General features: G+C 39.4%; 4 protein-coding genes, 4 long non-coding RNA genes and 1 pseudogene across 20 annotated transcripts; 4 read left to right on the forward strand and 5 right to left on the reverse strand.

Moving 5' to 3' along the window:
- Positions 1-6452: 6452 nt before the first annotated feature.
- AHCYL2 (adenosylhomocysteinase like 2) lies at positions 6453-190034 on the reverse strand. 9 transcript variants are annotated; one of them, XM_079149791.1, is made up of 18 exons: positions 189925-190034; positions 189273-189623; positions 60450-60561; positions 43353-43496; positions 42198-42298; positions 35057-35159; positions 33136-33230; positions 30392-30498; positions 29121-29237; positions 25027-25090; positions 24431-24519; positions 21925-21995; positions 17244-17338; positions 11841-11939; positions 8551-8619; positions 8351-8429; positions 6980-7100; positions 6453-6628 (listed from the first exon to the last, which is right to left on the reverse strand). In XM_079149791.1, exons 2-18 carry the CDS (start codon positions 189513-189515, stop codon positions 6622-6624), a joined length of 1716 nt encoding a protein of 571 aa, XP_079005917.1. In that variant the 5' UTR covers positions 189516-189623; positions 189925-190034; the 3' UTR covers positions 6453-6621. The 9 variants fall into 9 exon arrangements, with proteins under 9 accessions (XP_079005917.1, XP_079005921.1, XP_079005918.1 ...); XM_079149795.1 differs by lacking the exons at positions 189273-189623; positions 189925-190034 and adding exons at positions 69055-69136; positions 69309-69944 and having other exon boundaries at positions 60450-60558; XM_079149792.1 differs by lacking the exons at positions 189273-189623; positions 189925-190034 and adding exons at positions 69055-69136; positions 69309-69944.
- Positions 66351-106523, forward strand: LOC306667332. Of its 2 annotated transcripts, none has more exons than XR_013765497.1 (3): positions 66351-67217; positions 99256-99365; positions 102569-106523. It is a non-coding gene; the product is annotated as an uncharacterized lncRNA (long non-coding RNA). The 2 variants fall into 2 exon arrangements; XR_013765498.1 differs by having other exon boundaries at positions 66351-66894.
- LOC306667337 lies at positions 69951-75646 on the forward strand. Its single transcript, XR_013765502.1, has 2 exons — positions 69951-70133; positions 72682-75646. It is a non-coding gene; the product is annotated as an uncharacterized lncRNA (long non-coding RNA).
- On the forward strand, positions 126305-129926 carry LOC306667323 (EKC/KEOPS complex subunit TPRKB-like; annotated as a pseudogene). The gene has a single exon. The product of its transcript is annotated as an EKC/KEOPS complex subunit TPRKB-like (transcript).
- On the reverse strand, positions 134511-144729 carry LOC306667333. Its single transcript, XR_013765499.1, has 3 exons — positions 143985-144729; positions 143220-143316; positions 134511-135663 (listed from the first exon to the last, which is right to left on the reverse strand). It is a non-coding gene; the product is annotated as an uncharacterized lncRNA (long non-coding RNA).
- LOC306667335 lies at positions 165059-171995 on the forward strand. Its single transcript, XR_013765500.1, has 2 exons — positions 165059-165674; positions 165709-171995. It is a non-coding gene; the product is annotated as an uncharacterized lncRNA (long non-coding RNA).
- On the reverse strand, positions 173506-174922 carry LOC306667311 (protein Tob2). The gene has a single exon (XM_079149783.1). It carries the CDS (start codon positions 174660-174662, stop codon positions 173625-173627), a length of 1038 nt encoding a protein of 345 aa, XP_079005909.1. The 5' UTR covers positions 174663-174922; the 3' UTR covers positions 173506-173624.
- A 6703-nt stretch (positions 190035-196737) lies between the features above and the next one.
- On the reverse strand, positions 196738-220696 carry SMO (smoothened, frizzled class receptor). Of its 2 annotated transcripts, none has more exons than XM_079149787.1 (12): positions 219623-220696; positions 204664-204869; positions 203805-204014; positions 203431-203603; positions 202865-203084; positions 202647-202770; positions 201317-201409; positions 200771-200879; positions 199814-199999; positions 199222-199370; positions 198636-198770; positions 196738-198272 (listed from the first exon to the last, which is right to left on the reverse strand). In XM_079149787.1, exons 1-12 carry the CDS (start codon positions 219948-219950, stop codon positions 197833-197835), a joined length of 2373 nt encoding a protein of 790 aa, XP_079005913.1. In that variant the 5' UTR covers positions 219951-220696; the 3' UTR covers positions 196738-197832. The 2 variants fall into 2 exon arrangements, with proteins under 2 accessions (XP_079005913.1, XP_079005914.1); XM_079149788.1 differs by lacking the exon at positions 219623-220696 and adding an exon at positions 205552-205700.
- A 19419-nt stretch (positions 220697-240115) lies between these two features.
- On the reverse strand, positions 240116-259903 carry TSPAN33 (tetraspanin 33). Of its 2 annotated transcripts, none has more exons than XM_079150888.1 (8): positions 259543-259903; positions 247114-247171; positions 246331-246455; positions 245934-246008; positions 243976-244071; positions 241715-241843; positions 241169-241330; positions 240116-240958 (listed from the first exon to the last, which is right to left on the reverse strand). In XM_079150888.1, exons 1-8 carry the CDS (start codon positions 259642-259644, stop codon positions 240857-240859), a joined length of 849 nt encoding a protein of 282 aa, XP_079007014.1. In that variant the 5' UTR covers positions 259645-259903; the 3' UTR covers positions 240116-240856. The 2 variants fall into 2 exon arrangements, with proteins under 2 accessions (XP_079007014.1, XP_079007013.1); XM_079150887.1 differs by having other exon boundaries at positions 246331-246458.
- Positions 259904-288358: the final 28455 nt, after the last annotated feature.

A 288358-nucleotide genomic window follows, 5' to 3' on the forward strand; every position in this document is an offset into this window, starting at 1 on the left:
CAGCAAGTCCTACTTCTCCCTCCCCTTTCCTTCCTTTGCTTTCTGAGATCTTTCCTAGGGGCTCGGTGTTACTAGGGGCAATGAAGGCTGTGTGGTCTGCCCGCTCCTGAATTTACCCAAAAAGCAGCTTGCGGCACCTTTTTTTTTTTTTTTTTTTTTTTTTTGGCAGTTCTGACTTGGTAATGGAAGCCCCAAACAAATCGACTAAGGGAATGGGGGAACCAAATCACTATCCACAGCCCAGTTGCTGTAGGGAAGGATTTGGGGACTTGTTGGACTGTGCTGGTGCCAGGCGGGCATTATACTAGGCACTTCACAGGCACCGGTCACGCCTCTCTCAGACAGGTTATGCTCACGAGTCAATTATTATTGATGAGAAACAGGTACTCACAGAGTACTCCTTGCAGGCAGTTCCCAAGGTATATTGTATCTTGTCTGTGTCCTGCCTATGTTGTTCTCTGGAGGTAACTTGTTTTCTTTGTTGACTTCGGTTCTTCCTTAAACATTCTAGTTAGTTATCACCCTTTCTTCCTTCAGAAAGTCTTTTTGACACCCCCCCTTTGCCTTGATCCAAATCTTAGCATTTCCCAAAGGAATTATTCCCCGTTTCCATCTTAGGGATAACTCCATCCCTTTCTTGCGTATCTCTCACTCTTCCTTTTGCTGGTTGGTAGGCGACAGATCAAAGCAGGCATGAGAAAAACGTCCCTTAGAGATTTCTGGGTTCCTTTCTCTCCATGGTCCCCTACGTCTCCTTACTGACCCCACCCATCTTCCCATTCTGCTCCCATTCCCAAGGCTACCTCAACGTGAATATAAGCTTGGGAGAAGGTTCAAGTTTCAAGTTTCATTCATTTTTGTACACTTCATTTATGTAGGTTTAACACAGGGTTTCACAACCTCTGTCCTACTGACATTTGGGGCTGAAAAAAATATTGAGAGATTGTCCCCATGCACTGTAGGATGCATGACCTCCCCTCAGTAGATGCCAGTAGCAGTCTCTTAGTTGTGAGAACCAAAAATGTCTCTAGATATTGCAGATGTCCTGGGGAGGAAAAACGCCTATTGAGATCCCCTGGTTTTCAGAATTGAGCTGATGTGAATTTCCAGGAAATTCACTGGCTCGAGGCCTAAATTATTTGATTTTGAATTTTTTTCAGAGAATAATTTGTTAAACTCTTAAAAATTTATAGCTGCATTTAAATTCCCAGCCCACGCCTATCCACTAAAGTGTGATAAACCTGCCACAGCACAGCCCATTGAGTTTCTTACTAAAAAGAATTCATTATCTACTGTTCTTCCCAATCTCTCTAAGCAGTCATACTCCAGGAGTGATAGTCCCAGAACTTTATATTCTTTTGAGAGCCTACTAAATCAGTAGTATCCCCACCAGAGGCAGAAATCCCCACCAGTGGTCCGTTTTGAGGTTTTGTTCCTTTTCCAGCCTATCCCTCAGGCATAGGGTGGCGATGAATCCATTGGAAGCAGAACTGAGGACAGTTCTTCTGTACCCTCTGGCCTCTAAAGCCAGTTGCTGAACCAAGAGCTCTACCCGGATTTATTTTCAGAGAAGGGATTTGAAAAAATTGGTGCTGTGGAGATTGCAAAGAATCAAAAGGTATGACAGAACTGGTCATAAAGAAGAAGATATTCAGAAAAAAAACAAAAACAAAAACTGGAAGGAGTAACCAGAAGCCACAGATTAACTGAAAATGAAACTATTGGCCATGGAATTGGCACATAAATTTTTTTATAGCTTATTTGTCAATGAAAGAATGACAATCATCAATACCATTGATCAGAATGTACCTGGGTGCTAATTAGTCAGGTCTGGTCTACATGGCTTTTCATGTTGTAAAGATGGCGCCAGTGTTGGGTAATTTTAAAGTTATTTTAAAACCTACACTACTAGGTGGGTGCAGTAGTGCATGCCTGTGATCCATACAACTTGGGAAGCTGAGGCAGGATGATCACAAGTTCAAGACGAGTCTCAGCAACTTAGTGAGACCCTGTCTCAAAATAAAAAATAAAATGGACTGGGGATGTAGCTTGGTGGTAAAGCACCTTTGGGTTCAATCCCTAGAACCAAAAGAACAAAAAAACAACCCCCCCAAAATCCCACAGTACCTGAAACTCAGGTTTTATTCCCAAACTCAGGCTGCTGGCAGAGGGTTAAAGGTATAGATTAGGTATAGTTACCAGTCACAAGGATCAAACATATCTCCTTCCCATTTAAGCACTCCCATGGAGGTCAAATATTAAGCAGATAGCACCTGGAACTGAGACAAAATAAAAATAAGATGCAGGATGATTTAAACTACCTTGTTTTTGAGGGTATTAGGCAGCCAGGATAATATAGTAGAAAAAGGATAGAACACCCTCTTTTCCCCATAAAGGGCATATGTGGGTATAATAATTCAGTGGAGGCTATAGGGCCCTAGAATGAGAAAAGGAATTAATGTTTATGCAGTATGTGCCAGGTTTTGTAAGCAGTACTTTTTACACAACAGGTCATTAAATCTTTACCATAAGAGATATGTATTATCTATTTCACAGGCAAGAAAACTAGGGCATTGATTGGGGATATAATTTGGCCAAGTTACACAACCTGTAAAAAACAGAGCTGGAATTCAAACCCAAATTAACCTGATTCTAAGTCCAAGCTCTTTCCACAATACTGTGAGTTGAAGAAACTTGCACAGCAGTGGGCAGCCAGGCTGACCCTGTGAGTCTGAACCTAAGACCCAAGTACCTAAGTTTCCATTCTTCGAAAAAGAGGAGTCAGGCCTTGCTGGAAGGGAACAAATCCTGTCAGTTGACTCACAGGCCTCATTACTAGCTGCTAGTAGCATTCTCCTCTTTACTGGAATGGCACCAGCTTTGAGCCACTACCAACTGCCCAAACTATTCTAATCCAGGGCCCTTAGTTTAAATAAATGGAAGTCGAAGTGGCAGAAGATTCTAATAGGGAAGAAAACACTTTGCATATAGTATGTAGAACTAGTCTAGGTTGTCAATTAAAGGAGATGCTATCAGAAAGCAACCCAAAGATGGCTGCCCTGGAAGTTGAGAAAGATCAGGCGATTGGATTCATCCTCCAGATAACCCAAGTTAGAATAAAACCTCCATGATTCATTTCTCTCTTACTTTCGGCTGGTTGTAATTACGTCCTGGGTATCTGGGTCCTTTGGTCCCTAACTATGGGGTTATTAACCTCCTGTACTCACCAGCTAAGGGCAGGGCATAGAGAGCTTGAGGGGCCTAGAACCATCCTTTAGTTTCTGTACCTTAATAAGCCTATAGCCTCAACTCCCCAGAGTAGTGGTTCGGAGAAGGCACATTCTTTACAAACATAGCCAGGATGTGGTGGTGGGGGAGAGGACAAGCTATTAGTGGACTGACCCAGCATGGAATAAGGGTTTCAAGGTATAGTTCACTCTAACATGCCTGTGGTACTGCTTTGGCATTTCACATCCTTGCCCTATAGCAGGCTCACTAGCTCGTTACCCAGAGGCTTCATTTCTGGATTCCTACTTCATAGAAGGAATACTCTCAAGACAAGAATCCATTTTAAGAATATTTTATTTGTCTTTTGAGATTACATAATCATTATTGCTGATCTAATACAATCACTTAGACATAAAGATTTCCAAGAGCTTCTCAGAAATGGCAATCCTTAGAGGTTTTTGTTCCTTTTAGTAAGATGATAGTGAGAACTAGATGATTATTTTTATATATATGTATATATAGTTTAGGACTTGTCCACATATAATTTGCTGGTGTTGCCTAGTTTCTTTCCATAATTTTCCTTTATTAAAAAAGCTTAATGCAACAATGCATTTTGATTTTTTTTAAACCATGACAAAGTTAATTTGAGATAACCACAGGAGCAGCAATTTCAAGATCTGTTCAGATAAAAGCCAAGCAGCAAAAAAGCTTTGCAGGAGTGTGTGGCCATAGATAGCCATGCTCACGTGGGAAGGTAGGATGGGGAGTTGGGAGGGCAGAGAGAAGGTAGAATAGATGCATTTTTTTTCTTAATGGGAAAAAGGAAACTGAATATTTCCATTAAGAAGGCAAAAAGACCTTGAAACTAGCATGAATTCATTGTAGATAAAATGGTATGTATCCCCACAGGCCAGGGTCACATACATAGAGATAATTAGCCTTCTTTCCCATGCCTCCTGATAGCAAGGATGCATCTAAGGTGAGAGGCTAGAGGAAAGAAGACACATTTGCTCTGATTCCAAGGGTAGAGGGAATAATGATCAGACTCCAACACTAATAATAATAAAAATAGGAGGCCCAGGCCTCCTTCTTAATGGTTGATGACACAGGGTCCCCAGAGAGGTAGGGAAGTCATCTGAAACTCAGAGGCAAATACCTCACCATGGGCAGCAACACTGGCAACCTAGAAGCCTATGTGGCTCCTTTTCTATTTGGAGTGAGTCTCTTCACTATCGTGAGGCAGAGTATTAAAAGTACCAGCACATGGTAAGCTCCACAGAGAGCAAGGCTTTGCTGAGAAACAGCAGGTTATGATTTTTGGTCTAAGAACATAATAGGCAAGAGTCCAGATATCTGTCTAATGGAATCTGCTGGATATAAGATGAGGTAAGATCTGAATCTTTTGATAAAGAGATCTAATTAATTAATACAACCATCAGAAGTGGGCAGGCAAAAGAACCTAGTAGTCTAATAGAATTTTCAGCATTTATAGTCTTTCTTATAAATAAGAATATAGTCACATATGTGGCACTTTTCCAACCAGACTCAATGGGCTGAGTCTATATTCTATTTAGTGGTGCAAATAGCCATCTACCAAGTTCTACTTCCATATTTCCACAAGAAAGGACATTTCCAGACTAGCTCCAAGGGTATATGTGAAGACCAGGGAAAGTTGAAGAGGGCAGAGGTAGAGGAGGATCAGGACAGGAAGGTTATAGTGACTCTGGGTGGTCTGGTATTTCCTTGAGTCACCTTGGTCTTGAGACTTTTGAGGCAGATCATCATAAGGAAAAACTGGGAAGCAAACATGAGAGCATTAAATAGGGTTGGCTGAGGGGCTGGGGAGATAGCTCAGTCAGTAAAGTGCTTGCCTTACAAGCACAAGGCCCTGGGTTTGATTCCCAGTACCAAAAAAAAAAAAAAAAAAAAAAAACACACAAACAAAAAAAACCACATAAGGTTGACTGAGGAAAGAAAGACTCATTTAATTCAAGATTCCTAGGGTCATTCCAGACTTCAATTCTTAGAACCAATGTGGTCCCAATGAAAACCTTGAAGTCAGCAAGTTAGTCTCTAACAGGAATTCAACTTTTGGGTGGGATATAAAATTTCATACTGCTTGCATTACTAATTTTTAAAATAATGTTGGAGTTACTTAAGAAACAAACTATGAAACAGAATTCTTAAGTGGAAGAGGTCAGAACACAAAGATATGCCAGCAGAAGACCAGATTGCAGTTGGTTTCACCATGGCAATGGTCAAAGAGATGAATGAATGATGGGGGTCAAGCGAGTCAAACTAGCTTTGATCATCTGGATACAGTTTACAGTGTCATCTCTACCCCTCAGCCAGTCAAGCTGCCAAGTCTTTTCTGGGAACAGACACACCTGCTTCTTAAGGGTGTCAAGCAATAGGCCTAAAAGACCTGTCCCATTTCCAAAGACTTAAACCTCTAAATACTTGGGAAAGCATGCCTTTCCTTACTCAGTTTCAAAAGTAGTTTTAGACGGTAACAAAAGTTTAATGAAGCATTGTTTCACAATAAACCCTCCTTTTCTGAGACAGTGCTAATGTGGAGGGATCTTCCTGGGAAACTATCCAGTTAAATGACAAGAAAGCAAAACTATGGGTCCCAGTGGAGCTGGCTCTCACTTCCTGAGTAGAGTTTATGGGGCTGGAAATATGGTTAAAAAAAAAAAAAAATGTCTGACAAACATCAGAGCTGGTGGCATATCCCTCTTGGAACCAGAAAGCATTAAAATGGATATAAATATTCAAGAAGAAAGGAATGCTGGGTAAGGAAGGACACCCCAGTAGGCACAGTCATAGGCACAGCTGAGTTCTTACTGCAGCTTGCCAAGCCTTAACACTCCTTCCTGACTAGCCTTTTTATAAAGAAGGCAGTGATAGTGATGGTCAAGGCTGGGAACCCAGGCCATGTTAATTCAGTGGCTCCCAAAGGCCTCACCTGGGGAAGGGCCAAAGGTAAGAAAGGCAGATGCTAAAAATTTATTCCAGAAAACCCAGGGAACAGGAAGCCTGGAATCCCTGGACTAACTCCTGAGCCTAAACATGAGAAAAATGGCCTTTGCTGAGGATTCAGAGTCAATGGGAAATGATATATAAGATGTGCTAGGAATGGGTCCCCAATTTCTTTCCTTCCTCAGTCTGTTCTCTGCAGCTCTCATGGCCCTCGGAGCAGTAACCACACTCTGGGCCAAGGCTACAGGCACAGGATTTTAGATTTTAATAAATAAATAACCTAACACACAGGGTGAGCACGGCGGGCAGCTGATTGAAGGAGCAGCTTGCTGGGTCTTTCTTGGATAGTAGTAAGAGAAAAGGCATGGAGTTCTATTCCTTATGATGTCTTCTGGCTTGAGTTACAGGCACTTAATACCTGGAGGGAAAAAGAAAGGCAAGACTGATTTTATCAGCTAGTGGGGATGCTGGAGCATGAAGAGTCTACTTAAAGGTGTAACAGGGAGGCAGGGGCTTTTCTGGAGTGTACGGTGAGTGTAGATGACTATAGTTTTTCTGCACATCAATGAAAAAAGGACAGTATTTCTTGCGAAAAGGGAACACTAATGTTGGCAAAAGGTCTCAAAGAGTCCTTTGCAGGTGGCACTGAGCAGGTGGTGGGTTTATTCTGTGTTCATGTAGATGTATGTGGTAGGGGCTAAGAAGACCAATTCCAGAGCAGGAAATTCTTAACTACCCGGATTCCCTGGTTTCTGGGGAGCCCAAGCACCTGTAGTAATTAGGCTTGAAGGGCCCATTCTTGTTGAGTCCCAGATACTTGGCCTGTTCATCTGTCAGTTCTGTCAGGTGGGCGTCAAAGGTGGGCAGGTGTAGGCTTGCCACGTACTCATCTGGAACAGACCACACAAGTCCTGGTATGAGCATTCATGTCTCCTATCTGGCTGTTCTCCCCAAACTGGGCCTGAAAATGTTGTGAGATACCTTCTAATTCCTGGAGCTAAGTGATAAAAATTTAACTTTTGCTCACTGACCCACAATTCTAAGGAATGCTTGCTTTCAGCTTCAAACCCAGTGCCTTTCAAAGCCATAACATTTCCTCCTTACTCTTTCAGCCTTGAACCTTTCCTTCTTCCCAGAGGGGTGAGACAGAGAGATGAAACAAGGAACAGGCCTTAGGGTCTAAAAGAAAAAAAATGGGATAGTAGGGGGACTAAATAATGGGAGGCTACAACTTTAGTTCTGCCTTGGACTCTATACTTTGGGTCATTCAGGCAAACTGGAAAGAAATAATTCAGAATACTACTATGCTGTTTGCTTTACTTTCAGTACTCTTCCTTCTTATGGGTTTTGGCTTCTATTTTATTATTTGAATACACTGTACAATAAGTAAATATTCATAAATTATGAATAACATGGTTTTGTCATTTCCTAAGTATCTGTTTGGTCTACCCAACTTCATTATATATTCAGTCAGAACATGAACTGCTGTATTTCCTTTATATTCTTTCAACTATCTATTAAAGGGAAAGTATCCCATTTGTTTCAGATGCTAAAACAAAACCAGAAGTCAATATATTCTCTGATTGTTGACTGAGGTATTTGTAAACACATTGGGTCAATCCCAGTGTTTAAGGCAGGCTCTTTAAAAATTTAGTAGAGTTTAATGTTACTCTTGTACTGAACACCCACCTAACTACACTCTTAACAAGAACCACTTAGTCTCTTTGGCCTGAGGCAAGGGGGCTAGCCATTAGAAGGTGTAGTATGAAAAGCAGGGGCTGTTAAGCAGCCTAAAATGGAATAAATCAGATGTCACATGGTAGAGATGATTTCTCTTTTGGAGGGGGATATTTTTCTTTCTCTGAGATTTGTACATACAAGATACTTTGAGAGAAAAATCCTTAAAATTCATAGGCAGGTAAGCTAAATCACAACAAAATGTCAGAACTTCATTAGGGCAACCCATGTGGGAAATGGGATAAATCATCTGGAAATGGAACCTAGGACTCCTAGCTACTACTTTATAAGATAAAGATGTCTTTTTTTCCCCTACCCATAAGAAATTAATGCCCCCAGCTTCCTTTAACCTCTGACTCTGAACTACTTTGGTAAGAATGGGGAAGGAAGAGCATGTGCTTACCCATTTTCTTAGGCAATAGGTAGACATCCTGCTTGTAGCGACCCTCAGGAGCATTGTAAAGCTCTATCAAGGCGAGAGCCTAGAAAAGCAAAGAGAGGGATGCTGACATGCCATTCACAGTCATCTACCCTGTATTGAGTAAACCCAGCTGGTCTGAGCACCCTCTCCAGCCCATTGTTGTTCTACTCTGAAGGTCTCACCTGAGTAGTAGCAGTGATTGAGAGCACAAATGTAGGCACTGTGGAGCAGCTTAGGTTCAGCAGACGACCCTAGTGATCAAAGGTAAAGACACAAAGGGGTTAGGAGTGTCACTGGCCTTTGAAGAGTGAGATAAGAGCATGACTGCCATTTCCCAAACCCTTCCCTACTAACACTGATAGACAAAAAGTAGGTGTTTAATACATAGGAGTTAACTGACATCTACTTTATTTTTTAAGTGCTTTAAAAAAAATTTTTTTTTTTTTTTTGGGTGCTGGGGATTAAACCCAGGGCCTTGTGCTTACAAGGCAAGCACTCTACCGACAGAGCTATCTCCCCAGCCCCCAAATTTTTTATTTTTAACTGGTACATAAAAATTAAAATTGGTCAGGTGCAGTGTGCATGCATGTGATCCCAGTGGTTAGGGAGGCTGAGGCTGGAGGATCATGAGTTCAAAGCCAGCTTCAGCAACTTGGCAAGGCTTTAAGCAACTTAGCAAGACCCTGTCTTTAAAGAAAATACAAAAAAAGGGCTGGGAATGTGGCTCAGTGGTTAAGCAACCCTGGGTTTGATCCCCAGTACAAAAAAAAAAAAAAGTCTTTCTTCTAGCTTTTGAAATACATACTACATAATTGTAATCTGTAATCATCTTACTGTACAATAAAATACCAGAACTTCTTATTCCTATCTAACTATGACTTAGTACCCACTGACCACCCTTTCTCTATCCCTCCCTCCCTGCTACTCTCCCCATCCTCTGGTAACCACCATTTTACTCTCGACTTTTATGAGATCACGTTCCATATCTGAGTTCATGTAGTATTTGCCTTTCTGTGCCTAACAAAATGATTTCCAATTCATAAACTGACAGGATTTCATACTTTTTATGGCTAAATAGTATTGTATTGTGTATATGTATAACATTTTCTTTATTCATTAATTAGTTAACGGACATTTTGGTTATTTCCATTTTCTGACCATCATGAACAGTGCTGCAATGGAGTGCAGATGTCTCTTTGACAAACTTATTTAATTCCTTTGGATATACACCACATCGTGGGATTGCTGGATAATAGTTCTGTTTTTAATTTTCGAGGAAACTCTATACTGTTTTTCATAATGGCTGTACAAATTTACATTCTCATCGATAGCGTTCAAGGGTCTCCATTTCTCTACATCCTCACCAGCATTTGTTATCTTTCATCTTTTTTTTCGGTGCTAGGGATTAAACCAAGGAACACTTTAATATGAGCTACATCCCCAGTTTTTAGTTTGAGACAGAATCTCACTAAGTTGCTTGAGATCTTGCTAAATTCCTGAGACTAGCCTTGACCTTATGATCTTCCTGTCTCGGCCTCCTGTGTTGCTGGGATTACAAGTGTGTATCACTGTACCAGGTAATAATGGTCATTCTAAACTAGAGTTAGATGATATCTCCTTGAAGTTTACCCTGGGCTGGGGACGTGGTTCAGTGGTAGACTACTTGCCTAGTGTGCACAAGACTCTGGGTTCAATCACTAGCACTGAAAAAAACAAAACAAAACAAAACCCAAAAAACCAAAAACATTTCCCTGATGATCACTGATATTGACCTTTTGTATGTCTTTGGAATTAAAATCTAAATAAAATCACTAAAAAAGGGCTGGGGAGATAGCTCAGTTGGTAGAGTGCTTGTCTTGCAAGCACAAGACCCTGGGTTTGATCCCCAGCATTGCAAAAGAAAAAAAAAAAAAAATCACTAAAAAATTTTGGAAAATTTGATGAAGGTATAGCTAAATAATTTTTGGGATTATGTAAAAAGGAGTAGGCATAGTCACATAATACTGCCAAGGAAAGGAATATTTCTCTTGAATTTTCTACACTCTATAGCAAAATATGCTCCTTCTGAGGACTAACATCCCTTTGAAAGACTGTTCTAGGCAATGATCTTGTCGGGTGGGGGGTCTCTCCAGGTTGTGAGGAGAGATATCCATGAACTTAAGAAACTGACGATTTTTTGCTTCTTCCTCAGATTATTTCTTCTGAATTCAAGGCAGCCTTGATTCTTTGTGTGTGTGTGTGTGTGTGTGTGGTGCTAGTGATGGAACCCATGGTGTCATGCATGATGGACAAGTGCTCTACTATTGAGCTACATCTCTAGCTTATAACTTTGACTTTTGAGTGTGTAGCTCAGATAGAAGACCTAGAAACTGCCTCCATGCCACACTTTCCTATTTTGTTTTCTAGGGAGCCTGAGCACTCTTTTTGCCTAACCATATAGCAAAAAACACCTGTCTGCTTGATTTTGACACCAAAATTACTATGTGGAACCTCTCAGGGAAACTAGAAATAAGTTACCAGACTGTGGGCTAGTAATGCCCATTTAAACAACCTGCCCATCCCTTCTCCATACCCACCCAGTCTTTCCTTGTGAAGAAACAATTCAGTCCTTGTACAAATGTCCTAAAGTATTTGAGAAAGTGAGATGATTTAGGAAAAGAAGAAGATGCTCAAACCTAACTTATGGGCCCCTAGGTAAAAATAGGCTATCAGTTACATTTTAAAATTCAGTTTCTTTAATACAAAAAAGAAAATAACTGAAAATCAAAACCCAAGGAAAGCATTATTATCCTCCTTGTTATTTTGGTGTCTTTCCCTGAAGAGAAAGCAATAAGAACAGGGCTTATCCATTATAGCAATCAGGATTTCAGGACTGGGGAAGAGAAGCCTTCAAGGAAGGAGGAGTAGCCAAATACTGACATGACAGGAAGGCTACATGGAATGAAACTCAAGAAGAAACCAGGATGGGGAAATATCAAGAACCAGTATAGAGCTGAGTACCTACTACACATCTGGCTCAATTCAGGGGAGTGGACACTCAAAAAACAGGGACTTTGTCAGCACAGACTTAGCTTTCCCAGAGCCTACCTAAGAGTCTGATTTAGTCAGGAATACCTACTTTGTGCTTACTGATTAAATCATCCCACAAATGCCATTATCTCTTTGTAAGCATCACTCAAAGTGGCACTGGTTCTATCTGTTAATTCCTTCCACAGTAATAGTCATTATCTGACTCATCCTGGAGAGTGACATGGAAAGACAGGATAATTGGTGAAAAGTGGGGAACTAAAATAGTTTCTTAATTGCTGAATGAAAAGACCTTTCACAATGAGAAGAAAAATCCATTGGTAAAGTAGTTAAACTTGTGTTTGAGAGAAGGGATTGAAAAGATAAGGGAACATGAGGAGGAAGGAAACTGGGTACTGTAGTCTCCCCTGACAGCGGGGAGTATATCTGCCAGCCTCAGTCTTACCTCTGCCAGCAGTACTATCCTCTTGCCATCAGGCCATATCACATGGTCAACTTGGGATCTCACTCGCTCCCAGGTCAGTTCTGGTGTCCGCAGACTCGCCTAGAACACATACAGCAAGATCATTAGCCATGGCAAGTCCCATGTTGGGGACAGAAAGAGGTTGAAGAAAACCATTTCAAATAGCAAGTTGAAAGGAGCACCCAACATGCCACATGGAGAATACCTGTCCTGGGTTGGTTAGGACTGTTCCATTTCAGGGAATTTAATCTTAGGCCCAGGGAGGGATCACTCAGGATGTCATTCCACAACACATATTGTACGCCCACTCTCTGCTGAGCACAGTAAAAGGTGCTACGGGAAATACAAAAGAAACCAAAGGCGTGGTTTCTGCCTTCAAAAAGCTTGCACTTAGTTGGGGACACAGAACAATACATATGTGAGAGGAAAATACTTACAAAGCAACATGCAAACTAGTGCAAACTAATATAGTGCAAACTGAATACATAAGTGCTGAGAGACGCAGACAAAAAAGAGGATCAGAGCTGAGTGGGATTAGCTAAAGGCTGAACGTCCTAGACACAGCATGCTGGCGCCAATGTTCTGCCCTCATGTCCCAATGTCCCAAGTTCCACCTCATTAATGATGGTGGTTCACCCTAAAGTTACAGAAGCTTTGTGACCTAAGTGCGAATGTGAGGTAGCCTTTAAAGAAATGCTGTATGGTAGAGTAAAGCTCCCAACGGCTCACCCTCCTTCCATTTCTGTATATTGTATATTCAGAGAACAAGAGAAAAAATGTTAAGTTTATTAACAGCAGCAAATAACAGTCACAGGGTGTACACTTAAGACAACTGCTTCCTTCTTTCAACAAGCAATGCCTAAAATAGAAAGGGAGTTCATATTTTAAAACCACTGTTGGTTCACTTGATAAAATTGAAAATTTCTGCCAAATACTAGTTTTCAAAGAGAAATACTTTTAGTTATACAATAATCATTTATTAAGCACATGTCATATTCTAAGTATTGGAGTAAAGGACAGAAATATAGGTAAGACTGGATTCCTTTACTAGAATGTGATTTATGGATAGGGACAATATCTTCTTTTCATTTTTATACCCCTAAGTTCCATCTAAACATACAATGGGGTTATCGATTAATTTTGGAAATTCACAGCCCTCTCCCTGAAGAAGTACCAATCTAGTGGGAAAACGGACATAATTATATTTCGGTGTATTCAGAACCATATTAATGGTCTGAGGCATTTCTTTATTAGATAAAAAACATATATAAAATTTCTTGAAACATCGAGTATTATAAATTGGTTCAGTCTTTCTAGAGAGCAATTTAGCAGCAGTTAGCAAAATTTTGTAGGTACCTAATCTTTTACCAATTAATTTTCCTTTTAGGATTCCTATAGAAACATTTGCTCAAGTCAGAAATATGAGTGCCCAAGAATGTTCAATCTAGCATTATTTAATAATAGAAAAAAAAAAAAGGAAATCAGCAAAGCAATGGCTAAGCAAATCAGGATAGTTCTATACAGCAGACTATTATTCAAGTCTTAAAAAAACAAAGTAGGGGTTTTGGGATGTAGCTCAGTGGTACAGCCCTAGCCTATCATTAATGAGGCCCTAGGTTTAATCCATAGCACTGCTAAAAGAATTAAAAAAGTAGATATGTATGTGTTAATGTGAAAACCATTAAGTGAAAGAAATCAAGCTGTTACAATATAGCATAATGTTAATTTTGTCTGACTTTAAACATATTAATGTTATTTGAAATTTTGAACTAAACAAGTATTACTTTAAAATTAGAATTTTAAGGGCTGGAGGTATAGCTCAGTGCTAGAGTGCTTGCCTAGAATGTACAAAGGCATGGGTTTGATCCCTAGCGCGCGCACACACACACACACAAAATATAAGGAAATACTGTGAATATAGTTAGAAAGAATTTAAGCAAATAGATCATTCTGGAAGTTAAGGATATATAAAGGTAAATCCTTTTGCCTTTGGAAATCTCACATGGAGGATAATAAGCAGGTGAAGACAAGAGCTATTTCCTGGTGACACTAGAGGCTATGTGCTAAAGCACTAGAATGGCTCTGATTCAGGGAAAAGAACTCAAAGGTTAGTTTTAAAAAGAGGTGTAAAGGGACACTTGGTTGTCCAGGGAGCTCCAATGACCTGACTAGTAAGGTCTAGGTGGTAGTCACACTGCTAAAGTGTTCCTAACCTATGACTGACACAGCTATATGAATCTCTCTTAAAGGCATAAAAATGGGGGCTGGGGGTGAAGCTCAGTTGTACAGCACGTGCTTATTAGCATGTTTGAAACCCCAGTACCACCCCCACAAAAAACAATGAAAGAAAAGAAAAAGACACCCAGTGGCTTCACTCTGAATTTATAATCTCTAAGCAATCTACCAGGAAAAGTTTTCTCTATGCATACTGCTATTCCAAACTAGGCATACATCCTGCTATAAATTAGCCAGTTATTATGCTTGCATGAACTGATATTATATGATTTTGAACAGTGCACATCAGTTTTTTTTTTTTTTTTTTTTTTTTTTTCAGGGAGAACAACTGTGGTTGTAGTTCTATAAAGCATATAATGAATGGTTAGTCTTGGGCTAAATCATTCTTTGCCTGGAAGAAAAATTTTAAAGTTTCTGAGTTTAATTTTTTTAAAACACAAGTCAGATTTGTCACTAATTTGTTTGAAACCATCCAATGGTTTCCTTCCTATTCAGAATAAAGTCCTTATCATAGCCTAAAAACCCTGCACAGCCCACGACCTCCTTGAGCTGCCTGTCTTCACCCCTTTGCCCATTTTGTTCCTGCCACCACAGCTTCTTTTCTGTTCCTCAGATACCAAGCAGGTTTCTACCTGTTTTATTTGCCATTCTTTTTGCTTTGGTGGTGCTGGGGATGGAACCCCAGGGCTTTACTCATGCTAAGCAAGTGCTCTACCACTGAGCTATACTCCCACCTTGCCATTCTCTGAACAGAATGTTCAGATCATTTATTTTATTCATGTTTCTTCCCAAGTCATATCCTAAAAGAGACCTTTCTTGACCACCCCAACTAAAATAGTATCTTCAATGTCCTCACCTTGCTTTTTTCAATACTATGCACTGACAACAACTATTTCTTATTTGTCTCCCACACTAAAATATAAGGTCTGTGAGAAGCAGGATGTTGCTCACTGTTATATCTTCAACCAATTAATACTTGAAACAGAACAGAATGAGTATTCAGTATATATTTGCTAAACGGTGAATAAACATTCTGGTTTCAGTTATTAATTGTTTGCTATTTCCTTAAATTTCACTTTATATGCCCTGAAACACTACTACCAAAAATTGGCAATTTAACTTTTCAAAAGTCCTTCTGAGCATCTTTCTTTCTGGACCATATAATTTAGTCTTCTGCCAGAAGAACACAAAAAGAAGTGAGAGATGGTATTTGGTTCATGTCATGGCAAAGATGGAGGTCTACCTAGCAATATGAGCAAAACTAGTTTAGTCTCAACACAGCAGTTATGGTGATCCTTTTCAAATGAAAGTCATCCTATTAATACTAAGATGAACTGTTCTAAGCCCTAAAACAGTTCCCTGTTTCTCCCAGAGTATAATCAGGAATTCTTAGGATGCACTATGAAATCTGGCCTGATCTCATCTTTTGCTCTTCCCTGCCCTGTGCTCATCCTGGGCCAAGCACCCTGGCCTTGTTGTTCCTCAAATAGACTAGGCACACTCTCTCTTTAGGGCGTGTATACTGGCTATTTTCTCTGCTTGAAATGCTCCTTAGCAAAAAATCCACATGGCTAATTCCTTCAAGTCTGCTCAAACAGGCCAGGTATAACTGTGCACACCTGTAATCCCAGCTACAGGGGAAACCAAGGCAGGAGGATTGCAAGTTCAAGATCAGTCTTGGTAACTTAAGTGAGACCATGTCTCAAAATAAAAAATAAAAAGGTCTGGAAATGTAGTTCAGCGATAAAGTGTCCCTGAGTTCAATCTCCAGTACCACCAAAATATAAATAAATAAAGTCTGCTCAAATATCACCTTCTTGTGGAAATTGAACCAAAGGGCATTCTACCACTGAGCTACATCCCTTGTCATTTTTATTTTATTTTGACACAGGGTCTCAGTAAGTTGTTAAGTCTGACCTTGAACTTGGGGTCCTCCTGCCTCACTTTCTGAGTTGCTGGGATTATCATGCCTCGATAACTAAATTTTTAATAAGTAAACTATCATGGTAAGACACAGTAATGAGGCTATTCCACTGACAACCCAAGGTAGAAATAGGCTTTGATAGATTGTGTTGCCAGATTTTTTTAGTTTGTTTGTTTGTTTATTCATTTATTTATTTCTGTGACACTAGGAATTAAACCCAGGGCCATGAGCATACTAGGCAAGTGGTCTACCACTAAGGTTCCCAAGCCCCTGCCAGCTATTTTTAATACAAGAATAGAGAACAGCGTTTAAAGAAAGAACCATGTAAAACAGATATTATCCAACAGGCTCTCTGATCCTTACCTGGAAATGCTGAAGCTCAATCAGAGCAGCCCTCAGTGCACATGAAGGATGCTATGGTTAAGCCATATACTCAGAGAGAAATACAGTTGTGCCATAAAGATGTCATAAAAATGTAAAACCAGGGTGAAAGAGAGATACTACGATATGCCTGAAAAGGAATAACACCTTCTATTAACTATGACTTGGAACCAAGTATTATCAGGACCAAGTGCTGTTAGATTGAAAAATTTTAGGATGAATATAATCAAATTAGAGAACTACAGTGATAAATTTACCAGGTTTGAGGAACACATGCTATTACACAATGGCACTGGATTGACTGTGACTCCCACAGACTCAATTACTGTGGTTCAGAAAATATGTTAAGGGGAGACCAGCCCAGTGAAAGAGGAAGAGAAAAGAAGAAACCACAGTATTTGGCAGGCACAGTCAATCCTAAGCAAGGTATTCCTCCCAGTCCACAGGTTTCTCTCCCTTGACTTGATTGTATGGACCAACCTACTTATCTCATCTTTATGGTAAAATCAAACACCACAATACTATCATTCTGACTCACACTCATTTTATCTTGTAGTGTTGGGTTTCCCCAGCTCTCAATCCCAAAATAAGAGAGAAAATGATTTATAGTATAATAGGTAATAAGCTTAGATGGAAGAAGACAATCACTTAAAATTGATTAAGATGAAGAATCTTCATAGCATCCACAAGCACATAGGGTTAGATAAAGTGAACAGCTGTGGACAACTCTGCCAATTCTGTTTAGGATGGTTGATGACCCTGCTCTTCCAGTTTGTTTCTTGGGAAGGAAAAAAAGAAAAAAAAAAAAAAAAAAAAGGCCCCAATAATAAACCACTTGATCTTACCACATCAATCTCCGTGTTGGAATGTCCCATGTTACAAACGATGCAACTATTCTTCATACGATCCAAGTGTTCTCTGGTTACCACATTCTTGTTACCTTAAAAACAGAAGACATCTATATGAAAAGAAATGAAGTTGAGCCCCTACTTTATATGATATGTAAATATTAACTCCAAATGCATCAAGACCTGCCAGAACTAAAACTATAAAACACTTAGCAGAACACACAAATAAATCATTTAGAAATAACATCTTAAGAACATCAAGAAATCAAGGAAAAAACAGGTATATTGGACTACATTTAAATTAAAATTAAAAACTTTTGTATTGCAAACGACACCACTAAGAAAGTGCAAAGACATCCAGTATCACAAACAAGAGAAAACAAAACAATAAACAAACCAAGCCCCCTCCCCAACAAACAAGTGAAAGTGACAACCCACAGAAGGAAACAAAATACCTGCAAATCATATACTGAAAAGGGATTTGTATCCATAATATGTAAGAAACTCACAATTCAATAATCAAAAAACAACCCTATGTGAAAAACAAAGGATATGAATAGATATTTCTCCAAAGAAGATATGCAAACAGTCCATAAATATGTGAAAAAAAATGCTCAACATAATGAGGGAAATACAAATTAGTCATTAGGGCAATACAAATCCAACCCATGATAAGAGATCACTTTACACCCAATGGGATGGCAATAATAAAAAGACAAATGATAATAAGTACTGGTGAGGATAGAGAGAAATCAGAACCACCACGCATTGCTGGTGGGACTATAAAATGGTTCAGTCACTTTGAAAAAAAGTGTGGCAATTCCTCAAAATGTTAAAAGTAGAACTGCTATATGGCCTAGCTATTCTATTTCTAAGTATACATCTAAGAAAATGAAAAATATATGTTCACATAAAAACTTATATATGATGTTCACAGTATTTATTCATGAGTGCTTCAAGGTGAAACCAACCCAAATGTTCACATAAATTAATGAATGGATAAATAAAATGTGGTATATCCAAACAATGGAATATTAGTCAACAACAAAGGAATGAAGAACTGATACATATTATCATATGGATGGACCTTGAAAACATGCTAAAAAAAAAAGTCAGTCACAAAAGGTCACATATTATATGATTCCATTTACATGAAATTTCCAGACAGGCAAATCTATAGAGACAGAAAGATTAGTTGTTGTACAGCTAGAAAAGGTAAAGGATTGAACAGAGAGTAATGGTTATGGTGTAGGGTTTCTTTTCTCTTTATTTTCTGTACTGGAGATCAAACCTGACAGAAAGATTAGTAGTTGTACAGGGCTAGAAGAGGGTGAAGGATTGAACAGGGAGTGATGGTTATGGTGTAGGGTTTCTTTTCTCTTTATTTTCTGTACTGGAGATTGAACCCAGGACTGCTCCACCACTGAGCTACATCCCCACACCTTTTTATTTTTTATATTGAGACAGGGTCTCACTAAGTTGCTCAGGCTGGCCTTGAACTTGAGATTCTCCTGCCTCAGTCTCCTGAGTTGCTAAGGTTACAGGCATGTGCCATTATGCACAGCTAAGGTTTCCTTTAGGAACGTGGAAAATATTCTGCAATTAAATAATGGAATTGTCGTGGTTTGGATGGGAGGTGTCCCCCCAAAAGCTCTTGTGTTAATGCAAGAACGGTCAGAGCTAAAATGATAGATTATGAGTGCTATAACCTAATCTGTCCATCCTTGTTTGAATGGACTAACTTAGAAGTGGAAAAGTTTATTTGGGGCTCACAGTTTTAGAGGTCTCAGTCTATATACTGCCAACAGTCTGACCATGTAGTTCAGAAGCCTTTGGAACTGATTAGTGGTAATTTTGAAAAGTTTAGAGATGCAAGATGGAAAAATTTTAGAATATTGTAAGTGGAGTTTAATGAGCGATTCTGGTGGGAGCTCAGAAGATCAGAATGGTGATGTTAATGAGGATTCTGAGAGAAATGAGAACTCTATGGGGAAATGGACTACGGGTTGCTCATGTTATATTCTGACAAAGACCTTGGTTACATTTTGCCCATGTCCTGTTACTTTGTGTAAGGCTGAATTTAAAGGTCATGGGCTAATTAATATGGTGGGGGAAATTTCAGACAGCACTGTATTCAATTAGTGCCATGGATATTTCTGGCAGCTATTAGTCAGGTTTATGTGAGAATGAGGAATAAAAAACAGAGTTAAAGGATTTTGAAAACTTGTAGTTTGGCCAGAAAAGGCTTGTAAAGCTGGGATCTCTAGTGTGCTTATTGAAGAGAAATGTTAAATACTTTGTATGAGACAACAGAAAAGATGCTTTGAAGGCATCTCAGGAATTTGGAAGACCACACTCACTGCAGGTTCCAGGGTACAGAAGAGAAAATTCCTTTGAGAAGAGATCATAGGGTACCCTGCTTGCACAGGGAGCCCTAGAAAGTTGTTTCACCATGCTGAGCCACACAGCCGCCCCCAGAGGCCACTGCAGCCCTGATTCCAGGGGGCCCAAGTTGCACAAGTTAGCAGCAGACTTTGGCATCATCCATGTGGTGCTGGTTCTGCAGGAATGCAGGATGTTAACGTTAAGGAATCATGGAAGCTATCACTGAGATTTCAAAGGAAGGCCTGTGACTCCAGGTGAAGTGTAGCAGGTTGGAGTCCCTGTAGGCTGCCCTTGAGAGGGTGAAGCTGTGAAAGTGAAGCCAAAGTTGGAATGGAGATCCCAGGAATTAAGAGATGCCAGTAATATAGACTGTCTACCAAGAAAAGCTGCTGGTTGTGAGAAAGCTGGGCTAAAAGAGAGCCCATGTACACTGCAGCCAGCAAGGCCAAAGGGGCAGGGTTGCCTAACCTCTTTGTAATTAACATCTCACAGTCACATGCCCTGGATGCTATACAAAAAGTTAGAAAGAGGCAGAGGTCTTGCTTTGACCCTATTCTTTCTTTCTGTGCCACTACTCCTCCCTTTTAGAATCAAAATATTTATTCTGTGCCACTGTATATTGGATATATGTAACTGGCTTTTTATTTTTATAGGGGCTCACAGATAAGAGTTTACCTTAAGTCTCAGAGGAGACTTTAAACTTGAACTTTTGGGCAACGCTAAAACTGTTGAGATGATGGGACTCTTGGAGCTGTACTAAATGCATTTGCATTGTGATATGGACATGAGCTTTTGGGGACCAGAGGTGCAATGTCATTGTTTGCATATGAGATTCCCTCAGAAACTCCTGTGTTGATGAAGAAATGTCCACAGGCGTAATGATTAGATTATGAGAGCTGTAACCTAATCTGTCCATCCTAGTTTGATTGGATTGACCAAGTGATAAACAGGTGATAAATAGGCAGGTGGGGCACGGCTAGAGGAGGTAGGTGTGCCATGAAAGGGTGTATCATCTCTGTGGTCCTGCCCCTGCTTCCTGATTCTACTATGAGCTGAGCAGCTTTCCTCTGCTGAGCCCTTCCCTATGATATGCTGGGCCATTCCTATAATATGCTGCCTCACCTTGGGCTCAGAGCAATGAAGCTGGTGGTCTATGGACTGAGACTTCTGAAACTGTGAGCCCCAAATAAACTTCCTCCTCTAAGTTGTTCTCATTGGGTATTTTGGTCACAGCAACACAACAATCTGACTAAAATAGGGACAATGTACAACTTTACTAAAAACTACTGAATTGTACATAAGGATGAATTTATGCTTTGTGAAGAATATCTTAAAAAATTAGATTATGGTGATGGTTATACAATCCTGTGAAATTGTTAGAAAATACTGAATTATATATTTTGTTTATTTTGGTGTTGGGGACTGAACCCAGAATCTCTGAGCCCCTAGCCCAAATTGTACACTTTAAAGTAATGAAATATATGGTATGGAAATTACATTTCTAATACAGTATTAAAAAAAAAAAGATCCAGAGGATTGACATAAAGCAAGACCAATCTTTTGGGGTCCCTTTTTCCTGTGCCAGCTCTTTTTGAGGCTATAAATACACTTTTATTCTTAAATATTCTGAGTTTCCCTCTCTTAAAGTAGAATTATAAAAGAAAGCCAGTGTCTCTATGATTTATAAAAATAAAATAAGCTTCTCAATATAAGGAATATAGCTCTCTGTGCATATTCCTCTCTCAAATTAAAAATCTACTCAGTTGGGAATTAACACAATAACCTCTCTCATTTTCTCTAACTATGAAGAATTTTGCTCTAGCTTTGCCTTAATTATAGGGACTACAGAAATACTTCAATTTGGAGGTAAAACTAATAACTAAGGAACTGGGGGTACAGTTCAATGGTAGAATGTATGCACAGCATGCTTAAGACCTGGGTTTAATCCCTAGCACACACACAAAAAAAATAAAATGTATACATTTAAGATCTGGCTTCCCAAATACACCTCTACAAATGAATCTCATCCTAGGCTGTATCCTACACAGCTAAGGATGGATGGAAATATAACAGTAATAAAGGGTATGCAGAAACTTTCCTACAAGGAAGACCTAATGGTATACCTTTGGTCAGAGTTCTTAAGAGACAGGAAGAATGTGAAAAAGATTGACTGGTTTTGTGGACTAATAGCTCTGGCTTTTGTGTTTGATTTTCAGAACATTTCCAATCTTATTTCACTTGCTCCATCAAAGTATTCCCAAGTGCCATCCCATTTAATATGTCATAATCATACCTGTACAGGTAATAACAATGTCCACTTGTCGGATGACCTCATTCAATTTTACCAGTCGAAATCCATCCATACTGTAGAAATAAAGCATGATTAATGCACCTAAACAGGCAGCTGGACAGCCTTTTGCCATTGAACCTCAAAAGCTATTAACACATTCCTTTGGTACCTAAAGTGTCACTTCTTGAGATGGGGGGACTATTTTTATCAGTGAAAAATCCAAATCATTTCCTTAGCTTATACATAAGAGAAATAAAAGGTTCCTTTGCATCATTGGAACTTATTTCATTCTGGTAACAGGAATCCAGTGGTTAGCATGAGTTCCCAATCAAGTTTCTAGAAAGTGCCACTTAGACACTGAATCTACTACCCCCTGAAACTGCTCTCTCAAGATCATCAATGATCATTTGAATGCTAAAAACAAAAGCATGTTTCACCCTTTCACTACTTGATTTCTTCTGTGACATTAAACATTATTATCTTCTTAAAACTCAATACTCTTTGCACTCCTTGATACTTTTATCTCCTGTTTTTTTTCCTCCCACTTTTCTAATTGTCTCTTATCAACCTCAGCTAACCTTTAAATATTGGCTCTATTGGGTTCTGCCCTAGACTCTTAATTATTCCTTCAGTACTCATTCATAACCTGCCTTTGGCTGCAAATGAGCACTTTTAGGTAGCTGATTTGTACATATGTATCTCTAACTCTTCTCTAAAGCTTCACAGCAGAGGATCAAATTGTCCACTGGATAGTTCCTCACAGGTGTCCCAGAAGAATCTCAAGCTTACTATGTTTGAAAATAAACTCATTATCTTCTCCATATTCCCATCCTCATCTACTCATCCTCTATATATCTTGATCAATAACACTACTGTTCACCAAACTGAATTAACAAAATAAACTAGAACATGGCTAGCCTACTGACTCTCCATAACTGAAACTGTCATCAAATCTGGTTGATTCTATTTTCTTAATTCCTTCAGTCTCTTGAATCTACCTGTTCCCTTCTCTCCCTGCTTGCTGGCCTTGCCTAAGTTCATGTCTTATTACTTCCTGTCTTAATTACTGCAGTAACCCTTGGCCAAATCTCATTACCTTTAGCCTTATGTCTCAAAATCATTTTGCAGAGTGACATCCCTAAATGCAATAGAAACTTGTCACATCTTTGCTTAAAATACTTCAGTGAGATTGACTGTCTTCAGAATAAGACCTAAATATTTCCACCTAAATAAATATTCATGTATCAGTTCATATCTATAAGCTAATTTGAACTATACTGCAATCATTATCATGTTCAGGTTTTTATAATGAACATGAGAGTACTAGAAAGGTGAGGGTTCACCTCCTGTGCTAGAGTCTTGAATGTTAGCAACTCTGTTGGGGAAATGTGTGGGTTTAGGGTTAGGATGTATGAGGAGGGGTTGGACACAGGGAAATGGCTTTATGCCGTGCTTTATTTCATCCTGGATACCTTCCCTTAGAGAATTACTGGTTAAGACTGTGGGGTATAATTTGAAACTTAATAATTATAAGAGTACAAACAAGTTCCCATAAACTATTCATTCAGAGTTAGTAGATTTTACCCTTAATTTGGATTTGTCTCTCAAAAGCTAATATGTGAGAACAATGCAAGAAGGTTCAGAGGAGAAATTATTGGGTTGCAAAAGTCTTAACCCAATCAGTGAATTAATCCCCTACATGGAATTAACTGAGTGGTAACTGAAGTGGTAGGGTGTGGCTGGAGGAGGTGGGAATAGGGGCATGGCTTGGGGATATATATTTGTAACTGGCCAGTGGAGTCTCTCTCTCTGCTTTCTGATCACCATTTGAACTGCTTCCCTCTGTCACTCTCTACCACCATGATGTTCAGTCTCACCTTAAGCCCTGAGGAATGGAGCCAGCCTTCTATGCACTAAGACCTCTAAAACCATGAGCCCTTAAATAAACAGTTCCTCCTGTCATCAGGTCTTGTAGTCACAACAGCAAAATAACTGACTAAAACAATTAGGTTCAAGTAATATATTTTTGGGAAGAATGCCATAGAATGCCCTTTTAGTGTATCACATCAGAAAGCATCTGATGCCAGCCTATTTCCTTCCTCCCTCCCTCTCTTCTTCTTCCTTCTTTTGTGTGTGTGTGTGTGTGTGTGTGTGTGTGTGTGTGTGTGTTGGGAATTGAACTCTGGGCCTTGCACATGCTAATAAGCACATGCCATGCTCTACCACTGAGTTATATACCCTTGGTCTTGCTAATTATTTTGTTCCTTGTTCTCAAAGGGGTACCAATTACATATGGAGAAGATAAAAAGCTACTTGTTCTTTGGCTCCAATTCTAAAGATTAGAGCCTAGCTCTTTGATCCTTCAAAGTCAGAGCTTACTTTTTGGCAGCCTTTCTCAGGATCTGGACTTCTCTAAGGTGAGATGTGGTACTACCCAGGCCCTTTCTTAGAGGTATCTCTTATGAGATTTCAGTGTGGAGGAGGAAGTAGATCTCCCTTGCATGCTTACCAGGCTTGCAGGGCACAGATGGGGTCAATCTCAGTAACATACACAATGGAGCCCATGGCTTTCAGAGCAGCACAGCACCCCTTCCCCACCTGAAGTGGGGAGAGAGCACACATAAAAGAAAAGTCAGTGAGAAAATAGTTTCTCAAAGCTTCTGGTAAAGTGTACCTTTCTTCCCACCCTCAGATGGAATTTTGCTGAATAGATTCATGCTTGAGAAAAAACAAGAAAAATAAATAAATGCAGATCATAAACAAACTCCGGGGGCACCTGCTTAAGAACACCCACACTCACGATTTATAATCAAAACACAAGCTAAAGGAACATCACAAACATTGGTGCTGGAACAAGTCAGAAAATCAACCTAAAAAAAATGGCAAAAATGCAAAGGGAAAAAGAAAGATTGTACTTTAACCAGAGGGCCTCTAATTTTTTTTCTCTCCATATAAAGTGGTAAATGAATATAATCTATGTCCGTATGTATTGGAAATAATTCTAGGATATTATAATCTATGTCCATATGTATTGGAAATAATTCTAGGATATGTCAGCAAAATACATTTTTAACACCTAATAAGAAGTGCAAGGTTAAACTTTACCTCTCCGTAGCCACAGACCACCACTTGCTTTCCACCAAACATCATGTCTGTTGTCCTTTTAAGTCTAGGGGAAAAAAAATTTAAGTAAGTTTATTTGTTTTTCACTTTGATAAAAAGCTTGGTTTCTACCCTAGAGAAACTAATAACCAGAAAGAAAGGTTGACTAAAATACATATTTTCTCACTCCTTGACATCCAACCAATTCTGTGTATATGAGAGATTTTTTTTTTTTCTTTTTTCTTGATAGTGGTGGAGAAGAGAAGATGAGGGTTATATAGTAATTTTTTTTTCTTCAGTTATATCTCCAGTTCTTTCAGTTTTTTGTTTTGAGACAGGGTCTCACTAAGTTATTGAGGCTTGTAATTCTGCCTCAGTCTTTCGACTCAGTGGGATTACGGTTGTGTGCCCAGTTACACCAGAATAACTTTCAAACATTAATAGCAATATACACACTTATTATATAATATTTTGAATATATAATATTTTGAAACAAAAGAAAAGACATAAATATTAAAGTAATTTTAATTTAGGAGCTCTGTTTTAATGGAAACATTATTCTAGCTTATTGATTTAGATAATATAAAATATAACAATGGCACATGAGTAATACAGTTAGTGGTTTCAGAATGGCCAGTGAGAGCAATGGGTGAAGGAGAGCTTTGATACGAGCTGACACTGACACTGACCACAGGAGTAGTCAGTGAGTTTTCTGGGGGTTGATCCCTTCTCAGACATGTTCTCCCTCTGTCTCTGATTCTCTATAAAGTTGATCCTGTTTCTAGGGTTTCTCAAAAAAACTTGTAGGAGTGATTTCTGGCTCCTCTTGGTATGCAATGAGACTCCTTTTTTTAGGAATCCTGGACTAGGCAAAAGAAAGTTTTAAATTAAAAAGCAGACTATGTTGCAATAGACAATTTCTACAAGTATTTATAGGTCTTTTTTACTCATTTATCTATCTGCTTACATCTTCTGTTGAATAGAATCTATAAATGTTCCAAAGGCAAAGTAGTAATACTTTTTCAATGATTTGGCAACTCCAGCTAATATAACTGCACACATCCAAGTTAAGCTCATCAAATACCAGTAAGTGCAGAGGCAATTCTTTTTGAGTGAAGAGATAAGTCTGGCCGGGTTACTCTATACTTATAAGTTGTGACTTAGGGGAGTAGTAGCTGGAATGGCTAGCACAGCAAGGACAATCAAAAGATCATATTTCTGGGCCTCCTTTGCTTTGGCTACCCTCCACCTTCCTCAAGCCTTTTCTCTTTCTTCCCAAGGAAGATACTCTCTCATTGTGACTACAGAGGGCTGTGGAGGAATGGAAATGTCATCAACACTACTGCTTTGCAAACAACAGCTAGGTTACTTATGTAGAGGAATTCCAGTTAGGCAGCGATTTCTCTGTGATCTTAGGATCCACATCTGCCTCAAGGTTCATTGATAAAAAAATGGAAGAGATCTAAGTCAAGAAAGGATTTAAAAAAAAATTCTTTAGTTGTACACAGACACACTACTTTTGTTTTTATTTATTTGTATGTAGTGCTAAGAATCCAGTGCCTTATACATGCTAGGCAAGTGCTCTGCTACTGAGCTACAACCCCACCATTCCCAAGAAATGATTTTTGAGGGCTGGGGGCAGTAAGATGTGTGGTGTTGTATTAGAATGATGCCAAGTTTCTATTTCTCTCTAATTCTAGCTCCAGGGTCTCTAGAGGAGCTCTTATGTGATCTAAAAATCCTACCTGGAAAGTGTGACCTCTGAAGCACTAGGACATCCTTAGTTTCCTACCAGGTGGAACCTCAGTCTCCAGAAGGCTGCCCTTGCTGCATCTGCACCACAGCCTGAGACAGTAGGACTTCCCTCAGTGTGGTGGGGAACCAGCCTAGAAACCCAGGGCTGTCACCAACACCATTCTCACAGATGCTTTGCAGGAGTGAGTGTTTTCCCCTTTCCGTTGCACCTCTCCCTGGAGCACAGTTTACCTCTCCTTTCATTTCTCTGGCTCTCAGCTCGGCTGAGAGGAACAACTGTTCTTGACCCAGTTGGAAAGTTTTTCACCATTGGCAAGTTCCAACGATCTCTTAGAGCTCAGAGAGTTTCTAGAGAATAGTTGATGTTTTCCTGTTTCTTTGCTGTGGAATCTAGCCTTACTCCTGCTCCACTGCTTCTAGCTTTCTCGCTTCATACATTTCTGACTTTAAAGAACCTTTCTTACCTACATGATAAACCCTGATTGGGAAGGATTCTGTTCATTTTTATGAACTGGTGCAGGTATCTTTATGAATCTTTTACTGAAACTAGCATAGGTTGATTTTAGGTTCACAGATTTAGGACTTGAAAAGTCAAAAAGACATTTAGTTGTGTGGATAAACAAATGGTTTAAGGAAAATACCCTGATTTGATCAGGTTCAAGGTATTCACAATAACCCTTTATCTGCACAGAACTAGGTGCAGAACTACAACAAACTAATGGACTAAAAATCTACTGAACTGTTCAATCTATCAGATAATACTGTTGATCCTATAATTAACAATAGTTGGAATTAGTATTGGATAGCCCCCAAATCAAAAAAATTTCAAAGCAAAAAGCTTCCCTTAAGGTCTAATTCAACCCTAGAACTTATTGTACAGAGTCCTAGAAAGAAGGGCAAGGGAGAAAGCGTGGAGTAAACTTCTCATTTAATCCTCACAATAATTCTGTGAGGTAGGTCTTACTGTCACCATTTCACAGATAAGGAAATACGTACAGAGGAATTAAGTAACAAGTCCAAGGAATTAAAGTTAATAAATAAACAACAGAGCCAACCATAATAGTATATGCCTATAATTCCAGTTACTTGGGAGGCTGAGGCAGGAGGATTGTAAGTTCAAGGCCGAACTCAGCAACTTAGTGAGACCCCTGTCTCAAAATAAAATAAAATAGGATAGGGAAGAGCTCAACAGTAGAGTGACCTTGGGTTCAATCTCCAGTACTATTAAATAAACAAATAACAGTGTTCATTCTAGCTCCAATGCCCTGAGATTCAAACTAGTTATCAATGTGGTTCATAGAACCTTTCTTCATTTTTCCATTAACATTTGCATGATGATAACCATCTGACTTGGCAATATTCTCAACCATCTTCATGGCTTCACTTAGGAAATTACGGAGTACTATAGTTTGGATCTGGAATATACCCTAAAGCCCAGGTGTTAAAGGCTTGGTCCCCAGATTGGTGCTATTTAGAGAGGTAATGGAAACTAAGAGGAGGGGCCTAGTGAGAGGTCTTCTGTCATTGTGGGCATATCCTTGAAAAAGAAAGTGGGACCCCATCCCCTTCCTCTTCTTCTCTTTCCATGTCCTGGCTGTGAAGTGAGCAGCTTTGCTTCACCATACTTCCCCTGCCAGAATGTGCTGCTTCGCCACAGGTTCAAAAGCAACAGGGTCAACTGACCAGGGACTGAAACCTCTAAAACTGCACACCAAAATAAATCCTTCCTAAGTTGATTGTCTCAGTTATTTGTTATAGTAACAGAGCTGATTGAGAAGTGGGATCTTCCTAGCAACAATGAATGAATGTCAGAACACAAGTGTAGAAACAAACAGTATTAGAAGAACACAGGATTTGGTATATAATGAGTAGATTTTGTCAGACTTACAGTACCTACAGATCTGAAAAGTTAGAAATTCTGGGAAATCGTCTGTTCACCACAAGTTTCCAAATGGCCATAGGATTACATGATAGTTAGAATTTAACAATTATATGACAGAGCATGAGATATGACCTGGAATTGGATGACCAGGAACTGTTTTCTAAACTATCAAAAATATTTGTTTGTTTATACTGACTTTAGTTAATGATTCACAGGTCTGATAGGGTCACAAAGTAAGAATTCTGCCTATTAACAGATAAGAATTAGTCTCATTACTTAAGTGAAATAGATTTTCTTATAATAGTGGTACCAATGTAGCTCTGGGTTATAAAATACTGGGTGTGATGTGGTGACAGATCCAGAGGTGCCATATGAATCATTTCTAGAAATAACCAAAGTCAAAAAGAAATTAGAAACCTAACTCAATACTCAAATTCATCTCAAAGATAATAAACATTACCCATCAAGAATTGATTCACGGCAACAGTAGAGGTTGTCAAATTTCTGTTTGGTGACTGAGTCATTGACATTCATGGCTGGAACACAGAGCTTCCCAGCTTTGGACAGTTGGTATAGCCTGGGGATAAGGAAAGTCAGGAAGAATATACAATAATGAGATGTTACAATCTATTGTTGGTTTCATACCAAATCCTAAAAATGTGTAGAGGAAGTGGGCATGAGAGCATGAGACATGACAAGTTTCATCCTATTAGTGGATATTGAGAAACAAAGAATGTGTTTTTAGAGGCTAAATACAACTTAGGGATAAAGACTTTATTTACAAGTCATGTGAAAAAAATCCTTGACCTAACATTAAATTTTAAGACCTTAAATGTAAAAATTCAAATTTCATATTAATTTTACCTTACTCCCACCCCTGCCAGCTTTTTTTATGGTGCTAGGGATTGAATCCAGGGCCTTGCACATGCTAGGCAAGTGCTCTATCACTGAGCTAAATCCCCAGTCATTATTTCCCTTTTTAATTATACAAGGAGTAACTTTAAGTACAGTCTTAAAAATCATGTATCACTATTCTAAGGCAACAATTTAAACTTTCAAATAGTCTCAAACTTATAATCTGAATATACATATACCTATAAATAAGCATATATATGAGTCAACTAAAGTTAGGCCTATTTGTTTTATTCAAAATTCATACCTTCTAAGAGACTATAGGTTATATTATAACCCATGAAGTATATTCAAAAAGCTCATGATACACCAAAGTAGTCATGGTGGCCTATTCAAAATTTTCTTCCCCCAAATATTATTTCATACTTTCAGTTCTTTATGGGTGAATAATTGCAAACAGAAATGATTCCAATTTTACTCAGAGAATCACTGTTCCTTTGGGAACAGAACTTCTTAAGTCCTTGCTTTCTACATAAGCAAGTAAGTACTGTGAAGGTACAGGTTTTTGTCTGTTTTGTCCACTGTTAGATCCCTAACACCTAGAGCAGGTCACTGCAGAAATTCAATAAATATTTGTTGAGTAAATGAATTTGTCCAAAAAGGACAAGCACTCACTGTATCACATGGACTAGAAAACATGAACACCCCTTGTTTTCCTTTCACTATTGTGTTATTTGTGTTATTAATTTTCAAAAGAGTATATAATCTTGGATCTCACAGCAAGTTCCAATTTTTAATATAATGTGTTTTATAAGTATGTGATTATAAGATTATATATCTAGGCTGCATGAAGCCAGGAATGCTTATGTTGAATCTTACCTATGGACTCCAGTAACGCTCTCTTCGACTATGCCCTTGATTTTCTTAAACATGTTGGGGTACTTTTTATAAATCCAATGAGTAAGATCCCCTCCGTCATCCAAGATCTGCAACAGTAAGTATCAGTAATGTCATTCATTTTGCTGAAGGCAAAATTCATTTTGCTCAAGGGTCTTGTATCCCAATTTCTAATTACCTATTTGATAACATTTTAAATTTCTCATAAGGTTATGCAAAGTAACTTAAAGCCAGAGCTAATATAATAATATACCAGTCATTACACTCAAGTAAAAGACAATGAGGGGGTAAAAGGCCATTTGTAATTTTCACAGCCAAATGACCTTCCCACATGATGCATCTACTATATTACAATACCCTGCAATAAGGTGAGGATTCGTGTGTGTGTGTGTGTGTGTGTGTGTATTGATAGCTTAAATGGTTATCTAGCCCACTAGTTCTTAAATATATGCAGATATTCACAAAACCTAAACTTGATCATAGCCAATTTCTATAGGCTAAATTCAGGACTTTAAATATATTCAATCAAAGCTTAGTTTAAATAAAAGGATGAATTATTAGTCTCCCTCTCAGAACAATGGTTTATAAAACTTCATTTGTTAATCCTTTACTCCTCCCAAAGTAGAGGCACTCTCCCACCCAATATATCAGGCAGCACTGTTGGGTTTTGCCTAGCACAACCTCACACTCTGTATAAACCAAATTAAAAATAACTAGGGAGCCGTGCAGCATGTAGGTGTGCAAGCATGCCTCTGAACAGCTCATCACTATTTCAGGTCGGGATTAAAGATAAACACAATGCTGTGCCCACTGGAGCTTTCATCAGCAGAGGACAGCTACTGAATTATAAATAAACTGAAGAAAGATCAGCTTAGAATACTATTAGGCACTAGGCTGTGGAACTTCAGCCCTTCACTGGGCTGTCAGAAGTGCTTGGCAGAACTTTCTAAATTGTTATGCCCATCTGCCTGGAAATCCCCAGAGCTGCCCTCTGCTGGCATGTACCCATTTTACAGTTCCATTATATCAACCCTACTACAAGTACCAAAAATGTCATCCTGGACCCCAAAGTATACAAACTCCCCAACTTCACACCTGCCATCTGATCTCTTTCACTTTTGCTCCTACTACTATTTTCTCTGACTTAATCAAATCTTGCTTGAGAGGAGAAACCAATTTAGGGTTCACTTTAGAACTCTTATCCTCATTCTATACTACAGACAGAAGCCCTCAGAACCGAAGCCCTAAGAAACCCAAAGTATTTTCTGAGTTTCTCTCTCCTTTTCTGCATGATGGAATCCCATGAGGTTTTCCCTTGTAGCCCTTAATCCCACAAAAAAGATCAGAGACAAAAAGGACTGAATAACTGTAAACTCTAGTCAGTCCCTCCATTCTGATCTATTTCCCTTTTTAACAAAGGTATGTGATACAGACTATCCTGACATTTATATAATGAATGTAGCTCATAATTTTCCCCATGCAATTCTATTATAGAAAATTCTGGTCATCATGGAATCTTCCTGAAGTTGGAAAGCAAGGAAAAATATTAGATCTTGACAGGATCCAAAGAGGTACAGATCCTATTTTTCTGGGGTGACAACTATTTTTGTTCTTATCTAATTCTCTTTATTAACCTTTCCAGCTATTTGTGCTGGCTCCACAGTTTATAAAAGCTCTCTGGGTTATCTACCATATCCTCCCTGTGTTCATGACTATAAAATTAGTATTTTATTCCCAAGAGAAACCCCCTGGCATATCTTCTCTAGTGTCTGTCAGTCATTACACTCTTCTGTCACTGTTAAAATTGCTAGAATGAGCTGACTCATCTTAGAGCCACTGTATCATATCCCTCTGGGATATGAAAGCTTTAACCCAGCTTCCTCAAAGCAGCACCCTATGCCATGTGACCTGGACTACAGAATTCAGAAAAGGCTGTTTTCTCTGTCTGGTACCAGGTGAAGCCTGTTCTGTGGTCTTTAGTAACAAGCAATTGTTTCTTTTTCAGTTGATTCCCTAATTTCTTCTCTTACTAATATGCAGACATGTTTGCAGAGCAGGAGTGCCTCATACTCGGTAGTTTTTTGCCTGCATGTGAATCAAATGTGCTATCAGCCTTCAAGACTTATTCTTTTTTAAATAAAATGAAACAAAAATAAAAATGAAGCAAAAATTTTTAAAAATCCCAAACTTTGCCTGGTCATCTTTTTTAGGTGGGGAATGAATAAAGATAAGAAATTTGAACTTGGAAGATCTTTGGGCGTACTATAAATTCAGTACATGAATTCTTAAAAAAAAGCTCAGTACATCAGGACCTGTGGGGTTTTTGGTTGGTGTTTTTGTGATTGTTACAGGTGGGGAGGGGAGTAGGGAGTTGTAGGGGTAGGCAGTCGCCGGAGATGGAAATGCATTACCCTTGCTTTTAAAGCCAACCATGTGTGAATCCTGGGCAGCATTTTAATACTGCTGACAAAAACAAATGTTTCCAAATGATCACTACCAACAATTAAGTCCCTGAAGTTTCAGGAGGTTCAATACTCTTGGAGTACCCTAAAAGCAGAAAAGCACTTCTGAAGTGCACTGAGCAATTCTGAAAACCCAGGTACCTCAGATAGAAATGGAGCCATTTTCCTTCCTTCTTGTTGGGAATCCCTCTCCCAGGTCACAAAGCCCTCCCCACCATCACCCCATCATACACAGAGAAGTGGGTTAGCAGAAATCTGACCCACCATGTTTGGCTGCCAGCCCTCCACATTTACACATCTGTCAATGCACCACCAAAAGTCATCTTCTGACTCTCCTTTCCAGGCAAAGACAGGAAATCCTATGAAAAAGGAACAAAGAGAAACCAGTAAAAGCTACAAAAAGAGCTGACTCCCAAATTCTGGCAAGCAGGTAATGGTTTTCCCCAGTAATGAACTCTCCCAATTTTGCTATAGTCCTTGGATTAACCTTCTTTAATGATTAGTATTGCCTTCAGCCCTTTTACTCATTCCCTTATCTTGATGGTTATTCTGTTCTTGTTAGCCCAAAGAGGTTAAGTGTAACAGGAGTATAATGGTTGCTAAAAATATGACTAAAGGGAAAAAAGAAGAAACCAGAAATAAATCCTCCTTGATCCAGTCAAACTGGTGCTCTTACCCTTTCCCCAACTGCACTTGGATCTTTCTTGCGTCTATACTTTAGTCATCCCGCCCTCTTCATCAGGAAAATTCTCATACTTTCCTCCATCTGCCAAAATGTTTGCTTCATGTCATAGCCCAGTTAAGTGTCATATTCCCAATGAAGACTAATTAACCCAGTTGGAAGCAGGTGCTCAAGAAATCCAAACTTAAGTCTGTTGTTCAGACTTATGAATTTATGCTCTGTCATATATTTATCACATATGTCCTTTTACTATAATTATTTATACAAATGTATTATCTCTTCTAATACAGTATAAGAGTCTAAGGGGGCTGGCAATAAAGGTACTGTGTCCATCTACAACTAAAAAAATATTTTTCTTTATGATTTTTTTTTTTTTTTTTTTGCGGTGCTGGGGATTGAACCCAGGGCCTTGGGCTTGCGAGGCAAGCACTCTACCAACTGAGCTATCTCCCCAGCCCCTAAAAAATACTTTTAAAAAAAGATTCTAAGGGCAAAGATATTCTCTCTCTCTCTCTCTCTCTCTCTTTCTCTTTCTTTTTTTTTGCAAGGGAGGGAGCAGTACTGGGGATTTAAATTAAAGGGCCTCTATCACTGAGCTACATCCCCAGCCCTTTTAATTTTTTAAATTTTGAGATAAGGTCTCCCAAAGTTGCTGAGGCTGGCCTTGAATCTGAGATCCTTCTGCCTCAGCCTCCTAAGTCACTGTGATTTCAGGCACAGGACCTCATCTGTCTTTTATCTCTTAAAATAAGTCAATAAACATTTCTTGGGAAAGAAAAGAAATAATACATACGTTACAAATTCATTGGGCTATACATTTAATATTTGTGTCTATCATATGTACATCAATAACATTTTATAAATAAATGAATATAAATGAAAGAACAAATGAAATGCCTAAAGTACTAGCAAAAGGAGAGACATGAATGCTGTGTAGGGTTTTCTCAGGGGCTCTGATGTAAGTGCTTGGTTCCCTGATGTATGCCTTGCATCCAGAAAGTGAAGGCAGGAAGCTGACAAGGTCCAAATTTCCCGATTTCTTTTGTCCTTCAAGTGTCAGTGGATGTCTTGATCAAAATTAATCTGCCGGGTCAAGTCGTCTTTAATGCTGAGGCAGAAATACCAAGCATCAAACTAGAAAAAACTACTGGCTACAAAACCTGCAGGGCCACAAAACTATAGCTGAAGCATTCTTTTCTCTAATCCACATTATTTTAGACAGTGGGTAGCATTCACTAGGGTTCTATTTGTCAAAGTCAAGCATGAATAACAGAATATTACATATAGGTAGATATATGCCAACTACAAAAGAACAAAGTTAACTAGATTGTGTTTGACAAAGACAAGCCTAGAAAAAGAGCAAACTTATCAAGAATAGGGATCCATTTCTTGACAAGCAGATGCTTCACTGTCAACCTTCCTTAAACATTAATATAGAGACAATGGAACCTCTTGGAGACTTATTTTAACCAAAGACATTAGAGAATAATCAAAAGATCTTACCACTTTCTGCTAGAGCAGCAGCCACTTCATTGAGAGTGGAATAGATGTTGCAGGCAGCCCACCGGCACTGAGCCCCCAGAGCACCCAGAGTTTCCATAAGCACCTATATTAAAGAGAAGGCAGGAGATGAACAAGCCTATACCAAACAACTGATCAAGGAGATTAAGTTTATATGTATATATAGTTATATATATATATTTAGTTGTGGAAGGATATAATACCTTATTTTATTTTTTTATGTGGTGCTGAGAGTTGAACCCAGTGTATCACACATGCTAGACAAGTGCTCTCTCATTGAGCTACAACCCCAGCCCAAGTTTATATATTTGACGATGAAAAAGTACATCAGGAAAAAGAGTCCAATAATTTTCAAACTGTGCTCTATATTACCTTTCCAGGAGCTGGGGATGTGGCTTAGTGGGAGAGCACTTGCCTAGCATATGTGAGACTATGGGTTTGATTCCCAGCACTGTCAAGAAGAAAGGCAGGAAGGAAGGAAGCGGGGAAGAAATGAATTAACAGAACCTCTTCAGTGTTCTGAACACAGGGCAAAGCAAGAGGCTCCAGCTGAACGCTATGCTTTACCCTAATTGTATACTGAATCTCCAAAATATTTCATAAAACTAAGGACTTTGGAGCCCCCCTTTTTTAAACAAAACATACACTTACAGTTCTGCTTCTGCTTAGGATGCAGAAGGTAAGAAATTTCCACCCTAACAAGAAAAAGAAAAATCTGGATAATCTACAAAGTCATATTTCAGCCCACCAAAGAGCCAAGGTCATAAAATGACCAAGTAAACTGAACTCCCAAGAGTGATAAATCTTTTTAAGCAGAAGGGAAGATTGTTTTGCCTTTGGCAGAGCATGGGAGGAAAACGTATCTGCTATACTTGAGATAAGAAAAATTAGCTAAAATTTTAATTAAAGGCTAAGCATTGGAAAATTTGTCATCTGGATTTCTGGAGCCCCAGCCAGACACTTACATGCAAGCTCTTTTCCATGGGCTTCTACTCAGTGCTCACAAGAAAGACTAGAGGCAGTGAGTGGATGGTTGGGCTCAGAGACAGGCTATGAAATGTGGGCACGTTGCTATATTTTTCTCACAGGGGATGCAAAAGCTTTAAGCTGTAGAAATAAGATTAGGATTCATGCCTGTCTTCAGGCACCAGTAAAGATTCACTACTCCTGGGGGAGGGCAGGAACAAAAACTCTCTGCTCCTGGGAGAGTAGCAGGGAACACTCTTGAGCACAGGAAGTTCTCGGATCTGCTACCTCTCCAAGGAGAGCAAAAAAAAAGTCTCGTGCCTAAGACTCCCAGTACAAGGCGAAATCTGGCTGCTACACACAGGAGAGGCAGGAATGCTGCCTGCCTAACACTGACAGGACTCCACTAGCAATCACCATGAGGCTGGCCCTGGGAAACAAGAAGCAACCATTTATGCTATAGTGGGGGCATGTATTTGAAGACAGAGGCCCCTGCGGAATGCATATGCTGAAGCAGCTGAATGCTGAGGGTGATTGCAGAAACACTAGAAAAGCCCTCTGGGACTAAAATCAAATCACAAGGTAACAGTATCCCAATGCTAAAGGAATGTGAAGCCTTTGGTGCACAACAATCAAATCTAAATCTAGCTCATGACTATAACAAAAACTAATATGCTATCACTCACAAAATTTCAAGAAACACAACAACCAAGTGAAAAAAAAGAAAACCCAGTGTCAAGAAATAGAGCCAGAAGCTAGGAGTGGTGCCTGAAGTAGGAGAATCACAAGTTCAAGCCAGACTCAACAACTCTGTGGGACCCTTCTCAAAAAATAGAAAGGATAGCTGGGCATGGTGGTATACACCTACAATCCCAGTGACTCAGGAGGCTGAGACTAGAGGGTTCCAGGTTCAAGATCAGTCTCAAAAAAAAAGCAAGCACAGGGAATATAGCTCAGTGGCAAAGCACCTCCCCACACCCCAGGATCAATCTCAGTACCAAAAAAATAAAAAAAAAGTAAAAGGGTTAGGGTGTAGCTCAGGGATAGAGCACCCTTGGATTTAATCCTGTACAGTTTTAAAAAAGTAATGGGAGAAAAAAAGAAGAGCTAATGAGCAATTATTTTCCAAAATTAATAAAAGAGATTCAGAAACAATGACATTACAATAGTAAAGATTACATTAATGCCCAGATCATCCTAAAGGAGTCAGGGCTCCTTGGAGAAATGGCTGATTCCAAGGCTACAGTAGAGCTTAGATCATCTTCCACTGGTAGCAAGAAAATATTCAAAGAACAAAAGTGACATATGGAAATACAAGCCATGGAAGCCACACCCAAGGGGCTCCTCCTGGCCAAACTAGGGACAACACAAGCATCAAAATAATGATGGTAATGCCTATAACCCACTAAGTAATAAGAAACAATTTCATACAAATAAAAATAAATAAAAAGTTTGATAAGAATAGGATAGTTACAAAAATGTGTTAATTACAAAGAGAAAAAAGTAACTTTTATGGAGGAAAAGGCTGGGATCAAACTGGACATCATCAATATGGGACAAACTGAATCATGACCACCTGATTAGATTCAGTGGGAAAAATGCAGCATCATTTCTGTGATATTTCTGCCACAGACACATAGTCTCAATCTAATAATGAGGAAGCAGCAGAAAAATATAAACTGAGGACATTATAAAATAATTAATCTGTAATCTTCAAGAGTATCAAGCTCATGAAAGATTAAGAAAGAAAGAGTAACTGTTCTGGACTAAAGGAGACTAAAGGAACATGATTATCACGTGTGACACAGGTATGGACTGGATTATTCTGTTATAAAAAGTACTACTGAAACAACTAGTGAAACCCGAATTGGATCTGAGGATTAAGTGGTAGTAATCAATGTTAATTTCCTAATTTTGGTGACTGCACTAATTGTATAAGAGAATGTCCTTGTTCATGGAAAATATATACTAAATATTTGGGGATTGCTATGTTCTGAATGTTACGTGTCCCTCTAAATGTCTTATGTTGAAACCTAACCCCCAAGATAATGGTATTGAGAGGTGTGCTACCTATGAGGAATAGGCCTCAATAGACACTGAATCTGTTGGTCCTTGCCCAGCCTCTAGAACTGTAAATAATACATTTCTTTTGTTTATAAAATACTACAGATAACAAATTTATGTTGTTTATAAATTACTCACTCTCACGTATTTTATTATAGCAGCTCAGAGGTGAAGGAATATTAAGTTTGCAACTTACTCTTTAATGGTTCGGAAAATAAATTTATTTGTGCTGAACTTCCAATTTTTCTGTATATCTGTATTTATTTCAAATTAAAAAAAAATTATTAGAGTCAGGCACATTCCTGTAATCCTAGTGACTCCGGAGGCTGAGGCAGGAGTGTTGCAAGTCTGAGGCCAGCTTCAGCAACTTACTGAAACCCTGTCTCAAAACAAACAAAAGATGGTGTGTGTGTGTGTGTGTGTGTGTGTGTGTGTGTGTGTGTGTGTGTGCGCGCGCGCGCGCTGTAGCTCAGTGATAGAGCAACCCTGGATTCAAGCCCCAATACTGAAAATAGAAAGAACCCATGAGTCAAGACAGTTGGCTATTTGGGTTCAAATAGGAGTGAAGGTAGGTGAGGAAACAGAGGAGGAAGAGAGAGCTTAGAAACTGTTTTAACATAACTTCAAAAATCATTATCATTTAGAAGGAACAGTAATGGAATCATTAGAAGAACTATGGGAACACACCTAAAAGATATAAATAGATTCAAATCTATTAGAAATACGAACAGGAAACCATTAACTATGGGAGTTATTTGTGGAGACTGGGTTATAGGAGACTTTTTTTGTGTGCATATGTGTGGTTTTTTAAAAAAAATTATTTTAAAAAATTTGTTGTTTTTAGACATATATGATAATAGGGTGTATTTTGACATACTATACATACACAGGGTGCAACCCATTACAATGTTGATCCCATTTTTGTGGTTGAACATGATGTGGAGTCACACTGGTCATGTACTCATACATGAACATAGGAAAGTTATGTCCCATTCATCGTACTATCTTTCCTAGTCCCATCCCTCCACCCTTCTGTTCCCTTCATTCTCCTTTGTCTAATCCAATGAACTTCTATACTTCCCTGCCTTATGCTCCCTTGTTATAGGTTGGCATCCACATATAAGAGAGAACATTTGACCTTTGGTTTTTTGAGACTAGCTTATTTCACTTAACTGGATATTCTAGAGTACCATCCATTTACTGGCAAATGCCATAATTTCATTCTTCTTTATAGTTGATAAATTTTCCAGTGTGTATGCACACCACATTTTCCTTATCCATCATTTGTTCAAGAGCACCTAAGTTGGTTCCACAGCTTGGCTATTGTGGATTGAGCTGCTATAGACATTGATGTGCCTGTATCACTGTAGTATGCTAGTTTTAAGTTCTTTGAGTATAAGCTGAAGAGTGGGATCACTGGGTCAAATGGTGGTTCCATTCCACCATTCTAGGGAATTGCCATACTGCTTTCCAGAGTGGTTTCACCAGTTTGCAGTCTCACCAGCAATGTATGAGTGAACCTTTTACCCCACATCCTCACCAACATTTATTGTCACTTGTATTCTTGATTATTGCCATTCTGAATGAGTGAAATGGAATCTCAGTGTAGATTTAATTTGCATTTCTCTAATGCTAGAGATGTTGAACATTTTTTCATATATTTTTTGACCATTCATATTTCTTCTTCTGTGAAGTGCCTGTTCAGTTCCTTTGCCCATTTATTGATTGGATTATTTGTTATTTGTTTTGGGGTTATTTGTTATTGAGACTTTGTTTTCTACATTATATCTTGTGGTAATGTTTGGAGACTGTTAAATGAACATGTGCTCAGGAATATAAAAGAGATTAAAAACAAAAGAAAGAAAAACACTTGTAATTTTACAGAAAAAGGAAAAAACATATGGTGGAAACAATAAAATAATATTAAAATTGATAAACTAACAGTGATTAAATACTAAGGAAAAAATAGAAAGGGAACCCTGAAGAATGGTAATGTTCAGCAAGCCTGGGGGTAAAAAACAAACAAGACATAACATAGCAACATGAGACAGTAAGAGAAGTACTTACTATTTTAAGTCACCATGTCTCATGTCCCTGACTGAGGAGGCCCAAAAAAGGTTTCAGAAGTATTTCTGCCTCAATCATTAGTCTGTAGCTTCAAAAAGAGTTAGCTTTCAATTTATTATATTAATTTTGGTCAGTCAGGGCGCTCTATTCCTCAGAGAACACATAACCCAGAAAAGTCTCAGAGTGAAGACAGAAGCCCTCTGTCTTGAGGAATCTCTACTGTCCTTAATCAGGAATGTGACCACGTAAGTGTGTGCTGCAGGAGAGACAATCTTTTGAAAGTCAATCTAGCCATACAGATGACTCAGACCTTATCGATTCCATAACAGGCAGACCATTTTCTCAATACACCTATCTCCCTGTAGGGGTCTCAATATGGTTGTATCACATCTTTATTTTACTTGTTTACTTGTGGTGCTGTCTTTTATATCTTTGATGATGACTCAAAAGAAGAGATTTAGAACACTGGAGGAGCATTTCTGGTTGTCACAGGGATTGGTAGGGAAGTGCTACTAGCATTTACTGAGAAGAGCCGGGACATGCTGAAAGTGTGGGACAGCCACTTAGAACAAAAAATCTGTGCCAGTCTGGTATAATTTTCAAAATGTCCCATTCAAAGTTCACAGGCGAAAACCCCATTTGTAATTTTCAGAGTTTAGAACCCAATTCCATGTTACACATTAACAAAGAATATTTTAATAGTTTTAGTACAACACAGAATAGTTTTTCCAGGAAAGCAACAATTGTGTAAATCAAGAGAAAACTCATATTTCATTGTGGTTGTTGCTCAGAAATTTATAGAGTTGTTTACTATTTCAGAAAATCATATAATTTTGTCATGCTGCTCTGATGCTGTGGAACCAGTAACACACTTGTATTTATCTTCATTTGTAGCATTCTCATTAAAATAATGCTGTGAGTAACTACAAATATTTGGCTAGTCTACAGTGCCCAAGAATCTATATACTAAATTTTAAAAAAATTATAAATTACTTTCCTCTTATTCTTCTTTAATAAATAAATTTTTTTCCCTAGCAGGAGGACAATGGGGATTGAACTCAGGGATGTTTTACCATGGAGCTACACCTCTAGCCCATTTTTTAAAAAACATTTAATTAAATTAATTTATTTATTTACTTATTTTTTTGAGACAAGACTCACTAAATTGCTAGGATTACAGATGTGTGCACTGTACCTGGCTTACTTTAAGATTTTTTTTTTAATATTAAATTTTTGTGTGTACTTAGATATGCTATATCTGAATTGCATTTCAAGATAACTCATGGAGGAGGCAGCCCTACGTGAATTATGGAGAGGTGCAATGAAAACCCTGAGATCCTGCATCTGAAGTCAGTCTTCCCACTGGACTCTCTTCCCCCGATGATGCCAAAGGGTGCTCTATCACTGTGCTACATCCCCAGCCTTTTTCATTTTTTATTTTGACACAGAGTCTTGACAAATTGCTGAGGGCTTCATTAAGTTGCCCAGGCTGGCCTCAAACTTGTGATCCTCCTTCCTCAGCCTCCAGAATCACTGGGATTATGAGTGTACCACCCCAGCTCCCACTGGACTTTAAGCTATGTAATAATAAATAAATAATAAATAATAATAATAAAATAATAAATAATAAATTCCTTTATGTATAAGTCAAGTGGAATCAGGTTTTCTCTTTTCTGCCGCTGAAAGCAGGCTAATACATAAAGTTGCATTGTAGAAATGACAGTGGAAGGGACGGTAAGAGGAAGGAGTATAGTACAGTAGAGAAAGTCTGAGTTTGCTTATATTGATATACTGTTGTTCAAATCTTGACTTTGTGATGGCTGTATAACTTTGGGCAAATTACTAAGCCCTCAAGAGCTTCATTCCTTGTTTACAAAATGAAAGGAGGAATCTCTGCTTTACATGGTGTTATGAGAATTAATGAACTCCATGTCCAGCTGTTAACTTGGTGCTGGCATGCTATTAGCACTCATGACTGGTAGCATTATTAACTACTTTTGTTAAGAGGAGAAGGAACAGGACTCACAGCAGTCTGTGCAGTGATATGTGTGCAACCCACGATTTTGGCTCCAGCCAGAGGTTTTTCTCCTTGAGCTCTCTTCCTCAAAGCCATCAGTGCAGGCATTTCTGAAAAGGCCCAATAAAAACAGCAATATTAGAAAGGAGAAAACGAGATAAAGAATTAAACAGAAAAACTCATTCTCTTAGATTCTTCAGAACACGTGTAATGGAACCACCATTCGACCCAAGTATCCCACTCCTTGGTCTATACACAAAGGACTTAAAATCAGCATACTACTGTGATGCAGCCACATTAATGTTTATAGCAGCTCAATGCACAATAGCTAAGCTAAGGAACCAAACTAGGGGCCCTTCAACAGATGAATGGATAAAGAAAATGTGGTATATATACATGATGGAATATTAGCCATAAAGAAGAATGAAATTATGGCATTTTTTGGTAAATGGATGGAACTAGAGACTATTATGCTAAGTGAAATAAACCAATTCCCCAAAACCAAAGGCTGATGTTCTCTCTGATATGTGGATGTTAACACAGAATAAGGGGGACAGGTAGGGAAGTATAGATGTTCATTGGATTAGACAAAGGGAATGTCTAATGAAGGGAATTAATGAATGTCTAATGAATGAAGGGAAGTGGGGGGATGGTAATAGGAAAGACAGTGGAATGAATCAGACATAACTTCCCTGTGTTCATATATGAATACATGACCAGTGTAACTCCACATCATGTCCAACAAGAAGAATGGGAAGTTATACTCCACGTGTGTATAATATGTCAAAATACACTCTACTGTCCTATATATTTAAAAAGAATTCATTTTTAAAAGGGGAAAAACTTATTCTCTTAGATTAAGATCCTTCTGCTGATCAGGTTCTCTGTTAAATTAGGTTTCTCAAGGGATCAAGACATTAAACCAGAATGCAAATGCTGCAGTGTTCCAACTCTCTATATTGCCAGTCCTTATCTAGTCCCTTCTATACCCACCAGAGTCTCATTTCCCATAGTATTTTCTGAGCTTAGAATCTTTCATTATAAGTATCCTTGAATATCCCACTGAAATCTCAAAAGCTACTAGACCCCAGGATGAACTGAGAGATTAACACAGACAAAAAGATACAGACAGGTGGAAAAGGACAAGGTGCTCACTTTCTTTACCTTGTTCAGCAATTTCAATTTCTCTTCGTCCAAATTCTGCCTGTTTGATGTTCTTGACACAGAAGTCACTGCTTCCCTTAGAGTTCTTTTGCTGCTTGTCCCTGGGGGATGTCTCATCATCGGAGCTATCTGTATATGAAGCCGCTGGAATGACAGAAACAAAAACCCTCAGGGAAAAAAACTGCTTCCTCTAAAATTCCCAACCATGGAGGAAACTGAGGTTTCTCTAGCCCTTAGCGCCATACAAATTTACACCTCTGGTAAGCACCTAATTGGAACCATGGTGCTGTCCCAATCATCTGTGGGAAGCCCTATCCACACATCAAACAGGGGAAGCTGAGAGGTTGTCAAAAACATTCTCCCTGGATGACATTAATTTACAATCTAGGACTAACTTTCTTTTGATACTGGGGATGGAGATTGAACCCAGGGGCACTTTATTACTAAGCTACACCCTCAACCTTTTTCACTTTTCATTTTGAGACAGGGTCTCAGTTAAGTTGCTTAATGCCTTGCTAAACTGCTGGACTCGAACTTGCAATCTTCCTGTCTCATTCTCCCAAGTCACTGGGATTATAGGTGTGCCACCGTGTCCTGCAAGGGCTAACTTTATCTTCAGAACATGCAGTGGTTCATGATATGCAAAAAGAGGGAGGTTACACCATGGTAGCAATAGGTTAACGTTCCTGATGCAAGACTATGGTCACTAACTTATGGGTTTCTGGGATCCCAGCTACCCTTCTCTGTCTGCTGCTTAAATGCCTGATGTAATTTGTGTTTTAGTACAATAACTGAACAGATAAGACCTAGAAAATAAGGAACCCATGAGAAAGTAATTAAAAACCACAAAAAGTGTTTGTCTGACATAACAGAGCTTTCTTTTTCAAGTCTGGCTCTGATGGGGCTGAACCATGTCTGCAGACCCAATTAGATACTGACAATGAAGTATTCAACGTGCTCTTCCTTCTTCCTAGCCTCAGAGGGTCCTGTATTAGGCATTTTAGATTCCCAAAGCACTGAATAAATTCTTTTTTGGTACAATAAATGCTCTCATAACTAATCCATTTAGCAATACACACTAGCAGGGGAAAGGTCTAAGAATTGATTGTGACCAACAGGCAGCTGCTGCTACTGCTATTCACATGCTTAGCTGAAGTCTTCTTAGTCTTCATGATTTTGTAGTTGCTAATGAGTTGTTGAATGATTTGAAGCAATTTCCTTCTTTAATTTATGTTCAAGTTTCGAAGGATAGCTCTTCCTAATTCAGTTTTTTGGGGGAGTAGGAAACATATGGCATTTCTATAAAGTATATTACATCAATAGAATAAAATGTCTGCCATCACTTTTAAGAACAGAAAGCTGCAAAAGCACAGAGCTCCTAGGGTCTATGGTGCTCTGATCTGCTTATATACACAGAATTAAGGCATTGCTGGGATTTCTTAGCAGAGGGTCTATCTCTGGGGGTGCTGTAAAAGGCAAGTCTGACCTTGCCCAGTTAATCAGGCATGGTGCTACAACACTGTTGGGGCAGCAGGCACTTGAGGATCTCTCTTGAGCTGGAAAACTGCCCTGGAGCAAAGTCCTAACACGAGGCCACAGGAATGAACATGGGCACTAGGGGAGGTGAAGGAATTAGTAAATCCCCAAAGGGACTTTTGTTCTTTAAAGGAGCTAATCTGTACAAAAAGTTTCTGGTTCCCTCTCCTAAAGTGAGTGAGAGCTCAAAGTACTTTTGGCAACAGAGCCCAGAAACACCTTTCTGGGCAGTCAACTGTTTCACTAGTCAATATTCTGATATAACTTAGGAGTTAGAGGCTTAGGGGAACCATCTTTCTTCAAACCTGAGAGAAGAAAGAGAATAGCCTCCCCCAATCCTGATCCAAATTTACAAGGAAATTACTTTTGAAAAAAGACTCTATATTCAGAACAACTTGAAATTTCAAATGTTTTCCCAGAACCATGATGATTTTTATGCTTTCCAGTGGCCATTTAAATATAGTAGTCACATGTTCTGGAGTCAGACAGACTTAGGTTGAAGTCTCAGTCTCTATTTCTGGGTGTATAAAGTAGAGGTGATATCAGAGCCTATTCAGTAGAGTTGTGAACCTCTTCATGTATTCAGTCATTCACACTTTCATTTGTTTATTCAACAAATTTTAATTGTGCATCTACAACATACCAGGCATAGTCTAGGTGCTGGGAATATAAGACAGGAATAAATGGTCCTTATCTTCATGGAGTTTTCAGTCTAGCAGGTGAGTCAGACATGAAAGAACTAATTACAAAATTATTTAGAGTTGTTTCTTTTCTTTTCTTTCTTTTTTTTTTTTTTTTTTTATTTTCCAGTACAGCTGTAATGTGTGCTATGAAGGCAGAAATCAGAATGCCCTAAGACTGCATAATGATCTGTCAGGGCTGGGCATGTAGCTCAGTCAAAGAATGCTCACCTACCATGAGCAAGGCTTGGGTTTGATGCCCAGTTTGATCGCCAGGCAGTAAGCGTTGGGGGTGTTGTTCAATAATAGAAAGTAAGCTTACACTGTACAAGGCCCTGGATTTGATCCCCCGCACCCCCATAAAACAGAAAACAAAAACAAAACCTTGTCAGAGTCAAGTTGTTAAGAAGATTTTTTAAAAAGACATTAAGTGCTTAGTACAATGCTTGGCATATAGTAATTCAGGTTTCAATAAATGATACCTGATATTATTACTTCCTTTTGCACAAAATTTAAACAATACCAGATATAAAATCTTCAAGCATTCTTACTCAGCTTTAGAACTTTGAATGAGAAAAGAATGACAACATACAAAATTATTTAGCAGTTTCTTTTTTCCTTACTTCCGTCATCTCCTACTAATCTACCAAGGCAGCAGGTGTTTGGTTGGCACTGATTAAAAGGTTGAGACAGGAGTCCTAACTACCCAGAATAGCTCTCCCCTCCTATGTCTCTTTAGCTTCTAAGGATGAGTCAGGGGAAAAAAACAATACAAAACTGAAATTAAACTAAAAAACTTCCTCTTAAGAGAAGCACTCTAATTTTTGGCTGGAGACTGCACCCCCCCAAATTCATTCCTCCCTCCCTATCTTTCTTTCTTGTGCCAGGGATTGAACCCAGGGGCATTTGACCATTGAGCCACATCCCCAGCCCTTTTTATTTTATTTTTTATTTTGAGACAGGGTCTTGCTAAGTTGCTCAGGGCCTTGTTAAATTGCTGAGGCTGGGTTTGAACTAGTGGTCCTCCTGCCTCAGCCTCCTAAGTCACTGGGATTACAGGTATATGCTACTGTGCCCGGCTCTCCCTAACTCTAAAAACAAAATTGTTTATATCACTTCTCTATTCTAGAACCTGGGCAGGGGGAAAAGGGAGTATTTTACTTTCTTAACAACTGATTATAATTGATTGAACCAATATTTTTTTTGAGCCAAAATGAATTTTTCAGAGTACTTTATACAGAACTGCTGTCAGGTAAAAAACCCAAAATAGTAGTTGTCTAGGCTGCACTAATGTGTGAACACAACCTGGCTGATAGACCCAGACCAAGAGAATGTGTTATTTTGCAAACATGGTGGAAAGATTATTCTTGAACTAGAGTGACACTTACATGCATTTATTTTTTAAACCCACATTTCCTGCCACTATATTTAAAGTGGCACTTTCAGGGGCTTAGTACAGCTCCGTGGTACAGTACTTGCCTACCATGTGCAAGGCCCTGTGGTTCAACCCCCAGCACTGTGAAAAGTAAATAAATTATTTAAATCAAATAGAAATCAAGTTGCAGATGATTTCAATGTGGCCAGTGAAGTCTAACTAGCTCAGCCCCTAAGATCATGAGCTGGAGGTTTGGTTCAGTGACAGAGCACGTGCCTAGCATGCTAAAGGCCCTGGGTTTGGTTTAAGAACCAAAAAAAAAAAAAAAAAAAAGTAGCACATTTATGAAAATAGCTAAGGTAACATTAAACTAGGATTCTTTCTAGAAAAATTTAGAGAAAGCCAACACCTTAAGCCTGCATAAAGTTTCTAAAGTATTCATAATTGTCAACATACTCTGAAGTCAAAATTTCATTTAAAAACAAATAATCAGCTGGTTGCAGTGGCATAGATTTGGAATCCCAGCTACTCAGAAGCCTGAGACAGGAGAATTGCAAGTTCAAGGTAGGCCTGGAGAACTCAGAGAGACCCTGTCTCAAAATAAAAAGTAAAAAGGGTTGGGTATATAGCTGAGAAATAGAGTACCCTCTGGGTTCAATTCCCGGTACCAGGGAAATTACAACAACAACAAAAATGGATTAATAAACTATGAGAGTATAAGATCCTAGACCTAACTTTACCCAATTGGTTAAGCAACCAATTTTTGATTTATCCAAATGTAAAATGGGGAGTATTACAGAAACTCCTTCTCCCCTCACACTTTCCCCTAACTACCACTAGAAAAATCCTATCAGGACGTGAGATAATACCCCTCAGTTTCTAGAAAAGCAATATAAAAGTGTAAGTACAATGTACGTTTACTATTACATGTGTTTGTTTCATGAGTTCCCAGAATCTAAACTACTTGATGAATCACTAACCCACAATCTAAGCCACAGAACACACAGAACATGCATACATGTGTTCTACAGCTTACACCTGATCTAGCCTTACTTCCTAGAAGCTGTAATACTATGGGTTATTGCTAGAAGAGCAGTCAGAATTCTGGCTGAACTAATCCTATTACACTACTTTAGGGCTGGGGATATAGCTCAATTGGTAGAGTGCTTGCCTTGTAAGCACAAGGCCCTGGGTTCAGTCCCCAGCACTGCAAAAAAAAAAAAAAAAAAAGCTATTTTAAATCAAGCAATTCTTCTTGGGCCCTGTCTATTCATTTGGTAATGGAAGTAACAGTTGGGACCCCAGTTTAAGTTAGGGTACAGCAGATTTCACCTATGTGTAATAACTCTAGCAATATGTAAAAAGCTATGATAGCAACCCAAACACAAATAAATAAATAAATAAATTTTGTTGTTTGGAAAAATCTGAAGATATCTCAAACTTTATAAGCACCAATCATGAATAAGTGACTTCTTATCCTTTACCAAAGTAACTCAGTGCAGAAACAGTTTTTTTTCCCCCAGAAATTTGTCAGAACACCGTGACTTTGCAGGATTGTGTGTGTGTGTTACTGGCAACTTTACCACACCACAAAGGGTGCTTGACTACTGAGACACACCTCATGAAATTTTTATTTTCATGCTGGATCTCACGAGGTTACTGAGTCTGGCCTCAAAGCTGTGATCCTCCTGTCTGTCTCCCGAGTCTCTGGGATTATAAGTGTGTACTACTGTGTATGGCAAGAATGCTGACTGTGAGGAAGACTCTTGTTCTTTAGCTTTTATGAGACTTTTTGCTTAGGTGAAGAGTTTTTAGAGGTTTCTTTCTTATAAAAGAATTTCAGGGATTAACACAGCCTCTTCCAACCTAGTTCCCCTAGAATTAAGTCCTAATGCTTTGAAGCACCCATTGTATATATTGAATTAACTTCTCTCCCACACATCTAGAAAGGTACGAGTTATATACCATCTTTTGGAGAATTAAGAGAACAGCATATCAAATAATTTTCTGTGTTCTATAATCAGATGAGGAACTTTGGTTGAGAAAGGCTGGTAGCAATTCTTAAAAGAAAGCATGGCAAAACTTGGTGCGAGGATGGTCAGAAAAGGAGAGAAGGTCACTGCTTGTTTAAACCTCTAAGTATCTTCAGCAAGACAAGAGCTTTGGACAGGAAGGTATCTTATTTTGATATGTTATAAACCTTCTTTTAGCTGTTTACATATACACAGTATATCATTTTACACCTAAAGAAAGGTGTAAATTATAATGCTTCTGGGGCTAGGGGTGCAGCTCAATCGCACAGTGCGTGCTTAGCATGCATAAGACTGAGTTTGACCTCCAGCAGAGGGGGAAAAATAAAAAAAAAAAACAAAAAACAAAACTCTCTGAATGTCTTTTAACAATATTTATTTATTGCATGCCTTTTATGTATTAAACATAGTTCTAAATGCTGGGACTGTAACAGCATAAAATAGATAAAAATTCCTGCACCCATAGATCCATGATCAAGTAGGGGGGAAAAAATAAAGTAAATTAGTAAAATATATAGTATGTCATATAAGTGCTATGGAGAAAAAGGAAGAAAATTTGATGGTAGGTGAGGTATTTGTATAACATTTATATATAATTAATTTTAATTGACAAAATCGTATATATTGCGTTTATTGTATACATGATGTTCTGAAAAAGCATATACTGTGGAATACCTCAACAGAACTAATTAACATATGCCTCACTTCACAAGCTTTCTTTATAGTAAGAAAACTTAAAATTTACTTTCTTACCAATTTTGAAGAACATAAGGTAGGCTGAAGATGCACACCTATAATCCCAGTGATTCAGGAAGCTGAGACAGGAGGATCGTAAGTTCGAGGCCAGCCTCAGCAACTTAGCAAGGCCCTAAACAATTTAGAGAGACCCTGTCTCAAAATAAAAATTAAAAAGGCTGCGGATGTGACTCAGTGGTTAAATGCCTTTGGGTTCAATTCCTGGTACTTCATCTTTCCTCCTCACCAAAAAAGAACATAAAATAATATATTGTTATTAACCATAGTTAACTATGATGTATACAATTTTAAAAGAACAGCCAGGATAGGCCTGAATGTGAAGGTGATATTTGGTGAAGAACTGAAGGAGGTAAGATAACCAGTCACTCATGTAGCTGGGAAAAGAACTTTTCAGGCAGAGGAAACAAGTGCAAAGGTCTTGAAGCAGGAGAGTGCCTGGCATTTTTCAAAATAATAGTAAGGAGGCTACTGTGGTTGGGAGGACTGAACCACTATGGGAGGAGTTTTGGGGAAATAGATATGATCAGAAATAAAATAGGGGTTTCAAGATGGCGGCCTAGAGGGTGGCTGCATTTCATGTTGCTCCAGGACTCAGGATTCAAAAGAGGAGAAATTGAGAGACTTGGGACCAACTCAAAGCAGCCGGGTGAGTCTCTCCCATTGGGGAGGCGTCCTGGATGGGACAGTAGTCCCGGAACGCAGGGAACTTTGTGAAGTAGAGCTGCCGGCGAGACGCCCCTCCCCCTGCTGGAGCAGTGAACTCGGACAACTGGGAGCGTCGTAAAGGAGGCCGCTCACACAGCGCTGGGACTCGGAGCAACCACTGGGGCTCCAGCGGCTGCCCAGGGGAGGAGTGGCGAGGAGAGCTGTGTGGACTCAGAACACCGGGGCCTGCCCTGGGGAGGAGGAGGAGGAGCGTGGCCACTTGGATTCGGAGTGACTGCACCAGAGCTACAGGCGGTTGCCAGAGGAGGGGCTGCGTGGCGAGTTGTTTGGACTCAGACCGCTTCTGAACACCGGGGCCTGCCCGGAGGAGTAGGAGGAGGAGGAGGAGGAGCGCGGCGGGTCGTTTGGACTTGCAGTGACTGCATTAGCGCTCCAGGCGGCTGCTCAGAGGAGAAGGTGAGTGGTGAGTTGTTTGGACTTAAAGCGACCGCTCCTGAACACAGGGGGGCTGCCTGGAGGAGGAGCGCGGTGGGTCGCTTGGTCTCGAGTGGCCGCACCAGAGCTCCGGGCGGTTGCCCAGAGGACGCGTGCAGCGGGTCACGTGGATTCAGAGCCACTCAGAGTGACCGCTCCTGAACACCCGGGGGGTTACCTGGAGGAGGAGGAGGAACAGGGAGGGTCATTTCGACTCGGAGTGATTGATTGCCCCGGGCTACGGGTGGTTGGTGGGAGGAGGCACGCAGTGAGTTCCTTGGACTCCCAGTGAATACACCAGAATACTGGGCGGCTGTCTGGAGGAAGAGGCGTGTGGCAAGTCTCTGGGACTCAGAGCGATTGTACGGGGCCCCAGGTGGCTGCTCAGAGGAGGGGCCGCATAGCCAGGCGATTAGGTGCAGAGCAGGGTCCCAGGATCTAGGAGGCTTCTTGGTGGAAGAGCCGCACAGAGGCACCTTAGGGGCAGAGCGAAGGACTATGGGCAGATTCTCTGAGGACGGGCAGCCTAAGGAGATTCATCTGCGAAGGGTGAGGCTCCCAGGCCCAGGAGGTAGGGCTGGGCCCCTGGGATCTTTGCAGAGGAAGGCAGCCCAGTCCAGGCGGTAGCTGTAAATTGAGGGGAACCTCCAGGAGGGAACTGACCAGCGAGACCTCCCCACAGGGTGAGTCTTCCCTGCCGGGTGAGGTTTCCCCACAAGGACGGTAAAACCAGAGACACAGGCCCAAACAGGCCTTGCCTCAGCCCGCAGCCTAGTTCCCCTTTGGATGATCATTAGTCAACAAGTGGAGGCACCTCTGCCCACTAGCAGGGAACACACCCCACCTGAAGGCCACCACTCCTAGAGAGGCAGATTCCTTGTGGAGCACCACATTATCAACTTCCTCCAAGACTTCAGCCTACTGAAGGCTAAGAGGGGATATATATTGAAATCTTCAGGGACATTGTAAGTCAATAGAGGAAATCTGCAATATCTCAGCGGTCCACTGATACCTGAACAATATGAAAAAACAAGGAAAGAAAATGCCGCAAACAAATCTAGATGTTACATCAATAAAACCCAATGACAGCATGGCAGAAGAAATGACAGAAAAGGAGTTCAGATTGTACATAATTAAAATGATCAGGGAAGCAAACGATGAGATGAAAGAGCAAATGCAGGCATTGAATGATCGCACCAATCGACAGTTAAAAGAGCAAATACAGGAAGCAAAAGATCATTTCAATAAAGAGTTAGAGATATTGAAAAAAAAACAAACAGAAATCCTTGACATGAAGGAAACAATAAACCAAATTAAGAACTCCATAGAAAGCATATCCAGTAGGATAGAACACCTGGAAGACAGAACCTCAGACATTGAAGACAAAATATCTAACCTTGAAAACAAAGTTGAACAAACAGAGAAGATGGTAAGAAATCATGAACAGAATCTACAAGAACTATGGGATATCATGAAAAGGCCAAATTTAAGAATTATTGGGATTGAGGAAGGCTTAGAGAAACAAACCAAAGGAATGAACAATCTATTCAATGAAATAATATCAGAAAATTTCCCAAATCTGAAGAATGAAATGGAAAATCAAGTTCAGGAGGCTTATAGGACTCCAAATACACAAAATTACAACAGACTCACACCAAGGCACATTATAATGAAAATGCCAAACATACAAAATAAAGACAGAATTTTAAAGGCTGTGAGAGAAAAGAACCAAATTACATTCAGGGGGAAACCAATACGGATATCAGCAGATTTTTCAATCCAGACCCTAAAAGCTAGAAGGGCCTGGAACAACATTTTTCAAGCCCTGAAAGAAAATGGATGCCAACCAAGAATCTTATACCCAGCAAAACTTACCTTCAAATTTGACGATGAAATAAAATCCTTCCATGATAAACAAAAGCTAAAAGAATTTACAAAAAGGAAGCCAGCATTACAGAACATTCTCAGCAAAATATTCCATGAGGAAGAGATGAAAAACAAAGAAGCAAATCAGCAAAGGGAGGAATTATCCTAAAGGAATTGTCAAATAAAGGAAGAGCCAAGTTGTGTCAAACAAATAAGCAAAATTTAAAAAATGAACCAAATGACTGGGAAACCAAATCATATCTCAATAATAACCCTGAATGTTAATGGCCTGAATTCATCAATCAAAAGACATAGACTGGCAGATTGGATTAAAAAGAAAAATCCAACAATATGTTGCCTGCAAGAGACTCACCTCATAGAAAAAGATACCCATAGACTAAAGGTGAAAGGATGGGGAAAAACATACCATGCACATGGACTCAGCAAAAAAGCTGGAGTATCCATCCTCATTTCAGATAATGTGGACTTCAAGCCAAAGTTAGTCAGAAGGGATAAAGAAGGTCATTTCATACTGCTTAAGGGAAGCATAAATCAGCAAGATGTAACAATCATAAACATCTATGCCCCAAACAGTGGCTCATCCATGTATGTCAAACAAATCCTTCTCAATTTCAGAAACCAAATAGACCATAACACAACAATACTAGGTGATTTTAACACGCCTCTCTCACCACTGGACAGATCTTCCAGACAAAAATTGAACAAAGAAACCATAGATCTCAATGGCACAATCAATAATTTAGACATAACGGACATTTATAGAATATACCATCCATCCAAGAGTGAATACACTTTCTTCTCAGCAGCACATGGATCCTTCTCTAAAATAGACCATATATTATGCCACAAAGCTAATGTTAGCAAATACAAGAAGATAGAGACAATACCATGTATTCTATCAGATCATAATGGATTGAAGTTAGAAATAAATGAAAGAGTAAAACACAGAAACTATTCCAACATCTGGAGATTAAACAATATGCTATTATATGATGAATGGATAACAGAAGATATTAGGAAAGAAATTAAAAAATTCTTAGAGGTAAATGAGAACAAAGAAACATCATATCAAAATCTCTGGGACACTATGAAAGCAGTACTTAGAGGGAAATTTATTTCATGGAGCGCATTTAATAAAAGAAGTAAAACTCAACAAATAAATGACCTAACACTACAGCTCAAAGCCCTAGAAAAAGAAGAACAGACCAGCACCAAAAGTAGTAGACAGGAAATAGTTAAACTCAGAGCTGAAATCAATGAAATTGAAACAAAAGAAACAATACAAAAAATTGACAAAATAAATAGTTGGTTCTTCGAAAAAATAAACAAAATTGATAAACCTTTAGCCACACTAACAAAGAGAAGACGAGAGAAAACCCAAATCACTAAAATTCGGAATGAACAAGGAAATATCACAACAGACAGGATTGAAATACAAAACATAATTAGAAGCTATTTTGAAAATCTATACTCCAACAAAATAGAAAATTTCGAAGACATCAACAGGTTTCTAGAGACATATGAATTGCCTAAACTGAACGAGGAGGACATAAACAATTTAAATAGACCAATTTCAAGTACTGAAATAGAAGAAGTCATCAAAAGCCTACCAACAAAGAAAAGTCCGGGACCAGATGGGTTCTCAGCCGAGTTCTACAAAACCTTTAAAGAAGAGCTCATTCCAATACTTCTCAAAGTATTCCATAAAATAGAAGAGGAGGGAACCCTCCCAAACTCATTCTATGAAGCCAATATCACACTGATACCTAAACCAGACAGAGACTCATCAAGGAAAGAAAATTTCAGACCAATATCCTTAATGAACATTGACGCAAAAATTCTCAACAAAATTTTAGCAAATCGCATACAAAAACATATTAAAAAGATAGTGCACCACGATCAAGTGGGTTTCATCCCAGGTTCAACATCAGGAAATCAATAAAGGTAATTCACCATATTAATAGACTTAAAGTCAAGAATCACATGATTATTTCAATAGATGCAGAAAAAGCATTTGATAAAATACAGCACCCCTTCATGCTCAAAACACTAGAAAAAATAGGGATAGTGGGAACATTCCTTAACATTGTAAAGGCCATTTATGCTAAGCACACGGCTAATATCATTCTAAATGGTGAAAAACTGAAAGCATTCCCCCTAAAAACTGGAACAAGGCAGGGATGCCCTCTTTCACCACTTCTATTCAACATCGTTCTTGAGACTCTAGCCAGAGCAATTAGACAAACCAAAGAAATTAAAGGAATACGAATTGGAAAAGAAGAACTCAAACTATCCCTGTTCGCTGATGACATGATTATATATTTAGAGGAACCTGGAAATTCCACCAGAAAACTCTTGGAACTCATAATTGAATTCAGTAAAGTAGCAGGTTACAAGATCAATGCTCATAAATCCAATGCATTTTTATACATAAGTGATGAATCTTCAGAAAGAGAAATTAGGAAAACTACCCCATTCACAATAGCATCGAAAAAAATAAAATACTTGGGAATCAATCTCACAAAAGAGGTGAAAGACCTCTACAATGAGAACTATACAACACTAAAGAAAGAAATTAAAGAACACCTTAGAAGATGGAAAGATCTTCCATGTTCTTGGATAGGAAGAATTAATATTGTCAAAATGGCCATACTACCTAAAGTGCTATACAAATTCAATGCAATTCCAATTAAAATCCCAATGAAGTACCTTACAGAAATAGAGCAAGCAATTATGAAATTCATCTGGAAGAATAAGAAACTGAGAATAGCTAAAGCAATCCTTAGCAGGAAGAGTGAAACAGGGGGTATTGCAATACCAGATCTTCAACTCTACTACAAAGCAATAGTAACAAAAACAGCATGGTATTGGTACCAAAATAGAAAGGTAGATCAATGGTACAGAATAGAGGACACGGACACAAACCCAAATAAACACAATTTTCTCATACTAGACAAAGGGGCCAAAAATATGCAATGGAGAAAAGATAGCCTCTTCAACAAATGGTGCTGGGAGAATTGGAAATCCATATGCAACAGAATGAAAATAAACCCATATCTCTCACCATGCACGAAACTAAACTCAAAATGGATTAAGGACCTTGGAATCAGACCAGAGACCCTGCAGATTATAGAAGAAAAAGTAGGTCCAGATCTTCAACATGTCGGCTTAGGACCAGACTTCCTTAACAGGACTCCCATAGCACAAGAAATAAAAGCAAGAATCAATAAGTGGAATAGATTCAAACTAAAAAGCTTTCTCTCAGCAAAGGAAACTATCAGCAATGCGAAGGAAGAGCCTACAGAGTGGGAGAATATCTTTGCCAATCATACTTCAGATAGAGCACTAATCTCCAGAATCTATAAAGAACTCAAAAAACTCTACTCCAAGAATTCAAATAATCCAGTCGACAAATGGGCTAAGGAAATGAATAGACACTTTGCAGAAGAAGATCTACAAGCAATCAACAAACATATGGAAAAATGTTCAACATCTCTAGTAATAAGAGAAATGCAAATCAAAACCACCCTAAGATTCCATCTCACCCCAATTAGAATGGCGATTATCACGAATACGAGCAACAACAGGTGTTGGCGAGGATATGGGGAAAAAGGTACACTCATACATTGCTGGTGGGACTGCAAATTAGTCCAGCCTCTCTGGAAAGCAGTGTGGAGATTCCTTAGAAAACTTGGAATGGACCCTCCATTTGACCCAGCTATCCCACTCCTTGGCCTATACCCAAAGGACTTAAAATCAGCATACTACAGAGATACAGCCACATCAATGTTCATAGCTGCTCAATTCACAATAGCCAGACTGTGGAACCAACCTAGATGCCCTTCAATTGATGAATGGATAAAGAAACTGTGGTATATATATATACAATGGAATATTACTCAGCCATAAAGAATGATAAAATTATGGCATTTGCAGGCAAATGGATGAAATTGGAGAATACCATGCTAAGTGAGATAAGCCAATCTCAAAAAGCCAAAGGAAGAATGATATCGCTAATAAGTGGATGATGACACATAATGGGGGGAGGGAAGGGTTAGTGTTAGGGTTAGAGTTAGGGTTAGGGAGGGGGGCATGTATGAAGGAAGGAAGCACTGTATAGAGGGAAAAGAGGGGTGGGAGGGGTGGGGGGAAGGGGAAAAATAACAGAATGAATCAAACAACATTACTCTATGTAAATTTATGATTACACAAATGGTATGCCTTTACGCCATGTACAAACAGAGAAACAACATGAATCCCATTTGTTTACAATAAAATAGAAAAAAAAATACAATAGGAGGCTGAACGGTATGGGACCTTTTAGGCTATTTTAAGAACTTAGGCCTTTTATTTTATTTTATTGTTGTTCTGGGGATTGAACCTAGAGATTTGTGTCTGCTGGGCAAGAGCTCTACCACCGAGTTAAACTCCCAGCCCCTGACATATTTTAAAAAAATAAATTTGGCTCCATGTCAAATAGACTGAAAATGGGTAAAGAAGAAACTAAGAAGCTCTCATTTTAAGATATGGGAGGTTTAAGATGTTTATAAAACATCCAAGTGAAAGGCTGTGAGGGCAGGTGAATATACAGTTCTAGTGTGTAGAGGGTGGATCTGAGTAGAGATAAAATAGGAGGATCAAACACCAATATATGGTATTTAAAACTACAAGACTGAATTCACTTAGGGTGAGAATATAAACAAAGAAAGAAAGAAGTCCAAGGATTAGTTTTGGGGGCTCTCCAATGTTGATTTCTGTAGTCATTTAAATTATAATGCATGCTGAAAATGGGCCTCAAGTTCTTATTGACATGCATTTGCATATCTTCTCAAATTTAGAAAGCTGTGAGTCAATTCTATTATTGTTGGCTCACTTGATGGGCACAGAGCTCTTTCTGTACCATCTCATCTGTACCACTGGCTCAGTTATGACTGTGGCAGGATGTGTGAGTTTTCCAAGATCACATTAACAGGCAAACATGGATCAAAAACTAGAAACTAGGTCTTTCCTAATTCCCAGTACAAGAATCAAGCTGTAAACCTCTTCCTTCGGATTTTGTTTACAAGAGCTTGACAATTGTTCGTGTGAAGAAAACAAAAACAAAAACAAAAATGAGACAACAATGTGTGTGATGTAGCTGCTAAAATAAAACATAACCTTAGATTTCATTTTTTCCACACTTTTTATTGTTGCATTGCAGTGTACATAATGATGGGATTTGCTGTTACATATTCATACATGCATACAATATAATAGCATAATTTGGTCAATATTATTCCCCATTAAGTTTCATTTTTTTTAAAAAAAAGTTTTGTAGTTGTGGATGAACAGAAGCCCTTTATTATATTTATTTATTTTTATGTGTGGCTAAGGGTCAAACCCAGTGCCTCACATGTGCTAAGCAAGCACTATGCCACTGAGCTACAGACCCATCCCTCGGTTTCATTTTTAAAACACTAAGTTTATGGAGCTAATACTTCCTGTAGGTTAGGTCAAATCGTATCTGGAATATTATATGTATAGATTCACTTTTACAAATAAACCTAATCTAGAACACATCCAGATGAGCACGTTAGCAGGATGCCCCCTAACACAGGCAATTAAAAAATGGTGATTTTTTTTTTTCTTTTCTACTAGGGATTTAATTCAGGAGCACTCGACCACTGAGTCACATCCCCAGCCCTACTTTGTATTTTATTTAGAAACAGGGTCTCATGAGTTGCTTAGTGTCTCACTTTTACTGAAGTTGGCTTTGAACTCTCAATCCTCCTGCCTCAGCCTTCAGAGCTGCTGGGATTACAGGTGTTTGCCAGGGCACCCAACCATGAATTATTTCTAATTAAAATCTTTAAATTCCAGAATTACATAAGAGCTGATCAGACAATAAATAACTAAATGAAGCAAGGAGACACCCTATCATCTAAAATGCTCCCATAGAGGCCAGATGGACATTTGACAGAGATGCCACAGAAGCAATTTCAGCATCCAGTGAATTTTATCTTTAAAATGTTTTTCATCTCCAGGATGTTTTGACTCCCTGCTCCTGAATTTAATATTCTTAAATGGGAATATTAGGTTGACAACTCTTGAGCTATAAATATGGCAGTTTCATATAATTCAATCCAAAAGGTCCAAGTTTATCAGGATGACACCAGTTTAATATCATTCACCAATGATATCAGAAAGCAAGGGTATCACCTACATTCTTTTAGGTACAGAGATATTTGGTAAGTATTCTCTCTGCATATGGGAGTTAGATGAGAAGGCAGGCATTGGTTGCCTCTGCAGGAACACAGTTGGAAATGTGGACCTAGTTGTGCAGGGAAGAGACTAAGCTGGAGTTAATGATAGCATTATTATTTAGCATCAATCTTTTGCATGTGTGTGTGGGGGGGGTGCATTACTGGGAATTGAACTGACAGGTACTCTACTACTGAGCTATATCCCAGCCCTTTTTATTTTGAGACAGGTTCTCACTAAATTGCCCAGGCTGCCCTTGAACTTGAAATCCTTCTGTCTCAGCCTGCTGAGTAGCTAGGATAACAGGTGTGTGCCATCTTGCACCACAACACCCAGCTTTAGCATTGATCTTTAGATAACATGCAGAAACCCACACCCTAAAATATTATATATTATTTTATAATTCCCATTTTCACAATTATTATGGCTTCCAAAGTTATATTAACCAGTTCATGAATTTTCAACTGTTTATTTCAGCACAATAAGATGAATATTTTGTACCTTTAGACAAAAAGTCAAAGGAATTTATGTCACAGTTATTGGGGGGATACAGTAAAAAGAGAAAAATTAAAAGTGTGTAAATAACAATCTACCGAACCTTAAAGCTACAGCTTCCCAAACAATCTTTCTTCAACTTCATGTAACAAGTATTACTTTCCTATATGTATGAAGACTAGATACAATTTCAGGTCATGATAAAATTTTTCTAATGAATATTATTACTTATAACGTGAAGAGGTAACTAGGGCAAACTCTCAGCTCCCTGCCACACTCTACCAAAAAGCAAAATAAAAGAGCCCCATGCTAGATCAGACTCACATTGGGGACTGCTACACGAAGGGCCATTACCTTCCAGGGGTCTACGTATAGTAAGAGCTCATCAGGCATTAAATCATAACTTGGCCCCAGGGAACATATACTTGAATTAATGCTATTGCAAAGGAAGGAAGGAGTAACAAGAACTACAATGTCACAGCTTTGGAGACGAGACAAAGGGCCCACTTGCCTGAAATAGTGACAATGTTTTCATCGTTTCTTGGGGTAATTGAGGTTTCCCCATTAACTTGCAAGTACCAGATGGAAGGTTGGGAAACTTTTTTTTTTTTAATTATTTTCAAAGGGTGGAAAAAAACACAGGTCTTTATACATGCTATTCTGTGAAGGTCATCACTGATGAACTGCATACTCCCATCCCTCTGAGTGGATCAAAGAACTGCATTTCCTTAGTTACCCTCTTCTGTCTCTACTGGAAGAGGGGCCTCCATGAATTTCCACCCTGAATTCCCAAGAAAAATTCAAAGATTCTGTCCCAAATTTTGGCTTAAATTCTGATGCAAAGTCTTCATTCAAGGCACAGGCATCAGCAAGCATAGTTAGCCTTGAAGAGAGGGGAAGGTCTGTTGATTACACCTGTTAGCCTTGACAGGTGGGTTCATGGCGGCTCAGTACTTACCTGAGCTATAGCTGTCAGTAGATGACTGAGAAATGGAACGAGACAGAGAGCGACGTCCAATTTTGGTGGGACGCTTGTTGAATTCTTGCTTCTGGTCAGCAAACTGGATCTGCTAAGAAGAAGAACCCTAGTTATATAAAGAAAAAGAACCTCCATAATAATAAACAATTCAAAGTTGTGTTTATTATTATTATTATTTTACCTTCCTTGCACTTGATCTGAATATTTCATAACATTCAGAATATTTCATTATGCTGACTAGTCCATACTTGGAATATTAAGACTCTTTGGAGACAAGAATAATTTTTCATTCTTCACCTACTATGCTTCTATCAAATTTAAAACTTTGATCCACTCTCTAACTATAAACTCTTCAATGAAATTGTGACCAAAAATTAAAAAAACAAGAGAGAAATGTTTTGTTTAAAATAAGTTTTTAGTAAGTTGAGTCATATTCAGAAATCCCTCCTATGATTTCACTGAAAATTAAAGCTGACAAGAATCTTAGAGACTATTCATACATCTAAACCCTTCCATATTTCTAGATGAGAAAATTGCCAAGATACAAAAAGCTGACTTTTCTTTAGGTTTCAGGATTCTCGAGAAATTAATGGTACATAAACTTTGAAAAAGATTTTTCATTCAAACAGAACATTCTGGAATTGCATTGAAATCCTAACCATGCCACTCATTAAGCTGTGTGATGTTGGCCAAGATGTTTTTCTCTTTTTCCCATATATACAACTGAAATAAAAGTACTCACCTCACAGGTTTTAGACAAAAATCTGAGACAATGCATGTAAACTGAAACACAGCAAGAGATTCAATAAATTCACTCCATACCCCAACACCTACGTTTCAGTATTCTTTTTATTCTCTTGCAGGTAGGTGCTTTAGACTTTCTAAAATATTAACTAGTAAATAAACATTTATTATTTTTAATATTTGTTATAATAAAATACCTAAAAGTAACAAACTTGGTCATTTATTAACTATGACATAATAGATGTAAAAACAGTGGATAATTGAGCTGAATATAAACAAACCTCAGATCATAATCTGTAGGTTGCAATTGGAAAATATCTGCAAAAATTTTTCTTGCAAAAATTTTGAACTCTATCTCCCACAGTTAAGCTGATACTTTATAATACTTCACAAATCAAAGCTACATCATTTATTCATTTAATAATCTTTTCTTTTTCCCTCCTAAATGTTTGTACAATTACTTAGATTCTTCTGGATCAAAGGTGGCACAGAGGAAGGTCTACTGAAAAGGATCAAAGACCTGACAATGGATTCTACCTTTAATGATAAAAAGATGGATCCTTGATTAGCAGAACAGATACAGTGTAACAGAATGAAAGCAGCAACTGATGGCTATACTTCCTGTAGTTAGAGGTAACTACTGAGTCATTTAAGTATTGAGACACAGGGGGCCAGTGCCAAATTTAATTAGCTTAGCATTCATTCACTCTTAGGGGGAATTCATAGCATTTCCATAGCTATAACAACAAATAAAGCCTGCAAATTGTTTTTAGCAATAGGAAAATTCATTGTATTAGAGGCTTGTTATAATGAAAAATGTCAAATTTGATTATTTTGCTAAAGTAGCAATTTATTCTCAAAGGACAAAGTACTCTGTGTACTCCCAAGGGACATACATGAATTTCATGTACTTCTAGCACAGCACTCAGAACACTGAATGTAATTATCTATCTACCTACCTGTGTTCTTTATAAATTATGGGTTCCACAAAGGGAGGGGCTGGGTATCTTATTCACACTTACATCCTCTGGCACAAATGCCTGGCGTTTCCCAGCACTCAATCATGTGCTGAATCAATGAACCTGAAGCAGCCTTTTCTATCTTCACTGTCTGTACTTGGTTGAATATTGAGTAAACATAACAAGCAAAGGCCAAGTCTAGAGTTAAAGTAATTTTTAAGGGCAAAAGCTGGGAAGGGGAAGAGGGAGGGTGGAAAGCTGAGGAGGTGGACAGCAGTCAGGTTCAAAACTCTAGCACCCATTTCACCAATCTTGTTCAAGACAGTTACATGTCTTTATTCATTTTTAGAGGCCCATCTAGGGCAAGGATTAATAAATAATTGATTTTGCAAAGCCCAGGCTAAGTCACTAACTTTAGCTGTGCCCTTAAAAAAAAAAAAATGAGGAACAGCCAGTGCACTCCTGTAATCCCCAGCAACACGGGAGGCTGAGGCAGGAGGATTTAAAGTTCAAGGCCAGCCTTGGGCAACTGTCTCAAAAAATTAAAAGACCTGGAGATGTAGTTCAGTGGTAGAGCACCCCTGGGTTCAATCCCCAGTACAACAACAAAAAAGAATAATAGCAGACAAACCAAGCCCAGACATGCAACACGATACCCCCCCAACCACATACCTGCACACATGCCTAAGATCGAGTGCTCACTAGAGGGGGCCAGTCGCTTTCATTCTCTAGGTTTGTAGGACTGGGGTAAGTACACAACTGTTTACCCCAGTAACACTAAGCCACATAGATGCCTAGATATATTGCCATCTCATAACTGTTTCCCTGAGTTCCCTTCTCTAGTCTTTCCATTCACAGTAATCCCTTCACCCAACAACAAGTTTAGGATGTCTTTTGCACTGAAGAATAGGCTGTGTAGGCTTTATGTATTTAGAACACAGGTTTCTTGCTTACTAGCTAGATACTGAATTCAGATTTCTTCAAAGACAGAACATTAGAAACTAACCACTTACATATTGTTAAGTTATACAATTTTCCCAAGAAATATTTATCTTTCTCTGATAAAATGAGTTCAGTGGGTACCCCTGGTACCCGCCCCTCTTCAATGGTTAAGAACAATTATATTCTTCACTCAACAATCCATTTTGTTATATAATGATCTACCCACCCCAGCTGTAGTACTTTGGTAGATTCTACCCTTGACTTTCCTACCTCATCTGAAACCAAGGTCCTTTCAGGTAAGCCTCCTTTTTCATCTTGGAGAACACTGCCTAATTCCAACAGGCAGCAAGGCAAGGGAAGGAAAGAGGCTTTTAAGAGAGAGGTAGCTCACTGTGCATCCGAGGGAGGGACAAAAGCAGGACAGGAGGAGAAGGAGAGTAGAAGCAGCTGACCTTAGACAATAATAGCTTCAGGAGCAGTAAAACTGGTAAATAAAAGCTTAGCCTCACCTGGGCTTTAATCCCAGAGTTGCCATTGACAATGTATTTCTTCTTGCTGCCCAGCATAGTGAAATTACCAGTCCCACTGCCACCTCTTTGGTTCAGGGACCCTTGTGGTCAGGCCTTTAAACTTCCTCATCAGCAATTCTGTTGGCTCTGGTTCCTGCGAGCTTTTTTTTTTTTTTCTTTTGGTGTGAGCTTTTGTGTGTGTGTGTGTGTGTGTGTGTGTGTGTGTGTGTGTGTTGGGGTGCTAACCTTCCTTGGAATCCCTGAAGCAGCTCCAGTACCCCCTCAGTATTACAGCCCCAATTTAAGAAGGCAGTTATGTTAGTGGCTCATCAGCAATTCCTAATTCTGTTAGCCTTTTTAGCTGTTTCGCTTTTGTTATTATTTTTTTCCTGAACACCTAATTACAAGGATCCTCTGACCTCTAAACCCTAACAAGTTCTTTGACAAGGTCCAATTTGCATACGTATAACAATAGCTTATTTATATAACCTGTGTGCTTTTTTGCCTGCTATAATTAACTTGCTAATTAGGTTCTTTTTTAACCTTACCTCCTCCTTTTCCATGTCAGATGATTTTAGTTAACCTAGTCTCATTAGAAAAAAATTAACTACAGAGACACCAAAACAATGAAGAAATTTATTGAGAGAAGGGAAAAAAAAAAAAAAAAAAATTAATGGTGCCAAGTGCTCAGCAGCCCCTATTCTGCTCTCTGTCCTTGGGTTAGCCAAACAAGGGACACTGGCTTCAGCTCCGTCACCAAGGAAATCAACCTTCTCATTTGGTTTCTTTCTTTTTAAAAAATATTTTTAGTTGTAGATGGATACAATGCCTTTATTTTATTCATGTATTTATATGTGGTACTGAGGATCAAACCCAGTGTCTCACACGTGCTGGGCAAGCACTCTGACCCTGAGCTAGAGCCCCAGCCCTCTCATTCTGTTTCTTTACATTTAGTTGTGTATCTTGTATACAAGTTTTGACATTTACTTTCTAGTCCCATCTCAAGATTGTTGCTGATTTGGCACTGGGTGGCCTAGTTCACTTTTTTCCAAAAAATGTGTGTTTCCTGGAAGGTGTGGCTACAAAGGAGAATTTCTGATCTCAAAGTCCCCAGAATCACAACCACTTGTTATTACATGCCAAATATAGATTCCAATAAGGAAAAGAAGCACATTGTTTATTTGTGATTCTGAATGGGACCCAGTGAACAGGAAAGCTACACTGCTGCAGAGATGTGGGTGAGGAGAAGGGGAGAGGGAGAGCTTCAACTTCAGGAGACCCTGTCTCAAAACAAAAAATAAGGAGCCAGGGAGGTTGCTTGTGCCTGTAATCCCAAAACTCAGGAGACTGAGGCAGGAGAATCGCAAGTTGCAGGCCAGCCTCAGCAAATAAGAACCTGTCTCAAAATAAAAAATAAAAAGGGCTAGGAACGCAGCTCAGTGGGTAAAGCACCCTTGGATTCAATCCCCAGCACCAAAAGAAAAACCAAAAGGAAAACCAGATTCCTGGGGAAGAAAGAAGATCTATTTACCCTGCAGAGGATCAGGCTGGGAGAAACCAATTAGTTCCTTTTCAAGTACATAGCTGTATCTTCATTTCTTTTTCTTTTCTTTTTTTTTTTTTTTTAGGGCCATACAGAGGTGTGGACTGGGTTTGATCTGCTCACCTATAGATATGCATGGTTCTGAACAGGAACCAGTGGGAGACTCCCTCCTGTGTGATCCTCTTACAACACCCTAAAAGTGTACACAACCACATTGGGTGCAAGGAGCCCTACTAGGCTTTGTCTAGTGTCATTACAGCAAAGCAACTGCTCTTTCCTGTATAGGTGTTTCCCAGATCTGGCCTTCTGCAAGTCTCACTCAGGCAGTGTTTCTTTCTTTTTTTCCCCCGGGTTCTTTTTTTTTTAAATTCATTTTTATTATTCATTATTCATTTTTTAATTCATTTTTATTTTAAACAAATGGGATACATCTTGTTTCTCAGTTCGTACATGAAGCAGAGGCATACCGTTTTTATAATCATACATTTACCTAGGGTAATAGTTTTTGATTCATTCTGTTATTTTTTTTTTCTTTCCCCACCCCTCCCACCCCTTTTATCTCTCTATACAGTCCTCCATTCTTGCCCCCCTCCCACTGCCCATTATGTGTCATCATCTGCTTATCAGCGAGATCATTCGTCCTTTAGTTTTTTGAGATTGGCTTATCTCACTTAGCATGATATTCTCTAATTTCATCCATTTGCCTGTAAATGCCATAATTTTATTATTTTTTATGGCTGAGTAATATTCCATTGTGTGTATATATATATATATATATATATATATATATATACTATAGTTTCTTTATCCATTCATCCTCTTCATTTCTTAATGTCTGTAATGCTCATTTATAAAATGGGGAAATATCTACTTTGTCTACCTCAAATGTATGCTGACACACAATAAGAGAAGATAATGTAAGAAGGTTTTGAAGATCACATGATATCTAAGTCTAAAACAAATATTTCTATTCTTTTACGACCAAGGTTTTTAACCTAGAATTCATAGATGTCTAGAATCCCCTAAAAGAGTATGCACAATTTTGTGTGTTTCCTGGGGAGAGAGCCTGGAACTTTCATCAGTTTCTCAAATAGGTCCCTCCTAAGTGCTGAGCCTGACCTAGAACTATAGTCAAGCTACCACTACCGCCGATTACCAGATACCTGAAAGGTTTTTGTCTCACCTCCTAAGTAGAGATGGTTCAAATATTCATCAAGACATCTTTCCTTTCCAAGTCAAATGAGCAGCCTGAAAACACTCTACCTACAAAAGGGATTCCTTCTAGCCGAAAGAATACGGGGTAGGAAGTTGGCTCTGTGCTCAAGAAAGTCTCAACCAGATTTCACATGGAAAATTACCAGACAGACTCAGTGGGAGGAGAAAATATTAAAATGTAAACACATTAAAAAAAAAAAAAAAAAGTGGTTGCTGATCTCTGTGCACATAAGACGAAGTATTTTACCTGACAGAAGGGTCTAAAGATTCCTCAGGGAAGTCAAACATTAATAAAGACAATGTTTAAAAAGGACTATGTTTCCTAACCTCTCAGGAGTAAAATTGCCTGAACAAGGCTAAGAAAATCCTTCACGTGAAAACAGCTGGGAAGCAGAGACGCTCCAGGTTTTCCAGTGACTGACAGAACATCACCTCGAAGGTCTACTTTGTCAATTCTTAAGTTTGGGGTTCTTCACACTTCATCCTGCTTATATTCCTGCTGGGAATCAGATGTGAGTACCGTCAGCTGCTGTGTGTGTGGTCTTGAGCCTGCAAGTCCCTTTTTGTTGGTGATTATAATCAAAGGGAGGTGCTGAGATTCACATCTCTTGAATGCTTCTCCTGAAAGGTTCTGGAGGCTTCTATGTTTCCTCTGGTGGCAGGGATAATAGCCTCAGTGGGAAGTGTATTAGACCAATGTGTGGACTGGCATGTGAGACACATTAAAACTTTCTTAACTTGAAGTTTTGGCCAAACAAGGGAGCTGCCTCCAGAGTTTTCTCTTGGGGATTAAAAGACATGAGGACAGTTCACATATAAGGTCTGGAATCTACAGGTAATGAATGCACTCAAGGGCGTTCTGCCAGGTAAGGCGCTATCAGTGGCAGCCCAATGAAGCACTTTCAGACCAGGTCAGAAGTTAATGACTTATGTGATACCTGAAAAAAAGCCTCAAAAGGCTTTGGCAAAGAAAAGAGAGCAAATGAAACAACTGCATTATTGATGACAAGCCCCTCCCTAATGCTGCTCATTGTTGTTCAAAAACTACTGATCAAAGGTATCTTCCTGGTTTTGAGAGAAGGACCAAGAAATTGATAAATGAGAGAAATGCCATAGTTAAGAAAAAACAGAGTAAAGCAATGCTTTATTTTAAAATGTTCTCTAAAAACTTGGAAGGCCTACGTCATATTCCTTAGGCAACAGTCATAATTCTTTTAGGGCAGTGTCCTGTTCCTGTAAATAGAATGGTAAACGGACAAAAGTGCAGGAGAAAATCCTCTCGGGGAAAGTGTCAGCAGGTAAATCGGTGCGGACTATCTTTACAGCCAAATGAATTAAGATAAAACTTTTATTGATTCTGAATTGGCACACTTATGTTCAGTAGAATTCTTCTGTAATATTCTTTTATAGAAACAGCAAAGTTTAATATCTTATTGTGGTCCCTCCTTTAAGAAAACCAAATTTCTTGCTCCCCCATCTGGTTATTAATAATAGTCTAAAGATTAAAAAAATGAACAAAACCCAAACAAACAAAACAATAAAAAACAAACAAAAAAACCAGTTACCAGAACTGGGCACCATACAGCATACCTGTAATCCCAAACATCTGGGAGGCTGAGGCAGGAGGATCACAAGATCGAAGCCAGCCTCAGCAACTTAGAGAGGTCCTGAGCAACTTAGTGAGACCGTCTTAAAATAAAAAATAAAGAACTGGGGAGGTAGCTCAATGGTAAAGTGCCCCAGGGTTCAATCCCCAGGAAAAAAAAAAAAAAAAAAAAAAAAAAAGTATAACAGTAGCAATAACCTCTACCAAAGTAATAAACAGCAGTTGTAACAACTAGAGTTGAAATGCAGGTTCCCCTGTTGGCCTTTGTTAGGTTTACTACATATTCAGTCTCATTGTCAATGGTTATTTTTTCAAGTCCATAAATCCATAAGCACTAAAAAGAACTCAGAATATGTTATAGAGTCTAACCATTTACTACAGAGAAGTACACAGATAGGATGCAAGAAATCAGACTAAATCTAGAGGAAACCAGTTAGGAACACATAAAGTTTTTAGAAAAAGTTGTAACTGGATTCAAAATGTTAGGTTTTATGTGCGAGTTCTTATCAACAAGTAAGTCTCTATAACCATTCTATTTAAACTACCAGGGAAATATAATATTTTGAAGAACTGTACCAAAAGATAAAAATCTCCTTGTAGAAATATACATATAAAAATAGTTAGAGAAGGGTTTTGACTGGAAAAAAAATGGGCAGGAAGGGGAGAAATGTTTTAAATCTTTTCAGAGACTTGAGCGAGCACCATTTTTATAAGTACTGCATTTTTTTCCCTCTCTCCCTACTCATTTTCTTTATCCCCATGAGAAATTAAGCATCAGAAGCAATCACAGAACAATATGATCCATGCAGTAGGTCAGCAGCAACAGCAGGCCAGCCCCCGCCCACCACAGAGACAGGCGGCCATCCTTGGAACCTCTGGCCAGAAGGCTCTCAACCTTCCTTCCCTAGCTGGAGAGTGCACAGGAACTAATTACAAGTTAGAGCAATAATTGTTTTCCCAACCACAGGTCTTGACAGAGCTTCTTACAAGTGTTCCTGTCACCTGCTCGAAAAGGCTGTCTTTCATTATCAAAAAACAGAAGGAAAAACAAAGTGACCAAACTCACCATCCACTCGGGCATGTGAAAAGCTGAGGTACCCTCATTACCGTCCCACTTCTCCATTGTGCAGGCTTGGGTAAGATATGTCCTGAAGCAAAAGGGAAAGCTGGTTTGGAAATGCCAGGGTTATCTGAGGGCCCCAAAGCAGACCCAAACCTGGTGATTCAGAAGGCCACTGGCCAGGAGAAACTGCATCCCTTTTCACAGAAGCCTCCTATTCAAATCAAGATCGTTAGTCAATTGCCTGACAAATCCCTTACCAGTCAGCTTCAAAGACTTCTGCTTCAGATTCAAAATCAGAGCAGATGCAAAGTACTGCACCCTGGCATTGTACTTCCTACAGGGCACTCTGTTTAGTGCTACCCAAACACTCTACCCCCACTCCCCAGTGGAGACTTTCTGCAGTAACATACTGGCTTCCTTCTTCCCTGTGTATAAGGCACTGGTTAATTTTCTCCCGCCCCTAAGAACACGTCACCAGAGGTGCTGATACCAAGATCAATAGAGATCGAGGTCAAGAAGGCACTCCCATTTCTTAAGAGCTGCTTGATTTGAATCAGTACAATAAACAGGCGTTTCCTTGAAATCAGAGTTCCTTATGGCTTTCAAGTTCAAACAGCTATGCAGAAGCGCCCCATCTGCTCCCACCAGGGGTCTGGCACCCAGCTCTGGCATATCTCAAGTTCAATTCTTACTGCATAGGAAATTCAGATGGAGCCAGAGAAGATATTTTTGCAAATTCAAAACTTCTTCGAGGCCCTGAAGAAAGTTCTGGGGCCACAACTCCCTCTGCTGGTTCCATGTGCAATGTACACAAAGGTCTAAGGCCTTGGGCTATGGAAACAGCATGATGCTGACTGTAAAGCTTCTTCACCAAGGGTATTCAGGAGCCACTACAGCATCCCAGCCAAGATTATGCAGCCTCAAAGTCCATTGCTGGTTCTTATTCACAGTTCTGGTTTCAGGAAGAAACAGGATGCCACCACAGTAGCCCTATACAACTATCACTTTAAAGGATCTCAGAAGCTTCTTCTTTGTGTCCCCACACCAGCTTCCTCCTTTCTAAATACCTCAGAAGTTTGGAAGTAAGGCATAACTAGTAAAAAAGTGATTTGACTTTATTCCCAAGTATATTATCCAATAAGAGTACCATAGAGGCTCTAAGTATAGCCCAGTGGAAGAGCACTTGCCTTGCATGCTCAAGGCCCTGAGTTCAATCTCCAGCGCCACAAGCATACATACGTGGGGCAGGGGGTAAATCCTACCATAGACTTCAGACACAAAGGGAGCCCAAGACAGGCCTGCTTTGGTTCCCTATGAGCATCAGGGACTCTTATGTTAATTCTCAATGCAGATGACAATTTCTTTGGAGCTGAAAATCATAATGCTATAATTATGATTTTAGCTTTTATTCGCCTTCAGGGCCGTCACTGGTTGAGAGACTAGCTCTCTGGATATGGAATGGAAGGGAGGATAGCAATATCTAGGCTCTGAAGAGGTATTATAAGACATCAGAGAGGGAAGAATTTAAATGACTGACCAGACGTGTAGACTAGAGAGAAAGGCAAGTGAAAACAGAGTGGAACTGTTGGACAGGTGCACACAGAGGTGTCAGAGCTTAGAGAGTACAGGGAGGATGGAGAGCAGGTGCAGGAGGAAGGGAAAACAGCACAGGTGGAAGGTAAGGAAGCTATGATCTTGAGTGAAGCAACCAGAGTCATGTCAAGATACGGAGACTGAAGAGAGCCAGGTGCAGTGGCATACAACTGTAAATCCCAGTGAATTGGGAGGCTAAGGCAGGAGAATTGCCAAGTTTGAGGCCAGCCTGGGCAATTTAGTGAGATCCTGTCTCAAAATAAAAACTAAAAAGAGCTAGAGATCTAGTTTAGTGGTAGAACACCTCTGGGTTCAATCCCAAGTACAAAGAAAAACCAAACAAAAACAATTAAAAAAAAAAAAAGAAAGAAAGAAAACGGCAGGCCAATGAGATGCAGAGGAGATAAAGCCTGCTGAGTTCAGGGTGTCAACTTTGATAATCTTAGCTCTCAGCAACTTCCAGTTATTGTTCTCCAATCTTCCTTTAAATCCAAACTTCTTCAAGTGAGAAGTCACATCTGATACCTAATTTCCAATGGTGTACTTCATCTGTGCTTTAAATGCAACATGTCTAAAATAAAAATTATTCTTCCATCTTTCCTTTCCTTCCACTTCTGCCTTTTCTATTTATGTTAATGATGCCATTGCTCCCTCAGTCAGATATGAAACCTCAGTCATCTTTGATTTTCCTCTCTCCCCAAAACCCTAATTGCCAATTATTTCTGACCCTTTCTCCTCCAAGACTTTCCTCTATCCCTCTCTGTTCATTTTCACTGTCTCCTAAGAAGGATTCTACAAATCCTTTCCAAGATGATCTTTTACTACATACCTCTCTAAATATACTCTATCCTCCAGATTACTTGCTATTTCCTGAGTGTGAAGACTACACAGTATGACAGCCATGAGCACAGGTTCTGGAACGACATACTTGGGTTAGAATCCTGTGCTGCTGCTTATTTAACGTCTCTATCCCTTGGGCTTTCTAAACTGTATGGTGGAAATAATAATAGTCATCTCACAGGATTGATGCAATTGATACATACATTAAGGACTTAATGGTATCGCTTAATTTTATCATTCCTATGCTGTCCTTCACCACCTCAGTGGCTGTTCTAATGCCACTTTCTCAAATAAAAATGCATTCATTTCTGTCTTCATATCCATCATCTTTGGTTATTCATATTCTCCAAGGTTCAGCTGAAATGACAGTTCTAATATGAAAACTGACCTTAAAAATAGGATAACAGGAAACAACCTTCTGTATCTTGACATGACTGGTTGCTTCGCTCAAGAGCTCCCTTGTGACCACAGCTTCCTTACTTCCACATCTGCTCTTTTCTCTTCCTGCCACACCTCTAACATTGTTCTTTGGCTACATCATTATTCTTACCCTTCCTTGTGTCACAGTCACTGTGAACATGTATTTATTCCTCACCTGACTCCAGGCTCTTCAGAGGCTTAGCTAACTTCACTTTACCTACAGTGCCAGACACAATAAATGATCAATCAAGTTTTAAAGTTTTGTATACTGTACTCTGGGGCAACTTGCATACCCCAACATATTCAATATGTTTATTTTATAGGCTCTGGAATGTACTTTTAATTTATATAGTAGTTACATTACTGACCACAAGTATGACTTATTTGATGGTTAGCCTAGAGTAGGTTTTAATTCTTAATTATAAAACTATCTGCAGTAATAAATAATCCACTTTCCATTGCTTAATCTACAACAAAATGCTTCTAGGATCATATCAAAGTCAAAATTTATGTTATTGCTAATGTGGACCCAATCCTTAAAATATTTCAGTAATCAGCAAATTACTACATTATTGGCAATCTCATTTATATTCTCTATATACTGATTTGTAAAGTAAATAGAAGATGGCTGCCTTCATGGTAGTATTAAACCCTGGAAGAAAATGAACTCTAAAGAAATCAGAATTAGGAGTTAAAGAATAAACACAATTAATGTATATCACATTGGTAGGCTAAGCTAAATGTTAATTTAATTATGATATTTTTCTTTTTTTTTAGTATAGGTTTCAACTAATATAGACTTCATCTGAAAGTCAACCTCACTACATCTTTCTGTACTGATTCTGAGATGAATATAAAATATCAGCTGTTACATTTGAGAACTGAAGGTCCATTAACTGCCTAAGACATAAGGGCTAGATGTAAGTAATAGTTATAAACTTGTTTCCAATACAGTTGGTTGGTTGGTTTGTTTTTGTGATGCTGGGGATCAAACCCAGGGCTTTATGCAGGCTAGACAAGCACTCTACCACTGGGGGCTCCCAGCTCCTAATATAACTGCATTTACCATAATGTGCCCTGCAAGATACACCCACAGTCAGAGCACAAGTGAGACTAGCACACAAGATTATAACACCTTACCTGATTAATTGAGAAGGTAGTAACTTCAACAAAAAAGTTATACTAACTGTACCAGCTCCTGCAGCCTTTGGCTTTACAAAAATTGTCTGAGTTGCATGAGCAGCTCAGAAGAATCTCATTTTAACTCCAAAACCAGCTCAAAGTCCTGTATGCCAGCTGTGTTTCTACCAATGGTGACCTGATAGTAGTAACATCATCACCACGGAGAGCATGCCAAATGATCTAAAGTCAGAGCAAGTACATGCTTAGGACTGAAGAAGAAAGGATGAAAAACTACTATTTCCAGAGGTGAAATATATAAAAAGAACCAGGCAGTGAAGTGGTTACTACTGTGGCAGAACAGTTTTAAATGAAAGGTTATGAATCTGGAACCTACGGAGTCATAAGGCACAATGCAAAGAATATAAGAATGTAACCCTGTCCTCTATTCCTGGTTTGTCACTACTGGTTTTATTAGACTTTGGCAAGTCATCTGATCCCTCTCTTCTTCAGTTTCCTTATTATAACTGAGAGGGAGGGCAGAGGGTGGACAGGAAGGTTAGAACTGGTTCTTTCCAGTCCTGACATTCAGTATTTCTAATCCATCTGTTTTCTCTGAGGCCACAAGAAAAGAGAGTAATCATTCTTTAGTCGCCCAAGTTACAGCTTATTACAGAGACTAAAGTTTCTAACCAGCTGGGTTCCAAGCTCAGTGTGGTCAGTTGTAAGCTGGCTGGAAATGCCAGCTAGGCCTCAAGTCTCCCTTGCCCCTGCAACTCAGTATCTTACCACTCAGTTCCTCAATGATGGAAAGACTCATACGCCACAGGCACGTCAGACTCAGTTGAGCATGGACCTTTACCAGTCAAGACCACAAGTTTAAAGTTGGATAGACTGGTTTGAAGGTGAGCTCTAGCACTCACAGCTGTGCATCCTCAAGTAAACTACACAACTTTTTTGAGCCTTTGTTTCCTCATTTGTAAAACAGGATGAAAATATCTTCCTCACATTGTTTCTATAAAGACCCACACACACACAGGGAAGGGGGAAGGGGAAGGACCAAACGACACAATGATGATGGGGGGAAAGAGGTAGGTAGGAAAAGAAAAATAGAGTGTAAGAAAAAGGGGGTGTAAGAGGAAAACAAATACTAAAGAGGGGAACTGAGGAAAGGGGGAAAGGAAGGAGAGGAAAAAGCAGGAGGGGAGAAAGAACTTTATAAAGATTAAATAAGAAACGTGTCTATCTGGGAGTGATGCACACACCTGTAATCCCAGCACCTTGGGAGGTTAAGGCAGGAAGAAGGATTGAAAGTTCAAGGCCAGCCTGGACAATTTAGTGAGACCCTGCCTCAAAATAAATAAATAAAAGGCTGGTGTGAGGAAGTTATCCAAAACTAGATACAGCAGAGTACTACACAAGACTACCTGGTTGAATTTCACCACTTACTAATTGGGTAACCCTGTGCCTCTGTTTTTGCATCTGTAAAATGAAGAAAATTAAGAGTATTGACCTTCTAGGATTACTGAGAGGAGAAATAATACGCAAAAAGCACTTGGAATAGTGTCTGGAACTTTGCCCGTTCTACTTAAAATTTACTATTATTGTTAATAATTATAATATGTTCATTTTTCTTCCCAATATAACCAAATTCATCTTTTCTTCTCTACATGGTGAATTCATTCATTAATAAAACCATAAACAGTGCCTACTATGTCCCAGGTACTTTACAGTCTCTGCTTTTATGGTGTTTAAAGTCTAGAGAGATGTAATTAAGTAAGTAATTACAAGTGCGAAAATGATAATGTGATTACAGGGTACTAAGGGAGTGCATATGGCAAGGGAACCAATCACATGTAATAGGGGCACAGCGCCAGAGAAGTTCCATTTAAGTGAAAAGGTAAAGGAAGTGTAGGAATTACTGGTATGTGGTGAGGAGGGGGAGTGAAGAGTACTTCAAATAGAGAGCAGAATGTATACTACAAAATGTCTTTTACCATTTCTCCTTTCTTCCTAATACCAGATATCTAAAGCCTAGCTATCATGATGTCCACTCATGTTCATCTAAATCAGTGCTTTCCAAACTTGAATGTGCATATAAATTATTTGAAATCTTATTAAAATTCTCATTTTAATTTAGTAAGTCTGGATAAGTCTTAGTAGGTCCTCAAATTTCACTTTTTTTTTTCTTTCTGTGCTGGGGATTAAACTCAGGGCACTGCACATGCTAGGCAAGCACTTTACCAGAGCTGCACTTTTAGCAGCTCTCACAGGATGACATTATTGCTGAGACTACTTTGAGGAATATCGGCCTAAATATTTCCATCCCTGTAATGGCCTGCATTGATTTGTTAAATTCAATTCATTTACATGTGATTATCAACATGGTGATCATTTTGAAATCTGATCATATCACTTCTTTTGTCCCTAAAGCTCTGAAAAAAAGTATAAACTCCTAAGACCCTTTGAGTTGGCCTCTGAATACCTCTAGAACCAGCCCTCTGTATTCCACTCTGAATGAATGCTTGCTAGACTGTAGATTCCTTCCATACATATTTCTAGCCCCAAGACTATTAAAAATCAATTCTATAATTACTAATTCCCCAGAGTGATCTATATCATAGCACATATCAGTATGGATACTAAATCAACCATTTGTCTATTTCCACACAGGAACTGTAAGCAATTTGAGGGCAGATATTATGCACTTTATCACTGTATTCCAAATGCCTAGTGTATGGTAAAGAACAATGAATAAGTGATGAATGAAAAAAATAATCAGGGGTTGAGGAGATACCTCTCAGCTGTGTGGCATACGTGAGGCCCTAGGTTTGATCCACAGCACTGAAAAAAGGGGGAAAAAAGACTTAAAGAATAAATAGCTAGCTCAGAAGAAAGCCCAAAAGAATAAAATACAGAACAGGTACCTAAGAGTAAAGGGAAGAAAAAGGAAACCAGGTACAAGTAAGAATTGACCAAACCATAAACAAAAACATAATTATGATAAAACTGCATGCCTACAATCCCAGCAACTCAGGAGGAGTATTGCAAGTTCAAGGCCAGCCTCAGCAACTTAGTGAGGCCCTAAGAAACTTAGCAAGACTCTATTTCAAAATTTAAAATAAAGTAGATTAGGTAGAGGGGTGTGGCGTGAAGGGAGGGGAGGGAGTAAGGGGTAGAAAGGGTAGTAGAATGAATCAGACATATTACCCTATGTACATATATAACTATATGACCAGTGGGATTCTATATCATGTACAAACAGAAGAATGAGAAATTATACTCCATCTATATATGATGTATCAAAGTGCATTCTACTGTCACATAGAGCTAAATAGAATTTTTAAAATATGCATTTAAAAAAATAAAAACAAAAAAGGGCTGGGGATGTAGCTCAGTGGTTGAATGCCACTGGTTTCAATCCCTGGTATGTCTGAATAAATAAAATGCCTAGTGTAGCTAAACTGACTTCCTAACCACTGACCAGCGCAATCAGTATTTCTCAGATAAGGAATTAAGCAATACAGAGACTGTAGTATATTGAAGTATGTACCAAGTCACCTTCTTCACTCCCTGTTAAGTCCTTCAGAACCTGGGAGTGGAGTGTGGACTTAAATCTTCAATTCCCCTGACGCAGCAAATACAGCTCCATTTGGGTCAGGGTTCAGTTTGTTGCATGGTTAACACGTCCAGCTAAAACTGACCTCAAAGAGAAATCAAACTTAAACTTGAAAACAACCAGAATAAAAGTCAGAAGGAATTTTCATTCAGGCCCCTCAATTTCTGGGAATGACTTGGGCATAGTGGGAAATGCATATAATTCCAAAGACTCAGGAGTCTGAGGCAAGAGGATCACAAGTTCAAGACCAGCCTCTGCAATTTAGCAAGACTCTATTTCAAAATAAAAAAATTAAAAATAGGGCTGGGGATGTAGTTTCAGTACCACCAAAACAACAATAATAACAAATTGGGAATGGAGGATGAGGGCTAAAATAATGAAGTATGATGTCATTAAATAAACATTGAATGTGGATTTCTCACAATTTTGTGTGTGTGTGTGTGTGACTGAGTCCAGGGGTGCTCTACCACTGAGCTGTATCTCCAGTGCTTTTTATTTTTTTATTTTGAAGTGGGGTCTCACTAAATTACTGAGCCATGAACTTGTGATCCTCCTGCCTTAGCCTCCCAAGTTGCTGGGATCATCCCAAGTGTGTCTCACCACACCCGGCTTCACTATTTTCTTCTTCTTTTTTGGTACTGCAGATGAAACCTCCGGGGACTTTACCACTGAGGTACATCCCCAGCCCTTTAAAATTTGTTTTAAAAAATTTATGACAGAGTCTTCTAAGTTGCTGAAGCCTCAAATTTGCCATCCTTCCCTCAGCCTCCCCAGTTGCTGGGATTACAGGTCAGCAGTACCAGGCCCAGCATGTATATTCTTTTTTAAAATAAACTTTTTATTGAAGCATAACTTATCTACAAAAAGTACACAAATCAAGAAGTTACAGCTTGATAACATTTCAAAAGTCAACACACCTAAGTAACCACTTGCAAATAAGGAAATAGAACATTCCCAATAAACTAGAGCCTTCCCTCATGTCCCCTGTCAGTAATTGCCCTCCCTGCTAAGGGTAACCCCTATCCTTATTCGTACCATTGATCAATTTTGCCTATTTCGAACCAGTATATCACAAAATGTGTCCACTTAAGTGTCTGTATTGTTCTGCTCAATCTGTTTTATAGTCATTCAAGTCTGTCACACTTAGTAGTAGTTTTTTTTTACTGAGGAAAAGTATCCCATTGCATGAATATTCACAGTTTATTGAATTCATTCACTTGTTGATGGGCCTTCTGGTTGTTTTTAGTGTGGGGGCTATAAAAATAATGTTGCTATGAAGATTCTTGTATATGTCTTTTAGTACCCTTATGAAAACATTTCTGTTGAATACATATCTAGGAACAGAACTGCTGGGTTATAAGGTATGCATGTTTGGCTAGATAGTTAATGCCAAACAATTTTTCAAAGTACTTTTGCTAATTTATACAGCTTCATATCCTTGTTCTTTTTTCACTTTAGCAGAGACTGAGGCATGTACCACTGTGTCCAGTTGATTGCTTTTTCTTTTGTTTTGTTTTGTTTTTTGGTACTGGGCATTGAACCTAGGGGTGCTTTATCACTGAGCTACAGCCCCAGTCCTTTTTATTTTTTATTTTGAGAGAGGGTCTTGCTAAATTGCTTATGACCTCGCTAAGTGCTGAGGCTGGTCTTAAACTTGACATCCTCTTTCCGAGGTCTCCTGAGTCACTTGGATTACAGGGGTGCATTACTGTGAATTGCTGGCTTGTTGTTTTTAATTATTTGGAAATAATTCTAGAAACAAGTTGCAAAAATTGTATAGAATAGTTCCCATGTAAACTTCATCTAACTTTTAATGTTGATATATTATAAAATCATGGTAATTATCAAAACTAAGAAAGTGACATTGGGACAATACTATTAACTACAGATTCTAGTTGGAATTCACCAGTTTTCCCACTAATGTCTGTTTTCAGTTTCCAGATCCAGTCCAGGCTCCCATATTGCATTTGGTTGTCCTGCTGTCACTTTCAACTTGTAACAGTTCCGCGGTTTTTCCTTGTCTTTCATGACCTTGACAACATAACCCAACAGAATTCTGGAATATGGCTATACATTAACTGCACTAAAAAACAAACAAGCTAGTCAGGTGTGGTAGCACACAACTGTAATCCCATGGACTGCAAGTTCAAAGTCAGTCTCAGCAACTTAGCAAGACCCTAAGCAACTGAGTGAGACCCTGTATCAAAATAAAAAATAAAAAGAACTGGGGATGTGGCTCAGTGGTTGAGCACCCCTGGGTTCAATCTCTAGTCCCCCCAAAACAAACAAACTTGTATGTTAGTTACTGCTCTTTTTTGATAGTTTTTAATAAAATGAAGATAGCAGCCTTTATTTTTCATTTTTTGGCACTGGGAATCGAATCCAGGGCTGCTTTACCACTGAGCCACATCCTCAGCACTTCTTACTTTTTATTTTGAGACAAGGTCTTGCTAAATTGCTGAGTTGGCCTTGAACTTGCTTCCTCCTGCCTCAGCCTCCCAAGTTGCTGGGGAGGTACAGGTATGCAACACTGAGCCTGGTTTGTCTGTGACTTTTGATAAACTAAAATGTTTAAATTTTTGACACCTTAAATGTTCAGAATCCCTCCCTTCTTAATCAACATGAGCTAAGTACAGTTTTCTATTAGTATGCATGGGAGACTGGTTCCAAGACACCCCTTTGTTCCATACCAAAACATGTGGACACTCAAGTCCCTCATATAAAATGGCATGGTACTTGCATAGAACCTGCACATAACCTCCAGTACGCACTAAATAAATAGTTGTTCTACTGCATTTTTGGGAATAATGACAAAGTCTGTAAGTATTCAGATACAATTTTTCCAAATATTTTCAACCCATGGTCAGTTGACTCCAAAACATGGAACCAGAGGACACAGAGGGCTAAATATATAGTATCTCTATTTCCATTAAGAGATTAACAGAGCCTAAACAGTTCCAGAATTGTGGATCTCTTTTCTGATTTTTCTGGAATAAGGGTTACTATATTGTTCTTCTATTAAGAGGGGGGGGGGGAAGAAATGTATGGTAGACAGAATAATTCTGGGTCCTAATACTTCTTCCTTTGTTACAGAAGAAAAAAAGGAAGAATAGATGCAGGCAGTTTTATATGTTTGATAATAATAAGATAAGGGAATTCACATCTTACAGATACCCCACACACAGTGAACTTGGGACAATGACATCAATTATGGGGTTCAGGAAAAGGGCTGTAGGAGAATCAAGGAGCATCAAGAGACAACTGGTTTACAGTGATTTAAAAATAGATAACTAGCAGCTACAGAAAGTTTCTAAGTAGGGCAATAATATTTCTGCAGAATGATGTGATAAAAATATTTTCAGGAGAGATGCTTACTTTGTGTAATTGATAAAGTCAAAGGATAATGTAGCTGGAAGAAAAAGGAGCAGTTTAAGGTCAACCTTGAAGAGACTACCAGGTACAGTGGCACATGACTGTACTTCCAGCTACTCAGGAGGTTGAGGCAGGAGGACCATAAGTTCAAAGCCAGCTATATTAAGGAGACCCTCAGAAATTTAGTGAGACCCTGTCTCAAAATAAAAATTAAAAAGGCTGGGGATATAGCTTAGTGGTAAAGTACCTGTGGGTTCAATCCCCAGTACCACAAAGAAACAAAAACAACAGCAAAAAAAACTATAACCTTAAAGAGGTTAAAGTCTGGATTTCCAGATTATAATCATGTGAAAGAAAAGAATGGAGAAAGTTGAGAAATCACATAAATGAAGAACTGGCAGAATCTAGACAAAAGTTTGGATTGGGCTGGGGAGACAGTTCAGTTGGTAGAGTGCTTGCCTTGCAAGCACAGGGCCCTAGGTTCAATCCCCAGCACTGCAAAAAGAGACAGAGAGAGAGAGAGAGGAAAAAAAAAAAAAAAAAAAAGTCTGGATTAAGAGTCCAAGGAGAAAAAAGTTCAACTCTGGGGTATCAGTTTTCAACATAATGCATTCAAATTCCATGTGTCCAGAAATTATGTCATTACTAATGTTATGTTTGTGATAATAACCTCTACCTAACACTTTTCTGCCAAAAAATTCTGACTTCTTTCAAAATCCTTTGGCATTTCATCTTTCCCATGACAGTCAAATAGAGAATATTCCAATGAGTTCCAAAGCAAATCAATTGGGCATAACCAAGATTAGCAGCTAGCAGATCTTTTTACAGTCACAGATAGGATACTGTATATTTAAGAAACAAAAAACAAGAAGCAAAAATATAAATAAAATATAAACCTTAAAGAAGAACTACTGAGTGAATTTTCTTCCCATCCCCTCAAATAACCTACCAACTAGTAGTCAATTTCTGGAACTTGTGTTAATGAATGAGCAAAGTACCTATATGGTACTTTAAAGTACTTGGAGACAAATATACATAATACACTGATTCTTTTTATTTGAGGTACTTATATTTTATTTTATTTTTTTAAGTTTTTAAAAATTATTTATTTTTTAATTTCTTACAGACTGCATTTTGATTCATTGTACACAAATGGGGTACATCATTTTCTTCTATGGTTATACACAATGTAGATTCATACCATTCGTGTAATCATACATGTATATAGGGTAATGATGTCTGTCTCATTCCACGATTTTTCATATCCCCCCATTTCCTTCTACATAATCTAAAGTTCCTGCATTCTTCTCTCACTCCCCACCCCACTGCCCCCATTATATATCATTCTCCACTTATCAGGGAAAACATTTGGCCTTTGGTTTTTGGGGATTGGCTTATTTCATTTAGCATGATATTCTCCAATTCTATCCATTTATTTGCAAATGCCATAATATTATTATTCTTTATTGCTGAATAATGTTCCATTGTACATATACACCACAGTTTCTTTATCCATTCATCTGTTGAAGGGCATCTAGGTTGATTCCACAATCTAGCTATTGTAAATTGAGCTGCTATAAACATTGATGTGGCTGCATTACTGTAGAATGCTAATTTTAAGTCCTTTGGGTAGAAACACTAGCCAGAGCAATTAGACAGACCAAAGAAATTAAAGGGATACAAATAGGAAAAAAAAATAACTCAAGCTGTCATTATTTGCCAGTAACATGATTCTATATTTAGAGGATCCAAAGAACTCCACTAGAAAACTTCTAGAACTAATAAATGAATTCATCAAAGTAGCAGGATATAAAATCAATACACATAAATCTAATGCATTTCTATTCATAAGTGATGAATCCTCTGAAAGAGAAATTAGGAGAACCACTCCATTCACAATAGCCTCAAACAATAAAAATAAAAAACTTGGGAATCGATCTAACAAAAGAGGTGAAAGACCTCTACAATGAAAACTACAGAACACTAAAGAAAGAAATTTAAGAAAACCTTAGAAGATGGAAAGATCTCCCATGTTCTTGGATAGGCAGAATTAATATTGTCAAAATGGCCATTCTTGCAAAGGCGCTATACAGATTCAATGCAACTCCAGTTAAACTCCCAATGATATTCCTCATAGAAATAGAGAAAGCAATCATGAACTTCATCTGGAAGAACAAGAGACCTCAAATAGCCAAAACAATCCTGAGCAGCAAAAGTGAAGCAGGAGGTATTACAATACCAGATCTTAAACTATACTACAGAGCAATAGTAACAAAACAGCATGGTATTGGCACCAAAGCAGACAGGCAGACAAATGGTACATTTTATTGTCGCTGGCTCTTTGCGGTTCCAAAATCCATGGATATTTGTCACCGCCTGCAGCAACAACTTGCACGGGTCTTATGGGTGGTGGAGTGGAAACTGAGGCACTTCTATCTTTCTCTTTGGTGCACTGCTTTCTTGCTTGTTTATAGAGAATAGAGGAAATGAGGTTTACTTGCTTTGAGAGGAGAGAGAGAGACCCCACTTATCAAAGAGAAAGAAACTTAAGAGAGAAACTTTGAAAGAAAGACAGGCTTTTCTTAGAGCTTAGAAGGAGAGAGGCCTGCCACGCCTTAAAGTCCTGCATCCTGTGAACTAAGGGTGTGTCTACCTAAGGTTCCCTAGTGATGCGTCTCAGTTCTCCGTTCCGCAATCTGCCTTCCACAGCTGCCCCTACTCGCTGCTGTGTTTTTCCCTCTGGCTGCTTCTAATGGCTGCTGTGGCGTGTCTTCTCTGGCTACTGCTGCGCCGCGTGTCTTTTCCTCTGGTTGCTTCTAATGGCTGCTACATCTCTGTCTCCGCTGCCTATACTTATATCACCTCCAGGACGCGGAGAGCAGGGCCACGCCTCTTACGCAAAGATTAAGCGAGACCGTTGAGCAGGCAATTAGTGCTGGAGAACACATGTGCATACATTGTGTGCGTGGACGAGAAAATCACCTGAGTGTGATTATGTCAATTAACCTCCTCGCTGCCAATGTGATCAGGCGCCATCCTGGCGCTGCCAACATGGCACAGCCCCCAACATTTTATAAGGTTGCAAAGAACACTACATTTGCCTATACTGAACCACTGCTCCTAGGGGAAATACAGGTTTTGGTTCATGTGATCTCTGCATTTTTGTTAATCAATGGATAGCCTAATTTCTATATATTTCTGAGGGTTTTGTTTTTTGCAATGCTATAGGGATTGAACCCTTTCCCTCACACATGCTAAGTACATACTTTATCACTAGCTACATCACCCGTCCTATTTCTGTTAGGATGTCTTATTTAACATATATAGTTGATTTACTTAAATCAAACCCACAACCAACAGCACCATAACTCTACTCGAACCAAGCTTTTCTAACATGTTTTAGCTCTAAGACACATTACAGACTTTTTGTGCTTACAAACACACAGTACTCTGGCATTACACTCAAGGGTCATTTTATTTTTTGGGTACTGGGGATTGAACCCAGGGGCACTTTATTACAAGCTACATCCCCACCTTTTTATTTTTTGTTTTGAGACAGAGTCTTGCTAAGTTGCTGGGGCAGGCTTTGAACCTGTGATCCTACTGCCTCAGCTTCCCGAGTTGCTGGAATTATAGGTGTGTACCACCATGCCTGGCTTGAGAGCCATTTTAAATGGTAAAATCACCAAAAAAGAAGGAAAGGAAAAAATTTAAAATACACATGCACAATTTTTTTCTTAAAGTGACACTAAATTGATCACAAAAAGGAAGCTCGTCATCTATGTGAGAGATGAAGCAATAAGATAGAGCACTGTTTTGTTTACTGGGAACATGCTACTCTGCATGGTGTCCACAAAGAATACCAAAAAGGACCACGGGTATTGATTTTAGAGTCACAAATAAATTTCAGTAAGTGCACAAACAAGGTGTCTACAAATAGTGAGGAGTGACTGTGTTGTTGGGTTCATTTGCTCTGGATAATTCCAAGGCAAATTTACTCTGATTTTAAAGATTCTGAGTAAAGTCCTGCTTCAGGTGCTACAAGTACCTCTTGTGAGGTTCATAAATCATCTCAACTTTGTTTCTAAGCACACGTGCCAGTCAAAATCTGCCAAATTTAACAGTGACAGAGAAAATGGAAGAGAATTTTATCTATTTTCTTTTCTTTTTTGGCAGTACTGAGGATTAAATCCAGGGTTTCATGTATGCTAGGCTACCAATCCATAGCCTGTCAATTCCCTCCCAGCCTGTCCCTATCTTCTTAAAGCGACACTGACACTGTAGTTTTAACTGGAGTCTAGGACTGGATCCAAGAGCAGGTCTTAAACAATGTTACCCATCTAAGTGTAGGCTTATAAAGGGACATATTCAGACATGTGAGACTATTGCTACCCAAATAGGCATACCCATGCTTGGGCTGTCTGGCTGTTGAAAACAACCCTGGCACACATATTGGTCAATACAAGTTGGTAATTCTTTTTTCTTCTTCCTCTTTTTTTTTTTTTTTTTTTGGTAGTGCTGGAGATCAAACCCAGAGGCTTGTACATGTGAGATGTGAGGCAAGCACTCCACCAACTGAGCTATATCCCCAGCCCTCTTCTTTTTTTTGTACTAAGGATTGAGCCCAGGGTCACTTTACTACTGAGCAACATTCCCAACCTTTGTATTTTGAGACAGGATTTCTCTAAATTACTGAGGCTTCTAAATTACTTGAACTTGCAATCCTCCTGCCTCAGCCTCCTAACTCGCTTCAATTGCAGGTGTGCACCAGTTACAACCTAGTAATCTGCCATGCTTCCTTACCCAGTCTCTTCCATCTGTCTCCATAGCAGCAGTCAAATGTTCTCTGTTCTTCTCAAATATCCAACTATGATATCTATCCTTTACTCTCATTACTTCCACTCCTAATTTCACAGAAAGAAACTAGAATTATTGGATAAAAAACGTGTTTTCAACCACTTGACAATAAAACCTATAAACTTACCCATATCCATCCTCCCCTATCTTCTTCCTATTTTAACAGGAGTCTCTCTCTTCCTATCTAAATCTAATCCCACCAGTGCACAAGATCAAACTCTCTCACCCTCCTGGGGACTACTGGCCATCATTTATCCCTTCTCACTCCTCTTCCTTCAACTGTTCACCCACTATTGGCTTCTTCCCATCAGCAAAGAATGTGTTCAGGTTTTCCCCATCCCTCCAAAATACCTTCCTTTCAGGTACTGCTCTCTGCACTTACCTTCAGAGTCAACTCCTTGGATTTCTAAACTCACTATGTTGCAATTTTATTTTTTAACCTTCCATTCAGTCCTCAATCTTTTATGGTCTGTCTTCTGTTTCTGCCAACCCAGTGAAACTGTTTGTGCCATCCATGGTTTCTGTATCCTTGCTGCTAAATCTTTTTCTTTTTTTGGTATGGGGGCTACTGGGGACTGAGCTCAGGGATGCTCTACCACTGAGATACATTCCTACCCCTTTTTATTTTTCATTTTGAGATAGGGTCTTGCTAAGTTGTTCGGAGCTTTACTAAATTTCTAAGGCTGGCATGGAAATTGCAATCCTCCTGTCTCAGCTTCCTGAGTTGCTGGGATTAAAGGTGTGCACCATCACAGCCAGTCCTTATAAATCTAATGGATATGTCTCAGGATTTTGATATTCATAAGACTCTTTCCTCAGCTTTTCTAACCATCTTTCCTTTTATACCCACCTTCCCCTTGATATCCAAGATACCTTCATTCAGTCTCCTTTGTAGCTTCTTTTTCTCTTCTGATCTCTTAAATGTATTAGTTCTTGAAGATTTTATCTAGTCTCATTTCCTGTTCATGCAAAACATTCTCTTCCTCACATACATGGCTTCAGTTACTAGGTGTTTTTTGGGTTTTTTTTTTTTTTTTTTTTTTTTTGTTTTGTTTTGTTTTGTTTTTAATACTGGGGATTGAACCCAGGGGCAATCCTTTTTATTTTTGAGACAGGGTCTAACTAAGTTGCTGAGGCCAACCTTAAACTTTCAATCCTCCTGCCTCAGCCTCTGGAGTCACTGGAATTACAGGCATGCACCACTGTGCCTGGTTCGTTTACTCTTTTGTTTTCCAGTGTGCCCGGCTCTCATCATTTACTTTTAATGTGCAAGCAATTTCCAAAACTCTGGACCTAACACCTCTGAGCTTCAGTTTAGACAATGGTCTACTAGATGCTTCCCTGTCTGATGTTCCCAAAGTCACCTCCAGTAAAATATATTTAAAATTATTAGATTATTTTGTCTAATTAGGGAGAATAAATAATTAAATTTATGCTAGGTGCTACAAAAGAAATGATCAACAGGTTAAAGTATGAAACCTTAGAGTGATCAAGAGGGTATTTGATAAGACTATAAGGATGAGAGAAAGCTTGCTTATGAAAGGAATGAAATAGTAATTGCAAAGACCTGATGTAAGAAAGAATTTGACATGTTTAAGAAATGGAGAGATGACATATATGGCTGGAACTTAATGAATGAGAGGGAGAATGAGGTTGAAAAAATAGGCAAAGATCCAACCATGAAGGACCTCATAAAACCTAAGATAAAGATTTTGGAGTTTATTCTAAATATAATAGATGTGATTAAAGAATTTTAAGCAAGGAAGCAACATGAACCAATTTATATTTATGCTGCTGCTGTGTGAAAAATGGATTATAGAAGGTGGGAAGGGAAGATTAATCAGAAAGCTGATAAAGTGGATCAAGTGTAAGTCATACCCTGAGCAGGCTGGCAGCAATAAGATGGCATAAAGCAGACAGTTTTGAGGTGATTTTAAAGGTAGAACTCATAAGACTTGCTAATGCATGGGATGTAGGAGGTGAGAAAAAAGAAAGAATGATTTCCAATTTTAGTTTGAACTGGGTTAAAGGTGATTTACTGAGAAAAACCTGGGTGGTGTGAAAGAAAAAGTTTTATGAGAGAAATCAAAAGTTCCATCATGAACGTGTTGAGCTCAGAAAATCTCTGAAATGTGTATTGGACACAGAATGTATGCTGATAGGCACGCAGGAGTCTGGAGCTCAAGTAAGAGAGGTATACTAGAGGCAGTGTGACTGGAAGCTGCCAGGTTCATAGTGGCAGATTTAAGTTTTTAAAATTCTGATTTTTACTTGAAAGTCTGAATTTTATCACTGAAAATAATACTATCAATTAATTCTTTCTCCCTCTCTCTCTCTCTCTCTCTCTTTCTCTCTTTCCTATTATCAGTTTTCCTCAAGGTGACAGGCTTACTTTGTTCAAAAAAATGTCTGCCAAATACTCAAGTATGAATAATTAAGGTCTGTCAGCTGTTCTTTTGAGTTAAAGTGGTATTCTATGTATGAGGGGGGATTGTTCAGTTTGCAACTCAATCATGAGTGCTTTCCCTTCAAGACACTCACTATACTCCACCAAGAAGCAGAAATGCTTTATATGCACTTCCCATTTCACAAAAAAGTGTGTGTGGGGGGGAGACTGGCACACCAGAGTTGGTATTTAATAAAACTAATAATTTAACGGCTTTATCACAGGCATTCCTAAGTAAAACTGTAAAAAGAAATTAATCACAAATGCATGGCAATGGACAAAACGATCACAACTCGTAGTTGGGTGCCACCGCCTTGGTAAGGCTCAAGAAGTTTTATTTTCCACTGGGTAAGTACCATTAGTGCAAATATTGACTTGATAGACAAGGCAAACAACGTATCTTAGCATTATTATCAAAGTGGTTTTGACCCCACAGTCCCTGTGTGAAGGGTATCAGGGACACCCAAAGGACATATTCTGAGAACCACTGCCAGGTGTGGAGGTTAACAAAGGCTGCTTGGAAGAAGAGGACACAAATGTTTTTAGCTGATAGTCGGTATCTCAGAAGTCTTCTCTTCATTCTTACAAACTTGCAAGACTTTACTTGCACTGCCAATGGGGATTTCCTTTTCATCTTCCCCTTTTAATTCAGGGGTTTTTCAAGGTCAAAAGTATTTTCATAAAAATGCTGAAATGTCTTTTTTTTTAACTTTTCATTCTCTTACTAGTACAAAGAGGTGTTTTCCAGAAGCTCCATGATGTGGGATGACATCATCACTGTGCTCCCTAATGGAATGTGCCCCTGTGTATGTTCATGTTTGCTAAAAATTTCCAAGAAGATTGGTTGAATATAAATAAAAGTATTTCTGTCTCACTACTTCTACTGTGTTCCTCCTACCTTCAGCTTACCTGCTAGATTCTCTGTAACTTCGCATAATAAATTATTTTTAAAATCCAAAGGTGTGCCAAGCATCATGATGGGTGCCTGTAATCCCAGGGACTCAGGAGGCTGAGGTAAGAAGATTCTAAGTTTGAGGACAGCCAGAACAAATTAGTAAGACCCTGTCTCAAAATAAAACAATAGGGTTGTGGCTCAGTAGTAGAGCGCTTGCCTAGCATGTGTGAGGCACTTGGTTCAAGTCTCAGCATCACATAAAAATAAATAAATAAAATAAGCTACTGTGTCTATCTACAACTAAAACAATTTTTAAATAAATAAATAATAAAAATAAAAAGGAAGAAAAACGAAAACAAAACTCTAAATTAGGGACTGGGGATGTAGCTAGAGTGGTTAAACACTTGCCTAGCAGGTTTGAAGACCTAAATTCAGTCTCCAGCAAATCAAAAAAATAGAACAAAATATACTGGAAGTCTCATTTTTATTCCAACCCATGGCTATATCATCTATGTCTAACTAGATTTAACAGATAATAAAATATCTAAGACATTATTTTTTAACAGTACGATGGTGCCAAATTAAGTCACCACATTGTTTTGAGACTAAATCACTTATAGTTTAATGAAAAAGGAATTAAATATTATCAACAGAAGCAAATGAGCTCTTTAAAATGTGTCACATGATGTTTAGACTGACTCAACACAAATATGAAATGAGCCAGGAGTGGTGGCCCATACCTGCAACTCCAGTGATTTAGGAGGCTGGGGCAGGAGAATACCAAGTTTGAGGTCAGTCTCAGCAATTTAGCAAGGCCCTAAGCAACTTACATGTCAGGCAGTCTCAAAAAATTTTTTTAAAAAGTGTGGGGATACAGCTCAGTGGTAAAAGGGCCCTAGGTCCAATGTCCAGTACCCACACACAAAATGAACAAAGATGACATGACCCAAAATCACCACTTAAAATGCAGTCATCCTAAACTCTTGAAGAAAAACTGCCAATAAAAAAACTGAAAAAACTCTACTTAGGGGTTTTTTATGTTGCTAAAATAATCAGTTGACAGTAAAGGGGTCTGTACTTCTAATGATAAGAATCTCTTTTCTGTAGTGCTGGGGAGAGGACCCAGGGCCTCACACATTCTAGGCATGCACTTTATCACTGAGCTACATCCCTAGCCCAAGAATCTCCTTCAGTTCTGTTTCAGGTTGGCACCTCACAAGGGTAGGGGGGAAAAAAAATCCACAGAACCCTTCTCTGTAGAAATCCCAAATCTCAGCAAAACAATGCAGCCAGCGCAGTCTTCAGTCCAGAAATCCAATAGCTCAGAGTTTGGGTTGACTGCTTTCCGATCTTTCTCTTTTCTTTACTATCAAGAAAACAATGCAGGGGCTGGGGATATAGCACAGATGGTAGAGTGCTTGACTATCAAGCACAAGGCCCTGGGTTCAATCCCCAGCATGACAAAACGAACAAACAAACATGGAGCAAGGGGACTAGCTTTATCAAAGAAATCATTACTATAGGAGTTATGCAACAAAGTGGTCTTGGGGAAGAACTGGTCCTTAATCTTGATAAATCAACTAGCCAAATATAACAAAGTGACATTTCTTAAAGCAGTCACCAAAATTATCGAGAGTACTCTGCCTAAGTGGTAACAGAACGGGTGAGCTCCCAGAAGAGTCATTTGAAGATCACCATGCTGCCACCAAAAACATGAACAAAAAAGAAGAGAACATGTTGCTTCCAGACTCAAACTAGTTTTTTAAAAAATTTTTAGTTGTTGATGGGCCTTTATTTATTTATTTTTTTACTTATATGTGGTGCTGAGAATCAAACCCTGTGCCTCACGTGTGAGGCAAGCACTTTGCCACTGAGCCACAACCCCAGCCCTTAAGCTAGTTTTGAAGGCCTCGATTTCTGTGCAGTAAAAAGTTACCAGGTAATCTCTGAATTAACTACTATTTACAATTCCCAAATCGCCTATATTTATAATGCACTAACATATCTCTAGAGCCTACCATGAATTTATTAGGTACTGAGAGAATTTAATGAAATAATAAAACAGCATAAATACAGAAGGTAACAGTTCTCTGCCTACAGAACCATGGGGACGAAAAACAGACTCAAACAACTCAGCTCAAGAGCTCACTCGTGTGGAGAGAAAGAGAAAGCAGGAATAAATAGAGATTAGGAATACATATGGAAACTAAAATCCAGCAATCAGCATTCTAAGATAACCCTGAAGGAAATGATCATGAACACAATCAAAATTGTATATGCATGATGTGGAGGAACAAAATAAAACATTGGTACATGCAATCCAAGGAACTGAGATTTACAGGTGAGTCACTGGGATCACAGGTGTAAGCCACCATGTCCAGTATGTACAGTCTTTTTTGTGTACATGGGTATAGTCCAAGATCCCTCTCATTTATTCATAAATTGGAATCTACAGGGGAAGTAGGCCCTGGTACTCAACATACATTATTTATTACATTATTATCTATGTGAAAAGCTTTCAAGTTAGTACTTGAGTACTACTCATAAGTGGTAAGTAAAGAATAGAAGCGAAAGGAAACTGAAATCTTCCTTAGAACAGTGAAATAAATGCCTTTTAATTACTGGGGATGAATATTTGTCCTCATCATTTCTCCCCATCAATATAAAAATCCAGATATTATCTGTTCACTCATTAGGTTATAATTCTATCTTTCCAAAGATCATAATTGCACACTATCACTGTAAAAAAACAAGTGACAGAAGTTGTAAAATTGAGAAAAGGAACCAAAATCTTCCCATTAAGCAAATTTAGACCAATAGTCCTGAGTTATTGACCTGTCTCCACGCTATTTCTTTTTATTTCATTTTACTTTTGTACTGTACCGGGGATTGAACTCAGGGGTACTCTACTACTGAGCTGTATCCCCAGCCCTTTTTATTTATTTACTTAAGTTTGAAACAGGGTCTCACTATGTTGCTGAGGCAAGAGGATCACAATTCTGAGGCCAGTCTCCATGGAGTTAGAATACAGCATGTAATCTTCTTTTAAAAAAATATTTTTAGTTGTAATGCTGGGGTTGTGGCTCAGTGGTACAGCACTTGCTAGCATGCGTGATGCACTGGGTTCAATTCTCAGTACCACATAAAAACGAATAAATAAAGGTATTGTGTTCATCAGCAACTAAAAAAATTTTTAAATGTCCATCAACTACTAAAAAATACTTTTTAAAAATATATTTTTACCTGTAGATGGATAAAATGCTTTTATTTATTTTTATGTGGCACTGAGGATCAAACCTAGTGCCTCATGCATGCTAGGCAAGTGGTCTACCACTGAGCCATAATCCCAGCCCCAGCATGTAATCTTTTGAGATTGGCTTTTCTTCATTTAGCAAAATTCATTTAAGTTTCTTTCATAATTTTTCATGGTTTGATAGCTCATTTCATTTTAATGTTGAATAAAATTCCACTGTCTGCTGGGCATAGTGTTGCACACCTGTAATCCCAGCAACCTGGGAGGCTGACCTGGGAGGCTGAGGTAGGAGTATTCCAAGTTTGACACCAGCTTGGGTAAGTTAGCAACCTTGTCTTAAAATAAAAAAATAAAAAGGGCTGGGGATATAGCTCTGTGGTAGAGTGCCCCTGGGTCTGAGTTCAATCCCCAGTAGTGGGTGGGATTTGTCAGGAGGTTGGTGGGGAGTTTACATTGTTTAGGTGTAACAGTTTATTTACCCTTTTATGTTCTGAAACATATCTTGGTTACTTCCCAGTTTGAGAAATTATGAATAACGTTTCTGTAAATACCTATGTACAAGTTATTTTGGTGGATATAACTTTTCAACTCCTTTGGGTACATACCAAGGAGTGCAACTGCTGGATCATGCAGTTTAGAATATATTTAGTTTATTTATGTGAAGAATTGTGGGTTGAACCCAGGGCATGCTGCCCCTGAGCTAAATCCCCAGTACTTTTTTTTTTTTTCCTTTTGGTACCAAGGGTTGAACCCAGGGGTACTTAACCACTGAGTCACATCCCCAGCCCTTTTTATATTTTTATTTTGAGACAGGGTCTCACTAAGTTGCTTAGGGTCTTGCTAAATTGCTGAGGCTGACTTTGAACTTGCAGGCCTCCTGCCTCAGCCTCCTGAGCCATGAACCAAAATACATCATTTCTCCTGTAAGTTGAATTTCCCAGGTATTTTGTAGCAGTGATGGACAGCTGCCTAACCCTCCTCCTAATTATTAATTCTGTGTTTGGGCCCAAATGGTTAAATACTGTAAGACAAAAACCATGTTATGAAGCTGTCAGGTTTTGCTTTTTAAACTAATCTTCCCAAACTCAAATAAGCATCATCTGGATCATGAATGTCCCCCAGAGGCCTAAATGTTAAAGATTTGATTGCCAGGGTGATGCTATTGGAAGGTGGAAGAATCTTCAAGAAGAGGAGTTGAGTAGGAAGTATTTAGGTCATTGGGAGCATGCCCTTGAAGGGGGTTTTGGGATGGTGGCCCTTGTTGCTTATTTTCTGCTTTCTGGCAGTGAGGTGAGCAGTTTTGCTCCACTATGCACTCCCAGCATGATGTATTACCTCACACAGGCCCAAAAACAAAGGGGTCAGTTTGCTGTGAACTGAAGCCTCCAATAACTATAAGCCAAAATAAACCTTTTCTCTTTAGAAGGTGACTACCTCAAGTACTTGTGAGAGCAACGGAAAGCTAACTAAAACAATACCTCAGTCATCTTAAAAAGCTTCTTTTTAGTAGATACATACTACTCTGTCCTCTCTTGGGAAGAATATTGCATGTTTACCCCCTCAAACATTTTCTTTCCTCATCTTACCTTACATAGAACAAAAGGCAATAGGAAAGTATCTCTTACACTCACAACTATGGATATACCTCATCTGCTCAGATCCTCCTTCCACATCCTCTCATGGAAGGGCCTTGATTTGTGTTCTAGAGTTCATTCCCTCAAGTTCTCATGGACCCCATTCATTTCTGGTCCTTGTGTAGCTCTCCAACTCCACTTTGCACCACTTGACCCTTGCTAACTATGCTCCACCAATGGCCTTCTAATTTAAGAACTTTGTATATACCATGGTGTGCCATGTTGCCTTTTAACACAATTTACAATTTTTTGGTTACCACAGCTGTTTATCCGTTTCTCCTTTGCAGCTGACTCCCTCTGCCCCACAAGTAGGCAACCTTCTTTACTACATTCCTTCTGTGGAATATAAACAAAACCATGAAACATATATCCTTTTATATCTAGCCCTTTCACATAGCATAGTAATTGAGATTCATCTATATTGTTTCATGTGTAGTTTACTCATTTTTCTGCTGAGTTGTTCTTTATACAACTGCTCTATATTTATTTATTCATTTACTTGTTGATGGGCATTTGGTGTTGTTTTTACTTTAAGGTCATTATGAAGTAAAGTGCCATGAACATCAGAGCATTAAGGTTTCCATTTTCTCAGATACATATTAAGGATGGAAGTGCTGTGTCACAGGGTAAGTATACATTAAGGTGCTAACAAACTGGCTATTTCCCACCAGCAATGGGTAAGCATTACAGCTGCTCCACATCCTCCTCAGTACTAACTATTGTCATTCTTTTAAAATTTAGCCATTTTAGTAGGTGTACAATACTTTGTTGTATAATTTGCACTCCCCCAGGGACGCATGAAACTTGGTATCTTTTATGTGCTCATTTGCATTTCATGTAGCATCTGAAGTATGGGTGTTCAAATCATTTGTTCACTTAAAAAAACTAGATTGTATATCTTATTCAGGTGTAAAATCTCTTTATGTATTATGGATACCAGTTCTTGCTTATGTGTATTACAAATATTTTCTCTTAGACAGTGGCTTGTCTTTTTATTTACTTAACTGTGTCTTTTAAAAAGAAGTTTTCAGACTGGGGATGAAGTTCAGGGATATACAGCACTTGCCTAGCATGTGCAAGGCCCTGGGTAAGAGCTCAGGTACTGCAAAAGGAAAGTAGTTTTTAATTTTGGCAAACATCTATCTTTGAGATTTTTTTTTTTTTTTTTTTTTGTCTGTCTACTAAGAAATTTTTGCCTATCTCAAGGTCATGAAGATTTTCTCTTTTGTTTTCATCTATAGTCTGTAATCTATTTTTAGTTAATTCTTGTATGGGGAATAAGATAAGGATCAAAGTTCATTTTTCTGTCAAATGGGTATTTAAATTTTATTGTTACAGTACCATTTGTTGAAAAATAATAATAATAATAGGCTACTTTGTCAAAACTCAATCACTGCATAGGTGTGGGTCTATTTCTGGATTCTGTGTTTCCTTCCAATGACCTATATACCTATTCTTTTCCCTACTGTGGCATGAGCGGAAGGTAATAACTGGGGTCCAAAAAATTACAAATTCTTTTCTATTGCCCCAGGACTTCCCTCTCTTTTTCTGTTTGCTTTTACACAAAACCATTTTCAAAGTCAAAATTACTAGCAGGGAAGGTAACTTAATTATCTACATATTCCAAACAGAATAAGTTCAGGATGAATATTTTATTAATACTATTATACAGAACAAATAAAAATTAAGAAAGTTAATTCTAAATTCACTATAAACTTTACTAAAAACAAATTATCCTAGTGCCCTCTAGTGGGGAAAACTGTAGGGATATGCCAAGCAAGGAAAAATGTGATTAATATTTCCATGTACTCTCTTCATTCCTCGTAAGACAAAAAATTTTAATGAAAAGGAAAATATTTTGCTATTCTAATCGATGTGAATACAATCAAATAGAAAACTGGCTTAAATGAAACAAAGCAGGTGTTTGGAATTGGTATTCCCATGGTATACATTCTTATACAAAAGAAATGAGGCCAAAGTTCAAGGAAATAAATTATTTTACATAATGTGTTAAGCAAAGATGTAAATGAAATGGTTTCAAGATATGTTGTGTGAATACACTGTTGATATATATGTATGTAATGTAACATCTAATAATGTATTATATACACAACACCTAATTTTTCTGGAATAGAGTACAAGCTATCAACAACAATTACTTCTGGGGAGCAGAGGGGAGTGGGGAGAAAGGGAGGATTTATGTATCTCTAAATTTTAAAAATATGTAATAAATGCTCTTTTAAAAATGTACACCAATCATTTTGAAACAAATGGTAATTTAATGTGCTTACACATGAACCCCTAAATAGGTGACAAGTGACATTCAGAACAGTGTGTTCTAACAGTTGGTTATAATTAACTAACCTTTTATGTCCCTCAGGGAACACAGCTACAGAGCAACATTCTCAAATACACAGAAGGGAAAAAAAGAACAATTAAAAGTACATTTTGTTATCAATTTTACTCAACATTTTAATCCTTTAAATATTCCCTTATAATCCCAAAACCTCCATTTGAAGGAGAAAATGCGAAATGTCTATTTTCTGAATAACTGACTCTTGATCAAGCTCTTATGCTGTTAGCTCTAACTTTGGTATACAGTAAGTTTCCATCTGATCTTGAAGACTCACCCTACCCCACCCTGCTCAGTTTCTAATTCAACATGTACTTCCACCTCTCAAGAGTCTCAGTCTTACTGAGGCAATGACTTTTTTTCTACTAGAAGACTGGGATTACTATACATTTGCTCATCTTTTCATCAAAAAGTGGAAAAGTCCCCTAGATTCAATCCTTAGTACTAAAAAACAAAAGAAAGAAACTTTGTAAGGAGTGGACATGGGAAGATATGTGCGAATGGGGTCAATTAAGCAATCCAAGACATTTACTCCTCTTCAGGATCTTTGGGTTGACGGTGTGCCCTCTATCTGGTTAACAGAAAATGTTGAGAATATGCCCATATTAAAGGTTTCTTACACTACATCTTCTTTGTCTATGCACAGTGGCACCTGCCTGTAATCTCAGCAACTCCGGAAGTTGAGGCAGGAAAACTGTAAGTTCAAGGTCAGCCTGAACAGCTTAGTGAGATCCTATCTTAAAATACAACAAAACAAAATAAAATAAAAAGAACTGGGGCTGTATCTCAGTGGTAGCGCACCCCTGGGTTCAATCCCCAGTACCAAAAAACAACAAAAAATAACTCCCTTTGTTTTATCTAACCTAAAAATACATTGTGTAAGTTAATAGTGCAAATCAAAATAGGGTAATAAGATTTATAGATTTCTCAGGAATTTGGAAGTGATAGGTCTGGAAAAAAACAGATCCTGGGAGTAAAGGTGTGACTGATTATGGGGTTTTGTCTTTTTCCTTCCTTTTTCTCTCCCTTTCTACCCTTCTTTGTTTCTTCTATTCTACCTCACCTTGAAGTACTTGCTAAGCCTTCCCCAATGTTAGTAAATTCTCAAGATTATGAGCAGATTGTTTCTTTTTATTTCTACTATCATACCTAAAATAAATTTATATGGTAATAATTATGTGTCATTTCCACTGTAAAAATTAACAAGAATTCCACAGAAAAGCTTTGGGGACAATAGTCACGTTTACCGTTATCAACGACTTACACATACTGGGTCTGCCCCCTCTCTCTTCCATGCTCCACCCCAGCACCACTGCCACCCACCTCCCCAGCTCCCTTCACTCCTACACCTTTACTCTTACCTCTCTAGTAGGTGATACCAAAGAATTATATGTTATCCTTTTAGTAAATTCTAACAAAGGGGTTCGGAGTGTGCCACCATAAAATTTGGAACTCTGTCATGAGGATTATTTTGAGCTGAAAGCAACTGAGAAAACGCAGACCCTGGGTGATTCCTCTGTTTCCCTTTCCACTAACTACCTGAAAACAAGATAAATTTCCTTTGTGAAAGCGACCCACCTGGACACCAGGCACCACTTCCCCTACAAGGAAGGGGATAAAAACCTCATCACTGGAGACAAAAATGACACTGACAAAGAGGCAATGCAAACAAGCCTGACCAACTAGCCCTTAGCTGCCATCAGGGGGTTTCCCCACGTATTTGTCTTCTCCTGATTTGCCACCCCTGGACGCACAAAGTCCTTTTCCTTTATCTTGCCACTTCTCTACAAAATTACTTTTATTAAGATGCTAGATAGGACCAAATTCAAACTATCCTATTGTATTACTCATCAGTGAGTTCTCCTGCATGTATCATGTACATATTAATAAACTTCTACATGTTTCTTTCTTGTATTTGTCTTTTGTCAGTCTAATTTGTGGACCTAGACAATGAACCGAAGATGGGTACAGAATGTTTCTTCTTCCCTCCTCTATCACATATAGACCTGACTTGTATTTCCAACAGTGTAAAGTATGGAATCCAATGAATTATCGTCCTACTGGAAACAACTTGCTTAAGTCCATTCTTTGGTTGGCCAAATATTGTGAATGGATAGGGTCAAACAATGAAATGAAAGTAGTAGGCAAGAGATGAAGCATGCTTCTCTTTATCTCCTAAATCTTGGAACCTTGGGCTTTCACTTTTATGACACACGGGATAGGAGATAAAATCTAGTATATACACAAGGTGAAGAATCTAACAGAGCACTATCCCACATAAAGTTAGGACTTGTCTCAAACTTTGGGCTGAGTGAGGTTAGGGGACAGGGATTTAATTTCCCTACAAGCTGTCACCATAATTTTCAGTTGAATTCATGATACTAGGTGTTTTAGAAAACGTCAAAAGAAACTTTTTTAAGTTGCTGAGGCTGGTCTCAAACTTGAAATTCTCTTGGCTCAGCTTCCTGAGTCACTGGGATTATAGAAAAAAAAAATTTTAAAGCAGCATAGTGAATAAACATGATTACCAATGAAGAAATGACAATTAGACTGATAACTGACTTCTCAACAGTAATATTAGAAGTTAAAAAAAAAAAAGAATGAATAATATCTTTGGTATCCTGAAAGAAAGTAACTGTCAACCTAAATTTTATATCTAGTGAAACTGCTTTTCAAGGACACAGGGATAAGGGCTAGGCAGTAAGGCTCAGTGGCAGAACACCCAGCTTGCACAAAGCCCGGGGCTCTATCTCTAGCACCTGGAGGGAGTGAAGGAGGAATAAAAAGACTTTATAGGGGAAAAAAAGTGTTTACAACCAATAGATCTTCAACAAAGGAAACTTCAAAGAATATCCTTCAGAGGAAAGAAAATAATCCTAGATAGAATATCTGACATGCAAGAAGGAAAGGTAAAATATTGATAATTATGAGTTACTGTAAATAAACAATGACTATATAAGACAATAATGTCACTTGGTGAGGTTAAAAAAATAAAGGCACAGCACTAAAATGTAGAAGAAAGGCGTTTGAATTTTTTCAACATAAACCAACAATAAACAGGCTGAGGCTGAGGATCACAAGTTTGAGGCCATGCTGGGCAACTTAGTGAACTCTGTCTCAAAATTTTTAGGACTGGGGATGTAGCTCAGTGGTAGCACCTGTAGGTTCAGTTCCCAGTACTACTAAAAAATAAAAATTAAAAAATAGAGAGCTCATGAAGAAAATATCAGTGAACTAATACAATGCAAAAAAAAAAAAAAAAAAAAAACTTCCCATGATCACATAAATTTATTCCACAAATATAGGAGTGATTAAACATTTAAAAATTGCTTAATAGAATTACCACAATAAGTCAGCTGTCGTGGTGCACACCTGTAAACTGCAGTGACTTGGGAGCTAAAGGAGGAGGATTCCAAGTTCAAGGCCAGCCTGGGCAACTTAGCAAAACCCTGTCTCAAAATAAAAAGAGCTGGTGACGTAGCTCAGTGATAGAGTACCCCAGGTTCAATCCCCAGTACTGTCCCAGCCCCACAAAGGGATCTCATTTAAAAGGAAGAAGCTGTCTTTGTACTCAGATGGGAAAAAAGCTAGATTCATATTATACTACCTTTTTGTGTAAGCAAGGGAGGGGGGGGACAGGAATAAATAAATGTATTGTTCATATTTATATAAAGAATAAGAAATGAAAAAAATGTTTTTAGATATTTATAATTAAGTTCATTATCAATCTTACTGCCCAGTGAGAGACCTAGGGTCATCAAAATAGCACTTCTTATTTAACTTTTGTTCTTTCCTATCTTAAGGATGAACAGGGCCATGGGAATGAGAAAGTTAATTTAGTCTTGGATGGCACAATAGGGTCTGAAAATTATGTTTCTGCAGCTGACGGATTTCCAAAGCCTCACCAGATCAGGTAAGAGATGACTTTTCTCCCACGACTGGACTAAGTGAGAAAATGCCACACTCACTCTTTCTCTTCCCACAATAATATTTCTGTTTATGTCTGCTAGCTCCTAATCAAAACTTATAAGTTAAATAAATGACTTATGATCTTTTCATTAATGATTTAAAATATAAATTTGTGTCATGTGTATTAGGTTACAGCTGTCTTTGTTCACCTAGTTGTGACTATAAATGCTTATAAGTTCCTGACTAGCTATATGTAGTCTCTGTTCAGCATCTCCAGTACACAGTTAGACACCCTAAAACTACTTTTAATGCCAATACCTAAAGTGTAACCCTCTGAAACCAAAAATTATAAACTCATCCCCTGGTTTTCTAGTCCTGAAATATAGCTCTGAATTTGTTAATTCCAAACCAAATAGTGACAGGTTCCAACTTACTGAGAAATAGATACTAATTAATTGTATCTTTCAGCTGCTGGGAAGAATGACTAAGAACCAACACAAACATATGCATCATATTCTAAATAGTTAATTAAGAATAAGAATCAATTCCAGAAATATAAGTACAATACTCTTATCTCAGTTTCTACCCTTTTAAAGTCCTCCCCAATTACCTTCCCCACCCCTTCCCTTCCTCTAGAGAGGGAGGAAACAGACAGCAGCTGGTTTATTCATAGCTACTTTATTTGGTTGACATGGCAACAGAAATGCAAGAAGAGTCAGGTACAAAAGAGATTGCCATTTGTTTATGATTGGTTCCAATTCTTTTCACCAGGTAAAAAGACCCTAAAACTAACAAAAAAAGAATTGGGAGAAAGTAAAGGTAAAGCAGAATTTTCTAGTGAAAAGTTAAGGGAAAACTCTGGAGGATTGCTCACTGTACAGTACATTCTGGTTTCTGAATCCTGTTTTTAGTGGCCATGGTCCCAGATCTAGGGAACTGAATAATGGTTACAATTATATTATTTAAAGATTTTTCATCAGTTCACAGCTTCAGATCTCAGAATAACATGACTGTTTCAACCTTCTAGTTTCTAGAAACTAGTGCCAAGAGGAAATTTCAGGCATTAAGAGTGAGTACACCCAAACTCAGAAATGTCTTAGAAACACACCCAAAAACAGAGGGGAAGAAAGAATAATTATTTTTTTTAATCCACCCCATCCCTCTGCTATGAAATGAATATCTTTTAAAAACTTCAATTATAAAAGTTATTCATGTTCACTGTGGAAAACAGTAAGAAGAAGAAACAAAATCTACCTTGCTGACATTTAATAATATATTCTTCTGATAATTTTTGTTTCAGTTACAGTGGGATTGAACCCAGGGGTACTCTATCACTGAGCTACACCTCAGTCCTTTTTAAAATTTTTTTTTACTTTGATACAGGGTACTGCTAAATTGCCAAGGCTGGTGTCAAACTTTCAATCCTTAGGCCTCAGCTTCCTGAGTTTTCGGGATTATAGGCATGGGCCACTGCACCTGGCCCTTTTGATCTATTTTTAAATGCAAAAACCATGGAATCATGTTATTACCCTTTTCCATGTCAACATTATGACATACTTTCAGATCTATAAAGTAATTAAATATATTAACTGAGTATGAATTAAAGTCTGACAGATGAAAAAGTCCTAGCTCTCCCACTTACTGTGTGATTTAGACAAGTTATTTAAAATCTGTCGGTGTCAAAATTTCTTTTTATGGAAATAAGAAGTATTTAGGGGGCTGGGGAGATAGCTCAGTCAGTAGAGTGCTTGCCTTGTAAGCACAAGGCCCTGGGTTCGATCCCCAGCACCCAAATAAAAAAAGAAGTATTTAACCCACTGAATTATTCTAAGGATTAAGTAAGGTAATAGAAGATGGGTGCAGTGGTACACGCCTGTAATCCCAGCAGCTCGGGAGGCTTAGGCAGGAGAACTGGAAGTTCAAAGCCAGTCTCATCATTTTAGCAAGGCACTAAACAACTTAGCAAGACCTTGTCTCTAAATAAAATATAAAACAGGGCTGAGGATGTGGCTCAGTGGTTAAGCATGCCTGCATTCAATCCCCAGTATAATAATAATAATAATATAATAGGTAATAATGTACTTAGAACAAACCTGGTACTTGGTATTTGACAACGTAACAGTATTCCTCTGAATAAATGTATCCTAATTTATTAAAAATTCTCTATTGTCAGAGATTTAGATGTTTCTAAAGTCATGATATTATAAGTACCAGTGAATTGAACACTAAATCTAAATCTGTGATTTGTTTTCTTTAAAATAAATTTAGTGAAGTAGAATTCTGAGTCAAGACGAATAATATTCTCTATTGCCAAAGAGTCTTGCAGAAAAGTACCAATTTATATTCCCATCAGAATGTATAAAAATGTTTACCTCCTCATCCCTGCATCCTCATAGGATTTTATGTATGTTAAAAATATGCATATCTCTTAATAATCTGTTTTAGAATTATAAAATATAGGTCACTTTCCACCACATCCCCAGAACTGGGGATTGAACCTGGGTTTGCTCTACTACTAAGCTATATCCCCAACTCCTTTTTAATTTTATTTTGAGATAGAGTCTTGCTAAGTTGCTGAGGTTGGCCTCAAACTTGCCATTCTCTTGCCTCAGCCTCCTAAATTGCTGGGATTACAGGTATATAACACCATGCCCCATGAAAACACAGGATTCTAACAGAAAACTCAATGAAGCAAAAGTTTCTCCTGTTCTACTTATTCCCGTTTTGATGGTTAATTCTTACATAAAATCACTATTAAGAATTCTGGGTTTTATGCCAGCACTGATGACTTCCTTTCAGATCGTTTATGGTCTAAAAAGTATAGAAATTTATTATTTTATTTATCCATGCTGAAAATATAGAAGTTATTCATTAATGTTTATTTAAACTCTAAAAATACATAAATACAAAGAATGAAAAGTGAAATAACTCTTCATGCTTCCCTAGCAGTGACTGCTATTAACAATTTGTAGTTGAGCCTTTCAGACTTTTACCTATGAATTTACACATTCATATGTAATTTTATAATTAAAAATTTTTAAGTTGACAAAAATTATACATAGTTATGAGGTCATACATCATTTTTTAAAAATAAAAATATGGGTTCTAATAAGTCTTAAAACAAAAATAAATAAAAATATGGTCATATATCATCGAACAACAAAAGTGGTTTTCTAACCTGCCCTCTTTTTAATTTTAATTTACCAGAATATCCTGGAAACCTGTCCACATCCACGTATATATCTCCATCATTCTTTAAGACTGGATAATATTTCATTGAGTATATTACTGTTCACTTAATCATTCCTCTGTTACTCTGTTTCCAATTCTCACTATTAGAAACAATACTGCATCAAAAAATTCTTATACCAGCTCCTTTATGGACTGTGTGACTATTTCTCTAGGATAAATATGTAAAAATAAAATTGGTGAGTCAGAGTATGAGTATTTTTAATTTTAATAGCTACTGTCAAATGTCTTGAAAATGGATATAAAAATTTATTCTCTCAACTTTATATAACTGTACTAATTTCCTTGCCAACACTGAATATTATTAATCTTTTTAATTTTTATAATATCATGGGTAGAAATGGTCTCCTAGTTTAATTTGTGTTTCTCTGATTACTAGCAAAGGAAGGCATAGCCATAATTTAAGCAGCCATTTGTAACTTCTCGTTTGTGTAACTCTAGTTTGTATCTTCTGCACATATTTCTATTGGATTGTGAATTTCTTATTGATTTAGATTAATAACATTTACAATGTGGACATTTTTAAAATATATTAATTTTATATATATTAGAAACATCTCAAGAATTTATCATTTCTTTATGATAAAAATATTCAAATTCTTTCTTCCAGCTTTTTGAAATGTACAGTACATGTTAACTGCAGGTCACACTAGTGTGCAATAGCACACTAAATCCCCCACTAGGAATTGAACCCAAGGATCCTCTACTACTAAGCTGTATCTCCAGACTTTTTTTTTTTTTTTTTTTTTTTGAGACAGGAAGTCATGAAATTGCCCAGGTGAACTTCAAACTAAGCAATTTGCCTGCCTTGCATCCCAAGGAGCTGGGATTACATGAGTATGCCACCATACCCAACCTAGAACTTCCCACTCCATATTGATCAACCTTTCCTCCATCTTCCCCCTGCCTGCTACTTTCCCTGGCTTCTGGTAACCACCATTCTACTCTCCACTTCTGTGAGGTAACTTTTAGATTCTAAGAGTGAAAATATCCAGTACTTGACTTTTTCTGCCTGGCTTATTTCACTTATCATGATATCCAGTTCTGTTCATGTTGTCAGAAATGACGAAATTTCATTCATTTTCAAGGTCCAATAGTATTCTGCTCTGTGTATGTACCACATTTTCTTTATCCTTTTATCACTGATGAACACTTAAGTTGTTTTAATTTCTTGGTTATTGTGAATACTATTGCAATACACATGGGAGTACAAATGTGTCCCCAACATACTGATTTCATTTCCTTTAGATACATATACCCAGTAGTAGGATTTCTGGATCATATGATAGTTCCACTTTTAACTTTTTGAGGAACCTCCATACTGTTTTTCATAATGGCTGTACTAATTTACATTTCCCCCAATAGTGTGAAAGGGTTCCCTTTTCTCCAAATCCTTGCCTACACTTGTTCGCTTTCATCTTTTGAATAACAGCCATTCTTACTGGAGTAAGGTGTATAATAGGCTTTTAATTGGATATTTGGACTCTTGTTTAAAAGAGCCTACAGACATTTAAGTAAAACACATGTACAACCTCATGTTGTACTTATATTTATTCAGAACCATCCTGATTAAATTTCCTTCTATTTGTTTTGTGCCCTTCCAACTTACTAACATTACAACAAATTCAGGCCTACAATTCAAAATGGTACAGAAAAACAAAATGTGGGTAAAGAAGTTTGTACCTTATATATATTTACTGCTCACAAAAAACATACAAGGACCTGGGCATAGTGGCACACACCTGTAATCCCAGTGGCTCTGGAGACTGAGGCAAGAGGATCGAGAGATCAAAGCTGGCCTTAGCAACAGCGAGGCATTAAGCAACTCAGTGGGACCTGCCTCTAAATAAAATACAAAAAAAGGGTTGGGGATGTGGCTCAGTGGTTGAATTTGCCAAAGGTTATTCAGCCTCAGGAAGGCTAAAACTAGGATTTTAATCTATAGATTCCAAAGACCTGTTCTCCACTAAACCAGGATTTGCCTTCATTCATGCCCTATTGTAATATTATATCCATTTATATATATAACATTATCTAAGCAACTGATCTATAAAACGTTAATTACTAGTCCAGGACCAACTTCTACAAAATATTCTCTACTGGACTGACTACAAGTCTCTGATAATCACTGGAACCCAATCCTCTGGCCTACCTTTTTCAAAAGGTATTCCAGGTAGATATTTCATTTAAAAAGATTAAAAGTCCACATTCAAATCAGTTTGAGAAACACTGCATTAGAAGCACAATAAAACATGCTTGTTAATTCCAGCAACTCAGGAGGCTGAGGCTGGAGGATTGCAAGTTCAAGGCCAGCCTGGACAACTCAGCAAGAACCAGTCTCAAAATAAAAATGTTTTATAAAGGGCTGGGGATATATTTCAGTGGCAGAGGGCCCCCAGGATGAATCCCCAGTACTGCCAAAAAATAAAAATTAAAAAAAGACTGCCTCCATGTAGTAAAAAAGATAACTTAAAAGAAAAATGAATTATTTAAGCAAAACAGGAGGATAAAGAGTCAAAGCTGAAATATTAACTAAGGATGTAACAAAAATAGAAGAAAAATAATGAGCATGCAGTACTAGGATTAGGGCAGTTTCTCATTACTTTTAAAACATTTTTCTTCCTATCACTTCCTAGGTGTTTCAATCTGCTCAGGCTGTTATAACAAAATATCATAGACTAGGTGGCTTAAACAATGGACATTTACTTCTTACAGTTCTTCAGGCTGAGAAATCCAAGATCAGTGAGTCAGCAGATTCAGTTCTTATCAAGGACCCAATTTCAAGCCCATTTCCTGACTTGATGATGGTTGCTGCCTTCCTGTATCCTCACAGGGTGGAGAAAGGAAGCTGTGGTGTTTCTTCCTCTTCTTATAAAGGTACTAATTCCATCTTTAGTGCTTTACCCTGAGGTCCTCATCTAAACGTAATCAAAATTGCCTTCATTCATGCCCACTGTAATATTATATCTGTATATACAATATTATCTAAGAAATCGATCTATAAAACATTAATTACAACTCCAGGGCCAACTCCTGTTATCACTCTTCCTGATCGCTAAACCTTCCACACAGCACCAGGAACTTCCCCCAGCTTAAAAACTCTCAATGGTTTATCACTGCATTTAGAATAAAATTCAAAGTAACTTCCTTCACCTTCAGGCCCTATATGATCTAGTCCATGCCTCTATATATCTCCTCTCACAGCGCAGACTGTTTGTCACTACACTCTAGCTATTCTAGGTCTCTCTCCATTCCTCCAATATGGCAACTGCCTTGGGGCTTTGTACCGCAGTTCATGGTTCTTGGAACACCTTTTTCCTTACTTTCTTTGTATTCTTCAAGCTTCACTTTAAAATTCTGATATACTGGTACCAAGCATGTGATCCTGGCCCTCATGAAGAATAGGAATTCAAGGAGTTGAATCCTTCCACCATTAGAACTAGCAGTCTTTCAAGGACTTGGGTTCAATCTCCAGTACTTTAAAAAACAAAACAACATAAAACAAAACAGCAGTCTTACTAGTTTTTTAAAAGTAATACTAACACAGGGGTTGGGGTTGTGGCTCAGTGTAGAGCACTTGCCTAGCATGTATGAAGCACTGGGTTTGATTCTCAGCAAAACATATGGAGAGCACTGCACAACATGTATCAAAATCCTTATAGAGAAATTTATCCTAAGAAAATGATTACAGATGTATATAAGATTTTTGAATACAAATGTTTATCAGTTTTTAATCTCACCTAGAGTACCAAAACATAAAATAAGAACAAAAATAAGAAACAAGTGTTTATCACACTATTATTTCTACTAACAAATGTTAAAAATTCAGCATAGGGGAACATTTTGAAATATTCAATAACATGGAAAGATGATTGAAGTATAACATTAAGTGGGAAAAAAGCCATATATATATATATATATATTATTGCATATATATATATATGTATTACTGCAAATAGTAAATATCCCTAAGATACACCACTGAATATAAACAGCAACTTACAAATGACACATATATAGTGTGAAGCCAGGTATATTTAAACAGTGCCCAATACTTTTTTTAAAAATTTCTTTAGTTGCAGATGGACACAATACCTTTATTTTACTTATTTATGTTTATGTGGTGCTGACAATCGAACCCAGTGCCTCACACATGCTAGGCAAGCGCTCTACCACTGAACCACAACCCTAACCCCAATAGTTTTTATTTATAAACATAGATGTTTCTTCAAGGGTATAAATATACAGGAAAAGTCTAGAAGGACACATATCAAACTGATGATAATAGTGGTTATCTTGGAGGAGGGAAGTGGAAATAGAGAATTTCAGCTTTTTGAGTATACTTGTTGAGTGAATTTGTTCATTCACAGCATTTTAAATTAAATTATATAATAATAATGATAAAGATAATAACAGTAATAATGGAACCCAATACTTAACTAACCCATAATACTTACCATATACCTGGCTCTATTCTAAATACTTTATCTACATTAGTTCATTAAATGTCACAACAATTCTATTTAGGCCAGGCACAGTGAGCGGCACACTCCTGTAATCAAGTTTGAGATTAGCCTGGGCAACTTAGCAAAACCCTGTCTCGAAATTTTTAAAAAATTAAAAGGCCTGGGGATGTAGTTCAGTGGTAGAGCAGACCTGGGTTAAATTGCCAGTACAAAAAAAAAAAAAAAAAAAAAAAATCTCATTTATGAGGAGACTAAGGACAAGATAAGAAACTTTATCTAGGATCATACTGCTGATAAGTTATAGAGCTCAGATGAAAACCCAAGTGTTGCTCTGTATGTTAAGACAACTAGACAAACTTCTTGAGCTTCTGGAGCATACATTCTAGTCACTAGATATAGAATTTAGTGAGATGAAAAGACAGTATAAAATTTTGTGCTATAAAAACGAAAAGTAGGGCTAGGAATACAGCTTGGTGATAGAGTGCTTGCCTAGCATGTTAGATCTCCAGCACCAGGGGGGGGGGGAAAGTCTTAAGAGTTCAATTCCAAAGTATGTGTATTCATTCGCATGATATATCTCCTTTATACCATTCGTTAGACAGATGTGCAATTTTCCATTTTTTCTCAATGAACACGGTAGTTATTTTTTTAAATTTATTTTTATTGTAAACAAATGGGATACATGTTGTTTCTGTTTGTACATGGAGTAACAGCATACCATTTGCGTAATCATACATTTACATAGGGTAATGATGTTTGATTCATTGTTACTTTTTCCTTCCCCCCACCACTCCCACCCCTCTTTTCCTTCTATACAGTCCCTCTTTCCTCCATTCTTGCCCCCCTCCCACCCCCCATTATGTATCATCATTCACTTATCAGCGAGATCATTCGTCCTTTGGTTTTTTGAGATTGACTTATCTCACTTAGCATGATATTCTCCAATTTCATCCATTTGCCTGCAAATGCCATAATTTAATTATTCTTTATAGCTGAGTAATATTCCATTGTATATATATACCACAGTTTCTTTATCCATTCATCCACTGAAGGGTATCTAGGTTGGTTCCACAATCTGGCTATTGTGAATTGAGCAGCTATGAACATTGATGTGGCTGTATCTCTGTAGTATGCTGATTTTAAGTCCTTTGGGTATAGGCTGAGGAGTGGGATAGCTGGGTCAAATGGTGGGTCCATTCCAAGTTTTCTAAGGAATCTCCACACTGCTTTCCAGAGTGGCTGCACTAATTTGCAGCCCCACCAGCAATGTATGAGTGTACCTTTTTCCCCACATCCTCTCCAATACCTATTGTTGCTTGTATTCTTGATAATCGCCATTCTAATTGGGGTGAGATGGAATCTTAGTGTAGTTTTGATCTACATTTCTCTTATTACTAAAGATGGTGAACATTTTTTCATGTTTGTTGACTGCTTATAGATCTTCTTCTGTGAAGCGTCTGTTCATTTCCTTAGCCCATTTGTTGACTGGGTTATTTGTATTCTTTGTGTAGAGTTTTTTGAGTTCTTTACATATTCTGGACATTAGTGCTCTATCTGAAGTATGAGTGGCAAAGATATTCTCCCACTCTGTAGGTTCTCTCTTCGCATTGCTGATAGTTTCCTTTGCTGAGAGAAAGCTATTTAGTTTGAATCTGTCCCAGTTATTGATTCTTGATTTTATTTCTTGTGCTATGGGAGTCCTGTTAAGGAAGTCTGATCCTAAGCCAACAATGTGAAGATTTGGACCTACTTTTTCTTCTATAAGATGCAGGGTCTCTGATCTGATTTCAAGGTCCTTGATCCATTGTGCATTGATTTTTGTGCAGGGTGATAGGGATTTAGTTTCATTCTGTTGCATATGGATTTCCAATTTTCCCAGCACCATTTGTTGAAGAGGCTGTCTTTTCTCCATTGCATATTTTTGGCCCCTTTGTCTAGTATGAGAAAATTGTATTTATTTGGGTTTGTGTCCGTGTCCTCTACTCTGTACCATTGATCTACTTGTCTATTTTGGTGCCAATACCATGCCATTTTTGTTACTATTGCTTTGTAGTATAGTTGAAGTTCTGGTACTGCAATACCCCATTTCATTCTTCCTGCTAAGGCTTGCTTTAGCTATTCTGAGTTTCTTATTCTTCCAGAAGAATTTCATGATTGCTTGCTCTATTTCTGTAAGGTACGTCATTGGGATGTTAATTGGAATTGCATTGAATCTGTATAGCACTTTTGGTAGTATGGCCATTTTGACAATATTAATTCTGCCTATCCAAGAACATGGGAGATCTTTCCATCTTCTAAGGTCTTCCTCAATTTCTTTCTTCAATGTTTTGTAGTTTTCATTGTAGAGATCTTTAACCTCTTTGGTTAGATTGATTCCCAAGTATTTTATTGTTTTTTTGAGGCTATTGCAAATGGAGTTATTTTCCTCATTTCCCTTTCAGATGTTTCGTCGCTTGCATATAAAAATGCTTTAGATTATGCATGTTGATTTTATAGCCTGCTATTTTGCTGAGTTCATTGATGAGGTCTAGATGAACATGGTAGTTATAATCAGAAAAAAATCTTATGTTAATTTTGAAACAAAGATCTACAAGACACTATTACCAAAATGATGTATTTTCTTTAAGAATAAGATGATTAAAATACTCTAAAACTCTTGGTGGATATAATAAAGAATAAATGCAGCTTTTGAATAAGCCTTTTTAAAAGCATTTTAAAGATAAAAAATATTAGCTTGTTATTAAAACACTCATTTATATATTAAATCACTAATAACTTTGGAATTTGATACTGTTGTTATTATTGTCATTTTACAGATAAGAAAGTGAAGACTTATGTTGAAAAAAATCTACTTTTGAAACATAACTAATATGTGGTACAACTGGGATTTGTAGCTAGATTAACACTATTACCTGAATTCCCAAGTAGTATGCTTTTTTTTTTTGCAGGGGGGATAATATTTTTCTTTCCATATTTTCTTTTATCAGCTATTATGCTTTATATCTTCTCTAAAATGTGATTTCTGTGCTTAAAAAGAAATAATCTTACTTTTAAACTGTTTCTCATAATTATTAGTCATTCCTCTGAAAACCAATTTTTATGATATTCTAAATGTGGACAAAGGTTACAAATAAACAGAGTATATGGAAGTAATTGAATGTTATCCTAAGAAAGATCCACATTTCCTTTAAATATCCCCAAATGAAATACTAAGACTTGTGGGATTTCCTTCAAAATAATAAGGGGGGAAAGACAGTAGGAGTACAAATGAAGCAAGACTAGCTATGGGTTATAAATGCTGCAGCTGGCAGGTGGGCATGTGAGGGTTAATTATATTTTTCTGTGTATTTAAAATATTTAAAATATTCAAAACACTTCCAGTTCCAGCCAAAAAAAAGGGGGGGACAGATTACACTCTTGGCTGAAATAACAGAGAAATAAAATACACCCAACAACAGCTTTCAGACCTTGGACAGAGAAATGGGACAATATTCTCTCAAAGAGGAGAGAAGAGTATTATAAGATCTAAAATCACCCCAGTTTACTTCTGGAGAGTTTCCAGAATGCAGCACAGGAAGGGAAAACCCAGGTGGAGTACAGCAATGCCCTGTGTAAAGGAGATAAGAGTTGGAAATTCAGGGAGGCAAAGAAAATTTCTCAGGAAAGAAGATAGGTACACGCAGGGAGAGCTCCAGAGACTGTGCAAATCACATCTAGGCTTCAGGTGAGTACTGGTTAGAATGGGAAAACCTAGCTTCACAGGGCATGATTCCGTGCATAGAGTACTCATAAAGGTACTGTCTCAGTACTAGGGAAAATTGGTTTTAGACTTCATGCAGCTCTGACAGGGCCTCACCAAAAAATAAATAAATAAATAAAAATTTAAAAAATAAAAAATAAAAAGGGCTAGGGCTGTAGCTCAGTGGTAAAGCACCTCTGGGTTTAAGTCTCAGTATTAAAAAAAAAAAAGTGGTATATTTGTACAATGGAATATTATTATTAGGCCATAAAAAGAAGTACTGATACATGGTACAACATGGATAAACCTGGAAAACATCATGCTTAATGAAAAAGCCAGTCACACAGAAGACTGTATATTGTGTGATTGCATATGATGGCATGTCTATGAAATGGCCAGTCATGGGGGGGATGGGGGGGTGGGGAGAAAATTGATTTTAGACTTAATGCAGCTCTGACAGGGCCTCATCAAGTTCGAAAGGAAGCCTCTAAAAGGTCAAATTGTTTCCAGCAGTATTCTCGCTGAAAAGATTGCAGGACCCAAAAGAATACAGCAACGTCTTTAAAGTAATGAAAGAAAAATGCTATTAACCTAAAATTCTACACCCTAAAAATATTCCTTCAAAAAGAAATCATAAACAAATCTGTATTACCAGGAATCATTAAAGGAAGTTCTTCAGGAAAAAGAAAAATGTTACCAGGAGTAAATGGCAATTAAACATTACAGAAACAAAACAAAACCAAACCTAAAAATAAAGTAGATAAAAAGGACTTTAAAAAATTAACAGGCTGGGGATATAGCTCAGTTGGTAGAGTGCTTGCCTCATAAGCACAAGGCCCTGGGTTCAATCCCAGCACAGTAAAAAGAAAGAAAGAAAAAATTAACAGAACATTAGTGAGCTTTAGTGCAATTTCAAGTATTTAGAGTACATATAAATGGAGTCCCCAAAGGAGAGGAAAGGGGTAGAGAAAACAATAGAATAACTGAAATATTTCTAAATTTGATGAAAACTATAAATTCACTCATCCAAGAGTCTCAACAAAGCTCAAACACAGAAGGTGTAAGAGGTTAAATCTTACCAAGGAACATCATAATTAAATTGTTCAAAAATTATGATAAAGAATAAAACTGAAAAAACAACCAAAGGGGGAAAATAGATTTATGTACACAGGAAGAAAAGCACGGATGACAATAAACTTCTCATGGAAAACCAGGCAAGTGAGAAGACTGTGGAGAAAGTCTTAAAAGTGCTGAAATAAACAAACAAACAAAAAAAAACCTGTAAACTGACTGAGTATTGTGTATCTAGTGAAGATGTCATTTAAAAAATAAATAAATAAATAAAAATAAAACCTTTCTAGATGTATAAAAACTGAAAGAAAGCATCAACAGCAAGCATACAGTACAAAGTGCTAAAGGAAGTTGTTCAGGCACAAGATAATACTACCACATGGAAAGATCGATCTACACTAAAGAACAGTGAGCACCAAAAATGGCAGCAACATGGGAAAATACAAGACTTTTTTTTCTAATTGTAGTTTATAATCTATTTAAAGAAATAAAACAATAAGGTACTAGGGTATTATAGGAAGAAGTAAATTATATGACAGTGGTTGCTAAAACTGGGGGGGAGGGGATGGGGATGTGACTTTTTAGTAGAATGCTTGCCTAGCATGCAAAAGGCCCTGGGTTCAAACCAAAGGAGGTGGGGAACAAGGTTGGGAGAGGAGAAAGAACGTATATATTTATACTATTCTAACATGATGTGATGTACTATATGTGAAATGATATATCATCATATAAATGTAGTTTCTCATAAAAGATGTACACTCTAAACTCTAAAACAACATTAAAAAGCAAAAAAGAAAATTACAGCTAATAAGTCAGTAGGGAGATAAAAGTGAATAAATAAAATATACTTAATTAATCTAAAATAAACAAAAAAGGAGAAAAGAACAAGTAGAAACAAATAGAAATTTACACCTGTTCATACAAATAATCATATTGAATGTAAATGGTCTAAACCATTAAAAGACAAGAGATAGTTACTCATCTATATCTATCTAAATGAAATGCATTTTAAATATAAAGACAAAAAAAATGTTTAAAAAATGGAAAAAAAGGGGTTGGGAATATGGTTCAGTGATATAGAGTGCTTGCCTAGTATGGCATGAGGCCCTGGATTCAATAACCAGCACCTAAAAAGAAAAAAAGATGGAAAAAGATATACAATGCTAATACTAATCAAAGCAAGCTAAAATGGTCACACTGATATCAAATTATATATATTTCAGAACAAAAAATATTACCAATGAAGGATATCATTTTATAATCATAAAGGGGTCAATTAATCAAACGGACATAGCACTGGTAAAATTGCCAAGAGAAACAGATAAATCTGAAATTCTGGCTATAGATTTTCAATAGCTTTCTCTTATTAATTGTAGAACAAATAGAAGGATCAGAAAAGATACAGAAAACTTGAACAAACTTGATGTCCCCTGAAAAACTCATGTGCCTATGCAGGTGAAACAATTAGATGAAGGAGGCGAAATGATTAGATTACAAAAGCTATACCAAATCAGTGGATTAATCCACTTGATTGGTTAGTAATTTGAATAGATTTCTAGATGATAATTGTAGGCAGGTGGGGCATGGCTGGAGGAAGTAGGTCATTGGGGGGTGTCCCCTTGGGGATTATATTTTGTCTCTCTTGTCTTCTCTCTCTCTCTCTCTCTCTCTGCTTCCTGGCTGCCATGAACTCATCAGCTTTTCTCCACCATTCCCTTCTGAAACATCTTGGGCCCTGAGCAATGGATCTGGCTGACCATTACACACTTCTGAAAACATGAGCCCCAAATAAACTTTTTGTTCTCTAAATTGTTCTTGTCAGGTTCTTGAGCACAGTGATAAAAGTCTGACTAATGCAAAAACTATCAACCCAATTTGACCTAAGTGACATTTATAGAACACTCAATCCAATAAGAGCAAAAAGCACATTCTTTCCAAGGCTAACAAAAAATTGAAAAAAATAAAACATTCTGGGCCACAGACAACTCTAAATGAATCTAAAAGAATTCAAGTTATACTATAAAAAATGTTCTCTGAACACAAGGAATTAAACTAGAAAACAGTAGAAAGATGTCTGGAAAAATCACCAAGTATTTGAAAATAAAATTTAATACTTCAAAAATAACTCACAAGTAAAAGAAAAAAACAAAAAGGGCATCAGAAACTTTTAAATAGACTGAAAACAGCATATAAAAATTTGTGGGATGCTACTAAAGCAGCAGAGGGAAATTTATAGCACTAACTGTTTTTGAGACTGTTCTCCTGAAAAGTCTCAAACAAAAATTTAGCTTCCACCCTAAAAAACTAGAAAAAGAAAAAGCCAATAAAAAAAAAGAGTAAATAGAAGGAAAAAATAAAAATTACAAAAGAAATTTTAAAAGTTAAAAATAGGAGGAATGGAGAAAAATCACTGAAAACAAAAACTTTTAATCAGCCTAATCAGGAGAACAAAAGAGAAGATCCAAATTACCAATATCAGAAATAATCATAATACTATTACAATCTACACATATTAAAAGGAAAATAAAAATATGAAGTTTTTGCCAATAAATTCAACGATGTCCTTAAAAGACACAGAGCTCGCTCAAAAATAAATTTGAGGGGCTGGAGATATAGCTCAGTTGGTAGAGTGCTTGCCTCACAAACACAAAGCCCTGGGTTCAATCCCCAGCACCGCAAAAAAAAAATAATATTAATTAAACAAAGAAATAAATAAATTGGAATAGTCCTATAATCACTAAACAAATTGAGTTTGAGGTTAAAAACCTTCTGCCCCACACAAAAATTAAGGCCCAAATGGCTTAATTGGTGAATTCCACCAAATATTTAAAGAAAAAAATAATACAAACTTCATACAAACTCTTCCAGAGAATCAAAGAAACACTTTCCAAATCATTCTATGAGGTTTACATTACCCAGATACCAAAACCAAATGTAGTAAGAGAAGAAATCTACAAACTAATGTTTGTCCCAACAAAGATGTACAAATTCTTTTTTTTTTTTTTCCAGTGCTGGGAAGATGTACAAATTTTTAACAAATGATTAGAAAATTTATTCCAAAGGTAGACAAGAAAATAATGCATCACAACCAAGTGGAATTTATCCCATGATACAAGATTGATCTGAGATATGAAAATCAATCATATTCACCATATCAAAAACTTAAAAAGGAGGCTGGGGTTGTGGCTCAGTGGTAGAGTGCTTGCCTAGCACGTGTGAGGCACTGGGTTCAATTCTCAGCACCACATAAAAATAAAAATATGAAGATATTGTGTGCATCTGGCATAAAATGCAAGGTATGGATACAACTTTACTTCCTACAGAGATACCAGAATTTCTTGACATCACTTATTAGATATTCATTCTCTCACACCATGCCACCCACCACCATCAATTTGAAATGTCACCTTTATCTTATGTTACAAAACTTTGGGGTTTGTTGTTAGTCTTTTTATTTTAAGAAATATAATTCTGAATAGTTTGCTATTTCAAACTTTTTATCAAAACTCTATAAAAGATTATTTAAATGCTGTTCAGGCTGGGTACTCTCTGCTTGGCTGAGATTTTCCCAGTGACTTCAGAGGTTGAGGCAGAAAGACTGCAAATTTGAGGCCAGCCTTGGCAATTTAAGAGACCCTCAGCAACTCAGCAAGACAGTTTCAAAATAGAAAATAACTTAAAATCTATTCAGTGTATTTCCTTCTTTGAGAATTCAGAGTCCTAATCTTAGCTCCAACAATACAGATCATCAGCAACATGACTCCTCTATATAATCTTGGCTTTCACATTATCTTCAAAGAGTTGTACTTTATGCTAAACCCTTAGGTTTCCTCAAAACACACTATATAAAAAGTCATAAGAAAATAAAAGAAGCATATTTGCTGCAGGAATACTGTGGACAATGAATCACTTTCACACAATACTTCCAATGTGAATCCTTCTTGAGAAATATCTTTCAGAATTTAATGACAGAAGACTTTTGTTTACCCTGAGAAACTAATGAAAGTTCTTTGAATTTTTGCTTTTACTTATATTTATCTTAATATTTATCACAGAAATTCTCCATTTTCCAGTTTCACTTTCCATGGTTTCAGTTACCTGTGGTCAACTATAATCCAAAAATATTAAATGGAAAATTCCATAAACAAACAATTCATAGCTTTAAACTGCACACCATTCTGAGTGGTGTGATGATACCTCATGCAGTCCTGTTCCATTCCACCTAAAATGTGAAACATACCTTTGTCCAGCATATCCACATTATATGCTCCATCCACCTGTAAGTTAGTAGCCATTTCTCTTGGTTATCAAACCAACTGTCACAGTGTGTGTGTGTGTTCAAATAAACCTTGCTTTACTTAATAATGGTCTCAATAATAAAGCAAGAGTAGGATGCTGGAAATTCAGATAAGTCAAAGGGAAGTCATAAAATGCTTCCTTTAAGTGAGATGTACTCAACTTAAGGAAAGAAAAACACATCATAAGCTGAAGTTACTAAGATCTACCTTGAAAATCAATCTTCCATCTATGAAGTTATAAACAAGGAAAAAAAAAATTGTGCCAGTTTTGCTGTCATGCCTCAAACTGAAAAAATTATGGCCAGAATGTATGATATATCTTAGTTAAGATGAAAAGGGCATTAAATTTGTGTATCTAAGTGTAGGAAAACACATAGTGCTCTCTGGATTCTGGGCTACCCACAGTTTCAGGCATCCACTGACAATCTTGAAATGTATCCCAAACAGATAAGAGGAGACTACTGTATTCTACTGTAAACATTTACGTGGCAGCACATATTAAACTTTATGAATCTTGTTACAAAATGAATAAACTTGTTGGCAGGTGAGGCAGAAATCATGATGTGTCACTCAGATCTCCTTCAAGAAAACCTATTGTAAGGAGCATAGTTCAGCCTCCAGCCGTCCACCCCCATGAACACCGAAAGCATTCTTTGCCGAAGCTGATCCCGGTCAGTCCAAGAGTTTAGCAGTGGTGGAAGTGCCTGCCCATTCCTGCTTCCTATAAGATTCCAATACCCAGCAACTTGTATTTGTAGATTCCACATCTGCTTGGCTGAGATTTTCTCAACTCGCTACGGTGTGAGGCATTTCTACCTAAGTTTTCCTTCCCTGTCTTCTTCCTTTACAGGAAACAAACTTAAATTCATTCTAAAAGTACTCCCTACCTACCTCTGCTTCCCTTCCCCCTCATTGTTCACAGGTTCTCCATCCAATAAATCTTGCACCTCTAAGTTTGTCTTGACATTCGCCTGTTGTAGGATCTACACTGATGCAGGGAGAAAAGACTCACGTGCTTGTTCAAGTGGGACCTGCCTTCACAGTCTTCATTCCCAACATTATCTTTAAAGGTGCACTAAGGCTTCTATAGACAAACAACTGGAAGCCATGAAGCCCAGAAATAAGGGAAGACATCCAAAATTGTTGGTTGATTTGTTGTTTAATCTCAATATACTATAGGTTGTTTTGGCTATTTCACTTTAAAATTCAAGAACATTTGCTTCAGGAAACAGAGTTGTCTCTAAGTGAATCACCATATTGTTCCTTGACCTATTTATCTTGAATTGAGAAATATCTCAGAGATTGGGCCAGCAACAAAAGCAACAGCACCCTCTCTGGCATTTAAAACATCCTGAAGAACAAATATGTTATCAGCTCAAGGTTTCTTCATCCCTATCACCAAGGAAAATCTTGACCCGCAAATACATTAAAACGTATTTGGCAACGCTGAAAGGCAACATTCCTTAAATAGGACCCATAAGAAAAAGAAAAAAGTTTCCATCTGGCCTATTTCTAACCATTATTCTGTTCCAAAGGGATAGTCTTATGAAATCTAACAGTTTCTAAACTACTGAAACAAACTGAGAATGCATAAAGCCTATAATAACCCAACTACTGTTTTTACTTTAGAACCTGAAGAATCATGTGCCGTGTTGTGTATCCCTAATCTAGTCACAGACAGCCTCATTTTATTTTTTAATTCATTTATTTATACACTTCTAATAATATTAAACCAATCCTCCATAACTTGCCTTTCATGACAGAAAACGCTATTGACAATACCAAAATATTTCTCAACCATTTCTCCAGGGAAAGAGCTGCTTAAATCTTATATTTTGGTTTTACAGTTTCACACTATAAAAAAGTCCTGAGGTATGAAGGCAATACCCTGACCCCAAATGACATCAGGGCATTCCTTTCAGAGAGGAATACATTCACCTGCCGTTAGTTTCACCCACAGTTTCAGGCATCCACTGACAATCTTGAAATGTATCCCGAACAGATAAGAGGAGACTACTGTATTCTACAAAGTTCCTTAGTCCAGGATGAATAATTCCTCTCTTGCTCTAATGTGAACACTTCAGATATTTGGGAGTGGACTTTCCAGTTGCCAGAGTTCAGTCAACCCTGCACGCTTAAATTTCTAACCTTTCCAAAATTCATCTACACATCCCTCGCAGCCCTTCAGTTGCTCTCAGAGCTTACCACCTTCTGCTTCTATCATGCTGACACTCTGCTAAATGTAATACTCCCAGTGGGCTCTTGCCGACTCCCTGCACTGTGGCACAATTCTTCTCTGTTAGCTGCCTAGAATAGCACTAGCTTTCCTTGGACTGCCAGATCACATTTCAAGCCCAAACTAGTGTATTATCTGCCATTACTGTCAAGTCTCTCTTGTTCTCTGGGGTTTCATTTATTTATTTATTTTTCTCTGACGGACCTCTCCTATCTCCCCTTCAGCCTTTGAAAGAGTAGAATTATGTCCTAATGCTAATTTCCTGGATAAATGAATATTATTCATTTTCTGGCCTGATATCAGTACTTAAATTACTTACAGATAATTTTCATAACTGACAGAGATTTTCCCCCCTTTATCATCTACCTAAGTTTTTTCCTCATTCAAACTTTACTCAAACCTATCTCCTCCTCTGAGTAACTTTTATAGGCAAAACAAAATGGGCTATATACTCTCTACAGTCACTTCAGTTTACTAAACTTTTAATTTTCTTTTATTTTTAAATTTTTTTGATATTAGGAATTGAACTCAAGTGTATTCTACCTATGAGCTACATCCCCAGTCCTTTTTATAAATTTTATTTTGAAACCAGGTCTCACTAAATTGCCAAGGCTGGCCTTGAACTTGGGATCTTTCTGCCTCAGAGGGAGGGAGGGAGGGAGGGAGGGAGGGAGGGAGGGAGGACAGGCTGTGATAGCTAAGGGCAGAGCACCCCTGGGTTCAATTCCCAGTATGGCAAAAAAGAAAAGAAAAGAAAAGAAAGAAAGAAAGAGAGAGAGAGAGAGAGAGAGAGAAAGAGAGAGAGAGAGAGAGAAAGAGAGAGAGAGAGAGAGAGAGAGAGAGAGAGAGAGAAAGAAAGAAAGAAAGAAAGAAAGAAAGAAAGAAAGAAAGAAAGAAAGAAAGAAAGAAAGAAAGAAAGAAAGAAAATATGTTAAGATGGCGACTTTAAGAATGAATAGGAATCCAGAAGTAGGAGGAAAACATTCCAGTCAGAGAGGAATTCCAGAGCAAAGGCAAAGAATGTTGAACAGTGTGGAATGCTTGGGAGACAAGTAACATGATGTCCTCGGAGTATAATGGACAGGGCAGGGGAGAAATGGCAGAACATGAAAGGGAATTAGTGGGAAAAAAAACAAGGCATTAGACCCAGAAGTACCTTGAATCCTAAGCTAAGGAATCTGAATGCAAACATGTAAATAATGAGCAGAGGTTAAAGGAATAGATAAAAGGAAATGACATGACCCGTGTTTTAGAAGAAACAGTCAACATAAATACAAAAAAGGAACAGGAAGGAGGGACAAAAGCAAAAAATATTAGTAAGCTGCAAAAGCCCAAGTGAGCCATAAAGGCTTTTACAAGGTTGTTTTTCAGCCTATCGCTTACTGAGCACCAACTGTGTGGCAAGTACAGTTCAATATACTTTCCATGTTTAACCTCATTTATTGGTTATCATAGCCCTGTCAGGTAAGTACTAGTATCCTAATCTAACACACAGAATAGGTTCAGAAAAACAAATACGCCAACCACCAAAATAGAGTCAAATTTAGTAAAATGTCCTGATTACTGTCACTGTAGCTTTTAGAACCCATTCCAGGGTACATCCCTAATCTAGTCACAGGCAGCCCCATTTTCTTTTTCAGCAAATATGAACTAAGCACCTACAACTTGTGCTCTAGATTGAACGTTTGTGACTCCCCCCCAAAAATTCATGTGAAATCTAATCTCTAATGTGATGCTATTTGAATGTGGGGTCTTTGAGAGATTATATTAGATCATGAGGGTTGAATGAAATCAGTACCCTTATAAAAGAAACTTCAAAGAGCTCCCTCACCCTTTCTGATCAGCTAAAAACCAGGTAACAGGTACTCATCAGTCATCAAATCTTGATTCCTTCATCGTGGCCTTCCTAGTCTTCAAAACTATGAAAAATAAACTTGTTTATTAGCTACCCATTCTATGGTAGTTTGTTATAAGATTACAAAAAATGTACTATAAACTATATAAAAACTCATAATTCGTACAGTCAATGAGTTTACTATTTCATGGAAGAGAGACATGATATAACCACATGACAAAATGTTAACCAGAAATTAACAAAAGAAGCCAGGCATGGTGGCGCACGCCTATAATCCCAGTGCCTCAGGAGGCTGAGGCAGGAGGATGGCAGCCTCAGCAATTTAGTGAGACTGTAAGTAACCTGGTGAGACCCTGTCTCAAAGAATTTTTAAAAAAGGGCTGGGAATGTGGCTCAGTGTTTAAGTACTCCTGGGTTCAATCCCTGGTACAAAAAAACCCCCTAACGAATATAAAAGAAAAAGTGCTGAATATTATAAGACAATGTAAGAAAATAAACTAACTTAGGGGGAAAGAGATGTAAGGAAAGAGCTCCTGAGGAAGTGGCATTTGATACCTGAAGGAAGGACTGCTTGAAGGGGAAGCTGTTCCTATCTATTTCTACACAGTCATCTGCTACCTCTAGATACTCCATCTCGGTTGCTGAAAATTTTACCATTAGCTCATAACTCTGGGTCTTCAAACTCCATGGGCATAATGTAACTAATCCGACATTTTACCTCTATTTTTTTTTTGTTTTGGGACCAGGGTCTGGACCCAGCTATGCTTAACCACTGAGCCACATCCCCAGGCTTTTTATTTTTTATTTTGAGACAGGGTGTCACTAAGTTGCTTAGGGCCTCCCTAAATTGCTGAGGCTGGTATTAACTTGTGACCTTCCTGCCTCAGCCTCCTGAATTGCTGGGATTATAGGTGTGTGCCACAGTGCCTATTTCACCTCTACTTTTTAGTTACAACTAACTTCAATGACCACACACTGGTAACCTAGTCAGTACCAATAACTGCTATACTTCTGGAACCTGAAATTCAAATACCATGTTTTATGGTATTTAAGATCCCATCAATTGGGAGATTCACCATTAATTCACATAACAATAAGAAAAAAGTGTTAACCTAAATTGACATCTCAATCTCAAGAAATATTAAAATGGGGGGGGGGGGAAGCAGTATGCCTTAAAAATCAATAACTTTGATGACAACTGCTATTCCTTTTGTCAATATCCTACTCTTTCCCATTATATATGAATGTGTGTATATGTATATATATGTATATAAAAATATGTGTATATATTTTTTTATTACCCCAAACCTCAGTTATACTTCTGGAAATTTGCTCCTTTTATACTATTCCAAAACTATTTGTCTCGCTTGTTACTTCCTTCACATGCTAGCCAAAATTCAAGGTACATATAACTGATATGTCAAACAGTATGCTGCCAACTCCTTGTCTCTCTGGCTTTCCATTGTACCTACAGAGCAAAAACAAACAACAACAAAAACAAAACAAAAAAAAAAAAACACTGTCAACTTTCTCTGCTTCTACACCTGAGCTAAGTTCTAAAATAAATCATTTAACCACAATGATTAGTGTCATACAAACTCATCACCTTCAACAACATGCAACAAATCTACGCTGCCCAAGTCCTCATTCTCCCATTCCCTAATATTTCAAGTGAAAAAAAAAAAAAAAACAAAAAAAAACAACTGCCTTCAAGATCTCAATCCGGGGGTGGGGATGTAGCTCAGTGGTAGAATAAATGCTTATTAGCATGTGCAAGGCCCAGGGTTTGTTCCCTAGTCCCCCAACCCCCTAAAAATAAATCCAAATCCCATCATCTCTCCTACAACTCTCAAAATATAATTTTAATGTCTTATTTCTTAAGAACATTAAAAAAATAGTATGAGAACATGGCACAATGCTGCACACCTGTAATCCCAGCAATTTGAGAGGCTGAGGCATGAGGATGCAAGTTTGAGGCCAGCCTTTGCAACTTAACAAGACCCTGTCTCAAAATAAAAAAATAAAAAGGGCTGGGGATGTAACTCTGTGGTAAAGCATCCCTAGGTTCAATCCCCATTACCACATACACAAAGAAAATATAACATGGGAATTCCTCAATTTCTTAATCCTCTCATCCAAACTACCTATGAATTCACATATGTCCATCTGTCCTCATTTATTAATTTCACACTAAGCTCTTATCATGTATTAGGCACTTCTCTAGGTGACTGGGTCATAGCAGAAAAAAAAAATCACTGCCCTTGTGAACTTAAATTCTAGGAAGGAGACAGACAATAATAAAGAACGTAATAAATTACTTATTAGAGGGTAAGTGCTATAGAAAAAAGAAAAAGTCAAATAAGGAATAGGGAGTGTAGAAGCAAGGGTTGGTGGAGGGCCACGTTATCCCATGATGGTCAATAGTATTATATAGGTAAAACTCTTTGGCTTTTATTCCCAGTAAAATGAAGAGCCACTCCTAGGTTCTGAGCACAACAGTGACATGATCTGACTTAGGATTTAACAAGCTCTCTGTGGCTGTATAATGAAGACAGACTATAAAAAGAGCAAGAGAGACCCGTTATGAAGCTTCACTATAATCCAGGCAAGGCGTGATAGTGTGGCTTAAACCAAAGTGGTAAGAAGAGGTTAAATTATGAACATACTGAAAGCAGACACAAAAGGATTTGCTGAAGGATTGATATTAGAGAGAGGGGTCCTGGATAAAGGAGCTGGGAGTATAGCTCAGTGGTAGACTGCATATCTAGCAAGCACAAGGCCCTAGATTCAATCTCCAGCACAAATACATACACATACACAGCATAGGTAAGGTTAGCAAGGCACAGAAAGGAGAGGGCTTATCCAAGGACTAGCCCTGGGATACCCTATATTAATAATTCTCTAACTGTGTAAGATATTTTATTTATATGTAAATAAGGCTAAATAATCTATTTATACTTTTAATTATATTTCTTCCTTTATTTTCCAAGTACCTCAGTCCATTTTTATTCCCTCTTTCCACCCATGCTTTCTTCCTCACCATACTCCTTCCTATAGGCACCAAAACATATTCAAGTCTGTCACATATTTAAAAACACAGAAAACTGGGCTGGGGATGTATGGCTCAGTAGCAGAGCACTTGCCTAGTAGTACACACAAGGCCCTATTCAACCCCAGCACAGAAAAAAACAAAACAGAAAAAACAAAACCTATAAAACACAAAAAGCATTCTCACTAGGTCCTGCATCTAGCATTTCTCTCTAGCATTTCTACCTCTCTTATCCTTCACAGTTAATATTTTCAAAAGTTTTTTTAACCCTGCTTTCTTTCTTCCCTACCAATAATGTCTCCTAACCAGTACAATCTGGCTTTACTATTGATTAAAACCTTGAAATAATTGTTTTGCTACTAAATCCAGTGAATTATTTTTAGTACAGATTTACTTGTATACATACTTTACATATATTTATAATTTATTTATAATTTTTAATTCTTCTCCTCCTTAAAAATTCTCTTCTTTCTGGAACACCACATTCTCCTGATTTTTTCCCTTCCACTCTGCCTTCTAATTTCCTTATCTTTTTTTTTTTTAATTTTTTTTTAATTGTAAACAAATGGGATACATGTTGTTTCTCTGTTTGTACATGGCATAAAGGCATACCATTTGTGTAATCATAAATTTACAAAGGGCAATGTTGTTTGATTTCCTTCATTATCTTTTCCTTAACTGACTCCCTTAAATATTGGTATTTACTGGGGTCCATTCTCAGCCTTCTTCAGTCACTTTATAATAATTTCCCTGGTGATTCCACTAAGAGAATGAATGACAGTTAAGACATTCTTGGTGATCTTAGCAAACACAGTTTCAGAGAAAAGGAAAAGAAAAATGAATAGGAAATGGAATAAATCCAAAGGAATATGTATAGATAGGACTAGGGAATTATGGAGTTTATTTTATCTTTTTTTTTTTTTTTTTTTAAAGACAGGGGGCTGGTATTGGGACTCAGTGGTAGAGCGCTTGACTTGCAAGTGTGAGGCACTGGGTTAGATCCTCAGTGCCACATAAAATAAACAGATAAAATAAAGGCACTGTGTCATCTACAACTAAAAAAAAATTTTTAAAAAGAAAAGATGGGAAAGGAGCCAATAGAGTTGAAAAGATTGAGGATGAAATAAATGATGCTAAGCCACTGAAGAGATGGATGACATGGTATCAAGAACTATATATTTAGATAGGGCTGGGGTTGTGGCTCAGTGATAGCACTTGCCTAGCACATGAGAGGCATTAGGTTCAATTCTAGGCACTGAATACAAATAAAAAAAAATAAAGGTACAGTAGCAATTACAAAAATATTTTTTAAAAAGAACTATATATTTAGATATTATAACTATTTGAAATGGGAAAAGCAAACTTTGTACACTGGGGTAAGAAGAAAAAAGTTAAGGATGAGTTAGGACAGAGACAAGATGAGAAAGTAAGGAGGAAGCTGAAAGAGTTCATAAGCAGAAGTCTTGACCTTTTTTCGTGGCCCAGATCAGATGTTGACAATAAGACAGAGATGAGGCAGAAGAAGAGGGGAGGTCTTTAAGAGCTCCTAAAGAAAATGGCAGCCAAACTAAACAAGTTAAAGTAAAAAATTTTGATAACTTAAAATGAGAACCCAAATAAGACTATAGAGAAGCAGCAATGCCATAACTTTTTAGCATTCAGTTATAAAGGCATAGACAGAAATAGAGAAGGCAGAATGCAAAATTAATCCAGTAATCTGAGGATGAGTAGAGGATAAAAATCAAGGGGGTTGAAGGTGTTTGTATGGGACAAACTAAAAAGAATTACCTTCATACCATCAATATTTTAACCCAATACTTTAAAATAGTTATTTCCCAAAACGAATAGACTGAGAATCACATGACCACAATGACATCACTGAAACTGTAATAAACAATCTGCCTCACCCTACCCATGTGCCATGACCCAACTGCCCCGTACCAATACCACATGCCCTTACCATAGAAAACACTTCTTTAGCCTTAATGATGGCTTCTGTTTTAAAATAATCCCATAATCTTTGCCTTTATGTATAATTATGTGCATAAACACTCTTGTAAAAAGTCATTCTAGTGTCTTGTATTTAAATGATCTACACTGTGGATATGCAATAAAACCATTACAAATCAGATCCCACGTGTGTGGACCACATACACAAAGTTCTGTAATCCTATACCATATGATTGTTGATGGTGGTGAGCAGGTACAATTCTTCTGAAGAGTTCTTGTCATGGAAGTACTCCTAAAAGTTGGAAAATCCTCTTCTAGACTTTCACCTGTACTAAGAGAATGTATTAACAGATTTTATAAATGTTTCTGAACATAAACCAGGGGTCAACAACTATGGCTTGCAGACTAAACTTGACAAGCTGCCTATTTTTGTATAGCTTGTGAACCAAAAAGGCTTCTACATTTTTTAATTTTTTTTATTTTTTGCTGTGCTGGGGATCGAACCCAGGGCCTTGTGCTTGCAAGGCAAGCACTCTACAGACTGAGCTATCTCCCAGCCTCTACATTTTTAATAGTTGAAAAATGTTAAAGAACAGTATATCACAGTACATAGAAATCACACTAAATTCAAACTTCAGATTTCATAACTAATGGTTGTTTTTGGAACACAACAACACCTATCCATTTACATATGGACTATGGCTACTTTTGTGTGACAAAAGCTGAGTTGAACAGCTGCAACAAAGTCAATATGACATGAAAATCTTATAACTTATTGACACTGCAGAAAAAACTTGCTGATCCTTGACCCCCAAAAAGTCTAATTTCATTGTATAATTTAGTAACGACAATGACAATTATTTCCAACTGGGCATAAGACCTTGGAACAATAGTGATCTGGGAAATAAAGACCTTAGTCAATTAGAAGTAACAAAGCTTAAACAGTTTAATGCATACATTAAACTTAATTCACCTGATAGAATGGCAGATATGGAACTGCCAATGGGCCACTTACAGAAGTTCAATCTTTTTGGTTTAGTTCTTGACACCCTTACATGGTCTTTCGTCAATTATTCCAGGACAACTGTACCAAGAACTCTCCAAAGCTCTTTTAGCAATTTTAGGAAAAGACACATAGAAGTATAGTATTTATTCACTGCAACCTTACCAGGTAACTTCCATAACTATCATACATTACAGGAAAGCAAACCAAATCAGAAAAGCAGGTATCCTCAAGAAACATCAAGTGAACTGTGGCCAGTAGGTGGAGACAGTTTCTAACCAAACCAGAGTGATAACTAGTGAAAATTTAACCAATCTTCAGATCCTTACCTTGAAATATTTAGTTAACTAGATAGGACAAAGTGATTTGTTTCCCCCTAGTTTAAAAATAAACCCAGGATACTTTGTTTTTCTTAAATCATACTTCACTAAGGAACCTGAAATAGGCTTGATTGGTGAATACTTCATTCCCTACAAAAATATGACCCTAAAGCACATATTAAACTAAATAAAGCAAGGTTTTTCTTCCATTGCCATTAGAATAAGAGTATTTTCCGATTACTTTCTCTACATGAGGTTAGCATCTTTCCTATTAAATCAAACCTCAGGCTTTCTTCTCTACTACTTTCTAGCTTTGATTATATAAGCTGGGAATAACTGACTATTCAGTAAGTTATGACTGTGATAATAGCTCTGAACCACCTTATTGAATACCATATACTTTTAGTCATAAAAATACCTTCCTCAAAGATATTTCTCATATTATAAACAAAATCAGAAGTGGTAGCACACAACTCAAAAGTGGAGTGCAGTCCCACCACTCAAAAGGCCGAGTGAGGCAGGAGGATCACTTGATCCCAGGAGTTTGAGATTAACCTGAGCAATATAGCAAGACCTAGTCTCAAAATAAGTAAATAGATAAATATTTTAAAATCAAGAAAAAAAAATTCTTTAACATACTGTCAATGATAGGGACATGTTTCCAACTTCTGAGCCTCTAGAATAGAACCATATGACAATTGCTAGCAGTATGTAGAAGGATGCTATTTCTATTAGGTCTCCGGCAAAAGCATTCTCAACTTCCTTTCTCAATTTCTGAGGTTTCTGTCACCCAAGCACACAGAGCTCAGTGTTCTTGGCCAGTTGTCCAAAGTCCACAACAGGTGCCGCTGTTTGGGGCTGTCCACCCCACACTTTTCTCAGTATATCTAATTTCCATGGTATACACAATTCAGTCAGGTTCTAAAATGCAGCCTATCTCAAAGTAAAGCATACTAAGTGCAAAGGACTCACAGGCAACCCTTGCTACCAGGAAACATACGCACTTAGAAAAATGTTTATTGGAATAAATGAAAGTGAGGAGGGGGAGATCTTTCTGAGAGGACCAGGACCAGACGTCTTTGTGCAGTACAATCCTCTTTATGAAATGCAGTTAACACATCAGCTGGACATATTTTCTGAATGCAGGGTGATCCTTCTATTATTGAAAGATTTAAAAGTACTGGAGACTTGAGAAAAAAGGCCACGGAAGGCACCATTGATAGTGCACTGAAAATTCCTACAGTGATTGCTGACCCTGTTCAGATACCTATGGCAGCAAGCAAAGCAGTTCACCTCTACAAAGTGGGGAAAATGAAGATGAGAACTCTATCTACTGAAATTATTTTCAACCTTTCCCCAAATGACATTTCAGAGGCTTTGAAAAAATTTGGTATCTCAGCAGATGATTCTTCAATTTTAACTGTTTACAAAAGAGGAATAGAAGTAAATAAAAACATCTAAAATCTCAAGTAGAAGGTCACGAGAATTCTCTGAAAAATCTTCCTGAAATAACGAATATTTCTGAAGTCAAAAATATATATAAAGTGTCTTCACAAGAAGAAAAAATTGGGACATTACTGCATGGTATCGTTAGTAGAAAGTCAACAAAAAATGTTTCTATAAAATATTAGAAATACTAACAGAAATTTTCAACTTTAAAGAAAAAATTGACTTTTCTTTCCTGATCATAAAATCAATATGTTCATTATAGAAAAATAATTTTTTTCATGAGACAAGGGATTGAACCCAGGGTCTTGTGCATGCTAAGCAAATGCTATACACCTGAGCTACACTTCTGGCCCTATTAAAAAAAAAAATTAAATCACAGAATCAGATGGAAAAAAAAAAAAAAAAGAACTACTGTTTTTACTAATACTATTATTGTCACTATTTTTGTTGTCTTCTAGTCTTCTATTGGTATTTGAATTTTTTTTAAATAATTGAAATAAAAACTGCTAACACTTATTGGGGAAAAAAAAAGAGTAAATGAAAAGTGATAACTTCCAGAAGTTGCCTCTCTTGGAAACCGCCACCCTTTACTGTCTGCGTCTCTGTCTCTCTGTCTCTCTCTCTCTCTTTTTTCCCCACCTTTACTATCTCTACAATCTTTTTTCCTTTCATGTTCCCAACATACTTATGGTCACATTTTGAGCTCCAGATACAAAAGGCAAGTGCAGGTGAGTAAGTGGGCATGTGGAACACAAACACACACACACTCACAAAGTTTTAACAAGTTGCTACCCACTTCAGAAAGGTTGACATATACTGAATTTTAGATCATAAACTAATACCTCCAAAAACTTTAACTCACTGGACAAGGGTAAGGATTTAGCAAGTTTAGTCTAATATAAAAATATGTTTTTATCTCTTTTCAGGAACCATTTTGAATGTTGTTCTAAACTACTTGGTATCAGAATGTCCTGAAATTTTTATTCTACCTTCCAGATTATGTGAAATATAATGATAAGCATCCCAGTACTTCCATGCTAATAAACCCCAGGAATTTACCCACTATCAATTGCATGGATTACTAGAGGAAGTCAAAATATTAAAATCCAATGAGCCAAGCACAGGGGAACATGCCTGAATCCAGGCAACTTCAGAGGCTGAGGCAGGAGAATCACAAATTAGAGACAAGCTACAGCAACTTAGCAAGGCCCTATGCAACTCAATGAGAATCTGTCTCAAAATTAAAAATTTAAAAAAGGGCTGGGGATTTAGCTTAATGGTAAATTGACTTGGGGTAAATCCCCACTACCCAAGAAAAGAAAATTCCAATAAAAGTCAATATGACACCAGAAAAAAATATATCTCTCTTCCCTTTATGTTTCTAATTTTTTGAGAAGGTACTTAATTGGAAGGAAAAGTTGGTGGCTTATGGAACATTAAGGGTATTAAGTGATACAGTGGTTTCTCCTTGGCTCCCTTCATGCAGTCTCTCTTCTATTACCATATTCTTGAATTTCTACTCTCAAACAAATATCTGTTTTTTCGTAAATACAGTTATAGAATTTTAAGTAACTATTATAGGAGTAATCATGAATTATTTCCCCAAAATGAACCCTATCTAACTACATTTTCAAAAGTCTCTAATTAGTTGCTCTAAGTAATACATAGTGGGGGAGGGCAGTATTAAAGCAGAATTAGGATTTGATTTATCCAAAATCAATTTAGTAAACAAAGGTAACAGTAACAATGTAGACAACTTTTATAGAAACTAATTAATGTATTTTTATCCTGACTTTTGCCAAATTACTTAAATAAGTGGCTTTCATTCTTCATACATACACACACACACACACACACGCACACGCACACGCACACACAAACCCCCAGCAAAGCCAGCAACTGTTGGAAGAGTAAAGGATTAAGTAAGATCAAACTAATTAGAGACAGTATGAGTTCCACCAGAGCATGCAGTAACCCTCCAGGGATGCATGCAGTTACAGAAACTCATTTCAAGTAGTTTATCTGGCTACATACTGCCTTCATCTTAAAGACGATAATTATGCAACATTCTCTAATCTTTTTTTTAATCAAACATTCATACACATATTGAATGTCTACTATGTGTTGTATACTGAGCTTTAGTTATCTTTTTCTATATTAAAGAACAAAGCATTTCAGTCAGCTCACTAACAAAGATCTGGAAAAATACTAAATAATGCCTAAATGGGAACTCAGGTCTACAGTCTATACAATATGTCCCCTACTGCCTATTCTTTAGCTTCAGAGTCTAGGCTTCTCTTTAAGATACTATGGAACTGTTGAGGACTATTCCCTGAATTTAATCTGGTCGCAGTGTTCTGTTTTCAATCTAGAGAGACAGACTGACTCATATGTAACATTTTTTAAAGCTGCTGCTCTGCAATGAGCATCCCTCATAAAATCTTAATCCTAATGAATTTAAATTCTTTAAAACCAGATTGCTCTGGCTTCATAGAACAAGTGTGACTGCTCAGCTTCAATTCCCCAGGGAGAAGAGAGAAGCTCTACTCTATTATGAAACCAGCTTGCCTAATCAAATTTCCTTTCAGAGAAAGAGGTCAAGGAGAATAACTGCTGTGCCATTTTTCAATTCTTCCTTCCAAGAAATGACTGTGATTGACAGATGTTATTTCTTTGAGTTCCAATAACCTCCTGCCAAGATCAACTAATTGTTCCCTGGTTTAAAAAAAAAAAAAAAATAGTAACAAACCACCAAGCCACATAACTCTCCATAATCACAATACATAATACTTTACATTAGTAAATTTTACAGTTTTCAAATATTTCACATGAATAAACACAAACACACTGAGGAATGTAGAACAAATACTATTATCATTTTACAGACTTGGAAACTATAACAATGGCAATATATGATTTATCCAAGGCAAACATATCCATAGCAGATCTAAACACTAATTTATATTGTTATTTTAGAGTCCTGTAATGTGTGATCTCCTTAGTATGTCTACTAATGCCATTATCTGCCCCCTCTTACTGAAATATTTACTAACTAAAGATAGTCTGCTCAGATGAACAGCTATGGTGGTAACGTAGGTATATATTCATGTGGTGTAGTAAAAAGAAGATAATTAAGAGACTGAGATAGCTTCAAATCATAGTCCTTGCCACTTAGGCTAAGGGACAGGGTAAATGATAACTGGCCTCAATATTCTCCTGTAAAACTGATATACCATTTACCTCACAGAATTCTAAGAACTAAATGAGCTAACATATATTAAAAGCCTAATACATAAAAACCACCTGAGTGTTTTTTCCCTGGAACAGTCCTGAACAGATTATCAGCCTCAAGGGAGAGTATAACTTATCATATTTCAGTGACCCCTAAAAACTAAGGGAAGAGGATTCGGAAAATTGGAGCACTAACATTTTCCTGGCATTCCCCTCAGATGTGGGATTTTTTGGCTGTCAGATTAAAGAGCAGCTTTTAGAGATGCAGAGAAACTAATTAAGAAAAAAATAGGAAAAAGCAAATGTGTCCAGATAAATAACATCAATCATGGTCACACAAAGTAATTGTTCTACCAACTAAACATCTATTTGAAGGCCAAGTAGAACATACCATTCAGTACCCACTAAAAAAGAGTTGAATTAATATTACTTTTGGGGGGCTGGGGAGATAGCTCAGTCGGTAAAGTGCTTACCTTGTAAGGCCCTGGGTTCGATCCCCAGCACCCCCCCCCAAATATATTACTTTTGTTACAAAGTGACCAGTTAGATCCATTCAAAGAGAGATACTATGAGTGTTAATCTAAATTATCCTTCTCCATTACTACCAAACATGAGAAAGAGATATTTTTCACAACCAGAAAGTGTTCACTTATCATGTTAACCATGACATAAATTCCTAAAATGGAACAGTCTCTAAATTATTTAGTTTAGAACAAATCACATCTGGGACTTAATCTAAATACTACATAAAAATTAAACTAAATAACCCCTTTCCTGGAATTATTTGAGATCAGAAATGCTCTGAGATCCAAAACTTTATGAGTATGTACATGATGCTCAAAGTTTCAGATTTTGGAGCATTTCAGATTTGGAATTTTCAGATTAGGCATGTTATTTTAGGCAGTTTTCTGTTACTGTAGCAAAATAACAGATAAACTACTTTACAGGAAGAAAGGTTTATTTTAACTCAGTTTTGGACATTTCACTCAATGGTTAATTGGCCCTGTTGCTTCTGGACCTCAGCAAGATGGTACATGATAGAGGAAGCATGTAGCAGAGGAAGCTGTCTATTTCATGGCAGTCAAGAAGCAGAGCAGAAGGGGGCAAGGGTATCAACAGCCCCTTCAAGAGCACTCTTCCCAAAGACCTAATTTTCTTCAAGAAGGTTCCATTGCTTAAAGGTTCTATCACCTCCCAAAATAATGCCACAGTCTGGATACCAAACATTTAGCATAAGGCCTTAGGGAGACATTTCTAATCCAAGTATAGTAGATGTCCAACCAGTAAAGTCTACACAAATATTCCCAAATCTGAAAAACTCAGAAATTTTATATACTTCTAGTCTTAAGCATTTTGAATAAGGGGCACTCAACCTGTATTTCAACAGAGAGTTAAGAAATAATTGCTGTAAATATTTAAATAATTTCAACAAGAACTGACATATAAGAATTTACCCTTGTAGCTGGGCATGGTGGCACATGCCTGTAATCCCAGTGGCTTGAGAGATTGAGCCAGGAGGATCACAAGTTCAAAGCTGGCCTCAGCAACTTAGCAAGGTCCTAAGCAACTGAGTGAGACCTTGTCCCTAAATAAAGTATTTAAGAAGGACTAGGGATGTGGCTCAGAGGTTAAGTACCCCTGGGTTCAATTCCTAGTACCCAAAAAACAATTTTTTTTTTCCCCTTGTAGTTACTGTTTTGTTTTCTGTTTGAAAAAAGTTTTGTGTGTGTGCTGGACTGCCTAATTTTATTCTGTGGTTACACTTAATCCATGATTTGTATTAGAACATTTTCAAGGCACTATCCAGACCGGTCTTTGTTGCAGGGGTAGATATATTTAAATAACTTGTATGTGCTTTAATAGTATTTTTAACTTCTCAATTTTGAGATACCAGCAAAATATTACTTATTATAATAAAGTTTAGTACTGTTATTTCTTGGTTTCCTGTTTTTAAAAATCCTTTTCCTCAATCATTAAAACTGAACTTCCCAGTTGGGCACAATGGCACATACCTGTAATCCCAGTGACATGGCAGGCTGAAACAGGAGGATTTCAAGTCCAAGGCAAGCCTTAGTAAGACGATGAGCAACTTAGTGAGACCCTCTTTCAAAAATAAAAAGGGATAGGGGTATATAGCTTAGTAGTAAAGTGACCTTGGGTTTAATCCCTACTATCTAAAAACAAAAACTGAGCTCCCCAATGCTAAAGGTTGAAAGATACAAAGAAAAGAATGCTGTAGATCTCGTTGCTGTTATCACTTTAAAGAAAAGTGGTAAAGAAATATGCCTTTTTAGAGTAATGTTTCTCTTGAACCAGAGATGTAGATGTAGTTCAGTGCTACAGTGCTTGCCTAACATGCATGAGGCCCTGCATTCAATACCCAACACCACATACACACAAAAAATGTAACATTTGTCAATCTAGAAGTCACGTTGTAAAACTGTGTCCTAAGTAATATATTTCCAATTATATCAAAGCACCCTTTTATGAATAAATTAAATTGGAGACAAAGTTTTCCCTATTAATGTCACTTTCGTTCTAATTTTACATTCAGCTTTATTAAATGAATAACAACTGACATATGACAAGGAATTTTGGACAACCAATGGCTCTATTAGATATGCTACAATCACTGAGTATTATAGTGCTTTGAGTTATTTTCTCTCTATCCATGCATAAATTATGATAATTATCATAAATAATAATTTAATAATAATTATCATAAATTATTATGATAATGAAGGAAGCAAGACAGATAAAGAAACCGGGATGATTGCCTCTTCAGGGCTCATGTATGAGAATACTCTTGACTTGTTAATAACGACACAAAATGAGTTACAATTACTTAAAACAAAGGGAAAATGATGGTAAGCAAATTATAATGTTATAAGCAATATTCCAGCTAAAAATGTTTGATTTGCAAATTCTATGAATTTCAAATTTTTTACAAAGAAATTACATAGAATTTTTTTACATAGATTTATAAATTCTATGAGTTTCAATTATTTTAAGACAAATAATAAGAACTTATTCTTTAAGAATTCCTACTTGTTTGCCTGACTATTACCTAAGAAATGATGACCTAGGAAAAATATTCAGGGACTTGGAATGTAGCTCAGTGGTAGAGTACTGGCCTAACATGTGCAAGGGCCTGGGCTTGATCCTCAGCACCACACTAAATAAACAAACAAGCCAGGTTGTCACTATAAAACAACAGATTTTGTGACAATAAATATTACTTGCATGATTGTAAAATCCTTTTAAAAACACTATCATATCCTGCCAAAAAATCTATGGTAAAGTCATTATAGTTAGTTTAACGGCACAAGCTCTGGAGAACAAATGCATGATTTAAATCTTAGCTCTAATATTTGCTAGTTAGGTGACCTTGGAAAAGTCCCTTAATGTCTGTGTCTTAATTATTTCATCTATACCATGGAGATGATGATAAATAACTCTATCTAATTCATAAGGCTGTGGTGAGAAAAATGAGTTGTATAATCCATGCCAAAGTGTTCATCACAGTGCCTTGCGTATTGTTAATTAACATTAGTTTTGCTTTACTTCCCTGCAAAATTTGGAGGGTATAAAATAAATGTATAAAATAATGGGGAATATTTTGTGTCATAAATGTGAATGCTATTTGCCATTCAGATTCAGGGAGAAAAAAAACTGAGAAAAGAAAAAGGAAGTTTTGTGTCTTTTATCTTACAGCAAGAGAAATAAAAACAAGGACTCTGATTTACTTTACTGGACAAAAATATAATGAAAGATACACTGGGAAAATCTTCATGTCTGTTTATAAGCAGCAATAAATTATACCTTTTTTTTTTTTAAAGACAGGGTCTGGGTCTGTTGCCCAGACTGGTGTTGAATCCTAACCTCAAGTCATCTTCCCACATTAGCCTCCTGAATAGCTGGGATTACAGGTTTGTCCCACCATACCCAGTTAATATTCATTCTTCTCCCCCTGCCCCAGTACTGGGGATTAAACCCCAGGGGCACTCTCCCACTGAACTACATCTCTAGCCCCTTATGATATTTGAGACAGGGTCTTGATAAGCTGCCAAAGCTGGCCTAGAACTTGCTATCCTCCTGTGCCAAGCCTCCTGAATCGCTGGGATTACAGGCTAACATTCATTTTTTTTTAAAGTGCCTTTTTCATTTATAGTCACGCAGGATATTTTTCACTGTTTCATTGCTTTTTTTCAGAACAAGGAAGTAAAGCCATCCTTAACAGTGTTCCTTTGTTATGCCTCCAAAATGAACTTACATTTTAAAATGCTGCTCAGAATATCAGTTAATTCAGTCAACAAGCATTCATTGGAAGCCATGAGCTAGGTAGACTCAAGCTCACTAAGAAATGTCCTCATCTTCAAGCCTAGTCTATTAGAAGAAACAAATATGTAAAAATTATTAGAAAAGAATTGTAAAAATAATATCAGTGAACTGATGCATACTCAAAATGTTTAAATCTAGGAGTTCATTACGATACCTATCCCCAAAAAACAAAGAAACAAACAAATCTCAACCACTAATTGGTTACCATTAGAGAATGCTAGTGAACATTTCATCCTGATTTTCCTATACAAACTATACTTCTGGATATTCAAATAGTAGATAAAGGGAAGTTTCTCTTTAAGAAGTATTCCAGCTAATAAATGAAGAAAGAAAGATAGAATTGGAATATTCACCATTTGTAGTCTTTAATGATTTAATGGATGTAAGTAAAGATCAATAGCTACTCATCACAAAAAGGCAGACAAGCAGATATTATGTACCTCCTAATGGAAGAAACCACTCATGAGAAATCTGAGCAAACTTCTAAATATAAGTACCAACTTACAGGAAATGCAGAGGACAAAAGAGGATTTAAAAAAAAAATATTATGGAGGGGCTGGAATGTAGCTCAATGGTAAAGCACTTGCCTAGTATGTGCAAGGCACTGGGTTCAATTTCTAATACCAGAAAATAGAAATTAAAAATTAAAAAAAAAAAAAAAAAAAAAAAACACTATGGAGAAACGAGTAAAATTCAAACTCCGGGAAACTACCAGGCAAATGATAGTTTGTATGACAAAAATTGTACAAAATGCCAGGCATGGCATTCCACACCTGTAATCCCAGCAATTTGGGAGGCTGAGGCAGGACTGCAAGTTCAAAGCCAGTCTGGGCAACCTGGTGGAAACCCCATCTCAAAATAAAACAACAAAAGGACTGGGGATATAATTGTGATCAGAGGTAGAGTGCCCCTGGGTTTAATCCCCTCTACCACACACACCCCAAAATAAATAAATAACTGTATGAGAGAGACAGACAGGGAGAGAGGGTAGGGCAGAGAGGGAGACAGAAATGCGGGGGGGTGGAAAATGTTAAGAGACAAATCAATCAAATTCTCTGTATGAAATTTACTTGCATCCTGACTCAAACACACTGAAAAAAATAAATAAATTTATGAATGACACAATTAGGAAAATGTGAACATTGTTTTTTATATTATTAAAGAATTATTGTTAATTTTTTAGTGTAATAATGGAATTGAGGCTATTTTAAATCCTCATCTTTTAGCCATATTTGGTGGTGTTTTTAGATGACATTATAAAATTCCTGAATTTGTATCCAATAATCTAGTGAATGGGGTAGTATGGGTTGTATACATAAAACAAGTAGCCATGAATTCACAATTGCTGAAGGTAGGTAATGGGGTACACAGCTGACAATTTCTACTATTAAAAAAAATTAAAAATAAACAGTAAAGGTCAAAACAACAAGAGAAAGAAAGAGTCAGAGACAGACTATGTAAACCTATGCTTTACAAGTACTAGTTATAATTATTACAAAGTTTAGGAGTTAGATGGGATGATCTCTCAAAATCTCAATTTTTTGACTCAATTATCTTCTAAGGTCACTTATGTCTCTAATTCCTTGGTACTTCTTAGGGATCTGGCTCAATTTTCCTCTCCCACAGGTTAGCAATGGCCTACAAAAACACTGAACAGCAACTACTTTTAAAAAGCACATGTACCAGAACTAACTCCCACTTCAGTGCTTGGAAATTTCAACCAAACCACCCACTTTAATTCTGGAGTCTGGATGTTATACTGCCTAATTAGGTTAAACAGCCTGTACTGATTAAACACATGAAAAAATGTGCTGTACAGAATGGTGACAACTCTTGCTTTTCTCTTTTCCCACATACAAATAGTTTGGGAATACTAGTCTCAAAATGTGGTCCAAAAACCACTGGCATATCCTTTCAGGGGGGTGCTTGAGATCATAGTTCCTTCATGATACAAACTGAACATTCCTTATCCAAAAATCCAAAATCTGAAACTTTTTCAGCACTGACTTGACACCAAAAATGAAAAATTTCACACTGTGAAACTTTGTTTCATACACAAAATTATTTAAAATATCATATCGACTTATAGGTTATATATATAAGGTGTGTATGAAACAGGAATAAATTTTGTTTTTTTGTCTTAGGCCTCATCACTTTTTCATCTTGTATCTCATCATTAGATACAGATACAAATATTTCAAAATCAGAAAAACTCCAAAATCCAATTCTAGTCCCAAGCATTCCTGATAATGAATATTCAACTTATAGTACTAAGACATCTGCCTTTTTTACTCTCATTATCACAGGAGTATACTATGGAGTTTTTCAGAGGGTACATGATATATGGCAAGGCACCAAATTATTATGACTGCAAAAGTCATCATGAGAATCCAGTTGTTTTTTATGAAGCTAGATATCAAAGAAATTTGCAAAAATGTTATTTATGTTAACAAGTAATGGGGCTTATTTTCAGTAAGTTTATAGTCTTTGAGTTTTTTATTTTTTAAGTTAATATTCTTAATTTGCTAAGTTTATTAAATAATACATTGTTTAGTTATTTAAAAATCAACCAATCAGTTATTTTTTATTCTCAGGTTTAATTCCTAACATAGTAAATATTTATAGATATAACCCACATAGACAAAAGCTCTTTGGGATCCTCAGTTTTAGAGTATAAAGGAAACCTGAGACCAAAAAGTTCGAGAATGACTAAAACACACACAACTGATTATGTCTTAATTTAATTTAATTATGTCTTAAATTACCATTACATTTTATATACTGTAGCCTCAATTGTTTCCTTTTTACCCTACAAAGAAGAACACTGTGATCTAAAACTAGTTGGTTTAATATACCTTACATTTATATTTTGTGGGGTTGGGGAGAAGGTGATCCTGGCTTAAAAAGAGTAGTCTATATCTATATTACTGCTCAGAATTCTAATTGGGATTTGAAGAACTTTCATCACATGGATTCTACAGGGAGAGAACACTTCTCTCTGAAGGAGGCTGGCACGAACCAAGGACCTAAGTTCTTTCTTTTGTGATATTTTTTCCTTTTTATTAAGACTTGCCCAAACTGGAACTTTGAGTCCTCAATTCCCATTCCCTGACACCATGGGAAGACTCTGGCAAAACAATCCTTCCTGCTTTGGGCAGGAGAAGCTGGTCAATTCAGGACACACATAGTTGTTCATTTCCTTGCCTGGTGGATTCTTCATTAAGAATGAATCCATATGCTCATATTCCTGCCCAGTTCTTTTAAGAAAAACCTGAAGTTTAATTCAGTTCACAAACTTGGGTGAGCTCTCACAAGAATGATTCAGGGAGGTCTGAGGAGAAAATGAAAATAATGATATAGTCCTAGGGCTGGGGGTGCTGCACAAAGGTACAGCATTTGCCTCTTACATGTAAGAGGCCTAGGTTTGATTCCCAACACTGCAAAGGAAAAAAGAATGAATGCAGTCCTACACATAGTGCACGCTAGCACACTTTCATCATGGAGGCTACATACACAAATGTATCAAGAAGGCCACAACAGGAGAGAAAGAAAAGACTGGTTCTAAACAGCTGGTAGCCTACACACATATGTACACAAGTACATACATACACACTCACATGCTAACAACTTGAGGTGACTACCAAGCCATCTTCATTAACCTCTGAATAGCACTATATTCTTCTCTTTCTTTATACTCTATAAAAATACTGTAGCAGAAATTTGAAACTTCCCCACCTTCCTAAGCTATAATTCTGTAAATTGGCACAATAAAAACTGAAATATTCCAGTTTACAAAGAATACAGCTCTAGAAATGAATGATTTAAATTTCTATTTCTTGGGAGGGAAAACTTCATTTTCATTCCTTTTAAATTAATCACCAATTGTGTATTGCACAAGATTCTTCATCCTCATCCTCTTAAAGGTGAGACTCACACTATCTCAGAGTATCTCTTCTAAGCTTTCCCCATCCCATCCAGAGGTCAGTTTTTCCTATTTCTCACTCTTATCAGATGAACCTACTTCCTTTTTTTGGGTACTCGGGATTGAACCCCGGGTACTTTACCAGGAAGCTACATCTCCAGCCCTTTTTATTTTTTATTTAGAGACAAGGTCTCACTAAATTGCTGAGGTTAGTCTTGAACCTACACTCCTCCTGCCTCATTTTCCCAAGTTTGCTGGGATTAAACGGCAAGTACCACCACCCACAGCGGTGGATGATCCTACTACCTGAGAAGACCAACAAACTCCCTCCTCTAACTACAAAAATCACCCTACTTAAAACCAACCTAATATCTTTCTTTCCTTTATTACTCCCACCAACAGAATTCATGGGCCTATCACTTCCTTTAAATTATTCAGTTAGAACATAGTCTTCCTACCTCAGGAAATCTTAAAAATCAATTATTTATAATAAAATAGTACTCAAATTATTCATTAACTAGAGTAAGGGAAAGTGCTTTCTTTCTTTCTTTCTTTTTTTTTTTAAAGGTTCCATGGTAGAAATGTTTAAAGATACTGGATTTTGTTTTTTAAAGACTCAGGATGTAAAAAGGTTAATTTTTTTTCTACTTCTGGGAGGTCACAAGATCAAATCAAACCAGATGGATGGACTGCTTTTAAAGTTTAAAAAAAAAAAAAAAAAAAAACACTGACCACCTGATGCTATCTGGATGCTCATATGAAACAAGATAGTGATACTGAGTTCAAATTTCAGGGCCTGTAGGAAGAGAAGAGTTGCTCTAGTCATACAATCATAGGACATATTAGATCTTTCTTCTAGATAAAAATCAAACCAAAAGGAATTACTAAAAACACTTAAAACCTAAAATATCAGTTTCTCAAAATGATTGCAAACAAGAAGGTGAAGTTAAACCCAAGTCTTGGAAAATTCAATTAATATACCTACCTTTAACAAATATACCCATTTAATGTACATGTTCAACATGAAACATTTTAAGCACACACAAAAGAAGTATAGGAAACAGTGTATATCCATTTCTAGACAATATGGAGTAACAAAGGATTTATACACCCGCCTGAAACAAACAAACAAGACAAAATATAAGAAATGATGGCTTTAAAGGCACATCAGGCAATGAAGAATGGTGGGCCCTAAGACAGAAAACAGGTGAAGTGAGTTCTGTGAATGTCTCTGCTAGGTGAACATCTGCAGGGTAGAGCTGAGGCAGGAAGAGCCCAGGAAAGCTCAGGGGCAAATCTTAGTTAAGATTTGGAGTGAAGAGCCTGGGGGAGACCAAGGCAGTGAGTTTGCAAGACAAGACGGAGAAGAAGGGGCTGCATGCACACTGAAAGCACCTTGAGTTCTGGAGTGAGTACCCCTAGTACCCAGCAAGATACAGAAGCACTCAGGATTAGAGGGAACACTAACTGGCACGCAAACAGAATAGAACAATGTCCCTTCCCACCAACCAGAACAGAAAACCTGACAATTTACATGTCAGTAGGTGAAGTAATTCCAATGGATCTGGGCAATAACTATCTTAGATGGAAAACTGCTCTGGCCACACCTAACGAATCTTAAGGAAACAATCAAACTGTATTAACAACTTCACTGTGACACAGAACAAATAAAAATAAAACTGATCTAGTACCCAACTAGGGAAAATTCATGTTGGGTATCCACACAAATTAACAGACATGCAAAGAGGCAGGAAAATATGACCCATACAGAGAACAATCAATCCATAAAACCAACACAGAATTGATACAAATATTAAAATTAGATAAGGGTATTAAAACATAACTAAGTGGAAACATGAAAGATATTTTTTAAAGACCTAAATCAGACTTCTAGGGATAAAAATTAGAACAACCACATGAAAACTACAGTAGATGGGATTAATGACAGATTAGACAAACCACAAATTTAAAAATGAGTAAATGTGAAGACCCATGGAAATAATCCAAAATGAACAGAAAGCCAGGCCCAGTGACTTGAGAGGCTAAGGTAGAAGGATCACAAGCTTAAGGTTAGCCTCAGCAACTTAGCGAGAACCTGTCTTAAATTATAAAATAAAAAGATCTGGGGATATAGCTCAGTGGTAGAGTACCCTGGGTTAAAAAAAAAAAAAAAAAGAAAGAAAGAAAGAAAGAAACCAGAGAAGAAAAAAACCATCAGTGAGTGCTGGAAACACTTTAAGCAGTCTATTCTACATGTAATTGGAGTCCCTTAAAAGAGTAGGTAGGAGAAACAAAAACAGTTGAAGAAATAATGGCTATTTTTTTTCAAATTTGATAAGAATAATAAACTCACTGATTCAAGATGCTCATGAAACATAAGAACAAGAAACACAAGGAAACCTATACTGATAATAGAAAATACACACTCCTTTCAAATGAATGCAAAAAACTAACAAGATAAGCCATATTCCAAGCATGACTCTAAGACTAATAAATTTATTGAAAGAATTCAAGTCATAAAAGTATCTTCTCTGACTACAAAGGAATTACATTAAAAATCAACAGAAAAAAACATACCTGCAAGACTCTCAAATATTAGGAAACTAAAAAGCATACACCTAAGTAACTCATAGGTCAAGAAAAAAAATCAAAAGGGAAATTAGAGTTTTGAACTGCATTATAATAAAACTGCCACATATGGAAATGTATAGAATGCTACTGAAGCAGCACTTATGGAAACTGCAGCTCTAAACATCCCAGCCTGGATATATGCTCTTCCTTAAGATCAGGAACAAGACTTACCTACTCTTACCACTTCTATTCAATAGAGTAGGAGGCTCTAGATCACAAGAAAAATACTCAAAAGACATCCAGATTGGAAAGAAAGAAGTAAAACTGTCTTTATTCACAGATGACACGACTGCCTCAACCTAAAATCCAACAGAATCTACAAAAAAGTTACCAGAACTAACACAAGACTTCATCAAGGTTAAAGAATTAAAGACTGAGCCTAGCCCTATGGCACATATGCCTGTGATCCCAGTGATTCCAGAGGCTGAGGCAGGAGGATTACAAGGTCAGCCTCAGCTACCTAACAAGCCCCATCCCAAAATAAAAAATAAAAAGGACCTGGAATGTGGAAAGAGAAAAAAAAAAGAAAAAAAGACTGGGGATATAACTCAGGGATAAAGTATCCCTGGGTTCAATCCCCAATACTGGGAAAACAAAAAAAAACCCCAATGCATAAAAATCAATTTGTACTTCTTCTACAGACTAACAAAGACAAATCATAGTGTCATTTCATTTATGATATAAAAATATGAAATGTTCAGCAATAAATTGAAAAAAGATATACAAGACTTATACACTAAACACTTCTGAGAGAAATTAAAGATGTTCACAATAAACGTAGATATTCATGGACAAAAATATTCAATACTAAGCCATGAACTCTCCCCAAATGCAAATTCGACACAATTCCCATAAAAATTCTAGAAGCTTTTGTTTGTAGAAATTGACAAATTAATTCTAAATTCACAGGAAAGTATGAGGAACTCAGAAGAGCAAAAACAAATCTAAAACAAAACTAAAAAGGAAAAATTAAGCTTAAAAACTGATACCACCAGTTTTTAAGACAAAAACTAACGCTATGAAGATCTGGGTGCAGCGGCACACAAACTTGTAATTCCAGTGACTCGGGAGGTTGAGAGAGGAGAATCACAAGTTGAAGGCCAGCCTCAGCAACCTAGCAAGGTCCTAAGCAACTTAGCAAGAACCTGTCCCAAAATAAAAAATAAAAAGAACTGGGAACATGGCTCTGGGTTCAATCCCCAGCACCAAAAATTTTTAAAAATTAAAAAACAAAAAAACAAAAAAACAAGGGCTGGGGATGTAGCTCAGTGATAAAGCACCCCTGGGTTCAATTCCCAATACAAAAATAAAACAAAGAAAACAAAACAAAACAAAAAATCCAAAAACAAAAAAAACATACATCACATACAGTTATCAAAAGACTCTGGTAGTGGTAATCAAGTTAGACAAACAGATCAAGGGAATGGAATAGAAAGTCCCAAATAGTCCAAGTATCTTTAGAAAACTTATTTTCAACAGTGGGAAAAGGTCAATCTTTAAACAAATGCAGCTATAACAGTTAGATGACCACATGAAAGGGCGGATGCCAAAAAAACCAAACAAACAAACAAAAAAATGGGAGAAAACTTTTTTTGACCCAGGATTGGGCATAGATTTCTTAGCTATGACAACAAAAATAGAAGCCATTTATAAAAGAGCAAATTGATAAACTGGATTTCATCAAAATGAATAGCTTCTGTTCTTCAAAAAGCACTGTGAAGAGAAAATAGAAACAAACCACAGACTGGGAGGGAATATTTGCAAATCATATATCTGATAAAGGACTTGAATCCAGAATATGTAAAGAACTCACAAAATTCAGTAATTAGAAGACAAACCCAATTAAACATGGTCAGGGTTTGGTAGAACACTTCCTAGTATGTGTGTGGCCCTAGGTTCAGTTCCTGGCACTGCAAAAAAAAAAAAAAAAAAAAAAAAAGGGCTATTGGTTGTGGTGGCACAAACCAGTAATCCCAATGACTCAGGAAGTTGAGGCAGGGGAATAGCAAATTCAAGGCCAGTCTCAGCAATTTAGCAAGGCCCTAAGCAATTTAGTGAGACCTTGTCTAAAAATAAAAAATAAGGGCACTAATGGGTTCAATCACCAATACCAAAAACAAAAACAAAATGGGCACTTGCCTAGCATGTATGAGGCTCTGGTTTGATCCCCAGCACTGAAAAACCAAATAAACAAAAATGGTGCAATGGTACGTGCCTGTAACCCATTGACTCAAAAGGCTGAGGCTGAGGAGGACCACAAGTTCGAGGCCAGCATCAGCAACTTGATGAGGCTCTAAGGCAACTTAGCAAAACCTGTCTCAAAAAAAAAAATTTTTTTAAAGGGTTGGAGATATAGCTCAGTGGTCAAACAACCCCAGGTTCAATCACAAATAGCAAAAAAAGATTTGCACAGACACTTAACACCACAGGAAACATACAAATGGCAAATAAGCACATGAAAAGATGCTCAGAAATAGTCATTAAAGAAAAGGAAATTAAAGCCATAATGAAATACTACTCTACACTTATCAAAATGGTTAAAAATAAAGACACACCATATCAAATGTTGATGAGGATATAGCAAAATTCAAGCCTGGTGGGAATGTAAATTAGTAAAACCACTTTGCAAAACTGTATGGTAGTTTCTTAAAAGTAATGTTTATATAATTCAACCATTACATCCCCAGATATTTAACAAAGAGGAATAGAAACATATGTCTATGAACACTCCTACTTAATATTCACAGCAGCATTATTTGTAACAGCCCCAAACTGGAAATAAACCAGCTGCCTGTCAACTGATGTGGTCTAGCCACAAAATGGAATACTATTAAGTAATGAAAAGGAATGATCTTTTAATCACAGAGCATGGATAAATCTCAAAACAATAATACTAAGTGAAAGTCAAAATGGCCCTGTTCCTTCCCCCTTAAAAAGCATATATACTGCATGATTCCATTTATATGAAAGACTAGAAAATGCAAATTCATTTATTATAATATAAAGCAGATCAGTGGCTGCCTGGAGATGAGGTTGGGGTTAGAAATGAGCAGCAGAGACTTCAAAGGTAGTGAATACATTCTTTATCTTAATCGTATGATAGTTTCACAACTTTCACAACTGTATACTTTTTTCCTATATTGTACACATTAAATGTAAAGTTTTTAATGTATCAATTATAACTTTATAAAACTTTTGAAGCTCCCACTGGTGCTTCTTTCCTATTGGGTCAATGTTTACTTATTAATTCACTATATTTAGTCTTACATAGAACACTATATATAGATTATAGGTCTTTGGGTCTTCATTCCTTCTTTCTGTGTGTGTCTCTTTCTCTTTTCTTTCCAGTGCTGGGAACCTAACCTGGCACCTCACACATGCAAGGCAAAGGATATACCACTGAGCTCCAGTTCTACTGTTCCTTCTTGAGTTAAATTATATATTTTTTTCACAAAGTTGTTCATCTTATTAAATTTTCCAATTTAACTGAACACATTTGTTATTTCATAATTTATGCTGTATTTGTATCCTCTTGTTCAATTTTAGTAGCGTTTGTAAAGCCTTCACTAATTTTTTTCTCCCCACAGAAAATCAACTTTCAATTTAGTTGATCCTATTACATCTTTGTTTTCAATTTCACTATTTGTTCCTTCTATTTTATTTTTTTGGTACCAGGGATTGAATTTAGGCGCACTCAACCACGGAGTCACATTCCCAGCTCTATTGTGTATTTTATTTAGAGACAGGGTCTCACTGAGTTGCTTGGTGCCTCACTTTTGCTGAGGCTGGCTTTGAACTCAAAATCCTCCTCCCTCAGCCTCCCGAGCAGTTGGGATTACAGGTGTGTGCCTTGTGCCCAGCTGTTCCTTCTACTTTTCTTGGTTTTCCTCATAACTTTTTATAACTTTTTCAGTTGAATACTTACACTAAAACTTAGTAAGCTTCTTTTTTTTCTAGTATAAATACTAAAGTATGTAAATTTCTTCTAACAACTGTTTTGGCTTGTAACCTATGGTTTTTGGATAGTATTTATATTATTCAGCTTTACTTCTAATTTCCATTATTTCTTCTTTGACCTCTGACTTAGATATGTGATTTTTAAATTTCCAAATACTGTTATTATTTATTTATTTACTTATTTATTTGCCATGGTACAGGGGTTTGAATCCAGGGACGTTCTACCACTGAGTCACATCCCTACCCTTTTTTAGCTTTTGAGACAGGGTCTTGATAAATTGCTAAGGCTGGCCTCAAATTTGTGATCCTCCTGCCTCAGCCTCCCAAGTCGCTGGGATTACAGGTGTGCACCATCACACCCAGCTATTGTTATTTTAGTTATCTTTTCTTCTGTGCAATGCTGGGGAAAGAACCTAAGACTCTGACTGTTAGACAAGCATTCTACCAATAAGCTATATCCCCAGTCACTGTTCAACTTTAATCTTAACTAAATTAAGAAAACATAGCCTGCATCATACCCCTTTACTAGTTTGTTGAGACTTACTATGAACTCAGCATCTGTTCATAATTTTTGAGCTGCCTAAAGCCAGGTGTGGTGGCACATGCCTGTAATTCCAGCAACTCAGAAGGCTGAGGCAGGAGGATGAAAAGTTCAAGGCCAGCCTCAGCAAAACTTAGCAAGACCCTGTCTCAAAATCAATAGAAAGGGCTGGGGATATGGCTTAGTGGTAGAGTATTCCTGGGTTCAATCCCCAGTGCCACAAATGAATAAATAAATAAATAAACTAACTGCCTAAAAAGGAAGAACATTCTCATCTATTATGTGCCACACTGTACATGCCCACACCAAATGAAGCCTTTTGGGCTATTCAAATCTTCTCAAACTTTGACAATTACTGAAAAAGATATGTTAAAATATCCCACTTCATAGATTTATTGATCTATTCCTAAATTTCTTTGTATGTGTGAGTACATGTGTGTCTATATGTATACACATACACACACAATTGGTTTGAGGTTTTTGTTTGTTTTTTGAGAGGTGGTCTTGCTATGCCGCCCAGGCTGGCCTCAAGCAATCCTCTACTTGGACTTCCAAGCAGCTGGGACTACTGATATACATCACCATGCCCAGTTAATGTGGTTAATTATATATTTTGAATTCTGTCTGTATTTCTTTCTATCTAGTTGGGGTTTTTTGTTTTACTGTAGTACTAGGGATTGAACCCAGGGTTTTGTGCACACTGGACAAGCATTCTACTAAGCTACTCCCAACCCTTTTTATTTTATTTTTGGTTTCACTAAATTGCCCAGGCTGGCTTGAAACCTGTGATTATCCTAAGCATTTCAAGTACCTGGAGATTATGGGCATGAGCACCACTGTGCCCAGTTCTCTATATAAAATTTAAGGCCATACTATTAAGATGCATATTGATTTGGAATTAGAGCTTCTTGCTTCACTATTTCCTTTATAATCTCTCCCTCCCCTTGTTTAACTCTAATGATTTTTGCCTCCAAATGAACTTTCTTTTGTGGTGCTGAGAAGTGAACCCAAGTCCTCGCACAGGCTAGGTGAGTGCTCTGCCAGCTGAGCTACACTACAGCCCAATTTTTCCTACTATTAACCTACCATACTGGCTTTCTCTTAGAGTAGGTTTCTTCCACACCTTTACTTCCAATTTCACTGATCCTTTATGTCTTAGATATGTCTCTTATACTGCATATAGTTGAATTATTCTCTATTCAATGGCCAATGTTCCAGTTATTTATTGCCAGATAAAAAACTACCCCAAAACTTAGTGGTGTGAAAAAACATCATTTTATTATTCTCATTGTTCTACAGGCCAGAAATGCTGGCAGGACACAGCAGAGACAGCTTGTCTCTGATCCACAATGTCCAGAACCTCAATGTGTAGTGACTTGAATGGATTAAGATGGCTGGGATATCTTATCAGGGACCATACATTTGGAACCCTTGTACTTGTCCAACTGGTGTCTGCTAGGGCTGGACTGTCCAACGTAGCTCCTTCACTTACTCATATGGTTAACAGTTGATGCTTGCTGTTTGCCAGTAGCTCACTGGGGCTTTTAATGAATGCCTACATGTATCCTCTTCATCTGGCTTGCGCTTCTCACAGAATGGTGGCTGGGTTCTGAGAGTGAATTCCAAAAGCCACAAGAGAAGCTGCAAGGCTTCTTATGACCTAGCCTTACAAGTCCCAGAAAATCACGTTCTATTAGTTAAGTAAGTTTTTACTAAAGCCAGCCCACATTCAAGAGGAGGAGAGAAATAGACTCCACCTGTGAACGGTAAGAAGGGAAGAAACTGATGGTAGCCACTTTGGAGACAAGCTACCATAGACCACCCTCTAGCCCCAAGTCCCTCCCACATGCAAAAATACACTCACCCTCTCCTAAGACCTTCAAAATTCTCATCTCATTTATGGCATCAGCTTGATGTTCAGAATCTCCATATCTAAATCAGGTCCAGGTGTGGTTGAGGCTCCTCAGATGCAGTTCCTCAGGTACAGCTACTGGAGTATAGTTCCTCTTGATCTGAATTAAAGAGACAAATTATCTGCTCCCACACACCCAACATACAAACACACAACACTAAGACTGACTCAGGAAAACAATATGGACAGTCCCATTCAAAATATGAAGAAAAGGGGGAAGGAACAAGAGATACAGAGCAGTTACTGGCCCATTCAATTCTGAAATTTAATCATAAACACAACACCATTTCCTCCATTACAGTCAAGGTCTACTCCTGAGAGTGATTCTTCACAGTTCTTCTCCATCCTTTGAGTAATCCTTCCTTTTATAGAGATAGTTAATGAACAATTTCTTAAAAAGCCTTGTGAATTTCTGATGAATCTTATTTGGGACACAGATCCAGTATACAAAAACTATACCCACTTTCTCCATCGCAAGTCTTGTGTAAACTTGTACTATAAAACAATATTTTAAGATCCTTACAAGCCATACTGTTTGAGTGAGTTGAATATTCCCTTAAGATCTTTATTTTTTTTAATGAACAATAACACTTTTATTGTTTGTACTATTTGACATGATATGACATGTCAGCAGAATGCATTTTGATTAATTGTATAAAAATGGATTACATTTGAATTGTAATACAATGAATTGTATTTTCATTTCTCTGGTCATACAACATATAGATAGACTCACACCATTCGTGTAATCATACACGTACATAGGGTAATGATGTCTGTCTCATTCCACCACCTTTCCTACCCCTCCCTTGAGATCTTCAGACATTCTTTTAACTGACTTGAGGCAAAGCCTCAAATCTTTCTGAAATCTTAGCAAAGGAATTTATAGTTGCACCCTTGAGATCTTTACTTAAGGCCACATTTTATTCTCAGCATCTTGAATTTTATGTTTCCTCTGAAACCATTTCTTTAAAAGTCATCCTCATCTGGAGCAATTGGGAACAAGAAAAAGTTTTATTTTCTAATGTAATCAATACTGGGATAAAAATATTTCCTCTTAATAGTTTATTTTTTGCTCATTTACCTCTCTGTATCTTATCAAAGCCAGTTAAAAGAAGCAAGGTAGCACTTTTCAACATTTTACCTAGAAATTTACTTTGATCAATTTCATATCTTCCATGTTACCACATAACAGTGCCAATAAATCATGTACCATTATATAATAAACACTTTCTCTTTTCCTGGTCTCCAAAAACACCTTTCTCACTGTGTTTCAAACCTTCACTAACACGCTTCTCAAGGTTCCTCCATCTTCAGTCTACCATCAAATCTCAAAGCCAATACAGACTTTAGATTATGGAAGCACTCATTTCCAGGTTCCAAGTTTTGTTTCAGTTATATATTATTACAAACAAACTACCCAAAAGCTGCATGGCATAAAACTACAACCATCTTCTTATGCAAACAGTTCCAAGGGCAGGAATTTAGAGAGGATACAGCAAAGTCAGCTTTTGTCAGCTCTGTGATATCCGAAACCTCAGGTAAGGTGACTCTAATGGTTAAAATGGCTAGACTGGGACCACATGCCTGGGGCCTGTGTTCTTCTCTGTATGATTTCTCCTGTAACTGGAATGTGGAAGACAGTTCCTCCATTCACTCATATGGCTGGCATTTGATGCTGGCTGTTCAGCTGGCTCTCCATTTGGTTTGGGCTCCTCACAGCATGGTAGATAGGTCCCCAGATTGAGAGTTCCATGGGAGAGCATTTCAAAAGAAAATGTTCAAAGAAGCCTAGATGGAAGCTATCCTAGGTGGTTAAGTTCTCTTGCCTTAGCCCCGAAAATTCCTGAATGTCATTTCTGCCATGTTTTATTCATCAGTCACTAAAGTCAGCCCAGATTCAAGATGAATGGAGGAATAAACTCTGCCCCTAGATGGAGGGATGGTATATACACAGAGCAAATGAACTAATGTCAATCATCTTGGAAAAATGCTACAAAAGACAATCTGTCTTTTTAAAAAATAATTGTTAGTTGTTGCTAGACCTTTATTTTTATTTATTTATATGAGGTGCTGAGAATTGAACCCAGTGGCCTCAGACATGCTAGGCAAGTGCTCTACCACTGAGCCACAACCCCAGTCTGGTAATCTGTCTTCTAACTGGTAAGTGTAATTCATTTGCATTTAGTATGATACTAATATATTTGGATTTATTTCTACCATATTTTGTTGTACTATTTATCCAATCTTTTCTATGACATCATATTTTATTTTCCTGCTTTCTATTAGCAAGCAAGCATACCAATTATAAGCTCAAAGAATTTTCATAAAGTGAAACAGTCAAGCAACTATCACCCAGGTCAAGAATGCAATGTTACCAGCGCCACAGAAACCTCCTCCATTCCCCTTCCTAATCAATATGCCTTCCCTCTTCCTCAAAGATGACTTCTAACACCATATATTAGGATTTCTAGCCTTATATAACTAAAATCACCAAGTAGTTTTATTTTGTGTCTGGTTTTCTTCCTTCAGTAATACTGAACCACAATATTGTGCATAGCAGCAATTTATTCATTTCCACACTTTTAACAGTATTCCATTGTACGAATGCACCACAATTTATCCATTTTACCAATGATGTTGTACATTGAGTTTTTTAAAGGTCAATGACTGCATTTTTTCTTTTTCTTTTTTTAAGCAGTGATAAGGATTGAAACCAGGGCACTTTAGTACTGAGCTGTATCCCCAGCCCTTTTTATTTTTTGTTTTGAGACAAGGTCTCACTAAGTTGCTGAGGCTGGCCTCAAACTTGCAATCCTCCTGTTTCGGCCTCCTAAGTTGCTGGGGGAGGTCAATGACTCTATTTTTTTTTTTTTTTTTAAGGTCAATTAAAAACAAAACAACAACAAAACCTTAGAGCACATTTTAACTGTGGAAATCTTTTATGGTCTAGATTGAAGATATCCCTATAGAGAAGTTTAGCATTTGCTTCAGCCTGATTCCATAAGACGGTCACTGAGCCAAGACTACCTTCTGTGTTAATTTCCTGGCTTTGGGTTTCCTGGACCCAAACAGAGGATGGACATTCTAAACCAAACTTACATGTAGACAAGTTCAGGAAAAAAATTCTCAGAGAAAACCTTCCCAACCAAAAGCCATACAGAGTAGACAAACTTCCTTGACATCTCTGTGCCACTGGGCAGATGTTTTTCTACATCATCTTATCAATGATATAGTAACCTTTCAAGGAACTGAGCTTTATGGATGGGGAAAAAAATTGAAAGTGTCCTATTCCCACGTGGCTGTTGAAACTGAAGTCTCTTAGTAACTCAGAACTTTAGTTTATGAACTGGGTTTTCAATTCCCTGTTCATTTTTCACCCCTGAGGATTTTCCTTACTTTTCACAAGTTCAGCTATGGGACTTAAAATAATGTTTATTACACAGTTATGTTGCATTTGCCTAGGAATCATGAGTATCCTTCCCCCATTTGTCAAATGTAAAGCCTATGACAAGGGGGAGAAAGGTCACATGAAGAGAAACTTGAAAAAATAATGAAGTAAACATTTTTCTGCCTTTTTTCATGGATTGAACAGAATACCCAAAGATCCAAAAGGTTACTATTTGCACTAAGAAGATTCTAACTAAAGGAATGTACACTATTTTACCCTCCTGCTGAGTATCTTTGTGTTCTGGCAAATAATAGAAGGAATATATATCAAAGAAGATATATAGAAATAGAAGGAATATATACCAAAGAAGTTTTAAACACAACTGACATTATGTTTGCAAGGTAGAATCCCTCAACTACAGTGTTTCACATTATATAATGAGGAAAGATCTAAAGGAATTGAGAAATGAAATATTACAATATGCTGACAGTCTCCTAGTGGGCTTAATTTTCTTTTCAGTAAACTTTTGACCTCTCTCCTACCAAATAATGTATAATTAAATAAATCTGCAGGAATAAAGAGGGCTTAAGTAACAAACTTTCCATCAGCAGTGTAAGTATAAACATTACTCAGCTAAAAATTGAATACATAAGAGCAAAAATGGGAACAAAAGAAATTCAGACACAGAAACATCAACAAAAATACGTGCCTCCCCCGACCTCCCCCCCCCCCGGGCCTGGACTGGGGATTTAACATGGGCTCTCTACTAATGAGCTACAACCCCAGCATGCCTCGCCATTTTTTTTTTTTTTTTTTGAGAGTGAGGCTGGTCTCACACTTGTGATTCTCCTGCTTCAGCCTCCCAAATAGCTGGGATTACAGGATTGTGTCACTGTGCCTGGCTAAAAACAAACTCATTTAATGTCCATTAAAAACCTATGAAATAGTACAAATTGTTTGGCATATACTATATATATATATATGTATATATATATTAAATGAAAAGATATAAATATGAAGTAAGAAGCAAATTTATCAGACAAGATAGGTACAGACACTATAAACTTGAAAGTGCATTCTAAAAATATGGAACACAAAAAGAAAAAATTTAGAAAGAAACACACTTTAAAAGTCAAGTGGTCTACACATTGTTATGATTTCATTTATATAAAATGTTTGGAATAGGTAATCTAGAGACAGAAAACAGACTAGTGGTAGTGTGAGAAATGACTATCACAAGGTTTCTTTCCGGAATGATGAAAATGTTCTAAAATTAACTTCTGGTGACAGTTGTATGACTCTGTATATACCTCTCCCCCCCCAAAAAAATCACTCACTGAATTGTATGTTTTAAGTGAGTGAACTTTATAGTATGAAATTTTATCTCAGCAAAGCTATTTGTAAATAGTAAAGAAGTCTGTATGTTTGGGGGTTTTAGTACTAGGGATTGAATCCAGGGGTGCTTTATCACTGAGCTACAGTCCCATCCCTTATTTTATTTTGAGACAGGGTTGCGCTAAGTTATAGCATCTATGGTATTTATTATACTCTAATTTTAATAAATTACACACTATTAATTCTACTCTAATATAACCTCCAAATTTATGTACTATATTTTATTCACCTTTGAATTGTCCTCATACCCTGACAACCAGCATCTAACTCAATATCATTATGAAATTAGATACAATGATTAAAGTGGTTTATCCAGATGGGATAATCCTGATTTAAAACATTATTTCCATTACTCCAATGAGAAGATACTAGTTCAGAGCTCTTCCCAAGGTGATTCTTTAGCACTTGTTTTGATTCTGTAAGCTACCCCTACTATTCATATAGCTTCCCCTCCCTTTTCTACCCTACCCCATTCCTTTTTCCATTTAAGTCAATTAAGCAGAGTCTAATGTGATTTGCTTTGCAACTAAAGAAATCTGATAAAGGCTGCAACACTTTGTAATTGTTCAATAGTAATTTGTTTGTGAGTGAATGAATGTATGAAAGCCAGTTAAATGTGTACTGAGAGAAAAAGAAAAAGATTCAGAGGCGAAAAAAAGGATTTATTTATTTTAATTTTTTTGCAGTACTGGGGATTGAACTTAGGCCGTTGTATATGCCAGGCAAGCACTCTACCACTGAGCTATATTCCCAGCAAGAAACAGGAATATACTGAAACAGAAAGATACTGATATATCTTCAGCACATAACTGTACCAATACAACTGTCCCCATTTTGGATAACCTTTCCCTATTGCTCTTATCCTTCCAGTTGTTCTGGTCAAAGACTCTGAGCCAAAATTGTTCTTTTTCTTTCAAACACTGGAAGAATACATCAACATGCCCTGTTTGCTCTACTTTCAAGGTACACACAGGTCTTCACTGCTGTCATATGGTCCAAACTACTATCATCTCTTCTCTGATTATTACAGTAAGCTCCTGAAATAAGAACTTAGACTCTATTTTTGCCTGCCAATGTCCAATGTGTGACTAAAAGCAGGATGAAAGACCTGAAATCTTTGCCTCCATTTTGCATCTGTTTCCTTTGCTCTGAGTCACTTTGGATTCCAGGAACAACAGGTCTGATCAATAAACATCTTATGGTGAGTAGAAGTTACCCAACCCAGGCAAGAGCAACTTTCTTATCTCAGACAAGTCCCCACTGGATGGATCCTGAGGCAGTGATGGACCACACCACACCTGATCAAGATCACTTGCTATGGCAGCTGTGAAAAGTCTGCAGCTATGCAAACTCCCTACCCTTGCCCTCATTCCCCTTTTTATAAAACTTACAATCACTGTCAGTTTCTCAAAGACAGAGTTAAGGATGTGGGTCCCCTTGATTACTGGAGTAGTTACACCGATTAAACTGCTTTTCACGCTTTTCACCACTACCTTTTCTGTTTGTTTTTTGCAGTGGGTGGCTGACCTGATTTGTTGGATCCTCAGAGTCAGGCCTCTGGTAACACTTCTACCTAGTCTCCTGACTACCACTCTTGACCCCTAAGTCTATTCTCAAACTCACAGAGTGGGCTTGTTAAAACTTAAATCAGATCATGTTGTCCTCTGCTCAAAATCTTTCAGAAGTTTCCTATATCATTTAAAGCAAAAGTCGAAGACTAAAATCTTTAATATGACCTATTAAGATTGTATGTGATATCTCGTTCCATGCTACCTGGTGGCCTCATCTCTACAAATCTCCCTCCCATTTACTCTACTCCAGACACACCTGCCTCCTTGCTGGTCCTTAAGAATGCCTGGTGTAGTGCCTCATACACACCCTGTAAACCTTTCACCTACCACACTCCCCCGAAACACTACTTCACTCTCATAAAAAAGCAGCTCCCTTAAGGTTATGCGTTCACCTAGTCACCTCTTCCCCTCCTAGTTACTACCATCTATTAAACTCCTCTCAGATTCTAGTCATTCGAAATTCCACTATCAACCTGTGTTTACCAAATGATAAAGCGGAGGCTGCTTGGTGGGGCTTCTGGGAAAGCCCTTTTTGCCTTTTGTCCTTCCTCCTTCTTGCAGCCTATAAGAGCAATATTGCCTTAGGCTCCAGAAGTCATCTTGAACCATGAAAGAGTTCCCAAAAATGGAAAAAACGCACTAGGAATATGTAGCAAAATGACAGAAATCTGAAAGGTGAGGTGGTGAATGTTGTAATCTCAACAATTTAGGAGGCTGAGGCAGAAAGATCGCAAGTTCGAGGCCAATTTAGCAAGACCTTATCTCAAAATAAATTTTAAAAAGGGTTGGGGGTATACCTCAGTGGTCTAGCATCCAAGGGTTAAACTCCCAGAACCACAAACATAATTTCTAAAAAAATTTATTTTTGAAAAAGACAAGCATACGGGCCTCTCATTTTTGTGGAGCCACCGTACCATTCTTATGTTTATCTGTGTATTTCTTTACAAATAAAATACCACATAGATGTTCTAAGGCTTACAAATGAGTCGAATTAATAAACTGACTTACTAAAATTAGAATGTAATAAATACCATAAATGCAGTAAAACATGTGAAACATGATTTTACATAAACAAAGATAGCATATTTTATGACAAAAAAAAAACCATGTACAGATATAAATCATTGCTATTGGGGGTTACTGTCATATGCAATTGAATTTAATTCTAAGTATCATTTTTTTAGTGCATATTGCCCAGGGTTCTGCTAATAAGGAAGAAGAGAAACAGGTTACATATTGAGCAGATAATTAGGAGTTTCTCCTATTGGCATAAGATCTGCTATCTTGCTACCGCCATTATTCTCCCTCCCTCACACCACTTTACAACCCAGATTGTTAGCCTGTGAACCTCCTCCTCAGCCACTGGTCCGTTGTTATTAGCCCGTGAAATTCCACTACTTAAGAATAGCTCCACTGCCTCTCTCTCTCTCTCTCTCCCGCTCCCTCGGTCTCACTCCTCCTCCATTCTCTATCCTCATTCTTCCTTCCCCCTCTCCCCTCCTCCTCACCCTGTGGGTAGACACTCTGCCTGTCTGCTTAACAAAATCTCCTGCATGAGTTCCCACGTCCAGAGTGGTTTGTCTGGGCACCTTTTCACTTTTCATCTCCTATATTGGATGATTTCAACAATCCATGTGGGTGGCCCATGAAGACCTTAACTAAGTACCTCAATCTCATCTCCAATAATGTTCTCTACTCCATCTCAGCTAACCACTACCAAAATCATACTCCAGATCTTTAGTCACTAATCCTTTTACTTTCAGATTCTTGTCTTTAGCCATCTCCCTTTATTCCTTTCCTTCATATCTATGACTTCTTACCCTCAATTTTCATGGCTTTTGTGTTTGTTTTTTGAGATGCTGGGGATTGAACCCCGCGCTTTATACATGCTAGACAAGTGCTCTACCACTGAGTTGTGTCCCCAGCCCTATGAACTGATCATTTTAATAATATTCTTCACATTCTGTAAGACTATTAACCAATGTTTACGAGTTATCTCCATTTAGATGTTCCACAGATAACTCAACATGTCTAAAATTAAGATATCTTTTACCACTACTTGTTTTACCTTTTTTGTTGATCAATCAATGCAAATCTGAAGAAATGAGCATAGCTGTCTTCCCTTTCACTCCTCCACCTGGTAACCAGGACCTGATTCAACGTATGGAGTAACTCTAAAAGATTCATCTACATCTTTCCATTCCCACAGGCAGGCCCCGAGTTCATGCTTCTGTATCTGAAACACACTACCAATCATTCTTTCTGCACAAAGTTCTAACTTCTTCCTGCATCTACTCTGATGTGATGTCCCCATGCTCCATACTGCATCCAAAGCAATATTTCTAAAATGTAAATCTGACCATGGCACTTTTATATTAGTACACAGACACAAAGGAAAGCTTCAGGAACCAGAGCAGCATTAGGGAGTGCAGAAAACTAAAGTTGCTAGGATATTTTTTGGTCTCTCATTTCTCTGTCCACTAATAGTTTTACTGCCTCAGGCTACTACAATTCACTAGGAACATGGCCACCAGCAGCACCAGGGTAATCCCAGAAAATAAATAAAATTTGATTTATAAATAGATTACATTATTATTCAAAATATTCACTGTTCCTCCCTGGTGGATGATTGGCATCCCTGAATATCTGATGTCAGCTTAGCCATGTGCCTTGTTTAACCAATGAAACCTTAGGAAATGACATTCCACTTCTAAACACATTTCAGATCAACTATGTAATTCTACTATGCCTCATTTCCCTCTTGGATAGGAGATGCATCTCTTGTCTGAGTTTTGGAACAGAGATACAAATAGATATGCACCATGAGAAAAAAAAATAATCTTTATTATTGTAAACCACTGAAATTTGAGGATTGTTTGTTACCACAACATACCTAGCCTAAACTAGCACATAGTATGGCATAAGGAAGGACTCTGGCTTGGTACTGATCACACTTCCTGCCTAAAACCCTTCAATGATGCTCTTGTACCTCTTAGAGTTCAAATTCTAGGACAGTATATAAGATCCTTTTTTATACGGTTCTACTATTCTCTGCAGCCTCACTTCTTGGGACTCCCCTTTATATACCACTTCATCCATACCAGATTTTAATGTATTTCAACATAGCATGTTGGCCTCTACCATTCATCATTCATTTCCATTTATTACATGCTGGTCATCCCTTCTTTCCTTTTTTTTTTTGTATACTGGGTATTAAACCCAGGGGCCCTTAACCACTGAACTACATCTCCAATCCTTTTTTTATTTTGAGACAGGGTCTCCATCTCACTGAATTGTGAGGTTTGCCTTAAACTTCTGATCCTTCTGCCTCAGCTTCGTGAGTCACTGGGATGACAAGCAACACCACTACACCCAGCTACGTGCTGTTCTTCATTAAAAAAAACTGTTATTCTTCCAGTCCCACCCCAATCCATCTCAAATGTCTGTTCTTCCTTTATACCAAAAGGAATTTCATCTTTATGTGTATATACAAAATATCCTCAAAAATAAATAAATGAGTGAAAAGAAGATCAGTAGGAGGAGGAGAGGGGGTGGGAGGAAGGGAGGAAAAGTGGGGAGAAAGGAAACCAAATCCCGTACATGTATGATTTTGTCAAGTGAATTGAACTACTATGTATAACTATAATAATCTAACAAAAAATATATTAAAAAAAATTTTAAAGCCAGGAATGATGGTACACACCTCTAATTCCAACAACTCCAGAGACTAAAGCAGGAGGATTCCAAGTTTGGGGGAAAAAAAAAAAAAATAGGACTGAGGATATCGCTCAGTTGTAAAGCACCCCTGGGCCAATCCCAAGTACAAATAAAACAAAACAAAACCAAGAATCCACTTTAAACAGAGCTTCCTCTGTGGAGGCTTATATAAACCTGCCCTATTATTCATAATTGGTTGCTTTTACTCAGTATCACCACAGGATTTTCAACATCTTCTAACAGTCCTTATCATGACACATAATAAATATTTATATAGTTTATACAGTTGGAGTATCTCTCCAACTATACTTGTGACCTCCTTGAGAGCACAGATCGTGTTTTATTCATCTTTGGAGCACAAATATCTAATGCTGTGCCTGGCATATAATAGAAGATCAACAGAAGCTTATGAAAAGTGCTCACATAAATCTTTTTTCAAACAAAATTCTATACAAAAATATAAAAGGCCCTTCTATCATGTTAAAAGATATTATAGAAAATCTCATCTATTCAACTCTTATCTTGCTTGTGTTTTCTTTGTCAAGAATAATTCTACGTACTAGAAAGAACAGAACACAGAAGATTACAGGGAACTGATGCCTGAGAAGGAGAAATAATAAAAGAGCATCCAGTTGGGTATGGTTTCAAATCTCTGGTACTAGATAAATTAGAGTCTAAGACATCAAGATCTCCATGATATGAAGAATAGAAGAGAAGCTAGAAGACTAAACACAAGAAAATTCAATTAATTTTCTCAATTTCAAAGGGGGAAGGGGAGACCCAAACTAAATTCTTGAATATTCAAAGCTTAACAAGGATTCCAAGAAAATTTCTATATTTGCCTACAGTGGGGCAAAAAGAGGCACAGAGAACACCAAAAGTCAGAACAGATTCACCAAGAAAAAAAATCATACTAACCTAATTTTACTGATGACAAAATTACTAGACAGATATTAGAGAAATAAAGTATGTCAAACACATACAGTTGGTGAAGTTAAGATAAAGTTTCTTATGCTAGCTAGGTGAGCGATACAATTAGTTGAACAACCATCCTCAGATTATTAACCCATGTCTTAATATCTTTCTAGAAGAAAATATCTAATGGTTGCTAAAAGGGTTCTGTATTTGGGTTAACTTTAGTAATGTTCATTAACCTTGAAAATTTAAATGTAGCTCATAAATTTTCCAGTTATATAAACCTATCTATAAGCCTAGATATTTTTACATATTTCATGTTTATTCCTTATACACAGTTTCAAATTTTGCATATAACAAATGCTCAAATATTTGAGGTTAAGGATCATCTGTGTATGACTAAGCCAACAAAGTAAGTTGTTATACTGGAGTTATGATCTGAATGACAACAAAACAAAAAAGGAGAAAGGAAAAGCAAAACCAAAATAAAAAATGTAAAAGCTTTAACTGGAGCAAGCTAACTAGGGCATCTGAGGTATATCACCTTAAAATTTAAAATCTCTGTCTTAGGATATTCTTGACCATACCACTAGTTATATTTTAGTTTCTTTTGTAAATATTGCCCCACAACAGTCAGTGTTTTTATTGTTACTTTACCAAAAGAAAAGCTGAGGCTCAGGGAAGCCATTTACCTAGTACATCGTAACAGTGGTTAACAGGAACCTTAAACTTTTCACCTACAAGTCCCCTGTTAAAACCACTGGACTCTTTAGGGAGGTAGTAAACAAACAGAGTGCTTAATTTTGCAACTCAACTTCAGTTGTAATTACTTTGGTTTCATTTTTATGACTAGATCCACAAAGAGTAAACCAGCACTAAAACTTTAAAGAGTCTAGAAACTTTTTTGGAAGTTGAAAAGCTAAAACAAAACATAAAAATTTGAGGCCAAAGATTTCTCTCTCTCATGTTGCTTAAGGAGAAGCCTTAGTAGTACTAGTTCCACATAAACGAAATTTTGGCCACCACAATAGACTAGGTACACACCACACTATTTCTCTGGAAACCTAAGCGGCTTCCTTTGTGTATTAGAGATTTGGTGCACAGCTGCAACAACATCAGTGCCAGAAGGCAGTGTGAAAAAGATAGTAACAGAAAAAAAGAGGTCTTAAAGTGTATGAAGGAGAGGCACACCAAAGATAAATTTTTTACTTCATATACATATCATAATATGACATTAGCTTCTCAAAAACTAAAATAAGGTTGGAATAGCACAGGACTCAAAAATGTCCTAAGGGCAGTTTACACCAGTATTTTAAAACAGTAAAATGCTTATCTGCTCCAGTTGTAAATGTAATAAAGGAATACCCTAACAAGTGCCCACGCTCCCAACTTCCTTTCCAAGGATGCTCATTTACATTATAATGGTTGCCAAGGTTACTTTAATTCCGTCACAGCTTCTTTCTCCAATTGCTAATCTGGAGCTTGGGTGGTACAAGTTAACAACCAGAAACCTTAATTGAGACTAACTCAAAACTCAGCCTACTAAAAAGTTCATGACCTACAAAAGGATTTTAGTTCTAATGACAAAAATTGCTGAAAGGTAGGGACTGTTTGTTTCCTACACTCCATTTTGCCCAAGATTTTACTGTTAACTGAGGGAACTCTCTGGGAGTCAATTGTTTTTAATCTGACTTAAACAGAACTTCTTATAAAGGAAGATAAATACCATTAATTTGATTAAGGGTAATGGATCAAAGGAGTGACTGCTATATTCTAAGTATTTCGTATTTCAAGCTTTAATAAGAAAAGACCATTATGTAAAAGGACATTTAAAAAATAAATAAAATAAAGATATGTGTCCATCTACAACTAAAAAATATTAAAAAAAAAAAAAAAAAGAATAGGTTAACAGGAAATGTGGCTCAGTGGTTAAGCATCCCTGGGTTCAAGTACTGGTACCCAAAAAAAAAAAAAAAAAAAAAAAATAGATTATACACACACAACACAAACACATATGAACACAGATATAGATATATAAGTATATATTCCAATGTTATCAGAAATTTTACTCCCAAAATGATGAGAGACAGAGGTACTAGTATATAGATGTCCTACTAGTCACCCAACAGATGCTTCAAAATTCACTTCAGCAGAGAAGTTTCACATTTATGTATTTGTATTGGTTGTTCTTTAATTCCTATTTCCATCGTCTTCAAAGGAGACAACCACTGTAATGTATGTAATGTGTTGACAAGTATTCTTGCAAATTGTATGTGTTTTACTTACATTTTAAAATTTACATAAATTCTACTGTGTTATGTATCTCATATAAGCTTCATCATGTGGCCACGTGCACACCTAACACCTAGCCCGTTACTTCACATTGCCTGGTGCCTGGTGGTATTCTGTGGTATAAATCTATCATATTTTACTCATCACTGTGGAAAGGGTATGGACAACAAAACTGCTTTCCACAAGCACAAATACCATAATAAACAACCCATGATGGACCAGTGTGAGAATTTTTTTTCAGATATATTCTCAGGGGAAAAAAACTGCTGGATCATGGAGTACACGTAAAGCATAAACTTACTACCCTCCAAAATGGTCAGAATAGCAATACACTCCCATGGGTAAGGAACTAGCATTACTGAGCAACGGCTAAGAACTGAGTTAGGCACTCCAGATCCTTTTTATCCTATACCTCCTCATTCTCTTCAGCTGGTCCACTCATTTGGCTCTTCATAACAGCTGCCAGAATGTCAGAAATACATTAGAACTTCCTCTCTTACTTTTCCCTGACCCCCCTAAATTCCCTATTACACTCAAAGATGCCTCCAGCTCCCAAAGCTGCTACTAACCATGACAGTTACAAAAACAAAATGAAACAACAAATGGTATTTTAAAAAGGTTTAATTTTGAAAATGTCATTACACAAAACAGTTTTATACATTTCAGAGTCATTCCCATTCTTCTCTAAGGATTCTACATTTCATCTTTTTCTATTTTTTCCATGACCTTGAAGGAATAACTACACCTCTTCATAACTCTCTTCTTTATATATAAAACAAAGGAAGCTAGATTAAAATCAGTATTTTAAATCTATCCTCTGGAACCTTAGGGTTTTTGCTAAGGTGGCTCAAAAGAATCACATCCAGGCAAAAAAGGAGAGTACCTGTACTCCTTAGTTCAATTATTTATAAACTGTTTTCTCCTGTGATTCTGTTTGGAGACTCAATACTATTTGAGAAAAACATTATTTGTTAGGAGTGTCAACTCTTACCACATACACATTCAAAACATATACAGAGATGGTCATTACTGCACTCACTAAGGGCAAAATATTTGAAAACAACCATAATAGTTTGTTCTATAAATTTTGACATACCCATACAATGGGACATAATAGACTTTTTTAAAACACCCAAAGCAGCTCCAAAATACAGTAAATGAGAAAATAAGATGTGCAGGGTGTATGTAATCTGCTACCTTTTGCATATTTTTAAAGTGATATACACACTTGAACATGCATAGGTTACTACTGAACAATTTGTAAAAAACTAAATATTCTGGATGTCTCTAAGGAGGGCTAAAGGATAAGAGTTTTATTTTTGCTATATAACCTTTTTATGTCTTTTGAATTTTGTACTATTACATGTACTATTAAAAATTTTAACGTTTTTAACATTCTAAATAAACCATTATACTATTTTCTAAAACTTTTTCTAGTTCTCACATTCTGATTGTAACATCCTAACTTCCAATTAGATAGTATTTCTCTTAAGTAATTATAAGGTAGTTGATGGGCCATAAGAAGCCAGCTTTTATTCAGTAAGTGAATGTGTCTACACAGAATGGAGGTATTAAGTTTAATCTTAGTACTGTCTCTTCTTTTGCAATGAATTTCCTCTTAACCAGATTTCACCTTCTTTTTTATTCACATCAATTTCCCTGAGTTCATCAAGCCAGGTCTATCAAATGAATTGTCTTATCCATTAAGAATTGTGTGAAAAAATAATATATTCATGTAAATAACAGATGACAATGTCTATCAGCTCCAAATTTATTACTTTTCAACAACAGTATCCAATAGGTAGTCACTAACTGCATGTACCTGAGCACTTGAAGTTTGGCTAGTTCAAATTCAGACTTGTTGTCAGTATATAACATGCCAAGTATGAAGACTCACTTCAAAATAAAAAGCAAAGTATCTTGATTTTATACTGATTATGTGTTAAAATAAAAATCTTTTGTATATAGTAGGTTAAATACAATATTATTAAAACTAATTTCTCTTGCTTATTTGCTTTAATGTGGCTATTAGAAAATTCAATTCTACTTTATTTTCTGATTAATTCAGAAATCCTACTACATTTCTGATTCATTCACTTGCTCATACTACACAAAAAAGCTATTACAAATCTTCACTATCTCTGGACCCTTTTCTTCCACACCTCAACCTATAGGAACTGGTCTTAGAGAAAACAGAAGAATAGTTATAAAGTTGTCTTCAGGTTATTTACAAAGTTATATCTTCTTTGAAATAAAACAATAGACTTTGAACTAGGGTTGTAGCTCAGTGGTAGAGCGCTTGCCTAGCATGTATGAAGCATTGGGTTCCAATTCTCAGCACCATATACAGTTGTTCCTCTACAATTAAAAAAAAAAATTATTTTTTTTAACTTGCAGATGTCATTGCATTGGATGGGTTTAAAAAAAAGAAAAAAGAAAGAAAAAAGAACCCACATCTTTTTTATTTTTTTGGTGCTGGGGATTGAACCCAGGGCCTTGTGCTTGCAAAGCAAGCACTGTACCTACTGAGCTATTCCCAGCACCCAAGGACCCACATCTTAATGAACACTAATGTATGAGTACATTGCCACAAAGAAGCCCAGACAGATAATTAAGATAACTTAGTAAGACCCCATCTCAAAAAACAAAAAGGGCTTGGCCTATGGCTCAGTGGTTAAACACCCTTGGGTTCAATGACAGGAATATTAAAAAAAAAAAAAAAAAAAAAAAAAAAAAAAGTTGGTTCTAGTTTCAACAAAATTACTTTCTTTGAAAAACATTAACAATGTACCAGTCAAGTATAAAATAACTCAGTGTAAAGTACCTAGGTTTTATTTATCACAGTTTTTAGAGAAAAAAATAATAGCTTCTCTGAAATTAACAAATTATAGTAGGTAGTTACCTATTTTATTTCAAATTATTTCAGTATCAATGAAGATAATAGATTTAACTAGACTGAAAGGAATAAAGAATTATACAAAGGCAAAATTGTTATTATTGTAATTTTGCCAATACTTTTCTTCTTTCTGTCCATTAATGATACCTCTGTACACAAGGTTCTCTCATTAGCTACCTTGGTCTTCCATATATTCTTTTTTTTTTTTTTTTTTTTTTGTGGTACTGGGGATCGAACTCAGGGCCTTGGGCTTGCAAGGCAAGCACTCTACCAGCTGAGCTATCTCCCCAGCCCCCATATAATCTTTCTAAGTATAGTTACTACTATGACTGGGACCTTCAGAATACCTTCCAAAGCTATTTCTTAGATCCCCTCTCCAATTTCACTATGAATCCAGTTTCAACAATATAAGACATCTTCATATAGATGTTATACTAACATTTCAAACATGAGGTAAAAAACTAAACTTGAGTTCTTATGCTGTCATATTTTAACCAAGAGCTCTTACCATGAGTCAAACAAGCTTATGATTCAAGTACCATAGAATAAGAACACAAGTTCAGTAGATTGCCTTGTGTTGGTACCACAAAAAAGAGTGTTTATTGCAAGGCGCAGTGGCACAGGTCTGTAATCCCAGTGGCTTGGGAAGCTGAGGCAGGAGGATTTCAAGTTTAAAGCTAGCATCAGCAAGTGAGGTCCTAAGCAACTAAGGGAGACCCTGTCTCAAAATCAAAATTAAAAGGGTTGGGAATGTAGCTCAGTGGTTAAGCATCCCTTGGTTCAATCCCTGGTACCTTAAAAAAAAAAAAAAAAAAAAGTGTTTAATATAATTTTGTAACTCAGGAATCATTAATTTTTATAGTGAAACAAATGCTGTCTTGACGAAATTCAATGTTTGTTTTTTGCATTTACAACTGTCTGTTCTGAAGTCTTACACCAGCACTACATAGAGTGCTTAAGGGCGTTACCGACATTAATTTAATTTCATTTTATTCAGCCTTTCCATTAGTAAACTATAATTGCTTACCACAGTGCTAGTGTAAGAACTAATTCATATTTGTAAGTGCTCTAAAAAGAGTATTCTTTGATAATGTTATACCTTGACAAGGTACCTACCTTCTTAGTGTACCTTTTTTTCTCAAGATTAGAACAGAGACTTCAGGAATCTGACCATGAGTCCTAAAATACTACCCACCCATTTTTGCTCTTTTTTTTTCTTAATGGGGGGTGGGCTATTAGGGATTAAACTTTGGGGTGCTTTACCACCCCCAGTCCTTTTTATTTTTTATCAGGGTCTCATAAAGCTGTCCAGGATGGCCTCAAACTTGCCAAGGCTGGCCTTGAAATTGCAATCCTCCTGCTGTAGCCTCCCCAATAGCTGGGATTACAGGTATATGCTACCATGTCAGGCCCTCTGCCTCCTTTTCAAGTCAGTAGTCCTCCTGCTGAGTCTCTTAGTCTTCAAGTAGAGATGCAGTGTGCATCTCAGGAGACAGGAAATGAATTTAGAATTAACTATGTAGATTAATAGGTATTATTTGCCATGATCTCTGCTATATGTTCAAAGAACAATTCTGGAGAAAGTGAGTACATCAAATGGTAAAATGTACAAAGTAGGTTTTAAGTCAAAGGAGTCTTAGTTTAATCTGATGCTCTTAAATAAAACCAGTACAGCTACAGAATTGCCAAATATCATGTCAAAATATACTATACACTGTTCCTATTGTTATTGTCTAGCCATGTACCATCAGTACCATCTGACACAGAATCTACCAAAAAATGTTATATATAAGAACTGAAAAATTAATACTAAAGTCTCCATGGATGTGACTTAATCACAGGATTATGTTCAAGAGACAGAGGTAATAAGGATGCTAAGGGGAAGGAAGTATAATTAATGGTTTATGTCTGAGGCTTGGCCTAATAATCATTAAGATTTATTAAGCCCTTATTATGTGAAGCATTACTGTACAAGATCCATCAAAAGCAGGCCCCATAACTAATGAACAAATCTAGCAGCGTGGCCAGGCAAACAAATGAGATTAAAATATACTATCCCAAGTCAAGGAGAAAAACATTCCCACTCAATGACTTCTGGGATACCCCAAAAGATCCCAAGGACCATAAAATTTATAAGTTACTACAATAACTCAGAAGACAGTAGACAGGAAAAAATTTAGAATTAGTTGTGTAGATTAGTGAGTATATTCAAACTGGAAATAACTATTTTTGGTTACTATTAAACTATGTAAAACTGGTATTAAGCAGTTGGAAAACAGACGAAAAAATTATGGACTAATAAGTTCACTGAAGCATCACTGAAGTGTACAAGGACTGAGAAGAAGGCAGGGAGCCAAACCTTTAGCTCAGCTCCTGAAGAGCAAGTTCTAACAGTCTTCCATGTTATATTGAGGTCCTAGTGAAAAAAGCAGAGAGAAATGGACAACAGGTCTCAAATGTCAAATGTGAGCTCTTCATTCAAAGCAACCAAGTGAGCTGTAAAATTAGAATGTATTTACTAATCCATCACACCCACACCAAAAAAACCCTAACCAATGCTGACCCCTCTTCCAAAGAAATGCCATTTTATAGTCAGGAAGGGTAAGCACACACCTGTCACCCCAGCTACTTGGAATGCTGAGGCAGGAGTATCACAAGTTCAAGGTCAGCCTGGGCAATTTAAGGAGACTCTGTCCCAAAATTTTAAAAGGGCTGGAAATATATCTGTGGTAGAGTGCTGACTTAGCATGCACCAGGTCCAGGGTTCAATCCCAAAAATACAGCAAAAACAAAACATTTTACTAAAAAGATGTCAACTTTCTATATTACACTCATAATCATCCCTTTCTGATAACTGGTTATCTCAAAGGTTTGTAGCTGATTATTAAAGCAGATTCCTTATAAAATTAGTCATGACAGTCTAGGTCTAAAAACAAGAAAATAATTTGATTAACTGGCAGAAAAAGCATAGATTTACTTCAATTCTATCAAAATATAAAGGAGATATGTGTTTTAAATTTTTTAAAGACACATATGAATAGGGCTGGGGGTGTAGCTCAGTGGTATGTTGCTTGCATAGCCCGTTCAAGGCCTTGGGTTCAATCCCTAGCACAGGTCAAAAAAAAAAAAAAAGCATATAAGACAATTATAAACTTGGTAATATTTACTTTAATTACTAAGAAGAAACTGGGGGGAAAATCCTATTTAAGCTAAATACATAATAATCTCTACTGTGGAATGATTTGAGTATTTAATGAATGAAACCCAGGCTGGAGAGATAGCTCAGTTGGTAGCGTGCTTGCCTGGAAAGCACAAGGCACTGGGTTGGATCCCCAGCACAGCAAAAAAAAAAAAAAAAAAAAAAAGAATGAAACCCAATAGTAAAGTCAATTTATGCTAATCACTCCTCTTCATACAAGTACCATAAGACAAACTGATTCCCCCTCTCCCTCCACTCCAGTACTGGGGAATGAACCCAGACCCTTGCATACTCTAGGCAAGCACTCTGCTACTAAGAGACGTCCCCAGTCCTTCATTTTCTTAGTTTTTACTTTGGGACAGGGTCTCGCTAATTTGCCCAGACTGGTCTCAAACTTATAAGTGATCCTCCTGCTTCAACCTCCCTGGGCAGCTGGGATTATAAGCGAAACCCACCCCCATCCAGTGCCTTAATCATTCTTTCACTTAAAGTCCTTACTACCTGCCAGATGCTAACAATACAATGAACAAAACAGACATGGTCTTGAGTCCTTGTGGAGTTTACAGTCTAAGGGATAAAGGCAAGTATTCAAAATATCAAACACAAACTTACCAATCAAGGTATGTAAACTTCACTGTTCCCATCAAAAGGGAGAAGGATGTGGCCTGTGCACAATAAGCCCTACAACAGTTTTGGACATCTATTAAAACATATAACCACATAATTTTACACTAAGAAAAAACCTGATAGACTCTCCACATAGAAGGGAAAATTATAGTGAACTTTTAAAGACAGCATCAAGGAATACAAAGGCTTCAATGTTTTTGGTCACAACATACATACTCTAGACTTATATGAACAGGCAGACTATGAACTGCCAATTTAGATTACTAATTCAAAAACCGAAAGATTCAGAGTACTTATATGGTACCAAAAAGGTTCCCATTGTACAAGGAAAAAATGGAGTACTAATCTTATAGCTAAAAGAAGTATAAATGTCAAGAGCTGATATTCACTAGTATGTCAACTTATTCAGTCTCTTAAGCAGCTAAATTAAGACATTATAAAGATTAGGAGAAATCTGTCCTACAACTATCAGCTAATATTATATATAATGATGAAAAACTGAACACTTTTCCTTTAAAATCAGGAACAAGGCAATAATATGTGCACTCACCACTTCTATTTAACATTATACTAAAGATTCTAAACAGTGCAATATGGAAAGGAAAACTAAAGGCATACATATTGAAAAAGAAGTAAAACTGTTATTTATAGATAACAAGATCGTGCAATTAGAAATCCTAAAGAACTCCCCTCAAAAACACCAGAGTAATAAACAGGTTCTGCAAAGTTGCAGAATATATGACTGATATGTACTAATTATCTGTAACCAAGCAACACCACTCCCAGATATATATTCAAAAGAAATGAGAACAGGAATTCAAGCAAATATTAGTACACCAATGTTCACAGCAGCATGATTCACAATAGCCAAAATGCAGAAACAACTAAAATGTCCACCAACAGATAAACTGATAAACAAAATGTGATATACACATACAAAGGAATATGACTCAACCCTTAAAAAGAGTGAACTTTTGATATATGCTACAACATGAATTGACCAACACAAAAGGACTAATAAATGATTTTGCTTTACCTAAAACAGGCAAATTCAGAGACTGAAAGTTGAAGTTTTCAGAAGCTGAGGAAGTAGAAAAAATGTTCAATGGGAACGAAGTTTTTGTTGGGCATGATGAAAGTGTTTTGGATATAGATAGTGGTGATGGTTCCACAACACTGTGAACATACTTAATGCCAATGAATGTTCCTTTAAAATGGTTAAAATGATAAATATTCTGCTATATATACTTTACTGCAGTAAAAAATCAATTGTATTTCTATATACCAGCAAATTATCTGAAAGCAAAATCAAGTAACAATTCTGTTCACACTAGTATAAAAATAATAAATTTAAGAAAGAAATGCTAGATCTGCACATTATGAAGTACAAGGCATTACTAAAAAACATTTAGAGAAGATCTTTATTTAGTTATTTAGATTGAGAAATGTTCCATACTCAGAACCAGTATGGGATCCCAACAGAAAAATTGGAAAGGATATTATGGACACATTACAGAGAAAGGAAATACAAATGGACTATGAGCATATGAAAAAAGATGCCATGAAAATGCAAATACAAAAAACAGAGATACTATTTCATGACTACCTGACTGACAAAAGTTTAATGTCTGGTGAAGCTACATCTTAGTAAGTATTCAGAAAACAGAAATTAATAAAACCACTTTAAAAAGGAATTTGAGATTACTATGTCTAGTAAAATTGCTGAAACAACTTTCCTTCTAAAATACAGCCAAGAGAAACTCACACATATACATTTAAAAACATGATTAAGGGTGCTGACTTCAGTGGGAGGAAAAAAATGGAAATGAACTAATGGGCATTAATAGGGGAATGGGTAATATTCATACAGTGAAGTACTACACAGAAGTTAAATCAACCAGAAAATCTTAGTGTGGGCTGAGGTTGTAGCTCAGTGGTAGAGGACTTGCCTAGGAGGTGTGAGGCACTGGGTTCGATTCTCAGCAGCACATTTAAATAAAATAAAGGTCCACTGACAACTAAAAATTTTTTTAAAAAAAGAAAAGAAAATCTTTGTGTATCAAACATATTAAAACAACATAAGTTTTTATAATTCTTTTTAACTGACACATAATTGTACATATTAATGGGATGCAGTGTGTAATATTTCAGTACATTTACACAATGTCTAATAATCAGAGCAGGGTAACTTGGTATATTCATCACCTCAAATATTTATCATGTCTTTGCGCTGGGAATATTCAAAGTGCTACTCTGAAAGTCTACTAGGTACTTTTACAACATACAATTAATTGTTGTCTACCATAATTACTCTATTGTTCTAAACATTATAAGTTATTCCTCTTATCCAACTATATCCTGTACCCATTAATTGTTCTCTCTCCAACGCCCCTCCCAGACTCTGGTAATGAGTTTTCTTTCTACTACTGAGATCAACTATTCTAGCTTCCACACATTAACAACACACAGGGTCTTTCTGTGCCATAATATCTCCTCCAGTTCTATGCATGTTGCTGCAAACGACAGGATTTCATTCTTTTTATGGCTAATATTCCACTGTGTTTATGTACCACAATTTTTAATGGACACCTTGATGGATATTCCATATCCTGGAACAGTGCTGCTATAAACACAGGAGTATAGGTATTGCTTCAACATTTTATTTAACTTCCTTTAGATTTATACCTAATAGTGGGATTACTGCATCAAATGTAGTTCTACTTATAGTTTTTTTTGAGGAAACTCTATATTATTTTCCATGATGGCTGTATTAATGCACATCGCCACCAGTGTATAAGAATTCCCTTTCTCCACATCTTTGCCAACATGTTATACTTTTCTTTTGTGGGGGTTGGGGAGTGATGGGGATTGAAACCAGGGGTACTTTATCATTAAGCTACATCCCAGTTCTTTATATTTTTTATTATGAGATAGGGTCTTTTGCTAACTTGCATAGGGCCATGCTAAATTGCTAAGGCTGGCCTTGAATGTACAATCCGTGTGCCTCAGACTCCACTGTTACAGGGATTAAAGGTGTGTGCTATTACAACTGGCCAGCATTTGCTATTCTTTGTTTTTGGTAATAGTCATTCCAACTGAGGTAAAATGGTATCTCATAATTTGCATTTCTTTGATTAGTGATGTTGAGCATTTTTTTCAAATACTTTTTGATCATTTGTGTATCTTCTTTTGAGATCATTGAGATCATTTGCCCATTTGTTAACTGGGTGATTTATTTTGATTGTTGTTTATATATTCTGGATATTAATTCCTTCTTGGATGAATCATTTGCAGTATTTTCACTGCAAATATTTTCTCCTGTAGGCTCTATTGCCTTGTTGTTCCTTTGCTGTGCAGAAACTTCAATGCGATGTAATCTCATTTGTCAATTTCTGCCTTTGTTGAATGTGCTTTTGTTGAATGTGCAAAAAAATCTGTCCAACTCAAGGTCTTTTTTATTTTCTTCTATTTGATTCAGTTTCAGTTCTAATATATTTGATTAAGTTTCAGTTATAAATATATTTTAAAGTCTTTGATTATTGAGTTGATTTTTTGATTTTTTTAATACAGTTGAGAGATATGTTCATTTCATTCTGCATGTGGATATCCAGTTTTCCCAGCACCGTTTATTGAAGAGACTGTTCTTTCTCTAATGTATGGTTGGTTTTTTTTGTTTTGTTTTGTTCGGAGGGGGTACCAGGAATTGAACTCATGGGTACTCAACCACTGAGCCACATCCCCAGCCCTATTTTGTATTTTATTTAGAGACAGGGTCTCACTGAGTTGCTTAGTGCCTCACCTTGCTGAGGCGGGCTTTGAACTTAAGATCCTCCTATCTCAGCTGGGATTACAGGTGTGTGCCAACACGCCTGACTTCAACAAGTGTTCTTTGTGCCTTTGTTGAAAATTAGCTGGCTATAAATATGTGGATGGATTGATTGATTACTACCATTGATTTTTGGTAGTACTTGGGATTGAACACAGGGGCACTTTACCACCAAGTTACATCCCCAGACCCTTTTTTTGAAATTTTAAGACAAGGACTCACTAAGTTGACTAGACTGGTCTCGAACTTGCAATCCTCCTGCCTCAGTCTCCCAAGGCCCAAGTTGCTGGAATTACAGGTGTGCACCAGCATGTCTGTTTTTATGTCAGTACCATACTGTTTTGGTTACTATAGATTTGTAGTATGTGTTAAAAATCTGAAACTGATGCTTTCAGCTGTGGTTTCTTTGTTCAGAATTGCTTTGTCTATTCAGAGTCTTTTGTAGTTCCATATTTTAGAAGCATATTTTTCTACTTCCATAATAAACATCACTGATTTTACAGAGATTACATTAATCTGTCCATCACCTCGGGTAGTATACACATTTTAAGAATATTAATTCTTCCAGTCCATGGACATGAGAAGCCTTCCCATTTTTTGTGTCCTCTTTTAATTTCTTTCATCAGTTGCTCTTTCACCTCCTTAAATTTATTTCTAGGTAAATCTTATAGCTTATAAATGGAATGACTTTCTTGATTTCTTTTTCAGCTAGGTCATTACTGGTATATAGAAACTCTACTGGATTTTTTTTTTTTTTAATGTTGATCCTGATTCCTGAAACTTTCCTAAAAGCACTTATCAGTATTTTTTGTTGTTGCTTGTTTTTTTTTTTTTTTTTTTTTTTTTTTTTTTTTTTTTTTAGCACAGGAAGCCACTAATTAAAGATGTTATATAGAAAACTACATGTAAAAAAAAAAAAAAAAAAAAGAAAAAAAAAAAAGAAAAAAAAAAAAAAAGAAATACAAAACCCAAACCAACCAAATAAATTAAAAGCAGGCAGGAAAATGGTCAGGGGGTTGAGTTACACACAATTCAGTGCTTCAGGAGCCCCCTCCCACTCCATGCCTGAGCTGGATCTTTTTTCTAGAAGTGAGAGTGAGAAGATTGGAAGTCTTTTTGTACAGTTTTCTTTTCCTCTTTTTTTTGGCCTTTCCTCTCCTTTCCTTCCTTTTTTGTGGTCTTGGGTGCTCTTGGCTCCCCAGGGGGATGAGTGTTCAGTTGGCCAACACAACAGGCTGGAATGGCTGACTGGGGTATTGCATGGTGTTGAGGTTGTAGCTCAGGCCTTCCACAAAGGGTGTCTTCTCCAGGAAAAGGCTATTGGTGCCACCTCCAAATACCTGGGCCACATCGAAGCTGCTGCTGTTACAGGTGCTGGCCCCACCACCCCCAAAGGGTGCTGAGGTGCCACTGCCCTGGCCATCAGCTCCATCAAAGAAGAGGCTAGGTGAGCCACCACCGTTGTACACGAACTCCTTGGCATTAGGTGAGAGCTGAGACTGAGGGGCCGGGCTGGCCGTGATGAAGTTCAGTGAATGCATAGACAGAGAGAGGCTCTTGTGCTTCAGCAGGTTGTTGGTGGGCGAGCGGACCATGCGAGGCTGTTGTTGCGGTGGCTGCTGGCCACTTGCCCCACTACTGGCCACGCCCCCACCACTAGATGCCCCACCACCCTTCTTCATCTTGGTAGAGCCAAATTTGGTGGCAGCGAAAGAAGCGGTGGTGAAAGTGATGGGCTGGGCAGAGCGAGGGATAAAGGTGGGGCTGGGCGACTGGCCGAAGGATGGTGATGGGGAGTTGGACAGGGAGCTGTCCTGGCTGCCAATGGGCACAAATACCTGAGCGTCAGGGTTGAAGCTGCTCTTGATCTCCTTGTCCAGCTCTGGGACACCACTGCCCTCACTATCATCCAGATACAGCACTTTCACAGCCCCCTTCTCACCAATCTGGTAGGACACCTCGAAAGGGTCAATCCAGACACTCAGCTCCTCAGGCACATTAGCCCGCACATCCTCTACCGCCAGGCCGCTCCGCTTGGCGGCCAGCTCTACCACAGGGTCCACCATCTCCCCAATGTGGACGCAGCGGAAGCCAGAGCCCTTGAGTGGCTTATCAGGGTACCAGTGGCCTTCATATTTCTTTTTCAAAAGTCGCTCGAGCTCCTCTCCAAACAGGTCTGCACGGCGCCGGGGCAGCTTGTTGTACAAATAGGAGATGATGAAGTTCAGGGCCACTTTGATCTCTAGCTGCATGGTCTTTTCCTAGGTAGAGGATCACTGCAGGTCACGTACACAGGCCAAGGGAAGTGGTTGCAGATGTAAGATGGGCAGACTTGGGCTCCAGATGGTTTCGGGTCTCCGCGCGGCGGGATGGGTAGCCGGTCGCCGGGTGTCTTCTCCTGCCAGGGTGGTCCTGGGCGCGGGGCGGAGGGCGCTCTCCTTGCTCTTCCCGGGGCTGCGAGGCCGGGGCCGATGTGTCCTTTTCGTCGTTGAGGGCTGGGGCTGGGCACGCGTCCCGGCCCTCTGCCCGGATCTTGGCGGTGCAGACCACTCTGCTTCTTTGTGACAGTAGGGGACACAGAGTCGGGGGGTAAGGAGGTCTTTGGGGTCAGACGGACAGGACTGCTGGACGGCGAGGCCCGGAGCCCTGGGGGGCTTGCGCAGACATCTCTGATGGCCCACTCCCCCGCTTGTTTTCCTTTGAAGGACTCTAGGTTTTTCTACAAGATCATGTCACCTGCAAACAGGGATAATTTGACTTCCCATTTGCCAGTTTGGATGCCTTTTATTTCTCTGTCTTACCTAACTTCTCTAGCTAGGAAAATCATCTAAAGTTGACTTAAAAAAGCAACCTACAGCTGGATGTGGTAGTGCACCCTTGTAATCCCACTGACTCAGACTGAGGCAGGAGGATCCCAAGTTCAAGGCCAGTCTCAGCAATTTATTGATGCCCTAAGCAACTTAGCAAAACCTTGTCTCAAAATAAAAATAAAAAGAGCTAGGGATATGGTTCAGGAGTAAAGCACCCCTGGGTTAATCCCCAGTACCAAAAAATATTTTTTACAAAAGTAGGCTACAGAATATCTTTAAAACCATTTATGTAAAGTTTGTAAATAAAACAGTGTTATATATTGTTTACTGAATTAAAATTGGATGTTTGTGTTTTTGGTTTTTTTTTTTTTTTTTTGGTACTAGGAAATGAATCCAGGGGTACTTAACCACTGAGCCACATCCCCGGCCCTTTTATGTTTTGTATTTAGAGACAGGATCTCACTGAGTTACTTAGGGCCTCACTAGGTTGCTGAGGCTAATTTTGAACTCAAGACACTCCTGCCTCCTGCCTCAGCCTCTCAAGTCACAGGAATCACAGGCATGCGCCACCATGCCCAATTAATTAAAAGTTGATCTTGATAAACAATATATAGTAAAAGAACTATAAACAGCAAAATTTGACCAGTTAACTTTGTGTGGTGATGGAAAGGAGAGAACAAAGGGGAATTAACAGGGAAGGGATATAAAGGAGTCCTTAATCTTACCTACAATGTTTCGTATCTTTAAAAAATATCTAGAACCACAGTAGCACATACCTGTAATCCCTGCAAATCAGGTGGTTGAGGCAGAGGATGGCAAATTCAAGGTCACACTCAGCAACTCAGCAGGAATCTGTCTCAAATTTTTAAAAACTTTAAAGAATATTTTTTTTTAAAAGAGCTGGGGATGTAGCTCAGTGGTAAAGTGCCCCTGGGTTCAATTCTGAGTACAAAACAAAACAAAACTAGGAGACAGGGGTTTGGTTTCAATGGTTGAGTACTAATTGAGCATACACAAAACCCTCGGTTCAATTCCCACCACCCCCAAAAAAATTTAAAAATTTAAAAACGCAAGAAAATTTTATAAAATAACATTTGCTAAATTGGATAGTGTGTACAAGTCTGTCAATATTGTTTGAAATGTTTTAAACAAGTTTTTGGTCAAATGAGTACACATACATGCTCAAGCAGCAAGAGAAAACAATCTCAACACAAACAGACCATGAATGATCCCAACAGGTTTAAAAAAATAAAAGCCATGTCTTCTACTTTTTTTTTTGGTACCAGGGTTTGAACCCAGGGGCACTTAACCACTGAACCACATCCCCAGCTCTTTTTATTTTTTATTTTGAGACAGAGTCTGGCTAAATTGCTTAGGGCCTCAGTAAATTGCTGAGGCTGACCTCAAACTTGCATTCCTCCCACCTCAACCTCATGCTGGGATTATAGGCATGCACCACCATGCCCTGTTCTTTCTACTTTTAACATTATCTTCCTTTTAGAGGACTCAGTGCAAGTTCTTGCACATAGGTGCAATGTTTCTGGAGTTTCTAATCCTGAACAGATTTATGTGATTCAGATAGCACCATGGGAGTGTGTTAATTAGCACCAAGGGAAAATGAGTATGGGACTCTGTTTAACCACCAATCTAGGATGCAAGCTCCTAAGAGAGTAAGAGAGTGACTTCCCATCCAAGCATGATTAGTACATCAAACTGAAAAAAAGGTGTCCAGGAACAAGCAGTTCTAGAAACAGGAATTCAAATAAAACTGGCTCTGTGGCAATGAGTGCTCTGCAGACCCAATGGCAGACCTGGTTTTGCTTCATTTCCTGGCCCAGTTAAAAGTACCTTAGAATACTTGTCCCTTTTTCTCAAAATAACCTCAGAGAACACTAAAGTTTCATGAAAGTCTGTTTTAAGCAGTATTTGCTGGGTGTCTGTGTGTGTATGTATGAGTCTGAACTTCTTCATTTGTATGGGCCACAATGGGTGTGGGTCTGTGTGGGGTTGTATCTGTGTGTAGGGGGCTCTCTGTGGAGACACATGGGGGGTTTTCTCATAGGTGTGGAGTTCCCCATGTGTGGTAAGGGACTGGGAAGAGAGTTACTGGGGAGTTCTCTGTGTGCAGACAGTCCTTGTGTCTCTCTGGATCTCTCTTTGTATATCTGCCTATGTTTCTAGGTCTCTAAAGTGTTTTATTACAAATTTGAAACAAGTTTTATAAGTTTCTACCCTTCCACAAAGCCCTAAAAAGATTTTCTTGCCTCTCTCCTATTAAGTTTCATAAAAAAGAAACATGAAATGAGACCAACAGCTAAGGCAACTTCTACTCTACTCAACAATGAACTAAAAATTGAGGTTTCGCAGGTTTACACTAATACCAAACCAGAGGCGTTTGTTTCTAATAAACCCCCAGGAACAATGCCTCTGGTTTAAGCAGCAAAGATTGGAATTATTCCTAACTTAATAAATTACAATTAGACCTCCTGTGTAGATTTTACAGCATGTCCTCTGACTGATCTATACATGGATCAGATCATTTTGATACCTGATCATAAACAGGAGTTACCAGTTTGTTTTAAATATGATCGCTTGTGAGTTTGGTTTGCATGAGTCAGTCCTATGAGGTAAAAAAGACTTGCAAGTGTACTAATGTCAATTTCTGGATTTTTAAAGCTGGAACAGGGAAAACTTCACAAAGGTTTTGCTACATTGTGAAATCTTTTGAGTAGACAACCAACTGGTTTTCCTAAGGTGGTACACCTCAATTTCAATGCTGTTTTCTTCAAACTACAATTTCTTCTTTCAATATTACTCACATCAAACTAGATTATATTCATTTACATATACCTACATTTCCTATCCTCTCCTCAAGGGCAAGAATGGTATCCTGTTGATTTTATAACTCTACCATTTAGTAGTGTTTGGCACACACAAATAAATAGTTTTTGCACAAAAGAAGCTCACAGTGTATTAGGGGAGATTACTAGACAGGTATGCCTAATTCTTATACTTGGTCTATGCAGTAAACTTACAAGTTCTCCACTTCTATAATACACCCCTGCATAGACCCTGAAAAGGACAGCATGAGAGTCATCTTCTTTTCTCCCTTATCATTATAAAGAACACATAGTTCTTTATATAATTAGTAAAAATTCCTATCTCATTTCTGTGTCTCAAAGCACAGCATAATCTAAGACTAGACTCAGTTGAGCTTTAACAATAAAGATTTGTTGAAGAAGAGTCTTTACTTACCTTCCAAGAAAAGAAGTTCTTCTTCACCCTGGAGCAAATAATGTCAACCTTGAAAGCTACTGCACGTACCACTATCTAACCAGGACAAAAATTTTTCTTCATACATTCTAATCATACATACTCAATTCCTGACAATGCCTTTAAAAAAAAATGTACACACACATATCAGGTGTCATTTTGGAAAAGAACCGCAAAGTATTATAATTTTCCAACTTAACAGAACTGCAGAAGATAAATTCCTCTGTGGACCACTGCTACATAGGATTTGTTTTTGAAATGCCACATAGGTTCCAATTTCTGTCAAAACAAACTACCAATAGTAAGAAAAATCTGCTAAAACAGCAAGTGCTCCTATGAATAACTCATTATAAGCACTAAATTAGTTGTACTAAAATGGTAATTTTTAGCATCATTCTTGAGTTAATAAGGACATTTCAATCAAAAGTTACTTGTAACAGGTAAAAGTTAAGGGGACAAAAGTTAAAAAGGACCATTTAAAGCAAAAGAAACAATCAGACAAACCAGAAAAAGGTAAAACATTAGATTTTATTTGAGGACCAATAGAGCTATCTTATATTACAAATATAATACATAATATAGTCCCTATCCTTTACATTAAAAACAAAAATTTCTGATGGAATGAAGATATAATAAACATAACCATAAAGACAGTTGAAGAAAATATAGAAGAATTTGTTTATAAACTTCAAGTAGAAAAGACCATTCCAGACACACAAAATGTTAACATCAAAAAGGGAAAAAATGGTAAATCTGACTACATAAAAACTTAATAAATCCTGAAGTTACAAGTAAAGAAAAAATAGAGTAAGAGAAAATAGTGCACTATATACACAAAGAATTAATAGGCAGAATATTTAAAGATTTTCTACAAACCAACATGAAAAAGTCCACTAGAAGTACAGAAATTTGTATCTGTTTTTCTTTTTTTTAATTTTTTACACCTTTATTTATTTTTATGTGGTGCTGAGGACAGAACGCAGCACCTCACACATGCTAGGCAAGTGCTCTACCACTGAGCTAGAACCCCAGCCCCTCGTATCTGTTTTGTTCACTGTTGTATCCTCAGGACCTGGCCCACAGCCGCCACTCCATAAATAATTTCTGAATGGATATGAAGAGGCAATTACAAGAATAAAACTATAAAGTGCCAAATTCTGCATGAAAATATTCTCAGCATCCTTATAAGCAGAGAATGCAAATCAAAAGAACAGTAAAAGATTTCACCCAAGGATGTAAACAATATACTACTGGTAAAGATGTGAGGAAAGTGTTGTCTTGTATATAGTTAGCTCATATATAAAATGATACTACATTTACGGCAACATAGCGTTATAAGTTTAAAATATAAATATCTTTTAACCCCAAAATTCTACTTCTAGATATCTACCTTTAAAAAAAAAAAAAAAAAAAAAAAAAACACTTTACAAGAACACAAAATGCATGCTGATAAGTACTTTAGCACTTTTATCAAGAAAGAAAAAAGGTTAGGTATGCATCACAGAAGAATAAACAATGGTAAAAACTTAGGAAATCAATTCAGCAATTGGAAATAATGAGACAACCATATGTATTGATAAAGAACTCCAAGACGTTCTATTCAGTTAAAAAGGAACCTGCCAAACAATGTACATATGATATGCTCTTACTTATGCATGTTATTATAAAACCATAAACTTCTCTATATATAAATCTGAATGTAAATTCATAGGGAAAAATAAGAAAGATAATCTGAAGTAAAGATCACCTCAGAAAAAGGGAATGAGACACTGGCTTAAGGCCAAGGAAAGATTTCTGCCTTATCTGAATTATTTTACAAGAATATAGTCAAGTACTACTTGCATAATTAAAAAATTTTTTAGGGGCTGGGGATGTGGCTCAATGGTAGAGTAAAGGCCCCGAGTTTAATCTCTAGCACCCCCCCAAAAAAAGAAAACAATAATAATGGAAGTGCCATTTAACTGATATGAAGAAAACAAGAACAACATATTTTGGGAATTAGATAAAAAAATTCAGTGAAGTTCTACCGCAAGTAGGCAGATGTGCATACATAAGACTGGCACTCAGAAGAGCAGTCTCTCAGCTAAAGGAATTAATTTTAGAAGCTACATGCATGTAGATGACTCTTAAAGACAAGAATGGTGTGAGTGATTTGGGGAGAAAACAATGAAAAGAACAGAGGGCCCAAGACCAAGGATAAACAGTCAACAAAGAAGAATAAGGAGTAGAAGTCAGATGAAAACTAATGAAGTGCAATGTCACAAATGCCAAGGGAAGAGACAACGTTTCATAAGGAGTTGGCAACAAATGCTGCTAAAAGGTCTAAAAAGATGAGGACTGAAGCGGGGCACAATGGTGCACACCCGTAAATCCCAGAGACTTGGGAGGCTGAGGCAGGAGGATCACCAGTTCAAAGCCTCAGCAACCTAGCGAGGCCCTAAGCAGTTCAGTAACCTGGTACCAAAAAAAAAAAAAAAAAAGAAAGAAAGAAAGAAAAGAAAATGAGGACTGAAAAAAACAGATCATATTTCCCAATCTTATGGACATTAGAGCAACTTTAGCAAGAGGGTTTTACTTTGGTCAGAATATTAAAGTAGGAGTGGGTTAAGGAGTTCATGAGAGGGGAAAAAAAGTATACATACATAGAAAACTCCTTTTTCTGGCTGTGAAAGACTACAGAGACAGGACAGTAACAGAAAGGAAAAAGGTAGGTAGGATAGGGTTATTAAAATAGAAGGTAGCAGGGACGGGGTTGTGGCTCAGTAGCAGAGCACTTGTCTAGCACGTGTGAGGCACTGGGTTCGATTCTCAGCACTGCATACAGATAAATTTTTAAAAATCAAGATCTACTGAAAACTAAAAAAAATTCTTAAAAAATGGGAGATAGCACAGCAGGTCTGAATACTGAAGGAAAGAATGCAGCAGAAAGACAAAATAACTAAAGAATTCATTAAGAAGACAGAAGAACTAGATGTGGTGGTACATGACTGTAATCCCAGCTATTAAGGAGGCTGAGGCAGGAGTAAAGGTTCGAGGCCAGCCTAAGCAGTTTAGCAAGACCTGTCTCAAAAAAATGAACAGGGCTGGGGATGTAGCTCAGTGCTAGAACATCTCTGGGTTAAAACCCCAGTATCTCAAAAAAAAAAAAAAAAAAAAAAAGCGGGGGAGGGCAGGAAAGAATTGATTAGGGCATCTGTGGAGGGACTAGTCTAGATACTTCCTCTATCCAAATAATCCAAATAGGAAGGAAAGAGAAAAAGATGAGCCCCAAATACATAAGTTTGTAGATTTGGGAGAGAGAAAGATGAAGTTTCCATTTGGTGGTTTCTGAATTTTAAAAAAAGGTGAGAGATTAGAAATAAAAGAGTATAAAATAGTCATTTGCAATGATTGGGAAAGTGAACTTACTAGAGAGATGTACAACACTGCTAGGCAAATGCTGATTACATATGAGGTTGATGATTATGGATATATAGTAACATTGATCTGCCTGGCTTTCTGATTTTTCTCTATCAACTCTCAGTTCCACAGGTGCAAGCAAATTCAGAAGGTAAATGGTTAGGATCAACCAGTGCATCACTAAGAGTTCTATGACCAGCAAAAGTCACTTCTGACAAGTAAACAAGAATTTACACAAAGGATATGAGGTAGCTTCCAGGGTGGAGAACCCACTTCAGGGATACAGCTAAAAACACTGCCCCTAGGTTCGATCCCCAGCACCCAAAAAAAAAAAAAAAAAAAAAAAATACACTGCCCCAAATTACAGAGTTGGTTTGGCAAATATGTTATGATTAGTAGTGCTAAACAAGAGATGTGGTTTGCACCATTACAGTTCTAGATACCAGGTGCCAACCTTAACAACACTGCTATTGTCACACCTGTCTTAATCTTGTTGCTAGGGGCTGATACTACATGGGGATTTGTTGATAATGGAAGGGGACGTTGTAAAGAATATTGTGGAAGGGTTTTGGGAGTAGAAACAGCTGAAAAGATGAAGAGAGTGGTAAAGGAAATGAGTATAAGGAAAATAATGGATGACAGGACGTCAGGCAGTAACTGAATTAGACAAGGATGTGAGGCATGATGGTTCAAACCTCTGGAAAAGGGTAGATCCTGAGACTTGAAGAGAGAGGTCTTAGCAGCAGCTGAAACAGACTTCACATGGGAATTTGGTCAGAGCAGCAGAGGTTTGGCAATGTGACAAAGTCTCCCCCTGCTGCTATGGGCAATACTGCATCTTACTGATCCCAAAGGCATCACAAACTGGCAAAGCGTTAGGCAAGTTAATTACTCTATTTAAGCCCATATTCTCTCAACTGTAAAGAATAATACCACTCATCTGATAAAGCTGTTATGATGATTAACAGATGAGGTAGATTTCTAGCACAAAGTTAAGTATTCAGTAAATGGTAGTCATTATAAGTGTCACCAAAGCCAAGAGGAAGTTTTCCAAGAACAGGTAGTTAACATTATCAAATCTATTTAAATGAACACTGCAGGAGATAAGACTGTGAAAAAGCTAAAGTTGGTTTTAGTCTTGGGTTTGCAATATTCAGAAAGGCTTTTAGGAGCTGGCAGCAGTGGCACATACACCTGTAATCCCAGCAATTCCCAGAGACTCTGAAGGCTCTCACAAATTTGAGGCCAAACTCAGCAATGTAGCAAGACCTGTTTCAAAATAAAAAATAAAAACGACTTGGGAGGTAGCTCAGGGGAAAAACACTCCCTGGTTTAATTCCCAGTATCAGAAAGAAAGAAGGGAGGGAGGGACGCAGGCTTTAAGCCTTCCAGTCAGCAATTCAACCAACAGCCCTAGTGCCCATTTAATATAGGTACTAAGCTAAGAGCTAGGTGCTCCAAACTGATACACTCTACTGATGGACCCTTGAAAACACCACCTATGAATGTGAATGCCAGTGTCCAAGAGAGAAAAAAGCTAATTGAATTGTTGCAGACAATTGTTGGCGAGGACGGAGAATGAAAGTTAAACACACCTTAATATTTACTTTAATCAAAAATAGCTGTAGATTTAAGAACTGTTATAGAAGAAACTTTCCTTTGTTCTTTACAAATCTCTGGTCATAAATCATAAAGACTATAAAATGCTCCTATAAATTTCAAGCTTACTAAACCTCTCATTGGGTGAAAGAATTTTAGCTCCTCTAATTGTGCCTTCTACTCGGACACCATAGCAGAGCTGGGGTCAGACCAATTGCCAAGACAGTTCTCCTCCCATGTACCTCAGAGGTTTGGCTCTGAATATTAAACAAGAACTACCATGAAAGAAACAGTATATTCTTTATAAACTCAACTTGACAAAGGGTCTGAATAAAGATTACAACAAATCTTTCATTTTTTTCCCCTCTCTCTCATTCACTGAGAGAAAGAGAATAGTTTTCAAGGAAATGATACAATAAACTCACTCTCCCTTTTCCATGAACTATACATTTCTTAACTGAACACTAAGAGTAAGTAGTTTCTCTCAAGAAATCAAACACAACTGCAACCTCCTAAAACAGCTCTAAAATAATGTTTAATCATTCCCAAGCTCAAGGAGAACAGCATTCACAAATAATACCAGTTCAGTAAATAAGAAACTATTATAGAACAAAAAAATTCACACCAAAAAATCAGAATAAGATTTAGCTGGGCACTGAAGCACTTGCCTGTAAACCCAGTCATTTGGGAAGCTGAGGCAAGAGGATCAAAAGTTCAAGGTCAACTTTGACAACATAGGGAGATCCTGGGGGTATCCCTGGGGTACCATCCCCAGTACTGGTTGGGAATGGATATGAATTAAAAGGTCAAGTCCCGGAGTTTGAGCAGAGAAATAATTTGAATTGAAAAGCTACAGAATCTGGCTTTGGAGTCAGAGTAGGATTGTTAGCTCCATCACATTACTGCACATCCTTAAGCCAAACTCCTTAACCTCTCCAACGTCAGTTTCCTCAATAAATCAAACATTACCTTTAAGAGTTCTTAAAAGTATTAAATAAAATAGTAGCTAGGCATGGTAAATCCTGACAGCAACAAAACCAGTGCAAGGTGTATACCTGTAATCCCAAAGGCTGAGGCAGGATGATAGGAAGTACAAGGTCAGTCTCAGCAACTTAACAAGGCACTAAGCAACTTAGTGAGACTCTTCCTCAAAAAATACAAAGGGCTGGGGATGTGGCTCAGTGGTTAAGCACTCCTTGGTTCAATTCCCAAAATAAAATAGTATATCTAAGGCTCTAAGTACCATGTCTGGCATACAGCAGGAATACATAACATTATCATTTTCTAATATTCAAAAGGTTTAATCAAGTTTGATTCAGAGAGAAGGTAAAACAAACAACAGGGGAAAATCATTAGCTAAACAGAAAGTAGGAATATATTCCTCACAATTACCAGATTTATAATTTTAAAATTAAGGATAAATTTCTCATGTTAACATTTAATCACAAATGTAAGGCTGCCTCACTGATCTTGAAATGCTTTTCTGTATGAGATTTCTTCCCTTCTAATTTGACAATGCTTCGAGGTGTACATTTGTACAATTTTTTCCTGTCCTCTTCCTAAAGCCCTGACTCACACACTCCTTACTTTAGTCCTGGGATGACCTAAGCCTTAGCCAGACAGACACACCTTAGAGTTCACTGACTATTCTAAAGATTTCAGGGAGTCTGAGCATGGTGGCACATGTCTGTAATCACAGCAACTCAGGAGGCTGAGGCAGCCTTAGCAATTTAGCAAGATCCTGTCTCAGAATAAGAAGGGCTGGGGATGTAGCTTAGTCATAAAACATCCCGGTTCAATCCCCAGGACTGTTAAAAAAAAAGAAAAGAAAAAAAAGTTCAGGGAGAAGGCCAGAGCCAGGAACTAAGACCTATGAGATCAGGAACAATCTATGTGACATAATGAAAAAGACATGGGCTATGGAAAAAGACGGATGTGAATTTAAGTCCCACCTCTGCCACTTCCTAAACATATAACCTTGAGCAAGGCACTTACTCTCTCTGGACCACATTTCCTTATCTGTAAAACAGAGATAATGCCACCTATATCTCATAGTATTCTTGTCAGGATTACAGAAAACACCTAGGACAATTCCTGGCACATTAAAGGCCAATAATGGTAACTACTATTAGGGTCCAACTGCCAACTGACTCACTGAACATTTGGCCAGGCTGTACTTTTCTAACTGGCAAAGGAGTCACACTGTTCCCACATTCCCATGCCTATATCCAAAACATTCCATTTCTGTAATCTATAATTACCAAATCAAAAGCTTAAACAATTCAGGGCAAGAAAGCACTAAATCCTGGCAGCAACAAAACCAGTGCAAGGTAGATAAGTCTGCCAAGAGAAATATAGAATCTGTTTCAACATGGTCATTACTGATAATGATGTGAGCACAAGTCAGTTGAGGTTCCTGAGCTTGCAGTCTTATTGTCAAAAAGTTGTTTTTTAACTTTTCTGAAACAAATCTTTTTTGCCTTGTTTTTGCTGCTGTACTCCAATGTTCCAAGAACACACTGAAGAAATAGCACCCATTTCCAAGCACAGAGAAGAAATCCTCTCAACTGTTACCTCATTTACTGCCGAACTTATCTTTCCATTTCATAAATTACTTTTTTTTAATTTATTTATTTTATTTATTTTTTTATTGTAAACAAATGGGATACATGTTGTTTCTCTATTTGTACATGGCGTAAAGGCATACCATTTGGGTAATCATAAATTTACATAGGGTAATATTGTTTGATTCATTCTGTTATTTTTTCCCTTCCCTCCACCCCTCCCACCCCTCTTTTCCCTCTATACAGTCTTTCCTTCCTCCATTCTTGCCCCCTCCCTAACCTTAACTCTAACCCTAACACTAACCCCTCCCTCCCTCCATTATGTGTCATCATCCACTTATTAGCGATATCATTCGTCCCATAAATTACTTCTTACAGAAATTTTTGGTTTGCTTAGGTTATTTAATGTGAGCTTATAAAAAACATGTACATATCATAACTACGATGACAAGATCTGGCCCCCAGAGCACCACAAGTTACAGGATGGAGGCAGGAGTCAAAGATAAAATGTGAGACTGAGTAACGTGCATCCTGTATGTTCATTCTTACTGACTACTGCACTTGGGAATTCTGCCTCTTGTAAAAAGTTTATTTCTGGGACTGAGAATGTGGCTCAGTGGTAGAGTGCTTGCCTAGCATACAGAAGGCCCTGGGCTCTAGCCCCAGCACCATCAAAAAAGAAAAAAAAAAAAAAAAAAAAAAAAAAAAAGTATTTCCCTTGTGTGGCTAGGCAGAGTAAAAGAGCTAAGAAACTGATGACAAATACATGAATGGAGTAAGAGAAATCATCAATGGAAATGTGATTTAACATAAACAAGTTTGTACATGAGTTACAAAATAAAAGCAACAGTCACCAGTTACATAGTCTAGAGGCAGCTTTTTCAATCCTAATGTTCCCAGTCCCTTCATACACGAAATTTCATAAAAGCAGGAGGGAGTCAAGGTCAGAATTATTATTTAAATAGACAATCTAAGAATCAAGAAAGACTCAATAAGTCCAAATGTCACACTGCAGTTCCTTGATGAGGTGACTTTCCACTTGGGGAAAGAAGGGCAGACTCATACACTCATTTTCATTTAACCAATCTGATATCAAAAAAGTTCAAGATTCTGTCTCTAAAAAGCAACTCAGCAGTGCCCTTACTTATGTTAAACATGTGCATCCTTGCCCAAAACTTCACCTGCTTAACTTTCAGCAGAAAAGTTTTTTTTAGTGCAATTAACATTGTCTAGGACAAGCTCAGCCCTGTCTTCCATAGCCTTGAGGCTGCTGAGTAAATCTAGAATCATGGAACATACATTTTGATACTGAAAAACAATAGGAAGAAAGTGGTTTAGTGACAAAGAAAATGGCCAAGAAGCACATCTAGAATTAAGAAAAACAGACTCTGGTAGGTATGCTGCCTTGTTATTTTTTGAACTTCTTTATATAGAATCTATTGAACTGTTGTGTACCTTTCAGAGGAGGTGGAGGGAGCATGCACTTAAGCCATCATGGAAGGAATAAAAATCAATTCTTCATAATAATAGCTATAATTTTTTAAGCCCATACTAGATGTGCCAAGTTCAATGCTAAGACCTTTGCAAATATTTCTAATTCTCAATTATGATTAGTATCGTTATTTTATAGGAGAAGCTGATTTGTAGAATTTGGAAATTACCTGAAAGCTAGTAGTAGGGGTACTGGAACTCAGACCCAGGACTGCCTGACTAAACTCCATGCTCTAAAAGCAATTTGTTAAGTACTTTTACCCTTTAAAAAAATCTTAACTGTATAACAGATTTTAGACAAAAAGAATCTTAATCCTAAGAAAGTGACTGGCCAAAGTTCTAAAGCATTCAAACCAGTCAGAAATGTTTCAGAATTCCCAACTCTCAAGTAGGTACTTGCAGCACTGCTGTCCATGCTTCCTCTTTTACTATAATTCCTCCTAGAAGACTGATAATACAAATGACAAAGATACTGTCCTAAAGAAGTATTAAACAAATTCCTTCAGTCCTGTGCCTGATGTCATTTATCACTATATTTGGGTAGTCAGATTGAAAAGGTTACCTGCTATACCTTAATCTTAAAAGCAATCACAACAAAATGTTTGGCTGATCCAAGGTTCCAATTCAGCTGAGTCCTACACTGTAAAACCAGTGCAGATTTCATATCCCTTTATTGCTGTTCTGATAAAACAATTAAAAATCCTTCAGTACAATTAAAAAAATGAATTGCAGTGTTTGGATTGTGCCTAGGAAATTAAAGCCATAATCCCTTTTTACATGACCCACATCTCTGTATTTTCCAATATTTATCTTCCCCCCCTCGCCGTGCTGATTTAGTATTGAGAGAACGGTATCACCGATAGCCAATATTCAGGTAATATTCTACAAATAGGCTTGCTTACTCTTTGGTGTTCTGAGGCCTCCCCACAACTATGTATGAGAGAAGCTGACAGCTGAGATAGAAAGCCACAATGATAGCTTTCCCAAAAGTGAGTATGTCTTCCTATCGCTTTCTCATCACAATAAAGGAACTGATACAACCACCATTCTCTTCGTATACGATCTAATAATTCTGGTGACCAACTACTGAGTAGGTTACAAACCTCTTAAAAGAGTGAAGAATCTCTCCATTACCCTTCTACCATCAAAGAAAATGCAAGGGTATTACAGTAGCTGAGAAGGAAGGGCACAGCATCTGTAGAGCTCTGGGGAAGCGGTTGGCCACAGAAAGGCAGAAAGTCATCATCTGTACAGAAGCCAGACAACTCAGAGGATTTCAATGCGGGCTAACTACTGCTTACTCGATCTCCAAGTAGAAAAGATTTTTTCCACTTTTACCGGTTCCCGAAAGCGGCAAGGGTTTTCTACACTACCCAGATCTCCTCCTCGGATAGTCCGGAAAATAACATGTGGGAGTGCTGGGGCGCGGGGGGCGTAGCATAAGGTGCCTCTCTTCTCGGTGCTTATTCCAAGTAGTAGGGGAGAGCGCTACCTCCATGTTACTCCTAGAGAAGTACGGCCGTGCCACCTGGAGCCCCGCTTCCCAGCCCTGGGGGCCGGGTGGAGGCAGCTCCAAGAGGGTGGGTTTAAGGGGGAAGGGGTCTCACTGCTCCCACGATGAGAAGTGAGAGCGTGGAGGGTGGTGCCGCCGTGCCGAGACGATCTGCGGTTCCCCTCGCTCCCCTCCCTCCCGCCCTCTCCGAGCCAGGCAGCCCGGCCCCAATACCTTCTTGACTGTGCGCGGCGCCTCGGTGACTGTGCCGTCGGGGCTGACCAGGGCCTCGCCGCCGTCGCGGTGCCGCTGGTGCTGGTGATGCGGGTCGCTCCGCTTCATGGCCGACGCCTGAGGCACCTTCCCGGCGGCAGGGCTGAGAGCGGCGGCGGGCCCCGAGCCCGGGCCAGGGGCCGGGGGCCGCTCCGCGGCAGGAGCCGGGGCTTCGGGGTCCCCGCCGCCTGCCGGGGGGGCCATGGCGCCCACGGCGGCCGTGCTCAGTCCTAGTTGTGGCTCCGCCTCGGAGGGGCTCAAGTCCTTCAGGTCCACCTCAGGCACCTTGGCGGCAGCCGCTGCTGACACAACCTGCACCGACATCACCGCCTCCGCTGCAACCGCCGGCTCAGACTCCAGCTCCAGCTCCAGCTCCGGCTCGGCCCCGCCTCCCGCCTCCCTTCCCCTTCCCTCCCCCATTCCCCCACTCCTCCCCTCCATCGCCTCCGCTCCCACCCTCTTCCTCCGCCCGCCAGTCCGCCTGCCAACCTCGGCCCCTCCAGCCCCTCCCAGCCCCGGTCCGGCTAGCGCGCGAGGCGCCACGGAACCTGTAGTGCGCTTGCTCCTGGCAGCACGCGGAGAAAAGACCGTGGGACCTCAGCCCCCGACCTACCCTGCGCGTGGGGGGGAACCGCGAGGCCTCCTGGGAGTTGTAGTCCCCTTGGCCTTCCAAAGTGGGGCTCTGGGGTGGAGAGGGAGCTCCAGGGCCAGCGACTAACGGAAAGGAGGACTGGTGACGCGACGGAGGGGATGAGGAAGAGAAAGCCTCCAGAGGACTTGTGGCTTCCGGGGAGGGAAAGCCAGAAACCCTAGAGAAAGCGGGGGAGGAATGACTCGCTCTCCTGACAGTGTGGATTTCCTCTGTGTGCAATCACGTGGCCTGCCTTTAAAGGAAAAGCGGTGGCGTCACGTGAGGAGACCGCCTGCCCCAAGCTTGAAGACTTGGGTTTTTTTCGCTGTGAAACTGGGACCTTAACACCTTTCCGAACTTAAGTACCTTGGTTTTTAGAAAGAATGAAGTAGGACTTTGCCTGCTGTGGCGGTTTCTAGCACATTCTGGGTTTCTAGCACATTCTAGAATCAATCCCAAAAGACATTAGTTTCCACTAGGTCAAAATTTCACTGCTGAAGAATTAACACCTTGCTTTAAATAAGGCTTTCCCAAAAAAAAATTGTTTGGGGTTTTTGTTGTTGTTTGGTACTGGGGAGTGAACACAGGTGTGTTCCACCACTGAACTACATCCCCAGCCCCCTTTATTTTTTATTTTGAGGCAGGGTCTCGCAGAGTTGCCGAGGGCCTCCCTAAGTTGGCCAGATCTTTTCACCTATTAATTCTTCTGGGGAAATGATCTGAAATTCAGATACCTACGTAGCATAGAGCAATAGTAACTAAACCCCCAAGAGTATTTCCCTACGTGATGCGACTTTTTATGATATTTATTTTCTTTGTACCTCCGTATTCTTTTGAATTTTACATTATTTTAGAGGGTGCAAGCTCAAAGACATGTATAGCAATTTTTTTTTTTTTTTAATAACGAAAGGTATCTGAAACTAATGTTCCCAACAAGAGGGGAATGGTTTCAGCCTTTAAGAAGTGTTTTCCAGCCGGGCATGGTGACTGTAATTCCAGTGACTCCGTAGGCTGAAGCAAGAGAATCCCAAATTCAGGCCAGTCTCAGGATGTAGCTTAGTGGTAAAAGTACCTTGGGTTTAATCCCCAGTACCAAAAAAATTGTTTTCCAGGTGGGCCCAGCCACTTAGGAGGTTAGGCTGGACACCAGCCTGGGAAATAGACCCCCTGGCTCAAAAAAAAAAAAAAAAAAAGAAAAGAAAAGAAAAACTTTCCAATAACTTTTTTTAATGATGGGAGGAATAAATACCTATGATTTTAAAAATATATTAAGCTAATATGCAGGAGATAAAATTGCAAATCCATTTGATCTTATGTAAAGAAGGAAAAAATAAGAAAATCCCTTAAAATGCAATTGGTAACCAATTGTGAGAAACTAAAGCAATGGATATCTCAGTTTGTAACTGTTCAAAGGGTGACAACTCTGACAACCCAGGTGAATGGACTTCTGAACATCTGGTCTATTTTTTCCTGGCAAGAAGGAGAAAAAGGGAGAAATCACCTGCCCTGATGTCCTTTTCTGTACTACTACCAACTTGCGAATGTGATCAGTTGGTGGAGTAGTCCTGCATTAAATGGAAGCTTTCATTTCCTGGTCTTCAAATTTGTGCCTCATGCTATGTCTTGGAAGACCCCTGAGCGCAGCTGTTTCTACGGTCCACAAGTCTACCAGACACAAGAACTTCTTGAGCTTTCTCTTCACATTCCTGGTGTTCAGAATTTCCTTCCTATTATACAGAACTAGCCCAGAGCTTCATCCTCCAGCTGTCCAGGCAGAGTTTAACAGCTCTATAACTGATTTCTTTCTTCCCCCTAATGCACAAGGGAGCTGCAGTACAGCCACCTGGCATGTGTAGAAACTCATAGGCAGCAGCTGCCCACCTGGACTGCCTCTAGAGTTAATTACTGAGGGAACAAATTAATTCTTCAGTGGGATGTGGTTATAAAACATGAAGAGTTAGAACATTGGAAAAGAGACAGATACTCATCATTTATTCAGGTACCACCACATTTCAGGACAATGGTCAGGTGATACTCTTTCCCCCATTTCAGCTCCATCCTACATACCTGCTACTTTTGCTGTTTTTGTTCCTGAGGGACAACAGGCATAACTGAAGATGAAATTGCTATACCAGAAACAGGATGATTAAGCACAAATTTATAAACTTCTTAATGAAATATCTAGGTCTTCTTCCTTCACCTGTCTCGTTCAGTTTCCAGAACCCTGACACATACACAAATATATCTTCTATGCAAGGCACGTGAAAGAATTTCTCTTGAGGTATCTGGGCCGTCCAGGAAAGAAAGATAATAATACTGAGAGTTCCCCAAGGTGATAAGCTAGCCAGACCACGGGGTGAAGACCTTGGCCAGGTTTGCAGAGCTTCTATGAACCATCTAATTCACACTCCTGTGTTTGAGCAGTCAAAGCCACCAAACATATGAAGAAAACCTCTAACATGAAAGAGACCATCATAGGCAAGCAGAACAAATAAATTGAGGAAACAGGGGCTATATATTAAGTAGAAAGATAAAGGGCTGGGGGTGTAACTTAGCCACACACACACACACACAAAGAAAAGAAAGCAAAATTCAAAAAAGAAAAAAAATCACTAATATCCTTGGAGCTTACAATATTATATTTGTGAAAGAACATACTGTTTCAAAGAGTGAACATTCAGAAAATGAACACAGCCTTGAAAATAACATACTGGCAGAATTTTTTAAATTCAAAAAATATTAAAATTAAAAATATTAAAAGGAAAAATGCATTTTTTGCTCCGATTCTTGGAGTGGGGGCCTGTTTCATAATTTTTATTACTCATATATACATTTTGACTTGATGTAATACATTGAATAGCTAGTTTTCTGGAAAAGGTTATCGTTTATGAACTGTTTTTCAGATCTTCAATAAATTTTTTTCTTTAAATTTCAAAAAATTGGGGGTACACTCAGTGGTAGAGAGCTCTGAGAACCTAGCATATTCTCAAAGCCTTGAGTTTGACCCCCAACACCACAATACATAAATAAATTTCAAAAAAAATGGTAAAGAGAGTAAATTAGAATGCCAGTCCTGGAAGTCCAATATCTAAATAATGTAAGTGTCAGAGCTTAGGCAACCTAGGGAGACCCTGTCTCAAAGAGTTGGGGATATAGTTTAGAGGTAGAGTGCCCATGGGTTCAATCCCATATGTTAATATACATAATTGTACAATTTCAAAATTCTGGGAACAAAGAGAAGATCTTTCAAAAGTCTGGAGTGAAACGGGATAAAAATTTTTTAAAAGGTAGAATCAGAAATATTGAATTTCTTCAGGTTCTGGAAGCTATAAGATTATGACTCCAAATACTACAGACCCTATGCCTTCTTAAAAGAATAACGGTTTCAATCATCCAAGGTTGGCAAGGGTGGTCATCTAACTGTGTGGTTAGGTAGGGGATCAATCCCGTTTCAGGCGCCATCTTCTCAAGTTCCTGCGCCTCCAATACAGAGCCCTTTGGGGATCCTACAATAGAAGCTTTTCCCTGCTACTAGCTAAAACAAAGGATTTGTTTGTTTTGGACAGTACTGGGCATTCAATCCAGGGCTGGGGCATGGAAGGAAGGAGACAGTCCACTACTGAGCCATATTCTCAGCCTTTTTAAAAATTTTATTTTTAGGCATAGTATCACTAAGTTGCTAAGACTGTCCTCAAACTTGTGATCCTCCTAAGTAGCTGGGATTTTAGGCATGCACCACTGTGCCTGGCAGACTTCAGTTTTTTCAAGTCTGCTAAATGAACACTCATTTGCTTTCCAGTTTTCAAAACTGTTCTTATTGGCTCCTCCCCTAACCTCCTCCTCTCTTTTTCCTCCTATAGGCAAAGAGTGAGAAAGAGCTATATCCTTAACTCTATATTAGGAACTCAAATGATAATGCCTAAAACACTCAAGAGGTAGCATTATAATCATGTTATTTGGACAGACTGAAATGAACACCATAAAGATCATCTAAAATAAAGTAATTGATTCTCAGGACAGGAAATGAGGAGGTAGGTGATGGGATGGCATAACAAAACAGCTGTTTTAAGTAACAACACTTGTAAAGCAATGCTGGGGGTGTAGCTCAGTAGAAAAGTACCCCTGGGTTCAAACCCCAGAACGGGGGGAGAGGGAGACTTGTACAACTATTTGATTTTCCCAAGTATATCTTGTGTAAATTAGATGAAAATAAATTTTTTAACAGCAGACCAAACACCTGGTATGGTGGAATACACCTGTAATCCCAGCAACTCAGGAGGCTAAGGCAGGAGGGTCACAAGCTTGAGGCCAGCCTCAGCAACTTAGCAAGACCCTGTTTCAAAATAAAAAGGTCTGGAGGTGTGACTCAGTGGTAGAACGCCCCTGGGTTCAATCCACATCACCACACACACACACACACACACACACACAGAGGAAAAAAAAGCAGTATGTAAATTGTTTATAGGTACATAGCTTCATATACGTGTAAGAAAGTATAAAAATGGATTAGAAGGAAACCCAGGAAACACAAATAGTTGATTTCCTTTCAAGAAGTGGGAAAGCGGGCAGTTGGCGGGGGGGTAGTTAAAAGGGATTTTACCGAATCTGTTACACTTTATTTCTTTTTTTAAAAACTACCTTTGTTTTACTTATTTATTTTTATGTGGTGCTGAGGATTGAACCCAGTGCCTCACCTGTGCTAGGCAAGCGCTTTACCACTGAGCTACAACCCCAGCCCCATGTTATACTTTATTTCTTAAAAAAAAAAAAAAAAAAGTTGAAAGCAAATTTGATAAAATAATAAAAATACTTGTTAATTTTGAGTCTCAGAAATAAAATATAAATAGGGATGTAGCTCAGTGGTAGAGTGCTTGCTGGGACCATGGGACTGACAGAGGCAGGCCTCAGTACCTAGGGGACTGAGGTTTGAGAGAGTGGCAAAGAAGTCCAAGGGAGCAGCAAGGGCTGAAGGTGAATCTCAGGGCTGCAGCCACTGAGTCCCCAAATCAGGCTCTTCTTGGATTCTGTGGGGTTTCTTCAAGAATCTAATTGTGGAGTTTGGTGGAAGGGTGGCAGTCTATTACTCAGTTCTGCCAACTGGTGCTCCTATAAAAGTCCTGCAGGATTTCTTGGTTGTCGGGGTGGGTATTCATGGTCCTGGACATCCAGCTGCAGCCTAATGCCTGCATTCACAAAAGGCGAGCTCACGCTGACCCCTAGTGGTCACAGTCTGCCTTTGCAGCCACAATGAGAACATTTCTCAGCTTTTAAGACCCAGATTGAACTCCCTCCCCCACCTTTTACCCAAGTAATCTTTCTAAAGAAGGGACAGAGGAATGGAAACAAGTATTTGAATGTGCATGGAGACAAAAAAAAAAAAAAAAAAAAAAAAAATCAGCACTTTCATTTACTTCAGAAAAGACAAGTAAGCAACACTGATGTTTTATTTTTGTAATACTTGATAAAGGCTGAAAAATAGCTATAATGCTGCTGAGAGAAGCAGTAGCAGCAAGAATGAGGAAGCTCAAGGGGGTGTGGATAGCTAGAGGGAACACAAAGTAGGAAATCTGAATGGGAAGAAAGATCAAAGGTCAGGACTGAGAGTGAAAAGAGCCTGGGTCTTACTAGCTACCAGATGCCTGGCACTTAATAGCTACAAGGTTGTGTGTACGTTATTTTGTTTCACTGAGATTTTTTTCCTATATAAAACTAGCTCTTCTGATTGGATCATTACCACAGTGGTCAAGAGCCCACTGGATCCAGAGGACCCGCTTGGATCCCAGCATTACCAATCACTGGGTGGCCTGGGGTAAGCTATTGGACCTTCCTGTGCCTCAGTATCTTGACGGTTATGATGGAGCCCCACAGGTCTTTGGAGATTCACTGAGTTAATGCTTATAAATTGCTTGGAAGAGCACCTAGCCAGCATTCAGTAAGAGTCAGCTATTATTGGTATAATACACATATATACAGTGCTTAGGATAGAGCTGGGTGCTGTGAGGAACCCCTGTAATCCTAGCTACTCAGGCTGAGGCAAGAGATCACATATTCAAGGCCAACCTGGGCATTTGGCAAGACCCTGCCTCAAAATAAAAATGAAAACAGTTGGGGATATAGCCCAGTGGCAGAGCATCCCTGAGTTCAATCTCTGGTACTGCAAAAAATGAAGTACCTAGGGTAAAATCAGTATGTTGGTAGTACCCTTTCCTCCCCCCGCTAGAATCCAATTCTGGTCAAAATACACGTCCCTGTCACAGGAGTGGCAGTAGAAAAGGGTACTCCACAAAATACACTTGGTCAACACTCCACAATACCCTTCCAAGTCTATAGATCCTCTACATAGTTCCATAACACAATCCTTGTAACTCAGTTGACAGCCTTTGTATTTGGAGGAAGCGAGACTAACGGGCTTCCCTTGATTTTGAATCCCTTTGACTGGCCCAGGGAGGCATCTTGGATCAGAATGCACCTGGCAAAACAGACATTCCTGGCAGACGGCAGGAAGTCCTGAGGTGGACCCCAGGAGATGCTTGCTTCTGATCATCATTCCAGGGGCGAGCCGCATGCTTGTGCTCTATTATCTTGTGCTTAGTACTCCATGAAGCCACTTGGACACAGAGGATGCACAACCAAAACAATAAGCTGACATCAGCCCAACCTCTAGCTGTCAGGCAGGATCTCATCAGCCCCAAGCGCTTGGCCTTTCAGAAGAGCCTTAGGAGGGTGTGGAAGACAAGAGATCAGAACCAGGTAAATAGGACAAAACTAGCGTTAAGAAAAAGAAACACACTGGCGTTTATACAAAAACATTTTATTTACTGTTCATATTTCTTCTTCCCATCTCTATCCCCCAACCTAAACCCAGACAGCTTCTAAGACTTCCAGCTATCTGGGTCTTGAATGTGGGGTGCTAGGGACATGGTTGGAGGTTGTGAAAGGTGGGAATCTCCTAACCCACCAGTTGTGGAAGTTGAAAGAAGCTTTCCTGTCTGGCTGAAGCTACAGCAGCTTCCCAGGATAGCCCCTCAAGTCAGAGGATCAATCCCCACTGGACGGTCATGAAGAAGACACAACATGTCTCTCAGGGGCCCAGAGGCTCCCAGTTACTCCTTACCAAGCCAAGGCTTTACAGCTGAACCAATCTCTCACCAAGAGATGGAGCCCAGTGGCAATGTGTGTGTGTGTGTGTGTGTGTGTTTTGTGTGTGTGTGTGTGTCGCGCGCTGCAGTTCTGAGTTGTCATCAACAAACAGGAAGCAGGAAGAGGCTGGCCTGGTGGAAATGAGATGGGAAAGGGAACAAAGGGTGCAAAACAGGTGTGTCTGGGGTAGGACTACCTGTTAAGAGAGGTTATGGTCCCTGTGGCAGGAGGCACTTCTGGCCCCACGACCACTAAAGATGAAGCAGGGGGCCCTGTTCCCTCTTAGACAAAGGACAAATGACACAATAAACACTTTTGGTCTGAGAGTGCCAGGAAAGGGCACCTGTTGGCACAGAAAAGGGCAGCCAGCCCCATCTGGAAGACATGGGCATAGCTGCCTCTCTGGCCACCACAATCTACTCTGAGAACTGTCACCCCTGCCTCTGCCACTATTGCCCCATCACAAGCTCTGCTGGAGACTATTGCTGCCTGTCAGACTCCAGCTGGTGGGACAGAAATAAAGACCCTGAGCTCCAGGGCCCTGCCCTTGGGGTGAGACCTACCCATGGAGAAGTCTGGCTCTTTCCCACAGTCCTGCTGCTTTAAGCCAAACCTACAGAACTCTCCTGGGAGGGCACTTGGCCCACAGGTTCTCTGGAAGACGAGATTCTGGGAAAGCGCTCTCAGAGCAAGAAGAGCCTTGGAATAGTATTTGTTCTGTTTTCATGTTCCAGGTCCTGCTTTGCAGGCTCAGAAATCTGAGTCTGCATCCATGAGCTCTGCCTCCATCAGGTTGGTGCGGGAGTGAATGGGCCCCAGACCCTGGCGGCGGCCCTGAGCCCAGGCCATGGGGGCTGGGACACTGGAGAGAAATGGATCCTGATGGGGACTGGGCTCTGGGCAGAAGGGGTTGGAGACCAGGGTCCAGGCTCCCTGTCGGCAGGATTCCCCAGACCCCCAGGCCCCTGCAGCCACCAGGCATTTCTGCCGGGGTAGCTGAGGTAGCCGAGGAACAGCACTGGCAGCAGGGACAGGGGCAGGGGCAGGATGGTGAAGCTCAGGGGCTGGTGTCAGGGGGCACACCTCCTTCTTCCTCTTTCTTCGCTTCTTCTTCCGGCCCAGGCGCTTCTCTAGCTCTGGGGAGATCTCTGCCTCAACTAGCCACAGGTTGGCTTGTTCTTCTGGGGGTACTGTCAGAGGAGAGAGAACACAGCCTGGGGCTCTGCCTCTGTCCTCAACACCCTTCCCTCCCCAGCATCCCTATTATTCGTGTGTGTGTGTGTGTGTGTGTGTGTGTGTGTGTGTGTGTGTGGTGCCTGGGATTGATCCAGGGCCTTGCATATGTTAGGCAAGCACTTTATCACTGAGCTACACCCTGAGGCCTGCAGCACCCCTATTCTTGAGCTCTGGACTCCCATTACCTTGACCCCACACTTCAGATCTTCTGGGGCCTTTTCTTCCTCTTCCCCCTCTGGTAGTCCCTGGTATACCAGGCCCAGGAATCCCCAGCCTCTGTGCCTATCACCTTCCTACAGAAGCCTAAATTTTCATACCTGGAGTTGCCACAGGAGTGACAGACACATCCTGGGGCAGTATGGCTCCTCTCCGAGCCACCATCTTGGTGACATGCTGGGCCCAGGCAGAGGAGACATCAGCTGAGGGTTCGTTGAGGTCAAAAGCCAAACCGGCTTTGGAGATGGAAAGAAAGATGGAATAGTAACTTCCCTCTCGGTGACTCCTTCCTTATCTACACCATTCCCCTGAGCCATTCCCTCCCACTCCGGTGGTCAGAGAAAGGCCAGCCTGTAACTGCAGAGATCTCTACCCTTTCAGAATCTGAGGGGGGAGCAGCTTCAGGTCCCCAAAGGGCCTAAACAGAGGTCAGAAACCCAATCTTGAAACCCTGGCTTACTCTATCCCAGAGAGCAAGTGGAAAACGCAGAGAAGGGGAGGGGGGAACCCTCACAGACCATGAACAGGAAAGAGGGGGAAGAGAGGCCCCCAGAGGGGGTAAGGCAGACTGGAAAAGAATGAGCACGTGTGAAGGGATCACAGTCTGTCAAACAATCCAGTGTCCTGGGAGGGAGGGGCTGAGCACTCGGGAGTTAAGTGGCTTGAGGGAGGACAGGGCCAACTCACCCACAGGCCCGTCGTGGGAGACGGTGTGCATGCTGAAGGACAGCTCCTGGCCTGGGTTCTGCAGCAGCTCTCGCCGCTTGGAGAAGGCCTTGGCAATCATCTTGCTCTTCTTGATCCGTTTGGGCTCGTCATCACTCTGCCCAGTCAACCTGAGAGCAGAAAGCATGGAGAGGGAAGCGAGGAGCAGTTACTTGTCATCAAATCTTGTGAAAGACAGTGTCCAATTCCCTCTAGGTTAGGAAGTTCTGAGGGTCTTAAGTGCCTCCAGGACTCTAAGGAATAGAGACCTTCCCTGCAAAGAAGTGAATCTAGAACAAAGGGCTCCTGTGTACTCTGCTGTCAAGTCACCAACTTTCACCAGATACTGCCCACTAGCTCAGCATGTGGCCCAGGCTTATGCCTCAGGTTGCCTAAGGACAGGTGACACCACCAGGGGGCGGTGGTTAGCCACAGAGAAGGCGTCCTCAGGCTGCTCAGTGCAGTGCTCTGGAAAACAGCAGCCCAGGACAGAGAACTGGACAAAGTCTAAAGGTGGGGACTTGAGGCTGCAAGTAAGACAGGAGGAACAGGATGAGCTAGCTGCTGATCCCACCTGCACCAGGTGCGCCTCCAGATGAGCAGCGTGGCCTTGGTCCAGACCCAGGTGCTCATGGCGATGCCAGTGCCAAACATGGCAAACAGGTTGATCTTCTCCACCAGGAGGCTGGGGCGATTCTTGATCTCACAGTCTGGGATGGGCTTCTTGGTGGGCAGCCCAATGGTCACATTGGCCTGGCACCTGTGGTGAGGGATGGTTGACAGGTGAGTCTGAATCTAATGGGAAGGGATTGAGACTATCAATCCAAAGACTTTGGAAACAGTACAGGTCTCATGGTACTCTTGGGTTGTTTTGTTTGCTTTGGGCTGGGATCAAACCCAGGGCCTCACATGAGTGCTCCATTGCTGAGCTACATCCCCAGTCCCTCACAGTTAAAACTTCCCAGGCTGGAAGCTGGAACCTTTAAGAATGAGCCTCAAGCAGTTCGGCCACGTGTCCACATTAATGGACATTTTAACTCTTGCTCCTTGAAAATAGCAGGTGCTGCACTTCAGGAAGTTGAGATGACTAACTCTCTCCTAATTCATCGTCACTGGTCCACAAAAAATGCACAGGCAAAACTAGCAGGTCATTAACCTGTCTGAGAGAGGTATCCACTGCAGTGCAGGGATCTATGGAGAATGCCGTACAAGGTACAGAGAAATGGGACCAACCTTGAGTTGATCAGAGGAGGCAAAGGATGAAAATGTTTCTTAGCAATTACAAACACACCAACCCGTCAGCCAGCCAAGGGGTATGTATAGAAGGGCAGAGTTGAACAGGCACTCAAAGGCTCTTTGCCAGGCCTGGCACCGCACAGAGCAGCTGGTATCTTGGGCACTCAGACACCATCAGCCTCATCTGAGGCAGGGACCTGGCAGACTCCTGCTGCACAGCAGAAGGGCTGCTGTCCTTACAGCCAGGGCTCCGGCTCCCACCACAGCCACCTCTAAACCCAGTCCCCACACTCACAGCACGTAGTCCCGGAAGCTGCGTTCCCACTCAGCCTGGTTAAAGAAGTCATAGAAGTGGCAGCTGAAGGTGATGAGCACAAAGCCAAAGGCCAGGAAACCAAAAATGCCTGTGGAGGACAGAGGTATGATGGGATGGTACCAAACAGACGCCGGAGCAGTGTGGAGCAGTGTGTGTGTGGGGGGGGTGTCTGCCCTACTGAGGACTGAAAGGCAAAAGCCTAGGGTGGGTTCATGCTGGGCTCGGGTCAAGAACTATATTCTCCAAAACAAAGCGGGAAGGCCCTTGAGGCAAAGGTAGGAGGGCTCACATGGGAGGGAAGTGGGCACACGGAGCAGTCCTGGCTCAACTTGCTTCTCCCTTCTGAGAAGCACTTCTTTTGAGCTGCCACCACTACTACCACCTACACACATACACCTTGTCCTTGTCCCATGGTTTCTAACTCGTCCCACTGAATTATTGCACCCTGGAGGTTCCCAAGCCCCAGGAGGGTATAGTGTTGGGCTGGCCAGGACTTCAGACCTAAGGCCCCTGGGGGCCACTCACCCAGGCGGAGCATGGTCTCGTTGATCTTGCTGGCAGCCTTCTCACTCAGCAGCCCTGGGTGGTTGCTCTTGATGGAGAACAGAGTCATGACTCCTGAACAGAAGGGGGACCTCACAAGTTAGCAGGGGTGAGGCCACGTTCCTGAGAGGGATGGGTATGTAGGGGAGGGTCCCAGGGCCTTGGAGTCCTGGGTCGAATTACACCTGTGCGACTTAAGCTTGGAGGACTGGAGACACTGAAGAATGGGAGAACAGCGAGTAGCAATTCTGCCACGGGCTGGAATGACTGGGGCAGCATCCAGACAGCAGAGGGGAGAAAGAGGGACTACCGATCCTGACCCAAATGCCAGGTCAAAGTTTTCTGATGGAAAAGGCATAAAACAAACTCAAGAACAGCACTGTTCAAGAGAAATATGCTGTGGACACACATATAATCTTAAAAATTCTAGTCAGTATATTTTAAAAAAACAACTAATTTCAATGTAGTTTATAAATATAATCTACCCAAAATATAACCACTCCAACATATAATCCATATAACAAATCATTAACAGTTATTTTCCTTTTTTTGGTGCTTTTTCTTTGAAATGGAGCGTGTATTTTACACTGATAACACGTCTCAATCTGGACTAGCTGCCATGCAGGTGGCTAGGGGCTACTGTACAGGATGGCACAGAGATGAGACATAAATCAGAGGCACAAACACTGCCAGAAAGGGAGGAAAGAAGGCGGAACAGAAGGCTGATGGTTCAGTGGGAGGAAACTGAAACTGACAAAACCCAACAAAAATAAGCTAGATACAGAGGCTTGCTGTGGGGTAGCAGATTGAGACAGGGAAGTTAGGGACGAGTAAATCTGTGCATGTTGTGAAAACTATGTGTGTGTTGGGGGTAGGAAGACGATGGAAACCAAACTCCAAAAGGCTGGCAGTATAAAATTAAAGACAGCACACACAACCAATGGCCACAAGTGGATCCACGTGGACAGAGTGGATTACCCAGGCTGGTCATCAGACAGATGTACCCTGCCAAGGGGAGACAGGGGCTGGACTCCAGCCCAAGTTCCACTCAATAAGCCATGAGCCCTGGTCAGGGCTCTGGAGGAAGGCGTACATTTTTCTGGCCAACACAAAGGCGCTGTCCCATAACAAGAGCTCATGGTACTGCACCTGCCTAAAGGTCACCTTTTTCTACACTGTGCCAAGAACTGGTATGAGTTAGCTGCAGCCTTAGTGTGCAGGTAGCAGAGCTGGTGGCCCTTGTTCCTACTTCCACAAAGCAGGCATTCAGCACACGTGTTGCCCCATGGGTCCTGGCCTGGTCCTCACTCACCTCGGATGAGGAAGTAGCCTCCCACAATGAGCACCAAGCCAATTGGGGCCAGGACAAAGCCAGCGCGGTATCGGTAGTTCTTGTAGCCCACAAAACAGATGCCGCTCACGGAGTCCCCATCCACCTGCAGCAGGAAAGTCGGGGAGGGACGGTTGGTTACTGGTTGCCTCTCCCAAGACTAACCCACTCAGGTTGCCAGCCCCCACCAGTCACTATACCTGGGCCACAGCGAGGATTGCCACGGTGAGGACAAAGGGGAGTGACCACGTGAGCAGGTGGAAGTAGGAGGTCTTGCCTGAGAGTGGTTGGTAGGTGGTGCCCAGGGCTTTGAAGGAGGTGTGCCAGGCATAGGTGAGGACCACAAACCAGACCACGCCAGCCATCAGGGCATAGTATACAATGACGAAAATGATGACGCAGGACAGGGTCTCGTTGGAGCTGTGCAGATATGTGGGTGTCACTTGGGAAGGTCAGTTTGTACTCCCTCTACCACTTCTCCACCCTGTCCCCAATTCCTGGGCTGCTAAGGTCTAGAGGGCTCTTGGAGCATGAGGACAAGACCCCAGTCACATATGAAGAGGTTCCAGAAGATGCCACTTTGAACAGATGCCAACAATCCAGGTTCTGAGGCAGAAGCCAAGGTCAACATAGAGACCAAGGGTGAATCTAGTGAGCTGAATCCTTCCCTGAAATCCCACTTTCAGTACAACCTGTCCCTTTTGTGGGAAGTGCTCACTACAGTTTTCCTCCACTGCCCTGCCCTCTGGGTCCTTAAGACACTTACGTGGGCTCCCCAAGTCTCATGGTGCCATCTGCTCGGCACACGATCTCCCGGCGGGCACCGTCCATGAACTGGGCCAGCCAGCCAATGCTGCCCACAAAAAAACACGCATTGACGTAGAAGAGAATAACCGCAGGGTAGCGATTGGAGTTCCGCCAGTCAGCCACAAAGGTGGCCTAAAAGAGAGAGTGGCCGTTCTACCAGTGAGAGTTATTCTGCTGCCACAGACGCCCTTATCTGAACCCCATCATGACCCTTCCTGGGAGTGCCCCTCCCCCAGAGCCCAGCCCTGCAATGACAATAGGGCTCTTTCCCTGTTTTCTAGGAGGTGCAACCACCTGCACTCAAAGAGTGTCCTGTCCACCCTCGTGACTGACCAGGGTGAAGAGCGTGCAGAGCCCGGTGACAGCCCCGAAGGCCGCGATGTAGCTGTGCATGTCCTGGTGCTCAGCCTCGGTGAACAGCGGATTCTGGCACTGGATCCCGCAGCCCTCCACGTCCTCGTACCAGCTTTTGGGGTTGTCTGTCCGCACCAAGGGTGCTTCACACTGACCAGAACTGTTGAACTTGATGTTCTGCACCTCATTCTGGCACCAGGGAAGGGGAGAAGGCAGTGACGAGGGGAGAGCAGGTCAGGGAGGAGCCTCTTCTTTAGAAGAAGGCATCAGGGGCAGAGTGCATGGCGTCTGGAGACCCATTTCCAGGACTCAAACAGCCACTCTGTGCCTCAGCTTCCCCATCTCTAAGAGAGTAGTACCTACCCTATGGTAGAGTTTAGGGGTTAAATTAATAGATGTAACATGCTTATCATGGTATTTGGCATGTACTAAATAATAACTAGTATTATTACTATCAAATTCTTACTATTGTTATCATTTCAAATCTCTGCTTTCCCAAACTTGATCTTACCCCCTTGTCTTGGTGTCTCCAGCTGTATGATCAGCTCCCTAAAGACAGTCTCCTCTCATCCATGACTCATGTAAAATCCCTACACCTAACAGAATGGGTGCTCAAGAAAAAAAAAAAAAATTTGCTAAACTTGTTATCTTGGATCCGTAGAGAAACCCTGATAGATTGGTCCAGCCAGTGAGTCACAGTTTGGGTTTGTGGCTCATGGCTCCCATGGCTGTAGACTTGAGGTCCCCCAGGGAAAAAGACTGTGGCTTCCCTGCATCCTGCTGGACCCTTTCCTATGTTAGGTCAGCCATTGCAGATCCTGCCCCCTAGGCAACTCACCGGGCAGCCTTCAGGGAAGTGGTCAGGGGTACAGCGCAGGAAGTCAGGCCAGCCCCGCTCCCGCTCCACAATGGCACAGGGGCCTCGAGTGGCTTGGCAGAGGGTGCGGCTGGGCAGCTCCACACGGTCATTCTCACACTTGGGCATGTACACCGCACACAGCAGGGGCTGGATCACTGCCCAGCACCGAGGGGCGTTCCGGAGGCCTGGGGAGTGGTGACAGTGTGGGCACACTGCAGTGAAGACCCCTCTTCATGCAGATCCACGGACACAGCTGCACCCCCTGGTCCCCAGGCCTTTGCCACACTGCAGGCCATTACTGCTCAACCTGTCAGGCATGACATACCTCAACAGGACATCAAGACAGGACAATTCTTTGTGCCTCAGGACAGTACCATATATTGCAAGACATTTAGCATCCCTAGACCTTGCCCACTAAATGCCAGCAGAATCCTTAAGTCATTGTGACAACCAAAAGATGCCCCCACTCACTCATTACACTCACTCACTCCAGGGGTAGCAACTAGTAGAGCACCTGAGAGGAGCTTCTGGGACACTGTTAATAATCTAGTTCTTGATCTCATATTGGTTACATGAGAATATTCACCTTGTGAAAATCATGCAGGATCTATGCACTAATCTGTACGTACACTGTAATTCAATTAAAATTTTAAAAACAGCTGCCATTTCCAAATTCCCTGCTAGGGAGTGGCAGTGCCTCTGGTTGAGAACCCCGGAGGGACTACCTTTTCAGGGTGTTTTTGAGCCCTTCCACAGAATTCTTCCAGGGCAGGAGGCTGTGGGACTCAATCTCATCCCTCCCAGGGCCCATTCACCAGAACCCAGAATGGTTTTCCCTTACCCAGCCCCGAGAACACTTGTTCTTACCAAGCTGAGGTGAGAGAGAGAAGAGGTGGGGGCTTAAGAAGAGGTAGTCAGAGGAGCCAGGAACTCCAGAGCCAGAGGAGGAAACAGGAGATCAGACGGAGAGAAACAGAGGAGGCTCCATCCAGTGCAGAGGGAGGAAAGATGTCAGCACACAGAATCAGACAGTGGTCTCCTGACAGCCCAGCCCAGCCCAGCCCAGGCTCTTCCCTGCTTTCCCCAGTAGCTGGCCTCACTCTGCTTTCTGTCCCCTTAGTCGCTCCTGAATCCTCCCTGCTCCAAGAGCTCCAACAAACCAAGCAAGAAATTGTATTAGGAGAATCTTCTGAGGACATGAGAGCCAGCACGGGCGACTGTCACCCTGTCAGGCTGGGGATGGTGGGGACAGGTAACTACCCTTATTAGAGAGAGGTGATAGAGTTGAAGGGTAAGGAGCACTGGCATTGCAAATTAGCCTGGCTCCAAATCTTGGTTCCATCATTTCCCAGCTGTGTGAGGCTGGGCAAAGTACTTAATCTCCATCTCCAGCCTCAGGCTCCTCATCTATAAAATGGGGATGATAGATTTACCTCACAGAACTGTTGTTAAGAGTGAGAGAAAGCATGTTAAATGTGCTTGACACAGTGCCTGTCAGGTAGTAAGCACTCAGGAAGGGCTGTTTTTACTAGTCTGAGGCCTCTGACTGCTCACAGGTCAGTCTATAAGCAAGTTCCTGCCAGTTATGAAGCAATATCCTACGGCAAATGTTCCCAACTGATTCAAATCAGAATCACCTGCAGAACCTTGTCACCTAGACGGAGACCCAGTCCCAGAAATTCTGAATAGGTGGGTCTGGGTCGAAAACAGAGCAATGAGTACCAGGGACAGGGTGCGGGGAGGGAGTAGCAGGAGAAAACACAGATGTTCAAGGTATGAGGGGGCTACATGCTCACCATCCCACCATGAGGTGAAAATATAAATGGAAAACGCATTTTTCTTTTCTTCCCACTTCCCCTTTCTTTCTTTCTTTCTTTCTTTCTTTCTTTCTTTCTTTCTTTCTTTCTTTTTTTTTTCAGTGCTAGGATATTATCACTGAGCTACATCACCAACTCCTTTTATTTTTATTCTAAAATAGGGTCTCACTCAAACTCATGACCCTCCTGCCTCCACCTCCTGAGTAGCCAGGATCATAGGTGTGGGCCACCACTCTGGGCTGGAAAATGCATCTAAAACACCTAAACAACGAGCAACCCAGTTTAGTAACACAGTGCACCATGGAGCATCAGGGGTTTCCTTCATGATCACACAGCTGACCAGGAGCTGCATTCTACCCAGCATCTGGAGAGAGGATAGGGCTGCACGTCGCAAGCCCAGGAAAAGATCTAATTCAAAATTCCAGGTATGGGGCTGGGGAGATAGCTCAGCTGGTAGAGTGCTTGCCCTGCAAGCATGAGGCCCTGAGTTCAATCCCCAGCACCACCAAAAAAAAAAAATTCCAGATACAATTTCTACTGAATGTCATTGCTTTGCACCATTCTGAAAATGAAAAACTGTAAGTCGAACCACTGTAAATCAGGGTGATGGAACTGTTCTCTATCTTAAATATAGTGACTAAGATTATACAACTCTGCATTTGTCTAAACTCATAGAACTGCACCAAAAAAACAGCTAGTTTTATTGACTGCTAATTAAACAATACATTTAAGCTGGTTGCAGTGGCACATGCCTATAAACTCAGCTAGTCCAGAGGCTAAGGAAGGAGGAAGGATCCAAAGTTCAAGCCCATTGTATGAATTCATTACATGTCAAGTTTGAATACCCGGTTTTCTCCCTGTTGTGGCTGCCTATTTAATCAGTGTTATAAAGATTGAATTATAAATTAAAAAAAAAAATAAAGTTCAAGCCAGCCTAGGCAGCTTAGTGAGACTCTGTCTCAAAATGAACTTCCAAATAAATTTTAAAAAGGGTTGAAAATGTAGCTACCTGGAAAGTGCAAAGCCCTGAGTTCAATACCCTGTACTAAAAAAAAACAAAAACAAAACAAATAATACATTTAAGATGACGGAGCCAGGCACAGTGGCGCATGCTCATAATTCTATTGACTCAGAAGGATAAGGAAGGAGGCTCACAAGTTCAAAACCAGCCTAAACAACTTAGGGAGACCCTGTCTCAAAATAAAAAATAAAAAGAGCTGGGGCTGTAGCTCAATGGTAAAGTGCCCCTGGGTTCAATCCCCAGTACCAAAAAAAGAAAACAAACAAACAAAAAAAAAAGCCAAGGAAAAGGCTCTCTGGAGTAAAATGTATTCTAGAGGAGCAACAGGCAGTTAATTAATAAAAATGCTATGTTACTTTTCTGGGTTTTATAATATCATTTTTCCTTCCCCCCCCCCCCCTTTCATTGTCTCTTACTTTAAAAATAAACTCTCTAGGGAAAAGATAGATTATTAATCTTAAAGGACAATTGAGGAGTCATCTAGGGAAAAATAGATTCTTATTCCCATTTCTTGCATCAAAGAAAGTTCCAGATAGATCAAAAATACATTTAAAATAAATTGAAGTACTAGAAGAGGAGATGGGAAATGTTTTTGTAAGCCTTAGAGTGAGGAAGGCCTTTTGAAGTATGACACAAAACCCAGAAGCCATGAAATAAGTTTAAAGAAAAGAGCTTCAGAAAAATAGGTACATTCAGTAGGATAAAACACAAATAAAATCAAAAGAAGAGCCACACGCTGAAAAAATATATTTCTAGTACATATCACAGGTAACGAGTTAATCTCCTTACATGCATACAGAGCTTCCAAATCAGTAAGAAATGCATACTCCTATAGAATTATGGGCAAAAGACAAATAAAATAGATCATACAGAGAAAACACAAATGGCCTTCAAAAACATAAAGAGATGCTCAGCCTCTTAATAAAATAAATGCAAAATAAAACCACAGTAAGATGTAACATTTTAACCTTTAGATTAATAAAACTTAAAACATTTGAAAATACTGTATTGTCAAGAGTATGGGGGACACTGGCACTTCTATATGTTGTTGATAGGAATAAAAATTAGTAAACCCCTGTGGAGACCATTTAGCATTATCTATCAAGATTTTATACTACCAATTCTACTTCACATTTTCCCAAAGATAATATATGATTATTCATTACAGCATTGTTTATAATAGCAGAAGAGTAGAAACAGCTTGCCTCCATACCCATAAACAGAAGATCAGCTAAATAAAATAACACATCAGGGACTGAGGGTGTAACCAGTGATAGAGCAAATGTTTAGCATGTGTGAAGGTTCAAGCCCAGGAACCAAAAAATCCCCAAAATACCAAAAAATAAATCAATGTAATAGAACACTATTCAGGGTTGAATTACATGCATTGAAAAGGAATGATATCCAATATACTGTTTTTTTTAGAGTGACTTTATTTTGTATTAAAAAAAAAAAAAGTTTGTAGTTATATATGGACACATGTCTTTATTATTTATGTGGTGCTGATGATCAAACCCAGTGCCCCATGCATGCGAGGCAAGCGCTGTACACAGCCTCTCCAATATGCTTTTAATTTCTGTATTTTTGGGCAATGCTAAGGTGTCTACAGGGCCTGGTGCATGCTAGGCCAGCATTCTACCATCTGAGCTATATCCCCCCATCCATAGATCTTATAAAGCAATTAGCATAGATCCTCGAAAACAGCACTTAACAAATGGTAAATCTTTTTTTTTTTTTCGCAGGGCTAGGGCTCGGACACCAGGCCTGGTCTGGAGCATGCTAGGCAAGCACTCTACCACTGAGCTGTATCCACAGCTCCAATATGATTGTTAAATGGACAGTTGAGTGGAGAACAGTCCCCACAGCATGATACCTGTTGGGACTGAAGAGACTAAGGCCACATCTACATCTGGACATACATTAGACGTGAGGACATACAAAGAGGACATACAAAAAACTAGTGTTGGGGTTTGTCTGTGGGAAAGGAAAATGGGTAACTAGAAGCAAAAATGGGACTTAACTTTTGTTCTTTTTGAATTTGTACCATATGCATGTGCTACCTATTCTTTAAAAGCAATTAAGCGTAAAAGAAAAGAAAGAAATATAGAGGGCTGGGTGTGTAGCTCAGCAGTAGAGCACTTGCCTAGCATGCGCCAGCTCCTGGGTTAGGTCTCTAGCACTGCAAAAAATAAAGATAATAAACAAACAAACATATGTGTATATATACATGTATACTTACATATAAACACATGTACACACACACACACACACACACACACACACACATGTAACTAGAATGAGGGGAAGCTGTCCAGAGGAGGGGAGGTATTAAAACTGTAAAGAGGACAAATGGGGACATCAGCTTTGTCTGTCTGTATTGTTTTCTTTCTTTAATTTTTATTTTATTTTATTCTTTTTGGTAGTGGGGGTTGAACCCAGGAATGCTTTACCACTGAGCTACATGCCAATCCTTTTTATTTTTTATTTTGAGACAGGGTCCTGCCAAGTTGCCTAGGTTGAACTTGAAATTGGAATTGTTGTGCCTCAGCCTACTGAGTAGCTTAGAACCGAAGTGCACCACTGCACCTGATTTATTTCTTTTATCTTACTAAAACATGAAAAAAAAACAGAAGAAAAATAAAAACACAAGTGTCATAACACTAGTCTTTGTACATTTTTATGGTCATAGCCTTTAAAAATAGCATTTACCACAAATGGAACTAGACTTTTAAAGACTTTTTATGTGATTTCAGATTATCAAAGTTGAGAACCATGGCTCTAAGTTTGGTTTAACATTAGAAAATTCAATCGATGCAATTTACTACATTAACGGTTAAAGGAGAAAAAATTATATGATAATCTTCATTAACAGAAGATAGAAAAGATAATAAAATTCAACATGATAAAGTAACTGGCAAATTAGGATAAAAGATAGAAGCTATCTTTTTGTTTGTTTGTTGTTATACTAGGGATTGAACTATGGAGCTACACCTCCAGCCTCTTTTATTTTTTATTTTGAGACAGGGTCTTGCTAAGTTGCTGAGGCTGGTCTCAAACTTGTGATCCTCCTGCCTCAGCCTTCTGCGTTGCTGGGATTACAGGCATGGGCCACTGTGCCTGGCTAGAAGAAAGCTTTCTTAATTTGATTAAGTGTAATGATTTGTAAGAAACTGACACCAAACATCAAACTTATTGGTGAAAGGTGGAAAATCTTTCTCTTTGGAAATAAAAAATGCGAATAATGAAGGATGCTGTTACTATTACCATTTCTATGTAACAATGTACTGGAGGTCTGGAGTAGAGCAATGGGGAGAAATAAAAGATATACATCTTGAAAAAGAAGAAACAAAAGTCATTCACAAATGATTTGACTACATGTGTGAAAAAATTCAGCAAGTTTGCTGGATTCAAAAACAAGGGTGTTTCTTTTTTTTAAAGTGTTTTTCTTTATGTCAATAACAAACACAAATAAATGTTAAATGAATACATGAATAATTAAATAAATGAACAAATAAATAAATGCAATAAATGTTAAATGCATCATTTACAATAGCATAAAAAATAGCAAGTATCTAGGAATAAATCTAATGAATGATATTTAAGAACTCTACAGAAAACTATAAAAATATTAAGAAAATGAAATATTAAATAGAAATACAAATATTCAAAGATTGGAAGACACTAAAGTAAATAGATCTATTTAAAAGAATTTCAAATTAATCTACACATTCAATGCAATCTCAATCAAAATCACCAACCTGTATTTATACATTACAACACAAAGCACCAAGAACAGCCCAGACTCTCCACTAGACACAGGTATATTATAAAATAGAGGTTCTTAGCTTGTGGTTCACCAAGAATTCTTGGAACAAATTCAGGAGTCCATGAACTTGGATGGGAAAAAAATACACCTAACTAAAATTCAGCCCTGCCTCTTCTATGAATATAAGCAATATACCACAATAATGTTCAGCACTACTGCAGCTTTATCAAAATGGCATCAGATATTTTCATCACAGATATCTCTAAATCTTGTCAATTCCATCACCATTTGGACATTATGGTGAGAATTATACTTGTACTATTTCTTATTTAGCTAATAAAGAAGCACACATGTGTTAGACCATAAACTTATTTCTTTATATTCGATTCTTTTTTCTTTTTGGTGCTGGGAATTGAACCCAGGGCCTCACACACGGGGCATGCATTCTACCACCAAGCTACACCTCCATCCTGTACTTCGGTATAATTCCTTTCCTTTATGACCCTATAGACTTTTAAAATTTATTTTTAAAATTGTAACTGATACACAGAAACATGAAAGTTGTACCTATTAATGGGGTATCATGTAATGTTTGACACATGTACACACTGCATCATGTTTAAATCAGGTTGAAACATTTATCTCCTCAAACATTCACCATTTCTTTGTGGTAAAAGCTTTCAAAATCCTTTCTTCTAGCTTCTTGAGATACACAGTACCTAAGTGTGACCTGTAGTCACCACACTGTGCAATAGATAGCACCCCAGAGCTTCTTGCTCCTGTCTTAACTGTAGTGTCTGTTCATCAACCTTTCCTCCTCCTGACCTTCCTCCCTACTACTGTCCCCAGCACCTCTTGTAACCACCATCCTACTCTTTTAACCTCTAGGAGATGAACCATTTTTAGGCTTCACAAATGAGTGAGATCATGCACACTTGACTTATTTTACTTAACATGTGATCTCTAGTTCCCTCCACGTTGTCTCAAGTGACAGGGTTTTATTATTTTTCATAGCTGAAGAGTAGTCCACTGTGCATATGTACCACATTCTCTTTATTCATCAGTCTCTTTTTTAAAAATATTTTTTATTTACACGCAGTGCTGAGGATCAAACCCAGGGCCTCACACATGCCAGGCAGGCACTCTACCACTGATTCACAACTCCAGCCCCATATCCATCCATCTCTTAAAGGACACTTACATTATTTCCATTTCTTGGCTATTGTGAACAGTACTGTAATAAAACAGGGAAGTGCAGAAGTCTCTTTAACACACTGACTTCATTTCCTTTGGATATATACCCAGTAATGGGATTGCTAGGTCACACGGCAATTCTATTTTTAATTGTTGGAGGCACTTCCATATGTTCCATAGTAGCTATGTTAACTGCATTCCCATCAACAGTGTGTGAGTGCTCCCTTTCCTCCGTATCCTCTTCAGCATCTGCTCTCTTTGGCATTTTTGATATTAGCCATTCTTACTGGGGTGAGGTGATATCTCATTGGGATTTTGACTTGCATTTCCCTGACAGTGTTGAACATTTTATGTACCTGTTGGCCATTTATGTGACGTCTTAAAAAAAAAAAAAAAAAAAAAAAAAAAGTCTGTTTGAATCTTTTGCTTGCTTTTCAACTGGGATTTTTTTTTTTTTTCTATTGAGCTTGAGCTTTTGAAGTTCCTTATATATTCTACATATATGATCCTATATACTTTTTTAATCCAATGTCTTTTACTTTATGAATTTAAAAATACTATGTTAAGAAGGAGTGTTTAAGTTTTACCAGACTGCCAAAGAAGTCTATGCCTCAAAGAAGGTGAAGAACCATGATATAAAGATAAGGTAATTAAGATACTATGATACGGGCAAGTAATAGACAGACAGACATATGGAACACAATAAAGACCCCAGGAAAAAAGTGTGTGTGTGTGTGTGTGTGTGTGTGTGTGTGTGTGAGATTTGTGGCAGAGTAGGGGAAAAGAGAGATTCCTTTTTTAAAATTTTTATCTATGTATTTATTTATTACAGCACTGGGGATTGAATCAAGGGTCTTGCACATGCTAGGCAAGTGCTCTACCACTGTGCTACATCCCCAGTCCTTTTTTCATTTTTTAATTCTCAGACAGATCAACTATCTAGGCTGGTCTCAAACTTGTAGTCCTCCTGCCCCTTCCAAGTAACTGGGATTACAGATGTTCACCGGCACATCTAGCTAAAAGATATCTTTTTAAGAAATGCTGTTGTGGGCTGGGGAGATAGCTCAGTTGGTAGAGTGCCTGCCTTGCAAGCACAAGGCCCTGGGTTCAATCCCCAGCACTGCAAAAAAAAAAAAAAAAAAAAAAAAAAAAATGCTGTTGAAATAATAAATATAAAACTCCAGGTGAGTTATATACCTAAAATGACAGGAAAATCTATTTCTAGAAGATAACGTCATAGAATAAATTTATGACTTGGCAGGAAAATATTTTTCTAAAAAAGCACTAATTATAAAAGTTTGATGAATGATACACTAAAGAACTTCTATTCAACAGAAGATGCAAAGAAAACAAGAAGGCAAACCACAGGAGAGCTTTTTAACACGTATAACCAGAAAAGGGCTTATATCTAGTATATATAAAGAACTCCCACAAATCTTGCAAAAACGGCAGCCCTGTAGAAAACAGGCCAAAGATTTAAACAGATTCTTCACAAAAGAAGAAATCCAAAAGCTGGGCATGGTGACAAACATCTGTAATCCCAGCTACTCAAGAGGCTGAGACAGGAGGATCACAAGTTTGAGGCCAGCCTCAGCAACTTAGTGAAAACCTGTCTCAATAGAAAGAATGTAGCTCAGTGGTAGAACATTACTTGGTTCAATCTCCAGTACCACAAAAATAAACAAATAAGTAAATAAAATAAGAAGAAATCCAAATGGAGGATAAACATTTGCAAAGATGCTTAACCTTACTAGTAATCAGAGAAATGCAAATTAAAACCACAGGGTTGGGGACATAGTGCTTACCTAGCATGTGCAAGACCCTGGGTTTGATACCCAGCACCACCGCCACAAAAAAATTAACATAATAAATATATACCACATTATGTACACTAGACTGGGAAAAATTTAAAAGACTGATAATACCAAGTGTTGGTTAATGATGACATTTTACATGGCTAGCAAGAGTATAAATTGGTACAAGGACTTTGAAAAACATTTTAGTACAAGATGAAGGTACGTATGCTTTATTATCCAGTAATTCCACTTGTTAAGAATGTACTTGGAAAAAAAAAAAAAAAAGAATGTACTTGGCACACGGAAAACAAAAGGAAATTGGGGCAGGATGATTTTTCCCTGTTAGTTTTAAAATTTTACTTTTTGGCAACCACACACACACACACAAAGAATGTACGTGGAGGGTTGGGATTGAGGTTCAGTGGTAGAGCATTTGCCTAGCATGTGTGAGGCACTGGGTTCAATACTCAGCATTGCATATAAATAAATAAAATAAAGGTCTGTTGACAACTAAAAAAAAAAAATGTACTTGGAAAAAAATCGTGCCAAGGTACATTAGGATATACATGAGAATACCCACAGCAATATTATTCCCAGTGGGCAAAAACTGGCAACAACTTAAATACTTAACAACAAAAAAATGGATAAACAAATTGTAGTGTTTCATATGATGGACTACTACTCAGCAATGAAAAAAGCTGCAATAACACGGATACCTTTTACCAAATAAAGGACTATAAAGGAAGTGAGACAGAAAAGAATACTTGCAATATAACTGTATGTATTCAAGCACATGCAAAACTGTTTAAGGATTCCAAAACTAGGGGTAAAACTGTACAGGAAAAAAAAAAAAAGAATGATTATCAAAAACATAAAGATAGTGGATCCCTCTGGAGGAGGGGGAAAGGGATGTGACTGGACAAAGTTCTCTACCCAGGTGTCAATTTATAACTGGTATTCAGGTCCTTTGTGTTTTATGCTCCTTTCTTTGGACCAAGTATATTCCACATTTAAGAAGTTAAATGTAAACCAAAGATGAAAACTTGGGCCTGTCTTTTTGTATTTTTATGTGTGTGTGTGTGTGTGTGTGTGTGTGTGTGTGTGTGTGTATAGATACAAACATACATATACACACATACATATATATTTGGGAAAGTATATGCATTTATTTATTTATAAATAATTTATTACCTGCAATTTATTTATTTTGTTTATAAACTGATTCTGATCATCAACTGGGTTCGGGAACAGCTCTAAGGAAATCCTTCCTGATCTGCCCCTGTAAATTACCTTGCAAGCACAAGGCCCTGGGTTCAATTCCCAGCACCGCAAAAAAAAAAAAAAAAAAAAAAAAAAATTTACCAACCATCACCAACAACATCCATTCACTCCCCTCTCAACTTGAGGTCTGGGAGGCAAATAAGAAATTTCTCCCAGCTTCTCTATTTCTTTCCTGCTGGTTGTGTCCAGATGGGCCACAACCCATGTACACACACAGAGGCAGTCAAGGCAGCTACGTGCTAGCTCTCAGGGACCGACTCCCTTGCCAGCTTCAGGCCTCTCTTTCTTACCCCATTTGCTAAGCAAGATTTGGCCTAAGGTGGACCATGGCCTGGACATTATGTTTGTCTGGTCAGCCTGGAATGCCTGGAAGGAGGTATTTCCAGCTGTAATGGGGAGAGATGCTAAGTGACAGAAGAAGCCCAATTCTGGAGAGATGAGAGACACAGGAGAGACCTGTACTACATACAGACCTAGAAATTAGACCAATCTGAGCTATAAACTTCTCACTCATGGTATCCTTCCAAAGTCCCAGCAGTGTGGTCAAGGAAGCACATGGTATTCCCCTCTCCACAGCAACTTCTTTCTCCACACCTGCTGGGAATCTCCACGTGGACAGCCAGTGAGCATCCATAATTCCTAAACCAAACGCACATTTTCCTCCTAAACCTACCACTCCACTACTGTTCTCTATCTTAGTGAAAAGGAATGACTTCATTTTCCATCTAAGCCTGAAACCTGAGTCCTCCTACTCATTCATGGACCACATCCAACTCATCAGCATGTCCTGTTGGTTCCAACTCTGACACTCTGGGATCTCCCCACCCCTCCATCCTGTTACTCCAGCCCTGACCACCCTCATCTCCCACCAGGAGTGCTTCACCTATGCCCCGATCAAGCAGCCAAGCTCCAGGCTTTCCCTACTCTGGTGGCTTCTTCATATGGCACCCAAACAGATCTTTCTAAAATGCAAATATGGTTGCACCTCTCCCTTGCTTAAAAGCCTTCAATGATTCCTTATCATCCTCTGATAACATCCAAACTTAATAAGGTATATGAACCCCTTTGCTGTCTAATTCTCTGGGTGTTATTTCTTACAATTCTGTCCCTCACCTCTCACCCACTTTGATCCTCCACTTTGATCCTCCACTTCTACTGCAATTATTATACTTCTTTGTAAATATAAGCCCTCTTACCTCTAAATCTTTGTACATGCTATTTCCTCTTCCTATCCCTTCCTACCCCAACTCAACCCTCCCTTGGTAATCCTAGATTCTTTTTTTCTCTCCCTCTTTCTCTCTTTCTCGTACTGGTGACTGACCTAGGAATGCTCCACAACTGATTTACATCACCAGTGCTTTTTTTTTTTTGGTACCAGGGATTGAACCCAGGGGCGCTTAAACACTGAGTCACATCCCCAGTCCTTTTAAAATATTTTATTTAGAGATAGGGTCCCGATGAGTTGCTTGGAACCTAAGCTGCCAAGGCTGGCTTTGAACTCGAGATCCTCCCGCCTCAGCCTCCTGAGTCACTGGGATTACAGGTGTGCACTACTGTGCCCAGGTCCTGCTTATATAAGTCATGGGTTAAATATCAGTTCCTCTGGATCTTCCCTTGCTCCCTAAAGTCCTTTATATTTCTTCAGCACCTACAATGTCACAGTACTTTACACATGTATTGCTGAAACCTGTTTAATTATCTATCCTCCCTTTTCTTAATTCGTACATTCACTTTATTTTAGATCATATCCCTTTTCACATAAATTACAAAAACACAATCCCTCCCTCATCTGCTCTTATTTGTCCTAATGAGAGAAATGTAATTTTATTTACACAAAACTAAAAATAGCTGCATTTACTTGTTTGTCCAAATTTTCAAATAGACTTCTCTTTTAGCACTTGCCTTGAATGAAGCATGATCTCTCTGTAAGAGCCAGATAACACTGACCATGTTTAACACCAAATCAAGACCACTAACTCAGGGCAGGACAAACCACTAGCCAGGGGCTCCCAGCTAAGGACCTGGCTATGATTTTCATACATGGCTCGGGTTCACCCTCCCCATACATGGACCCAGCTTGCACCAATACTTGCTTGTGGTCCTTCTTCACAGAACACAAAGTAGCAAGACCAAAGCAGAAAGAGTGCAACCAAACACACAAGGAACAGGACTGAGCTGAAGGATGGGGGAAGGCAGAAAGAAGAGTAGTAGCCTTGGGCTCAGTGCTTATGCCTCTGCAGGACCCTGCCTGGCCAGTTACTGAGGTTTGAACCTTCACAACAAGCAGATGGTTTTAACTCATGCACTCTCCTATCAAAACTACTTCTGCTAGCCCAGCAGCTGCTCTCAGGAGTATAGGCTAGAAAGAGGTCCATTCCCTTCCTCCTTGATCAGATGGTAGGCAGTTTTATACATGCATTTAACTTAGGAGATTTTAATCATGGGCCTCTGCAAAATAGAGAAGAGAGAATATTCTTCCGTGGTGTTAGTAAATCAGAACAGGATAAGATTCTAGTGCCAAGAGATTTGGATTTTCCATATAGCTGGCTCCTAAACTTAAGTCTTATTTCAGGTAGTGCTCAAAAACACCGTGTTGATCTTTTTGTTACTGTTCCTTTTATTATTCTTTCAGTCTTTTGCACGTATCTAACTTTAAAGACAGTTATATTTCCTATTAAACCCATTCTTACACAGTGTACCTATATCTATATCTTACATATTTGTGCAAACATATCATAAAAAGTGTATATGTAAAATTACATGGATTTTACACTACAGTATTTTTTTTTTCAAAGCTCCAGTGGTTACATATGGCTTCTGCCTTATAAGCTGATTTTAGAACCTGACCTCCACACAGGACATAGCTCCACTGTGGGTACTATTCTCCATGTTCTTCCAGCATCTGCACCAAGCCAGAAACTTTGTGGCCTTGTCCAACATTCAACAAAAGCTGAGAACTCTAGTGGCCAAATTAACAATGGCTGGCAGTCTACATATACTACTTCCATTAGTATCCTCACCAGATTTGGGGGTCAAGTTAAGACATGGTACACTCAGGCCTATCAAAAAAGAAGGTTCTCAGGTCTGCTCCTGGTTCCTTTTTTTTTTTTTTTTTTTTTTTTTCTTTCAGTCATAGACAGTTTTTAAATCAAACTGGCTAGAAACAGGCATGACAAGGCCAGTTCCTTCCCCAGGGCCCTCTGGACACCAAGTCCAGAAAAGGAACAGGTGAGGAGATAATCCACTCTACATTGCTAACCATCTGTATGGTTTGGTATGCAGTTTTCAGGCTCTGCCATGATCCCAACCCAAGAAGGCTCTGGGGCTTCAAGTGTCAGTGAAAGTATCCCAGACTTAAGCCTTGATGAGTCTGAGGATCTAAATTTCTAAAATACACACATACAACTGTTGGAATTGTCTCTTCCTTCTTAGGCCTAGCATGGATCGGAGTTCCCATTTTTCGGATGAGGAAACTTAAATGTCCTGTGAAAGCACGTCAAAATCACAGTCCTCTAGATTTCCTATCTCTTGAATCAAAATCTCCAGATAGTTTGATTACCACTCAATGATTTATCACCAGGGTGCTTCTTTTCCTTCACACATTTCACAAATTTACACCCACCCCTCCCCTCCAAAAGCCTAAATCCCTTTCACTTCCAACCTTTCTTTTTTCTCTCCAATTCCGATTTCTCAGAGGTCTGAACGCCGCCTTCAATCTCCAAGGACCCTGCTTCTAAAGTAGATGGAGCATCTCCTCTCTCTAAAAAACGTTCTTTCCTGTGGCTCAGAGCCCCCTCCTCACGGGCCTCTCATCGCTCACCCCCAGTTCTTTGCTCGCCCACTCTGCCTTTTATGATCATTTTCCTCAATTTCCTCGCTTTTCCTTCCCCAGCATTTAAGGTCCCCTCTTGCAACGTAACCTGCCCCCCAAAGTTCCAGACTCACTCCTCCAACTCTCCCGAGTGCGGCCCCCGCCCTCTCAGCAGCTCAGGCCGGAGCCTAGTCTTTCCGCCAGTGCCCCCACCCCACCACCTCAGCCCCAGACCCAGCCCGGCGTGCTTACCCGACCAGAGCACGAGCTTGCCGTGCGCTTCCTCCTGGGAGTCCGAGTCCCCGGCCAGCAGCGTGGAGGTGGCCCCGTAAGGCAGAGCCGAGCCTAGGCACACGTTGAAGCGCAGCGGCTCGCAGTGGGCGGCCCGGCCGCAGTGGCTAAGCAGCGGCGGAGGGCCGGTCACCGCAGCGCTCCTTCTTGCGCTCCCGCCAGCGCTCCGCGGCCCAGGCCCGGTCGCGTTCCCGCTCAAGGCCGCCCCCCGGCCCGGGCCCCCCAGCAGCAAGAGCAGCAGCCCCAGGAGCGGCAGCTCGGGCCCCCGCGCAGGACGGGCAGCGGCCATGGCCAGACCCGCCAACTCAGCAGAAGCCCCGGCGCTCCCGCCCGCTCCCCAGAGCCCCCCGGCCACACACACAACCCTGGGGGCCGCGGAGGAGGCTCAAGCGACCTGGGCACCCCGTGAGTTCGGGGCCGGCTCCCCCCAGACGCTCAGCGCGCCCCGGCCCCTCGGCGCCCAACTTCGCAAACTTTGGAACCCGGGGCCCATGTTGGGCGGCAGAGGCCCGGGCCGGGATGCTCGACTCCCTACTCCCTCGGCTTGCAATCCAAGTTGTCTTCACCCCCGGGAGCCCTCTGGGCCCCCAATTCTCAGCCCCATTCCCTCTCCCACCATTAAAACCAACTCTCGGCCCCACGATGGAGGCCAGGCGCCCGCTGGGGTGCGGGACTACGGCCCTAACTCTATCCCGGGCTCCGCCCCCGCGCCAGCCCGCGGCCCGGCCGCCACTTCTGCCCAGCGCGCCGCAGCCCCCTGAGTTCTCCCCGCCGACTACCCGGCTCCTTTGTTGCTCTAGCTGGCCCCGCTCTCTGGAATGCACGGGCCTCGCGGAGCCAAGCCCGGCCCCCCTCCGCTGAGGCTGGGGGAGGGACTGGGCGAGGGAGAGAAAGGAGGGGAGGAGAGGCTGGAGAGGAGGAGCGCGAGCTCCGGCGTCCCGGGGGCCGCGGCTGGGGAAACTGGTGAACCCCCTATCCCGCCGCCGCGAGCCAGAGTTGGGTGCAAGTCGTGGCCCAGAGCTTCAATAAGAGACCTAACGGCACCTCGATTGGCCTGAGGATCGTTTGACTTGATCATTGGCAGAAGAGGACTTTTCTCCTGGCTTACTGTGGATAGAGATGCAGGAGATGCCTGAAGTCAGCGAGAGCTTCCTTTCCAACCTGCTCAATACCCCAGCACCGCCAGTCTTTCAGGCTTTGATTAGAGCTTTCTATTTATCCCAGAGTCCCATGGAGAGGAAACTGGGTTTGGGGCTTCCCGCTCCTCCAAATCTATCTTGAGACCTGTGTGTGAGAGCACCCAGCAACTCACAGCAACTGCCTCGGATACCGTTACCTGTGGGCAGGTGTCTGAAACCCAAAAGTGCCTTGTGAAGTTTGAACTGTGATTTCCACCGAATGGCCGAGACGTTTCTTTGGTTATGTCTAAAGGAAGCCAGTCAACCTTTGATAACTCTTGCTGTTCATCTGCCAGAGGAAGTTTCTGCAGCTCCCTTTCCCACCCAGCTCTTTTTGCTTTCCTCACTCATTCATGCGCCTGGTTTTCAACCACAGCACCGGATTTCACCCTGCGCAGTTTACATCCATAACCAAGGGTCCAGCCAGGAGAACCGACTTACCTTGAGCAACTTTTTCCGTGTCACTGATTGGGCAGCTCACTAGGGAGATTTCTCTTACCTCTGGAAGCCTAGCTCATGGTCTGGCTGAAGTGGACTATTTCTGTTACCTTTGATCCTTTAAAACCAAATTAGCTAATACACTTAAGCTACCATCTTTAATTGGTACCCGAGTTCCAGAGGGAGGAGCAATTTAATTCAATTTAGACAGTCTTCTTGAAATCCTAGTATGTACATAATATAGTTATATCCTTGAAAAACTTGAGAATTTGCATTTTACTGTGGAGACAAAGCTGACACTCTAGAAACACACAGAATCATGGACAAAAGGCAAAAGGCAGGAACCTTCTCTTACTCTCTCTGTATCCACAAAACATCTAGTTCAATTGAATATACCTATTAGTCATTCAGTTAGCTGCCAAAATGGGGTCTACAGTGAGTATGCTATAGGAACTTAGAGCAGATAGATCAGGGGATAGAAATGGAGTAGGGATTTAAGTGTAACTAGGAGGAGGAGACCTGGGTACTATATGTGGGGGAAACTTTGACCACAGATCAGACCATAGCTGGCCTGGCAATCTGGACATAATAGTAGATAAGATATGTAGGAGAAGTTATCAGGTGAGAAGCCTCAAATGATACAACATGATATTAAAACCCAATTCTATTGGCAACAAAGGAGCAGTGCAAATTTTTTGATCAAGAGAGTGAAATTAATCATAACTAATAAGGTGATGTGAGGATGGTATGAAGGATAAGAGGCTGGAGGCAAGGGACAATTTTGAAGGAAATCACTAGTGATTTATGAAACATGTGGAAATAGACTGTGTCATTAGGGGAGAATATTCCTACTGGAAAAATAATTTAAAACATTATGACCTACTTCAGTTATTTTTTTCTGTAATAGAAACAAAAGGGCTGTCATAAGATGTCCTCATCTGCATCACAGAGAAAGCAGCCTTGAAACCTGAAATCACACTAATGCTTTACTTTGTGAACTTTCTCTGCTTATTTTCTTTCTAGTTGTTACTGTGGCAGCTTTGAGGCCCTGTGACATTTTCTTATGCAGTACTCAGTATTCCATTTATTCAGAAGAAACATATACATGTGCTCAGGCAGCCCCTTTTCTCTGCTTAAAAACATCAGCAGGTAACTTTTCAAGTAGAAGGCTCTGCCATTCCTTGCCTGGGATTTCTTGGGAGGTATGAGGAAGATCCGCATAGTTGTGATATACTGTGCTCCTTTGCATTGGAGATAGAAGAGAGGAATTGAGAAGATCCTAAAACGTTTCTTCTAGCCAAAGTGCTCTTCCCTTCAGGGGGAGGGAGAAGATATTTTAATTTCTCTGTTACACCTGCACACACCTCTGTGTCTGTGTGTGTGTATGCGCGCCCATGCACATGGACATGTGGTCCTATTCACTAAGCTTCAGTGTTCCTTTTGGGAATTCTGTTGGCCCAGCAAAGGGCAGCAGGAAGGCAGACTGATGAATGCGTTTGTGCTGACCACACCTACTGGACCAGGTTCCCCCATCAGTGGCAGATGCACCAATGAGATATTCCTAAAATACAGAAGGAAGTAGATGAAGGTTCAGGAATCCTGTCAAACAGTAGTTTGGGAGGAGACTGTTCAGTGAGGACTGTAGAAAGGAAAATTTCCTGGTGTTCTCTGAGCTGCATTCAGGGTCCTAGACAAATCTTGCCCACTCCCTCCTTCAGACACACCAAGACTGCCTATGTCTGTTAGAGACTTCTCAGTGTGACATGCACTTCTGGTCTCCAACCTGGTGGCAGCTTGCATAGCGTTCCTTTCCTTGAGCCAGAGCCTCCACCACCCCCACACAGTGCCTCAAGAGTCTTAACCTTATCTGCATGTCATAACACAGTCTTTTGTCAGGGCCATGAGAAGCTGTCCTATGTTGACAAAGCATTACAGTACTTGATTTGCTACAAGTAGTTTCTTGATTTCTGAGTCATTCTCATCAAATATCTTGGCATTTTGAGGTCACACATTTATTAATGACTTTTTGTTATTTGCCTGTTATTTCCCTTCAAAGAGGATTGATGTGAAAGTACCTGTGAGATATCCCTGGGTGTCCCAGAGGGCTTGGTGCCTTCTTATGGTTCGGTTGTTACACTGACCAGAATCTGCAGCATAATTGTAGCAGGGCTCCAGTTCTTTCCTTTTCCAGCGTTTCCTATTTTGCAACTAAGAACATTCGAGTCAAAAGGAAAGGGGCAAGTGGGAAAGAACTAGATAAACAACCTCCAGGGTAGCATGATAGATTTGGAGTTAAAGCCCTGAGTTAGTGCTTACTAGTTAAGCACCACTCAGTAACTCATTCTGAGCCTCTTTTTCTTCTTTTCCTCAAATCAGGAAATTACCAGTTGTATTCCTATGCACCTACAAATTAAGATACTTATTCCATTTACAACTGTAAAAGAATTAAATACTTCAGAACAAATATAATCATGGAAAACAAAAGACTTGTACTCTGAAACTACAAAATGTTACTGAAAGAAATTAAAGGAGACCTAAGTCAATGGAAAGACATCAAAAATAGGAAGACTTAACATTGTGAAGATGTTGGTGCTACACAAATTGAACTACAGATTCCATATAATCCCTATAAAAATTCTAAATGCTTTTTTCATGGAAATGAAAAAAAGTCAATCCTCGAATTGATGCAGAATTACAAGGGGCCTCCAATTGCCAAAACAGTCTTGAAAAGGAAAATAAAATTGGAGGACTCTAATTTCAAAATGTACTACAAAGCTACAGTAATTAAAACACTATGGATGGGCTGGGAGAGTAGCTCAGTGGTAGAGTGCTTGCCTAGCATGTGTGAGGCACTGGGTTCAATTCTCAGCACCACATAGAAATAAATGAATAAAATAAAGGTCCATCTACATCTAAAACAAACGAACAAAAAACCACTATGGTACCGGTGGAGCACAGCTGCACACACCTATAATCCCTGGGACTCAGGAGCCTGAGACAGGAGGATCTCAAGTTCAAGGCCAGCCTTGGCAAGTTAATGAGACCCTGTCTCAAAGTAAAAAGGGCTGGGAATGTAGTTCAATTGTAGAAGACCTGTGGCTTCAATCCACAGTACCACCAAGAGGAAAAAAGAATAGCAAACAAAAACACCATGGTACCAGCATGAGGAAAATATATAGGAAAATAGAACAGAACAGAAAAAGTTTAGAAAGGAATCCTCACATATATGGCCAATAGGTTTTCAGTAAAGGTGCCCAATACTACTTAATGGAAAATCGAAATTTTGACAAATAGTGCTGGGTAAACTGAATATCCACATGCAAAAGGACAAAGTTGGAACCTTGCTTTATGTGATGCTATGATTTGAATGTGGTTTTTCCATGCTGACTCATGTTGAGGTTTAATTCCCCATTTTAACAGTATTGAGGTGGTGGGGTCCTTAAGAGGCCTTTGGGGTCATGAGGGGGAACCCTCATGAATGGATTAATGTTTTTCTTGAGAGATTGGGTTAGTTTTCTGAGACTGGATTAGATCTCATGGGACTGCACTGAGCAGGTTGTTTAAGGGTTTGTTTGTTTATTTTTCCAGTAGTAGGGATTAAATATAGTACCTCATGCATGCTAAAGCAAGCACTCTCCATTCCCAACCCTCTAAGAATTGGTTTTTTTTTTTTCTAAATTTTGAGACAGAGTCTTGCTAAGTTGCCCAAGCTGGTCTTGAACTTGCAATCCTCTTGCCTCTGCCTCCTGAATAGGTGTGCATCGCCTTGCCCTACTTGAGCAGTGCCCTTATAACGTCAGTTCAGTTTCCTCAGCATGCTCTTTTACTTCCTCTAATCATGTGACCCCCCCACCTCCATCTCCAGCCACGTGATTCCAGACACTGTATTATGATGCAGTGTGATGCACCTGCCCAATTTCAGACAGTACTGTGTGCCAAAATAAGCCTCTTTTCTTTATAACTTATCCAGGCTGGAGTGTTTTCATAGTAACCTAAAACAAATGAACACACATGGTATACACAAATTAACTCAAAATGGATTAAAGACCTAATTTTAAGAGCTGAAACTATAAAACCCTCAAACAAAAATATAGGGGAAAATCTGCCTGACATTGGATCTGGCAATGATTTCATGGATATGATATCAAAAGTATAGGCAGTAAAAGAAAAATAGATTGAATTTTGTCAAAATAAAGAATATTTAGGGCTGAGGATGTACTTAGTGGTACAGTGTTTGCCTGGCATGTTCATAGCCCTGGAATTCAATCCCCAGCACACCCACCCCTCCAAACAAAAAAGAAAGAAAAGGAAATGAAATTTCGATATGTGGTAGTATATGGACAAGAAGAAGATATTATGTTTAGTGAAATAAGACAGACAGAAAAGGGTCTGAAGCACCTAGAATTCAGCAAACCCATATAGATAGAAGCAGAATACAGATTTCCAGGGTTGGGAGTGGGGAGATAGAAAAAGGAGTTCTTGTCATTGGGTAGAGTTTTTTTTTTGTTTTGTTTTGTTTTTGTTTTTTTGGGTTTTTTTTAATGCCATTGTATTATAAACTTACAACCAATTAAAACAATAAATGCTACATATATTTCACCACAACTGAAAGAAATGAAAGAAAAAAATAATAAAGGTATCACTACTTAGAAGTCTGATGAACATTAACATGAAGGAACATAAAAAGCTTGGTTCTTAAGTGCTTGACACTCCTCTCCCCTTTCTTTCATGTCTTTCATCCCTTCATCTGGTGCCACCTCAGTGGTTCCCGAAAGTCCAGCTAGTTACCAACATTCTAGAAATGTGGCTGGTAGCAGAGAGGATAATCTTACCCCATACCAGTCTGTGACTGCACACTTCAATACTGGGTTTCACGACTTTTCTGAGTAGTGACAATTCTGTTTTTATAATGAAGTTCTCAGGTGGGGATGTAGCTCAGTGGTAGAGCACTTGCCTAGCATGCCAGTCCCTGAGTTTGGTCCCTTGCATTGCCCAAAACCAAACCAAAACACACACACACTCACACACACCACCACCACCACCAACACCACCCCTCTTCTTCTCAGCATCACTGTTTACCCAGATGCACAGACCAAGAACCTTGGCATCACCCTTGACTTCTCTTTCTCTAACATCCCACACCCAATCATCAGCGAATCCTAACAGGTATACCTTAGAATATGCCTGAATTTTAACTCCCCCTTCTCCCCTCCACAGATACCACCCCCATCTGAGCTACTATCATCTGTCACCTGAGTCACAGATTGCTGGACATCATGGTGCACACCTGTGATACCAGTGACTTGGGGGACTAAGGCAAAACTGTCTCAAAATAACAAATTAAAAAGAGCCGGGGAATGTAGCTCAGTGGTTCAATCCCCAGGACCAGAAAGAGGACATACGTCAGAGCCTTTCATTCTTGTGCTCAAAGCCCTCTGGTGACATCTCATCACACTTGGAGTAAAGTTTCAATTTCTCGTCAGAACTCCACCAAGGTGCTGCTGACTCCTGCTAGCCATTTGGATCTCATTCGCTGTCACTCTTAGTTCACACCACCTCACACGTGCTGTTCTGGTCCTTACAAGTCCCTGTCTCAAGACCTTTGAGCTCACGCTTACTCTTATCTTCTCACTTCACTCAGGGCCCTTCAAACATCCTTCCCCCAGAAGGCATTCCTTACAATTACACATCTAACAAGTCCGGTATGTTGGCCCACACCTGCAATTCCAGCTACTTGGGAGCCTGAGGCAGGAGGATCACAGGTTCAAGGCCAACCTAGGTGAATTAGCAAGACCTTGTCTCAAAATAAATTTTAAAATGGCTAGGGATATAACTAAGAGGTAGAGCACCTATGGGTTCCATTTGTAGTAACGCGCGCACACACACACACACACACACACACACTGGATCTATATGGTGAAAAATTTTAAATTCTGGTGAAAGAAATCAAAGGCAATCTAAATCCTTGGAGAGACATACTGTGTTCATGCATTGGAAGATTCGGTGTAGTAAAAAATGTAAATTTTCCCTAACTTGGTTTCCTGAACCTGTCATTTAAACATAGTTTTTATCAGAGTCTCAGCAAGGAGCTAACAGCTGAAAGGGTTGTTGAGCTTTTCATCTCTGGGCCTGATCATGGAGTGGGGATGGCAGGATTTCCACAGCACATCTAGCACTTTCCAGCCTGCCATCTGGCTTTAGCAGTCTCAGCTCCACTACCTGGAGAATAAATAGAATTTGAACCAATTCTAAACTGAACTGAAATGCTAACCTCAGTGTTAATAGCTGTTTTGGTTTAGATCTGGAATGTCCCCCAAAGGTTCAGTAGCAATGTTTGAAGGTAAGGCTTTTGGGAAGTGATTGGATAATAGAACTGTAATCTCATCAATGGATTAAACCATTGATAGATTTATAGATAAATGGAACACTAGGAAGTTGTGGAAACTATAGGAGGTGGGAGCTAATTGAAGGAAATAGGTCCTTGGGGGTGATATTTTGGGGACTATATTTTGTCCCCAGCTCTTCTCATACTCCCCGATTCTGGCTGCCATGAGGTGAATAGCTTTCCTCTGCTACCTGCTCCCCCCCATGATGTTCTCCTTCACTGCAGCCTAGAAAATATGGAACCAAGTAACCATGGACTGAAAACTCTGAAACTATGAGCCAAAATAAATCCTTTCTCCTTTAAGTTGTTTTTCTCAGGTATCTTGTTACAGGAATGAAAATCTGGCAAAAATAATATCCTTTCCTTCTAGTTGTTATTAATAGTTGCTCAGACAATTAACTGTCCCCATCAGAAGACCAACATGCTCAGGAGGATGAATTGTGGCCCTGGTGAGTATGGTAGAGATTTTAGAAAAGCAGAGTCTGTAGCTAGGAAAGGTGGTGCACACCTGTAATTTCAGCTATGGAGATTGGAAGAAGAGGCGGGAGGATTTCAAGTTCAAGGCTTAGGCAATTTAGTGAGACCTTGTCTCGAAATAAAATATATAAAGGGTTGGGGATGTAGCTAAGTGGTAGAGTGCCCGGTACTGCAAAATAAATAAATAAATAAATAAGCCAAAAACCAGTCTGTACAAGGTGGAGAAACTATTTAGATTTGCTACAAAATGTCAAGATATGTATGAGCAGATATGTATAATATTCTTATCAACAAGTTTTTATAAATATTGTTCTTTTTTTAAAAAAAATATTTTTAGTTGCAGATGAATACAATACCTTTATTTTATTTATTTATTTTTTATGTGGTGCTGTGGATCAAACCCAGTGCCTCACACATGATAGGCAAGCACTCTACCACTGAGCCACAACCTCAGCCCATAAATATTGTTCTTGATTTTAAAAAATTCCAGCAAGTTTTTCTGTAGATATTGAAAGTATATTCTAAAATGTGTATGGAAAAATAATGGCCGAGGGTAGCTAAATTAATTTTTAAAAAAGAATATAGTGGGAAGAATAATTTCTCATTTTCCAATATTAAAGCTGACCATGTAGACACAGTAATCAAGACAGTGTGGTACTGGCAGACCTCAATGAAACAAAATATAGAATCCAGAAATAGGTCACAAATATGCCCAATTGTGTTTTTTTTTTTTTTTTAGTTGTAGATGGACACAATACCCTTTATTTATTTATTTAATTAATTAATTTTAATTTTTTTGTAGTTGTAGATGAACTGCATGTTTTTATTTCATTTGCTTATTTTCATGTGGTGCTGAGGATCAAACCCAGGGCCTCACACATGCTGGACAAGATCTCTGCCACTGAGCCACAATCCCAGCCCCCCAATTGTTTTTTGATCAACATCAAAAGCAAAGGCAGACAAGAATCATATGATCATCTCAATAGATACAGAAAAGGCATTTGACAAAATACAACCCCCCTTCATGTTCAAAACACTAGAAACTAGTAGGAACATACCTTAACATTGTAAAAGCTATCTATACTAAACCCAAGGCCAACATCATTCTAAGTGGAGAAAAATTGAAATCATCCCCTCTAAAAACTAGAACAAGCCAAGGATGCCCTCTTTCACCACTTCTATTCAACATCATCCTGGAAACTCTAGCCAGAACAATTAGATGGACGAAAGAAATTAAAGGGATACAAATAGAAAAAGAAGAACTTAAATTATTACTATTTGTAAATGGTATGATTCTATCTTCAGAAGATTCAAAAAATTCCATTATAAAACTTGTAGAATTAATAAATGAATCCAGCAAAATAGCAGGGTATAAAATCAACATCTATAAATTGAATGTGTTCCTATAAATCAGTGATGAATCCACAGAAAGAGAACTTAGGAAAACTACCCCATTCACAATAGCCTTAAAAACAAAAAAACAAACAAACACCTTGGAAATCAATCTAACAAAAGAAAACTCGACAACACTAAACAAAGAAATTGAAGAAGACCTTAGAAGATGGAAAGATCTCCCATGCTTCTGGATAGGTGGAATTAATATTATTATAATGGTCATACTACCAGAAGCATTATACAGGTTTAATGCAATTTCTATTAAAATCCCAATGACATTCTTCATAGAACTATAAAAAGCAATCATGAAATTCATTTGGAAAAATAAGAGACCCAGATTAGCCAAAACAATCCTTAGCAAGAAGAGTAAGCAGGAGGCATTCACAATTCCAGAGCTTAAACTATACTAGAGCCATAGTAACAAAAATGGCATGGTATTGGCACCAAAACAGACACGTAGAGCAATGGTACAGAAGAGAAGACAGAGACAAACTCACATAAACACAATTATCTCATACTAGACAAAGGCGCCAAAAACATTCATTGGTGAAAAGATAGTCTCTTCAACAAATGGTGCTGGGAAAACTAGAAATTCAATGTAACAAAATGAAATTAAACCCCTATCTCTCACCCTACACAAAACTCAACTCAAAGTGGATCAACCCTGAACCTAACAGAAAAAAAAAAACTAGGCCCAAATCTTCATCATGTCAGCTTAGGAACTGACTTCCTTAACAAGACTCCTAAAGCACAAGAAGTAAAATCAAGAATTAATAAATGGGATGAATTCAAACTAAAAAGCTTCTTCTCAGAAAAGGTAACAATCATTAACACGAAGAGAGAGCCTACAGAATGGGAGAAAATCTTTACCACATGCACCTCAGATAGAGTATTAACCTCCAGGATATATAAGGAACTCAAAAAACTCAATACCATTTATGATTACACAAATGGTATGCCTTTACTCCCTGTACAAACAGAGAAACAACATGTATCCCATTTGTTTACGATTAAAAAAAAAAGAAAACTCAACACCAAAAAACCAAATAACCCAATCAAAAACTGGACTAAGGGACTGAACAGACATTTCACAGAAGAAGAAATACAACCAGTCAACAAATATGTGAAAAAATGTTCAACATATCTAGCAATTAGAGAAAAGAAAATCAAAACTAAGATTTCATCTCACTCCAATCAGAATGGCAATTATCAAGAATATAAGCAACAATAAGTGTTGGTGAGGATGTGGGGAAAAAGGTACACTCACACATTGCTGGTGGGATTGCAACTTGGTGCAACCATTATGGAAAGCAGTATAGAGATTCCACAGAAAACTTGAAATGGAATCACCATTTGACCCAGCTATCCTACTCCTAGGTTTATACCCAAAGGACTTAAAATCAGCATACTACAGTGACGCAGTCACATCAATGTTTATAGCAACTCAATTCATAATAGCCAAACTATGGAACCAACCTAGATGCCCTTCAACAGATGAATGGATAAATAAAATGTGTATGTATATATATATACACACAATGGAATATTACTCAGCCTTAAAGGAGAATGAGATATGGCATGTACAGGTAAATGGATGGAACTGGAGAACATCATGCTAAGTGAAATAAGTCAATCCCAAAATACCAAAGGCTGAATGTTTTCTGATATATAGATGCTAATTCACAATAAGAGGAGGTGGCTAGGTAAGAATAGAGTTAATTTGGATTAGGCAGAGGGGAACGAAGGGAGGGAAGGGGGTTTGGGGGCCTAAAAGATAGTAGAATAAATCGAACATTATCACCCTGTGTACATCTATGATTACATGACCAGTGTGATTCTACATCATATACCACTGGAAGAATGAGAAGTTACACTCCATTTATGTATGATGTGTCAAAGTGCATTCTACTGTCATGTCTTACTAATTAGAACAAATAAATTTTTTTTTAAAAAGCAATGACTGAAAAGGGAATCTTTTCAATAAATGGTGAGGGGCAATTAGATATTCTTAGGCCAAAAGAAAAAGAAACTCAACCTGAACATCATACCTTAAATAAAAACTAACTTAAAACAAATCATGGACAGGGCACAGTGGCACATGCCTGTAATCCCAGCAGCCCGGGAGGCTGAGGCAGGAGGATTGTGAGTTCAAAGCCAGCTTCAGCAAAAGCGAGGTGCAAAGCAACTCAGTGAGACCCTGTCTCTAAATACAGTACAAAATATGGCTGGGAATGTGGCTTGGTGGTTGAGTGCCCCTGAGTTCAATCGCTGGTACCCCAAAAAACAAAACAAAACAACAACAAAAAACAAATCATGGATGTAAATGCAAATTTAAAACTATAAAAAATTTAGAAAACAACATAGGAAGAAATCGTCTTAGACATGACACTGAAAGTACTTCCTAGAAGAGAGAATATTGATATATTGATGTGTTGGACCTCATCAGAATGAAAAGTTTTTGCTCTGAAAAAGATAATATTAAAAGAATGAAAAGAGGGGGGTGGGGTTGTAGCTCAGTGGTAGAGCGCTTGCCTAGCACGTGTAAGGTACTGGGTTCGATTCTCAACACTGCATATAAATAAATAAAATAAAGGTCCATTGACACCTAAAAAAAAAATTAAAAAAAAAAAAAAAAAGAATGAAAAGAGAGCTGGGTTTGTTGCCCAGTGGTAGAGCATTTGCTTAGCAAGTATGAGTCCTTGGGTTTTATCCCATCCCCATCCCCCAACCACACACAAATTAATTTTTTTAAAAAAATTGCATATTGGGAGAAGGTATTTGCAAACTGTATGTTCAACAAAGTCTCTTAAGATGCAAAACAGCATTTTAAAAAACAAACAATCCAATTAGAAAATGGGCAAAAGACAAGCACAGACATCTCATCAAAGAGTGTGTGCCTATAGTTCCAGCTACATGAGGGTCAGGTGGGAGGATCACTTGAGCCCATGAGCTTGAGACCAGCCTGGGCAATATAGTGAGACCACCCCCAATAGTTGAAAAAAAAAAAAGAAAGAAAGAAAGAAAGAAAGAAAGAAAGAAAGAAAGAAAGAAAGAAAGAAAGAAAGAAAGAAAGAAAGAAAGAAAGAAAGAAAGAAAGAAAGAAAGAAAGAAAGAAAGAAAGAAAGGAAGGCAGGAAGGAAGAAGAAAAAAAGGAAAAGAAGAATATATAGATGTCAAATGAACACATAAAAAGGTATTCAACGTAGTTAACCATTAGAGAAATGCAAATCAAGCCATAATGAGATAACACCATATATTTATCAAAATAGCTAAACTGGGTTGAGGGTATAGCTCAGCGGTGGAGTGCCTGCTTAGCATGCACGAGGCCCTGGCTTGAATCCCCAGCAACACACACGCACACACAAATGTTAGTGATTAATACCAAATGCCAGCAAGGCTGCAGAGAAACTGGATCAGTCAAACATTGCTGCAGAACATAAAATGATGCAGCCACTCTGGAAAAGAGTTTATCAGTTTCTGGGGTGTGGGAAACACCGAAAAACCAAAACATACATACACTTACCATATGACCCAGCAATCACACGCCTGGGCATTTATCCAAGAGAAATGAAGATTTATTTTCAGGCAGGAACTTGTACACAAATGTTCATAGTAGTTTTATTTGTAATAGCTCCAAACTAGAAACCAACCAAATGTTCTGTAATGGGTGAGTGGTTAAACAAACTATGGCTCATCCATACCATGAAATACGACTCAGAAAAAAAAGGTACTCACTATTGATACACGTAACGACTTGGATGGATCTCAAAGGAATTATGCTAGGTTGAAAAAAAAAAAGCTGGATGAAAAAGGGATACCAACTCCATGATTCCATCTCTGTAACATTTGTGAAATAACATAATTATAGAGATGAAGAACAGATTAGTGGTTGCCAGGGGTTAGTGATGGCGGGGAGGGATGGGTGTGGCTGTAGAGGGGTAACACCAGTATATCTTGTGATAACAGCACGATTGAGATTTTGATTATTTTTTTGTGTGTGTGTTTGGGGGGTTTTGTTTGTAGTGTTGGGGATCGAATCCATGGTCTCCTGCATGTAGGCAAGTGTTCTCCCACTGAGCTACATCTCCAGCCTGAGTATTTTTTTGAATACAGTTTTGTGGAGATATAATTCACTTACACAGTTGAGTACCTTGATTGTAGTCCTGATTATGCAAGACTTCCCACGTGATAAAATTACATGGAACAACATACTCATGCAAATAAAAGCATGTATAATTGGTAGAGTCTTAATAAACTCTGTGCATTTACCAAGTGAATTCCTTGATTTTGATATTGTACTATAATTGTATAAAATGCTAAAACTGGGAGAGAATGGTGAAAGATTTGTGGGACTTCTCTGGATATTTCTTTGCAATCCCCTGTGAATCTATAGTAATTTCAAAATAAAAATGACTTTCTTAAAAAAATACAGCATTTTTTGGAAATACCTCATTCAGAATAACATTCTACACTCTCTATCCTCTTAGTCGGCTTTATTTTTATTCATAGCCTACATCTCTAGCTGATTTTATAGTACACATAATGTATCAGATATAACATATTTGTATAAATCTGTCTCCTCCCCACAATGTGAAGTGGGAGGGCAGGAACTTGGTATATTCTTTCTCAGTGTAGGAATGTCACCTGACACATTGTATTCATTGAGAGAATGCAAAGGTTTACCTAGTTTCCTGTAGATGTCCATTTCACTTAAACTTTACAATCCCAGTCAGAAACAAAACCTTTACCAAGATATACATCCCATCCCAGCAACTTGGGAGGCTGAGGCAGGAGGATTGCAACTTTGAGGCCAGCCTCAGCTACTTAGTAAGGCCCTCAGCAACTCAGTGAAACCCTGTCTCAAAATAAAAAATAAAAAGGGCTGGGGATATTGCTCAGTGGTAATGTGCTCCTAGGTTAAATCCCCAGTACAAAAAAAAAAAAAAAAAAAAAAAATCCACTCCAGACTCTCAGTTCAGTGTAGATTTCAATTTCTTTTAAAATTGCTCTTTTTTGTGGCAATTACATTTTAGTAAATGCAATTCTTCAGTGGGGGATATGCATTTCACCCCATTTAGTTCACTCCTCTCTGGCTGCCATTAGGTCTTTCTGGAGTATGTCCTCATTTAGCACTTTCTAGGATAGTTAAAATTTCATATCTGAGAAGGCAGCTAAATAGTTTCTTGAATCAGACAGAGTTGACCCTGTGTTCCTCAAAAAGAACTTCAGTAAGACAGGACTTTAGCATGCATTGTTCAAATGAAGTGAAGCAATTTTGTAAGGAAATAAACAAAAACCATTAAATTTTCAGTCATCTATCTTACTACAAATGGTCATGATATATTTTATTGCACATTTGTGGTTGGCAAAATAATGGGTTTGAAAGATTTCCACATCCTATTTCCCAGAACCTGAGAACATGTTACCTCACATAGCAAAAGGGACTTTGCAGACAGATGTGATTAAATTTATGAAACTTGAGCCTGGCATGGTGGCACATACCTGTAATTCCAGCAATTTGGGAGGCTGAGGCAGGAGGATAGCAAGTTTCAGGCCATACTGAGCAACATAGTGACCCTATCTTAAATAAATAAATAAAGGGGGGTGACGCTCACCCCTGGGTTCAATCCCTAGTACCAAACAAATAAATGATGAGCCTAGTAGTCCTGTAATCCCAGTAACTCAGGAGGCTGAGGCAGGAGGATCGAAAATTCAAGGACAACCTTGGAAAGTTAGTGAGACTGTGCCTCGAAATTTTAAAAAAGGGCTGGAGATGTAGCTCAGAGATACAGCATTCCTGTGTTCAATTCCTACTGTTGCAAAACAACCACTCCCACCACCTTGAGATAGGGAAAGTAGCCTGGTTATGCAGATGGCCCCAGTGAATCACCTGAGTCCTTAAAAGTGGGAAAGCCTTTCCTGGTTGCAGAGAACCAGAGAGATGGTAGTGTGAGAAGGATCTGATCTGCCATTGCTGACTGTGAAGAAGGAGGAAGGGGGCCACCAACCAAGGAATGCAGGTGGTCTCAAGAAATTAAAACATAAGGAAATAGATTCTCCCCTGGAATCCACAGAAAGAAATGCAGACCTATCAACACCTTAATTTTTACCCAGTAAGCCCCTTATCAGACTTGTGACCTCTAGAACTATATATTTGGTTGTCTTATGCGTGAAATTTGTGGTTAAGTTTTTACAGCATCAACAGAAAACAAATATGGCATTCTACTCTGATTCTAGCTTTTCTGTTATCTTTGCTTATAAGCAAGAGAAACCAAGCTGAGCCTCCTTAAGCGAACCAAACAGGCTTACTGTGAGCACACAGGGTACCTCAGGGAAGCCGTGGCAGGAAAGCAGGGAAGTCACAGAAAGCCTTAGGATCATAGAGGAAAACTGCTTCCAGGAGGATTCTTCATCTGCCCCTTGGATTTCTGCCTCTCCACCTCACCTCCACTGTTTCATTCTTCTCCTTCTTTAAACTGGCCTTCTTCACTATTTAGTTCATGAAGTGAAAGAGGGCTAACTTCAGCTTCCCATGATGAATAAGATCTCATTTTCAATTCCAAGGTCCCAGGGAAGGAACTTGGGCACAATTCAGGCTGCATGCCTGTTACGGGTTGAACTGTGTCATTCCCCCAAAAGACAAAAAAGCCGTAACACCTTCCCCAGCTCAGAATGTAACCTTATTTGGAGATAGTGTTGTTGTAGCTGTAACCAGGCATGACAAGGACACACTGGAGTAGGGTGGTCCCTTAATCCAATGACAGGTGTCCATATAAGAAGAGGGAAACTGGAACACAGACATAGAAGGAAGATGACATGTGAACATGTGAAGACAGTTCACAATTACACTGCCACCATCCAGGGAACGCCTATGGCGACTGAAACCTGCATGAGGCAAAGGAGGTTCCTCCCCTCAAGGCTTCAGAGGGAACATGATCTGCCAACACCTTGATTTCAGATTTCTGGTCTCCAAAACTGGGAGGCAATGTGTTTCTCTTGTTTTAAGCCACCTGGTTTGTGGCACTTCGTTATGGCAGCCTTAGGAAACAAATAAGTGCCCTAGCCTGACCCAATCAGCTATGCCTCAGGGGACCAGGTTTATTGTACAAATGTGAATCCTTGCCATTTATCCCTATGACTTGGGGGTTGGGGGACTCATTTCTAAAGAAGGATCACTGTGAGTTGGGCAGACAGTCCAGAAAGCTGTCTACTCCCTCTCCTCAGAGCTATGACACAGTCTGATTTTTATTTTCCAAATGATAATCCATTTGCCTAATAATTTCTGTGATTACCCTTTACTCTTGTCACTGCTGCTTTCTATTAGACACTGATGTTCAAAAAAAGTATTTGTGGAATTTCTATACTCATCTATCTGATTGATTTACCAGGTTCCTGGCATGGAGTGAGAAGACTCTGGAGGCTTAATTTCTCATCTGAGTTCTAGAACATGGTTAATCCTTACTTTACGCAATCTGTGAAGTGCTTTATCTATGGCAATTTGGCCTATCTAATTATCATGAACTTATTTTGGAGGGAATGAAGGTATTTAGACAGTGTTTCTGATCTTTTTAGAATAAAAGACCAGGAGAATTCTTCTGCTGGAAGAAGCTGTACTGTCCCCTTTTTGCAACTGGTCCCTGGCCCAGTTAATACATCTGGTTTTCAGGATGAGGATGAGTCAGAAAATAATAAGGCTGCATATTAAACTTCATAGTGAACATGTGCATGGCAGATAGCAAGAAGTCAATACATGTCAGGTAATTATTAGCGATATGGCCAAAGAACACCTACCTCCCTCTTGGCCACAATTCAACATTTGCTCATTCTCAAGGTCCCTCATCTTAAGCATGAGACTGGAAAGAGGAAAATAATGAGTTAAATAATGGTTACTCCAAAAATGTCCATGTCCTGATCCCCAGAACCTGTGTATATCTTACATGGTAAAAAGGATTTTGAAGATGTGTCTAAATTAAGGATCTTAAAATGGGAAGATCATCCTGGATAATCCAGGTGGGCCTGTTATAATCACAAAGGTTTTATAAGGATGTGGTGCGAGAGTCAGGGGGAAAGGAGATATGACAAAAGAAACTGGAGTGATGTGTTCTGAAGATGGAGAAAGGGACCACACCAAGGAATGCAAATGGCCTCTGGAAGCTGGAAAAATGGATACTCCCCCGGAGCCTCCAAAAGGAAGGTAGCCCTAGTAACACCTTGATTTTAGCTCAGTGGGACCTATTTTGGACTTTTGACTTCCAGTACAGTAAGACAAGTATATGTTGTTTTAAGTGACTAAATTTGTGGTAATTTGTGATAGCAAACAACTACAGAGGGAATCAGAATGTCTGCAAAATTTGTTCTCCTGGACACAGGTCCCTGTTTAATTGGAGGATATGAGGCCCCTGCATCCACTGGTACCCTTCTTGCCATGCCATCTAGCCAGGTTTTCACACTTTGCCTTCTGCCTCTGCCCACCCAGGTTCATTTCTGTTATTCCCAAGAATCTCCTTCCATTTACCCACCTTTGGGGGCTTGGGATATAGCTCAGTTGGTAGAGCACTTGCTTTGCATGCACAAGGCCCTGGGTTCAATTCCCAGCACCATAAGAAAAAAAAATAAATAAATAAAAATAAACAAACATTTACCCACCTTTGGGGCCTGATTAGCTGTTCTAAAATTGGAGTCAAGTCCACCTGTTTGGGACTGGGATTACTAGAAACAGGTAAAAACTCAGGGTAAACTTCAATTGAACATGAAATAACAATGAGAAACCTTTTAAAAAACTGGGACACATTTGCTGGGCCTGCTGACCCACACCTGTAATCCCAGTTATTCGGGAGATTGAGACAGGAGGCTGGCACGAGGCCAGCTTCAGCAATTTAGTGAGACCCTATCTCAAACTAAAAAATAAAAAGGGATGGGGTGTAGCTCAGAGATAGAACTCTCCTAGGTTCAATTCCAAGTATTACAAAACAAAACTAAACTGGGACATTTTCTCCCTTAGCATCAGGCCAAAGACAAAGACAAGAGGATCTGGGAATCAGAGGTACTACAAACTGCAATCTAACTAGAAACAGTGAACTGCCCAACAAGTTCCTGGACTTCTGCTCAGGGAATTTTAAAGCCTGAGACACAGGCAGAAATTCTGGGCCTTTAGTCCAGGTCAGAAGGCTAGATACCGAGATAGAAGAGCGCCTGGTGAAGTAGAGCTTAAGAAACCTGGATTTGAACTGGTTTGGGGGAACCACTGTCTCTGGTCTCTCACTTCCTCCAAGAGACCCCAACGGAGCGTGCTTCAAGATGAGCTCCTCAAAACAGCTGAACCGGGAGGGCGCCCTACCGCAGTCCCTGATTCAAGACACCCACTTCTGGGTCCAGGTCACTGAAACAAGGAAATGTATAAAACGCATGTCTCAGGCACTAGGCAAGAAAGGCACGTAGCCAAGAAAGAGCGCTTTTTGCTCATCTCTCCCAGAATAAAAGGCCGTTACTTTTATATTCGTGATGATTTTATTTCTCCTTTCCGTTCTGTTACTAGCTGGGAGCTAAACATTGGCCAGGCCCCCGGCGGCTGCTGGAAAGGCGCCCTCCAGGAGCAGAAGGCTCGCTGAAGAAACACTGGGGGCGGGGGCGAGCTCGAGACTTCTCTGCCAGCATCGCATGATCCTTTCCAGGCTTTCCCTGGTCAGACCAAGCCCCTAGTCTGGACCCCCGATAGCAGGGGTCGGCGAAGGGACTTCGGGGACACTCTCTGCCTCGTCCACCCTAACAGCTCCAGCCGTCTCCCCGCGCCCCGCAGCCACTGGGTGGGGACCACCCACGGAGCCCCGCGCCCCGCCCCCGGACGTGCAGCCCCGCCCCGCACGCTGCTCCGGGCGGGAGAAAGCCCCCCCGCACAGTTCTGTGTGTGTGTGCTGAGTCCGTCCTAAGCCAGGGTGGGCTGCGGATCCCCAGCAACTTCAGATGAAGATGGAGAAGCTGGCCAGCGGGGCTCCACCAGGCGGAAGAGATGGCCTTCTTTCTCTTCATCTCACTCCCTGATCCAGCGGAGAGGGAGCTTTATCCTTCCCTCTCTACCGCAGCCTAAGTTTTGGGGAAAAACTAATAATAATAATACATAACGTCTGGTTTTAGGATGAAATTACACGTTCCCAAATCAGAACTGGGAATCTTTCGATCTTATTCAGATCCCAGAGGGCTAGGTTGAGGTAGATGGGGTGTGTGGGGCGAGGGAGGTACTGTGGCATTTAGGAGCGTCTCCGGTCTCCTCCTGGAGGCAGGGCCCACCGTCTGGACCCTTCAGCTTCTCCCCTTCTAGTTGCCAGAATGGAAAATTCATTGAGGCCAGCTCAGCCCACGTCAACAAACTTTTATTGCCACTTCTGGCTCCCCCAGCCCCAGCAAGATTCCTGCTTCTTACACTGTAGAAACACTAGGTTCTGGTGCAGGGGGAATAAGAATGGGGGATATTACCACTCCTCTGCATACTTCCAAGTTAAAGAAAACCCCACTTGCTGGAGAGGGTCAGACAGAAATTCAGGGGTATGTATGGCACTGTCCCACTCCTGCTGACTGCAGAGTATAGGGACCATGGTTCCGAATTTTTTCAGAGTGGGTGGAATGGGGTGGGGATAAACTTGGCAGCTGTTGTACCCCTTGCCTTTGCTGCCATGTTTCCACGGAAATGAGGGAGGGGCAGGATGTAGCTCACTCTACCTGGAAGGATGGCAGGGCAGGCATTTGGTAAACATATCCCCTCTCCACTCCTACCCAACACACACAGCTGTCCCCAATCGACCCCCGTGCTCACTCCCCACTGCCTGCTCCACTCCTTTACCTTCTGGAGCTGGTATCATGCCAACTGGACTCCAGGCAGGGCTGCTGGTGTCTACTCTCTGCAGCCAGGTCTCTTTGGCAACAGCATCTAAGTATGTGCACCAAGCTCAGTAGCAGCCCTAACAGAGCTGTCAGTTGTAGTACCTCAGTGAAAAGGCAGCAGCTAGTACCCCCCACAACTCTCTGTGCAACTTCTGTTTCCCAAACAAAACTTTAAAAACATAAGCCCAAATGCTTAAGGTTAGAAGCAATACAAAATAACTCTAACAATGCTGAAGACTAAGGGAGAGGAGAGGAGGCACATCCTTCCAAGACCTGAGCCACCTTTGTGCTCTGCCTTCTGCCCATCTGGAGTTTGCTTCCTCCTGCTGGGTCATCAATGGTGGGGGGCTGGAATCCAAATCTCCATTGGGTGCTGCTCTCAGCACCCGCTGCTATTGGTTGATGAGGCTTGCCTGTCGTTATGGTGAGGAGGTGCAGGATAGAGTCTCAGTACCATGGGTCTGCCCGATGCTGCTGGTTGTAGAGCTGTAGCTTAATCTGATCTTTGATCTGATTCACGAGAATCTGGGACAGCAGGATTCCCACCAGCTGGAGAAGCAAAAGGGAATTGGGTCCTCAGCAATGAATTATGCCCCTGTTTCCCTGACTCAGTCTTCCCAGTTCAATCAGCACAATCCCTTCGCCTGCCCCTCAGCAATTTCAGTGCCTGACACCCCAGCGGATCCCCAGGTGCACTCCCCAAAACAAAGGAGTCTTTGCAGAGTTTGTGGGACCTACAAGTCTTACAGGGTAAGTTACCTGGGGGATGGCTAGGCCCAGTGCCACACCACCAAGTAAGAATAGGTTGCTGTGTATCCAGTTGACCAACTTGTCAATACAGCCATTGGTGTAGATGACTTTACTAGCTTCCAAGTAGTCAAGAGCCTGCATACCTTGGCCACACATAGTGTTGATCACTGCCTGGGGAGAGAATTGAGAAGCCAAATGGGACTCCCATTCAAATACTTTTCGTCTTGGGCCCTAGGGCCTCTTACCCTTCCTAAACTCCTAAATTGTTAGAGAACATCTTTGAAGAATGCTGGGTTGGAAACTGCTAAGTACACCTCTCCTTTGAGAGGTCTGGTCTACTTCTTGCTTTAGATCTGCCTCTTCTGAGCCTCCATGTGGGCTACTAGAGTGAAGGGTGAACAGAGCCTCAGGTTGGAGAGAAGAAAAACACCTGACGAATGTCCTACAAAACTGATTTGTTAAGCTAGGGAATGGGGTATCCTAACAGCAGCTGCCCTTATCAGAAAGTAACCCAGATCACTACACAGGAGGAAATGAGGTGGGACATTTGCTCACCTGGTTGGGGGTAGGCAAACAACAGGAGTAAGGCACAGAACATCGCTCACGGCTAGGGTTGTCTTCTGAGCAGTTGAAATACATATTCTGGGACCAATCCTTGTAGGAAATCCCTCCACAACAGCTGAACTGCAAGAGAGCCCACTGTAGAGGTTAAAAGTCACCCACCCCTGACTGGGGTGGCCAAGAGAATTCTCAAAGCTTATGAGTTGGCCTGGGGGTATAGCTCAGTTGGTATGCCTTGCATGCACAAGGCCCTGGTTCAATCCCCAGCACCACAATTAAAAAAAAAAAAAAGCTTATGAGTCTATGGCAAGCTTTCATTTTTTGGTTTTTGTTTTGTTTTTATTTTTTTTGTACCAGGGATTGAACCTGGGGGCACTTAACCACTTAGCCAAGTGCCCAGACCCTTTTTATATTTTATTTAGAGTCGGGGTCTTGTAGGTTGCTTAGAGCCTTGCCAAGTTGCTGAGGTTGGCTTTGAACTCATGATTCTCCTGCCTCAGCCCATTGGGTCGCTGGGATTACAGGTGTGCACACCATGCCTAGCAAGCTTCCACTTTTTGTAACTTCTTGTAACTTGAATCTTAAGCCCAAGCCTTCTAGCTGCTTTCACCTGAAGAAATTTTCTTAATTTCTACTACTTTATGTATCTTGTTATAATTTACCACAGTGCTTCATACTACAGTTGTGAATATATATGTATTGTTTTACACATTCAACTATAAACTCCTTGAGAGAAAGTTCTGGCTTTGTAGTTCTGCACAGCGCAAAGTCTGGCAGAAGAAAATGTTCAAAAATACTGAGCTGGTGGTGTTGCCCAGTGTAGAGGATGTGCTCATCATCAACAAAACCCTGGGTTCAATCCCCAGTACCACTAAAAATCCCACCCAAAACAGTCAAAACTACTGGCTGAAATATGGGGATCAGTGCTTAAAAATTTATCTTAAGATACAGAAAACACAAGAAGGGAATCTTTAATATAGTGAGTTCATAATTCACGAAAGCAAATTGAATCCTGAAGTCAAGTGTCTGTTGTACCAGAGAATGGGGCACTGGTCTTAAAAGTAGTTATTCAAATTTTAACTTTTGATTCTCAGCAGCATTATTCACAATAGCCAAAAGGTGGAAGCAACCCAAGTGTCCGTCAATCAAATGGATAAATAATGTGTGGTATTTCACTCAAAAATTATTCAGTCTTAAAAAGGAAGGAAATTCTGACACATACTATAAATGTGGATGAAACCTGAAGATATGCCAAGTGAAATACACCTGTCACAAAAGGACAAATATTGTATGGTTCTATCCTTACGAGGTACCTAGAGTAGTCAAATTTATAGAGAAAGACAGTAGAATGGTGGTTACCAAGGTGAGGGGGAAATGTGGAGTAAGTATTTAAAGGGTACAGAATTTTAGCAGGGGAAGATGAAAAAGTTCTAGCGATGAATGGTGGTAATGCTTACAGACAAAGCAATTTGTGTGTGTGTGTGTGTGTGTGTGTGTGTGTGTGTGTGTGTGTGTTTTACTGGGGATTGAATCCAGGAGCACTCTTCCACTGAGTTACATATTCAGCCACTTTTTTTTCCCCCCTAATTTTACTTTGAGACAGGTTCTCACTAAGTTGCCAGGGCTGTCCTTAAACTTGGTGTCCTCTTGCTTCAGTCTCTCAAGTAGGTGGGATGATAGACATGTGCCACTGGCTGTGAATGTTCTTAATACTACAGATCTATAAATTCTGGGCTGGGGGTGTAGTTCAGTGTTGTAGCATTTGTCTATGGCATACAAGGTCCTGGATTCAACCCCAGCATGGCAAAAACAAAACATAACAAAACAATAAATTTTATGCCAGAAATACCTTACCACAATTTTTAAAAATGAACTTTTGAATAAGTAATCAAAAAGTCTGCCCAGTTCCTCATTCCCCTATAGGTAACTATTTATAATAGTTTTTTATAAATTCTTCCAGAATGCTTTTGCAAATATGAATACATATTCTCTCCTCCCCCCACTTTTTTTACACAAATGGTAGATTACTATATATACCATTCTGTGTCCTTAAAAGTACTTTTAAAGCACTGTGTGTGTGTGTGTGTGTGTGTGTGTGTGTGTGTATGTGTGTGCCAATGTCCTTTCCAGAATTCATTACCTAGCAGGTAACAAACAGGCCCATCAACCTTAAGGTTGAGGTATCACCTGGTATAATGCTTTTACTGGAAGCCCCTAGGTCAATAGCTGACCCCACCACCAAGCTTAGCCCATACCTTCTTCTGACCAAAATCAATGAGGTTCTGCAGATCCAAATCATCTCGGTAGTGCACAATGGCATTGTTGATGATCTCACTCACTTTCCCCCGAGCCTGCCAGAGACATGAATAGAATTAGGACATAGAACTAATACCTAATTTATTCCTTCCTGTAGAAGTAACAGTAGACAAGGGCCACCACCAACCCCATGATTTCTCTATAGTTTATCATCATAGAAGTTGTAGGAGGGCAGGGGGGCACCCTCCACATAGCATACAGTGTGGTCAGAGCCCCAGGGTAGTCCTTCCCTCCCTTATGCCAACCTCTAAGCAGCCAGGCACAAGCCTGGCTCCCTTTCCCATCCCATCCAGGTGTACATGACAGCTACCAAAGTTAGTGCAGTCAAATTGCCCCAGGCCCCTTTCTATCGCCCCAGCTCCAATCCTTCTGCCATCATGATTCACTGACCACCACCTCCCATTCCAATTTCCTTTACACACTGAATGTTTCTCTCAAATTATGAAGACCACTAACTCACCAGAAAGTCTCCCCTGAAACACATACGTTTAGGCCTATACCCTTCAGAGGCCAGAAGGGTTAATGAGAAGCCCTGTGAATAGAGGCCAGGCTCCAAATCACCTGCTTTTGCAAATATGGGATAAGTAGGGAGAGTCTAATGGACGACCATGACAAAACATGGCCTCTTGTCCCTCATCTGTGGACACCCAGATAGGAGAGAGAAGAAACATGTTCTCTCCTCCTTAATGCCAAAATGGGAGAGGTGGACAAATTTAGGGGCCTGGGTTCCTAAGATATATTAGGACATCTCTCAGGAGCTGGGAGGAATCACAGACTAAATTTAGGTCAAAGTTAGGGTGGCAATCAAGATCAAAGGTCTTCCCTCCTCAGATCATCCTTCTTTGAGTCAGCCTTGAAATCAGAACCAAGTCCTAAAGGGGGAGATGGCCAGTTCCCAAGACTTTTCATCCAAGGTCCTCAGGTGCCAGGGGGCAAGAGAAATTCTGGAGCTTCTGTAGTCATTTCTCAGAGCTACATATGAAAATAATCTAGTGTTTACCTACCTCTGTATACTGTTAACACAAGACATTTATTGGCAGAAAGATAATTACTGAGTAGAGGCACTGGCCTCTAGTGGACATAAGAGAATTGCATCTTTTTAGACTCAGCAGATCTGTATCATTTTAGGAGCTTTACTAAGCCAAAAGGACTAGAAAATTATGAACTAACTCAGTGGCTCTCAGTTTCACTATTGTCTACCATGGTCTTTTTCTGCTTCAATATTTTTCTCATAATTTCCTTCCACAGCCCTACGCTTTGTCCCTGGTAATCATTTGCCTTTTGGGAAAAGAATTCTGGTTTTGTTTGTTTGTTTTCTGTGTGGTACTGGGGACTGCAACCACATCCTAATGAATTCTAAAGCCTCGGGCATTCTAAGCAAGCACTCTACTACTGAGCTCCATACCAAGCCTGGAATTCTGGTTCTTAATAAAAAGCTCTATCCCTGCATGGCACACCACCTCCAGATATGGTAAGCACTGTTCAAAATTGTGAGTTTTTTCCCTCTTACCTTCCCTCTGTTTTCTCAACAAACTATTTTTTAAGGAAATAAAAATTTTTTTAAAGGAAATGTTGTCTGTGGTCCACTTGATCACTGAGTTTTACTTTGTCATTTACCATTAAAAGTTTACAGGTCATTTTAACTTCATGTTTATAGAATTTTCTTCCCTGCTGGCCTCTTAGGCTGTCTGAGGAAAACACTCTACGACTGTGAAATTCTCTTTACATACGGTGACTTTAAAAGCCATTTATTCATCCCTAAGGAGAACCTTTCAAAGGTGGATGTTTCTCAGGGGAAGGAACACTGTGGTTAATTAATTGGGCTAAACATCAGCAGACGTGTTCCCTTCCTCCCTATGGGTCACACCTGAAGAGGCCCCTGGGCTCCCAACCTTACCTTGTCTGAGAAGACGAAGCCCAGGACCCCAGCAGCCAGCTGTAGCAGGAACACAATGGTGAGGCAGAAGGAGAACTATGGGGAGAAGGCAGGAAAAGGGGGCCATCTGTTATTATACTGGGCAGAAGCCCATTCTGGGGTCATGGGGAGTGTTGGGGAGCCACCAGGCACTTCTCCCACATTCCACTAACATGGGAAAGGCTGCTGCCTCTGGGACACTGTCTGGGGGATGGCTACCCTGTGCTGGGTCACCTGGAGCTGAGTTCTAGTGAGGAGTGGACAGCACAGGCCTTTGGGAGGGACAGAGAAGCCAGAAACAGAAAAGCTATAGGAATGTTACCAGGAGAAATGTTGAGGAGGGAGCCAAGGTCTTTCCACCCAGCCCTTGACCACTTACCGTCTGAAGGAGGCAGATGTTTTCTCGGAGGGATCCAATGCAGCCACAGAAAGTGAGCAGGAACATGAGGACACCCACCACAATCAGCAGGATGGCAGGGTCTACCTCCAGGCAAGCCAAGGCTGCTTCTAGGAGAGAGGCTGACCCTCAGTCTGAGCCTGACCCTCAGTCTGAGCCTGGTGCCCACTGAAAAAGGCTCCCCAAACTGTGGTTCTTCCTCTGGTGAGGGAATCTCCAGTGTGGCTGGGTGAAGGTTATGAGGAGGAAATACCTTGTGCTACGCGGAGGACAAAAAATCCAAGAGGAGCTATAGCATTTAATTTGAGGAACTAATTTGAGGAAATAGGAGCCTTTATTCCTGGGCTTAAGACAGGAGTGGCCTCTTTCGCTCCAGAAGAGTTAGAATGGCCTTAGGCTCGCCGGCTTTACAGATTCCCTTTCCTGGAGACTTTGGGCAGAGAAAGAGGAATGGAGGTTGAGTTACTCCAGGACAAGCCTGGGAGGGGCAAAGCCCATGACTGTTCTGGTCCCGGAGGGCTCATTTCTCTCCCAGATGCCTCCTAAACCAAATGTAGGCATATCTTGGGGCAATCAGGGAAAGCCAGGTGAACTGGCACAGATGCACTGGCACTTTGAAGTAGACCACTAAGGTCTCACTGCAGGGAGCTGCCTCCTTCAGACCGGGTCCTACACATTTCTGCGGGAGCTTTGGGGCAGGACGAGGCAGAGGGGAAAGGGACATGGCCAGAGCCCTGGGGAGGTGGAGAGAGACCTGCAGCTCACCTGCATGCTTCATCAGCCGGGCATAGACGCCCACAGCCACCATCACCATGGAAATCACCTGTGGAGACAGGGAAGGAACCAGACCCTGAGATTTCGGAAACCAGAGAGCCGTGAACACTGTGAGTATCCTCTTAGGAGAGTAGAGGGTCAACTTTTCCAGGGCCCAAGGGGTGAGCATATTTCTCCTCTAGTGATACTGCTAATAGTATCTGCTAGGGCTCTACCTCCATGAGATATTTTCCCCAACATTATCTCATTCAATCCTCATAGCACAATTATCTTGTAGTATCCTCATTTTACAGATGAGGAGATTAGGCAATACAAGTTCAACACAGAACAGTGATTAAAGACATGGGCTTTCCCAGGGGGCTGAGGGGGTAGGCAATTGTAGAGCATATGCTAAGCACGCAGGAGGCCCTGAGCTAGATCCTTAGCACCTAAAATACCCCATCAAAACAGAACACAACAGAAAAAAAGGAAACACACACACACACACACACACACACACACACACACACACAGACTTTGGAGTGAGACAGATGACCCCATATGGGACAAATATCTGAGCCTCAATTTCTGTATCTGCAGATGTGAATTAAGAATGAGATTGCTAAGAGAATTAAGTAAAATAATGCATGGAAAACATTTAACACACGACCTGATTATAATTATTTATCTATCATTGATAATAGTTCACTTGGCCAATGTCACATAGGAATGGTGAAGTTTTGAATTCTGACCCATTCACATTAAGGGGCAGTTCTTACAGCTAAAGCAGGCTCAGGGGATGCAGACCCCTAGCTCTCTAACTCCCCTCGAGGTCAATACAGGGTCAAGGATGGAAGCAAAAAAAAAGTGCAATGTGAAAGAGTGTGCACGAATGCGAGTGGCAGTACTGGAACTGCATTTATAAATTCTGATTCCACTGTGGAGGAATACAGAAGTTTAGACCTTTCAAATTTCATGGGTCCTCCCTGAGAGAAGAAACCCATCAGAGACTACCAGGAGTTCCCAGAGGGGTCTGGGGCCTCAGTCCCTCAGGCCTCCAGGAGTGCTGAGAAGCCCCAGTGTGTACCCCCCTCGGCTACCCTTCCTTTCTTCACTGCCAGTCTCCAGGCTGGTGCTAAGCAGCAGCTGACTGTCACCATGGCAATAGATGAGGCCAACCTTTGGCAGGAGAGAGTTCTCAGCAGCAGGGACTTGACCAACTCAATAGGGAAGGAGATGGCTGGCTAGACTCACTGTCCTCCAAGACAGAAACCAGCTGGAAGGAGCCACCCTGGGGACTTTGGTGGGAGGAGAGCTGGGCCCCTAGAACAGGTAATAGCGTCAGACTAGTTTCTTGGGAGAAAGATATTTTTCCTCCTGGGCCTTGTTTATGAAGGCCCTCTGCCATCTGGCAGGGCAGGCAGGTGCACTCAGAGGTAAACGACAAATCCCTTCTGTGAAACCATGTCTTTCAGGACCCTCCTCTGTGTATCCACAGCCTTCTCTCCTTCCCCCATCATTTGGCTCTGGTTCTGACTCTGGGCCCATGTATTAGTAGCCAGCCCTCATACTCTGTCCAGGAGTAGCTTACAGAGCTGTGTGTGGGACTGGTGGTGCTAGTTGTCTTTTTGTCCTATGGCACCACCAGGCTTGGGGAGCATGGAGGAGGCAGGTAAACCCCAGGACAGAGATGCCAGGCAGCCCCAGGCCCGAAGGCCTCCTCTGCCAGTGTGAGAAAGCATCTCTGCTTGCCCGTTAAAGCTCACCATGCCCAACTACAATTCTGAATGTCATTTTACTGAATCATCTAAAAATATGTATCTATGTGCTTCTTATTGCTTTTTCACTTGTTACATTTTTACTAGAGCAGCTGGGTACGGTGCCACACATCTGCCATCTCAGTGGCTCTGGAGGCTGAGAAAGGAGGATCACAAGTTTCAGGCCAGCCTCAGCTACTTGGAAAAACACTATCTCAAAATAAAAAATATGAAGGACTAGGGATGTAGCTCAGTGTGCCCTGGTTTCAATCCCCAATGCCCCCTCCCCCATTTAATTTTTATTTTTTTTTAACTAGGCCTAATAACTTTCCACAGAGACGGTTTCTAATGTAATCCCAACACAGCTAAAAACAAGATATACAAAGTTAAGGGAAGTCATATATCACAGTAATTCTGTGTATCACTTAATTCTATTTATGGGCCTGTAATTACAGTAGTTGCTTTGTCTCTATTGGTGGTAGGTGAAATAATCCCCCCCCCCCCCCACCGCAAGATATTCAGGTCCTAATTCCTGAAACCTGTGAATATATTGCCTTACATGACCAAAGGGACTTTTAAAATGTGATTAAGAATGTGGAGATGGGAAGGTTTATCCCTGAGGGCCCAGTATAGTCATAAGCAGACCTTGTAAGAGGGAGTAAAGAGGTTCAGAGTCAGAGAAGGAGGTACAACAACAGAAACAAGGCTGAGGTGATATGATGCCATGAATCAAGGAATATGGGCAGCCTTAAGAGCTGGAGCAGGCGAGGACATGATTCTCCCCTAGAGGAAACTAGAAGGAGTGCTGTGTTGCTAACACCAGCGAGACCTGGTTTGGACCTCAGATCTCCAGAAATCTAAAAGTTTAAAGTTCTGTTGTTTTAAGCCATTGCATTTGGGTAATTTGTTACAGCAGCAATAGGAAACTAATACATCATCCAAATCCAATTCATCGGGGGCTATGTAGGAGGTATTCGGAGGACCTATAATCTATATGCTGTATCAGGGAGACCAAGAGCATTTATAATCTAAAGCAGTGTTTCTCAACCTTGGCTGCCATTAGAATCAGCTGGAGATTTAGGGGTGGGGGAGAAATTTTTAATGCCTAGGTTGGTTGCACCACAAACCAAGTAAATCATAATTTCTGGCATTGGGACTCAGGCAACAGTAATTCTGAATGCATTCCAGATGATTCCAAGGTGCAGCCAAGTTTCAGAGCCTACAAGCCTAAAATATAATCAGCCAGGGATCAAAAACAGAAAGAGAGGATACATCAAAATCAAGATTAAGACTTTAATATTATTAATATTTAATATGATCATTAATGATGCCTCTCTGAGCTCTCAACTCCTGCATTTCACAGCTTGACACTTCCATTCCTGTCCTTATTTCCCACCCTGGATTCCCCAAAGCTATTGCCATTCCAAAGTTAGTGCTGCTACTGTTAATAGCATCTAATTTTAGAGCTGAATAGAACTTTAGAAACGGGATCAGACACTCACCTCTTTATATAGATGAAGCCAAAAGAGCAGAAGGGACTCTTGACCAAGTTCATATAGGTGCAGTGGCAACATTTGAACTAAATGCAATTTTCCCAACTCATCCTGGTAATCAGTATCCATTTTGGTACAAAATCCTTATAATATCCACAATATCTCCAATGACCTCCTTTCATGGGGAGGATAGAGATAAAGACACTTCTTTTCTTAGGACAGCTTTTCACATGCAGGCCAGAGTGAAGCCTAGCTAGAAACTTTTAAAAGCTAGGCACAATTTTCAAAGTAGCTGAGTCTTAACTTTTAGCAAAATGTATGTTTCTGAAATGTCGTCTATCAAATTATATAAAATAATTTGCATACATCAGTTTCTTTATCCTTACATAAGGTGAGTAATCACTTTGTAATGAAAACACTCATTGCCTGGGCTCCTTGGAGAAATGGCTGCTTCTAGGACTAGGGCAGGAAACATATAAGATGAGCCTGGAGCATCTGCACCAGAAAGTAGAGAAGGGCTTAAAAACAAACAAGAACAAAACTCCACATCAGTGTGGGTATAGCAAAAGGACACAGAAAACTGAAAACGCTCCCAATAGTCAAAGATGGAACAATTTGAGCATCAAAATAAAGACATACTGAATTACTATGCATAGATAGGATAGATATCTGTGAGTTCATGATTATACAAATAAGTGAATTACTAAATAAATAAGCAGATAAATAGGATAGAAAAAAATATCTCCTACACAGAATAATTCCAAATAATTTGGATAAATACCCTCAAGGAGGTGGAGCATAACTCCTTACTTCTTATGTGTTAACTATACATTGTGACTTTCTTCAGAAGCCAATAGTAGGGAAAAAGGGAAAAAAGAGTAATGACACAATAGAGAAACCTGGCCAAGATGACCTCAGCCAGGTGATCAAGGTCAGTATTAACAATGATGATGTTGATAAATCATTGGTACGATGTGATGAAAATAGTACTTTATCTCTCTGTGTTCTCCTTTCCAGAACACATAACCTCAGTATAACCATGAGAAAAACATCAGGCAAATTGGATTCCAATAAAGGGGCATTCTATGTAATACTGAGCAGCACTCTTCAAAAATCTCAAGGTCATAAAAAACAAGGAAAGTCTAAGAAACTGTTACAGCCAAGAGGGACCTAAGGAGACATGACAGTTAAATGTAATGTATTATCGTGGATGGGATCTTGGAACAGAAAGACATCACATAAAAACTGAGGAAATCCAGATGAAGTATGGACCATAATGAAAATAACATTAATCAGCAGCTTGGGAGGCTGAGGCAGGAGGATCTAGAGTTCAAAGCCAGCCTTAGCAATTTAATGAGGCACTAAGTAACTCAGTGAGACCCTGTCTCCCAACAAAATACAAAAAATGGCTGGGATGTGGTTCTGTGGTGGAAACTGGTGTGAGGTATATGGGAACTCTCTGTACTATTTCCTCAAATTTTCTGTAAAACTAAAACTGTTTGCTGGAGTTGTGACTTGGTGGAGCCTAGCACTGTAAGGCACTGGGTTCAATCCTCAGCATCACATAAAAATAAATAAATAAAAATAATAGCAGATGAAGTAAAAAAAAATTTAAAAAAAACTAAAACTTCAAAAAAATTATCTTTTTTAAAAGTCACCCTCCATTTTTTGGTTTTATAGACCTGTATACAGTTTTACATACTTCAATCAGGGTGATTTCCCCCAGTAACACCAAAGAAGAAGGCAGGGGATCTTAAACTTATTCAGGTAACAGAACATTAGGAAGTCACAGTGATCAGTTGGTGGTATAAACTATAGATTTTGACAAATTAATTTTTAAAACTTTAAAATACAATTACTGGTTTCTAATTTACAGTCTCTATCTCATTATCCTCAATTATTTTCATAATGTTCTCTGTGATGGATATTTTTCTGATTCAGGATCAAACCAATGATCGTGTTTTTTGTTTGTTTGTTTTAAACTGGGGATTGAGCCCAGTGCACTCTACCTCTGAGATATACCCTCAGCCTTTTTTATTTTTTTAATTTTCAGACAAGGTCTTGCTAAGTTGTCAAAGCTGACATGAAACTTGTGGTCCTCAGCTGCCTGAGTTGATGGGATCTCTGCCTATTTTGAAGTATATAATTTAGTGGCCTTAACTAAATTAACATTACTGTGCAGCCAGAACCACTATCAGGTCACAGAGCTTTTTTATCACCGCAAGTGGAAACTCCATACCTATTCTGTCCATCTTCTTCCCTCTCCTGACCCTTGGAAATCACAAATATGCTTCTTTCTGTATGGATTTATCTATTCTGGATACTTCTTATAGATGGAATCACACACTATGTGGTCCTTGAGGTCTGGCTTCTTCCACTAGGCATGATTTCAAGGTTCACCCATGTTGTAGCATGGTTGAATAAGATTCCATTTTATGGATATAACACAATTTGTTCATGTATCCACCCACTGGTGGACATTGGGTTGTTTCCACCTTTCAAATACTGTGAATGGTAGTGTTGCTGTGAACACCTATGTTCAAGTTTTTGTTTTCAATCCTTTCTGGTATGTACTTAGGATTTGAATTGCTGGGCCATATGGTAATATGTTTAAATTTTGGAAAAGCCGTTGAACTGTTTCCCACAGTGGCTGCACCATTTTACCTTCCCACCAGGTATGTATGAGGGTTCCAGTTTCCTTCTGCCCTTGACAATGTTCATTCTGACATTTTTTTGACACTGAGATTTTGATGAGTCCAGACCCACTGTTTTACAGAATGTGTCTCAATTTGGATTTGTTTGTTTCCTAATAATTAAATGCAGATTACTCATTTTTGACAAAAATATTACACAGATACTGTTGTGTTCTCAGTGTATCATGTGAAGAGGCACAACAAATTAATTTCTATCACAGAAATAAGGGACAATTTTACTAACAGATGATGTAGCTGTTAGATTTGTGTCTCTGCATCTCATAAAACAATACAGGCAATACTCTAATTGTTTCTTAGTTTTCCACAATATTTGGTGGAAATACTGATCTTCTTCTCTTTACCTTTTGCTAGCACTTGCTGGCAGATAAGCAGCTGCAGGCAATAATAATGTTCATGGGAGAAAATAGAAAACAGAAAATTCTCTCCATTATCTTGACATTTTTCTTGCAAATTGGAAAAAGACAACCATGATTTGATGTTTGTGAAGATAAACCCTTATTCTAGACCCTAGGATACTACTTTAGGGTTATTAGTGCTAAGAGAGGAAAGGCTATAGGGCCCCAAGTTTAGGTCCTAAACAATGATGTCATCAAGTCCAATGTCCATAATTACAGGTAAATTGGTTCCTGGAGTCCATTTCCACTAGGTGCACCTTAAGACCAATATGGTGGGCCAAGCCCTGAGTAATGGACCTAGGGAAGACCCTGGGACACAAGTGTGGGCTCAGCTCTTACAATATGCATGAAACTTTGTTGGTGTTTTTGTTTGTTTGCTTTTTTTTTTTTTTTTTTTTTTTTTATAGTATTGTGGTACTGGGGATTGAACTCAGGGAGCTCTATCACTGAGTTATATCCCCAGCCTTCTCAATTTTTTATTTTGAGACAGGGTCTTGCTAAGTTGCTTAGGATCTCTCTAAGTTGTCCAGGTTGGCCTTGAAATTTCAATACTCCTGCCTCAGCCTCCCTGGGATTGCAGATGTGTGTCATCACACCTCCCCTGAAACTTCTTTGTAAACTAGAAAACAAAGGCCTTCATTAATTATCATCTCCCTCAGGCTAACAGTGGGAAAGTGAACAAAAGGGGTTCAGGTTCAAGGTTAGCTCTTACTTAGACTCAATCCCCATCTACTCACTACTCTTTTTCCTCCTCCCAGCTCTGCAAGTCCACCCCCCAGTTGGTGACTTCTAGGAGCGATTTCCAAGGACGTCCAGTAGTTGCCTTCTAGAGCGCTAAGGACCAGGCACTGGGCTGCACCTTCTAAGCCTTCTATCTCACTTCATTCCCACCACAACCTCAAGAGGGCGTCGGTATCTCCATTTTACAGAACAGAGGTTCACAGAACTCAAATAACTTTATCCAGTTCACTCAGTTGGTGAGTAGCCAAAGTGGGACTGGAACCTAGATCTGGATGTCCCCAAAGCATTATGACTTCAGCTACATGGCTGCTTTCCTGTCTTTGCCTCACAGTAATCTCAGGATCTCATGCATTCACCTGGGGCTACTATGTGAGGCAGAAAGAAACAGCTGCCTGCAGTTCTCTTGGGGAATAGCTGGCAATCTCTAAACTGGGAGGGGCTCAGGCAGGGGAAGGAAGATAGCATGGGGAGGTGACAGGGTACCAGCAGGGCCTAGAGGGTGGCTCAGAAGAAAGTCTCTAGAATGGCATCTTGAAAAGGAAAAACAGCATGGCCATGCAGGGCCCACCAACCTGAGCAGCCTCCAAGAGAAAGCACTGGCCTTCTTTACCTCCACAGTCCAAAGTCTAGTCTACAGGAAGCAGATGCAACAGTTTTGGAGTCCACTTCTCTTCCTTGGAATCTCTCTCCCTCTTCTTTTGAAGATAGTAGTGGAGGACAGCTGAGGGTACAGTGATTTTCTGCATGGGAATCAAAACCCTATACTGGGCTGGGGGTGTGGCTCAGTGGCAAAGTGCTTGCCTCGTATGATGGAGGCCCTGGGTTAAATCCCCAGCACAGGGAAAAAAAACCAAAAACCAAAAAAACCCCTGTCTACACAGAGGGAACTGAGAGAGAGAAAGAGCGCTTTCCATCTGTAGTTTCTTAGAACTTACTCTCCTTATTTCTGGGTGAAGTCACAGAAGTCACATCCTGCTAGACCTGAAAGCAGGGTCCTCCCTCACTGCCCAAGGCCTGCACATGCTGGTGATCTGGAATGGATAGCACTGATCCATTAGAGTGGAGAAATTCATAGCTCTTTCCTTGTCAATGCCTGAGGACAGCCCTTTAGCATCTTCCTTACGCCATGGATAGCTCTGGTTTTCCCAGGTTATGTATGAGGAAAGAAAGTCCACAGGGGATCACAGCAGTATAAACATTCAAACTCAAGGTCCTGAGTGACTGGCCTGACATACATTCTCTTATCAGGGCTCTCAGAGGCACTCTATATTTTCACTTATTCTTCTCAACAGTTGCTTGATGTTTTCAATTTTCTGCTTGGTAGAAGGCAAGCAGAGTAGCTAGGGGAGTTAAGAAGGTGTGCTTGTGACCTGCCCACCAAAGGGTATGGTTCTAGTCTTCATTTTTGGTGTTTTGGATTATTTTATTGGTGTTGTTTTTATAAACGAATCTGACCACTTTGCTTACTGAAGCCTCCTTAGCCTATGGGGAAGGAGGAGGAGAGGAGAGAGGAGGTGGATTCCGGAGGTATTTGGAAGTGTGTGTAGTTGGGGGAGGTTGGGTAGCAGAAAGGGCCTTTGCCACTCAATGGATTTTTTTCCAGGTTTGATGCAGAGTTACTCCCTCAAGGCTTCTGAGCAGGGTTATAAGAGAGTGTGTTTCAGATGTTCTGGGGAAATTCTGAGTGCCCTGGGAATTCCAATACAAAGGTCCTGGATGGAAGAGTGGGCTTCATGAAGAATACAACTCCCCAGTGACCTGGATTGGCCTAGGGAAGACCTGCGTGGGGGTCCATATGTGCTGCAGTGGAAGTGAAAAAATCCAGATGCTATAGAGTAATCATATGTGGCTCTGATGGTAATGCTGGAGGGGATGGATGGCTGCCATTTTTTCTCTGACCTGGCTTGAGGGAAGGATCCCAGGTCATAGGACCCATGGCAGAGAACACAATTACTACCTTGCCATCAAGAATGTTCAAGTACCTAAGGCTGTGCTTCATCCTAACAGACCAGTGTGCTGAGTGAGAGAGAGAGAGGAAGGGCATTAAGCCTCTAGCCACTGAGCTTTGCTCTCTCACTTACCATGCAAAAAATATTCAGTGAACATTCACTTTGGGCCAAAAACAACTGGGTACTGGGAATCAAGAAGTGAACAAAGCAGTCCCTAGTCTCAGAAACCTTAAGTCTAGAGATGGAGATAGAAAAATGAACACACAATTGCATTGCAGGTAGGGGGTATGGCAATCAGTATATACAAGGTACCACAGGAGCCCAAAGTTAAGGCTACCGAAGATGCATGGACTGAAGGTCTGAGCTCCTGGACTCTTCTTGACTCAAAAGCAACTCCAGCTGCTACCCTGAGTGGGAAAAAGCACCAGCAAGGGAGGAGTTGGGCAGCACTGATAATATTTCTGACAACATATGTCCAAGGCTGATAACACATGTACCATCCCTGTGTCTTAACTCTGCACAGAGATATCCAATAGAGGGAGGTGAAGAAAGGCAGCTTCTTCTCAGAGGTTTACATACAACGTTGAGGCTCTAGAAGCAACTACTCTAGGGCATGGAAATCCAACAGTCAGTCACACAGCAGCGTGAATCTGGAGAGAAAAATCAGAACTCCCAGACCAAAGGGGAAGTGAGATTTGAAAGATAAACAGGAGGAATTGGTCCTGGTTCCAAAGGAGTCAGCAGCTTCCTGAATTAGACTCCAAATGCCTCAAGATTTAGGGCTTCTAGAACAGCAGTAGAGATGTTGCTGCTCACTAAGTATGAGTCCAGGTGATGCTGGTCACTTTCTTAATATGTTCAGGCACAGACACAAAACCACCTTCACAAAGCACCCCAGCAGCTGTTCAGAAACACTCTGCCTACAATGGTGTAGGCCACCAGTCCCAGCCATGGGTGTTTCTAGGTAGAAGAGGGGTTTTTGGTAAGGATAGTGAAAGCTTGTAAAGAAGAAAGCATAGTAACCAGTCCCTGAAGTGGGATGGGAAGAAAGCTGACCCCTGATCTGGGGAAAGCAGCCTTTTAGCGCCAGTTGCATGGGTGTGCATTGTAACTGTGGCTCTGGGCCTGGGAGAGAAATGACACTCAGTTACCACTGAAAAGTACCATCCCCTAGGAAGGGCAATGTCCCAGGGATCCCAGGACACAGAAAGATTCATTCTTAGATCCAGCTCCAGGTCTTAAAGAAAGAAAACAGTACCAAAAGTGATTCATTCATCTTTAAATAGTTCACAAAGGCAGAGACACATTTCTCCTTTAGAAGAGAAAGATTAAGGACAGAGAGACAGATACATTGGCTTAGGGTCACACAGTAAGTTGTGCCAGAAAGAAGCTGTGCCTCTTGTCCTTTAGTGTGCTATTTCTAGAGTCTCTGACTTTTTGAGTTTACAGTGGGACCAAGAAGGGGCTCTACTCTAATTTGGGGGTGGTGCCAGCCTGGCTAGCCAGGTCCTCTGACCTTGAATGAAGCATTTCTTACCAGGGTAAATGGGTCTATGAAGCCAAACTCTCTCTTTTTAGCTGTGACTTTCCAAAGTCATTTGTCTGATAAAAGTGAGCAGAAGTTCAAGATAATGACCATAAACGTCAGGGTAAGAGATGCTGTTGCTGTGGTGCACAGATAAGAGCGCAGTGCCAAAGGAGCAGAACCTTGGCTAAGAGAGGAAACCCACATGAGAACCTGAGGTCCCTAGGATGCTAGTGCTGGCTCTGAAGATAGCATGTCCTGGCCTGGCACACTCAACGATATGAAGAAGCCTTTGATGGCACTTGTCCCTGTCGGGTAGTTCCTCTTAGCACATTCCCCCTGCTCTAGCAGAGGGTGATGAGGGATTTTCTTCTGTTTTTCCCTAACCTCCAGCAGAAGCAGAACCTAGGCCACAGGAAGTTGGGTTGACTGGTAAACTACTAATACCATCACTACCCCAGCTTTAGTAGCAGCCATCTGGGTCAAGGACTTTCCCTAGAGGCACCCTAGTTCAGTAGAAAAATCATCAGACCAAGCCTGCTAACCAGCTGTTGGACCTTGGATGAAACATTCAACATCACTATGACTTAGCTTTCTCATACATACAATGTGGATGCTGGACAAGAAGCCTGCTAAATTTTTTTGCCAGTTCTAGAACTGAGAATTTGATAGAAGCCCAAACTCCAATTTTCCCAAGAGTACAACGGCTGAGAATGAGCTGTCATCACCACCCTCTGGGATTTCTCTCATTTGTCCCAACAGGCTAGCACTTATGTACTTTGTGTCTGCACTTCACACCACCGCCCCTGTGAAACCTTTCCAGTAGCTGGCTCAAATGTCTGCTCTGCTCCTTCTCCTAGGAAATACATTTTAGACTCACAATTCTTCCCTCCTGCAAATCTGAACTATAGGTCTCAGGATGAGGTGGGCAAGGATGACACTCTGGTGTGACAGGAGCAGGCATAGAAATGGGGAAATGGGGAAGGACTTTTCTATGTTCTAAAATCCATAGGAGCCCATGGACTCTCTAGCCAGGAACCAGGATGGAGCCAGCATTTTGCTGTCTGGTTCAGCTGAATTCTCAGCTCTGGCAGAGTATTTCTGCCATCCCTAATCACACTGGGTTTGATTTTATAGCAGAGGGAACAAAGGCCTGCAAACTTGAACATATTTGCCCAGTTCAATCAACAATGATGGTACAATGGGGATGGAAACCCAGGAGTCTGGAGCCCCAATCCAGTAATTTTTCCACTTTTCCAACCCCAAGAAGGTTCTGAAAGGACCCCTGGCCTTCCAGTCAAAGAGAGTCCCATTTAGAGTCCAGGCTCCAAAAGGAGTCTGGTCCTGAGAGGTGTAGGGCAAAGTTTGGGGCTTTGCTGGGATGGGAAAGACATCAGACCTGGAGGCCATTCCTGTCTCTTCTCAGCCTTTGTTGGAGGGGGCATCTGAAGATGCATGAAAAAAGAAAAAGATGAAATCCCATGACCCATCCTCCCTGAGGTAAGGAGCGGAGGCTTGGGGTTTTCCTCCCTCTTTGGCAGTGGGGCCTCCTAGCCCCTTGGCCTGAAAGTCCCCAATCATGAATGTGCCAGTGGGGCTGCCCTGGCCCAACAGGAAAACACGCTCCTCCCCTAAACCCACCGTTTTGGCCTTCCATGGACCCCTCATCCTTACTGAACCCTCTGCACCCACCCGCAACGTCTTCTCCTGATGCGGCGCCACTGAAGTGTCCCTCCCCAGGAGAAATTCCCCCAAAGTGTCATTAGTCCAGCAAACTAGGCAATGCCACTCACCATGTTCGCTTGGCACCGGGCAGCCCCCTACGCCTCTGGGGGTACCCTGCCGCCCAGGTACCCCCAAGACTCACCCAGAAGAGCATGTTGAAGAAGAAGAGCAGGTATTTCACCAGCGGGCTGACGAAGGAGAACTCCTCCCCGTAGGCGGCCGGCGCCCCGGGTCTCCGCGCCATGGTCCGCCGCGGCCGCCCCCGGGGGCCTATCTCCCAGCGGCGGCCGGCCCACCTGCGAGCTCCGCGCCCCGGGGCATGAGCCGCGCCACCGCGGGAAACCGCGCGGCCGGAGAGCTGCGCCGCGGCGGGAGCCGCCCGAGCAGTGCGTCGGAGAGCCGCGCGGGCAGGGAACGGCGCCGCCGCCGGAGCCGCCGGGAGCCGCGGGAGCCGCCACCGGCAGCGTGAGCTACCGAGACTCCACCGCCGCCGCAGGACCAGCCCGGCCAGCCCGGCTCCCAGGAAACCGGGCCGGCCCCCGGCCGCCCATTGGTGAGGCTGCCAGAACCTGACTTCTCATTGGTCAGTGGCTGATGTCACTAAGTATCCAGCCATCCCTCTCCTCCGAGAGGCGGGGGAGACACCTGTTCTGTGAGGGACAACTTGTTAAAGGGTCAGCGGTTCTGCCTCTTCCCTGGAGAAGGAAAGCATCCAGCTGCAGCTGCTCACGGGAAAAAGAATGAGGAAAAGGAATGCACACTGCATTCCACACCCACGCCCTCCGCCCAGTTGCGGTGCACACATGCAAACACACACGTTAAAATCAACAAGTACGCACTCCGTGTGTTGAGCAATGCTCCAAAAGCTGTGGGAACGCAAGAGAATGGAGATAATCCTGGGAAGGATGAAAACAAAACCAGGGAGACACAACTAACCAACGGGTAATAATTGGAGACTACTTAAGAGCAGATGCAATCCTGTGCAACTGTATCTTTTAACTGCTTATTTCAAAAATTCTATAACCCAATAGTGGAGATTTGCAAACAACACCCTCAGTTTTGCCATCCTGATTTATTACTGTCACAACCCCCATTCCTGGTCCCCTTAGAATCCTGGTCTACATGCAGACACCGTTTTTAACATGCTGATAGGACATGCAACTATTGAATGTCGTGTAGGTGGTGGATGTTTTAAGTTGGCTACAATAAGTAATGCAAACATGAATTTCAGGGAGGGATCTGATTTCACTATCATTAGCATGATCACAGGTAGGGTAATCTCCCCAGGCTCATTTTATTTAATGTTAATTGGGGAGCATCCTGGCTGAAGCATTCAGATGTAAGGATTAAATGAGATAATTCATGTGGCTTACTTAGCACACACTTCACACATAGAAGAACTCACCAAATGCAGTATTTTGTTTTAACAGAATTTAGAATCCTGTATGGAAATATGACAACTGTGCAAATAATTATTTTATATTTTGTAGAAGGCTAGCAAAGATATGATAAGTGAAATTAGAATAGCAGAGTTGGAGGGAAAGTGTTATACATGTGAACAAAAAGATCCAACCGAAACTGGGAGGTCCGAAAGCACACCATCTACTGATTGAAAAATCAGCAGATCACTTTGGCCAGAGGATAGGGTATGCTCAGTGTAGCAGTGGAAGATAACACTGGCTGATGCCAATGCATGTCAACTTGAGTTAAAATTGTGGAAGGACTTGAATATCAGAGCAGGGAGTTAGTGCTTAATTGATTTGGAACTAAGGGTTTTGAAAAAGGGAATGATATATAATTGGCTGTTTTCAGTTAGAGTGGGAGAGAGACTGGAGAGACAAAGGTGGTGAGGAACCTACTATTAATAGTCCAGTTAATCAGAAATTAGGATCTGATTTAGGAGCAGTAGATAGAATATAGATGAGGATAGAAGTGAAACCATTGGAAAGATAAAACCTCTAGACTAGACTATGGTTGGGGGCAGGGATGGACATCAAAGAAGTGAGCTAGGACCAGGGTACTGGGGAAATATCCATGAACAGGTTGGATGATCAACTGGAGATTAGCTTTAGCATGAAGGTGGTAGGACAGGCAGAAGCTATTTTACAAGAGGTTAAGGCATGCATGGGTGTGCAAAGGGTAGGTATCCATTTTCGGACGTTAGAGGGATGAGAACAGAGAAATAGGTCAAGCCACTGAATGCTTCTATTAGACGACCTTCCAGAAATCAGTTTTAATAGTCAAGCTGAGGACAGATCACAAAGGGTTAAGAAAAGAAGATATGGTAAAAGGGAACCTGTGAATGGAGACTGCAGGCACTTCTGTGTAGAGGTTTGAGGTTAAGCAACCTCAGAGTAAAGGGAAAGTCTTCTTTAAACATATGAGAGCTCTGACATGTTTTTAAGTTAAAAAATTTTTGAAAAAGCCAAGATGGGAAATGTAGCTCAGTGGTGGAGTACTTGCCCATCATGCACAAGGCCCTGGGTTTGTACCCCAACAAAGGGGTGGGGGCAAGTAAAAAAGGACTGAGGTGGATAAAGAATGGGGCAAGGTTTTGGAGATAATAGGGATGGGATCAGTAGTCAAAGTGACGACCAAAACAATGTCCGTCATATGGAAGTTAAGGATGGCGCCCATACAGAAGGAAGCCAAGCAGCAGTAGAACAAAGAATGAGGAAACTCTAGGTACTGAGTTAGAACGATCTCCAAGATAAGTTACCAAGTGAAAAATGAGTAACAGTGTAAGTAATAGATTACATTCTGGTAAAAGAGAAAGACAAAAGTAAAAAATGACGTTTGCATTTGTTTGCATCTGCCTAAATAATCTGGAAGGACATATAAGATACTGAGAAAGGAGGTTAGATATTATTGTGGAGATCAGACTAAGAAGAAAGGAAAGAGTCTTTTCATTACATTCCATTTCATTTTTTTACTGATTTTTGCATTATGGAGCATATTAATTATTCAAAATGGAAAATTACAGTACCAAAATTTTTAAATGACAAAAATTACATCCTTATTATAAAATGCTATGTAGCTACTTAATATAATATAGAAAATATGTGCACTGAATTTAGAAAAGGTCTGTTATAGGAAGTACAAAAAGCAATTTACAAAATTATTGGAACTATTCAATAATCAGGGAATGGTTTCAGTTTTTTCAGGTCCTCGGAAGGTATTTCAATTCTTTCATGTGGCCATTTAAAATGGAACTAAAAATTATTTTGTAACAGTATGCAACATTTTAACAACATAAACATATTCACAGTAAGAACTATGTATAATTTCAACAGAGATGAAGAAAATGTAAGAGTAATATCAGATACATTGATGTACTGGTTGTATAGCAATTTATCACTGAAAGTGGATGTAATATTATTGTATGTGATTTTGAAAAGAGTTAAAACATTTCATATTTCTGTAAAGCAAAAAACAACAACAATAAGAAGTCAGTTGCTAGAACCAACACTGACTAGAAAGAAGGTGTTTGAAGAAAAGACAGTGATAAGATACGGACTGGAAGCTTTAGATAGAAGATAGAGAGTAGGTCCAGAGACTGGAGGCTCAGCTAGAGTGACCAATAACTAGTAGTTCCAGTGAGCAAGGCTAGTGATTTCCTCCAAAAATACATAATAGCCTGGGGTGAGAGCCACAAATACTCAAAACGGTAGGGGCAAGAGATTTGAGGATAGTTTGGTAGTGATTTTTTTGCAGAGGAGGTACTGGGAATTGAACCCAGGAGCACTTAACCATTGAGCCACATCCCCAGCCCTTTTTGTTATTTTTTTATATTTTGAGATAGGGTCTCTCTAAGTTGCTGAGGGTCTCACTAAATTGCTGAGGCTGGCTTTGAACTTTCGATCTTCCTACTTCAACCTCATGAGTTGTTGGGATTACAGGCATGTGCCACCATGCCTGGCCTGAGGATGGTTTGAAATGCATCCTGAAAAGCCCATTTGTAGAATCTAGAATTGTAAGAGAACTAACTCCTATGTGTGAATATGAGAGGATTAAAAGGTTTGTCTGCATCACTATCTCTGCTTAGTAGTGTCTTAATCCATTTTCAGTTGCTAAAATAAAATACCCAAGGTTGGATACTTTATAAAGAAAAGAAGTCTATTTAGCTCACCATTCTGAAGGTTTAAGGTCATGGCACCAGCATCTGTTCCGTTCTGGTGAGTTCCTTGTGGCAAATGGCATGGCAACGGTGGCAGTGAGTTTGAGAGTGGCAGTGGCATATGCAGAAGAAGAGAGGGAGGTGCCAGGCTCCCTCATGATAACCCATTCTCACAGGACTAATCTGGCCATGGGACCTTCATCAATCTCTTCCAGGGTTGTGCTCCAGGACCTAATTACCTTCCAATGGGTCCCTCTCTTAAAAGTTCATCACCTCAACTCCAGCACACTGGGGACCAAGCACGTGAACCCGTAAGGAACAAACCATCTCCTATCCATGGCACGTGGCTTTTCTTTCTCCTTTTCTTCCTTTCTTTACTGTATTCTAACTTTTTATTGGCATATGACATGCCAACAATATGAAGCATTCTTTTTGTGTGCGCTTCTTTCTACCTTTTGTATGTTTTTAAAATCTGAAATTATTGCAAAACTGTATGTACAAAGCAATTATAATTTTGTAAAATAAAAATGTTTATGTATTTTAAAATATCATGTGGTACACCATAAATATATACAATTTTTATTTGTCAATAAAAATAAATAACAGGGCTGCATATGTAGCTCAGTGGTAGAGCACTTGCCTAGCACGTGTGATGCTTGCCTAGCACTGGAATCAATTTTCAGCACCACACAGGGATAAATAAATAAAATAAAGGTATTGTGTCCATCTACAACTTAAAAATAAATAAATAAATAAATAATTGAATAATAGCAGAATTATTTTTAAGTATATAGAAGGAAATTCATCATAATGTAAGTAATGATTATTTCTGCTTGGTAGGAAAATGGTTGCTTTTTCTTTTCTTTTCTTTCTTTTTTTTTTTTTTTTTTGGTACTGGGGATTGAACTCAGGGGCACTCAACCACTGAGCCAACATCCCCAGCCCTATTTTGTACTTTATTTGGAGACAAGGTCTCACTGAGTTGCTTAGCCCCTCACTGTTGCTGAGGCTGGCTTTGAACTCTTGAACCCCCTGCTTCAGCCTCCAGAGCTGTGGGATTACAGGTGTGGGACACTGGTTGCTTTTTATTCATGTTACTTTTCTTCTTCCCCAGGTTGCTTTAGTGAATGTGTTTTACTTTTATTGCAGAAAATGTTTAAGGCCTCACTAAGTTGCTGAGGCTAGTTTTTAGTTTTTCATCCCCCTACCTCAGCCTCCTGAGCCACTGGGATCACAGGCCTGTGCCACCACATCCAGCTAATTAGAAGTATTTTCAAATGCACAGAAAGGTAGAAACAATTAAAAAACCCCTATATTTCCAATACCAAATTTTTTACATTTTGTCATGCTTCCTTTATCCATCTTTATGCTATCATATATTAGCCCCAATTATTTCAGTTTTCGTATCTAAAATAATGGCCTTTTTTTTTTTTTACATAGTTGTTTTTTACAACAACAATAATGAGACTTGGATAACCTACCTGAGGAAATGGCACAAGCAAAGATGAGGAGTCAGGAAGAAGTTGAGGTTAGTATAATGACTTGTGAGAATGTAGTTAGGAGATGCTTTGTGAAATGAGATTCCAAAAGATCGGGTCAGGATAGTTCAGGAGGTCTAATATGGGTCAATATATCTGATGTTACTCAATAGTGTTTAATTTAAAATTGTGTCTTACTATGCTTTTTCATATAAGAATAACTTCTTTTTTGCAGGGGGTACTGGGGTTTGAACCCAGGAGTGCTTAACCACTGAGCAACATTGCCAGCCCTTTTATTTTTTATTTTGAGACAGGGTCTTACTAAGTTTCTGAGGACCTCACTAAATTGCTGAGGGTCTTGCTAAGTTACTGAGGCTGGCTTTGAACTTGTGATCTTCCTGCCTTAACCTCCCAAACTGGTGGGATTATAGGTGTGCCCCCCACCCTGAGCTAAGAATAACTATTTTTTTTTTTTTTTTGCAGTGCTGGGGATTGAACCCAGGACCTTATGCTTTTGAGATAAGCACCCTACCAACTGAGCTATATCCCCAGCCCCAAGAATAACTTTTTATTCAATAAGAAAGCCAAAATTAAATGAGGTTACTCTGGGTCTGAAAACAAATAATAACTGAAGATAAACCTAAACTAAGTGAATATGAAGTCCAAATTTATTGGAATGTGTTCATTTCAAATGTATTATACAATTGGAATATAATACTAAGCACCATTGCATATATTAAATGGGAATATGATTGGCAAAGCTCAAAAAAAAAAGGGAGTAGGGATAATATGACATTTAGAGGAAGCTTAGCAAACTTAGTTAAAATAAACTTAATAAAGAAAGCAGAACATTTACTGGATCCACGTAGGAATTTGTGTGCTTTGTGTATGTGTGTGTGTGTGTGTGTGTGTGTGTGTGTGTGTGTGTGTGTGTGAAAGAGAGAGGGAGAGAGAGAGAGAGAGAGAAATAGACAGACAGACACTGGGGCTTGAGTTCAGGGGCACTTTGCCACTGAGTTGCATCCCCAGTCCCTTTTCGACTTTTTTAGTTTTGAGACGGAGTCTCATTAAATTGTAGAGGCTGGCCTAGAACTTGTGATCCTCCTGCTTCAACCTTCCAAGTTGCTGGGATTATAGGTGTGTGCCATGGTGCCTGGCATGTGTGCTAACATTGAAACATGACAGTTTATCCCCCTTCCTGAAGGAGGTTGGGCCCTCCTTGATGATAGTTCAAGTTATGGTCAGTAGTTGTGAGGACAGGTACAGAACTGAAGAACAAACAAACAAGCAAACAAAAAACTAGTTACCCAGCAAGTGATTCAAACTTGTTTGGTTTATTTGTCAGTGGTTCCTAAGGTTTTCTGAGCACTAGGATCACCTACACAGAGAGGCACATGCCTCTAATCTCAGCTACTCAGGAAACTGAGGCAGGGGGATTGCAAGTTTGAGGCCAGCCTGGGCAGCTTAATGAAAACCTGTCTCAAAATAAAATTTTATGAAGTGCTGGGAATGTAGGTCAGTGGTAGAGTGTTTACCTAGTATGTCCAAGGCTCTGGGTTCCATCCCCAGTACTGGGGGTGGGGGGATCCCCCCCACACACACACACAAAAGACAAAAAAGACAGATTCCCAGGCCCTAGCCCCAGTGATTCTGATTCTTTGTTGGGAGGTCAAGATGGGCATACAAGTACATTGGAAATTTATCTACTTAAACAAGCAATCTGTGTAAAGATGCAGATCACCATGGATGATACTTTGAGAACTTCTCTGAAGAATCCAGTATCTTTCTTGGTTAAGAATATGACTTGTAAAAAAAATTTAAAAAATAAAAAGAATGTGACTTGTACAGTTAAAAAATAAGTTTTAGCTTTTTAAAAATTGCTAGGGCTATGTTCAGCTTCAAGTAACAGGAAAATGCAACCAACAGTGGGCTTAAATGAATAGGTTTTGTTTTGTTTGCTTTTTAAAAAATTTTTTTGTAGTTGTAGATGAACAGCATGTCTTTATTTTATTTATTTTTATACAGGGCTAAGTATTAAGCCCAGAGCCTCACACATACTAGGCATGCACTCTGCCACTGGGCTATTGTCCCAGCCCCTTGTTTTGTTTACTTTTTGTCTCAGGTAACTAGAAGCCTGCAGGTAGACTGTTCAGGGCCAGTTCTTTACATTCAGAGATTTAATAATGTCTTCAAGGAGCCAGTTTCCTTCTGTTCTTCTGTTGCCCCATCTTTGCCACTTCATTCTCAAGATCATAAGATGACTGCTATATATCCAAGCACCACATCCACCCTCCAGGTAGGGACAGAGGGAATCAAAAGGTGCGAGTTAGATACATCCATCCCTTTTACGAAGTATACACAGATGCTTAATTAGCAGCTTGGGCTAATATCTCATTGGCCAGAACTGAGTCACACTGCCACTTCTGGGAAAGTAGTTAATGTTGTTAACTAAATATACTACTTCAGCTGGGTATGCACATATCTATAGTCACTCCCCAGCTACTCAGAGGCTGACACAGGAGGAACAATTGAGCCCATGAGTTCACAACCAGCCAGGGCAACATAGGAAGACCCTATCTCAAAAATAAATAAATAGGACTGGGAGTGTAGCTCACTGGTAGGAACCTCATGTGTAAGTTAAGGTCATAGAATTGATTAGAAATTCATTCAGTAAATGTTTGTTTCTTGGCAAGGACATGCAAACACGAATGAGTCACCATCATTGCCCCAACCACTGAGGCAGACATTCTGTGCAATGTGATCCTGTCCATCCACCATCCACCCATCCAGATGAATCCTGATTTACACTGGGCCAACTCATTCCTTCCCTCTCAAAACAGTCACTTTCTCTTCGTGTGGCCAAATTTCTAACATAAACCTGGTAGCTAAAGGACGCCCACATTTTTTGGCATGGGGACCAGAAAGCAAAAAAGTTTATTTTCATCAGGAGAATGAACCAGTCACCTGGAGAAGAGCAGGGAAGAGAAAAGGCTAGAGAAAAGAGTCTGTGTGCTTCCTGGATTAGTCCCTCTGGCTCAGCTGGCTAGTTGCACTTCAGTCCCAGGAGTTTCCTTATTATTCTTTTAGTACAGTTCCTGTTAAGCTAGTTTAAATTAATTTCTTTTTCTTTCAACCAAATAATCCTTATCAATACAACTGCAAACTACATAACTCAATAAATATAATGGAAATATGAGCCAAATTTTATTGGAGCAGGAGGAAAGGAGAACTTGACATTGCTAGAAGGGAGGTGGGGTGAAATGGAAAGAAGCAGTTTTAGTTAGCTTCTCCTCACTGTGACAAGAAGATCTGACAAGAACAACCTAGAGGAGGAAGTTTACTTTGGCTCACAGTTTCAGCGGTTGTGTCTATGGCTGGCCCACTCCATTGCTCTGGTCCTGAGGTGAGGCAGAACATCATGGTGGAAGGTCGTGGCAGAGGAAAGCTGTTTAGTTCATTACCATTGGGAGATAAAGAGAACTCTGTTTGCAGGGACAAAATATAAACTCCAAAGGCATGCCTCCGGTGACGTACTTCCTGTAATCACACCCTACCTACTTATAGTTACTATCCAGTCAATCCATTCGAATGGATCAATCCACTGATTAGGTTACAGTTCTTATGATTTGATCATTTTACCTCTGAACATTCTTACATTGTTTCACACATGAGTTTCTGGGGAATGCCATAGATGCAAACCATAACAGAAGGAAAGAGAGAAAAAAGAGAGGTGGCATTTGAGCTGGGCCAAGAGGAAGAAGGAAATGCATGATGGTGTGAGGGTGAAGGGTATGATCATTGGGGAGCATCCGGTGGTCCAGCATTTAGGGCATAGGAAAGGAGTGACAGGGGAGGCTGATGCAGGGGCTAGACCCAGGCTGGGCCTTAGGGGAAATCAATGAGCATGTCTGTTCTTGTCATCACTGCTATTTATACATGCTTAAGTATGTCTGTAGCAAAAGTTTTGCTAAAGGGTTGAGCTGTAGCTTAGTGGCAGAACACTTGCCTAGCGTGTGTGAGACACTGGGTTCGATCCTTAGCACTGCATACAAATAAATAGAACAAATTTTTTTTAAAAAAGTTATGTTAAAAAGAGAGCAAAGGGAAAGATCAGAGCAACTTGAAATAATAGGCAGAGGCAACTATTTAAGCAAAAAGATAGTTGTAAATAGGAAAAGAAAGATGTTTTTTAAAAATGCTATATTATGGAATCAAATATATGTAAAGGTAAAGAGACTAATAATACAATGATCTCCCATGAACCTGACACCCCTTCAACTTGTGACCCTTCTTATTTCGTTACCATTCCCACCTGCTGCCCCATCCCTGGGTTACTGGAAAGTGAAGCCAAGGCATCATGCCATTTCAAAATTGAGAATATTTTTGAATTACATGTTTACAGGTCATCTTAATACAATATCTTTACTTCTAGGCACAATTTCAAATGCTGCAAGCTTTCATAATACACATCATATATGATAGAAACAATTAACTGTTTTCATTACATTAATTGCTGTTGCCTATTACCTGATGTCTTTTAGGAGTAACTCTGCAGGCAGAAAAATAAGTTTGATTTTCAGCCCGTGGGTGCTTTGTTTTAGCAGCTAGGATTTCTTTTAATCATAACAATGGTGAAAAGGTCATGAGAACACATTTGAAGTTTGTGCTGATTATGTTGATGATAATAGGAAAAGAAAAGCAACTATAGAAGCAGTCCAACAGTGGATTTACTCAGAGATTTTAGCCTTTATAACTATATACATATGGCTATCAAAACATTTATTATGAAACTTCTGTAGGAAAACTCTTATTATGAGGTTGAAATAGTATGATTCCCAATTCCTTTTTTTCTCATTGAGTTTTTTTTTTTTTTATACTAGGGTTTGAACTGAGAAGCATTTTACCACTCAACTACATTCTAAGCCCTTTTTCTATTTGAGATAGGGTCTTGCTAAATTGCCTAGGTTCTCACTAAATTGCTGAGGCTGGTCTCAAATTTGAGATCCTCCTGCCTCATCCTCCCAAGTTGTTGGGATTACAGGTGTGCAACACTGCGCTCTGCTCCCAGATGTTCTTCTTGAAGAAATCATTTCATGGCTTTGATGAACCATTGAGAAGGGAGGAAAGTGTGTGTTTTGTGAGTGAGACCTGTGGCTGGCTCACCTGTCTCTCTGTCGCACTGGCATGTAGTAGCTACTTCACAAATATTGTTGAGTGGAGGACAGAGTGAGTCATTCAGTGATAGTTGAATAAATTATAATTGTGGTAACATTGGTCTCCAGCTGTTAATCATGGTAATAGAAGGTCAATTGATGTTTTTATTATATTTTTGGGTAAGTAATTTATTTACACAAAATAGAGCCATATGACCAAGTGACCTTTGTAATATTTAGACAACCCTCTGTATCCATCCATGAGTTCAACTAATAGCTGGTTGAAAAAAAATTGTGTGTTGATGAATCCCAGGGCCTTGTGACATATTGAAAATATCTGGAATGCCCAAGTGGCACACACTTGTAATCCCAGCTACTTGGGAGGCTGAGGCAGAAGGATCGTAAGTTAGAGCCAACTTAGTAACACCCTGTCTCAAAATAAAAAATAAAAAGGACTGGGGATATGTTCAGTGGTACAGCACCCCAGGGTTCAATCCTCAGTATCTCCCTCTCAACTACCATACACACACAAGAAAAAAGAAAAAGAAAGAAAAAAAATGGGGAAAAATTATGTCTATACTGAACATGCACAGAATTTTTTCTTGTCTATGTTCCCTAAGCAATATAGTACAACCACTATTTCCATAGTATTTACATTCTGTTAGGTATTATATGTAATCTAGAGATGACTTCAAGCGTACCAGAGGATGTACATAGGTTATGTGCAAATACTATGCCATCTTATTTAAGGATCTTGAGCATTTGTGGAGTTTGGTATCCTTGGCAGGGGTTGTCCTTGACCCAATCTTCTGTGGATACTGAGGGATGACCATATTTGACAGTACTTCTAAATAAGGGGTCGTATGTGTCACTCATTACCAAAGTCCACCCCTTGTCTACTTGGCATTCATATGTACCACTTTTTAAAATTTATTCAAATTAGTTATTCATGGTAGTAGAATGCACTTTGTTACAGCATACATAAATGGAGTATAATTTCTCATTCTTCTGGTTGTACATGACGTAGAATCCCACAGGTCATGTAGTTATGTATGTACATAGGGTAATAACATCTGATTATGACCCTTCCTACCCCCATACCCTTCCTCTCCCTTCACTCCCCACTACCTAATCTAAAGTACCTATATTCTTCCCTAGCTCTCCCAACTTTTAACCATACCTAACTTCCAGATAGAGACAAAAGCAGAATCATATTTCTACCTAACAAAAGATAACTATCCTTTGTCCAACAGAAAACATACTAACACTCTCTCCTCAAAAGGATACAAAGTCTCTTTATCCATCTTTGGGTAACATTCATTTGTTTTCTCCATAAGTCACATTCTTCCTTTCATTTTTTTTTTTTTTTTTTTTTTTTTTTGCGGTGCTGAGTTTTGAACCCAGGGCCTTGTGCTTGCGAGGCAAGCACTCTACCAACTGAGCTATCTCCCCAGCCCTTCCTTTCATATTAGTAACTTAAATTCTGAAATATAAGATTAAGTATGATTAACAAATTTTACATTACATAATAGAAGACTGGGAGAGGGGAAGGAAACATAGATTTCTCAACATATGCACAAATAAATTCATATCAAAATAAGAAAAAACACTCAGAACTACTACACCTTTTTCTGTAACCAGCTTCATGACTATAATTGTTATTCACAGTGCCCTCTTCCACCTCTGTATTTCCTCTCTCCCCTGAGTGCTCACCTCAGCTGGTTGTGACTTCGTGGAGATTCCCAAACCTTCATTCTTGAATGATCTCTCCCTTTAACAGTCCTACCCATACAGGTTATGGTAGTATTGCTGGCTGACAGCACATCTCATGATTAAGTATCCATTAAACTGCTTTCATTCTCCAAGATCATCTGTCTTCATAGGCCAAATGGGCAAGTTAAATGGGGATGTGTTAGGGATCATCTCTGTCTTAGTGGACTCCTAGTCTCAGGAATGAGGTATTGCCTTTAGTTTGCCGGTGATAGTACAGGAGTTCTAAGGGCTTGCACTTGGCCTTTCCTACCACGATAGCCCTCACTTTGTGAATAAAGAAAACAAAATGGAGATTCTGCACATTGCTGAACATACCTGTGCCAGTTATACATTACAGACCCAGGGAAATGACTAGAGGGTGATCGTGGGAACTCACTGGACCACTGCAAAAGAAACCTAAGAATTCCATGGATCTTCTGATTAGTGGGCCACAGTGTTCAGGAATTAGTATCAGTTTCAATTTTCCCTAAAATATTTATTTCCCCTTTTCCAATGCACAGTCATCCAGTAAGAGAGCTGTAATTTCTATTAGAGAAAGCTAGGAAGATTCATAATAGAAATGATTGACTGTGTAGCAAGTTTCTTTCCGAAGGAGACCCTGATCCTCTTTATGCAAGGGGCTCTTGATCTATGACCTTTTTTTCCAGTCTGGAAATTGGTTGAAGGGGTGATTCATTTGAGAATTCTGTTCAACAGGCCCAAAGCTTTTCCACTTACACAAATTAAGTAAAACTTTAGTGACAAGGGCATATCTTCATGGTAGAATGTATGCTTAGCATATGGAAAGCTCTGCATTCAATCCCCAGCACTGCAAAAGCAAACAAAACAAATGAAACGCAAGAAAAAAACAAAAAACCAACTTTGGTAGGCTGCCCATCTCTTCCAGTTCTAGAAACACCATGATTAGCTGGCCAGTTCCAAAGATCTCTGCAGGTCAGACTATTCTGATTATTCCTTTGGATCCACTGCCAATTATCCACATCCATATTTTCTTTGCTCATTAAGTGCTACCTCTTGGTTCTTGCCACCCTCAAATCCCTTGAACCATCTCCCCTGAGTTCAGGAAACCCACTTTAATGATAACATTTTCCACCATCTTTCCTGGCCTACATAGAATAGCCAACACAGAGTTCCTTAAGGAAAGTGGGGCTCTCCTTACAAATATATTTCTTTCTGCCTTGGAGACCCTCCAAGGGAGGGTCCCACAGGAAAATGTGGGTGAGAATGTCTTACATGACAAATCTACTCTTTCATTCCAATATCCATAAACCTTTGCAAACTTTCCTCTGTTACAGCAGTTCTCTTCTGGGGGTGATTTTACCCTCCAAAAACATTTGGCGTACAGACATTTTTGTAGACTCTCCTACAGCTAAGAGAGTGCTTCAGGTGGGTAGGGGTAGGGGTCCGGACAACAGCTAAATGGGGCAGGACTAGGAAGAGGTTAGTGAGTCACTCAGAGCAAAAACTAGATGTCTTACTCAGTGCTAGTCTTGGCTCAGATGCTAAACATCTTACAATGCACAAGGCAGCCCCCTCCTCTCAAGTATTACATGAATAATGCCCTGATTAAGTATTTCTGCTCCATATGTGCCAAGGAAACTCCAGTCTAGGCCACCTGGGGTCTGAGTTTCAGTTAACTAACCAACCAACCAATCAAAGTCATTTCTATCAACTTGAACTGACATTTAAATCCAGAATCTTTGCTTAGTATGCTCATATCAATATATTGAGCCTGTTCCAACTTCATATTTCTTTCACTCTTATCCCATACTCTTAGGATCAATTTTCACACATATTCCCAGGTTACTACAAGTTGGTTGCTATAAATTGTGAACTTGCTCCAGTCTGGGAATTGATTGATATAAAACTGGTAAAATAATACAATTCTTCATTGTGTAGCTTATCTCTTCACGGGTTCTACTTTGTACCTCATTCTCTAGGGCCTCCTTTAACTTGGATTTTACAGATCTAGGAACAATGAAAAGTAGTGAGGATGGGTCCTTCAGGGAATTTCAGCCCCTTTGCAAAGCATCTACCCCAGGGGAATGCCATTATGGCTTCTTGAGGCAAGGAGAGTCTTTCACAAATTCTTAATGGAATGGCAAGGGAAAATAAATGAAAATATTGATGCAAAATTAAATTTTACATTTCAAATATGATTATTTGTTTACAGACGTGGCTTCATTTTGCAAAAATAGATGAAATTTTTCTCCTTTTGAAAAAGAGGATGGATATAAATTGGGTTTCATAGACTACATTAATTCTACTTTGAAATGTATTTGTGATAGCAATTGCTGGAGTTGTGTCAGTTCATTATGGAATTGTGACTCACCTTTTCAAGGTGACGTATTTGTAATAGGACTCTGTTCTCTGTGATACTTTTTATGGGCACTCCCCATGATTGAAAACCTGTGATTAGAAGCTGGAGTTGCAGCTCAGTGGAAAGCGTTTGCCTAGCATGTGTGAGACACTGGGTTTGATCCTTAGCACCACATAAAAATAAAGGCATTGTGTCCATATACAACTAAAAATAAAAAATAAAACAAAAACCTGTGATTAAACTATTTAATCCATGAAAAGAATTTGAATCCTTGCATCCAGAATGGAGTTATGCTTATAAGAGTGTTCAAATGTTCAAACATGCTGTGAGCACCCTTTATATGTCAGGCACTGTGCTAAGTTCTGGAGCACAAACATGAACGAGACACAGTCTTAGCCACAAATTTAGGAGCACATAATCTAACTGCAAGCTTAGCTGAATTGTTTAGATAAGAAATAGGAATTAGGCCCTGTTTTACCAATGACAAAGAGGTTTAAATTTGAAAAGAATCAAGATAATTCTGTAAACATACCAGTTTTTTTTTTTTTTTTTTTTTTTTTTTAACCAGAGATTAAACCCAGGGGCACTTAAGTCACATCCCCAACCATTTTGATTTTTCATTTTTAGGATCTCTCAAAGTTGTTCAGGGCCTCACCAAAAGAGAGAGAGAGAGAGAGAAAAAAAGTCAAATGTTGTACAATTAGGCTACATTCATTAAAGATAATGCAAACAATAAAAAAGAATAAAACAAAGTCTTCTAGAAGTCTTCCAGAGTTTTCTCTGGGCACATACATAACACATATGTTACAAAATATGTCTGGTCTGATAACTTCATGAGCAATAGCTGAGATTTTTAAAGAACAAGGGGAAGTATTCCCTAATTGCTATTTACACTATCCTATGATCATCCTGCTAATTTTAATTAGGAAGTTTTTTTGAGATTAATTCTTAGTATGTGTTAAAATTTTAAGTATCTGCTTTGATGTAGAACATGATGCTTATCAGAATATGTTCTGCGTAATGATTTGAAAGAGAAGTCAAGTCTGAAAACCGAAGGAAAAGAAAGAATAAAGTGATTTTCAGGCAATCTTGATGGTAGGAAGCAGAAAAGGCAAAGACACTACTCATAAAAACTTGGTTAAATTTAAAAGTGGCCAAATGGGCCTGGTTTGCCTGGGACTGAGAGGGTTCCTGGCACAAGGAACTTAAATTGCCAAAGACCAGTCAGTGTGGGACAAACTGGAGTGTTATGGAACACACATGATACACATGTCATTATAGCCTCAATGCAAAACCTTCTGGATTCTGAAACCCATCTGCCCAAGGACCTGGGTACACACACACTATATCTGGAAGGAGACAAAAGCACCAGCTACCACCTCTGGGCAGTAAACAGGAAGCTAGAAAGCAGAGAGAGGAGAAGGAGCTTTCACTGCATATCCTTTTGCATGTTCTCACTGTGAACCATGAATTATTATCTATTCAGAAAATAAATGCAAAGACTCGGGGTGTTGCTCAGTGGTACAGTGCATCTCAGTGTGTATGAGGCACTGGGTTTGACCTCCAGCACCAAAATCAAACAAAAATCCAAAAATTATTAGGAAGGTTGGGCATGGTGGCACATATTTGTAATCCCAGCAGCTTGGGAGGCTGAGGCAGGAGGATCACAAGTTCAGATTCAGCCTCAGTGACTTAGTGAGGCACTAAGCAACTCAGTGAGACCCTGTCTCTAAATAAAATATAAAAAGGGCTGGGGATGTGGCTCAGTGGTTGAGCTCCCTATTTTCAATCTCTGATACCAAAAAAAAAAAAAAAAAAAAAATTATTAAGAAAAATGTGATCAGAATTAATTTGAGGTCTTATGCAACTGGTATATAATTAAGTTTCTCAGTAATTTATAAAATCAGTGGTTTCCAGTATCACTTGAATTTGATCCCTTTCTTTTTTTGGTCACGTATATAATATTGCTAGGACTGAATTACGGTCCCCTGTTCCAAATTCATATATTGAAGCACTAACTCCCTGTGATGGTATGTGGAGATGAGGCCTTGGAGAGATATTAGATTTAGAGGAGTTCATGAGGGAGGGACCCTCACGATGGGATTAGTGCCCTTCTAAGAAGGGACATCAAAGAGCTGGTCAATATTCTCTTTTTTCCCCTTGTTCTTTCGTGTGAGGACCTATGGAGAAGGCAGCAGTCTGCAAAACAGGAACAGAATCAGCAGCACATTGATCTTGGACTTCGCAACCCCACAAGTGGTGAGAGAGAATGTTGAAGCCGATGGTATTTTGTTTGGCAGCCTGAGCTAAGACAAATATTCCTTCTATACGTATGAGTTCAAACTCCAGGCACAGCAAGGAATACTCTAGGAAGATAAAGCTCTTTGGAAATATCTACTCTGATAGTCTCCAAAGTGGGGTATTGATTTAGCATGAGGGGGAACGCCTCCTCACAAAGGTGAAGGGATTTAACTGGCCATAGGAAAATCACTTTTGTAACAGCAAGTCTCTGTTCTAAGTGAAGGGTGCCTGAAAAGTTGGAAAACACTGTGTAAATAAATTTTTATTACTTAAAATAATAATAATAACAACAATAATAATTAATATAATATTATTATATTAATATTAATATTAACAATAATATTATTAATTATTAATTATTAATTAATAATTTAATGAATTATTATCTATTCAGAAAATAAATGCAAAGACTCGGGGTGTTGCTTAGTGGTACAGTGCATCTCAGTGTGTATGAGGCACTGGGTTTGATGTCCAGCACCAAAATCAAACAAAAATCCAAAAATTATTAGGAAGGTTGGGCATGGTGGCACATATTTGTAATCCCAGCAGCTTGGGAGGCTGATTAATAATTAATAATCATTAATTATTAATTATTAATATTAACAATAATATCGTTAATATTAATTAATATTAATATTAACAATGATTATTATTATTGTTATTATTATTATTATTGAGCCCAGGTGTGCTGTACTGCTGAACTATATTCCCAGCCCTTTTAAAAATTTGAAACAAGGTCTCTCTAAGTTGCTCAGGCTGGCCTTACACTTGTGATCCTCCTGTCTCAGTCTCTAACTGAAACCAATTTTTGTCTTCCTTTTTTTTTTTTTTAGTATTGAGAATGGAACCCAGGGGATCTACCACTGAGCTACATCCTCAGCTTATATTATTTTATTTTATTTTATTTTTTGCTTTGAGGCAGGGTGAGATTTTTAAGTCCTATGTTATTTAGTTTTTCAAATAATTTTTTAACCCCAAGACATCTTTTCAGGTGAAACATCTCTAAATTTGAAGCAATGGATCCATTTTTAATGTGAAAAAACTAATTTCAGATTAAATACATATTTATATTACATATAAATATTATATATAAACATAATTTATATATAAATATATAATTTTCTCTATATTTCTGAAATTTTTGGACACTCCCTCATGTTTTTATTGTATTTTTAAATATTAAAATTAGACTCATTGCTTTAAATTGTGAGTTGTCCAAGAGTTAAAGAGAAAGATATTGATCATATTATTTGAAAGGCTGACTACCATAGTTCTAAAGCAAGTTTGTCCCACGTTTCCCAACTTTTTAGACACATTGTACTTTATATATACGAATCCATTTAGTCCTTTCAAGGATGACCTGAGGCAGGTACCATTATGATCCTTACTTCACAAATGAGGAAACTAAGACAAAGGAGGTTGCCTAACTTTCCCAAGGTTATGAGGATAGACACAGCTAGGAAGCTACCGAATGTGGGTTTAAACCCAGCAACACAAGTTCTAGATGTGTGCTCATAACCCCTGCACCTTACTGCCTCCCAAAAGAAAAGTGTGTCTGAAGGAGTAGAGACTTGGAGCTGACCAAGTCTAGGAAGCATCCAGAGTCTGATTCTAGGGGAGAGAAGGAGGCTGATACTAAACATGCCCTGCTTCCAGATTATACTCAAGTGGTACTTAAGTCTTCATCTAGCTCACTTATGATTAAAGAACACATTGCTAATGAAAAATGTATTTTGATATTTGCACACACACCCCATCTCCACTTCTAATTACTGCCATTTTCTGGAGGAGTTTTTCCTTCTGTTTCTTTCTTTTGGTACTGGGGATTAAACCCAGGGATGCTCGATCATTGAACCACATCCCCAGTCCTTTTTACTTTTTATTTTGAGACAGGGTCTCACTAGACTGCTGACGCTTTCCTGGAATTTGTGATCCTCCTGCCTCAGTCTCCCATAGTGCTGGGATTACAGGTGTGCCCCACTGTGTCTGGCTAAACAGTAAGTCTTACTCCACCAGAGGAGAAAGAAATGTACCTTCCAGGAAGAGTCCTGCAAAACAGATAAACTTCAAAACAAGCCTAAATAATGTTGCAGACTTTCTTGCGTCTTCAGATGGACAGATTATTGAATTTTCTTTGTCCTACAATGTCTTAAAATTTTGAATTTGAGTACCTTTAACTTGGGCTTACACTCTCCAGTTAGCCATCCTTTCTACCACTCCTCGTTACAAACGTTACATTAGCTCCCTGGCCCTAGTAAGCACTAAAGATTACAGGCTCAGTGTGCAACTTTGCCTATAGGCTTATGAAAAACAGGACACACAGGGAAATAGGAATCATTTATGCTGCTAGAGTGATAGTACCATGACTGGCCAGAGAAGAATGGCTCAAAAGAGTTGGGGACATGTTCTCAGTGGGGATAGGACTGGCAAGAGGTAAAGTTTAAAGGACAGGAATATGTTGCATGGGAATCTGACACATGTTGTGGGAATGGTGAAAAGATGATCCTGACAACCATGTAAATTGTGGAAAAGGCCCTGGGATATTTTGAAAGATCTACAAGTCAGCAAGTGAGTGAAGTTCCAGGTTCTTCCATGCTGGCTCAAGAAGACAAAAGCAGCCTGGTCTGTTAGAATCCACTGGAAAATTCCACTTGTACTCGGTCTCCACCGACAGTGACGTTGTTCTAGATCACAGTGATAGAGGAGACTCAGCATGCTGAGTTGAGTGAGGCAGCAGGGAGGAACATCATGGGCAGAAGGGAGACTGTGTACCTTTCAGAAGGAGGAAGAGCCAGAGAAACAGCATGACCTTGAAATCCGGAACAGACTGAATCTAGGAGCAAGCAATAAGTTTGGGGCAAAAAAAAAAAAAAAAGTGAGGGGGAGCTGATTGGAAAGGTTTCAAAATGCTTCCAAAAGGTTCAGAGGGTGTGAAGTGGGACGCACACACACAAATGTGTTATCTGGATCCCTGGGGTGCCTTGGGGAGATGTTCTGTCTGTAGGGTATCCGGGACTGGAACATGGGTCAGAAGAGCAGCTGTAGATGCAGAGGGGGAGGAACGGATCCAGTGGAATCCAAGCAGCACCTATGGTTTGAGCGCATCCCCCAAAGTTCACGTGTTGGAAACTGGATCCCAAATGCAACAACGTTGGGACCTGGGGCCTAAGAGGGATTTAGGTAACGCGGGCTCTGCCCTCATGCATGAATTAAGGTCATCACTGAGGGAGTGGGTTGGTTATTGTGAGAGTGGGTTTGTTACAAGTTTGGCTTCCTCCTTCTCTCTCTCTCTCTCTCTCTCTCTCTCTCTCTCTCTCTCTCTCTCTCTCTCTCTCTCTCTCTCTCGCTCTGATTCATGCATTCCCGCTTGCCCTTTTGCATGTTATGACCCAGTAAGAAGGTCCTCAGCAGATGTGGTCCTTTAACCTTGGACATCCCGGTCTCCAAAACTATGAGCCAAATAAATTTCTATTGTTGATAATTCACTCAGACTGAGGTATTCTGTACAGCAGAAGAAAACAGACAGGGAGGGAGGTTGGTCTTTGTAGAATAGGGTCTGGTAGGAGAAGAAATTGGCCAATCCAATTGTAACCTCAGGGGTGGCATTTGAATTCAGTGGTGTATCAAGAGCACAGTCAAACACAAATGGGGTAGGCCAACTGTACACTTCTGTGTCACTCAAGGGATTCTATAAATTCTCACCATTGTCTAATCCCCATTACTGAAAGGTTGAGGTATGGAAACGCTTTGTTTTTATTTATTTGTTTTGTTTCGTTGCTGGGGATTGAATCTAGGTCCTTAGCTAAACATGCACTCCACCACGGGAACTACACCTCCAGCCCTCCTCAAATTACTTTTTTTTTTTTTTAAAAATGCACCTATTTCTGGGAGGGATACCCAGCCTGATATCTGCACTTCATAGTTTAGGAGTGATACATTAATCAAACCATTTATTCTGTATACACTCCTTTCAAGCCACCAGAAATCAAAGGATGACAGTTCACGTAGAATCTCATGTGTTTGAAATTTGGCTACTCTGATTTGGGGGTAAAATTGTTTCAAACTCTTACATCTGTGGAACTTAATCCTTGTGCGTTGTTTTTCCAGTCTCAGTATTCATTCTCCCTTCAGCACTAACATGCTAAATTTCCTTAGGGAAATACATTACCTATCATCTCAGGCTAAGCAGGGGGCAGATCTATCCTTAGGCCTGGGGTTTGAGAAGTGGACTGAAGGGAAGTCACTGAAAGAGAATCTCTCTCTCATTGCTGGGACTCCCAGCATTATTGGACTTGTTGTTGCAGGGAGCCACCCACAGGGATCCTGAAGGAAGAAGGTCACACTGGAAAGAGGCAGAGCTAAGAGATAGGATTAAGCCAAGTCCTGATGACATTGTTTGAGCCACAAGATCCAGTTGTGACTGAATCAGCCTCAGCCTTACATTTTTCAGTTATATGAGTTGATAAAATCATTGTTTTTCATTTATTGGTTCTTTTGTTCGTTTTTTGCTCATGTTGGATAAAATGGGCTTTCAGTCACCTTGCAGAGGAAAAAGCTCTGACCTGCATACGGCTCCTCCCACTGGGTACTGCAAACATCAAGAGGGTTCACCTTCTCTTAGTTCATCCCACATGCAAAACGGCCATGAAGTAGCCAGATCTAGGCCGCCTGTTTTTATAGCTTAGCTATTGACTTTTTCTTTACCTCTGGCAATTGCTGATGACCTCCTTTTAGCAGCTCCAGCAGGGAGAAGCACAGTGGGGCTTCTTTAAAGGTGAAGCCAGATGGCCCGTTATGTGGACAGCTAACCACGGTTAACTACACAACCACAGCTGGCCCAGGCAGTCCCCAGGCAGATGCCGTATGTGGAAAGCCCCTCCAGTAGCGCTTAACTCTAGAAAGAACCCACCACTATTTCCCTGCTGAGGTGGGAAATAACCCTAAGAAATGTGACTCTCTAAGCTCAGGACAACCAAGGAATGAGTCAGCCTTATGGAGAAAACCCCTGCTTCCTTTCTAGTGTGTGACTCACGATCTCTGTCAGGCAGCCACCCACAGTCTCCAAGCCAGTTAGGCCTCTGCATTTCTTTCAAGAGCATAATAATACCTTATATCTGAAAATCACTGTACCTCTTTCAAAGTACTTGTGCATTCATTATCTCATTAGGATAGCAGATTTGCTATTTTTTCTTCAGATTCATTTTTTTTAAAAGACTCAAATCCAGCAGAGAAATTTTTTATCTGGCTTTCAATGAGTTTTGAGAAGAGAAAATCAGAATTCATTCCAAGAGCGAAGCTTTTCTAGAGACACGAAGATAATCTTTCTCTCCTATGCCCAAAATAACAAGGGGGCAGAGGCTAGATTCTAGAGGAAAAACCTTGAGTGGCAGTTGAAACCTAGATTTTAGTTCTAAATCTGCCACTAAGTAGCTATGTGACTTGGACAAGCCCCTTAATCTCTTTGAACCAGTTTCTTCCTTGTAAAACACAGCGTCCAGACTTCCTGGGGATGTTGGCTTTGATATTTTCTGAAGGCCTCAAAGTTCTGAGATCTCATGGCTTGGGGAACTGTAGGGTTGGAAGGATCTGATTTGTAAGCAAGTGAGGATGTGTTTACATGAGCAGGTGCCACTGTGCGTGCAGGGAGAGCCCTGTCCTAGTGTCAGGAGGCTCAGTACAGTGGGACAAAAAGCTGAGCATTCAGTTCAGAGACCCAAAGCCCTCCTTAGACCCACCGCTGATGATGGTAGATGACTGATGGTAGTTTGTTGCTTAAAAAAAGGGTGAGTGCCCAACCACTGGCTGAAGTGTTGCCTCTTGACATGTTAGGATACTCTACTGTTTGTGGGAAGAGGCACGAGTGGATGTCAGATTTCTTGGAACAGAAGGTGAGTGGCACCCTGGCATTTTCCTGGAGACAAGACCTGTGTACAGTTTGGCAGACAGGGCAGTGGGCCCAATTTAGCAGTACAGAGACTGGTGCAAGACTTTTTGGGGTTTTTTTTGGTACTAGAGATTGAACCCTAGGGGTGCTTTACTACTGAGCTATATCCCAAGACTTTCTTATTTTTTATTTTGAGACAGGATTTCATTAAGTTGTGAGGGTCTCCTTAAGTTGCTGAGGCTGGCCTTGAACTTGTGATCCTCCTGCCTCAGTCTCCCAAATTGCTGGGATTATAAGCATGCACCATCATACCTGGACTTTTTATGTTTTATTTTTTCTGAGTTCAAATTTCTCTTTGTAATACTTTCCTCTGAAAAATGCCTTCTACCCGCTACCACCATGAATCCCTTTTTGTCTAACTATACTCCCCAATATATCCTGGCTCTTGCTTCCATTTCCAGTGAGAAACTAGGATGTCAGTGGTTCATCGTATCTCGCTAGTCACTGAATTATGTATTCTTTGAGAGCAGGAATTATGATAAATCAGTCCGCCCCCCCCCCCCCCCCCCCCCGCCATGCACACCTCATTCAGCATCGTTTTGGCTCTGGACCCTCCTTCAATCTATTTCCCAGCCCATGCATCACACAGAAAATAAAAACAATGTATTAGCCAGGCATTGTTGGCATGCCTATAATCCCAGCTACTTGGAAGGTTGAAGCAGGAGGATCCCAAGTTTGAGGCCAGCCTTGGCAACTTAGCAAGACTTTCTCAAAAACAAAATAAAAAGGGCTGAGGATGTAGCACTTGCCAAGAATGTACAAGGCTCTGGGTTCAACCCCCAGAATCATTAAAAGCACAACCAAAAAGCAAACAAACAAACAAAAAAATCCTAACAAATTACCACCACCACTAATAATAACAAACCCCATAACTATTCCATTGTGTATCCGGTCTCCTCAGGAAGTTTTTTTAAAATTTCTAAACAAATTCATTCCACAGAGTTGATAGTTGCTATGGCTTATTACTTGTCCACCCAACCTGCCACTACTCCAAATATTCATTTGCATTGACGAGGGATGTTGGATCCAGTTAGACAAAAAAATATCCCAATCAAGGAATGAACTTGTTTCAGAGTTCAGTGTCAGACCTATGCTGGGAGATATCTTTGTCTTAGTGCCTTTTATGGTTTGAATATGGTTTAAGTGTATACCCCAAAGGTTTATGTGTTGGATGTTGAAAAGTGGTGGCCCCTTTAAGAAGTGGGGCTTCATGGAAGTTAATTAAGTCATGGGAGTATTATCCTTGGAAGGGACTAATGCTGGTCTTCTGAAGCAAGTTCTCATGAGAGTGAGTTGTTATAAAAAGAGAAAAACTTAGGACTGGGGTTGTGGCTCAGTAGTGAGCACTTACCTGGCATGTGTTAGGTACTGGGTTCAATTCTCAGTACCACATATAAATAAATACATAAATAATATCCATCAACAACTAAAAATACATATATTTAAAAGAAGAGAGAGGAAAAACTGGTCCCTCCACAATCTCTGACTTCCTTTCTCTCCATGATAGCTTCTGCACACATTTTTACTATTGTGATGCCTCTGGCCATGAAATTGTCACCAGAGCCAAGTAGAAGCCTGCCATGCTCCTGAACTGTTACAACTGTTGATTACCTAAACCTCTTTTCTTTATAAAGTACCTCCCTCAGGGATTTTGTACAGCAACAGGAAAAGTCTAATGTATTATCTTATATTAACTAGAAAAAGTTGAGTACTGGTGAAGTCAGAGCTGTTGGTGGGTAGCCTGGCCAGGTAGGCCTTCCCCTGACCCAGAAGGGCCATCCTATTCACAATTAGGAATTTTAAAATCTGCAATTTTAGTCCAGGTGTGGTGATGCACACCTGTAATCCCAGTCACCCAGGAACTGAGACAGGAGGATCACAAGTTTGAGGCCAGACTCAGCAACTTAGCAATACCCTCAGCAACTTAGGAACACCCTATCTCAAAAATAAAAATAAAGCAGGGTACAGCCGCACTCACCTGTTATCCCAGCAGCTCTGGAGGCTGAGGCAGGAGGATCGTGAGTTCAAAGCCAGACTCAGCAACTTATCGAGGCCCTAAGTAACTCAATGAGATCCTGTCTCTAAATAAAAATACAAAAATGACTGGGCTGAGGTTGTGGCTCAATGGTAGAGTGCTTGCCTAGCACGAGCGAGGTACTGGGTTCCATCCTCAGCACCACATAAAAATAAATAAATAAAATAAAGGCATTGTGTCCAACTACAACTAAATATATATATATATATATATATATATATATACATAAATTTTTTTAAAAAATACAAAAAAGGGCTGGGAACTTAACTTAGTGGTTAAGTGCCCCTGGATTCAATCCCTGGTACCCCCAGAAATAAAAAATAAAAATAAAGGGATGGGGAAGTAGCTTAGTGGTAAAGAGTTCCTGGGTTTAATCCAAGTGAAAGGAAGGGAGAAAGGAAGAGAGGAAGGAAAGAAAATCAATCTGAAACTTTAGTAGCCAGAACAAAATCTGCCACATTGCATTTTCCAGTTTCCCTGCCTTCCATGATGTTGTTTTGTTATTTCTAGGATCCGCTCTCTTCCCTCTTAAGTCCTGGCCCAGCCTCAGATGCTGCAGTTCTGTATGGGCTTGACGCTGGGGTGCAGAATCTCGTGCCCTCTGAAAACTCCTCTAGATCTGCCTGCCATCCTGCATGCCATCCCTAGGCCTCTCAGAGAGCCCTGCAGTCCTCACCCTCTAGCCTCAGGACATCATGAAGGCTTAAAACAAGATCAGAAAAAGGGACCAGAATTCCATTAACTAAGACCAAATTCTATTTAGCAGGAGACCAGCTGAGTCCAGGAACTTCCAGATGTATGTTACAAAGGGCAAGTTTTTATTCTAGTAGTTTGCCAACTCTGAATGTTGGTCCAAGACCAGTATTCTCTGCCACCCACCTAGCCCTACACTATTCCTCAAAATAAAGTCGAGAATGTCCCTGTGAAAAGGAACATGACTTAGATCTCCCTCAATGTGGAGGTCAGCTCAATTCTTTCTTTTCTTTTTTTCCCTTGTGCTGCTGGGTTGGAACCCATGGCTTTACACATGCTAGGCAAGTGCCATACCACTGAGCCACATCCCCAACCCCAGCTTAATTCTCTGAAGGGAAGGATTATAAAGGTCATACCCAGCTCTGGAATGTCCTTTAATGGTGAGATGCTCTGGATTTCAATAGTCTGTACTGGTGTTAAAATGAAGCTGTTGTTACCAGAGTCCTAGGCCAGAGGCCTGACTCCAGGAGTTCCAACAAACCAGGTCTGGCCACTAGTTACAACAATCAAATAGAAAAGGTAATAGTGGAAAGCAGGAAAGAACTTTAATTAATGCAGCCATATTGAGCCAGGTGTGGTGATATACTCCTGTAATCTCAGTGACTCAGGAGGCTGAGGCAAGAGGATCAGTAGTTTGAGGCCAACCTCAGCATTCTAGCAAGGAACTCAGCAACTTTGTAAGACCCTGTCTCAACATAAAAATTAAAAAGGACTGGGGATATGGCTCAATAGTTAAGTGCCCTGGGTTCAATCCCTAGTACCAGGAAAAAAGAAAAAGAGGGGGAGGGGCATATTGGGAAGACAAATTGAGACCCAGCATTTCAACCTTGTCTCTGGGGTCCTGACAGGAGCTTTAGTATGAACAGAGGAAGAATTGGGGCAAGAGACAAGAATGGCATAATTAACTAGTCTTGGTCAAACTGTGATCTGGTCAAACATTATTTCAGTTTTTGGTTCTACAAGGTGGCTCCAGAGAAGACCTTGGCACTTGGGGGGGCGATGTCCACTTCCTGCTCAGTATGTTTAGCTATCAAACCTGTGATTTGATAGAAGGGGACAACCAATTTCTATGAAATAATTGCTCCCTCTAGTGGGGCAGGGGGCAGTCTCATCATGGGGTGATTTCCTGGAAGGTGCAGAATGACTGAAGACTTCTAGGTGCCACTCCCAGGGTCTGAAACAGGATGCTGTAATGCTGAGAATCAAATGTCCCTGCAAATCATGTCTGTCCTGAAGCGGGATGAGATAGGTTAGGTAAATTTAGGGCTAATTAACCTTGTCTTACTAGTTTTTAGATGAACACTCTTTAAATGATTAACATGCCTATGTGCAGAGCTGGGCAGGAATCTGAAGACAAATAGAAAATGAAGTCAGAGATGCCGAGCTTTATCCTGATTTTAGTTATCCATCAGGAACCTGCAGGCCTGAGTGCAGAGTCACAACTTTTAGCCAGCAACTGCTCTGAGTTCCTGTTATATGGTAATAGGCAGCTCAGAAGGTATTTGTGCTGGTGTCTGAAATAAAATAGCCAAGCTAAAGGAATAATGTGAATAAACAGATAACACGAAAAAGGGTAAAATCTCTCCTGTGTGTGAAATTCTTAGATATATAAAGGAGAGTCCCATGGGAAAACCAGTACCATTGCTCACTGTCCCTCTTACTACTCCCACAGCCCAGGGTTGAGTCTTAGTATTGGAAAGATGACAAAGCTGCTCCATTCTAGTCTCTGATTCACCCTGCCTGGCTCTGCCTGGTCCCCACCTCAACTCAGTGGTTACAAATGTGGTTCCTTTAGTCATCTTCTGCCTGGTCATCTTGACCCTTTGTGCTCCTTGACACTGATTTGGTGGCACAATAAACACCACAGTGAGTCCTCAGGAGAGGGAAGCACCAGAAACCTCAGGCAGGAATTTCGAGATTAATGATGAGCCTAAATGAGGCTGGGAGACTTGTGGGGACCATATGAAAGAAGAGATTAAAAAGAAAGAAGGAGAAAGAGGAATGAGAAGACTGAGGCTGAAGAAATCCTCTAACCAGTGAACCACAACCCAAGCTCATCCCCACAATCCAAAGTCATCCTCGCAGCTATTTCTGTGGCTGAGTAGATTCCTGCAGCTGCATGATCTAGGCAGACCCAGTTCAGCCACAAAACTAGAGCAGCCAGGAAGCCTTTGTTCCGAACCCCACTTCTCTAATCATAAGGAAGTTTTGTCATCACCTGTAAGCTTCCAGGTGATGTGTTTCCCAGTTTATTACCCTGGAACCAGACTTGGACTAATCTGGACTGTGGAGGAGGCTCTTTCCTCAATTCTCTGACTCACCTGCTTGCCACCAAAAGGACAAAGTGGGTCTGGGCCAGCCCTGCTATATGCAAAACTGAGTTATGCATATTTTCCCCCAGAATGATACCTTTGGGAAGTGATTATGTATTTGTTTTTTTATTTATCTTTTTGCTTTCCAAAGCCATCTCTGAAGGATTTATTCAGATTTTCTACAGTTCTATTTAAAAAAAAAAATATTTCCTTTGGTATAAAATGATATACTCACTTTAGAAAAACTGGGGGGCGGGGGGCAGGGATTGAAAAAAGAGAACTATCACAAGTGACTCTGTTGTCATTAATATACCTGTCACTTTGCTAGTGTTTGGAATATTTTTCCCCTTCTCTCCTATTTTATCATCTTTTCTCCTATGCACTCCTTTTCCTTTGAAATATTAAAGGTTCACTTCATTTTATATATTTTTTAAAGTAATTCATGCACATGATATAAAATATACAAAATAAAAATAGTCCCTCTCCTCCACCCTTATCCCTGGTGACCACTGTTAAGTCTTATTATATCTTTAGAGAAAACAGCTTTTCATATAATATATATGACTGAGGGAGTGGGGCTGGGGGTGGAGCTCAGTGGTAGGGTACTTCCCCAGCATGCATATGCCCTGATTCAATCTCCAGCACCACTAAAGAAAAAAAAAATGTAGTCATGTGCGGTGGCATATGCCTGCAATCTCAGCTATCTGGAAAGCCGAGGCAGAATGATTGCAAGTTCAAGGCCAGTCTTGGCAACTTAGTGAGATCTCAGCTG

This window comes from Sciurus vulgaris (genome assembly GCF_902686455.1).
Source record: "Sciurus vulgaris genome assembly, chromosome: 8".
Lineage (NCBI taxonomy): Eukaryota > Metazoa > Chordata > Mammalia > Rodentia > Sciuridae > Sciurus > Sciurus vulgaris.

Bases quoted from the DNA above. Each gene is read 5' to 3' on its own strand.
- LOC306667311 (XM_079149783.1), bottom strand. From the start codon at position 174,662: ATGCAGCTAGAGATCAAAGTGGCCCTGAACTTCATCATCTCCTATTTG.
- SMO (XM_079149787.1), bottom strand. From the start codon at position 219,950: ATGGCCGCTGCCCGTCCTGCGCGGGGGCCCGAGCTGCCGCTCCTGGGG. The intron at 203,604-203,804 runs GTCAGTCACGAG...TCTCTCTTTTAG, and splicing joins TCTGCACGCTCTTCACCCTG to GCCACCTTTGTGGCTGACTG. The intron at 201,410-202,646 runs GTGAGTGAGGAC...CCTTCTGTTCAG, and splicing joins AGGCTACTTCCTCATCCGAG to GAGTCATGACTCTGTTCTCC.
- AHCYL2 (XM_079149789.1), bottom strand. From the start codon at position 189,635: ATGTCGGTGCAGGTTGTGTCAGCAGCGGCTGCCGCCAAGGTGCCTGAG. The intron at 29,238-30,391 runs GTAAGATTCAAC...CCTTATCCCCAG, and splicing joins AGCGTTACTGGAGTCCATAG to GCTATACCAACTGTCCAAAG. The intron at 25,091-29,120 runs GTAATGTTTATT...TTTTTCCCCTAG, and splicing joins CGTGAATCAATTCTTGATGG to ACTTAAAAGGACAACAGACA.
- TSPAN33 (XM_079150887.1), bottom strand. From the start codon at position 259,644: ATGGCGCGGAGACCCGGGGCGCCGGCCGCCTACGGGGAGGAGTTCTCC. The intron at 246,459-247,113 runs GTGAGCTGCAGG...CCTCTCTCCTAG, and splicing joins CCGGCTGATGAAGCATGCAG to AAGCAGCCTTGGCTTGCCTG. The intron at 240,959-241,168 runs GTAACTTACCCT...TTGCTTCTCCAG, and splicing joins TGGGCCTAGCCATCCCCCAG to CTGGTGGGAATCCTGCTGTC.